Source organism: Salmo salar, chromosome 28 (assembly GCF_965601325.2).
Source record: "Salmo salar chromosome 28, fSalSal1, whole genome shotgun sequence".
NCBI classification, from domain to species: Eukaryota; Metazoa; Chordata; class Actinopteri; order Salmoniformes; family Salmonidae; genus Salmo; species Salmo salar.
The window spans coordinates 16,124,650-16,396,701 of NC_138318.1; the positions used below are offsets into that span (position 1 = coordinate 16,124,650).

General features: G+C 42.9%; 6 protein-coding genes and 1 pseudogene across 11 annotated transcripts; 5 read left to right on the forward strand and 2 right to left on the reverse strand.

The window, feature by feature from the left end:
• Positions 1 to 51,119: 51,119 nt before the first annotated feature.
• shisa8b (shisa family member 8b) lies at positions 51,120 to 86,249 on the forward strand. Its single transcript, XM_014179619.3, has 6 exons — positions 51,120 to 52,183; positions 52,514 to 53,217; positions 53,677 to 53,784; positions 66,522 to 66,640; positions 81,399 to 81,503; positions 85,775 to 86,249. Exons 2-6 carry the CDS (start codon positions 52,589 to 52,591, stop codon positions 86,245 to 86,247), a joined length of 1,434 nt encoding a protein of 477 aa, XP_014035094.3. The 5' UTR covers positions 51,120 to 52,183; positions 52,514 to 52,588; the 3' UTR covers positions 86,248 to 86,249.
• Positions 86,250 to 98,664: 12,415 nt separating this feature from the next.
• Positions 98,665 to 117,946, reverse strand: LOC106589526 (desumoylating isopeptidase 1). The gene is made up of 7 exons (XM_014179621.3): positions 117,816 to 117,946; positions 117,502 to 117,698; positions 108,822 to 108,843; positions 108,539 to 108,608; positions 108,226 to 108,335; positions 106,069 to 106,191; positions 98,665 to 101,987 (listed from the first exon to the last, which is right to left on the reverse strand). Exons 2-7 carry the CDS (start codon positions 117,590 to 117,592, stop codon positions 101,894 to 101,896), a joined length of 510 nt encoding a protein of 169 aa, XP_014035096.1. The 5' UTR covers positions 117,593 to 117,698; positions 117,816 to 117,946; the 3' UTR covers positions 98,665 to 101,893.
• On the forward strand, positions 117,704 to 134,657 carry LOC106589198 (DNA repair protein Ku70-like; annotated as a pseudogene). The gene is made up of 9 exons (XR_014382995.1): positions 117,704 to 117,733; positions 118,616 to 118,692; positions 119,968 to 120,153; positions 120,285 to 120,457; positions 120,603 to 120,811; positions 120,925 to 121,054; positions 128,080 to 128,180; positions 134,160 to 134,276; positions 134,459 to 134,657. The product of XR_014382995.1 is annotated as a DNA repair protein Ku70-like (transcript).
• A 1,692-nt stretch (positions 134,658 to 136,349) lies between these two features.
• LOC106589528 (josephin-1) lies at positions 136,350 to 147,775 on the forward strand. 2 transcript variants are annotated; one of them, XM_082970366.1, is made up of 6 exons: positions 136,416 to 136,584; positions 136,940 to 136,960; positions 137,059 to 137,941; positions 138,334 to 138,462; positions 142,292 to 142,486; positions 146,012 to 147,775. In XM_082970366.1, the coding sequence occupies exons 3-6, from the start codon at positions 137,637 to 137,639 to the stop codon at positions 146,112 to 146,114; spliced, it is 732 nt and encodes a 243-aa protein (XP_082826492.1). In that variant the 5' UTR covers positions 136,416 to 136,584; positions 136,940 to 136,960; positions 137,059 to 137,636; the 3' UTR covers positions 146,115 to 147,775. The 2 variants fall into 2 exon arrangements, with proteins under 2 accessions (XP_014035098.3, XP_082826492.1); XM_014179623.3 differs by lacking the exon at positions 136,940 to 136,960 and having other exon boundaries at positions 136,350 to 136,584.
• A 279-nt stretch (positions 147,776 to 148,054) lies between these two features.
• Positions 148,055 to 152,098, forward strand: LOC106589529 (chromobox protein homolog 7). Its single transcript, XM_014179624.3, has 6 exons — positions 148,055 to 148,384; positions 149,440 to 149,483; positions 149,598 to 149,663; positions 149,846 to 149,912; positions 150,552 to 150,897; positions 151,609 to 152,098. Exons 1-6 carry the CDS (start codon positions 148,316 to 148,318, stop codon positions 151,806 to 151,808), a joined length of 792 nt encoding a protein of 263 aa, XP_014035099.1. The 5' UTR covers positions 148,055 to 148,315; the 3' UTR covers positions 151,809 to 152,098.
• A 3,139-nt stretch (positions 152,099 to 155,237) lies between these two features.
• On the reverse strand, positions 155,238 to 202,451 carry LOC106589530 (histone acetyltransferase p300). Of its 4 annotated transcripts, none has more exons than XM_014179626.3 (29): positions 201,934 to 202,451; positions 198,949 to 199,544; positions 197,224 to 197,403; positions 196,740 to 197,049; positions 196,459 to 196,572; positions 194,194 to 194,424; positions 193,472 to 193,577; positions 193,167 to 193,301; positions 182,955 to 183,072; positions 182,615 to 182,702; positions 182,174 to 182,251; positions 173,401 to 173,483; positions 173,024 to 173,191; positions 171,478 to 171,939; positions 170,735 to 171,164; positions 170,446 to 170,564; positions 170,073 to 170,312; positions 169,174 to 169,262; positions 168,222 to 168,332; positions 167,563 to 167,619; positions 167,368 to 167,445; positions 167,189 to 167,256; positions 166,906 to 167,056; positions 165,516 to 165,662; positions 165,108 to 165,387; positions 164,674 to 164,868; positions 164,301 to 164,462; positions 161,955 to 162,236; positions 155,238 to 160,688 (listed from the first exon to the last, which is right to left on the reverse strand). In XM_014179626.3, exons 1-29 carry the CDS (start codon positions 202,025 to 202,027, stop codon positions 157,392 to 157,394), a joined length of 8,469 nt encoding a protein of 2,822 aa, XP_014035101.3. In that variant the 5' UTR covers positions 202,028 to 202,451; the 3' UTR covers positions 155,238 to 157,391. The 4 variants fall into 4 exon arrangements, with proteins under 4 accessions (XP_014035101.3, XP_014035104.3, XP_014035103.3 ...); XM_014179629.3 differs by having other exon boundaries at positions 164,701 to 164,868; positions 168,222 to 168,302; positions 201,934 to 202,450; XM_014179628.3 differs by having other exon boundaries at positions 168,222 to 168,302; positions 201,934 to 202,450.
• Positions 202,452 to 246,947: 44,496 nt separating this feature from the next.
• Positions 246,948 to 263,228, forward strand: LOC106589532 (zinc finger CCCH domain-containing protein 7B). The gene is given in 13 exon segments (XM_082970367.1): positions 246,948 to 250,010; positions 254,380 to 254,421; positions 254,570 to 254,797; positions 255,767 to 256,059; positions 256,384 to 256,442; positions 256,759 to 256,842; positions 256,845 to 256,913; positions 257,639 to 257,844; positions 257,941 to 258,092; positions 258,283 to 258,465; positions 258,594 to 258,948; positions 259,259 to 259,911; positions 260,042 to 263,228. Coding segments are annotated over 6 exon segments (693 nt in total). The 5' UTR covers positions 246,948 to 250,010; positions 254,380 to 254,421; positions 254,570 to 254,797; positions 255,767 to 256,059; positions 256,384 to 256,442; positions 256,759 to 256,772; the 3' UTR covers positions 258,607 to 258,948; positions 259,259 to 259,911; positions 260,042 to 263,228.
• Positions 263,229 to 272,052: the final 8,824 nt, after the last annotated feature.

Below are 272,052 nucleotides of genomic sequence, written 5' to 3' on the forward strand. Positions count from 1 at the left end.
CTAAACTATAGTGTACACTTTACAGAGCAGCAGAGTCACAGTGTTAATCATTTGCTCTGGGACTTTTGCCACAAACTAAGATGAGCAGCAGCCCAAACATATCACATTAAGCCTGCCCACTGCCAGAGACCAACTGACCTTTACACACACACACGCACGCACGCACGCACTAAACTTATTTGTTTGTGCGTTTTAAAGACATAGAGAGCTAGAGACAGAGCTTCCTAATTCACTATGACATCCAGTCTTCTACAATGCCTCCTACCAAACCCCATCACCACTCTCAGTGCCCCTGCTCTTGCCTCTCTCTACCTCTAGAGTAAAACCTCCTGAATACACAAAGCCTCTCTGATGATGACACAGCTCTTAAACAGTACAGCTTAGGCAGGAGGAGTCAATACACCACACAAATCATTGGTGGTCAATGACTTCATACTGTATCTGAATAATCTTCATCTCCTCCTTTCCATATCTCACTTGTTTTTCTGCCTCCCCGCCTTCCTCACCATCACTTTTTTTACCTCTTTGCTGTGTTATCACATCCACCTCCCACTTCCCTCCCCCTCCCCCCCACTCCCCATCCCTCTTCTCTCTACCCCCTTTTTTCTCTTGTTCACTAGTTCTCGTTCAACTTCCTGTTCACAAGAGTTGATGTTGCTGGGAGGCACTCCAAATCTCTTCTTGTGATTGTCACAGCAGGCGGAGAGTGTGTGTCTGTGTGTGTGTACGCGCGCACATGCGTACGTGCGTGTATATGCATGTGTATGCGTGCGTATTAGTGTTAAGCTTAACATCAATGACGTAACTGTATAAATCCTCTACACTGATTTTGTGAGTTAGAGGTACAGTTCGAGAAGTTCATAGAAATTGTACCTTATGCATGTCATGTGGTAGATGTGTAATTTTATACCTAAGCGTATTAAGGCAACAGATGCAGAAAAGAGGAATGAAGAGAGAGAGAGACAGACAGACAGAGAAAGAGAGAGACAGAGAAAGAGAGAGAGAGAGAGACAGAGACAGACAGACAGAGAAAGAGAGAGAGAGAGACAGAGAAAGAGAGAGAGACAGAGAGAGAGACAGACAGACAGAGAGAGAGACAGACAGACATACAGTATGTTCGCCAGTGGAGTTGTAACCATTGATTTTCTGTGTGTTCTCGGTGCAGTATGATACTCCCATTTCCTATCTACTCCCAGCCCACATTTGAAGTGGTATTGCATGCTGAGTTATCTATCTCATGCTTGTTATTCTGATTATTCTTAGGACATCAAACCAACTGAGACAAAAGCCTGGCTTTATTATTTTTAGATGGGGAAGGAGGGATTTCATTTTGGGGGAAGGGATGGTAATGGGGAGGAAGAGGGACGGAAGATTTGATTTATGCTTTTTTGGGTTATTTAGAGATGGGTTAAGCAGCGGTGAGGAGACTGAGAAGAGGGTGGAAGAACCTGACAAGTAAACAGACACATAAGTAGGCTACACAGAGACACACACACCCAGGATAAACAAACTGTGGTAGTGTGAAGTTGTTTGAACCAGAGAGACTGTGACAGACACACACACACACACACACATTAGGCAAATGTCAAAAAGACTACCAACAAGTTCTCATCGTTACAAAGTTAGACGCAAACAACAAAATATTGTCACACTTCATTCCAAACACTGGTGTGAAAGAGAAAAGGGCGGAGGGGGAAAGGAAAGTAGAAAAGACGTGAAGGAGAGTAAAACAAAGAGCAGCGGAAAGAAAAAAAGAAGAAATATATCAAGAAAATACTCTTCATTTAGAAACAGACAAATACATTGTTTTAAATTCAGGGAAAATAAGCCTCATTGTCCACCTCACCATTCTCCCAACAGTCTGGTTTCACACGGCTAGATTTCCCTTGGTGCAGAGAGGTGATACACACAGATATACTGTATGATGTGTTGGTACCAGAGCCAGGAAGAGATATGATTGGTTGGTTTAAAGAAGTCCTGGACACTGACATATTGAACTTTAAAATTGATTTTATGCCTTGTAATGTTTTTTATTTTATTATTATTTTCCATTTTAAGTCTTTCTCAATTCAAATAAGTAATGCAAATAAAAAATGGTTTAATTCGCATTATTCAAAGTGCTATTTGAACCCATAAAACTCCACTGCAGTGGATAGCAGCCGTCTTCTGGGCTCCTGACCAATTCTGCTATTTTGAGGTTGTTAAGCTTATCTTAACTTTTTTTGTACATAATGTCTCCTCCATCATTTCCTATCACCGAAAACAGCTTCTGGACATCAGAACAGCGATCACTAACCTCGAATTTGGACAAAAATGTCTACTTCAACGAGTTGGCAGCACTTGACATTCTGCTTACTCCGGACCAGGCCCTAATCCCTGGGATTTGAAAGAGGAAGCCACTGTGAACAATAGGCATGCGAGCCAGCAGCCTCACGAGACTACGTCGGCGAGCAAATAGACCTCCATTGCCCTCTGTTCTATTGGCGAACGTGTAATCACTGGAGAACAAACTGGAAGAGCTCAGTTCAAGACTATCCTATCAACGGGACCTGAAAAACTGTAATATCCTCTGAGTCATGGTTGAACGAGGACATGGAGTGCATTCAGAAAGTATTCAGACCCCTTAACTTTATCCACATTTTCTTACATTACAGCCTTTTTCTAAAAACGATTACATAGTTTTTTTCTCTCATCAATCTACACACGATACCCCATAATGACAAAGCAAAAACATTTTAGCAAATGTGTAATTTTTGTGGGGGGGAAATATCACATTTATATAAGTATTCAGACCCTTTACTCACTACTTTGTTGAAGCACCTTCGGCAGCGATTACAGCCTTGAGTTTCATTGGGTATGGCAGTGGAGGCTCCTAAAAGGAGTAAGGGGAGGACCATCCTCCTTAGTGAATTTCATAAAAATGTAAATTGTAAAACATTTAAAAAGTTATACTTTTTAGATAAAACTATACTAAATATAACCACATGCCGTCCCTGGGAGGGGTGTGTCACTTGAGTGGGTTGAGTCACTGACGTGGTCTTCCTGTCTGGGTTGGCGCCCCCCCTTGGGCTGTGCCGTGGCAGAGATCTTTGTGGGCTATACTCGGCCTTGTCCCGGGATGGTATGTTGGTGGTTGGAGATATCCCTCCAGTGGTGTGGAGGCTGTGCTTTGGCAAAGTGGGTGGGGTTATATCCTACCTGTTTGGCCCTGTCCGGGGGTTTCATCGGATGGGGCCACAGTGTCTCCTGACCCCTCCTGTCTCAGCCTCCAGTATTTATGCTGCAGTAGTTTGTGTCGGGGGGCTAGGGTCAGTCTGTCACATCTGGAGTATTTCTCTTGTCTTTTCCGGTGTCCTGTGTGAATTTAAATATGCTCTCTCTAATTCTCTCTTTCTCTTTCTTTCTTTCTTTCTTTCTCTCTCTCGGAGGACCTGAGCCCTATCATGCCTCAGGACTACCTGGCTTGATGACTCCTTGCTGTCCCCAGTTCACCTGGCCGTGCTGCTGCTCCAGTTCCAACTGTTCTGCCTGCAGCTATGGAACCCTGACCTGTTCACCGGACGTGCTACCTGTCCCAGACCTGCTGTTTTCAACAGCAGGAGAGGTAGAGATACTCTCAAAGATCGGCTATGAAAAAGCCAACTGACACTTACTCTTGTGTTACTGACTTGTTGCACCCTCGACAACTACTATGATTATTATTATTTGACAATGCTGGTCATTTATGAACATTTGAACATCTAGGCCATGTGCTGTTATAATCTCCACCCGGCACAGCCAGAAGAGGACTGGCCACCCCTCATAGCCTGGTTCCTCTCTAGGTTTCTTCCTAGGTTTTGGCCTTTCTAGGGAGTTTTTCCTAGACACCGTGCTTCTACACCTGCATTGCTTGCTGTTTGGGGTTTTAGGCTGGGTTTCTGTACAGCACTTTGTGATATCAGCTGATGTAAGAAGGGCTATATAAATAAATTTGATTTGATGTCACCAAATAACTGATTAAAACACTGTAGCCTCAACAGCACAATGTAGTAGCACCATGGTGTAGTCGGAGGACAGCTAGCGTCCGTCCTCCTCTGGGTACATTGACTTCAATACAAAACCAAGGAGGCTCATGGTTCTCAACCCCTTCCATAGACTTACACAGTAATTATGACAACTTCCAGAGGACATCCACCAAATCAAAGGATCAGATAATTAATCTAGTACTGAAAGCACAAGCTACTGCTAGCTAGCACTGCAGTGTATACAATGTGGTGAGTAGTTGACTCAAAGAGAGAGAAAGACAATAGTTGAACAGTTTTGAACAAATTAATTTCTTACAAAATGAAGATGCAAGTGAGAAATAGAGAGATTGTTTTTCACTTACAGTACTTACCTACCAAATGCAGCTATCTAGTTTAGCCTGCTCAAACAGAGGGATGCTATGTTAGCAAGCTGGCTATGACTTTCCAACCCAACACTGGAACAAGGTAAGCTTTTGGTATTACTAATTTATTGCCACTGGGGCCCGCCGGTGCAACTGCTTACTGACTGTACACTAACGTTACTGCATGATTGTAGCGGGTTTACTAACGCATTAGTTATATTAGTTATGCTGACTATGACGTTAATTTAGCTAATATGGTGACAATGATGTGGGCTGTATGTAGCGGTTTGGCTTGGCAAGGTCACATACAGCTAATGTGTTGTGCATTGAAGTTCACAAGCGAAGGGAAGAGAAGGAATACAACGTAGCCGTTATGAGAGTGAACTCTGTTTACGCGTGATCAGGGGTATTTTCATTCAGCCGATTCTGTTGAAAAACGTTCTTAAACGGAAGCAAATGGAACAAAACGGGGATAAACATACCTGAATTTGGCCAATGAAACTCTCGTTTGCAACTATTGGACTAATGATTACACCCTATATCAGCTAGATGCAGGCAAGCGGTATTAAATGTTACTGTCTGCCACCTCAAATTTGACTCTCGACCTGTCTGAACCTACTTTGTAAACTTTAATTCATAGGCTAGGTTGTAGCAACCACATAATGGTTATAGGGAAAATTTGAGTATCATGTAGTAGCCTAAACCTATCGATGTTACATTGAACTGGGTGAATGGAATATGAATGAGAGTCATCCAATATGCTGTAATAGAAGTAAGGCCATGCTAATGACAAAAGAAATCGTCCTCCCTCGTCAAGATTGCTGGATCGAATACCGAGCTGACAAGGTAAAAATCGGTCGTTCTGCCCCTGAGCAAGGCAGTTAACCCACTGTTCCCTGGGCGCTGAAGATGTGGATGTCGATTAAGGCAGCCCCCGCACCTTAATCAAAGTAAATTTCTTTGCCACATTTTTCCAGTTTTACTTTAGCGTCTTATTGCAAACATTTGGAAAAAATGTATTCTGTACAAGGTTTCCTTCACTTCACTCTGTCATTTAGGTTAGCATTGTGGAGTAACTACAATGTTGTTGATCCATCCTCAGTTTTGTCTTATCACAGCCATTGTAACTGTTTTAAAATCACCATTGGCCTCATGGTGAAATCCCTGAGCAGTTTCCTTCCTCTCCAGCAACTGAGTTAGGAAGGACGCATGTATCTTTATAGTGACTGGGTGTATTGATACACCATCCAAAGCGTAATCACTAACTGCAACATGCTCAAAGGATATCTACCAATAGGTACCCTTCTTTGCAAGGCACTGGAAAATCTCCCTGGTCTTTGTTGTTGAATATGTGCTTGAAATTCACTTCTCTACTGAGACAGTAGCTGTGCATGGGTAAAATCACTGGGGAAGCCCCCCCACTGGGGAAGCCCCCCCCCAAAAGCCACATTACAACCTTTGTGTTGTGATAATCTCGTTGTTTGCTTTATAACATGTTAATTCATATTCAAACATCCACCATTTCAACTTCAAATGTTTAACATCATCACATCCCCTCTGCTTAGTCTAATACAGTGACAACTAAAAGATACCAAAAACATTTTAGTCCAATCAACGTAAGCTAAATATGATCTGGCTCTCCATGGTTCTGATTTCTGTGTGCGTGTGTGTGCGTTCGTGCAAGTAGAAAAATATGTTGGCCTACTTGTAGAGAAACGCCAATGGCATCCTCCTCTCTTTCATGTTGACAAAACAATATATCACTCTGTCATGCAGTACACGCTGACATTTTTTGTTGTCCCAGGCTACCTGGCAAAAATCCTTGCTCGCTAGACTAACTTCTATTTATGGGCAACGTTAGCTAGTTAACATTAGCCTTTACATCTAGCTACATATTGAACTTCCATCCTCTCTGGCCAGGGGCATAACAAGGTATGAATTAATGGTTGGATCAGAATCGCCGTTATAATCAATGGCCAGTACGAAGAATTAAGTAAAAACATCTCCATCCATGGCTAATTTGGGAAAGGGACAATTTTAGCTGGCTAGCTAGCCACTGGAGGAAAACAACACAACAAGATGCATTATTTAAATTTTTTCTGTCAATGATGTATATGTATTTGATAGGAGTGATGCCAAATCCAAGCTGGCTTCCCTTGACACTTTTTGTTGGTGCGCCAGGTCCATTCACAGTTGAGCTTGCTCAGTTTAGCTCAGTGCTGATTGGCAGATTTTATACTATTTTGTGAAGGGATGCCAGATACTCTCTGGCTTCCCTTAACTTCAATGCAACGAGCGGCAACATAGTCATACTCGTTTGGACCAGACAGCATCAGATAGATGGCCTACACATAGAGAGACAGAGGGGCGCTGTTTCACTATCTCGGATTAGAGCTTTGGGCCAGTAACCGAAAGATTGCTGGATCGAATCCCCGAGCTGACAAGGTAAAAATAGGTTGTTCTGCCCCTGAGCAAGGCAGTTAACCCACTGTTCCCCGGGTGCCGAAGATGTGGATGTCGATTATGGCAGCCCCCCCCTCGGCACCTCTCTGATTCAGAAGTGGGTTAAATGCGGAAGACACGTTTCAGTTGAATGCATTCAGTTGAACAACTGACTGGGTATCCCCCTTTCCCTTTCTCCTGTAAAATACAGTCAGCCTGAAAATTATAAAAACATTTTTGGGGAATCCTGACTTGGCATCCATGAATACACACCACTGCTTACAGATAATTGTATGTGATTGGTACAGAGATGGGGTAGTCAAAAATCATTTCATAATCACTATTATTGCACACAGTGAGTCCATGCAACTCATTACTCCTGAACTTATTTAGGCTTGACATAACAAAGGTGTTGAATACTTATTGACTCAAGATATTTCAGCTTTTCATTTTTAAATCATTTGTCGTCCCCTTACATTTTACATTTACATTTTAGTCATTTAGCAGACGCTCTTATCCAGAGCGACTTACAATTTGGTGCATTCACCTATAATATCCAGTGGAACAACCACTTTACAATAGTGCATCTAAATCTTTTAAGGGGGGGGTTAGAAGGATTACTTTATCCTATCCCAGGTATTCCTTGAAGAGGTGGGGTTTCAGGTGTCTCCGGAAGGTGGTGATTGACTCCGCTGTCCTGGCGTCGTGAGGGAGCTTGTTCCACCATTGGGGTGCCAGAGCAGCGAACAGTTTTGACTGGGCTGAGCGGGAACTGTGCTTCCTCAGAGGTAGGGGGGCCAGCAGGCCAGAGGTGGATGAACGGAGTGCCCTTGTTTGGGTGTAGGGCCTGATCAGAGCCTGAAGGTACGGAGGTGCCGTTCCCCTCACAGCTCCGTAGGCAAGCACCATGGTCTTGTAGCGGATGCGAGCTTCGACTGGAAGCCAGTGGAGAGAGCGGAGGAGCGGGGTGACGTGAGAGAACTTGGGAAGGTTGAACACCAGACGGGCTGCGGCGTTCTGGATGAGTTGTAGGGGTTTAATGGCACAGGCAGGGAGCCCAGCCAACAGCGAGTTGCAGTAATCCAGACGGGAGATGACAAGTGCCTGGATTAGGACCTGCGCCGCTTCCTGTGTGAGGCAGGGTCGTACTCTGCGAATGTTGTAGAGCATGAACCTACAGGATCGGGTCACCGCCTTGATGTTGGTGGAGAACGACAGGGTGTTGTCCAGGGTCACACCAAGGCTCTTAGCACTCTGGGAGGAGGACACAAGGGAGTTGTCAACCGTGATGGCGAGATCATGGAACGGGCAGTCCTTCCCCGGGAGGAAGAGCAGCTCCGTCTTGCCGAGGTTCAGCTTGAGGTGGTGATCCGTCATCCACACTGATATGTCTGCCAGACATGCAGAGATGCGATTCGCCACCTGGTTGTCAGAAGGGGGAAAGGAGAAGATTAATTGTGTGTCGTCTGCATAGCAATGATATGAGAGACCATGTGAGGATATGACAGAGCCAAGTGACTTGGTGTATAGCGAGAATAGGAGTGGGCCAAGAACAGAGCCCTGGGGGACACCAGTGGTGAGAGCACGTGGTGCGGAGACAGATTCTCGCCACGCCACCTGGTAGGAGCGACCTGTCAGGTAGGACGCAATCCAAGCGTGCGCGGTGCCGGAGATGCCCAGCTCGGAGAGGGTGGAGAGGAGGATCTGATGGTTCACGGTATCAAAGGCAGCAGATAGGTCTAGAAGGATGAGAGCAGAGGAGAGAGAGTTAGCTTTAGCAGTGCGGAGAGCCTCCGTGACACAGAGAAGAGCAGTCTCAGTTGAATGCCCAGTCTTGAAACCTGACTGATTAGGATCAAGAAGGTCATTCTGAGAGAGATAGCAAGAGAGCTGGCCAAGCACGGCGCGTTCAAGAGTTTTGGAGAGAAAGGAAAGAAGGGATACTGGCCTGTAGTTGTTGACATCGGAGGGATCGAGTGTAGGTTTTTTCAGAAGGGGTGCAACTCTCGCTCTCTTGAAGACGGAAGGGACGTAGCCAGCGGTCAAGGATGCGTTGATGAGCGAGGTGAGGTAGGGGAGAAGGTCTCCGGAAATGGTCTGGAGAAGAGAGGAGGGGATAGGGTCAAGTGGGCAGGTTGTTGGGCGGCCGGCCGTCACAAGACGCGAGAGTTCATCTGGAGAGAGAGGGGAGAAAGAGGTCAAAGCACAGGGTAGGGCAGTGTGAGCAGGACCAGCAGTGTCGTTTGACTTAGCAAACGAGGATCGGATGTCGTCAACCTTCTTTTCAAAATGGTTGACGAAGTCATCCGCAGAGAGGGAGGAGGGGGGGGGGAGGGGGAGGAGGATTAAGGAGGGAGGAGAAGGTAGCAAAGAGCTTCCTAGGGTTAGAGGCAGATGCTTGGAGTTTAGAGTGGTAGAAAGTGGCTTTAGCAGCAGAGACAGAAGAGGAAAATGTAGAGAGGAGGGAGTGAAAGGATGCCAGGTCCGCAGGGAGGCGAGTTTTCCTCCATTTCCGCTCGGCTGCCCGGAGCCCTGTTCTGTGAACTCGCAGAACACTTTGACATTATTGGGTATTGTGACACAAAATCTAAATTCAATCAATTTTATATTCAGGCTGTAACACAACAAAATGTGGAAAAGGCAAGGGGTGTGAATACTTTCATAAGGCACTGTAGCTACCTCGAATACCTCGTAACCCTGCACCTCGGTACTGGTACTCCCTGTATATACACATTTTTTACTCGTTATTGTTATTTGTTATTCACTGTGTATTTATTCATTGTGTCATCACTTCTACTTTTAATTTAAATGTTGTATCTTTAACTTTGCATTGCTGGAAAAGGACCCTTTATCACGCATTTCACTGTTAGTCTACACCTGTTTACAAAGCATGTAACAATGTGATTTGATTTGTCCTATGCAACTATTTAACATATGATTTAGTCCCGATGAAGTAAGTCTGTCTGTGACTGTCCTGATATCATAACATCATAATAACCACATAAAGGTCAGCATTAACAGCTCCAACATTTATCTGATGTTTGTTTATGTTGGGTCCTGCCCAGCCTAGCTCAGGTCAGGCATCATTCCGTGACCCTGCATGCATTTCCCTCTCTCATTGGTCTGAACCATCTCATGTTGACTGTGGCTGCTGTAGGTTCTACAGTGTAGGTCAGTCCCTTTATACCACCATGTAATCACCAGGCTACAGATCAATTCCTAAAACAACATTACCCAGCTGGAGGCCAGCCAACCGTCATCGGTTTTCACAATTCTAATGGAAGGGATAGAGGGGGAGAGGGAGGAGAGAGAGAGGGAGAGAGAAAGAGGGAGAGAGAGAGATAGGTGGAAGGGAGATTGAGGAGGGAGAATCATCATATCTATCATCAGGATCTCTTCCAAATTTGAATAGTAAAAAAAAAGAACAGTGTCATGGTTGATTTGTATCTGTTCCGTTGATTCAGGCATTGCGGAAGGCGGCTGTATAAATTGCTAATCAAACCCGGCTAAGGAGAGTGACAGGTATTCTCAATGGAGCCTGGTGAAGCTTATTCACTTCTATAAATCATTCTGTCCAGTTAAATGGAGGAATATGAGCTGGTTATTTGCATCTTCTTTCATTTACAATAGGTCAGGTCTGACAGGAGGTCCACAGAGTAACCAGACATGCAGTGTAACGTGTGTGTATGTGTGTGTGTACATGTAATTCAACTGTAAAAATGTATTATTACTAGGGCTGTTACGGTGACCATATTACCGCCACACTGGCGGGAATTAACAGGAATATATGGGAATTAACAGAAATATATGCAAATTAATATTACTACCATTTAAATTTAGATTTCTTTTTGCATTGGATATATTTACCGTATCATATGGAGACAGAAACATAAACCTTTTACCTTACCATAAGTAGACATAATTGCAAATGATTCAATCTTTCCAATAGAAATAAAAAAAACGATTTAGTTACGAATTTAACTTTAATTAAATGAGTTGACTTCACATGGGAGGATTTCACTGAACAACAAAAGAAAGGGAATATTGAATGATCCCCAATGATCCATCACATCTCCCAAAAACGTTTTCAACATACATCTGTAAAATGATAGTCTAGAAACTAAAGCTTTGGTTGTCTTCCTCTCAGGCTTCCATGTCTTCTCCCTGGACCTCCTCAATGTCCACCTCTTGAACATCAGACTATGAGGCCTCATCTTCACTGTCACTTTCCAACCTTGTTGAGGATGGCTCGTTGTCAGGCTCAAAAAGCCAAACATTTGCCTGGATGGCCACACATTTTTCAAACCTTGTATTGGTCAGCCTGTTGCGTGCTTTGGTGTGTCTGTTCCCAAACAAGGACCAGTTGCGCTTTGAGGCGGCTGATGTTGTTGGGATTTGGAGGATGATGGAGGCAACAGGGGAAAGAGCCTCAGATCCACAAAGTCCCTTCCACCAGGTGGCTGATGAGATATGTTGGCACGACTGCCATATTGCATCTCCATCCCAAAGCCCTTGCTGGATGTGTGCTTCGCCAGACTGCCAAGAACCTTTCCCTCATACAGGCCAAGGTGACGAGACACGGTAGTGATGACACCATAGGCCTTGTTGATCTCTGCACCAGACAGGATGCTCTTGCCAGCATACTTGGGGTCCAACATGTACGCTGTGGTGTGTATGGGCTTCAGGCAGAAGTCTTTATGCTTTTTTATGTATTTCAGAACTGCAGTTTCCTCTGCTTGGAGCAACAGTGAAGTGGGCAGGGCAGTACGGATTTCTTCTCTTACATCTGCAAGCAGTCTGAACATCAGACAGGGTGGCATTGTCTCCCTCAATCCGTGCAATGGCTACTGCTATAGGTTTCAGGAGTTTCAGGCTGCTTACCACTCTCTCCCAAAATACATTATCCAGGAGGATCCTCTTGATGGGGCTGTCCATATCAGCAGACTGTGATATGGCCATTTCTTGAAGAGACTCCTTCCCCTCCAGGAGACTGTCAAACTTGATGACAACACCACCCCAACAGGTGTTGCTGGGCAGCTTCAATGTGGTGATCTTATTCTTCTCGCTTTGCTTAGTGAGGTAGATTGCTGCTATAACTTGATGACCCTTCAGCTACCTAACCATTTCCTTGGCTCTCTTGTAGAGTGTATCCATTGTTTTCAGTGCCATAATGTCCTTGAGGATCAGATTCAATGGATGAGCAGCACAGCCAACGGGTGTGATGTGAGGGTTGGAGTCCTCCACTTTAGACCAAGCAGCCTTCATGTTCGCAGCATTGTCTGGTCACCAGTGCAAATACCTTCTGTGGTCCAAGGCCATTGATGACTGCCTTCAGCTTATCTGCAATGTAGAGACCGGTGTGTCTGTTGTCCCTTGTGTCGGTGCTCTTGTAGAATACTGGTTGAAGGGTGGAGATGATATAGTTAATTATTCCTTGCCCACGGACATTCAACCACCCATCAGAGATGATTGCAATACAGTCTGCTTTCTCTATGCTTTGCTTGACCTTAACTTGAACTCTGTTGAACTCTGCATCCAGCAAATGAGTAGATAAAGCATGTCTGGTTGGAGGGGTGTATGCTGGGCGAAGCACATTCAGAAATCTCTTCCAATACACATTGCCTGTTAGCATCAGAGGTGAACCAGTTGCATACACAGCTCGAGCAAAACATTCATCAGCATTTCTCTGACTACGTTTCTCCATTGAGTCAAAAAAACGTCTGATTCCAGGAGGACAATGAGCTGTTACTATCAATAAGGTGTCTGATTCATAATTTTCACCTTGAATAGAAGTAGAGGGACTTTTGTCAGAGGTTGCTTGTTGTGAGCGCTGAAGGAACTTTATGCACTTGGCCAGATGATTTTGCATCTTTGTTGCATTCTTCACATATGATTTGGCACAGTATTTGCAAATGTACACAGCTTTTCCTCCTACATTATCTGCAGTGAAATGTCTCCACACATCAGATAGTGCCCGTGGCATTTTCCTGTAAAGATTAGAAAAAAATTGTACAAAAACAACAAATACAATTCCATGTTCAGATAAATAGTTAAGCAGTTAGATTAAACAACTCCTTTGTAAGATAAATGTTTTAAAATGAAATATGTATGGAAACAGGGGAATTAACACTCCTCAGTTGGCAGGCTCAAGCAAGCTAAAACCCACGTGGTAGCAAAAACTAACTAAATTTAACAAGTTAGCAATTACTTAAACACACTTTGCTGTAGGCTACTATTTACTAGTTAACAAAAAATCATGTATGTCATATAAAATATATTTCCCCCACCCAGTATTGTAATCAAAACTTACCAGAAAGCATGTAGTCCTTGGCTCAGACAGTGTAGTAGTGTGGGCTCAATAGCATCTCATTAGTGTGCAAAATCTTGAGAATTAGCTGAACATGTGATGGAAGAGTGCACTGTGCATGCAGAGGGTTGCAATTCCATTGAATTGGGGATAGTTTAAACAAAATATGTCACAAGACCTAGAATTGCCTTACGTGTATCATACAAGCTAACTATTTTGATGAATTTAAGCAAAATTCCCCAAATTCCAGGACTTAACTTCCCATGGAGAATTTCCAGAAAAATTCTGGAAATTTATCGGAAAGTTTCAGACCCTTTGCAACATTAGATGGGTGACAATATTGGCCTATCACTTGTGAAAGATATATTATCACTTGTGAATGATACACAGCTGTTGCACATGCTTTTTTTTGCCCCTTTTTCCAAATCATAGTCGCAAACCTCATGTAGCCTAGCCCATAGGCCTATATGTTTTGATGAGGTTTGTATCACTAAAATGGCCAAATAACTTCTTAAAATGAAGCACATTAATCCGCTTTACAATGGTGTAGACCCTTACTGGCATACATATGCAGCACGTGAGTTTCAAGTTTGGTTAGATAATTGTCCCCCGTAAAAATGAACCTTTATAATAAAAGCATTACATGCATAATTGCATTTGTGGTCACTTTTGAGAATGGTGTTTTCCTGCTAATGGAACATTCATGCGTATACTGTAGCCTACTGCCATGTGCGCATTGCACTTATAAGGTGAAGAAATAGCGTAATCGTTTATCAATATGTTAAGCTAAACATTCTCATCTGTTGTGTCAGGCTCATTGCTTAAAACAGGTTTTATGATGCTAGTGGTTGTATTAATTTAGGATCTATCGCATCCCACAACTGTCCCAGACAATGGTTGGAATATTTAATTCTCGCACAGACTAGAATAAGTCAACTTTTGCACTACGGGGGATAGTAGATTGACATAGGCTAGTGCTTTTGCTGTTTGTTAAGCCTACTCATCTTGTTGGCTGATAAAAAGTAAATGTGGACAGTTATTCCAATATCTTCAATATGTGCCTCGGAATTGGATAAGGAAGTGCGGAGTTGCGTCCCCGATATGTCTGTCTTCACTTGTAGCCTGTGAGAAAGACCCGATCACATGAGAGAAAGCCATGTGTGAGAGGTGCTTCGGCATGCAGCCGGGAGAAGGGAATTATAATTATCATATTCAGCCCAAGGGCACAATGGCCACTGGCTGCAAAAGGCATGGATTACGGCTTCAGAAAGGGATGCAGCAGGGAAATTTGAGGCATTATCAAGTGCTTGTCAAATTGTGAATGAGAGACTGATGAAGTGTGTACAGCCTGCGCAAAAAAACTAAGCACAGCTCATGCCTTTCATGCAACGTTTTTCAAATCATCATTAGAGTAACATAATTCCACCTTAGAATGTAAACTCAGCAAAAAAAGAAACAGACCTTTTTCAGGACCCTGTCTTTCAAAGATAATTCGTAAAAATCCAAATAACTTTGAAGGGTTTAAACACTGTCTCCCATGCTTGTTCAATGAACCATGAACAATTAATGAACATGCACCTGTGGAATGGTTGTTAAGACACTAACAGCTTACAGACGGTAGGCAATTAAGGTCACAGTTATGAAAATTTAGGACACTAAAGAGGCCTTTCTACTGACTCTGAAAAACACCAAAAGACAGATGCCTAGAGTCTCTGCTCATCTGTGTGAACGTGCCTTAGGCATGCTGCAAGGAGGCGTGAGGACTGCAGATGTGGCCAGGGCAATAAATTGCAATGTCTGTACTGTGAGACGCCTAAGACAATGCTACAGGGAGACAGGATGGACAGCTGATCGTCCTCGCAGTGGCAGACCACATGTAACAACACCTGCACAGGATCGGTACATCCGAACATCACACCTGCAGGACAGGTACAGGATGGCAACAACAACTGCCCGAGTTACACCAGGAAGGCACAATCCCTCCAGCAGTGCTCAGACTGTCCGCAATAGGCTGAGAGAGGCTGGACTGAGGGCTTGTAGGCCTGTTGTAAGGCAGGTCCTCACCAGACATCACTTGCAACAAAGACTAGAACGCCCCCTAGAAAAGAAAAGACTAGAACACCCCCTAGTCACGCCCTGACCTACAACACCATAGAGAACCAAGGGCTCTCGATGGTCAAGGCGTGACAACATGTTAGAATCACCTTTGGAAGCAATTACAGCTGTGTGTGTTTTTGGATAAGTCTCTAAGAGCTTTGCATACTCGGATTGTACAATATTTGCCCATCATTCTTTTTTTTAAATTCTTCAAGCTTTGTCAAGTTGGTTGTTGATCACAGCAAGACAGCCATTGTCAAGTCTTGCCATAGATTTTCAAGCCGATTTAAGTTAAAACTGTAACTAGGCTACTCAGGAACATTCAATGTCGTCTTGGTAAGCACCTCTAGTGTGTATTTGGCCTTGTGTTTTAGGTTATTGTCCTGCTGAAAGGTGAATTTGTTTCCCAGTGTCTGGTGGAATGCAGACTGAACCAGCTTTTCATTTAGGATTTTGCCTGTGCTTCTCTATTATGTTTCTTTTTATCATAAATAACTCCCTAGTTCTTGCCGATGACAAGCATACCCATAACATGATGTAGCCACCACTATGTTTGAAAATATGAAGAGTGGTACTCAGTGATGTGTTGTGTTGGATTTTCCCCGAACATAATGCTTTGTATTCAGAACACAAAGTACATTTCTTCGCCACATTTTTTAGTTTTACTTTAGTGCCTTATTGCAAACAGGATGCATGTTTTGGAATATTTTAATTCTGTACAAGGCTTCCTTCATTTCACTCTCTCTTTTTTTTCATTTAACCTATATTTAACTAGGCAAGTCAGTTAAGAACAAATTCTTATTTACAATGACGGCCTACACTGGCCAAACCCGGACGACGCTGGGTCGTCCTATGTGCGCCGTCCTATGGGACTCCCAATCACGGCCGGTTGTGATACAGCCTGGAATCTAACCAGGGTGTCTGTAGTGACGCCTCAAGCACTGAGATGCAGCGCCTTAGACCGCTGCACCACTCGGGAGCCAAATCATAGCCAATAAACATTTAAATGTTTACAAGCCCTCATTTTTGGACCACTAAACACCTGAGAGTTACAGAGTTACCGCAAGTCGCAAAGAAAAAAGGAGCTGCCGCTACTATTCCACCACCATTTCAACTTCAAATGTTTAACATCATCACATCCCCTCTGCTTAGTCTAATACAGTGACAACTAAAAGATACCAAAAACATTTTAGTCCAATCAACGTAAGCTAAATATGATATGGCTCTCCATGGTTCTGATTTCTGTGTGTGTGTGTGCGTGCGTGCGCGTTCGTGCACGTAGAAAAATATGTTAGCCTACTTGTAGAGAAACGCCAATGCCATCCTCCTTTCTGTCATGTTGAGGAAACGGTCTATCACTCTGTCATGCAGTACACGCTTACATTTTTTGTTGTGCTAGGCTACCTGGCTAAAATGCTTCCTCGCTAGCCTAACTTCTATTCATGGGCAATGTTAGCTAGTTAACATTAGCCTTTACATCTAGCTACATATTGAACTTCCATCCTCTCTGGCCAGAGGCACAACAATGTATGAATTAATGTTTGAATCAAAATCGGCATTATAATCATTGGCCAGTATGGAGAATTAAGTAAAACCACAAGTCCAAATCCCTATCTCCATCCATGGCTAATTTGGAAAGGGACAATTTTAGCTAGCTGGCTAGCTAGCCACTGGAGGAAAACAACGCAACAAGATGCAACAATTCAATTTGTTCTGTCAATGACGTATGCTCTCAATGGGATTTGATAGGAGTGACTCCAAATCCAGCTGGCTTCCCTTGACACTTATTTTGGGTGTGCAAGGACCATTTACAGTTGAGCTCGCTCAGTTTAGCTCAATGCTGATTGGCAACATATTTACACTTTTTTTGTCAAGGGAGGCCAGATGCTTGCTGGCTCCCCTTAACTTCAATGCTATAGGTGGAAACAATGTCATACTACGGGCAATAACGATGTCATACAGACAGCATCAGATAGATGGCCTACGCGTAGAGAGACAGAGGGGCACTGTTTCACTATCTCGGATGCATTCTCCTGTAAGATACATTCAGCCTCATGCGAAATGAAGGAAAATGATGAGAACAAGTTTTTGGAGAAGCCTGGCTTGGCGTCCATAAATACACGCCACTGCTTACAGATACTTGTATGTGTGTGGTACAGAGATTGGGTAGTCAAAAATCATTTTAATCACTATTATTGCAAACAGAGTGAGTCAATGCAACTTATCATGTGACTCGTTAAGCACATTTTAACTCATGTACATATACAGGCTTGACATAACAAAGGTGTTGGATACTTATTGACTCAAGATATTTCAGCTTTCCATTTTTAAATAATTTGTCCCTAAAAAAAAAAAAACGACCACTGCCATTATGGGGAAATATGTGTAGATCATAGGCTGTAACACAACAAAATGTGGAAAAGGTCAAGGGGTGTGAATACTTTCATAAGGCACTGTAGCTACCTCAATTACCTTGTAACCCTGCACCTTGGTACTGGTACTCCCTGTATATACATATTTTTTTACTCGTTATTGTTATTTGTTATTCACTGTGTATTTATTTCTCGTGTCACCATTTCTGCTTTTAATTTTGATTTTGTATCTTTAACTTTGCATTGTTGGAAAAGGAGACCCGTAAGTACACATTTCACTGTTAGTCTACACCTGTTGTTAACAAAGCATTTAACAATGTGATTTGATTTGTCCTATGCAACTATTTAACATATGATTTAGTCCCGATGAAGTAAGTCTGTCTGTGACTGTCCATGATATCATAACATCATAATCACCACATAAAGGTCAGCATTAACAGCTCCAACATGTATCTGATGTTTGTTTATGTTGGGTCCTGCCCAGCCTAGCTCAGGTCAGGCATCATTCCGTGACCCTGCATGCATTTCCCTCTCTCATTGGTCTGAACCATCCCATGGTGACTGTGGCTGCTGTAGGTTCTACAGTGTAGGTCAGTCCCTTTATACCACCATGTAATCACCAGGCTACAGATCAATTCCTAAAACAACATTACCCAGCTGGAGGCCAGCCAACCATCATCGGTTTTCACAATTCTAATGGAAGGGATAGAGGGGGAGAGGGAGGAGAGAGAGAGAGAGAGAGAGAGAGAGAGAGGGGGGAGAGGGAGAGAGAGAGGGAGAGAGAGAGATCGGTGGAAGGGAGATTGAGGAGGGAGAATCATCATATCTATCATCAGGATCTCTTCCAAATTTGAATAGTAAAAAAAAAGAACAGTGTCATGGTTGATTTGTATCTGTTCCGTTGATTCAGGCATTGCGGAAGGCGGCTGTATAAATTGCTAATCAAACCCGGCTAAGGAGAGTGACAGGTATTCTCAATGGAGCCTGGTGAAGCTTATTCACTTCTATAAATCATTCTGTCCAGTTAAATGGAGGAATATGAGCTGGTTATTTGCATCTTCTTTCATTTACAAAAGGTCAGGTCTGACAAGAGGCCCACAGAGTAACCAGACACGCAGTGTAACGTGTGTGTATGTGTGTGTGTATGTGTGTGTACATGTAATTCAACTGTAAAAATGTATTCTTACTAGGGCTGTCACGGTGACCATATTATCGCCACACTGGCGGTCACGAGTCATGATGGCAGTGAAATTCCACGTGACTGTTTAGTCACGGTAATTAGGCTTCTCCAAGCTCTGATGCTGCTGATGGTCATTAGTAGCCAGCCAAACTTGCTAACTGCCTGGTACTCAGCACTCTATTGTCCTTCTAATAACCCTGACATCAATGGAAATGTAATCGAAAATCTAATCAAACACTTCATCTGAGCTCATGTTGAGCAACATTTCTATCGGCTATGCAATTGTGTGAGAAAACAGAATGATGGCCTCTATTAAAAAGAGGAGGATCCCATCAGCTTTCTATAGACTAGACCTACTATTTTTATTTATTAACTTTCCTAATATTAAGCACAGTGCTTCTCTTTACAACAGGAGTATAACCTACCTGGCTGGCATGAAAATAAACAATCGTAAAAGCGTCCTCCATTCGTTATTTAAGTGCATAGATGACATGTATTTTTTTCCGCTGCCCCTTTTTCGTGACAGGTGCATGATAATGTTCCATTCTAAATCAAAACAAATTTCACACATATATTACTTAGTATACAGTGAGGGAAAAAAGTATTTGATCCCCTGCTGATTTTGTACGTTTGCCCACTGACAAAGAAATTATCAGTCTATCATTTTAATGGTAGGTTTATATTATTTTGGTCTTCTAGCCCATTCCAGCCTTGTGTAGGTCTACAATCTTGTCCCTGACATCCTTGGAGAGCTCTTTGGTATTGGCCATGGTGGAGAGTTTGGAATCTGATTGATTGATTGCTTCTGTGGACAGGTGTCTTTTATATAGGTAACAAACTGAGATTAGGAGCACTCCCTTTAAGAGTGTGCTCCTAATCTCAGCTCGTTACCTGTATAAAAGACACCTGGGAGCCAGAAATCTTTCTGATTGAGAGGGGGTCAAATACTTATTTCCCTCATTAAAATGCAAATAATTTTATAACATTTTTGACATGCGTTTTTCTGGATTTTTGTGTTGTTATTCTGTCTCTCACTGTTCAAATAAACCTACCATTAAAATGATAGACTGATCATTTCTTTGTCAGTGGGCAAATGTACAAAATCAGCAGGGGATCAAATACTTTTTTCCCTCACTGTATGTAAAGACAAGATTAAATCAAGAATAGTGTGATGGTTGACAATATTAGCCTGTCACTTGTGATTGATATATTATCACATGTGAATGATGCCCAGCTGTTGCACATGCTTTTTTTTGCCACTTTTTCCAAATCATAGTCGCAGACCTCATGTAGCCTAGCCCAAAGGCCTATATGTTTTGATAAGGTTTGTATCACAACTAAAGTGGCCAAATAACTTCTTAAAATGAAGCACATTAATCTATCCGGTTTACACAGTGTCGAGCCTAACTGGTATAAATATGCAGCACGTGAGATTGGGGAAGATAATTTTCACTGTAAAAATGATCTTTTGTAAATAAAAGCATTACATGCATAATCGCATTTGTGGTCACTTTTGAGAATGGCGTTTTCCTGCTAATGGAACATTTGCGCATACTGCCGGGTGCGCATTGCTGTGCTCATAATGTGAAGAAATAGCCTTATCATTTATCAATATTTTAAGGTAAATGTTCTCATCTGTTGCGTCAGGCTCATTGCTTAAAACAGGTTTTTTTTATGCTAGTGGTTGTGCTAATTTAGGATCTATCGCATCCCACAACTGTCCCAGACTGTTTGGAATATTCATTTCCCGCACAGAATAGAATAGGTCAACTTTTGTATGGGGGATAGTAGGTTGACATAGGTTAATGCTTTGCTTTTGCTGTTCGTTAGGCCTACTTACCTTGTTGGCTGACGAAAAGTAAATTCTTCCAATATCTTCAATATGCACCTCGGAATTGGATAAGGAGGTGCGCAGTTGTGTCCCTGATGTGTCTGTCTTTATTTGTAGCCTGTGAGAAAGACCTGATCACGTGACTGAGAGCCATGTGAGTGAGAGGCTCTTCGGCACGCAGCCAGGAGAAGGGAATTATAATTATTATATTCAGCCCAAGGGCACAATGTCCACTGGCTGCAAAATACATGGATTTTTTCAGGGGACATTATGGCCACACAAAGGGGATGCAGCTGGGAAATTTGAGGCATTATGAAGTGCTAGTCAAATTGTGAATGAGAGACTGATGAAGTGTGTACAGCCTGCGCAAAAAAACAAAGCAGAGCTCATGCCTATCGTGCAACTTTTTTCAAATAATCATTAGAGTCGCATCATGCAGCCTTAGAATGTATTAAAAATCAAAACATATAGCCCAACATTTGTACTACAACTAAAGTTACATAAATAAGTCTAAATTAAGAATATAGGAGTACCTGTTTCTTTGTTAACCGCATAACAAGGAAAATATCCTTTCTATTTTATTCAGCTATGTTCAATTGTATTCTCCATACTATAAAATAATGCCAAGGAATTCTAAGCAAATCTTATCTGCTAAACTAGCTGAACTAGTGTAGCCCACAGCCATATGGCATAGCCAGATCAGGGTCTAACATAAGGACAACTCAGAGTATGCTATTCTGTTCTTCTGAAATACACTACATTTTCTTCATATCATGTTTCTTTAGACCGGTCTAAAATAAATCATGGATTTATTGTGATGGTGTAGACTATATTACATTGATTTATTATCCTTTTTAAAATGTAGATGTTCCAAAGATCTGCATCAGTGGCTTGTAGGCTATGCGTAGAAGCCAGGAGATACTAAATGTGTTTATGGTAATTAACGGTCAATTACCGTGAGACCGGCAGTTATTTGCTTGACAATCACGGGCTAACAAAAAATGTCATGATCGCCACAGTCCTACGTGCGACATATGCATAGTTTCTTGAAATGGGTCACAAATTAGTAGAATTGCAGGAAATAAGATTTAAACTTGCAAAATGCTCTCCACCAACAAGAGGGGTGTGAACAGTTTGTCATGAACAGTACTTGTGCCCATATAAATAGCAACTGTCCCAGACATTGTTTGGAATAGGTCAACTTTTGTACTATGGGGCAAGTGCTTTTGCTGTTTGTTAAGCCTACTCATCTTGTTGGCTGATAAAAAGTAAATGTGGACAGTTATTCCAATATCTTCAATATGCGCCTTGGAATTCGATAAAGAGGCACGCAGTTGTGTCCCCAATGTGTCTGTCTTCACTTGTAGCCTGTGAGAAAGACCCGATCACATGACAGAAAGCCATGTGTGAGAGGTGTTTCGGCATGCAGCCGGGAGAAGGAATTATAATTATTATATTCAGCCCAAGGGCACAATGGCCACTGGCTGCAAAAGGCATGGATTATGACTTCACAAAGGGATGCAGCTGGGAAATTTGAGGTATAATCAAGTGCTTGTAAAATTGTGAATGAGAGACTGATGAAGTGTGTACAGCCTGCGCAAAAAACTAAGCAGTGCTCATGCCTTTCATGAGACTTTTTTCAAATCATCATTAAAAATGAAAACATATGGCCCAACATTTGTATCACAACTAAAGTTACATCAATAACATCAATAATTAAGCATACAGGAATACCTGTTTCTTTGTTAACCGCTCAACACTGAATTGTGCGCACTCCCTCAAATCCATTGGAGAAAACATATTTTCTATTTTATTCAGCTATGTTCAATTGTATTCTTCATACTATAAAATAATATAAAATAATGCCACAGAATTATAAGCAAATCTTGTCTGCTTAATGAACAAGTGTATCCCACAGCCATATGGCATAGCCAGATCAGGGCCTAACATAAGAACAACTCAGAGTATGCTATTCTGTTCTTCTTCCAGGCTACATTTTCTTCATATCATTCTTCATATTTAGACCTGTCTAAAATAAATAATGGATTTATTGTGATAGTGTGGGCTATATTACATGGATTTATTATACTTTCTACATTGTAGATGTTTCAAAGGTCTGCATCAGTGGCTTGTAAGCTATGCTTGGAAGCCAGGAGTCACTAAATGTGTTTATGTTAAGTTATGGTCAATTACCGTGAGCCCGGCAGTTACTTGATTGACAATCACCAGCTGACAAAATTTCATGACAGCCACAGCCCTAATTATTACATTTTAATGTGCCATGAACACAACCAGTCATGATGTTTTCATCTGATTGTCAAACAAATCACTTCTGAAAGTAGGTTACCTCCGCACGTTCATCCAAAATAATTCCAGCATTCAAACAGGGCACTGTGCACCCGCTAACTTTCCTTCAATTCGCAAGAGGCTGAAACTATCTCACCGGAGAAAACATTTGATCGAGCGAAACAGCGCCCTTCAATCTTACTATATATAGACCATGCCTGGCCACTATCGTGCCTGGCCACTGTTGTGTCATCTGCAAACTTAATGACGGTGTTGGAGTCGTGCCTGGCCATGCAGTCGTGGGTGAGCAGGGAGTACAGGAGGGGAGTGAGCACACACCCCTTGGGGGCTCCAGTGTTGAGGATCAGCGTGGCAGATGTGTTGCTACCTACCCTCACCACCTGGGGGCGGCCCATCAGGAAGTCCAGGATCCAGTTGCAGAGGGAGGTGTTTAGTCCCAGGATCCTTAGCTCAGTGATGAGCTTTGAGGTTACTGTGGTGTTGAACGCTGAGCTGTAGTCAATGAATAGCACTCTCACATAAGTGTTCCTTTTGTCCAGGTGGGAAAGGGCAGTGTGGAGTGCAATAGAGATTGCATCATCTGTGGATCTGTTTGGGCGATATGCAAATTGGAGTGGGTCTAGGGTTTCTGGGATAATGGTGTTGATGTGAGCCATTACCAACCTTTCAAAGCTCTTCATGGCTATGGACGTGAGTGCTACTGGCCTGTAGTCATTTAGGCAGGTTGCCTTTTTTGTTCTTGGGCACAGGGACTATGGTGGTCTGCTTGAAACATGTTGGTATTACAGTCTCAATCAGGGACATGTTGAAAATGTCAGTGAAGACACCTGCCAGTTGGTCAGCACATGCCCGGAGCACACGTCCTGGTAATCCGTCTGGCCCTGCAGCCTTGTGTATGTTGACCTGTTTAAAGGTCTTACTCACGTCGGCTACGGAGAGCGTGATCACACAGTCGTCCGGAACAGCTGATGCTCTCATGCATGCCTCAGTGTTGCTTGCCTCGAAGCGAGCATAGAAGTGATTTAGCTCGTCTGGTAGGCTCGTGTCACTGGGCAGCTCGCGGCTGTGCTTCCCTTTGTACTCTGTAATAGTTTGCAAGCCCTGCCACATAAGACGAGCGTCGGAGCCGGTGTAGTATGATTCAATCTTAGCCCTGTATTGACGCTTTGTCTGTTTGATGGTTCGTCGCAGGACATAGCAGGATTTCTTGTAAGCTTCCGGGTTAGAGTCCCGCACCTTGAAAGCGGCAGCTCTACCCTTTAGCTCAGTGTGAATGTTGCCTGTAATCCATGGCTTCTGGTTGGGGTATGTATGTACAGTCACTGTGGGGACGACGTCCTCGATGCACTTATTGATAAAGCCAGTGACTGATGTGGTGTACTCTTCAATACCATCGGAACAATCCCTCATTTGGTTCCAAAAAAATATCAACTTGGAAATGACTTATACGTGAACAAATAATGAAACATGATTATCATTCACGGTTGATTTGTATATTTACACTTCCGATACTGATCTATAAACACACTATGCACACTCATACAACTGATAATGACATTTCAGCTGGAGCTTTTTACTTTTTCCATTTCCTTTGGGTTCCTAAGAGGGTGCTAGCACAAGACTTGAAAAGCAAAAAGAAACACAAAATATAACAAGTATTAATAATGCGTGAAGTTATGCAATGTTATATATGCAATGTCAATGTCCCCATCATGGTTAGCCCAAGCTACCATCTGGTGGGTTCTTTAATATCTTCCCTCCCGGAGGACACAAAAAGATAAGGTTTCCTGGAAGGAAACTCTCCCTAGACTCGATAGATTCAAGCAGTGCACCATCCCCTCTCTTTGTGCTCGCTCTCTCCTCTTTACAAATCATCATTAGAACTATTGATAACATATACAACCCACATTTAGAAAAACAGTCCTTAGTGCTTCACATTGAGTCGATCACTCAAATTCAAGACCCTCAACTTAGCACACACCGACACTGTTTGAATGTATATTTACAGACAGGTAAAATATATAGACAGTATGTAATACTTCTATTACCAGTATTAACTGTTCTCTTCACGGCCTTCATTTATCCCTGTCTTACGCTGTTGCGAGTGGTATATTAATGATAGATCGCTATCTCAATGCATTTTAATCTAAATTACAATAAACTTCCCAGTGTGCAGACCTCCAAAATCAACCTGATACCCCAAATAAACAGTTTAGGGCAACCCTAAATCAATTTACGGGCACAGATGACCACCCACCTCCTTCCCAGCGCTCTTCCTCTGCCCTCTCTGCATTTTCTTCTTCAGATAGCGTTACAGTTCATCCTCATAATAGCACATATGTAACTCATGCCTGAGTGGATGGCATGGATGGCCCTTGATAATGTCCCGATTTCAATATCTGGAAAATAATCAGATTTTCCCAAGCAAACAAATCTCTCACCTGAGCCTCCTCCACCATTCTGTATGATCCATTCTGTCTTGTCTATTTTCCCACCAGTGCACCAGCAGCATGAGAGGAGTCTGAATGTAATCCCTCTCCATGCTCACTCCACATGCACAGTCTCAGGACCCATGCCACACTCCTGCCGCTCGGTCACAGGTTGCTGGCTTGGACTCAGGTCTCAGTAGAAGTGATGAAAGACAAGGTTCTAGTGAACGCCTTTTGTCACCATTACTTCAGTCGGTTAGAGGGGCTGAAGCTCACACTTTTCTTCCGTGCATCTAGATACCATCTGTTGCCACTATCACCATAACTTCAAGAGAGGACAGACCAAAACAACAGTTTAACCTCTATGGGCTAGGTGGGACGCTAGCGTCCCCCCCCGTGGTGCACTCCATCAACAGCAGGTGCATTTCAAGAGTGGCAAATTTGAAACCAAATAAATGTCAAAATTCAAATTTTTCAAACATACAACTATCTTACACCCTTTGAAAGATAAACATCTCCTTAATCTAACCACGTTGTCCGATTTCAAAAAGGTTTTACGGCGAAAGCATAAAGTTAGATTATGTTAGGAAGTACATTGACAATAGCTGTGTGTAATGTTTTGTCAATTCAAAGACAGGGTCACCAAAACCATAAAACCAGCTAAAATGATGCACTAACCTTTTACAATCTCCATCAGATGACACTCCTAGGACATTATGTTAGACAATGCATGCATTTTTAGTTCTATCAAGTTCATATTTATATCCAAAAACAGCGTTTTACTATGGCATTGATGTTGAGGAAATCGTTTCCCTCCAATAACCGGCAGTCAAGTCAGCACCACAAATTAAATAATTAAAATTAGAAAACATTGGTAAAATATTATATTGTCATTTAAAGAATTATAGATTTACATCTCTTGAACGCAATCAACTTGCCAGATTTAAAAATAACCTTACTGGGAAATCACACTTTGCAATAATCTGAGCACTGCGCCCAGAAAAATACGCGTTGCGATACAGACTAGCCGCCATGTTGGGGAGATCTAAAATCGAAAATACTATGTAAATAATCCATTACCTTTGATTCTCTTCATCAGATGTCACTTCCAGGTATCACAGGTCCATAACGAATGTAGTTTTGTTCAAAAAAGCTCATCATTTATGTCCAAAAATCTCCGTCTTGTTAGCACATGATCTAAGCCCGCCGGACTTAACTTCATGAACGAGGGGAAAAAATATATTTACGTTCGTTCAAACATGTCAAACGTTGTATAGCATAAATCATTAGGGCCTTTTTTAACCAGAACATGAATAATATTCAAGGTGGACGAATGCATTCTCTTTTATAACGTATTGGAACGAGGGTACCCAACATGAACTCGCGCGCCAGAGTCTAATCGGCCATCACCGTTCCATGGCTCTTGTTCGGTCAGATCTCACAGTAAAAGACTCAAAACACTTTGTAAAGGCTGGTGACATCTAGTGGAAGCAATAGGAAGTGCCAAAACATTAATCAACCCCTGTGTGTTTCAATGGCATAGGCTTAAAGGTAATTCAACACATCAGGTATCCACTTCCTGTCAGAAAATGTCTCAGGGTTTTGCCTGCCAAATGAGTTCTGTTATACTCACAGACACCATTCAAACAGTTTTAGAAACTTTAGGGTGTTTTCTATCCATATATAATAAGTATATGCATATTCTAGTTACTGGGTAGGATTAGTAACCAGATTAAATCGGGTACGTTTTTTTATCCAGCCGTGAAAATACTGCCCCCTAGCCCCAACAGGTTAAGACATTTCGGATTATGGAAATCCAGACAAACTATTCACCATATGACAAATTATTACATTCCCAAATTTTCTTAACCCTAACATTTCTAAGACAAATGTCGCAGAGCATAACAACACGCTGTTGAAACCATTTTGCAAATTGGCTTATACTCCCTTATCATACTAGCGACCTCATCGCAGAGTTATAGGGTCAGGGAGTTAGAGAGTTAACCCTTAGGGAGAAATCCCGACCATAGAGCAGACCCAATCTGATGAGATTTGTATCAAAACAAAAACAAGAAGCAAAACAATAACAGCTATACACTTCTTCATATTATATTTAAATCTCACCCAATGTCTCTATCCTTTCTAGTAAGGTTGATCAGGCCTCACCAGAAAGTCAGGACAAAGGTCATTCAACACCATTAAGTATTTTCTTTCCCTGTACTTCAGACTACTTATTTAAGAACATTTCAAACATTTCCATTATTCTGTGTACCGGTTTACGTTGGGTTTTTCAGAACCTTTCTTATCAGGAGAATTTACATGGGTGCAACCAACATTCGGACAATAGATACTTCAGAAAATGTAATTTGTGTGTCCATTAAGGTGCATCCTTTCTCACCCATGAAGAATCTACTACAACCAAAATAAAAAGACCCCACACAATAAATAAAACCCGATATTAACACCACTAACAAATATTCATAACCGGTGGGTTGTGTGTGCTGGTGTGTGTGGTAAAACATAGGGCAAAAACAAACAAATGCCCAGGCATTTAGGTGCCTTAATGTTGATGATGTGGTTGTTACTGACAAGAAGCACATGGCTGAGCTCTTTAATCACCACTTCATTAAGTCAGGATTCTTATTTGACTCAGCCATGCCTCCTTGCCCGTCCAACATTTCCGCATCTCCCAGCCCTTCTAATGTGACTATCCCCGATGCTTCTCACTCTTTTTCCCCTGCCCCACTACAAAGTTTCTCCCTGCAGGCAGTCACTGAGTCAGAGGTGCTAAAGGAGCTCCTTAAACTTGACCCCAAAAAGGCAGAGTTGCAAAGAAATGGCCATATCTCAGACTGGCCAATAAAAAGAGAAGATTAAGATGGGCAAAATAACACAGACACTGTACAGGGGAACTCTGCCTAGAAGGCCAGCATCCCGGAGTCGCCTCTTCACTGTTGACGTTGAGACTGGTGTTTTGCAGGTACTATTTAATGAAGTTGCCAGTTGAGGACTTGTGAGGCGTCTGTTTCTCAAACTAGACACTCTCATGTACTTGTCCTCTTGCTCAGTTGTGCACCGGGGCCTCCCACTATTTCTATTCTGGTTAGAGCCAGTTTGCGTTGTTCTGTGAAGGTAGTAGTACACAGCATTTATAAACAATTTGATGTTATTTGGACAAAAAATGTAGTTTTTTTTTCAAAAACAAGGACATTTCTAAGTAACCCCAAACTTTTGAACGCTAGTGTACGTTTTCAGACCCTTTGCTTTGAGACTCGACATTGTAATCAGGTGCATTCTGTTTCCATTGATCATCCTTGAGATGTTTCTACAACTTGATTGGAGCCTACATGTGGTAAATTCAATTGATTGGACATGATTTGGAAAGGCACACATATATCTATATAAGGTCCCACAGTTTACAGTATATGTCAGAGCAAAAACCAAGCCATGAGGTTGAAGGAATTGTCTGTAGTGCTCCGAGACAGGATTGTGTCGAGGCACAGATCTGATTGACGGTACCAAAGGTGACCAAGAACCCGATGGTCACTCTGTCAGGAAAACCATCTAGGCAGCACTCCACCAATCAGGCCTAAAGGAGCTTCGACAAAGTACTGAGTAAAGGGTCTGAATACTTATGTAAATGTGATATTTCAGTTTTGTATTTTTAATACATTTGCAAAAACTTCTAAAAACCTGTTTTTGCTTTGTCATTATGGGTTATTGTGTGTAGACTGAAGAGGCTCAAGCGGAATATTTTTTTTTACAATAATTTTTTTATGCCCAGCTCATGAAACCCTTTGATGTGAGGCCTGATCTAATTGCCTGTTCTGCCTAATGGTAAGTCTGTCAGTGTGTTAGCCACACTGAAGGCCTATCTTGGGTCTTTTTTCTAATCAGGGGAGAAACTGACTGCTTTGATAATCAGCTCCTTATTTTGTCAGACTCATTCTCTTCTTTCTTTGTAGTTTTTATTCCTATAGTTGCATTCTGTTTTCTCTCGCTCTTTCTTTTATTCCCACAAGTCTGTACATATTTCAGTCACACTGTTTTCTAAATGAGTCCTCCTTTCCTCCGTCTGTATCTCGTCTTGTTCCTCTCCTCCTCTCTCGTATCGCTTCACAATTTTGTATGTTTGTCTCCCCTAATCTCTCTCTCCCTCCATAATGGGGCTCGGTGCGTCCACCAGCCAGGTTCTGTGTGTGTGTGCATCTCTCACGCTTTCTTTTTCTCTCTCTTTCTCGCTCTCTCTCTCTCTCCTCCCTCTCTCTCTTTCTCTCTCTCTGCCACCAGTCAGCAGGTGTGTGTTGTTCTGTCCTGAGAAACAGGATTATCCTCCAGGAAGTGAGTAAACCCATTGTGTGAATGAGAAGAGACATCAAGCTCAACAAAATGGACTGAAACACACTGCAAGAATCAAACCAAGGTCTGGTCCATACAGGAGCTGGGATGATATTTATCCCTGTGTGACGCTCGTCGTAAGGAGTAGACCAAGGTGCAGCATGTTGAGTGCTCATGATAAATATTTATTTTAACTCAGAACACTAAAGCAAAATAACAAACAAACGGAAAACGAACGTCACGTTCTGCAGGCTTTACAGAGCTGTGCAAAAACAAGATCCCACAAACCCAGGTGGAAAAAACCCTACTTAAGTATGATCTCCAATTAGAGACAACGAGGACCAGCTGCCTCTAATTGGAGATCATCCCAAACAAACCCAACATAGAAATAGAAAACTAGAACCTAAACATAGAAATACAAAACATAGAAGAAGAAAAACCTGTCACGCCCTGACCAGTCTACCATAGAAAATAACAGCTTACCATGGTCAGGACGTGACACCCTGTTCTTTACGTACGGGCTGGGGTCAGAAGTGCACTATATGGAATAGAGTGTCATTTGGAAGTCAATGTTTCATCTCCGTTTCACTTTTATAATTTTATCTTCTGATCCTCGAATGAGGCTCTGAAAGGTTTTAATTGTTTCCCCCAACACAAACCAATTACCATGTCATGAATAGGAATGACCCTCATTAAAAAGACTTAAAAGACAAAGTAATATCCACATTAACAACAACACCTTTATGCCTAATGTACTGTGTACTACCCTCCACCTTTAAAACAAATCTGCTGCCCTCTATCACATTATCTTTATTTGCATTAGAAAAAGAGATTAAATAATTATTTTAGCGACGTTATTTAATCTCTTTAAGATTACTATTCACAGTGAATTAATGGCGGGCAGGAGTTTTGGTGGTGTGTTCATTCGGTGTATCATCCTACTTTTGTCTTTTTATCACATTGGGCAGAGGCAACGGGCATAGCTGGGTAATAATCCTTCACATAATCATCCCACTCTACCTCTTTACTGCGCACCATCAGGATTGCTCACTCTCCTTCTTTCTCCCTATTCTTCTCTTTGTCTCTTTGACTCTCTCTCTCTCATCCTCTTTCTCTCTCTCCCTTTCTGTGTCCTTACCTCCCCTCGTTCCTCTTACTTCTGTCTCCCCTCCATACATGTACCGAATATGACCTCTGAGTCCATACATCTATGACGCTACGGCACTCAACTACTTTGTGACAACCATAGAGATTCACTGAAATATAGGATCTCTATGGTGACAATAATCGATGACAGAGTGACAGGCTGGATCAACGCAGAGTCAGTATATTGGGACATCCTGACTGTACTATATAGGTTGACATTAACACACATTAACACACAGGGCTATAGACATAAAGAGAAGCTTCACCGGTTTAAACATTACGAATGACTGCCTGTATCAATACCGCAATGCGTGCATTAGCACTTGTTTCCTGTTCGGAAAGCAAGGACAGAGGACAGAGATGGTGGAGAGTTAGAATGAGAGAGAAGGATTCAAGTGTTAAATTAAATAAACAGTTCAAGTTTCTAAGTTTGTGTAAAACAGTACAATGAAATTCTTACCTTTAGAGCTCTTTAGAAGATAAATTCAGAGAAGAAGAAAATTAGAGACAGAATAGAGTAATATATCTGCTATCAATTCTGCGTAATTATACTTCAACTGTGCTATGAAATCTCTGTTGATGTCTCAGTCAAAACAGCTGCATTATTTACTACAGTTAGTCAAACAGATGTGTCAGTAGTGTTTGTCTGTCACTGTGTTTGTCTGTCAGTGTTTGTCTGTCAGAGATTATCCTCACAGGTTTAAAGACTCAAAGTACACTAATTTACAGTGCCTTCAGAAAGTATTCATACCCCTTGAGTTATTCCACGTTTTGTTGTGTTACAGCCTGAATTCAAAATGGATTAAACATACATTTTTTTTCACCCATCCATACACAATACCCCATAAGGAAAAGTGAAAACATGTTTTTAGACATTTTTGCTAATTTATAGAAAATGAAATATAGAAATATCTCATTTGACTGTGGGTACTAACTTAAAAAGTAGCTACAAATATTCACATTTATTGAAAAAAAAAAGAAATAGTTTTGACGCTATTGACGGTATTGAAAAACCATCCCCTGGCTTTTTCCAAATACCCGGTATACAGTATATACAGTATACTACCCAAGCCTAATTATAATCCACATAATAATTCACATTTCCTGTTGGTGCAGGATAATTTTTCTGCTGTATAAAACTGGCTCAAATTAAGATCCTACATCTGTAAGGTTTGGAACAATTTTTATTTGTGAACTGAAATGACTGACACATTTTTGGAGGGATGTAATGTGAGTGCTGGTGAGTCATTTTGATCTAAGTGCAATGAAGTGAATCCATTTCTCATTCTTGGACCTTCACATTTCAGGTATCTCTCCTAATTGGTCCATTATCTCCTATTTGGTCTAAATTTGTGTTGACATCACACCCTCTTAGATGTGATCACTTAGATTTGGTTTGATCTCTTGATTCTCCTGGGAGAGAGTAGATCCCAAAACACTTGACCTCATAACCGTGTGACCTGAAGCTTCAAACAGTGGTGTGTGATCACTACGAGACGGCATGGCACCTTATTGACCAACACTCAGGATAACCTTTTAGCTGTGTACATTCTGGGAACCATACCTATATTATTACACATACAGTCGTGGCCAAAAGTTTTGAGAATGACACAAATATTAATTTTCACAAAGTCTGCTACCTCAGTTTGTATGATCAATTTGCATATACTCCAGAATGTTATGAAGAGTGATCAGATGAATTGGAATTAATTGCAAAGTCCCTCTTTGCCATGCAAAGAACTGAATCCCCCAAAAACATTTCCACTGCATTTCAGCCCTGCCACAAAAGGACCAGCTGACATCATGTCAGTGATTCTCTTGTTAACACAGGTGTGAGTGTTGAGGCTGGAGATCAGGCTGGACATCACTCTGTCATGCTGATTGAGTTCGAATAACAGACTGGAAGCTTCAAAAGAAGGGTGGTGCTTGGAATCATTGTTCTTCCTCTGTCAACCACAGTTACCTGCAAGGAAACACGTGCCGTCATCATTGCTTTGCACAAAAAGGGCTTCACAGGCAAGGATATTGCTGTCAGTAAGATTGCACCTGAATCAACCATTTATTGGATCATCAAGAACTTCAAGGAGAGCGGTTCAATTGTTGTAAAGAAGGCTACAGGGCGCCCGAGAAAGTCCAGCAAGCGCCAGGACCATCTCCTAAAGTTGATTCAACTGCGGGATCGGGGCACCACCAGTACAGAGCTTTCTCAGGAATGGCAGCAGGCAGGTGTGATTGCATCTGCATGCGCAGTGAGGCGAAGACTTTTGGAGGATGGCCTGGTGCCAAGAAGGGCAGCAAAGAAGCCACTTCTCTCCAGGAAAAACATCAGGGACAGACTGATATTCTGCAAAAGGTACAGGGATTGGACTGCTGAGGACTGGGGTAAAGTCATTTTCTCTGATGAATCCCCTTTCCGATTGTTTGGGGCATCCGGAAAAAAGATTGTCTGGAGAAGAAAAGGTGAGCGCTACCATCAGTCCTGTGTCATGCCAAAAGTAAAGCATCCTGAGACCATTCATGTGTGGGGTTGCTTCTCAGCCAAGGGAGTGGGCTCACTCACAATTTTGCCTAAGAACACAGCCATGAATAAAGAATGGTACCAAACCATCCTCCGAGAGCAACTTCTCCCAACCATCCAGGAACAGTTTGGTGACGAATAATGCCTTTTCCAGCATGATGGAGCACCTTGCCATAAGGCAAAAGTGATAACTAAGTGGCTCGGGGAACAAAACATCGATATTTTGGGTCCATGGCCAGGAAACTCCCCAGACCGTAATCCCATTGAGAACTTGTGGTCAATCCTCAAGAGGAGGGTGGACAAACAAAAACCCACAAATTCTGACAAACTCCAAGTATTGACTATGCAAGAATGGGCTTCCATCAGTCAGGATGTGGCCCAGAAGTTAATTGACAGCATGCCAGGGTGGATTGCAGAGGTCTTGAAAAAGAAGGGTCAACACTGCAAATATTGACTCTTTGCATCAACTTCATATAATTGTCAATAAAAGCCTTTGACACTTATGTGTCACGCCCTGACCAGTGAAAAGGGTCATTTTGCCATAGTAGTATGGTCAGGGCGTGGCAGGGGGTTGTTTTGTGTGTTTTGGGGTTGGTTTGTTTCTAGGTGAATTTGTTCTAGTTTTCTGTTCCTATGTTTCATTTTCCATGTGTGGCCGAGTATGGTTTCCAATCAGAGGCAGGTGTCTTTCGTTGTCTCTGATTGGAAGCCATACTTAGGCAGCCTGTTTTCCTTTGGGTTTTGTGGGTGGTTGTTTTCTGTTTAGTGTGTTAGGATACCTGACAGAACTGTTTGGCTGTCGTTTGTTTTTCTTGGTGAAGTGCTTTTTTCATTAAAAATAAAAGATGAGCACTCAACACGCTGCGCCTTGGTCTGTTCGCTACGACGCCTGTGACATTATGAAGTGCTTGTAATTATACTTCAGTATTCCATAGTAACATCTGACAAAAATATTTAAAGACACTGAAGCAGCAAACTTTGTGAAAATTAATATTTGTGTCATTCTCAAAACTTTTGGCTACGACTGTACATGAAATTACCATCCCTTCAGATTTACAGGAAAAGAAACACATTCCCAGGACTTTGTTGTGTTCACTCACAGCATTAAGGACATGCCAGCAGCAGTGCTGTCTATGGCCATCTAGTCACATACGTCTGAGAATGGCCTATGGCTGCTTGTTGAAATAAGGAATTATGATGCCGCCTCTGAGGAAAGTCTGTGTGGTTATTCTAGAAAAGAATAAAGAAATGACTGTAATAAAGTCGATCTATGCTTCTTACATCCACATACAGATACACACAAACCCATGACTGGAAACTACTGAGTTTGCTCTTATCTGTCCTCCACTTTCAGTGAACATCTGGACCAGTTTACTGCCAGCAGTACCAGGGAGCAATAGTCGCACGTGAGAACTGGGCTTTACCTCCATATCAGAGGGGTCAAAGGTCATGTATTGTCTACCAGAACCCCCCGCAGCATCAGAGCATCAAAGCAGAGCCTGAATCTACGCATTGAGTGATCCTATGATCACAGCCCACCACACTGAACCACCCTGAACCACCCTGCCCCAGCCTGCCCAGAGTATTACTATACTGTACTAGAGAGGAATGAGAGAGGAACGGTTAAGCTCTTTGCACAAGTTGTAAGTTGCAGTGTGATTAGTACAATAACACAATCTAGTGGTGGAGGTACTGTAATTTAGGAGATCTGAAAAGTACTGTTTGAATATTATGGTGTAATTTATGTTTAATCAAATATTGATTCATATAGCTCCTATTCATAATGATATGACTGTATCCCCCCAACTCTCATCAGAATGTCTATTATAATAGAGAGAATTACTGTGTTCTTCTCCACCTCTTCCACCTCATTCCGATAGCCCTGTCTTCTTTCATCAAACTGTGACCTCGCTCCCTTTCTCATATTAAACCTAATCTGGGTTTGTGGAGTATATTATACCTCTCCAACCCTACTGAACGCACAATATTTCACGCTACGCCAACTTCGTATGAGACCTAGCAACTGATGACACATTTTCCTACTATTGTATCTAGGTTCTCTTTTAAGCATGAATGAGAAGACGGATGAGGGGGACCTGAAGAAGGATAATGACAGAAAGGAATGAGGGATATAAGGGGAAATATAACAAATAAAAGGATAGACCGAAGACAGACACGGAGGTAGACACAAAGGGAAAAAATGGATGCAATCTTTGTTTCAAAATGCTTAAGAAGAAAACACACAGCAAAAAATGAATATTCAAAGATAGCCTAATGTCAATGAATAAGAAACAGGAGCATCACATCACAGCCTTGCCATGTATTCTGATGAGAGGGCGCATTCAGCTTGTGAGTGGAGACCCATTGGCATTTCTGTTACTGAATCTAGTTCAAGCATAACATTAATTCTAGGGGACTATTCAGAATTCACAACAACTACAAGAGCCCCCTCCCCTCCTTTCACACACAGACACACATGCGCACACACTCATGCACACACACATACGTACGCACACACATACAGACGCGCTCATTATCTCTCTGTCTCTCTCTGACACACACACACACCTTGTCGCTCTGCTCTTCCCTAAGTGTTTCACCCTCCAGATGTTTGCTTCTTTCTTGCTTCCTCCTGTCACTTTGTTGTTTCTTCAATCCTATTCCTGTAATCCAGTGGTTCCCAAACTCTAGGGGGCGCGAGGGGTCGGCAGGGGGAGGGGGGGGGGGTCCCCCCTCAATTAACCACTCCACAAATGTCTTGTTTAACAAACTATAGTTTTGGCAAGTCGGTGCATGACACAAGTAATTTTTCTAACAATTGTTTACAGATAGACAATTGTTAACAGACAGACAAACATCGTACTTTTTGGAGAAAGGTCCTCTGGTCTGACGAAACAAAAATAGAACTGTTTGGCCATAATGACCATCATTATGATTGGAGGAAAAAGAGGGAGGCTTGCAAGACAAAGAACATCATCCCAAGCGTGAAGCACGGGGTGGCAGCATCATCTTGTGGGGGGTGCTTTGCTGCAGGAGGGACTGGTGCACTTCACAAAATAGATGGCATCATGAGGAAAGAAAATTATGTGGATATATTGAGCAACAAGACATCAGTCAGGAAGTTAAAGCTTGGTCGCAAATGGGTCTTCCAAATGGACAATGACCACAAGCATACTTCCAAAGTTGTGGCAAAATGGCTTAAGGACAACAAAATTAAGGTATTGGAGTGGCCATCACAAAGCCCTGACCTCAATCCTATAGAAAATTTGTGGGAAGACTTGAAAAAGTGTGTGCGAGCAAGGAGGCCTACAAACCTGACTATGGATATGGAAGATGTGCTGCACCATAAACTGGGCCGTCTCCTTGGCTAAAGGTAATTTAGGAAGAGGGATGAAATGGGCGGCCTTGGAGATGGTGGTGTTGCCATCTGACGAAGCCCAGTGATGAAATCCAGAGAAATATGGGACCAGGGGCGATAAGGGACAGGAAGTGGTTGTAGGAGGCCAGAAGGAGCTTTCCGCGGAGTCTTGCTTTGCGCGCATACCATGCATGCGGCGACGAAGGCCGAGACATCAGGAACCATGGTGGGCCACCAGAAGCGTTGACGGAGGAAAGCCAGGGTCCGACGAGTACCAGGATGACAGGTAATCCCCAGGGGGGTACGAACCAGAGCCTCAATTCCCCAAACAACAGAAGCCGCCAAACAAGAGGCAGGGAGGATGGTCTCAGATTCAGAGGGAGTGGCAGTGGAAATGTATAGATGGGAGAGAGCATCCGGCTTCACGTTTTTGGACCCTGGGCTGCCTGGAATTAAGGAGCGAGTCTATGAGGAGATATTCCAGATTCTTGAGGTTGGTCCAAACCAAAAAGAATACCTAATTCAGAAACTAGAGTAGCATTCATAAAAATCTCATCTGCCCCAGAGTCAATGAGCACCCGTAGAGATTTAGACTGGTCTTCCCACAGCAGTAGAACAAAGGAGGGAGTGCAGTTAATGGGATTAAGAAGAGTACTTGTGCCTACTACAGGGATAGGTCTCTTAACTGGGCAGGTGGCTATATAATGTCCTGCAACCCAACAGTACAGACAGCTGTTGGAACTCAGCCTATGTGAACGTTCCTTAGGTGATAATTTAGCTCTGCCCAGTTGCATAGGTTCCGGAGTATCTGACTCAACCGTCGCTGATGATTCTCGAGGGAGCTCGGGTGGCTTCGGATCCTCTTGGAAAAATAGCCTTCAGGGACATCCGGATTCCTTCGAAGATGAGTGAGCCACTCCGGATAAATGAGTGTGATCCAGGCCAGACCTCCTCTCACTCCTGTGTTCCCTTAGCCGCCCATCAATTTTAATGGTGAGGGCGATGAGGGAATCGAGGTCCACCAGCAATTCCCGAGCGGCTAGCTCATCCTTTATCACCTCAGATAGTGCGTGAATGTCATGACTTCCACCGAAGTCGGTCCCTCTCCTTGTTCGTTCGGCGGTCGACGTCGCCGGCCTTCTAGCCATCGCCGATCCACTTTACATTTTCCATTTGTTTTACACACCTGGTTTCAATCCCCCATTTACTTGTTCATTATTTAACCCTCTGTTCCCCCATGTTTGTTTGTGTGGGATTGTTTGTATGTAATACGGTCCGTTATTGGGGGCTAGATTATTGCGTTGTATTAGTGATTATTTGAGTAAATTACGTTGATTATTCATGTCTGCTGTCCTGCGCCTGACTCCTCTACACCAGCTACACACAGGCTTATTACAGTGAAGGAAGGTATCGAAAAGGGACTCCGGATTCCAGGCACTCTTGGTGGCCAACGTGCGAAAGTCAACAGAGTAGTCTGCCACACTACGAGAACTTTTACGTAAATCCAGCAGTTTATGGGCCGCCTCTCTCCCGGATACCGGAAAATCAAACACCCTCCTCACCTCTGCCATAAAATCCTCCAGATGACGACAAATGGTGGATTGTTTCTCCCAAACAGCCGTCGCCCAGGAGAGCGCCCTTCCCGACATTAGCGTAATAATATTTGCTATCTTAGATCGGTCCGAAGGAAACGAAGATGGTTGTAGCTCAAAAATAAGGAGGCATTGAGAAAGAAAACCCCGGCAGGTACCAGGATCCCCAGAGTATCGCTCTGGAGGAGGTAAGCGGGGTTCTCGAGGAGCCGGGGTAGGCTGTACAAACTCACCACTCACAGGGACAAAGTTTCTGAGTGGTTGGGGGTTCTCAGATGTGGTAGGCTGCCTATGAGCCAACTCCCTGATTTGCTCCATAATAGCCTTAAGCCCCTGATCGTGGCGTTCTGTCAGGGAACGAAGCCCTTCCAGAAGGTCCTGAAGTAGCTCCTCATGAATCCCAATGGTGGCTCCCTGCAGGGAGACAGCGTGGCGGAGCTGGTCCAGGTCTGCTGGGTCTGTCATGGCCAGTTCGTACTATAAGGGCACAAGGACCCAGATGCAGACACAGGAGGCAGATGGTTAGAGTCCAAGATGTTTATTAACAATCCAAAAGGGGTAGGCAAGAGAATGGTCGTAGACAGGCAAAAGGTCAAAATCAGATCAGAGTTCCAGAGGTACAGAATGGCAGGCATGCTCGAGGTCAGGGCAGGCAGAATGGTCAGGCAGGCGGGAATGGAGTCCAGAAAACAGGCAAGGTCAAAACCAAGAGGACTAGTAAAAGAGAATAGAAAAGCAGGAGCATGGGATAAAACACGCTGGTTGACTTGAACACACAAGACGAACTGGCACAGAGAGACAGGAAACACAGGGATAAATACACCAGGGAAAATAAGCGACACCTGGAGGGGGTGGAGACAATCACAAGGACAGGTGAAACAGATCAGGGCATGACAGTTATGGTGACCATATTACCGCCACACCGGTGGTCACGAGTCATGACGGCAGTCAAATTCCACGTGACTGTTAGGCTTAGCTCTTATGCTGCTGATAGCCATTAGTAGCCTACCAAACTTGATAACTGCCTGTACTTCGCACTCTATTGTCCCTCTAATGACTCTGACATCAATGCAAATGTATTCGAAAATCTAATCAAATAGTTCATGAGAGCCCTTGGGCTCATGTTGCGCCACATTTCTATAGGCTATGCAATTGCGTGAGAAAAGAGTGATGGCCTCTATTAAAAAGAGGAGTATCCCATCAGATTTCAGTAGGCTAGGCCTACTATGTTTTTTTCTCAACTTTTCCTAATATTAAGCACATTTCTTCTCTTTACAACAGGAGTATTGCCTACCTGGCTGGCATGAAAATGAACCACGGGAAAAGCGTTTTCCATTCGCTATTTAAGCAGCTCCTGTTTCGAGACAGGTGCATGATAATGGTACATTCTAAATCAAAACAAATTTCACACATATATTATTTAGTATATGTAAAGACAAGATTAAATCAACAATAGTGTGATGGGTGACAATATTAGCCCATCACTTGTGAATTATTTACTATCACTTGTGAATGACGCCCAGTTTAAGGCACTTTTTCAAATAATAGTTGCACACCTCATGTAGCCTAGCCCATAGCCCTATATGTTTTCATAAGGTTTGTATCACAACTAAAGTGGCCAAATAACTTTGTAAAATGAAGCACATTAGTCCGCTTTACATCAGGGTGTAGAGCCTGACTGGCATGCATACACAGTGTGTGAGTGTCAAGTTTGGGGAAGATACATTTCACCATAAAAATGCACCTTTATAACAAAAGCATTACATGCATAATCACATTTGTGGTATCTTTTGAGAATTGTCTTTTCCTGCTAATGGAACATTTGCGCATATAGCCTACTGCCCAGTGCGCATTGCTGTGCTTATAATGTGAAGAAATAAACGAATAGTTTATCAACATTTTAAGCTAAATGTTCTGATCTGTTGCGTCAGCCTCATTGCGTAAACACGTTTTTTTGATTGCTAGTGGTTGTATTAATTAGGGATCTATCGCATCCCACAACTGTCCCAGACTGTTTGGAATATTTATTTCCCGCACAGAATAGAATAGGTCAACTTTTGTATGGGGGATAGTAGATTGACATAGGTTAATGCTTTGCTTTTGCTGTTCGTTAGGCCTACTTACCTTGTTGGCTGACGAAAAGTAAATTCTTCCAATATCTTCAATATGCACCTCGGAATTGGATAAGGAGGTGCGCAGTTGTGTCCCTGATGTGTCTGTCTTTATTTGTAGCCTGTGAGAAAGACCTGATCACGTAACTGAGAGCCATGTGAGTGAGAGGCTCTTCGGCACGCAGCCAGGAGAAGGGAATTATAATTATTATATTCAGCCCAAGGGCACAATGGCCACTGGCCGCAAAATACATGGATTTTTTCAGGGGACATTATGGCCACACAAAGGGGATGCAGCTGGGAAATTTGAGGCATTATGAAGTGCTAGTCAAATTGTGAATGAGAGACTGATGAAGTGTGTACAGCCTGCGCAAAAAACAAAGCAGAGCTCATGCCTATCATGCAACTTTTTTCAAATAATCATTAGAGTCGCATCATGCAGCCTTAGAATGTATTAAAAATCAAAACATATAGCCCAACATTTGTACTACAACTAAAGTTACATAAATAAGTCTAAATTAACAATATAGGAGTACCTGTTTCTTTGTTAACCGCTTAACAAGGAAAATATCCTTTCTATTTTAATCAGCTATGTTCAATTGTATTCTCCATACTATAAAATAATGCCAAGGAATTCTTGTCTGCTAAATGAACTAGTGTAGCCCACAGCCATATGGCATAGCCAGATCAGGGTCTAACATAAGGACAACTCAGAGTATGCTATTCTGTCTGCTAAATGAACTAGTGTAGCCCACAGCCATATGGCATAGCCAGATCAGGGTCTAACATAAGGACAACTCAGAGTATGCTATTCTGTTCTTCTGAAATACACTACATTTTCTTCATATCATGTTTCTTTAGACCGGTCTAAAATAAATCATGGATTTATTGTGATGGTGTAGACTATATTACATTGATTTATTATCCTTTTTAAAATGTAGATGTTCCAAAGGTCTGCATCAGTGGCTTGTAGGCTATGCGTAGAAGCCAGGAGATACTAAATGTGTTTATGTTAATTAACGGTCAATTACCGTGAGACCGGCAGTTATTTGCTTGACAATCACGGGCTGACAAAAAATGTCATGATCGCCACGGTCCTACGTGCGACATATGCATAGTTTCTTGAAATGGGTCACAAATGAGTAGAATTGCAGGAAATAAGATTTAAACCTGCAAAATGCTCTCCACCAACAAGAGGGGTGTGATTAGTTTGTCATGAACAGTGCTTGTGCCCATATAAATAGACGTGGCGCGGGGGGGCGGGACGTTCCCAATGCTGGAAATGGGGCCCTGAGTGAAAAAGTTTGGGAACCCCTGCTGTAATCTATCTGTCTATCTGTCCATCCTTACCCTGTCGTCTACCTCTCTCTCTCTCCCTCCAAACCTGTCTGTGACTCCATCCCCCTTGTCACCTATCTGTCTTTCCCACAACTTTATTCCTCCATTCTCCCTTGTTCATAATCCCTTGCTTCCATAACCCTGTCATTCCGCTGCCTCGCTCTCTCGCTTTCTCCCTTGGCCCAGTATCTGTCTCTTTTTCACTTTCAAGTCTCCAGTCCTATTTTCTCCTGCTTTTCCTCCCCAACTCTCATGTTGTACTTACTATACAACCCCTGTTGTCCCCTATTCCCTCCTCTCTTTCTATTTCTCTCTCTCTCTGATCCAGAAAGACCATATAAATGAAGAGGTGAACAGACACACAGTCACTGAACTGCTTTGGTGGAAGTGAAAGTGTTGAGAAAGGAGAGGAAAGGGAGGATGGTGAAAGGGAAAGTAAAGGAGCGTAAAGAAGAGTAGAGCAATGGTTGAGGGAGAGCAAAAACCCTTGTCAATCTGTAGCTGTTTATAATTTCAAACAATTTAATTTTTCTATAATCCACACCGGGAGAAAAAGTTCTAATCTGAGCTGGCGTCAGTGTGTGTGCAGATATGCAGAGAGGAACAGCTGCCGTCCAGGCTCTTGTCGATGGATTCCAGCTGCTGTGGTTTTGACTGACAGGCGGAGGGTATCGCTGTGGTCTCAGCACAGGTTAGAATTGGAAACAAACCAAACACAAGGAGGATTTCAGACAGGGTTGCCAGGTCCAGCTAAAATGTATAGCTCAATGATCTCTGAAAACCCGCCCACAAGGGCTGAAAACTTGCCCAAAAAAATGTTTCACAGCAAGAGAGGAGTTGCCACATTTATCCAATGAACCCTTTGTCCATAACTTTATTGAGAAAATTAAGAACGAATATCGACGTCATTCTTAACAACGTAGGCTAAGAAGCAAAATTCTGTTTTCCATCAAAATAATAATTATTGCGAGTTTTAGAATATGTCGCAAGAGAAAATATAAATCACTCCTATTAAACTCTCCAGACCATTTTCTGGACCCACTGTGACTATCAAAACCTATTAAAACCTATTAAAACCTACCCTAACCAGAAACCGTGGATAGATGGCAGCATTCGTGCAAAACTGAAAGCGTGAACCACCGCATTTAACCATGACAAGGTGACTGGGAATATGGCAGAATACAAACAGTGTAGTTGTTCCCTCAACAAGGCAATCAAACAAGTAAAACGTCAGCATAGAGACAAAGTGGAGTCGCAATTCAACGGCTCAGCCACGAGACGTATGTGGCAGGGTCTACAGACAATCACGGACTACAAAAGGAAAACCAGTCACGTCACGGACACCGATATCTTGCTTCTGGACAAGCTGAACACCTTCTTTGCCCGCTTTGAGGATAACACAGTGCCACCAACACGGCCCACTACCAAGAGCTCCTTCTCTGTGGCCGACGTGAGTAAGACATTTAAGCGTGTTAACCCTCGCAAGGCTGCCAGCCCAGACAACATAACTAGCCACACCCTCAGAGCATGCGCAGACCAGCTAGCTGATGTGTTTACAGACATATTCAATCTCTCCCTATCCCAGTCTGCTGTCCCCACATGCTTCAAGTTGGCCACCATTGTTCCTGTACCCAAGAAAGCAAAGGTAACTGAACGAAATGACTATCGCCCTGTAGCACTCACTTCTGTCATCATGAAGTGCTTTGAGAGACTAGTCAAGGATCATATCACCTCTACCTTACCTGTCACCCACTTCAATTTGCTTCCCGCCCCAATCGATCCACAGACAATGCAATTGCCATCACTCTGCACATTGCCCTATCCCATCTGGACAAGAGGAATACCTATATAAGAATGCTGTTCATTGACTATAGCTCAGCATTCAACACCATAGTACCTTCCAAGCTCATCATTAAGCTCGAGGCCCTGGGTCTGAACCCCGCCCTGTGCAACTGGGTCCTGGACTTCCTGACGGGCCACCCCCAGGTGGTGAAGATAGAAAACAACACCTTCACCTCAATAATTCCCAACACTGGGGCCCCACAAGGGTGCGTTCTCAGCCCCCTCCTGTACTCCCTGTTCAACCATGACTGTGTGGCCATGCATGCCTTCAACTCAATCATCAAGTTTGCAGACAACACAACAGTAGTAGGCATGATTACCAACAATGACGAGACCGCCTACAGGGAGGAAGTGAGGGCTCTGGAAAAATAACCTCTCACTCAATGTCAACAAAACCAAGGAGATGATCGTGGACTTCAGGAAACAGCAGAGGGAACACCTCCCTATCCACATTGATGGGACCGCTGTGGAGAAGGTGGAAAGCTTCAAATTCCTTGGCGTACACATCACTGACAAACTGAAATGGTCCACCCACACAGACAGTGTAGTGACGAAGGCGCAACAGCGCCTCTTCACGCTCAGGAGGTGGAAGAAATTTGGCTTGGCACCTAAAACCCTCACAAACTTTTACAGATGCACAATTGAGTGCATCCTGTCAGGCTGTATCACCGCATAGTACGGCAACTGCACCGCCCACAACCGCAGGGCTCTCCAGAGGGTGGTGCGGTCTGCCCAACACATCACCGGGGTCAAACTACCTGCCCTCCAGGACACCTACACCACCCGATGTCACAGGCCAAAAAGATCATCAAGGACAACCACCACCCAAGCCACTGCCTATTCACCACGTTATCATCCAGAAGGCGAGGTCAGTACAGGTGCATCAAAGCATGGAACAAGAGACTGAAAAACAGCCTCTATCTCAAGGCCATCAGACTTTTAATCAGCCAACACTAGCACATTAGAAGCTGCTGCCTATATACATAGACTGGAAATCACTGGCCACTTTAATAAATGGAACACTAGTCACTTTAATAATGTTTACATATTTTGCATTACTCAACTCATATGTACAGTTAAAGTCAGAAGTTTACATACACTTAGGTTGCAGTCATTAAAACTCATTTTTCAACCACTCCACAAATTTCTTGTTAACAACTATAGTTTTGGCAAGTCCGTTAGGACATCTACTTTGTGCATGACACAAGTAATTTTTACAACAATTGTTTACAGACAGATTATTTCACTTATAATTCACTGTATCCACAATTCCAGTGGGTCAGAAGTGTACATACACTAAGATGACTGTGCCTTTAAACAGCTTTGTTTGACATAATGGGAAAATCAAAATAAATCAGCCAAGATCTCAGAAACATGTGTAGACCTTCACAAGTCTGGTCCATCCTTGGGAGCAATTTCCAAACGCCTGAAGGTATCATTTTCATCTGTACAAACAATAGTACGTAAGTATAAACACCATGGGACCACGCAGCCGTCATACTGCTCAGGAAGGAGACGCGTTCTGTCTCCTAGAGATAAACGTACTATGGTGCGAAAAGTGCAAATCAATCCCAGAACAACAGCAAAGGACCTTGTGAAGATGCTGGAGGAAACAGATACAAGAGTATCTATAGCCACAGTAAAACGAGTCCTATATCGGCATTACCTGAAAGGCCGCTCAGCAAGGAAGAAGCCACTGCTACAAAACCACCATAAAAAAGCCAGACTACGTTTGCAACTGCACATGTGGACAAAGATCGTACTTTTTGGAGAAATATCCTCTGGTCTGATTAAACAAAAATAGAACTGTTTGGCCATAATGACCATCGTTATGTTTAGAGGAAAAAGGGGGAGGCTTGCAAGCCGAAGAACACCATCCCAACCGTGAAGCACGGGGGTGGCAGCATCATGTTGTGGGGGTGCTTTGCTGCAGGAGGGACTGGTGCACTTCACAAAATAGATGGCATCATGAGGAAAGAAAATTAAGTGGATATATTGAAGCAATATCTCAAGACATCAGTCAGGAAGTTAAAGCTTGGTCGCAAATGGGTCTTCCAAATGGACAATGACCCCAAGCATACTTCCAAAGTTGTGACAAAATGGCTTAAAGACAACAAAGTCAAGGTATTGGAGTGGCCATCACAAAGCCCTGACCTCAATCCTATAGAAAATTTGTGGGCAGAACTGAAAAAGTGTGTGCGAGCAAGGAGGCCTACAAACCTGACTCAGTTGCACCAGCTCTGTTAGGAGGAATGGGCCAAAATTCACCTAACTTATTGTGGGAAGCTTGTGGAAGGCTACCCGAAACATTTGACCCAAGTTAAACAATTTAAAGCCAATGCTACCAAATACTAATTGAGTGTATGTAAGCTTCTGACCCACTGGGAATGTGATGAAAGAACTAAAAGCTGAAATAAATAATTCTCTCTACTATTATTCTGACATTTCACATTCTTAAAATAAAGTGGTGATCCTAACTGACCTAAGACAGGGAATTTTTACTAGGATTAAATGTCAGGAATTGTGAAAAACTGAGTTTAAATGTATTTTGTTAAGGTGTATGTAAACTTCTGACTTCAACTGTATATATTCTATTCTATTCTACTGTATCTCTGACATTGCTCGTCCATTTATTTATATATTCTTAATTCCATTCCTTTACTTAGATTCGTGTGTATTTGGGATATGTTGTGAAATTGTTAGAAGATACTTGTTAGATCAGGCCTGGGCAATTCCAGTCCTCGAAGGACCTAATTGGTGTCACACTTTTCCCCATCCCAAGCAAACACATCTGATTTAAACTAATTGCATTTTTGACTGAAGATCATGATTAGTTTATTATTGGAGTCAGGTGTGTTAGCTGGGCAAAAGTCTTACACCAAACAGGCCCCAGAGGACTGGAGTAGCCCAGGCCTGTGTTAGATATTACTGCACTGTCAGAGCTAGAAACACAAGCATTTCGCTACACATCTGCTAAACACGTGTATGTGACCAATACGATTTGATTTGATTTGATATACCACAAATAACAGCCCTTAGCCGTGGCAAATTGGCCATATACCACACACCCCTGAGGTGCCTTATTGCTATTATAAACTGGTTACCAACATAATTAGAACAGTAAAAAGTATTTTTTTGTCATTCCCGTGGGACATGTCTGATATACCATGGCTTTCAACCAATCAGCATTCAGGGCTCAAACCACCCCGTTTGTATCTAAGAATTAAGGCCCAAAGGGTGGGGTATATGGCCAATATACCACGGCTAAGGACTGTTCTTAGGCACAACAATGCGGAGTGTATACCCGTGGTATATGGTCTCATATACCACGGCTTTCAGCCAATCAGCATTATGGGCTTGAACCACCCAGTTTATAATTGTAAATACGTAGTATTTGCGCAAGTGCATAACTATAGATAAATCCAACAGGAGAGTTTGAGTGATGAAAGTTGGACAGACGATCTCGAAATCTCTGTGCAAGAACTTCCAAAAACAAATGAGCTGTTATTATGTGCCAGATGTTAAGATTACAAACCCTTATAAACGGCCTATTTGCGAGATATACTTGTTATTTCAATAGGCATGGGATACTGACTAAAATCTGGGTTTATAATTGCAGTTCAACTTTGTCATGGTCTGCTGAGCTAGATGCAGGTAGGCTATAGGCCCTGATATGCCAACACACCAACGTCTAATTTCAGGGAAAAGTCCACAATGAAACTGACATTAAATGTGGAGAATGATTCATTTGCGATAGAGCTGTGACCATGATCACAATTGATAACTTCCAATTTAATGAACTAAACATAGCCTTTAATACTTTAATAATAACACAAGGCTACAACAACCATTATAGGCTTTTTGTTAAATCCGTTTGCCAGCTCCAGTGGCACAAATCGATTTGCAATGTCTCCAGTGATATTATAATTTCAATATATTTATTCTATCAAATGGTACGCTACACTTGATGGCCTACTGGATGGCCAACAGATGCCAATGTAGCCTATCATTCTCCACATTTAATGTCATTTTCATTGTGGACTTCTTCCCATGACACAAGCACTTGAAGGAGTTCCATAACTTCAATTTCAAATTTCCACTGGCAGCGCTCCAGACCCTAGAACTGAGCGTGAGTAAAACCCCTTAGCTTGATGCTGTTGTCCATAAAAAAAAGTCGACATTAGAATGCAGTTTACTTTAATAAATCACCTCTGAGCGAATTTTACTAAGGAGCTTTAGTGCGCCTAAAGTCGTTTTCCAATGCTTTGTTGCTGTTATTCCAGTTCTAGCGCGTTAATATGTTTTATGGGAAAATGGTGTCTCCATAGTGAACAATCTAAACAGCCTACCTACAACTGGTAAAAAAGTTGTCACGATGTGCGTATGTGCTGCTCTGTCTCCGTGACTCAACTGCCCTTGGTGCAGCACTCTATCAACCAGTGCTCTCAACGCACACACACCCCTCCGGCCCTCCCCCTCTCCCCCACTCCGGCCCTCCCCCTCTCCCCGACTCACTCATTCAATCACTCAGTAACAACAACAGCCTGCTCACTGCCTGATAGTCAGCAGCACCAGGTCACAGTGAAATATATATTTTTAAGATAAATGCCATTGCGGCCGCGGTGCAATTTAGAAGTAGCTCAAAAAACCCGTCACCCGCGACCAATGCATTTTCACCCGTTACATCGTTTGCGAAGTAGCCCAATTAGTAAAAAAAAACACGAACATGGCAACACTGATTTCAGAGTTAGACCTCTGGATTTAATCACACACTTGCACACACACACACACGCAAGCGCACACAATCACGCACTCACTCATACACACACAGACACACACACACTTTCTCTCTGCTCTTTTCTAAGGATTTCACCCTCCAGATGTTTGCTTTATCCTTTCTCCCCACTGTCACTTCTTTGTTGTTTTTGTCTATCCCTCCATCCTTGCTCTCGCTCTCTCTCCCTACAAACCTATCTGTCAGCCATCCTCTACTTGCATGGCTGCTGGAAGATGGTGGACATGCTGAGGAAATGATTAGTCGACAGGTGGGTGGTCTTTTTCTCCAGTCGTACAGGAGTAATAATGGCCTAGTGCACTGATTTGGTAAATATTGGTGTATATATATATATATATATATATATATATATATATATATATATATATACTTTTTACATATTTTGGTGTGTTGCAGCCTTAATTTAAAATTGATTAAATTGAGATTTTGTTTCACTGGCCTACACACAATACCCAATAATGTCAAAGTGGAATTATGTTTTTCTAAATGTTTACAAATTAATAAAAAATTAAAAGCTGAAATGTCTTGAGTCAATAAGTATTCTACCCCTTTGTATTGGCAAGCCTAAATGAGTTCAGGAGTAAAAATGTGCTAAACAAGTCACATAATACACTGCATGAACTCACTCTGTGCTGTAATAGTGTTTAACATTATTCTATCTCATCTCTGCGCACCACACATAAAATGATCTGTAAAGTCCCTCAGTCGAGCAGTGCATTTCAAACACAGATTCAACCACAGAGACCAGGGAGGTTTTCCAATGCCTAGCAAAGAAGGGCACCTATTGGTAGATGGGTAAAACAAATAAAAAGCAGACAGTTAATATCCCTTTGAGCATGATGAAATTATTAATTACACTTTGGACAGTGTATCAATACACCCAGTCACTACAAAGATACAGGCATCCTTCCTAACTCAGTTTCCGAAGAGGAAAGAAAACGCCCAGGGATTTAGTTACAGAGTTTAATGGCTTTGATAGGAGAAAGCTGAGGATGGATCAACAACATTGTAGTTACTCCACATTACTAACCCAATTGACAGAGTGAAAAGACAGAAGTCTGTACAAAATAAAAATATTCCAAAACATGCATCCTGTTTGCAAAAAGGCACTAAAGTAAAACACCCCAAAAATGTGGCAAAGAAATTAACTTTATGTCCTGAATACAAAGTATTATAGTTGGGGCAAATCCAACACAAAATATAAATGAGTACCACTCTTTATATTTTCAAGCATGGTGGTGGCTGCATCATGTTATGGGTATTTTTGCCATCAGCAAGGACTAGAGAGTTTTTTTTATAAAAAGAAATGAAATACAGCTAACCACAGTCAAAATCCTAGAGGAAAACCTGGTTCAGTCTGCTTTTCAACAGACACTGGGAGACAAATTCACCTTTCGGCAGGACAAAAACCTAAAACACAAGGCCAAATGTACACTGGAGTTGCTTACCAAGATGACTTTGAATGTTCCTCGGTGGCCTAGTTACAGACTTAAATCGTCTTGAAAATCTATGGCAGGACTTAAAAATGCCTGTTTAGCAATGATCAACAACCAACATGACAAAGCTTGAAGAATTTAAAAAAGAACAATGTGCAAAGAAAGCTCTTAGAGACTTACCCAGAAAGACTTACAGCTGTAATCGCTGTCGAAGGGGATTCTAACATGTATTGACTTAAGGGTGTGAATACTTATGTAAATGAGATGTTTCTGTATTTAATTTTCAATAAATTTGCTACAATTTAAAAAAATATGTTTTCACTTTGTTATTATGGGGTATTGTGTGTAGATGGGTGAGAGAGAAAAATATATTGAATCACTTTAGAATTCAGGCTGTAACACAACAAAATGTGGAATAAGTCAAGGGGAATGAATACTTTCTGAAGGCACTGTATCTGTCTTTCCTACAGCTTCATTTCTCTGTTCTCCTTTGCTCATAATCCCTTGCTCCCGTAGCCCTGTCATCCCGCTGCCTCTCTCTCTCGCTTTCCCCATTGGCCCAGTATCTCTCTTTTTCACTTTCAAGTCTCCAGTCCAATTTCTTCCTGCTTTTCCTCCCCCACTCTCATGTTGTACTTACTATACACCCCCTGTTGTCCCCTATTCCCTCCTCTCTCTCTCTCTTTCTATTTATCTCTCTCTCTGACCAAGAAAGACCATACAAAGGAAGAGGTGAAGAGACACACACAGTCACTGAACTGCTTTGGTGGAAGTGAAAGTGTTGAGAAAGGAGAGGAAAGGGAGGATGGTGAAAGGGAAAGTAAAGGAGCGTAAAGAAGAGTAGAGCAACGGTTGAGGGAGAGCAAAAACCCTTGTCAATCTGTACCTGTTTATAATTTCAAACAATTTAGGTTTTGTATAATCCACACCGGGAGAAACTGTTCTAATCTGAGCTGGCGTCACTGTGTGTGCAGATATGCAGAGAGGAACACCAGTGCATCAGCTGCCGTCCAGGCTCTTGTCGATGGATTCCAGCTGCTGTGGTTTTGGCTGAAAGGCGGAGGGTATCGCTGTGGTCTCGCTCCAGGATGGAATTGGAAACAAACCAAACACATGGAGGATTCCAGAGTTGGAACTCTGGACCTAATCTGGCAGACTCTCTCTTTTTACATGCACGCACGCCCGCACGCCCGCCCGCCCGCCCGCACGCCCGCCCGCCCGCACGCACGCACGCACGCACGCACGCACGCACGCACGCACGCACGCACACACACACACACACACACACACACACACACACCACACACACACACACACACACACACACACACACACACACACACACACACACACACACACACACACACACACACACACACACACACACACACAGAGACACACATACGAACACACTCACCCTCACATGCACACACTCATTCTCAGACACATGTATCTGCTCACCGTGTGAGGGGCTGTGTGACAGGGTGGAAAGAAATCGAATGAGTGTAGGACAAATGAGAAGCAGACTGAGAGATAACAAGAGCACCTGCAACTAAACAACAGGAGGGATTAAAACAGGTGTTAGCTGTCCACTGTCTGACTTTTAGCCCCATACCTTTAGACAGAGCAGAGCAAACACACACACACACTTATATACAGTACTTACTTAAAAACAGGGTCATTTGTGACAGAAAGTTAAGAACATCTCAGTTGTGCTCTCTTTTTATGTCTTCCACTACCCTCCTTCCTTCTCAGGGGATGATGTGAGCAGCAGGTTTATAGGATTGCCTCCCCTCCCTCACTCTCCCTCCCTTTCTCCCTTTCTCTCTCACTCTCTCTCTCTCTTTCTCTCTACTCTCACACTGTCTTGCTCTTCCTCTCCCTCTCTCTCTCTCATTCATTGTGTTCAGCAGAGGGGATTGAATTTGGCTCCTGAACTGTTACGTTTTCACGGAGCTCAGAGCGAGTCGCATTCAACAGCACACACACACTCTCACGCACACACTCACACACACACACTCTCACACACACACTCGCACACACGCGCACACAGGCAGGATTGTCAGCAAGCGCAGCGCGGTGCTCTGTGGGATTGCAACCACAAGTGGACTGGTCTGGTCTGGACCTCCAAGCCACCCTCAAACACTGAGCTAGGAGGAGGAACAGGGAAACACTGCTTTAACGAGAGGAGAGGTCGCCTGTGGTGGACAAAGCTGCTACAAAACTACTTGGAGAATGGAAAAAACATAAGGAAAAATACAAACTCCTTTACCCTATAGAGAAAAATGCTGAGTAAAGTTTGTGGTTAATTGTTCATGGAATATACCCTGCTATATTGAAACTGCTGCTTTCTGTAAAGGCAATCTCAAAAGACAAAGGTAAGACAAACCTACTACGATGGTTCAGAGGATTTTAGTCCAGAGCATCAGATATTTTAGCTATTTTGCACTGTTCTGAGTAACCGGCATGCTTGTACCAAAACAAAAATGTAAAATCTACAAACACGCTCTGTCTGTTCCCATTATTCATAAATCGCGTATGTGAGTGATTGAACTATGGGTGAACAATTCAATTATGTTGAAAAACTATGGAACGTCAGTTAGTATTCATTTGTTTGAGACACAGGAACCACATACTTTAGAATTTTGGACTTTAGATTTTTCTTTGTTGTTTCTCCCCAAACTTGTTGGTCTGTCTCTGACTACAAGCCCTGCTCTGAGACTTTGACCTCTGGTCTGACCCACCATAGAGGACTGTTCTAAAGCCTCAGCTTGACACTGAGGATGGGGTTTACCATGGCAGCATGCCCCCTGTCCTGCCTCCTCCTCTTCCTATCCTTCATCCTGACGGGGCCCAGCCTGGCCCAGGACCTCACCAGCTCCACCACCACTGACTCGGACACTGTCCAAACCCAGACAGCCAATCAGACAGCTCCGATGACCCCCACCACGACGGAGCCCGTCACCACGTTAGTAACCACAGAGTTCAGCGGCGTGTCGACGCCCAGCGGCGACATCGCGGATGATGAGGATGCCATCCCTACCAAAGGCACCCGTTGCCAAGGTTACTACGATGTGATGGGCCAGTGGGACCCACCTTTCAACTGCAATATGGGTGTTTTCCTGTACTGCTGTGGCACCTGCTTCTACCGCTTCTGCTGCCAGTTCAGAGGGCAGCGGCTCGACCAGAGCATCTGCTCAAACTATGACACACCCATCTGGGCCAACACGGGCAAGCCCATCTCCACGGTGACCGATGGCCATGGTAACCAGGAGAGAGACCGCACCCATATGATTGTCTACATCATCTGTGGAGTGGTGGCCATCATGGTGCTGGTGGGCATCTTCACCAAACTGGGCCTGGAGAAGAGCAGGGGATCGGCAGGGGCGCAGAACGACCTCAGCAACTCCAGGTGAGGGAGAGTGTGTGTGTGTGTGTGTGTGTGTGTGTGTGTGTGTGTGTGTGTGTGTGTGTGTGTGTGTGTGTGTGTGTGTGTGTGTGTGTGTGTGTGTGTGTGTGTGTGTGTGTGTGTGTGTGTGTGTGTGTGTGTGTGTGTGTGTGTGTGTGTGTGTGTGTGTGTGTGTGTGTGTGTGTGTGTACATGTGGCTGCAACCATCAAATGAATCAGGCAAATTCCACTACATCATTGTCTTTTGGCAACTTTTAAAGAAATGTGTGTATTGTGTTGTCAGGGGAAACAAATAAATGTTTTCATGCCCATTGATAAGACATGATATGATTTGTGTATTTCATCAACATTTCAGGAAGCTACCTGATCACTTTAGGCTGTATTGTAATTACATTCATACACTGTCATGTTGAATATTGAAAGTAACTGCAGGGTGATGTTGTGTTTACCAACAATCTTTAGGGAATATGACCTGCTCCAGAAAGTGAGAGGGAGAGAGAGAGAGCGAGGAGAAGAAAGGCACAAAGGAAAAGAGACAAAGAGAGGAAGGAGATCACAATATGGCCAGAGGTACAGTATAGTAATCTATAGATATCAAGCAAAATCTGTTTACAGTACAAACCAAAAATTCCACATATACTTATCAAAACAAAACATTGAGGGGAAGTTTCAAGTATTCCAAGTAATGTATCATATTCCCCAATAGCTACAGTATGTACATCACATGACTTCTCATTCAGGCTTCATCTCACTGTACAGCGTTTTAGCCAGCGTCAGTCAGGTTAAATATCTGGTTCAGTGTTGTAGCAGAACCCCTGTTGTCTTTCCTCCTCTTCATCTCTCTTTCGTTTGTATTACACCTTTCTCTACTCTCTTCCGGCAGCCCTTGGGTTTTTGAGGTAATCAACGGAGGCAGGGCTGCAGGGGAGAAGAGATTTCGCCCCATCAGAATCTTTCTCTCACTCTCTCTCTCTCGCTCTCTCTCTCTCTCTCTTCCTTTCAAACTCCCTTTCTTTGTGTTGTTCTTTCCCCCCTTTCTCTCCCTTTCACGCTTTCTCTCCCTTTCACGCTTTCTCTCCCTTTGTCCTTTTCCCCTCTCTCACTCTCTCCTCCACTTCCCCTCGATCTCTCCCTTCTCTCGACTGCTGACTTGTGTTGCCTCTTTTACAGTATTGTCTATATTAGCCAATAGTTAATAACTCCTTCGTGGTTTCATATAACTCCACCTAGCCAATATTGAGATATGGAAATCTTCTAATGACCTCAACGATCCCCCTGTCATAAAAAAAGTGATTTAAATACATTTAATAAATAAATAAAAAGCCCAAAGGAATGTTTTTATTTCTCTCTGAAATCCATGTATATGCAGTAGTTATCCCGCAGGGAGTGAACAGTTGCTCTCGTACGAGGTCGTCTACATCTTCAGTTTGGATAAATATTCCCAGGATTTAATATTTTTCAGAGGTTAACACCTCTCAAAAATAGAACGCTCCCCGACTATATACACTCCTCGGCTGATTAACACTTCTTAACAGATTAACTGCCCTGGCCAGATTAGACTCGCACAGATTAAATAAACTTCTCTCAGATTACTGGAATACTGTCGCAACTCCTCTGCTGCCCAGTTATTACTCCTGGCTGGTCTAGCTGTGTTCATGCTCTAGAGGCCAACTAATTTCTACACAGACCATTTTGTCCATCTCTCTCTCTCTCTCTCTCTCTCTCTCTCTCTCTTCCTTTCTTTCTCCCTCTTTCGACAACAGGCACCCTGCAGTGCTGCTCTATATGGCCCTTATTAGACCAGCATGGGGTGTCTGTGCTCTCACATCTGGTAGTCAGCTTCTACCAGGGCAGGTGTTAGTTCATTACTCCTCTCAATCCCCCTCTAAAACCTCACAGCAGTTAGCAGTGTACGGTCCATCACACACTGCTCCAATTCTTGATTCCCAAAGGACAGAATGTGCCACTCTACCCGCCCCCAGGTGATGCATGTCGAATCTAATGGAAGACATCAACTGGAAGGGACTTAAAACAAACAACAATGACATTCATCCTAAAAGGCATCATGCCTCACATACTGTCTAGTGATTTATAGTTCAAGAAGAATGATGATACTGACGTTTAGGTTGTGGTAGTGCATGGTTCAGATGGACACGGGCACCAGGCATGATAGCATGGCTAACAGTATCCACTTTACACCACCAAGGGGTGAGAATTAACATGGGGAAGAGAGAGGCCTGGTGGGGTGGTCCATTGATCTGATCTAAGTGTGTGTGTGTGTGTGCGTGCATGTGCCTGTACGCGCGCGTGTGTGTGTGAGAGGGACACACGGCAAGCCATTGGCCCTTTAGATATCATGTTATATAAACTAGGACTAAGATGGCTTCTAAAAGGGCTTGACCCTAGTTATACTGCTATGTCCTTCAATGAGGCAAATAAACAATAGAAATGTCAGAAAATAAACCTCAACAAATGTAATTGCTTTCCCAATTCCCACTCTACATTCTTCTTTGATGAGCTACACCTTTTATGTCGCCTTTCCTTTGCTGCTGAGTTTCAATGTGACTTTCAGTATTTTGTTGTAAAAAAAAACATACAAAAAAATAAATCGTAAAACACCCCTTCCTGCAGTAAAATGACCAAATTGCCATCTAGTGACCTCATGGGTGGAATGTTGCAAATCTTTTTCATAATTTCATAATTAATAAACATTGTTTGAAAGAAACATTGGATTTTCTGCAGGTTTTATGTCAAACGTTTTTGTAATAATTTCAGTCTTCTGTAATGTACAGTTTAATATCTGACATAGTACATGTGTCTTCTTTGTTTTAAGCCCAGAACCATATGTGTGAGGTGTGTACTTTTGTTTCAAAGTAGATTTGTTTGACTACCAAGAAACACTCTGTGTGACCCTGATTTAGCCCACTGCAGTAAAAGGTTAAAAGATGAGAGTCACCTGCCACCATGTGAAAAACGTGTTTGCACTGCGAGCAACTGTGATAGAAAAATTATGTATTTACCTGATTTGTTTGATATTAATAGTTAACGATTATATACTTGACTAATAGTAAGACATTTCTGTTCTATTAATGCTGTGTTTCTGTAAAGGTATGGTTTTCACTCTAGCTTCCTGCAGTTAGTCTGGGCGTATGGTCAAGTAAATGGGTTTTCCTAGAGATACCTTAAGCTGACAATGACTTTGTTATAAAAACCTAAAGCTGGCATTCCATAGACAAGATGTGGTGTGTGACCCGAGATAGAGATAGCCTGGAAGAGTTTTGAACAATCCCTCATTGTCTCATCTTCCTGTCATCTGGGAAACTAAGCCGGGATGGGGGTAAAACAACATCCGTGCGGATAACCAGGAGATGAACCAAGGTGGGTTATGATGCCCCCCGATCCGCAATGGGAGGGGTGGAACTAGCCCTGACTAAGCATTTTTAGGTCTCCTATATTTAAAAATATATATATTTATCCTTTATTTAACTAGGCAAGTCAGTTAAGAACACATTCTTATTTACAATGACGGCGTAGGAACAGTGGGTTAACTGCCTTGTTCAGGGGCAGAACGACAGATGTTTACCTTTCGGTTACTGGCCCAACGCTCTAACCACTAGGCTACCTGTTTCTTCATTATCAGTTAGGCTGCTCAGCCCAGCAGTCAAGAGTGTTGTGTTGACTAGTCTCATTATTGCAATAATTAATCAATATTAAATAAAGACGATTGTTTGCAGAAATGATAAAGTCTCTCTCAGTATGAATTTCCACGACACATCCCAAAGGAAGACGCAGACAGACAGACAGTTGGGTACTTATAGAACGCAGCACACCCCTCCTCTCCTTCTTCCTATATCCTATCCCTCTATCATTCAGCTTTCCTTCAGGGTTGGTTTATGTTTGCTATGAGTGCGCTCTGATTTTATACACCCCTCTCCATCCATTCATCCTAGTCCAGCTGTGATGGATACTTAGTGACATTTACCTTCCCCTGACCTCCTCCTCGGGCTCTCCCTCTCACCCCTGGACAGACACACATGAGGGTCACTGCTCATTGACTCAGCTCCAAGGGGTTGAATTCTCATGTTACCCTTTTTTCTGAATATCACAACATGGAGCAGAATTGGATGTAAGGCAAGCTAGATACCACACTCTCAGTGAAACCAACACCAGGGGACTCTGTTGTGAGGCAAGAAAGAAAGAGAGAAAGTGTTGAGGTAGTATTAATGAATCATCTGTGCCCAGACCTGCCACTAGTTATAGCATATAGTGACCATGTATCCTGTGTTTGGTTGTCCATAGAGGACAGGTTAGTGTGCTTGTGAGTTTTAAAGACGGTTTCCTGTGTGGTTCTGCCTGGATGCCACTGCATGTTTTATGCCCAATTCCAAATCGATTTTTAACCTCTACCACCTCAGCACCTGTTTGGATCTGAAAAGATTAAATAGATAATATACAGGTTTAAACAGTATTTCCTGGAATCCTGTGTGCCACTGAATGTTTTTAATGATCAATTCCATATGGAACCCTAGCTTCTACCTTCTGAGCACTTGTTTAGATCTGCGTTCCATTAGGCAGTAGCATTGGGCAGCATGCCCAATATCATATTACAAACGCTAAAACCAATCTATTATTTTTAAATGAAGACTATAGAAATGATGGATAGGGGTCGATTTGGAATTGGTTATTGGTGTTCCCAATGTTTCTCTGAATGGGTGTACATGTTCCCATATGGCCGTAGAGTGCCACTGGGTGTATGTGAGTGCTGTAACCATAATCCAAACTGACAGGGGATTCTGAGTGAGATTTAACTGCATTGTTGATAGAGGGATGGAGAGGGGGAAATGAAGAGAGCGCTAGTGGGAAAGAAAAAGGAAAAGGGAGATAAAGGGAGAAAGAGATGAAGGGAGGGTAAGAGATAGAAAGATGGGGAAAGGGAGAGAGGGAGAAATATGGAGAGGGAAAGAGAAAGGGAGAAAGGCTGCGATGTACAGAGCGAGAGGGAGAGAGAGGCAGAGTGAGAGTGACATCACAAAGCATTGGGGCTGACACAGAAAGAGAGGTTAAGCATTGTTTTGGGAAAAGGTCAGCTGAGGTGACACACGTCCATAAACATACAAACACGAAAATACACATACACACTCCATCATAACTCATCAAGGCCTAATTTGTTTGCTGTAGTCTCCTTCCTGTCCATTGTTCTCTCGTTACTCTGTGCTCATCACCATCACGCCAATTTCAACAGTTCAAATGACACTATTCACACCGATTCCAAATCCAGGCCAGGGTATGATCCCGAAGTGCTCCATTGAAGTCTATGATAATAGTGCTGAAACTTAGAATTTCCAGATATCTTCATTGAGAATATGGTTTATGAATTCAAGGAGAAAACATTATGGCAGATAGTACAAGGACATCTCTGCTTTTGAAACTGCATACAGAGTTAATAAAAGGAGAAATTACATTAGTACTTTTTGGGGGGTAATTATTAAAAAAAACATTATTGTGATTTATCAGGGGTACTGCAGCACTCTCAGCACCCCTACTTCCCGTGGCTATGCTTTGTTTATTATTGTATTTTTATTTATTTTTATCTCTGAAGACCATCCAGTTTTGATTTCTAATTGCCATATATTTTCCAACTGTCCAGTTTCACAAAAATTCTGAACCTATGTACATTTTACGGACACAGTATATTTAGTTAATTAGTTATCTTGTTTTTAGTCCCACCCTTCAGCTCCACTCAACCCCTCCCATCTATCTCTGAACACCATCCAGTTTTGATTTCTATTTGCCATATATTTTTCTGTGCTGTGATGTTTCACAAAAGATTTTAACCTTTCTATTCTCATAGTTTCTACAGATTGTAAATTAAAGATACATTTTTTTGCTAAGAATATTATTATATTATTGATCAATATTATTGCTTTTCAAATCACCCAGCAGTGCTATTTGCAGAGTTAGCTCCAGGTAAATGTTTCAATTCTTCAGCCATTCTGTCACGTCCTGGCCAGTAAAAGGGGTTATTTGTCATTGTAGTTGGTCAAGGCGTGGCAGGGGGTGTTTGTTTTTGTGGTTGGGTATTGTGGGTTTAGGTTCTAGTTTTCTTATTTCTATGTTTATCTAGCTTTTCTAGTTCTATGTGAGTTTTGTCAATGACCTCCAATTAGAGGCAGCTGGTTGTTGTCTCTAATTGCAGGCCATATTTAGTTGTGTTTGTTTTCACTGGGTTTTGTGGGTGGTTGCTTCTAGTATAGTCTATGCACCTTACTGGACTGTTTTCATCGTTTGTTTTGTATTGATTAAGTGTTTTCTTTAATAAATAAGAGGATGAGCACTTTACCCACTGCGTTTTGGTCCCCCTTCAACGACGAGTGTTACAGAACCACCCACCAAAGAAGGACCAAGCAGCGGAGGAAGGAGCAGCAAGAGAGCTATTTGGAGTCCTGGACATGGGAGGAGATCCTGGATGGTAAAGGACCATGGCACCAGGCTGGGGAGTACCGGCACCCGAAGGAGGAGCTGGAGGAAGCTAAGAGGGAACGACGGAGGTATGAGGCATTATATCCTCCATTTCAGGAGGTGAGGAGACAGCCCCCCAAAAACATTTTGGGGGGGCATACGGGGAGTTGGGCTGAGTCAGGGGGGAGCCCTGACCTAACTTCCCGGGCGTACAGGGGAGAGCCGTGGAGCAAAGAGGAGCCAGTCAAGGAATCAAGCGAGGAGCTTGACGCGAGATTCCGGAGACAGGTACTGGCGGAAAGGGCACGAAGGAGCACCTGTGCTTACTATGGGGAGCAATGGAGCAAGCAAGCACCGTGTTATGCGGAGATACGCACGTATCGCCAGTGCGCAGCTACAGCCCGGTGCGCTTGGTGAAAGCTCCTCACAGGTGTCATGCTAGAGCCAGCATTGAGCCAGGACCCGTGATGCAAGTAGCAAGCATCAGACCACCTGTGAGGGTTCATGGCCCAGTGTATCCTGTTCCTGCTCCTCGTACTCTTCCTCCAGTGCGTCAGCCCAGTCCAGTGCGTCCTGTTCCTGCTCTCCGCACTAGCCTTGAGGTGCGTGTTACTAGTCTGGCGCCTCCAAAGCCAGTCCCACGCATCAGGCCTCCAGTGCGCCTGCCCAGTCCAGTACATCCTGTTCCTGCTCCTCGCACTAGCCCTGGGGTGCGTGTTACTAGTCTGGCGCCTCCAAAGCCAGTCCCACGCATCAGGCCTCCAGTGCGCCTGCCCAGCCCAGTATGTCCTGTTCCTGCTCCTCGCACTAGCCCTGTGGTACGGGTTACTAGTCTGGCGCCTCCTAAGCCAGCCCCACGCATCAGGCCTCCAGTGCGCAGTCCCAGTCCAGAGCTTCCGGCGACAGTTTCCCGTCTAGAGCTTCCGGCGACAGTTCCCCGTCCAGAGCTTCCGGCGACAGTTCCCCGTCCAGAGCTTCCGGCGACAGTTCCCCGCCCAGAGCTTCCGGCGACAGTTCCCCGTCCAGAGCTTCTGGCAATAGTTCCCCGTCCAGAGCTTCCGGCGACAGTTCCCCGTCCAGTGCTTCCGGCGACGTCCTACAGTCTGGAACCGACAGAGATGGCCTACAGTCCGGAACCGACAGAGACGGCCTACAGTCCGGAACCGACAGAGACGGCCTACAGTCCGGAACCGACAGAGACGGCCTACAGTCCGGAACCGACAGAGACGGCCTACAGTCCGGAACCGACAGAGACGGCCTACAGTCCGGAACCGACAGAGACGGCCTACAGTCCGGAACCGGCAGAGACGGCCTACAGTCCGGAACCGGCAGAGACGGCCTACAGTCCGGAGCCTGCAGAGACGCTCCTCAGCCCAGGGCCTCCAGTGACGCCTCTCAGCCCGGGGCCTCCAGCGACGCTCCCCAGTCAGGAGCCTCCAGAGACGCTCCCCAGCATTGAGCCTCCAGCGACGCTCCTCAGCCAGGAGCCTCCAGCGACGCCCCTCAGCCAGGGGCCTCCAGCGACGCCCCTCAGCCCGGGGCCTCCAGCGACGCCTCTCAGCCCGGGGCCTCCAGCGACGCCCCTCAGCCAGGAGCCTCCAGCGACGCCCCACAGCCAGGAGCCTCCAGCGACACCTCTCAGCCAGGGGTCTCCAGCGACGCCTCTCAGCCCGACGCCTCCAGTGATGCCGCGCAGCCAAGAGTCTGCTGAATGGGAGCTATGGCCAGAGCCACCTCCGTGGTGGGAGGATTGGGAAGGGGGATGAAGCACAGGAACCGTCGTTGACGGTGGCCACCCTCCCTTCCCTCGCTTTAGGTTTGGGGTTGTTTTTGTGGGTTTTATTTTGAGGTGCATTCGGGGTCTGCACCTTTGGGGGGCGGGGGTACTGTCACGTCCTGGCCAGTAAAAGGGGTTATTTGTCATTGTAGTTGGTCAGGGTGTGGCAGGGGGTGTTTGTTTTGTGTGGTTGGGTATTGTGGGTTTAGGTTCTAGTTTTCATATTTCTATGTTTATCTAGCTTTTCTAGTTCTATGTGAGTTTTGTCAATGACCTCCATTTAGAGACAGCTGGTTGTTGTTGTCTCTAATTGGAGGCCATATTTAGTTGTGTTTGTTTTCGCTGGGTTTTGTGGGTGGTTGTTTCTAGTATAGTCTATGCACCTTACTGGACTGTTTTCGTCGTTTGTTTTGTATTGATTAAGTGTTTTCTTTAATAAATAAGTGGATGAGCACTTTGCCCGCTGCATTTTGGTCCCCCTTCAACGACGAGTGTTACACATTCCTGAACTTGTGACCAAAAACAAGAAACAAGCAATGTGGACAGTACCAAAAGAAATGATCTAATGATTCTGGCTCTACGCAGCAAAATCTTCAGAACTGGGATGGTTGTGTCCCCCATATATATAACATTCTAAGAGTTGAAATTATTTTTTATAATAATTGAAAATCTCAAAGTTTTGAATCCGGCGTCGCTTTGTGTGTCAGTTCATAAACCACGTGCCATGGAATCGGTACATCGAAAATCTCTTCCCAACTATTTTGTAATATATATGGCGCAGCTGTCAATATTTTGGTCTTCAAATGAAACTGATATACTTTTTTACTTATCACAATTTTCTTTAACCAATTTTGATCTTTAATGCAGGGCCGACAGACAAGTTCCTTACTTTCTCCCCCTTCTACTTGCCTCTTCCATTTTTGCTTTAATGCTGCAATTAGTTGGTTGTAATTTTGGATAGAGCAGACATTTCCATATATTTTTGTAAGATGCATGTGTGGCATAACTCCACCAGTCCTATTTATGATATGCTAGTACATTAGTTTACAGGGCTAGATTCCCTTATCATTAGAGTGGGGACTGTGCTGGGCTGGAAGCCGTGGTGGTGAATGACGAAGAGTAGGACTGAGTGTTGCTAATTAGCCATCTTCCTTCCTGATATGGGAGGAGGGGTAATTGATTGTTACACAGCATTAGGAGGCTCTCCTTGTAATTCGATATGATGCGCTTTCACCACAAAGGATTAGCGATGATGATATCACGAAAGCTCTGACGCAGGAAGTCAGATATAAGAGGCTATAGATACAGAGGCTACGTCTCAAATGGCACCCTATTCCGTATATAGTTCACCACGGGGTATGATCAAAAGTAATGCACTATATAGGGAATAGGGTGCTATGTGGCACGCATACAGAGACTGACCTGTATGTAGGCTGGGCTACGTGTCCTCAGTGATGCTCAATGCTGTGACCTTCCCTGCCCTCCAGGAGAAAGACATAATCCTATTGTTTCTCATTGATAGCAAGACGGTCATATCTTTAATAACTGAATGACTTGTGATGTTATCATGAAGTTACTGGGATTCAAGTGGAATGGAGGATTATACCTTATGTTTTGTTTCTCACCTCCATGATCTTAAAGATACTGTATTGTTTTGATTTGATAGACAAATGCACTGTAGGCTGAGTCCCAAATGAGTGGGCAGTAATGATTAACATCTCTTGTTCCAATTTATTAACAGGTTTTTTATATCCCGTACTGATGGCCAAATAGGATTTTTGACTAAGTAAAAATAAAGTAAGAGAAGGGTATGAAAATAGTGTTCTCGATTTTTAACAACTATATCATTAAGGGCTCTGACAATTTGTTCATTTGTTCTACCTTACCGTAGTCATTTAATTATAATTTCATCCTAATTTACATCAAACACACATTAGGCTAGTAGGAAATGGAGGACCGAGCATGCCCCCCATTCTCATCGACGGGGCTGTAGTGGAGCAGGTTGAGAGCTTCAAGTTCCTTGGTGTCCACATCACCAACAAACTACAATGGTCCAAACACACCAAGACAGTCGTGAAGAGGGCACGACAAAGCCTATTCCCCCTCAGGAAACTAAAAAGATTTGGTATGGGTCCTCAGATCCTCAAAAGGTTCTACAGCTGCAACATCGAGACCATCCTGACTGGTTGCATCACTGCCTGGTACGGCAATTGCTCGGCCTCCGACCGCAAGGCACTACAGAGGGTAGTGCGTACGGCCCAGTACATCACTGGGGCTAAGCTGCCTGTCATCCAGCACCTCTACACCAGGCGGTGCCAGAGGAAGGCCCTAAAAATTGTCTAAGACCCCAGCCACCCCAGTCATAGACTGTTCTCTCTACTACCGCATGGCAAGCGGTACCAGAGTGCCAAGTCTAGGACAAAAAGGCTTCTCAACAGTTTTTACCCCTAGCCATAAGACTCCTGAACAGGTAATCAAATGGCTACCCAGACTATTTGCATTGTGTGCTCCTCCCAACCCCTCTTTTACGCTGCTGCTACTCTCTGTTTATCATATATGCATAGTAACTTTAACTATACATTCATGTACATACTACCTCAATTGGCCCGGCCAACCAGTTCCCCCGCACATTGGCTAACCGGGCTATCTGCATTGTGTCCCGCCACCTACCACCCGCCAACCCCTCTTTTATGCTACTGCTACTCTCTGTTTATCATATATGCTTAGTCACTTTAACTATATCTACATGTACATACAACCTCAATCAGCCCGACTAACTGGTGCCTGTATATAGCCTCGCTACTGTTATAGCCTCGCTACTGTTATAGCCTCGCTACTGTATATAGCCTCGCTACTGTTATTTTTCACTGTCTTTTTTACTGTTGTTTTTCACTGTTGTTTTATTTCTTTACATACCTATTGTTCACCTAATACCTTTTTTGCACTGTTGGTTAGAGCCTAGCAGTAAGCATTTCACTGTAAGGTCTACACCTGTTGTATTCGGCGCATGTGACAAATAAACGTTGATTTGATTTGATTAGTGTACATTTAGGGTATAACTTCCACATAGATAGAGCCTGAAATGGAAGTTCAATTTAGCCTCTAGAAATGCCCTAAATGCCCAGAGATAAAAGCAGTTTTGTTAAAAGCCTTAATCAGCAAGTTGTTTAGTAGCGAGCCAAAAGAAGAGAGAACCAAGCCCTAGGCAGTGTCAGCTAGTGAGTAAGAGACAACATGAGGTAGTGAGGGAACGACAGTAACGTAGGTTTAGAAAGAGAAATAAAGTAAAAGAGAGTGACATTAGAGAGGGTGGAGAGAAAGAGAGAATGGAATATTTAGAGATTTAGGTGGCTTGAAAGAGAGAATTTTTATTTATTTAAAGAAATACCTTTATTGGCCCAGTAGTTACACAATTTGAGCACAATCTTTTCTTAATTTTACCGGAACCAAAAAGTTAAAACCAAGCCCCTGTCTTCATCCACTGTACACGGAACCCCCTTGAAGCCCTACACCTCTGCGAAGTCCCCCAGGCGATTCACCAGTCTACTAGCCTAGAATACACTAAATTCTTCTGCTGCTCTGTCTTTCACTACATACTTTAGGCTGAGACTGCCATCGTTGAAGTCATTTGTCGTGACGAGGGGCACGACTAGTGTTGTACTGTACAAAACAAAGTCATCAGCGATTGGTACTACTTAAGTAGTTTTTTGGGGTATCTGTACTTTACTTTACTATTTATATTTTTGACATCTTTTACTTCAATACGTTCCAAAACAAAATAATGTACATTTTACTCCGTACATTTTCTCTTACACCCAAAAGTACTTGTTACATTTTTAATAGTAGGGCAGGAAAAATTGTCAAATTCACACACTTATCAAGATCCCTGGTCATCCCTATTCCACTGATCTGGCAGACTCACTAAACACAAATGCTTTGTTTATAAATTATGTCTGAGTGTTGGAACATGCCCCTGGCTATCCGTAATCTTTTTTTTTAAATGGTGCCGTCTGGTTTGCTTAATATAGGGAATTTTAAATGATTTATACTTTTATTTTTACTTTCAATACTTAAGTATATTTTAGCAATCACATTTACTTTTGATACTTAAGTATATTTAAAACCAAATACTTTTAGACTTTTACTCAAGTAGTTTTTTAGTGGGTGACTTTACTTTTACTCAAGTATGACAATTGGGTACTTTTTCCTCCGCTGGGAAGGAGTCCCTGTAGACAAGACATTTTTACCATCTGAAAACAGCCAGCAATCATGTCTGACATCAACATTGCTTCCCTCTCAGCACGCCACCACAGCACTCCCCTTAGGGGCAGAATTTGGCAGTCCCACACACATATCAATCACACCTACACACTGTCCCACTCAGCAGTTCCAATGGGCCCGGGCAAATTCACGTGATACCCTTCCCACATTTATACACATTCCTGGCACATAATGTACTGTACAGATAACCACAGCCCAGGGGAAGGTCAATCTGTTCAGGAAAGTCCTCCCAGGAGAAGAGAGGAGAGGAGCGCTCTGACTCCCCACCCTTCCTGAGGTCTGGGTCCGTGGGACACAAACACACAGAGAAAGAGAGATGATGTCTTTCAGTACAGCAGTGTGTTCCCTTACACACAGCTCAATGACGTGACAGTGTGTTTTAGGGTATTTATGAGTGTGACACTGTGTGCCTGATAAGATTACACGCAATTAAAGTGGCCCATTTTCAGTGTCAGTCTCTCTCTCTCTCCCACCTCTCTCTCTCCCTCTCTCTCTCTCCAGATTATATTCACACACACTCAGCCCAATTCTCTGGCTCCTATCACTTTCTCCCATGTTCCCCTGCAGTGCTGCTGTTCTTATTTTTGGCTTTGACTAAGCCTACAGTCACACACAGTGGCCAGCTATGGGGAGATATTTGCCCAGGAGTTTAGGGTTAGGCCTTGGGTCGATTGCCTATAACCACGGGATCAGCTGGTTCAATCCCCACTCACTGTTCCTACTCAATCACCACACATGTAGAGAGTCATTCTAAAGTCTAACTGTAATATGTGTGTCTGTCCATTCACAGGACCCTGACAGAGCTTCTGAAGCAGCCCAGAGGAGAGGTTAGCTCAGTGGACAGCACAATCACCAATCCCCCTATCGAAACCAACTACATCTCAGCTAGGATGCTACGCAGCCGCAGCGGTAAGCACAGCTACTCAGCACACATGCACAGTGGTGTAAAGTACTTAAGTAAAAATACTTTAAAGTACTACTTAAGTCGTTTTTTGGGGTACCTGTACTTTACTTTATTATTTATATTTTTGACTACTTTAAGGTTTACTTCACTACGTTCCTTAAGAAAATATTGTACTTTTCACTCCTTACTTTTTCCCTGACACCCAATACATTTTGCAGGCTTAGCAGGACAGGAAAATAGTCCAATTCACGCAGTTATCAAGAGAACATCCCTAGTCATCCCTACTGCCTCTGATCTGACACGCTCACTAAACCAACATGCTTTGTTTGTAAATGATGTCTGAGTGTTGGAGTGTGCCCCTGGCTTTCTGTAAATTAGAAAACCAGAAAATGGTGCCATCTGGTTTGCTTAATATAGGGAATTTGAAATGATTTATTTTTTGATACTTAAGTATATTTTAAACCAAATACTTTTAGAGTTTTACTCAAGTAGAATTTTACTGGGTGACTTATACATTTACTTGAGTCATTTTCTATTAAGGTATCTTTATTTTTACTCAAGTATGACAGTTTTCCACCACTGCATAGGCACAGGCACAGGCACAGGCACAGGCACAGGCACAGGCACACGCTAACAAATTCTCTCACTGTACTTTTGCTTGATGGGAAAACTTTACCAAACAGCCCCTTCTCTTCTCTTGCATCACTAAAGCAGCCAGACCAAACACTGCCGTTTCAGTGCTGAGTAAAACCTAGCTGACTCATTAGTGTAGTTACAGGATGAGGGTCTAGGGGTCACTTATAACCCTACACCCAAACACACTATGACTTATTCGAGGTATTCAGAGCGGAGCACAACTCAGTCCATCCTATTATAGGATCACGAAATGATTCACGAAATGATTCTCCACATATATAACATCTGTACTGTTGATGTACCACATGATTTCTGGAGACTTCTTTCAATGACTAAAGAAATGACATGTATTTGTACATACTTCACTAGTTTCCGGCTGTGTATGCATCACAATATGCATGTATGTGTGTGTAGCTACCGTAGAATAATAATGACACATTCTAATTCAATGGTGTGTACACTGTGCTGATAGTGGCGTCAAGTTAACACAAAGCATGCCGTAGTGGTTGATAACATCAGTGAGGCATCAATTTGGAGAGCTCCTTGTCTGATAGTGGCAACAACAGATACTACTCACATCAAGGAGATAAGGAACTAGGGGGTGGAGAAGAAAACCAGGGACAGCACTGTCGTGTCTTTGGCATCATTAAACGGAAGACTTATTTTTATCAAAAATTCTCTGTAATTATTATTACGTGATTAAACTAACTTAATCATGTAACTGTAATTAACTAGGAAATCTGGGCACCAAGGAAAATATTCAGATTACAAAGTTATAATTTTCCTAATATAACTTTCAGATATTTTAATATCTGATCAATTAGTCTTCTAATTAATGAATTATTCTTTACCTCACGTTAGTCTCATTCCAAACGTCGTAAATTGTTGGTTATCTGCACGAACCCACTCTTCATTATGAGTCATCCATACATCAATTGTCTTAAAATAATTTATTTATTAACTTACTAAATAATCACAGAAATGCACAAACAAACAGTAGATATAGTTACAAGGAAATTATAGCGGATGTGCCCTAGTTGGCTAAACTGGCATGGCGACTTGGTGGACAAAAGGGAAGTGGGGGTCGACTGAGATAAAACACACTACAAAGTTGATAATTATAACAATTGAAATGCTAATCCTTTGCACATGAACGTTCAATGATACCGAATTCCTAGCTGCAGACTAGTAATTAGTATCAAAGATTTGTTATTATTCTGTCGGTTCGATAGTCTGAGTTAACCACGTGGTATGGTTAAGAATTCAGCAATGGGCTCAAACCTTAGCCCTCTCGTAATTGAGAGAAGCTTGGTCTCTACTCAAACCTTAGCCCTCTTGTAATTGAGAGAAGCATGGTCTAAAGATAAATTCCCAAGGTGGGGGTTATATTCGGAAGAGCAGAAAGGGGCTGTCCCACAATGCCAGATCAATGTCTGTGCTCATGGGGGCGGGCCTATGATTTAGTTAAACTCCAAAGGGAATTGGAGTTTCCTTCATTAAACAGTTTAAAATCACATTACAGAATTTCACAAATAGTTTCATCTTTACTCATTCATTTTATACAACAATTAGATGCACGCCTCATAACTGAGACTCTTGTATAAACAGGGTTATGGTAATGTGGCTGTATTGTCTCTCATGAGTTTCACAAAATTGTACCAAACGGACCAGTTCGTAGCTGGCTACTTCACTGACCGTTTATACATTCTCCAGAACATGAATATTGTTCAGTTCTCAAGTTCTGTGAGGTGGAAGAAGTTCCTTTGTTCTCTCTATGAAAACTCACTCTCTCTCTATACTGTCTGGCCATGAGGAAGAATCTCCTCCAGGAATTTATGACCTGCCTAACAGCAGCCTGGGTGTAGGAGAGAGAGAGAGAGGGAGGGAGATGGTGCAGAGAGAGGGGGATGGTGCTCACTGTACCCAAAGAGGGCAACGTCATGACAGCACCATCCTCAGTAAATAGGCCACCTGTACGATACACATGGTAAACTGGTAAACATCAATAACGAAACCGGCAACAATCACCATGCAAACTCAACTAGCCAGCCCACCAGAACATCCATCCACAAGGGGCATGTGCCAATTCTATACATCCAGATGTATGTATGTGTGTGTGGATGTGTGTGTGTGACAGAGCGAGAGACAGAGAGGGGTGTGAGAGAGAGAGGGGTGGTGGGGAGTGTTTGATCTAAGAGGCCCCCTAACTTTTCCCCCACCCCTCCAGCTGACAGTGCATCCATAGACCTAGGTTAAAGAGAATACACACATCACACACACACAAATACGTACACACATCACACACACTGGTCTGCTCACACTCAATCCCCAAAAAACCTTTGGATCTCAGACCAGCCACAGTCTTTTCTGTGATCCCCACTCAAAACACACACACAAACACATACACACATCAAGGATCTGTATTACTGTGTGTTGATGAAGGCCTTGGCTGTAGCACTAGAGATTGGACTTGGATCATCTGCGCAAATGCAGTTTAGTGGATTACACGCACACACACGGCACAGCGCTCCTCCAGTCTTGAGGATTTGGGCCGTCGGTGATGTATTATTTACGGTGAGAACCGTAGACTCCGCTAGGCTCACCAATCCCTCTTTTTACTCCTCTTTTCCCTCCTTTCTTCTTTCTAAAGGATTTCAGTTTGACACACCAGTGCTTCTGGTTTATAGTTCTGTCACTGCTCTAATCTCACTCTGTCTCAGAGTGTGGGATTGGCACAGTTGTCAGGCGAATTTAAAAGGTCTGGCTCTGAAGGTGATGTTGTTAAAATGCTGTGGTTTGAATAACCTGTCACATCCTGACCATAGTAAGATGTTATTTTCTATGGTAGAGTAGGTCAGGGCATGACAGGGGGGGTTTTGTGTTTTCTATGTTTTCTATATCTATGTTTAGTACTAGTTTTCTATTTCTATGTTGTTGTTTTTTTAGATGATCTCCAATTAGAGGCAGCTGGTCCTCATGGTCTCTAAAGTAGGGTTTTTTCCACCTGTGTTTGTGGGTAGTTGTATTCTGTTTAGTCTTCAGTACCTGACAGAACTGTGAGCTGATCGTTTTTCGCTTTTGTTATTTTCTTTAGTGTTCTGTGTTAAAATAAAAAGTCATTATGAGCACTCAACACGCTGCGCTTTGGTCCCCATCGCTACGACAGTCGTTACATAACCTCTGTCCTCTCAATTGACTGTTAAGGGTCATCCCTTTCTGTTTCTCACTTAGCTGAGTGGGACATTATAGTACATTATGGCGCCAAACAGTATTGGCTTTTCCAGTGGGGAGGGAAATAGATGCTTTGATAAAAGAAAGAGATGCTTTGGGAAAAGAAAGAGATGCTTTGATAAAAGAAAGAGATGCTTTGATAAAAGAAAGAGATGCTTTGGGAAAAGAAAGAGATGCTTTGGGAAAAGAAAGATGCTTTGGGAAAAGAAAGATGCTTTGGGAAAAGAAAGAGATGCTTTGGGAAAAGAAAGAGATGCTTTGGGAAAAGAAAGAGATGCTTTGATAAAAGAAAGAGATGCTTTGATAAAAGAAAGATGCTTTGGGAAAAGAAAGAGATGCTTTGGGAAAAGAAAGAGATGCTTTGGGAAAAGAAAGAGATGCTTTGATAAAAGAAAGATGCTTTGGGAAAAGAAAGAGATGCTTTGGGAAAAGAAAGAGATGCTTTGATAAAAGAAAGAGATGCTTTGGGAAAAGAAAGAGATGCTTTGATAAAAGAAAGAGATGCTTTGGGAAAAGAAAGAGATGCTTTGGGAAAAGAAAGAGATGCTTTGATAAAAGAAAGAGATGCTTTGGGAAAAGAAAGAGATGCTTTGATAAAAGAAAGAGATGCTTTGATAAAAGAAAGAGATGCTTTGGGAAAAGAAAGAGATGCTTTGGGAAAAGAAAGAGATGCTTTGGGAAAAGAAAGAGATGCTTTGGGAAAAGAAAGAGATGCTTTGGGAAAAGAAAGAGATGCTTTGGGAAAAGAAAGAGATGCTTTGATAAAAGAAAGAGATGCTTTGATAAAAGAAAGAGATGCTTTGGGAAAAGAAAGAGATGCTTTGGGAAAAGAAAGAGATGCTTTGGGAAAAGAAAGAGATGCTTTGGGAAAAGAAAGAGATGCTTTGATAAAAGAAAGAGATGCTTTGGGAAAAGAAAGAGATGCTTTGGGAAAAGTAATGCCGGCTGCTCACTGACCAAGGAGTCAGATTTACGAAGCATTTTGCTCTGGGTTTAAAGTTTGCACCATCTTTTTCAATAGGGGATAAAACACCAAAAACAAAGCTTATTATACTTCCTCTTAACCTTTATTTATCCTTTTTGGTCTGCCCTCAATATTTAATTCACTTAAAAAACTTGTGTCTACAGGTGTAAACTTTGCACCTGGTGCAAATGCTTAAGTTTGGCCCAAAAGCTTCATTTTCATTTAAGTGTAGAGCAGCTTATGATGCTTTTGTGTATGTTTATGAACCTTGGGATAAGCATTTTCTCACGACATACCTCTCACTTCCTCTCTCACGCAATAGCTCTTTCCCTCTCTATTCTGTCCATCTTTCCCTTTGTCTCTTTCTCTCTCTCTGCAACACTTATGTTTCACCCACATTTACCTTCCCTCTCTTTCTTAGTATTGTCATATTGGCTGATAACCTCCCATCTCCATCTCCAGGCTCCAAAAAAGACAGACGGCTTGTTATTCTTATAAATGACAGATTTTAGCAGGGAGGGATTTGTAGCCCCCCTCCCTCCAGCCCTAAGGGAAGCACTCCAGTTAAAATATAAAAACCAGTCTCTCATAGGGACTGATCAAGTGTGAGTCTTCAGGTACAGAGGGGTGATGGGGAGTTGCATGGCTCTATATACACGGCGGTAATAGGAGGTAGCAAGGTGTGTGTGTGTGTGTGTGTGTGTGTGTGTGTGTGGTGTGTGTGTGTGTGTGTGTGTGTGTGTGTGTGTGTGTGTGTGTGTGTGTGGTGTGTGTGTGTGTGTGTGTGTGTGTGTGTGTGTGTGTGTGTGTGTCGCTATGCCTGCCACACTAGTGAAGCTCAAATGGCCAATGTGAAACTACACTGCTCTCAAAGTAGTACAGACGCGTTAGGGCCAGCCATACACACACTCGTGTCTTACAGACGTCAGACATCCCGTTATGCACTCTCCTCTTTATCACCCTCCCTAAGGCACAAAATACTCTTTAATGTAACATTACAAACACACACACACACATGTGCTTGCTTGCTCGTCTCAGCAGTCTCTTAGTGTTTCACGGCTATGAACACACACAATAGCTGGGTATTGGGAGCAGGTTGTACTATGGGTAAGTGTGTTCAGAATGAGGCACAAACACACCTCTGGGCCTCTTGTGTAATAACCCTGTAATATCCAATGTATTATCAGTCCTATTACTGTTCTGAAGGATCATGCCATCTCACCAATTCCCTAATCACCCTTTGGACACGCCGGTTCTCCTGCAAACTCACCACATCTGAACTCACTCTGATAATCACCATTCCTCTCCTTTCCTCACGTATATAAGCAGCTAGTTTTATATCAGTGTTTGTTCAGTGTTTGTAGTGGCATGGGGCGGCCCAAGTCCTTATTCGATTTCCTTTGTTGTGCTTACCGGACTCTAAAGTAAGTGCCTTTTTTGTATGTAGAGAATTGTATAATGCTAATGCTAACGTTCTAGCCGGTATGTTTATTGCCAATCAGTTTATGATGCTATACTTTCCTTAGAAAGTTTTCCTTCTTTCCTTTGTCTTATATATCCTGAGTTGCATAGATATTACCCCAACCAGAAGCCATTGATTACAGGCAACATTCGCACCAAGCTAAAGCTGCCGCTTTCAAGGAGCGGGACTTTTTTCTTACCTTTATTTAACTAGGCAAGTCAGTTAAGAACAAATTCTTATTTTCAATGATGGCCTAGGAACAGTGGGTTAACTGCCTAGTTCAGGGGCAGAATGACAGATTTTTACCTTGTCAGCTTGTGGATTTGATCTTTCAACGTTTCGGTTACTAGTCCAACGCTCTAACCACTAGGCTACTCTAACCCGGAAGCTTATAAGAAATCCTGCTATGCCTGCCAACAAACCATCAAACAGGCAAAGCGTCAATACAGGACTAAGATCTAATAATCGTCCTACACCGGCTCCGACGCTCGTCGGATCTGGCAGGGCCTGCAAACTATTACAGAATACAAAGGGAAGCACAACCGAGATCTGCCCAGTGACACAAGCCTACCAGATGAGCTAAAAAACTTCTACGCTCGCTTCGAGGCAAGTAACACTGACCTGCTCAAGTACACTGCCTGCTCAAGTAACACTGACCTCTCAACCTGCTCCACTACAACACGGGCTGTAGTGGAGCAGGTTTAGAGCTTCAAGTTCCTTGGGGTCCACATCACCAACAAACTAACATGGTCCAAGAACATCAAGACAGTCGTGAAGAGGTCACGACACAACCTATTCCCCCTCAGGAGACTGAAAAGATTTGGCATGGGTTCTCAGATCTTCAAAAGGTTTTACAGCTGCACCATCGAGAGCTTCCTGATGGGTTGCATCATTGCCTGGTATGGCAACTGCTCGGCCTCCGAACGCAAGGCACTACAGAGGGTAGTGCGTACGGCCCAGTACATCACCGGGGCCAAGCTTCCTGCCATTCAGGACCTCTATACCAGGCATTGTCAGAGGAAGGCCCTAAAAATTGTCGAAGACTCCAGCCACCCAAGTCATATGCTGTTCTCTCTGCTACCGCACGGCAAGCGGTACCGGAGCGCCAAGTCTAGGTCAAAGAGGCTTCTAAACAGCTTCTACCCCCAAGCCATAAGACTCCTGAACAGCTAATAAAATGGCTACCCAGACTACTTGCACCCCCCACCCCACTGCTACTCTCTGTTATTATCTATGCATAGCCACTTTAGTAACCCTACCTGCATGTACATAATTACCTCAATTACCTCAACACCGGTGCCCCCGCACATTGACACATTGACTCTGAACCGGTACCCCCTGTATATAGCCCCGCTATTGTTATTTACTGCTGCTCTTTAATTATTTGTTTTTCTTATCTCTTACTTTGTTGGGGGTATTTTCTTAAAACTGCATTGTTGGTTAAGGGCTTGTAAGTAAGCATTTCACTGTAAGGTCTGCACCGGTTGTATTAGGCGCATGTGACAAACAACATTTGATTTGATTTAATTTTATTGGTAATGTCCTTTGTTTGGTTAGCATGGTTGATATACTTTTATATTTCGCCTTCCTTATGGCACTTTGTCATGTATACTAATGTATTTTATCTCCTCTTTGAATTCCCTTCAGACCACAACCTCCTATCATAACTTGTGACAAACTTACCTTCCCGCCTTACGAGCCATCAAATCTCCATCCTACCCCCCATGTGCTCCTGTGACCTGCTGTGCCCTTTTAGTTAGTGAATAAATAACGAGAACTGGAAACCTTGTCTTGAACCTTCCTTCCTGCATTCTTACAGATGCACCATAGTGGCAATATCACTCTTCAACCTAGCCTAAGATACAGTCCACCCTAGTATTTTTCTTAATTATATTAGTAACAGTACTGCTGCATAACTCCAGCCCGTTCCCTCTGTCCCTCAAATGACTGCATCATGTCTTAACAACCCTCCACTGTTCAGACAGAGAGAGTAGGCCAGGGCCAAGTGGAACAGACAGCTAAGGACACATATCTACACTATCTATCATATTCGGCCAGGTCTGCAGTGTATAGTACACCACCCAGCCGTACCAGCCTGGGAAGACATGACATTACATAACCATAATGGGCCGCCCCTGCCCTCTTGTTCTTTCTTCAGTGGGTCACCATGCCGAAGGTCTTACTTAATATGCACGGCATAACTCCAACTCCCCATCTCCCAGCTTCTTCTTTGCTAGATCACATACTACTCATTTGATGTAGGCCTACAAACATACAGTGCATTTGGAAAGTATCCAGGCCCCTTCCCTTTTTCCACATTTTGTTACAGTACAGCCTTATTCTAAAATTGATTAAGTAATTTTTTTCCCTCATCAATCTACAAACAATACCCCAAAAGGACAAAGAGAAAACTGTTTTTTAGAAAGGATTGCAAATTTATAAAAACTAAAACACAGAAATACCTTATTTACATAAATATTCAGACCCTTTGCTATGAGACTTGAAATTGAGCTCAGGTGCATCCTGTTTCCATTGATCATCTTTGAGATGTTTCTACAACTTGATTGGAGTCCACCTGTGGTAAATTCAACCAGTCCCTGCCGCTGAAAAACATCCACACAGCAGGATGTCATCACCACCATGCTTTGGAAAGGCATACCCCCGTCTATATAAGGTCACACAGTTGACAGTGCATGTCAGAGCAAAAACCAAGCCATGAGGTCGAAGGAAATGTCAGTAGGGCTTTGAGACAGGATTATGTCGAGGCACAGATCTGGGCAAGGGTACCAAAAACATTCTGCAGCATTGAAGGTCCCCAAGAACACATTGGCCTCCATCATTCTTAAATGGAAGAAGTTTGGAACCACCATGACTCTTCCTAGAGCTGGCCGCCCGTCCAAACTGAGCAATCAGGGGAGAAGGGCCTTGGTCAGGGAGGTTACCAAGAACCCGATGGTCACTCTGACGGAGCTCCAGAGTTCCTCTGTGGAGATGGGAGAACCTTCCAGAAGGACAACCATCTCTGCAGCACTCCACCAATCAGGCCTTTATGGTAGAGTGGCCAGACGGAAACCACTCCTCAGTTAAAGGCACATGACAGCCCGCTTGGATTATGCCAAAAGGCACCTAAAGGACTCTCAGACCATGAGAAACAAGATTCTCTGGTCTGATGAAACCAAGATTGAACTCTTTGGCCTGAATGCCAAGTGTCACGTCTGGAGGAAACCTGGAACCATCCCTACGGCGAAGCATTGAGGTGACGACATCCTGTGGATGTTTTTCAGCGGCAGTGACTGGGAGACTAGTTAGGATCAAGGGAAAGATGAACAGAGCAAAGTACAGAGATCCTTGATGAAAACTTGCTACAGAGAGCTCAGGACCTCAGACTGGGGCGAAGGTTCACCTTCCAACAGGACAACAACCCTAAACACACAGCCAAGACAACGCAGGAGTGGCTTTGGGACAAGTCTCTGAATGTCCTTGAGTGGCCCAGCCAGAGCTCTGTCTTGAACACTGGCTTACATCTCAAATAAAATAAAATAAAATGTTATTAGTCACATGCACTGAATACAACAGGTGTAGACCTTACAGTGAAATGCTTACTTACGAGCCCCTAACCACCAATGCAGTTAAAAAGAAATGGATAAGAATAAGAAATAAAAGTAACAAGTAATTAAAGAGCAGCAGTAAAATAACAATAGCGAGACTATATACGGGGAGAGACTGGAGACCTCTGGAGACACCTGAAAATAGCTGTGCAGCGACACTCCCCATCCAACCTGACAGAGCTTGAGAGGATCCGCAGAGAAGAATGGGAGAAACTCCAAAAATACAGGTGCGCCAAGCTTGTAGCATCATACCCAAGAAGACTTTAAAGTGCTGCCAAAGGTGCTTCAACAACGTACTGAGTAAAGGGTCTGAATACTTATGCAAATATATATATACACTGCTCAAAAAAATAAAGGGAACACTAAAATAACACATCCTAGATCTGAATGAATGAAATAATCTTATTAAATACCTTTTTCTTTACATAGTTGAATGTGCTGACAACAAAATCACACAAAAATAATCAATGGAAATCCAATTTATCAACCCATGGAGGTCTGGATTTGGAGTCACACTCAAAATTAAAGTGGAAAACCACACTACAGGCTGATCCAACTTTGATGTAATGTCCTTAAAACAAGTCAAAATGAGGCTCAGTAGTGTGTGTGGCCTCCACGTGCCTGTATGACCTCCCTACAACACCTGGGCATGCTCCTGATGAGGTGGCGGATGGTCTCCTGAGGGATCCCCTCCCAGACCTGTACTAAAGCATCCGCCAACTCCTGGACAGTCTGTGGTGCAACGTGGTGTTGGTGGATGGAGCGAGACATGATGTCCCAGATGTGCTCAATTGGATTCAGGTCTGGGGAACGGGCGGGCCAGTCCATAGCATCAATGCCTTCCTCTTGCAGGAACTGCTGACACACTACAGCCACATGAGGTCTAGCATTGTCTTGCATTAGGAGGAACCCAGGGCCAACCGCACCAGCATATGGTCTCACAAGGGGTCTGAGGATCTCATCTCGGTACCTAATGGCAGTCAGGCTACCTCTGGCGAGCACATGGAGGGCTGTGCGGCCCCCCAAAGAAATGCCACCCCACACAATGACTGACCCAACGCCAAACCGGTCATGCTGGAGGATGTTGCAGGCAGCAGAAGGTTCTCCACGGCGTCTCCAGACTCTGTCACGTCTGTCACATGTGCTCAGTGTGAACCTGCTTTCATCTGTGAAGAGCACAGGGCGCCAGTGGCGAATTTGCCAATCTTGGTGTTCTCTGGCAAATGCCAAACGTCCTGCACGGTGTTGGGCTGTAAGCACAACCCCCACCTGTGGACGTCGGGCCCTCATACCACCCTCATGGAGTCTGTTTCTGACCGTTTGAGCAGACACATGCACATTTGTGGCCTGCTGGAGGTCATTTTGCAGGGCTCTGGCAGTGCTCCTCCTGCTCCTCCTTGCACAAAGGCGGAGGTAGCGGTCCTGCTGCTGGGTTGTTGCCCTCCTACGGCCTCGTCCACGTCTCCTGATGTACTGGCCTGTCTCCTGGTAGCGCCTCCATGCTCTGGACACTACGCTGACAGACACAGCAAACCTTCTTGCCACAGCTCGCATTGATGTGCCATCCTGGATGAGCTGCACTACCTGAGCCACTTGTGTGGGTTGTAGACTCCGTCTCATGCTACCACTAGAGTGAAAGCACCGCCAGCATTCAAAAGTGACCAAAACATCAGCCAGGAAGCATAGGAACTGAGAAGTGGTCTGTGGTCTCCACCTGCAGAACCACTCTATTATTGGGGGTGTCTTGCTTAATGCCTATAATTTCCACCTGTTGTCTATTCCATTTGCACAACAGCATGTAAAAGTTATTGTCAATCAGTGTTGCTTCCTAAGTGGACAGTTTGATTTCACAGAAGTGTGATTGACTTGGAGTTATATTGTGTTGTTTAAGTGTTCCCTTTATTTTTTTGAGCAGTGTACTTAAGTATCAAAAGTTAAAGTAAAATTATAAATAATTAAGAAAAGCAGGTGGGATCATTTTCTTGTTTTTAAATTCACTGATAGCCAGGCACATGCTCCAACACTCAGACATCATTTACAAACGAAGCATGTGTTTAGTGAGTCTGCCAGATCAGAGGCAGTAGGGATGACCAGGGATGTTCTCTTGATAAGTGTGTGAATTAGACAATTTTCCTGTCCTGTTAAGCATTCAACGAGTACTTTTGGGTGTCAGGGAAAATGTATGGAGTAAAAAGTACATCATTTTCTTAAGGAATGTAGAAGTTGTTAAAAGTAAAAGTTGTCAAAAATATAAATAGTAAGGTAAAGTACAGATACCCCAAAAAACTACTTAAGTAGTACTTTGAAGTATTTTTACTTAATCTGGGCTAGTGGGACGTCACCGTCCCACTCTATTCAGCAGCCAGTGGAACAGCGTGGCGCGAAATACAAAAACCTCAAAAATGCAATCATTTCCACTTTTCAAACATACGACTATTTTACACCATTTTAAAGATAAGACTCTCGTTAATCTAACCACATTGTCCGATTTCAAAAAGGCTTTACAGCGAAAGCAAAACATTAGATTATGTTAGGAGAGTACATAGCCCAAAATAATCACACAGCCATTTTCCAAGCAAGCATATATGTCACAGAAACCCAAAACACAGCTAAATGAAGCACTAACCTTTGATGATCTTCATCAGATGACACTCCTAGGACATTATGTTATACAATACATGCATGTTTTGTTCAATCAAGTTCAAATTCATATAAAAAAAACAGCTTTTTACATTGGCGTGTGATGTTCAGAAAATGTATCCCCACCGAAAACCTCCGGTGAATTTACTAATTTACTCATCATAAACGTTGACAAAATACATAACAATTATTTTAAGAATTATAGATACAGAACTCCTTTCTGCAATCGCTATGTCAGATTTTAAAATAGCTTTTCGACGAAAGCACATTTTGCAATATTCTGAGTACATAGCTCAGCCATCACGGCTAGCTATTTTGACACCCGCCAACTTTGGGCACACTAAACTCAGAATTAGCATTAGAAAAATGGTATTACCTTTGCTGATCTTCGTCGGAATGCACTCCCAGGACTGCTACTTCCACAAGAAATGTTTTTGTTCCAAATAATCCATAGTTATGTCCAAATACCTCCGTTTTGTTCGTGTGTTCAGGTCACTATCCAAAGGGTAACGCGCGAGCGCATTTCGAGACAAAAAAATTCAAAATGTTCCATTACCGTACTTAGAAGGATGTCAAACGCTGTTTAAAATCAATTTGTATGGTATTTTTCTCGTAAAATAGCGATAATATTCCAACCGGACAATAGTGTATTCATTCAAAGAGGAAAAGAAAAAACAGCGTGTTCTCGTGAATGCGCATATCCAATCTCTTAGTCACCAGGCAGACCACTGAGAAACAGGAGACGCCTCAAACCTGCTTTCTGAAGGCTTTAGAGAGCCAATGGAAGCCTTAGAAAGTGCTTCGTAACCCCAGAAATACTGTAGTTTCCGAAAGGGACTAGAAAGAAGAAGTACAAATTCTCAGACAGGCCACTTCCTGCTTGGAATTTTCTCAGCTTTTTGCCTGCCATATGAGTTCTGTTATACTCACAGACACCACTCAAACAGTTTTAGAAACTTCAGAGTGTTTTCTATCCAAATCTACTAATAATATGCATATTCTCGTTTCTGGGCAAGAGTAGTAACCAGTTTAAATCGGGTACGTTTTTTATCCATCCGTGAAAATGCTGCCCCCTAGCCCAGACAGGTTAAATACTTTACACCACTGGTTCCAAACTTCTTCCATTTAAGAATGATAGAGGCCACTGTGTTCTTGGGGACCTTCAATGCTGCAGACATTGTTTGGTACCCTTCCCCAGATCTGTGCCTCGACACAATCCTGTCTCGAAGCTCTACGGACAATTCCTTCAACCTCTTGGCTTGGTTTTTGCTCTGATGTGCACTGTCAACTGTGGGACCTTATATAGACAGATGTGTGCCTTTCCTAATCATGTCCAATCAATTGAATTTACCACCGTTGGACTCCAATCAAGTTGTAGAAACATCTCAAGGATGATCAATGGAAACAGGATGCACCTGAGCTCAATTTCGAGTCTCATTGCAAAGAGTCTGAATACTTATATAAATAAGGTATTTCAGTTTTTTATTTTTGTACATTTGCAAAATTTTATAAAAACCTGTTACGCTTTGTCGTTATGGGGTATTGTGTGTAGATTGGTATGGATTTTTTGGTATTTAATCTATTTTAGAATAACGCTGTAACGTCACAAAATGTGGACAAATTGAAGGGGTCTGAATACTTTCCGAAGGCACTGTATATATTGCAAACTGCGCTGCCATGCCATGGCAATGTTGGTGTAACAGTACATCATAGGGAAAAACACTTGGGGATTTTTATGGCGGTGTACCGGTATGTAGGAATAATCATGTGAGGCTACTGTATGTGTTCATATAGGCTACTAACGGACCCCAGTTCTATGGCCACTAGCCATGCAGGGTGTGAGATGGCTCTGCCCCTATGCAACCCCAGTGTCCCACTTTTCTTGTTCCCCCTGACAGCATGACAGAGGCTGGGCCAGCAGCGGTCATTGATGCAGTTTTTTTCTACCTAGTTTGTTTGTTCCATTGTTAATTAGTCACACCTCATTTAGCACTAGGGGCCACATTCTCCCTTGGCAAAACAGCACTTTGCAACAGACAGTGTTGGGCTGTGACAGATCTGGACAAGGGAAGAAGGATTCTCAATCCCAGTCACAACTGTTAGGAGCATTTAAATAGTATGCTGTCTGTACAATTGACAAATAAAGTGATATTAATCTTATTACTAACTTTTCTCTCTTTTTTTCTCTCCATCTCGCTCTCTATCCTTCTTTCTCCCAACAGAGCACTACCACCTGAACAATTCAGCCTTATACCCAGGAATGCCACACCCTCACAGCAACCTCAGTGGACTGGGCCTCAACAAGTACAACTCCCTCAGGGCTGTGGGTAAGGCCACCCACCCACCCCCACACACACACACGCACACGCACAAGCATAATGGACTCAAACATGCACGCACACACACACATTAACACACATATAAACATACACATGTGGACACACGCACGCGCCCACACACACACACACACACACACACACACACACACACACACACACACACACCACACACCACACACACACACACACACCCACACACACACACACACACACCCACACACACACACACACACACACACACGCTGTGCACTCTAGGACATCATGCTGATCATAATCCAGACTGGCACTGTAACCTTTTCAAACCATCGTAAGGTTTTCAAGCTGGCATCTGATGTGGTTTAGGCTCCCTTCATGGAAAAGACATATCATGAATGAAAGGAGATATCCTACTGGCAATACAGTCTCAGCGCTTTTCTGGAAAGTGTAGGTCAGATCCATATACACTCATTGGCAGTTTATTAGGTTCACATGGCTGTGGCTTGCTATATGAAGCAGGCAGACAGGCATCGAGGCATTCAGTTACTGTTCGAGGTACTGCTGCTCATTCCATTCACCAGCTCCAGAGGTCTACGTCACGGGCCTTCTAGGCGTCACTGAACTGGATTCATTACCACCAACCCCGGACTGTCTTGTCTCATTACGCACACCTGGTTCCCATTCCCCCTGATTAGTATGTGTATATATGTGCCCTCTGTTCCCCTTTGTCCTTGTTGATTATTGCTCCGTGTCCGTTGGTCTTGTGTGTACCTGTGCTGTGTTGTATTCGCTTGCGTGTTACCGTGTTAGTGTGCACTTGTTATTACTGGTCTCGTTCCGTGTATTTATTAGAGGTTTACACCTTGCTCTTTGTTTGGGTTACAGCCCTGTGTTATATGTATACGTATTTGTTTTGGGCTTCGTCCCCATAATGTTCATGACATACGCTATTTTGGGTAGAGAAATAAAAGCCCCCATTTCATATTCCTGCACGTTAGAATGGGCAAAACGAGTGACCTTAGCGACTGAGCGCGGCATGATCGGCGGTGCCAGATGCGCTGGTTCCAGTATCTCAAACCTCCAGCCCCCTGGTCTTTTCACGCGTGACAGTGTCTAGGCAGTGGTAGAAAAAGTAAAAGTAAAGATGATACTCTTTAATATAAAATTACTCAATAAAAATCACCCAATAAGATATTGCTGGTTTTAAATATACTTAAGTATCAAAAGTACATGTAATTGCTAATATATACTTAATTATCAAAAGTAAAAGTATAAATAATTAAAAATTCCTTACTTAACCAGACAGCACAATTTTTTATTTATGGATAGCCAGTGGCACACTCCAATACTCAGACATAATTTACAAAGGAAGCATCTGTGTTTGTTAAGTCCACCAGATCAGAGGCAGTAGGGATGACCAGGGATGTTCTCTTGATAAGTGCGTGAATTTGACAATTTTCCTGTCCTGCTAAGCATTCAAATGTAACGAATACTTTTGGGTGTCAGGGAAAATGTATGGAGTAAAAAGTACATTATTTCCTTTACGAATGTAGTGAAGTAAAAGTTGTCAAAAATAGAAATAGTACAGATGCCCCAAAAAACTACTTAAGTGGTACTTTAAAGAATTTTTATTTAAGTACTTTACACCACTGTGTCTAAGGTTACAGAGAATGGTGCGACAAACAAAAAACAACTAGTCAGTGAAGTCCTGTGGGGGAAAAAAAATCTTGTTTATGAGAACGGTCGAAGTAGAATGGCAAGAATGGTGTAAGCTAACAGGCAGGCCACAAACAGGAAAATAACGGCGCAGTACAACAGTGGTGTGCAGAAGGGCATCTTGGAACACACAACTCGTCGGTCCTTGTCATGGATGGACTATTGTAGCAGACGACCACAACGGGTTCCACTCCTATCAGCTAAAAACAAGAAGCGGATCCAGTGGGCACGTGATCACCAACACTGGACAATTAAGTAGTGGAAAAACGCATATTCTGGTCCGACGAATCTCGGTTCCTGTTGAGTCATGCTGATGCCAGAGTCAGGATTTGGCGTAAGCAGCATCAGTCCATGGTTTATCCTGCCTGGTATCAATGGTTACAGGATGGTGGTGATGGTGTAATGGTGTGGGAAATGTTTCCCTGGCACGTTTGGTCCCTTGATACCAATTGAGCAACATTTGAATGCCACACCTTGTAGAATCCATGCCTCGAATAATTCAGGCTGTTCTGTAGGCAAAAAAGGGGTCCAGCCCGGTAGTAGATGGGTGTACCCAATAAACTGGCCGCTGAGTGTATATACACAGTATATGGTTCTGGTGAAGCTCATGTAAACCGGGTCCCCCAGTCCTGGGTGCACGTTTAGTTTATTTCCTTAGTACTACACAGCTGATTCAAATAATCAAAGCTTGATGTTGAGTAAGTTATTTGAATCAGCTGTGTAGTGCTAGGGGAAAAACTAAACATGCACCCAGGAGCTATAGTGATGTTGTGGTACAGACTGGCAGATTAAAGTCGAACAATCTATACTATTCACAGTAATGTATTATTTTGTGTCTGAAGCAACATTATGGCAGTGTGTTGGGACAGAACACACCATTCACACCGACAGACTGAAGAGAAATACAGCAATGGACAGGGAACGGAATCTCTGTCACTCCACAATCTACTTTTCAGGCATAGAGGGATGATTCACTGACTAGAGTGGAATGGAAAGCATTGCACTCTGAATTCCTCTCAGAAACATTCGCTCTTTCTCTCTTAGATTTGTCTCTCCGCGGCTCTAATGAGTATCCATGCATCACACACATACATATCGCCTGGCAGACAACACTGATCCGACCTGACAGAGACCTCGAGACGACTTACACATACACACATGTAGACACACACACACATATGTAGACACACACACACGTACATAAACCCATGTAGGAACACACATCCAAACACACATGCACGCATACTGTACATGCAGACAGACACACGCAGCAGCACCAAACATGTTTCTCATTTTGGGTTGGGATCAATTCCATTTAAATTCTCTAAATTCAGGAAGTGATATATTTTTTATGAAAATCCTTCCTGAATTGAAATGGAATTGACACCAACTCTGGTGCTTCGTTGAAAACCAAAAGCATCATCTGTGTGAAAGAGGCATTATGACTTCAACCCACAGCTCAGAGAGAACAGAACGTCATTGACGTGTTCATGGAGAGAGACAGTACAATAAATACACGAGAGTACACACACAAAGTGAGCAGAACAGGGTTAGGAGTGTGTGTGCCTGAGGGATCGGGGTTCTAGAAGCACTGATCTCACTGCTGAGTCCGAGGCTGTCCCCGTCCCCCTGAGCTGAAGCTATCTGACACACTGACACACTGGTCTCACTGCTGAGACTGAGGCTGTCCCCGTCCCCCTGAGCTGAAGCTATCTCACACACTGACACACTGGTCTCACTGCTGAGACAAGGCTGTCCCCGTCCCCCTGAGCTGAAGCTATCTGACACACTGGCCTCACTGCTGAGTCCGAGGCTGTCCCCGTCCCCCTGAGCTGAAGCTATCTGACACACTGACACACTGGTCTCACTGCTGAGACTGAGGCTGTCCCCGTCCCCCTGAGCTGAAGCTATCTCACACACTGGCCTCACTGCTGAGTCCGAGGCTGTCCCCGTCCCCCTGAGCTGAAGCTATCTGACACACTGACACACTGGTCTCACTGCTGAGACTGCGGCTGTCCCCGTCCCCCTGAGCTGAAGCTATCTGACACACTGACACACTGGTCTCACTGCTGAGTCCGAGGCTGTCCCCGTCCTCCTGAGCTGAAGCTATCTGACACACTGACACACTGGTCTCACTGCTGGACGCGGCGCCCCGCCCCCGAGCTGGCCGCCCGCCCTGGCTCCGCGGCGGGCGTCCCGCCCCTGAGCTGAAGCTATCTGACACACTGACACACTGGTCTCACTGCTGAGACTGAGGCTGTCCCCGTCCCCCTGAGCTGAAGCTATCTGACACACTGGCCTCACTGCTGAGACTGAGGCTGTCCCCGTCCCCCTGAGCTGAAGCTATCTCACACACTGGCCTCACTGCTGAGTCCGAGGCTGTCCCCGTCCCCCTGAGCTGAAGTTATCTGACACTCTGGCCTCCCAGTGCCCACCCTATTTATAACACAAACTTCCAGGATTTTTACAGTTGAGGATTTTAGTTTTTTTCTGAAATCAGGGCCTCTTCTTAGACAGTTGACAGTTAATTTCAGGTCACTAACTCTCTTCTCTCTTGTCTGCTGCAGCGGACACTGCCTCTCGGGGATACTATAAGAGCTACCCTTTGATGGACTTCTCCCAGTACCAGGCAGCCCCTCCAGCCTTCCAGCCCATCTCCCTGCACCCCAAAGACAAGTCCTACCTTCACCAAGACCACCACCAACTCCCCACCCACCACAACCTCCATGCCCCCCTCTCCATCTCCATCCCCCAGAGCCACCCGGAGAGGTCCCGCCTGTCCAAGACCACCAGCCACCCCCTGTTCTCTAGCTCGGCCTTGAAAGCCTGGGACACCAGTGGACGCCACGTCCAGAGGCAGACCTCCCAGCCTGGGCACATCTCAGCACACCAGCATGCCTATTCCACCAGGAGACAGCACAGCGTAGAGAATTTCCCGGAGATGTTCAACCACTCTGTGTCATACGGCCACCCATCCTCCTACCACCACACCAGGCATAAGAGCTACTCCACCAACAGCAAGACAGAGGTTACTGTCTGAGAATGGAGCTCTGAGTTCCTCTGTAGCTACAATGATACAGAAACAGATACAAACATGTACAGGATACAGAGGAGTGTCGGAGTGTTTCAAAGATACTGGATGAAGTGGGGTTAAAAGATAGGGCAACAATGCATCAGCATCGCCACCCACCACCATGACTCAAGTAGAATAACTGAACCACAAAGATCACCAAGACATTGATAATGCAAGAGAAACACTGTCGCTCTCTGAACACCTCTGAGCCTCAGAACCTGGACCCTCTCGGTCTCTATGTCTACCACAACTCCTTGTTGCTCGAAACCTTTCTTTAACTCTACTACATCTCTCCATGCATTCTTCTCTGGTCTTGTTCTTTCGCCTCTATCCTCTATTTCCCACTCCCACAGCTCCCCCCTCTCTCAGCCCTTAGAAGCGCTGTGTTCAGGCCATTAGAGGGATGATGGCACCCCCGGGGCCACATTAACTCGACAGGGACAATGCCATCCTCACGTCAGCTCTAATCAGCCTCTGCCCCAGCACAAGACAGAGAGAGAGAAAGGGAGAGAGACAGGTAGGGAGAGAGTGGGAAATCACTCTAGGGATCTGTAGAGGAAAGCCGGATGACAGGAGAGGACAAAGTATATATGTACAGATTTTTCTTCCCTGGGGCTGAAATGAAGGAGTCATTGTGGATCTGGAGACTGTCTAGCCTGGGTGCCAGTCTGTTTCTGCTCTCTTGCCAGCTCCTTATGGAATTGTTACGGCTTGACAACGACAATGGAGTAGGCAATGGCACAAACAGATCTGGGACCAGGCTAGAGACTGGGTATTGATGGAGTGTTTATTAGTGCGTGTGAGTATGTGAGGACACACTGGGCTGTCAGTGTAAGGGAATTTGTTGCAGCATCTCAGACCCCAGAGGAGGTCTTCCGTGTTTTCCCTCGATGCACGGACAGTAAAGGGCACAGACAAGAGCTCTAGAGGTGTTGCTAAGGCTACCAGACTCTCTTTAAATGGCAAGGGATGTACCCTATTCTACAAATGGTGCATCTATTTGTTTACCAGGACAATGATTAACCACTGAAGGAGAATAAAGAAACAAAACTGTTGTTGAAAAGTAGGATACTTGTACATGACTAAATGTCACATAACAGGGAGGGGACTAGTGATAGTAGCACCTTTGGTCAGTTTCAGTAGTTCTAAAACCCAGACAATGGTGCAGAAATGTGTAAGGACCAATGAAGTCTAATCGACGCTACGGTCTCTCGGAAGGTATTGGGTTGAGCACAAACTCACTCTAACAAGGTACACACATGTAGCCTTGTAGGACCATCCTGATCTCGCGAGCTAGCAAGATTAAGATGGCCATACGAGGCTAACACACATGTAGCCTTGTAGGACCATCCTGATCTCGCGAGCTAGCAAGATTAAGATGGCCATACGAGGCTAACACACATGTAGCCTTGTAGGACCATCCTGATCTCGCGAGCTAGCAAGATTAGGATGGCCATACGAGGCTAACACACATGTAGCCTTGTAGGACCATCCTGATCTCGCGAGCTAGCAAGATTAGGATGGCCATACGAGGCTAACACACATGTAGCCTTGTAGGACCATCCTGATCTCGCGAGCTAGCAAGATTAGGATGGCCATACGAGGCTAACACACATGGCCAACGTACTGGCTGCACACTTCAGATGAATCCACTTCCAGAAGTGGATTGCTAATGAAGGCAATGAATACAACTAAACTCTTTACATGAGTCATGATCATGATGCATTACTACCCCTTACCTCGCACATCCCTACCCTTCCTCCTTTTCGACAAGTAGTCTAACGTTTAAGAGCTTATGCGCCAGTAACCGATAGGTCATTGGTTCGAATCCCCAAGCCGACTAAATGAAAAATATGTCAATGTACCCTTGAGCAAGGCACTTAACCCTAATTGCGCCTATAAGTCACTCTGAATAAATGACTAACATGTAATCTTCTCTCTATTCCTCCTTATCTTCTCTCTATTCCTCCTCATCTTCTCTCTATTCCTCCTCATCTTCTCTCTATTCCTCCTCTACCGTTTTCTAATCAGCTCCTCTCCAGTTGTAATCATAGCCTTCTTTCATCTCTTCCTTCTCTCGGCTCTCTCATCAAGTCTCTATTCACCCCTTCTTTTGGAGAGCTATTTTCTCTCTCATTCCCTCCCTATTACTCGCTCATGTTCCCTCTGTTCTCTGGCTCCAGGCGGTGTAACTGATAGTCCTTTGGTCCCCTGCTCTGTTTCCCAGTCCCATCACCCCATGTCCCATAGCCCCAGAATGCAGGTTTGCTTGCGTGTGTATGTATGTGTTTCAGGGCAGTGGGCTGAGACAAGGGCATGTGTACTCTCACATGAACATGATTAAAACGACCAGACACTGTTTAAATGACTCCCGCGCCAATAGTAGCTTTTAAAACAAATGTTTTGACGACAAGAACAGAAAACAGACCTATTTTCAGCTAAGTTTTCCACTGAATGCTTCCTGTCCTCAACTGAAAACCAAACACAGCCTATGCAATGAAAAACCTGTAACACTGTATCAACATCAACACGCTAGCATTACACCCTCACAACAAATTGTAAGATACCACCACCACAACGACTACCGCAACTGGTCATAACCATGTCATAACAGCTGACATAACTTGTCATAACCTGTCATAATGGTCATAGCACTGTCATGACCTATATATTTTCACCTGTTGTGATATATATTGTGTTACTTTATGGCTGGTTATGACACCTACATAAGTGTCGAAACCCACATTTTTTTCAATTTCTTAAAATGCTTTTTTAAATCCTTTGTTGTTGTAATGTATTCATTACAGTCATGTTTTTTTAATATTTTAAATAACTTGTAGAAAATACACTTTATGACACTGTCATGAAGCATTCTGGCCACCCTGTGTCACTTTACTTGGACTAAGAAAATACACTATGCCAAGAGTGCAAAGATGTCATCAAGGCAAAGGGTGGCTACTTTGAAGAATCTCAAATATAAAATATATTTAGATTTTTTAACACTTTTTTGGTTACTACATGATTCCATATGTGTTATTTCTTAGTTTTGACGTCTTCACTATTATTCTAGAATGTAGAAAATAGTAAAAATAAAGAAAAACCCTGGAATGAGTAGGTGTGTCCAAACTTTTGACTGGTACTGTATATATACAGTTGAAGTCAGAAGTTTACATACACTTAGATTGGAGTCATTAAAACTTGTTTTTTAACCACACCACAAATTTCTTGTTAACAGACTATAGTTTTGGCAAGTCGGTTAGGACATCTACTTTGTGCATGACATAAGTAATTTTTCCAACAATTGTTTACAGACAGATTATTTCACTTATAATTCACTGTATCACAATTCCAGTGGGTCAGAAGTTTACATACCTTAAGTTGACTGTGCCTTTAAACAGCTTGGAAAATTCCAGAAAATTATGTCATGGCTTTAGAAGCTTCTGATAGGCTAACTGTCATCATTTGAGTCAATTGGAGGTGTACCTGTGGATGTATTTCAAGGCCTACCTTCAAACTCAGTGCCTCTTTGCTTGACATCATGGGAAAATCAAAAGAAATCAGCCAAGACCTCAGAAAATAAATTGTAGACCTCCACAAGTCTGGTTCATCCTTGGGAGAAATTTCCAAATGCCTGAAGGTACCACGTTCATCTGTACAAACAATAGTATGCAAGTATAAACACCATTGGACCACGCAGCTGTCATACCGCTCAGGAAGGAGACACGTTCTGTCTCCTAGAGATGAACGTGCTTTGGTGCAAAAAGTGCAAATCAATCCCAGAACAACAGCAAAGGACCTTGTGAAGATGCTGGAGGTACAGGTACAAAAGGTAGGTACAGGTACAACAGGTACAAAAGTATCTATATCCACAGTAAAATACGTCATATATCGACATAACCTGAAAGGCCGCCCAGCAAGGAAGAAGCCACTGCTCTAAAACCGCCATAAAAAAGCCAGACTACTGTTTGCAACTGCACATGGAGACAAAGATCATACTTTTTGGAGAAATGTCCTCTGGTCTGATGAAACAAAAATAGAACTGTTTGGCCATAATGACCATCGTTATGTTTGGAGGAAAAAAGGGGGAGCCTTGCAAGCCGAAGAACCACCATCCCAACCGTGAAGCACGGGGGTGGCAGCATCATGTTGTGGGGGTGCTTTGCTGCAGTAGGGACTGGTGCACTTCACAAAATAGATGGCATCATGAGGAAAGAAAATGATGTGGATATATTGAAGCAACATCTCAAGACATCAGTCAGGAAGTTAAAGCTTGGTTGCAAATGGGTCTTCCAAATGGTCAATGACCCCAAGCATACTTCCAAAGTTGTGGCAAAATGGCTTAAGGACAACAAAGTCAAGGTATTGGAGTGGCCATCACAAAGCCCTGACCGCAAACCTATAGAAAATCTGTGGGCAGAACTGAAAAAGTGTGTGCGAGCAAGGAGGCCTGCAAACCTGACTCAGTTACACCAGCTCTGTCAGGAGGAATGGGCCAAAATTCACCCAACTTATTGTGGGAAGCTTGTGGAAGGCTACCTGAAACATTTAGTTAAACAATTTAAAGGCAATGCTACCAAATACTAATTGAGTGTATGTAACCTTCTGACCCACAGGGAATGTGATGAAAGAAATAAACGATGAAATAAATCATTCTCTCAACTATTATTCTGACATTTCACATTCTTAAAATAAAGTGGTGATCCTAACTGACCTAAGACAGGGAATTTTTACTAGGATTAAATGTCAGGAATTGTGAAAAACTGAGTTTAAATGTAGTTGGCTGTATATAAAGTTGTATGTAAACTTCCGACTTCAACTGTATATAACATAAACCAACTGTTGACATGTAGGCTATGGAGTAATGGAATGTTTTGCTTTGTGTGTAGGTTTTGTGGGTTTTGACACTTCTGTACGCGTCATAACCAGCCATAAAGTAACTACCGTGGTAGGTTTTGTGGGTTTTCACACTCTTATGTAGGTGTCATAACCAGCCATAAAATAACTACCGTGGTAGGTTTTGTGGGTTTTCACACTCTTATGTAGGTGTCATAACCAGCCATAAAATAACTACCGTGGTAGGTTTTGTGGGTTTTCACACTCTTATGTAGGTGTCATAACCAGCCATAAAATAACGCAATGTCACAACAGGTTTAAACATGTCATGACAGTGTTATGATCATATTATGACAGGTTATGTCAAACGTTATGACATATTATGACATGGTTATGACCGTGTAATGAGGCTAGGTGTCAAGTCAAGTGTTACCATGCAACATAGCACAACATGAGTGACACACAGAGGCAAAAACTGTGCAAGCAGCACACACTGGTGAGGGTAGTCAAGAGGGACTAGAAAGGTTGAATCAATATAAATAGTTATTCATATTTCAGTATTTAAGTCAATGTTTTTACCGTTGAATGAAGTGCTTCCAACCTTTTCCATTATGACACCATGCATTTTTCCAACCCTTGTACTGTTAACCCCGGTGTCCAGGCTAAATTACCAATCTGGCCCTCATACCATCATGGCCACCTAATGATCCCCAGCTTCCAATTTGCTCATCCATCCCCCTTCTCTCCCCTGTAACTATTCCCCAGGTCGTTGCTATGAATGAGAATGTGTTCTCAGTCAACTTACCTGGGAAAAAAAAAAAAAAACGTACAGGGAATACTTTGCTTTATGTTCTGTTGGGATAAATGTTTGACACACAGTGAGCTCCAAAAGTATTGGGACCGTGACAAATATTTTGTTATTTTGGCATTGTACTCTAGCACTTTGTATGTGAAATGATACCATGACTATAAGGTTAAAGTGCAGACTGTCAGCTTTAATTTGAGGGTATATACATCCATATCGGGTGAACCGTTTAGAAATTACAGCACTTTCTGTACATAGTCCCTTCATTTTAGGGGACTAAAAGTAGTGAAAATGTAAGTATTTGGTCTAGATCGCACGCAATGACTACATCAAGCTTGTGACTCTACACATTTGTTGGACGAATTGGCTGTTTGTTTGGTTGTTTCAGATTATTTTGTGCCCAATAGAAATGAATATACCTAACTGATAGTGCGAACCATCGCATTTAACAATGGAAAAAGGTGACTGGGAATATTGGTGAATACAAACAGTGTTGTTATTCCCTCTGTAAGGCAATCAAACAGTATAGAGACAAAGTGGAGTCACAATTCAACGGCTCAGACACAAGACGTATGTGGCAGGGACTACAGACAATCACGGACTACAAAGGGAAAACCAGCCATGTCGGGGTCACTGACGTCTTGCTTCTGGACAAGCTAAACACCTTCTTCGCCCGCTTTGAGGATAACACAGTGCCACCGACACGGCCCGCCACCAAGGACTGTGGGCTTTCCTTTTCCGTGATCGACATGAGTAAGGCATTTAAGCGTGTTAACCCTAGCAAGGCTGCTGGCCCAGACGACATCCCTAGCCGTGTCCTCAGAGCATGTGCAGACCAGCTGGCTGGAGTGTTTACGACATATTCAATCTTTCCCTATCCCAGTCTGCTGTCCCCACATGCTTCAAGATGTCCACCATTATTCCAGTACCCAGCAAAGGTAACTGAACTAAATGACTTTTGCCCCGTAGCATTCATTTCTGTCATCATGAAGTGCTTTGAGGGACTAGTCAAGGATCATTTCACCTCTATCTTACCAGACACCCTAGACCCACTTCAATTTCCTTAGATCCAGAGACGATGCAGTTGCCATCGCGCTGCACACTGCCCTATCCCATCTGGACAAGAGGAATACCTATGTAAGAATGCTGTTCATTGACTATAGCTCAGCATTCAACACTATAGTACCCTCTAAGCTCATCATTAAGCTTGAGGCCCTGGGGCTGAACCCCGCCCTGTGCAACTGGGTCCTAGACTTCCTGACGGGCCACCCTCAGGTGGTGAAGGTAGGAAACAACACCTCCACTTCGCTGATCCTCAACACTGGGGCCCCACAAGGATGTGTGCTCAGCCCCCTCCGGTACTCCCTGTTTACCCATGACTGCGTGGCCATGCACGCCTCCAACTCATTCATCAACTTTGCAGACGATACAACAGTAGTAGGCCTGATTACCAACAATGATGAGACCGCCTACAGGGAGGAGGTGAGGGCCCTGGGAGTGTGGTGCCAGGAAAATAACCTCTCCCTCAACTTCAACAAAACAAAGGAACTGATCGTGGACGTCAGGAAACAGCAGAGGGAGCACCCCCTTATCCAAATTGACGGGGAGAAGGTGGAAAGCTTCAAGTTCCTCTGCATACACATCACTGACAAACTGAAATGGTTCACTCACACAGACAGTGTGGCAAAGAAGGCGCAACAGCACCTCTCCAACCTCAGGAGGCTGACGAAATTTGGCTTGGCACCTAAAACCCTCACAAACTTTTACAGATGGACAATTGAGAGCATCCTGTTGGGTTGTATCACCACCTGGTATGGCAACTGCACCGCCCGCAACCGCAGGGCTCTCCAGAGGGTGGTGCGGTCTGCCCAGTGCATCACCGGGGGCAAACTACCTGCCCTCCAGGACACCTACAGCACCCGATGTCACAGGAAGGCCAAAAAGATCATCAAGGACAACAACCACCCGAGCCACTACATGTTCACCCCGCTATCATCCAGTAGGCGAGGTCAGTACAGGTGCATCAAAGCTGGGACCGAGAGACATCTATCTCAAGGCCATCAGACTGTTAAATAGCCATCACTAGCACATTAGAGGCTGCTGCCCTATATACAATCACTGGCCACTTTAATAATGGAACACTAGTCATTTAAATAATGTTTACATATTTTGCATTACTTATCTCATATGTATATACTGTATTCTATACTATCTACTGTATCTTAGTCTATGCCGCTCTGACACTGCACCCCCAAATATTTATATGTTCTTAATTCCATTCCTTTACTTAGATTTGTGTGTATTGTTGTGAAATTGTTAGATATTACTTGTTAGATATTACTGCACTGTTGGAGCTAGAAACACAAGCATTTCGCTACACCCGCAATAACATCTGCTAAACACGTGTATGTGACAAATAACATTTGATAAATAAATAATGCAGTCATTTTGGAGTCACTTTTATTGTAAATAAGAATAGAATGTTTCTAAACACTTCTACATTAATGTGCACGCTACCATGATCTGACTTTCTCACTAATTATTATTCCTGAATTTGTAGAGCCACAAGCTTGATGTAGTCATTGTGTGCTATGAATATGGGACCAAATACCTAACTTTTTCTACTTTAATACGCACACGTGAATTAGTCCCAATACTTTTGTTCCCCTAAAATGGGGGTCTATGTACAAAAAGTGCTGTGATTTCGGTTCACCTGATATGCATGAAAATACCCTCAAATTAAAGCTGACAGTCTGCATATTAACCTTTTAGTCATTGTATAATTTCAATTTCAAAGTGCTGGAGCACAGAGCCAAAACAGCAAAAAATGTGTCACTGTCCCAATACTTTTGGAGCTCACTGTATAAATGTATGTATTCTTGTACGCTTAAATTATATTTGACGGGCAATACATGACTTACAGATCATACCAAATTATAGGATTTATGGTGAGAAGAAATCTGAAAATCATGTGTTCAGCTGTATATTTCAATAATATTATTTTGTGTATATGTTATGAGATGTGAAGTTAATATTTTGTTTGCATAAGGGCTTTATGATCTGAGAAAATATATACATTTCAATTGATAGTTTATTGAATTGCAGTTGATCTCTCAGACTAGTCCACTATGATGTGACCAAATCAGCTGGATTTTTCACGTAGAATGTTACTCTGATAAAATGGAGGCCATTGAAAGCTATGTTCATAAAAAAGCGTGAAAGGTGTATATATTTCTGATGAGTAACCCGGGGTTACCAGGGGTAAATTGTGACAGAACGCAGTGGAATGAATTTCCTGTTTCTATTGGGAATTACCATAATGGAGTAACAACCAATTTAACCCATGTGAATTTCAATCCATCTATTCACTGCATATAAGCATATAAGCTGTACATAACATTGAACCCAGAGTAGGCTACTAAAAACATGTATTTCCATTCAAATATGAGTCTCACTGTACTGTTGTATGGGCATCATACTGTATTCAGATCTGGGAATGAGAGCTACATTAGTATCCATTCTATTTTAAAGTAAGATCTGTCTTGTTGACAATGTAATAGGAGACATAATATTTCCACATACAGATGATACAGTTCCCCTTTAGGACTGTGATGTCTGACTAGGGATATATTCTGCTTAGTTGTAAATCCAAGGCTGGCTCTTACTGCAGCGCTTGTAGTAGCAAATCTGTCACAAGCTGAAGACTGAATCTACAGCCTAGTTTGATACACAAAAGACAACTAGACCAATGCATAATGCGTTAAATGAATATACCTACTTCAGTCAAAAGTATACAGTGCAGTATTAAATGTATAAGATACTATGACCAAACATTATTATCTGATATAAGTGTGATACATGTACTCTATTATATGCTGAATAAGACCAAACTACTTATTTGTATCTGTATATGGAAATGTTCTTTGTTGAGGACTGTTTAAGTTTTCGTTAACATTGACTTTTCAGATGTAGATTAAATATTATGGAATTATTTCAAGAGGTTTAAATGTCTCTCTCAAAAGAGACCTTCTTTAGTGTTATTTGTATAACTTGATAATAAAAAAATAAAAAAAACACTGTTGTGTTTCATGTTTATAGCTCTATTCATTTGTGTCACAGCTGACAAAAGAAAGAGGGAGGGAAGAAAATAAAGCATTGCTCCTAAGAAGACTCACAAAAGCCATGAGGAGTCTACACACCCTCAAGCTGCTCACATTTTTCACACAGGTTGTTTTTTTCCCCTCAATTCTGTGTTCCCTGACATGTGTGTGTAGAGTAATGTCACAGAACAATGAGCCAGATGTTTGACCGATGTATAAATCTGAAGCACCAAATATGGTGATGAGAGGAAGTCCAGTGGCCGGCGGTTGGAGAAGATGGACGAGATTGATTTTTTTACGAGCAGAGTGGAATACAATTTTTAGACTTTACCCTTTGTCAGAGATTCTAAAAAATTGCGTTGTTTTGGAGTGCAAGGGCAAATTGAGTTATTGCACACGTGCACTTCACATAGTAGGCGTTCCCTAACAGAAATATGCAAATACATGCTGGAATGCACCAATAGGATCTCCCTAGCTTGTGCTTGGCTCTACCCACCTCCTTGCTAGTTCTGACCACTATGATTAATTTGCTCGCATTGGAAAGAGGCTGTGGTCTATCTTGGGTATAACAAATTGTTGGTAAAGTGTTGTCCAGAGTGGACTTGAGACAGGAAATGAGAAAATCTGAAACTAGAAAACCAACATCCCCACCATGTGGACATTCTGGGCATTATTCATCAAAAGCACTTACCAGTATCACTCAATAAGTATCTTACACACAAGTGGTTCCCAAACTTTTTCTAGTCCTGTACCCCTTCAAACATTCAACCTCCAGCTGCGTACCCCCTCTAGCACCAGGGTAAGCCTGCCACACACACACTATACGATACATTTATTAAACTTATGAGTGTGAGTTGTCGTCACAACCCAGCTCGTGGGAAGTGACAAAGAGCTCTTATAGGACAAGGGCACAAATAATGATATAATAATAATCAATAATTTTGCTCTTTATTTAACCATCTTACATATAAAACCTTATTTGTTCATAGAAAAGTGTGAATAACTCACCACAGGTTATTGAGAAGGGTGTGCTTGAAAGGATGCACATAACTCTGCAATGTTGGGTTGTATTGGAGAGTCTTAGTCTTAAATCATTTTCCACACACAGTCTGTGCCTGTATTTAGTTTTCATGCTAGTGAGGGCCGAGAATCCCCTCTCACATAGGTACATGGTTGCAAAGGGCATCAGTGTCTTAACAGCACGATTTGCCAAGGCAGCTTACTCTGAGCGCAGCCCAATCCAGAAAGCTGGCAGTGGCTTCTGATTAAATTTTCACAGAACCGCTTGTTGCAATTTTGACGAGGCGCTCTTGTTCAGATAACGGTAAGTGGACTGGAGGCAGGGAATGAAAGGTATAACGAATCCAGTTGTTTGTGTCATCCATTTCTGGAAAGTACCTGCGTAATTGCGCACCCAACTCACTCAGGTGCTTCGCTATATCACATTTTACATTGTCCGCAAGCTTGAGTTCATTTGCACACAAAAAAAATCATACAATGATGGAAAGACCTGTGTGTTGTCCTTGTTAATGCAGACAGAGAAGAGCTCCAACTTCTTAATCATAGCCTCAACCTTGTCCCGCACGTTGAATATAGTTGCGGAGAGTCTCTGTAATCCTAGATTCAGGCGGGAAAAAACATTACCCAGATAGGCCAATCGTGTGAGAAACTCGTCGTTATACCAACATGATCCGTTTTGTCACCAAAGCCCCATATACCACCCACCACTGCGACCTGTATTCTCTCGTCGGCTGGCCCTCGCTACATATTAGTCGCCAGACCCACTGGCTCCAGGTCATCTATAAGTCTTTGCTAGGTAAAGCTCTGCCTTATCTCAGCTCACTGGTCACCATAACAACACCCACCCATAGCACGCGCTCCAGCAGGTATATCTCACTGGTCATCCCCAAAGCCAACATCTCCTTTGGCCGCCTTTCCTTCCAGTTCTCTGCTGCCAATGACTGGAATGAATTGCAAAAATCGCTGAAGTTGGAGACATATCTCCCTCACTAGCTTTAAGCATCAGCTATCTGAGCAGCTTACCGATCGCTGCAGCTGTACACAGCCCATCTGTAAATAGCCTATCCAACTACCTACCTCATCCCTATATTGTTTTTATTTACTTTTTTTTTTGCACACCAGTATTTTTACTTGCACATCATCATCTGCACATCTATCACTCCAGTGTTAATTTGCAAAATTCTAATTACTCAGCTACTATGGCCTATTTATTGCCTTACTCCATTTACCCCACGTGTAACTGTTGTTTTTTGTCACACTGCTTTGCTTTATCTTGGCCAGGTCGCAGTTGTAAATGAGAACTTGTTCTCAACTGGCCTACCTGGTTAAATAGAAGGAGAAATAAAAAATGTGAATCACATTTTTATTTGGCGTACCCCCCAACGCATTGTACCCCAGTTTGGGAATACCTGTTACACACCATCATATAATGTAGTATGGTCTCCCACTAATCACAGGCTGAAGGGATATTTATGGGTGAATAAGTATTTGTTTAGTAAACTACCTGTACAAAAATAACCATAGTCAGAGGCTGGTAGCATACTGCACTTGGGTGTGTATTTCACCGTGGAACGTCCTCCTTCTGCCTTAAGAGTGTTAACACAAAAAGACACATACACAACCATACTTAGAGAAAAGTTGTCTTTATCAAGCAGAGGCAAGAGTTTCATTAAATAGAAACAGGATCTTTACATCACAATAGTGGACAGAGTAAGGATGGACATTTTTGGGGTATCACAATTTTGACTCAATACCAAATGTGAATTACCGAATATATTAAATCTTGATAATATAATAATTATAATAACGATATGTATGCTCATAATGACATTAGGTAATAAATTAAAGTATGTAACTTACAAAGACAGTCTTGTGTATATAATATATTAAAATAAATTAACAGATCAAAACAAACAAATAATGGCAACAAAATCACAGATACTTGATATCAGGAAAAAAGTGAATGGCGGTTGGCATAACTCTTGATATGGAGAGTTATTTCCTATGCTGGACCAACATTAGGCTGCACACTGATCGCAAAAAAACAGTACAGAGACCCTCAACAACATTCCAATCTTAGAAAATGCTTAGATATGGTGCATTCCTGCTAATTTGAAAAGGTAGAAGTATACCAATTCTGGAAAGATGCAGTTGTTCAGTGTATTACTGTACAGTCCTACATAGACGTGCTCAAATTGGTTGGTGCCCTTACAGCTCATTGAAATAATGCGTCATTCCTCAAGAAAAGTGACTAATTTAAAAGCTGTATACTTGCATGCCTTTGGTATGTCATAGAATAAAGCAAAGAAGCTGTGAAAAGAGATTAATTATTGCTTATTCTACAAAGAGATTCTAAAATAGCCTGGACACATTTGTTGGTACCCCTTAGAAAATATAATAAATAATTGCATTATAGTGATATTTCAAACTCATTTGTTTGTTTAATTAGTATCACGTCTCCAATCTTGTAATCAGTCATTCAGCCTATTTAAATGGAGAAAAGTAGTCACCACACTGAACATGGACCAGAGAAAGAAAAGGAGAGATTTGTCTGAGGAGATCAGAAAGAAAATAGACAAGCATGGTAAAGGTAAAGGCTACAAGACCATATCCAAGCAGCTTGATGTTCCTGTGACAACAGTCGCAAATATTAAGAAGTTTAAGGTCCATGGAACTGTAGCCAACCTCCCTGGGCAAGGCCGCAAGAGGAAAGTCGACCACAGATTGAACAGAAGGATAGTGCGAATGGTAGAAAAAGAACCAAGGATAACTGCCAAAGAGATACAAGCTGAACTTCAAGGTGAAGGTCACGTCCCCATCCGTCGCTTTTTCAGCAAAAATGGGCTCCATGAAAGTAGACCCAGGACTCCACTTTTGAAAGAAAAACATAAAAAAGCCAGACTGGAATTTTCTAAAATGCATAATGACAAGCCACAATCCTTCTGAGAATGTCCTCCAAAACTGGAGCTTTTTGCCAAGTCACATCAGCTCTATGTTCACAGACGAAAACATGAAGCTTTCAAAGAAAAGAACACCATACCTACAGTGAAACATGGAGGAGGCTCGGTAAGGTTTTGGGACTGCTTTGCTGCGCCTGGCACAGGGTGCCTTGAATCTGTGCAGGGCACAATGAAATCTCAAGACCATCAAGGCATTCTGGAGCGAAACGTACTGCCCAGTGTCAGAAAGCTCTGTCTCAGTCGCAGGTCATGGGTCCTCCAACAGGATAATGACCCAAAACACACAGCTAAAAGCACAATAATGGATAAGAACAAAACATTGGACTATTCTGAAGTGATCTTCTATGAGTCCTGATCTGAATCCTATCGAACATCAATGGAAAGAGCTGAAACTTGGCACCCATCAAACCTGAGACAGCTGGAGCAGATTACTCAGGAAGAGTGGGCCAAACTACCTGTTAACAGGTTCAGAAGACTCATTGAGAGCTACAGAAAACATTTGTTTGCAGTGATTGCCTCTAAAGGTTGTGCAACAAAATATTAGGTTAAGGGTCCCATCATTTTTGTCCATGCCATTTTCATTTGTTTTATTATTTAAAATATTATGTTTAATAAACAATCTAAAGCAGAGAAAATTGTGCATTCTACGTTTTTTTGTGGAGGGGTACCAACAAATTTGAGCACGTCTGTACAGGTCACACGAGGTCATAGCTTGATGATCTTGAGTGTGTGTGCTTGTGTTTAACAATGTTTTCAAGGGATAAACCTTGACACCAGACAGTTGGAAGTTGATACGAAGATAAGTGAATACGCAAGTTCACAATATAAAGACAAGTGCAAGTCAGAATTTGTGAAGTTTTTAAACACGTCTTCAGCTAAAATCTCAAACATTGTTTGTTTCTCTTTTCATATTCTCTATCCCTTCTCTCTACCTCTCTGGAATGTCAATGCAGTCATGTCATGGTAATTAAAAAAGAACAAAACAATGAAAACACTAAAATAACTTAATAGGAAGTTAAAAGGACACCCTACCCACCCCTGTGCAGGAAAGAGCTGCAGCTCTGGCTCTAGATAGAAACCTTGCAGCTCCCTAGTTTTACATTCAGCTGATCATGGGCTCCTATGGAGAGTAGAAGAAATATCTATCTTATCATACACTTACGGCCTAATACCAGCTTCATATCCATGGACATACTAAAATACACACACAGATCGCAGGCCAAGTTTATAGTGGAAAAGGGGTAAGTTAGGTAGGATCATCATAAAAGGTCAGATGCAGCTGTTTTTATCTCAATATCAAATCATTTCTGGGGAACAATTAAGTACCTTAGTGTGATTATTTTAAATGACTCAAAAAGAAACAAAAATAGCTTCTTAGCAAAGAACAATTTCTCAATAAATAATTTTGCTAGGACTGTCTGGGAGTGGTCTGAGTGGGGAGGGGAAAACTGAAAATGTGCTGATATTGGGAGAGAGTTTTGGAACTCTTTCTTATTGGTCTATTAACTAATTTACCACGTGGTGATGTCGCCATGAAAGGCCAAAACGCCATCCCACCAAAATATGCTGAAATTTCCAGCGGCCTTTTCAAACAGCTCCTACACTAAAAGGGCATTATAATTTTCACAATTTCACTGTATTATTCACACCTCATAGTGTGGAAATATATATAAAAACAGGGGGGGGGGGACCACTTTTTTGACTGCACTGGGCATTTAAGGTATTAAAGCGGTCAGGTTGGGTTAGGTTGCTACCTGACCCACTGACTGACTGACTGACGTACATCAGAATGGGACTTACAAAGGTCCAGAGCTGCAGATCTCCCACTCCCCACACACAGACTGACTGACTGACTGATCGTTTAATATATTACTCTGTGCACCTGTGTTATCGGTCTATCTCTGGCCATAGTGTCCATTGAAGGTGTTGCCCCCCTGAGGTGCAATATTGATGGAGTCCAGAAGCGGGCGTAGCGCCTGGCCGAAAGGCCTGCGGGTGACAGAGTGGAACACAGCACAAATTAGAATCCACACACAGTGAGCTTTGTTTTGAACAAGCTTTCCTTATTTATATCATACATTCCAACAAACTCAATTTAACTTGAAACATACAGTGAGTCCAGTGCTTAATTTGTAAAAAGTGAGTGCGAGGTGACCTGGGAAGTTCTGCGGTACCGGAACACATGAGAGAAAAAATAAACCAACGCATGCATATCAATGCATTTGCGTAGTGGCATAGAACATTAGAGTAGAGTCACTTACAGAAGGCCCGGGCTAAAAATCTACTTTTTCACATAATGTGTTTTTTGTGCTGGCAGGATAATTAACGAAGAGGCAACTCGAATGAACTCTGATCGCTTTTATTATAATTTTTACATTGCAAAAAGTGAAAATTATTGGATCCGGCTCAAATTAAGCACTGAATAAGTGTACAATTTGGCACAGCGTAGCCTAGTGCGGCAGCGTAGCCTAGTGGTTAGAGCATTGGACTAGTAACCGAAAGGTTGCAAGTTCAAATCCCCGAGCTGACATCTGTTGTTCTGCCCCTGAACAAGGCAGTTAACCCACTGTTCCTAGGCCGTCATTGAAAATAAGAATTTGTTCTTTTAACTGACTTGCCTAGTTAAATAAAGGTTAAAAGAATACATCGGAAAGTATTCAGACCCCCTGACTTTTTCCACATTTTGTTATTCTAAAATGTATTTCAATATATATTTTTTAAATCTCAATCAATCTACCCCATAATGACAAAGTGAAAACAGGTTTTTAGAATTTTAGGTAAATTAATTTAAAAAAACTGAAATACCTTATTTACATACGTATTCAGACTCTTTGCTATGAGGCTCGAAATTGAGCTCTGGTGCATCCTGTTTCCATTGATCATCATTGAAACTTGGAGTCCACCTGTGGTAAATTCAATTGATTGGACATGATCTAGAAAGGCACACGCTTGTCTATATAAAGGTCCCACAGTTGACAATGCATGTCAGAGCAAAAACCAAGCAATGAGGTCGAAGGAATTGTCCGTAGAGCTCTGAGACAGGATTGTGTCGAGGCACAGATCTGGGGAAGGGTGGCAAAAGATTTCTGCAACATTGAAGGTCCCTGAGAACCCAGTAACCTCCATCATTCTTAAATGGAAGAAGTTTGGAACCACCAAGACTCTTCCAAGAGCCCGGCCAAACTGAGCAATCAGGAGAGAAGGGCCTTGGTCAGGGAGGTGACCAAGAACCCGATGGTCACTTCAACAGAGCTCCAGAGTTCCTCTGTGGAGATGGGAGAACCTTCCAGAAGGACAACCATCTCTGCAGCACTCCACTAATCAGGCCTTCATGGTAGTGGCCAGACGGAAGCCACTCCTCAGTAAAAAGGCATGACAGCCCTCTTGGAGTTTGCCAAAAGGCACCTAAAGGACTCTCAGACAATGACAAATAAGATTCTCTGGTCTGATGAAACCAAGATTGAACTCTTTAGGCTGAATGCCAAGCGTCACGTCTGGAGGAAACCTGGCACCATCCCTACTGTGAAGCATGGTGGTGTTAGCATGAACAGAGCAAAGTACAGAGAGATCCTTGATGAAAACCTGTTCCAGAGCGCTCAGGACCTCTGACTGGGGCGAAGGTTCACCTTCCATCAGGACAACGACCCTAAGCACACAGCCAAGACAATGCAGGAGTGGCTTCAGGAAAAGTCCCTGAATGTCTTTGAGTGGCCCAGCCAGAACCTGGACTTGAACCCGATCTAACATATCTGGAGAGACCTAAAAATAGCTGTGCAAAGACGCTCCCCATCCAACCTGACAGAGCTTGAGACGATCTGCAGAGAAAAATGGGAGAAACTCCCCAAATACAGGAGTGCCAAGCTTGTAGCGTTATACCCAAGAAGACTGGAGGCTGTAGTCATTGCCAAAGGTGCTTCAACAAAGTACTGAGTAATGTGTAAATGTGTTTATTGTTTATACATTTGTAAAAAATATATAAAAACCAGTTTTTACTTTGTCGATATGGGGTATTGTGTGTAGATTGATGAGGGGAAAAAATGATTTAATCTTTTTTAGAATAAGGCTGTAACGTAACAAAATGTGGGAAAAGTATAAGGGTCAACACCAGGGCTGTCCAACCCTGTTCCTGGAGAGCAACCGTCCTGTAGCTACAGTTGAAGTCAGAAGTTCACATACACTTAGATTGGAGTCATTAAAACTCGTTTTTCAACCATTCCACAAATTTCTTGTTGACAAACTATAGTTTTGGCAAGTCGGTTAGGACATCTACTTTGTGCATGACACAAGTAATTTTTCCAACAATTGTTTACAGACAGATTATTTCACTTATAATTCACTGTATCACAATTCCAGTGGGTTAGAAGTTTACTATGTTGACTGTGCCTTTAAACAGCTTGGAAAACTTCTGATAAATGATGTCAATTAGCCTGAGTCAATTGGAGGTGCACCCGTGGATGTATTCCAAGGCCTACCTTCACACTCAGTGCTTCTTTGCTTGACATCATGGGAAAATCAAAAGAAATCAGCCAAGACCTCAGAAAATAAATTGTAGACCTCCACAAGTCTGGTTCATTCTTGGGAGCAATTTCCAAAAGCATGAAGGTACCACGTTCATCTGTACAAACAATAGTATGCAAGTATAAACACCATGGGACCACACAGCCATCATACCGCTCAGGAAGGAGACGCGTTCTGTCTCCTAGAGATGAACGTACTTTGGTGCGAAAAGTGCAAATCAATCCCAGAACAACAGCAAAGGACCTTGTGAAGATGCTGGAGGAAACAGGTACAAAAGTATCTATATCCACAGTAAAACGAGTCCTATATTGAAATAACCTGAAAGGCCGCTCAGCAAGGAAGAAGCCACTGCTCCAAAACCGCCATAAAAAAGCCAGACTACGGTTTGCAACTGCACATGGGGACAAAGATCATATTTTTGGAGAAATGTCCTCTGGTCTGATGAAACAAAAATAGAACTGTTTGGCCATAATGACCGTCGTTATGTTTGGAGGAAAAAGGGGGATGCTTGCAAGCCGAAGAACACCATCCCAACCGTGAAGCACGGGGGTGGCAGCATCATGTTGTGGGGGTGCTTTGCTGCAGGAGGGACTGGTGCACTTCACAAAATAGATGGCATCATGAGGAAAGAAAATTATGTGGATATATTGAAGCAACATTTCAAGACATCAGTCAGGAAGTTAAAGCTTGGTCACAAATGGGTCTTACAAATGGACAATGGCCCCAAGCATACTTCCAAAGTTGTGGCAAAATGGCTTAAGGACAACAAAGTCAAGGTATTGGAGTGCCATCACAAAGCCCTGACCTCAATCCTATAGAAAATGTGTGGGCAGAACTGAAAAAGTGTGTGCGAGCAAGGAGGCCTACAAACCTGACTCAGTTACACCAGCTCTGTCAGGAGGAATGGGCCAAAATTCACCCAACTTATTGTGGGAAGCTTGTGGAAGGCTACCCGAAACGTTTGACCCAAGTTAAACAATTTAAAGGCAATGCTACCAAATACTAATTGAGTGTATGTAAACTTCTGACCCACAGGGAATGTGATGAAAGAAATAAATCGTTCTCTCTGCTATTACTCTGACATTTCACATTCTTAAAATAAAGTGGTGATCCCAACTGACCTAAGACAGGGAATTTTTACTAGGATTAAATGTCAGGAATGGGGAAAAACTGAGTTTAAATGTATTTGGCTAAGGTGTATGTAAACTTCCGACATCTGTATTAGTGTTTTTCCAGGAACAGGGTTGGAGAGCCCTGGTGTTGACTCTATATGTGAATGGAGACTTGTCATCCTTATGTATTTTATTCTTTATTCAGACAGCATTGAACGTAGATATAGGGGGACAGGTAGAGGAGATATAGGGGGACAGGTAGAGGAGAGACCGCACAAAGGTGTCAGGGCTGGAATTCATACCAATGTCCTTCAGGTACAATATGTGCTTGTAAGACTGCAGCACTATCGTTGTGCCACGCTCCCGTACAACACTCATTATGTCTGACAACAGATTCTTGTTGCTAGAGAGACAAGGGAGGGAAGAGAGGGGTAACTCACGTGGACAGCACTTCAGCCGGCAGGTCTGTGATGTGGGCGGGGATCTTGCTGCCGGTGAGGAACTGGGCCACTTCGTTACTGAATGTGTTACAGTTCCACTCAAACAGATGGTACTGGTTCCCCCTACAGTGTGTGAGTGAGAGAGAGAGAGAGGGGTGTGAGTGGGGAGAAACACATTGAATGAGAGAAAGAAGCAAAGATAGGGACAGAGTAAATATAGAGTGAATACAGTGAGGGAGAGAGCGAGAGAGAGATAAAAAGACCTCGTCAGTATCCAACTGCACATCTCCATCGATACATACCTCCATCGATACATACAGTGCATTCAGAAAGTATTCAGACCCCTTGACATTTTCCACATTGTTACATTACAGCCTTATTCAAAAATGTATTACATTTTTTTTTCTCTCAATCTACACACAATACCCCATAATGACAAAGCAAAAACAGGTTAATTTATTTTGCAAATGTATTAAAAATAAACAAATAAAATATCACATTTACCTAAGTATTCAGACCCTTTACTCAGTACTTTGTTGAAGCACCTTTGGCAGCTATTACAGCCTCGAGTCTTCTTGGGTATGACGCTACAAGCTTGGCACACCTGTATTTGGGAAGTTTCTCCCATTCTTCTCTGCAGATCCTCTCAACTGTTGCTGCACAGCTATTTTCAGGTCTCTCCAGATATGTTAGAACGGACTCAAGTCCGGGCTCTGGCTGGGCCACTCAAGGACATTAAGAGACTTTTCCCGAAGTCCCTCCTGCGTTGTCTTGGCTGTGTGCTTAGGGTTGTTGTCCTGTTGGAAGGTGAACCTTCACCCCAGTCTGATGTCCTGAGCGCTCTGGGGCAGGTTTTCATCAAGAACCTCTCTGTACTTTGCACCGTTCATCTTTGCCTAGATCCTGACTAATCTCCCAGTCCCTGCCGCTGAAAAACATTCACACAGCATTATGCTAACACCACCATGCTTCACCGTAGGGATGGTGTCAGGTTTCCTCCAGACGTGACGCTTGGCATTCAAGCCAAAGAGTTCAATCTTGGTTTAATTTGACCAGATAATCTTGTTTCTCATGGTCTGAGTCCTTTAGGTTCCTTTTGGAAAACACCAAGTGGGCTGCCATGTGCCTTTTACTGAGGAGTGGCTTCCGTCAGGCCACTCTACCATAAATGCCTGATTGGTGGAGTGCTGCAGAGATAGTTGTCCTTCTGGACGTTTTTCCCATCTTCACACAGGAACTCTTGGTCTTGGTCAGCGAGTTCTTGGTCACCTCCATGACCAAGGCCCTTCTCCCCGATTGCTCAGTTTGGACGGGCGGCCAGCTCTTGGAATATTCTTAGTGGTTCCAAACTTCTTATATTTAAGAATGATGGAGGTCACTGTGTTCTTGAGGACCTCCAACACTGCAGACATTTTTTGGTACCCTTCCTCAGATCTGTGCCTCGACACAATCCTGTCTCGGACCTCTACGGACAATTCCTTCAACCTCATGGGTTGGTTTTTGAGCTGACATGCACTGTCATCTGTGGGACCTTATATAAACAGGTGTTTGCCTTTCCAAATCATTTCCAATCAATCAAATTTACCACATGTGGACTCCAATCAAGTTGTAGAAACATCTCAAGGATGATCAATGGAAACAGGATGCATCTGAGCTCAATTGCGAGTCTCATAGTGAAGGGTCTGAATACTTATTCAGAGGGGTTGGGTTAAATGCGGAAGACATTTCAGTTGAATACATTAAGTTGGACAACTGACTATGTATCCCCCTTTCCCTTATGTAAATAAGGTATTTCAGTTTTTCATTTTTAATAAATTAGCAAACATTTCTAAAAACCTGTTTTCGCTTTGTCATCATGGGGTATTGTGTGTAGTTTGCTGAGTAAAAAAAGAAGGGTTTAATACATTTTAGAATAAGGCTGTAACGTAACAAAATGTGGAAAAAGTCAAGGGGTCTGAATACTTTTCAAAGGCACTGTACACACACACACCCACACACACACACACACACACACACACACACACACACACACACACACACACACACACACACACACACACACACACACACACACACACACACACACACACACACACACACACACACACACACACACATCCCAGTGGAGTTAAGATACACCAGGTGCCTCAGCCTCACCTGTACGTGGACTCTCCCAGTGAAGACAGGTACTCCATAAAGATTTCCTCAGTCACTTCTGTGATGCCCAGGTCTATTATGGAGTTGGGTTCTCCCAGGGACGTCCCACCCTGAAACACTCAACAAACAAACAGCTTAGTCATGTTCGCTGCTTGCTCAGTTGTCCTCCAATGGCCCTGTATTTGCAGCTTTTACTTAGCCCCAGGATTCGTTGAGTATCACAACATCTATGTTTGGGGCAACTCTAACTTAGACTTCTGTAGACAACTCAGGTCTAGTTTATTGTAGGAAGGAATAGAATAAAACGTCTTACAGGTGGGCAGTTTGCGATGCCCTCTCCCCCATAGAAGAACTCCTCTCCATGGACAACAATAGCAGTGTGCCTGAGAGGAATATGTTACTGTTTCGTTTCACATAAAGAGGGATTCTCAATTAACAGACTTAAAAACACTGGGGAATAAATATCCCTATCATGACATTCATGTAGCGAATACGCAACATATTTTACAACATCCAGTTATGAAATGATAGGTGTACATAAACTTGACCTTACTAAAATTAAGAACTTAAAATCAAATAATACATAATTTACTCACCATATTCCATCAAGCTGTTTCCCTGTGAATAGAAGAAAATAGTTTATATGTACATTTTGTGAATGAGAGCTAGGAGTAAATAATAAGTTCAGCCCATGGGCCTAAATTGCATCCTCAGTCTCTCCTCATCCCTGCTACAAAAAGTCACTTGTATCAAAGTGCCGTGTTTTTAGAGAGTCCCAGCTCTCCCCGCTCTCGCATCACCAAAGATATTTGCTCCTTGTGCCATCAATTTCCGCAGATAATACAACGTCTATTCCAACCAAAGCTTGTATATACAAGGAATAAAAATATAAACGCAACATGTAAAGTGTTGGTCCCATGTTTCATGAGCTGAAATAAAAGGTCACACACATTTACCACTCACAAAAAGCTTATTTCTCTCATATTTGGTGCACAAATTTGTTTTACATCCATGTTAGTGAGCAGTTCTCCTTCGCCAAGATAATCCATCCACCTTACAGGTGTGGCATATCAAGAAGCTGATTTAACAGCATGATCATTACACAGGTGCACCTTGTGCTGGGGACAATAAAAGGCCACTCTAAAATGTGCAGTTGTCACACAACACAATGCCACCGATGTCTAAAGTTGAGGGAGCGTGCAATTGGCATGATGACTGCAGGTATGTCCACCAGAGCTGTTTCCAGAGAATTACATTTAAATTTCTCTACTAACCGGCCTCAGAACCACAGACCATGTGTAACCATGCCAGCCCAGGACCTCCACATCTGGCTTCTTCACCTGCAGGATCGTCAAAGATCAGCCACCCGGACAGCTGATAAAACTGTGGGTTTGCACAACCAAAGAATTTCAGCACGAACTGTCAGAAACTGTCTCAGGGAAGCTCATTTGCATGCTCATTGTCTTCACCAGGGTCTTGACCTGTCTGAAGTTCCGCATCGTAACCGACTTCAGCGGGCAAGTGCTCAACTTCGATGGCCATTGGCACGCTGGAGAAGTGTGCTCTTCACAGATGAATTCGGGTTTCAACTGTACCGGGCAGATGGCAGATGTGTGGGAGAGCAGTTTGCTGATGTTAATGTGAACAGAGTGCCACATGGTGGTTGTGGGGTTATGGTACGGGCAGGTATAAGCTACAACAAACACAAATGTATTTTATCAATGGCAATTTGAATGCACAGAGATACCGTGACAAGATGCTCAGGCCCATTGTCGTGCCATTCATCCGCCGCCATCACCTCATGTTTCAGCATGATAATGTGCGGCCTCATGTCGCAAGGATCTGTACATAATTCCTGGATGCTGAAAATGTACCAGTTCTTCCATGGCCTGCATTCTCACCAGACATGTCACCCATTGAGCATGTTTAGGATGCTCTGGATAGACGTGTACGACAGCGTGTTCCAGTTGCCGCAAATATCCAGCAACTTCGCACAGCCATTGAATAGGAGGACATTCCACAGGCCACACTCAACAGCCTGATCAACTCTATGCAAAGGAGATCTGTCGCGCTGCATGAGACAAATGGTGGTCACACTAGATACTTAATGGTTTTCTGATCCACTTCCCTACTTTTTGGGGGATGACTTGGCCCGCAGAGTGAAGGAAAAGCAGCCAACAAGTGCTCAGCATATGTGGGAACTCCTTTAAGACTGTTGAAAAAGCATTCCAGGTGAAGCTGGTTTTGAGAATGCAAAGAGTGTGCAAAGCTGTCATCAAGGCAAAGGATGGCTACTTTGAAGAATCTTAAATATAAAATATATTTAGATTTTTTTAACACTTTTTGGTTACTACATGATTGCATGTGTTATTTCATAGTTTTGATGTCTTCACTATTATTCTACAATGTAGAAAATAGTAAAAATAAAAACCCTGGAATGAGTAAGTGTCCAAACTTTTGACTGGTACTGTATCTTATGTAATGCCTTACTGATAATAACTGTTGGAAAAAGTATGGATGTTGCCTCACACATACCGGTGGCAAGACATCTGTGAAAAGACAGATTATAATTGATCATATTTATGAAGATTTTACTCTATTATGGAGAGATGTACTGCTTGGATTCTTTAACTACGATAAAAAATAGTTTTAAACAATTTTATCTAACTAATATCATTATACTTCTGGCCAAATTTCATATTCACAAATGTACATTTACAAATTAAATACCATTTTTTTCTTACCTTACAACAGAATATTTAACAATATTTTAAGACAATTAAATACTTTACCATCAAAAAAGCTGTTAGAATTATAAATGTGTGTATGTCCCTTAAAGTGCCGATTTTAGCATGTAAATCTTGGTGGGGCAAACTCAAATTAAAAAATATATATAATAATTATCGTTGCCAGCAAAGCCCTTACACAACACTAAACAATACATGAATTGTACTATAACGGTGACAAACAATGCCCACAAACGTATGGCCTACATAAAGCTGTCCTAACAGCAGCTACACCTGGCTATCAGTGGAGCCATGTCTGGCAGCGAATATCTATATTTTTCATAGCTGTCTCTTTACCACCACAAACCAATGTTGGCACTAAGACCGCACTCAATGAGCTGTATAAGGCCATAAGCAAACAAGAAAATGCTCATCCAATAGCGGCGCTCCAAGTGGCTGGGGACTTTAATGCAGGCAAACTTAAATCCCTTTCACCTCATCTACCAGCATGTGCAACTAGAGAGAGAGAGGAAAAAAAAGAAAAATACTCTGGACCACCCTTACTCCACACACAGAGACGCATACAAAGCTCTCCCTCACTCTCCATTTGGCAAATCTGACCATAATTATATCCTCCTGATTGCTGCTTACAAGCAAAAACTGAAGCAGGAAGACCCAATGACTCGCTCAATTTCAGAAGTGTTCAGATGACGCGGATGCTACACTACAGGACTTTTTTGCTAGAACAGACTGGAATATGTTCCGGTATTCATCCAATGGCATTGAGGAGTATACCACCTCAGTCACAGGCTTCATCAATAAGTGCATCGACAACGTCGTCCCAACAGTGACCGTACGTACATATCCCAACCAGAAGCCATGGATTACAGACAACATCTGCACCGAGCTGCCGCTTTCAAGGAGCGGACACTAATCTGGACGCTTACAAGAAATCCCGCTATGCCCTCAGACGAACCATCAAACAGGCAAAGTGTCAATACAGGACTGAGATTGAATCCTACTACACTGCTTCCGACGCTCATCAGATGTGGCAGGGCTTGAAAACTATTACAGACTACAAAGGGAAACCCAGCCGCGAGCTGCCCAATGACGCGAACATACCAGACAAACTAAATGCCTTTCATGCTCGTATTGAGGCAAGCAACACTGAAGCAATCATGAGAGCACCAGCTGTTCCGCTCTCTGTAGCCAATGTGAGTATGACCTTTAACCTGTTATGGATAGGGGGCAGTATTTTCACGGCCGGATAAAAAACGTCCCCGATTTAATCTGATTATTACTCCTGCCCAGAAACTAGAATATGCATATAATTATTAGCTTTGGATAGAAAACACTCCAAAGTTTCTAAAACTGTTTGAATGGTGTCTGTGAGTATAACAGAACTCATTTGGCAGGCCAAAACCTGAGAAGATTCCTTACAGGAAGTGCCCTCTCTGACCATTCCTTGGCCTTCTACACTCTCTTTATTGAAAACTGAGGATCTCTGCTGTAACGTGACACTTCCTACGGCTCCCATAGGCTCTCAGAAGGCGGCAAAACGTTGAATGATGCCTTTGCAGGCCCAGGCTGAAAAACAGTAGCGCATTTGGATAGTGGTCGATCTGAGAACAATGAGACTGGGGGCGCGTGCACGAGGAGACTCCATGTTTTTATTTTCAGTCTTTGAACGAAAACAACGACTCCCGGTCTGAATATTATCGCTTTTTTACGAGAAAAATCGCATAAAAATGGATTTTAAACAGTGTTTGACATGCTTCGAAGTACGGTAATGGAATATTTTGAAATGTTTTGTCACGAAACGCGCTGGGCGCGTCACCCTTCGTCACCCTTCGGGTAGTGTCTTGAACGCACAACAAAACACCGCTATTTGGATATAACTATGGATTATTTGGAACCAAACCAACATTTGTTATTGAAGTAGAAGTCCTGGGAGTGCATTCTGACGAAGAACAGCAAAGGTAATCCAATTTTTATTATAGTAAATCGGAGTTTGGTGAGTACCAAACTTGGTGGGTGTCAAAATAGCTAGCCATGATGGCCAGGCTATCTACTCAGAATATTGCAAAATGTGCTTTCACCGAAAAGCTATTTTAAAATCGGACATAGCGATTGCATAAAGGAGTTCTGTATCTATAATTCTTAAAATAATTGTTATGTTTTTTGTGAACGTTTATTGTGAGTAATTTAGTAAATTCACCGGAAGTGTTCGGTGGGAATGCTAGTTCTGAACGTCACATGCTAATGTAAAAAGCTGTTTTTTGATATAAATATGAACTTGATTGAACAAAACATGCATGTATTGTATAACATAATGTCCTAGGAGTGTCATCTGATGAAGATCAAAGGTTAGTGCTGCATTTACCTGTGGTTTTGTTTTTTGTGACATTATATGCTAGCTTGAAAAATGGGTGTCTGATTATTTCTGGCTGGGTACTCTGCTGACATAATCTAATGTTTTGCTTTCGATGTAAAGCCTTTTTGAAATCGGACAGTGTGGTTAGATAAAGGAGAGTCTTGTCTTTAAAATGGTGTAAAATAGTCATATGTTTGAAAAATTGAAGTTTTAGGATTTTTGAGGAATTTGTAATTCGCGCCACGCCTATCATTGGATATTGGAGCAGGTGATCCGCTAGCGGAACGTCTAGATTAAACAGGTCAACATTCACAAGACCGGGGGGCCAGACGGATTATCAGGACGTGTACTCAGACCACGCATGGACCAACTGGCAAGTGTCTTCACTGACATTTTCAACCTTTCCCAGACCAAATCTGTAACACCTAAATGTTTCAAGCAGACCACCATAGTCCCGGTACCCAAGAAAGCAAAGGTAACCTGCCTAAATGACTAGAGAGTTAAGTTCCTTGGTGTCCACATCAACAAACTATCATGGTCCAAACATACCAAGACAGTTGTGAAGAGAGCACGACAAAACCTTTTCCCCCTCAGGAGAACGGGTCCTGAGGGGGAAATCCTCAAAAAGCTTTCCTGCTATCCAGGACCTATATACTAGGCGTGTCAGAGGAAGGCCCAAACAAATTGTCCAAGACTCCAGTCACCCAAGTCATAGACTGTTCTCTCTGCTACCGCATGGAAAGCGATACCAGAGCGCCAAGTCTAGGTCCAAAAGCCTCCTTAACAGCTTTTACCCCCAAGCCATAAGACTGCTGAACAATGATTCAAATGGCCACCTGGACTATTTACATTGACACCCCCCCTATGTTTTTACACTGCTGCTACTCGCTGTTTATTATCTATGCATAATTACTTTTCACCTACATACATGTACAAATGACCTCGACTAACCTGTACTCCCACACATTGACTCAAGTACCAGTACCCCCTGTATACAGCCTCGTTATTATTTTTTACTTTAGTTTATTTAGTCAATATTTTCTTTTATGCTATCCCTAGACGTGCCCCGAACTGCATTGTTGGTTAAGGGCTTGTAAGTAAGCATTTCACATTAAGGTCTACACCTGTTGTATTCGGCGCATGTGTGTGACAAAAATAATTAGATGTGATTTGACAGAATTCAGAACATGGGCCATTCTTACAGTATTCTAACTGCACACCAAGTCAGAACTGTATGATAAATAAAGTGGGCAAATAAGCAGACAATGAAAGCTCTTACAATATTCGATGACATTTCTCAAAAACAGTCTAAGCTAAATGTCCGTTCAAAACGTATTTTCCCCAGTCAGAGCCCGTTTTTTTCCGAGTTCCCAGATGTCTTGAACTCACTGAAGTCTGAGATTTCCCAGTTCCAGTTGTTTTGAATGTGTCAGAAGTCATGCTGGATTGACAGCATGGCCAATGTTGAATGTTTATCCTTTTAAGCTTGGAAAAGAGACCCTTAAACCCAGACTTGGACCACACAACCACTCCACTGAATAGCAGGCTAGTGATTGCTTTTCAATACTTGCAGTTAAGCACTGATTCCTTCCAAACCACTCATTGTTGAATTTGTGATTTTCAACTTGTTGTGAAATGTTTATGTCCAATGGCCGATGAACATCGATATGTTTTATCTATAATTTCTCTTCATTTGACAAGGATTGAAAAGGATTTGCCAGTAGATTGCCGACTTGATTCACGATGATGACTGCTAGCTTGCTAGCTAAGATTTTTAAAGTATGATGTTGACATGATCAGTCCAATTAAAGGTAGGGTACATATAACGTGATTTGATGTCATTTTATCTGTGGCCAATGACCATGAGCCTTCTTGGATGGGCACTTCTAATGTAACTCTATGGCAGCAACCAAGGGGCTTGAATTTTCAATCTCTCCCTGTAGATTTTGCGGTGATGTAGTGTCCCCATGAGTGACAGAACACTGAGCCAATCACGGTGCAACTAGAGAACATTACCAACCCCTACGCTCCGTATTATCCACTGACTCCCCACCACCACAGAAAGCACTGAGCTAGGCTGAAATACCTGCATTTTGGAGCTGCCTTACTCTAGAAAGCAAAAAAGAGACCATGTATGCGGCTTTATTAATTCAATTATATTTTATTTTTACATTGTTTGCAAACTGATGTGACACGTATTAATATATGTCCCTTTTTCAGGATCCTGTCTTTCAAAGACATTTAGTAAAAATCCAAATAACTTCACAGATCTTCATTGCAAAGGGTTTAAACACTGTTTCCCATGCATGTTCAATGAACCATAAACAATTAATGAACATGCACCTGTGGAACGGTCATTAAGACACTAACAGCTTACAGACGCTAGGCAATTAAGGTCACAGTTATGAAAACTTAGGACACTAAAGAGGCCTTTCTACTGACTCTGAAAAACACCAAAAGAAAGATGCCCAGGGTCCCTGCTCATCTACATGAACATGCCTTAGGCATGCTGCAAGGAGGCATGAGGACTGCAGACGTGACCAGGGCAATAAATTGCCATGTCCGTACTGTGAGACGCCCAAGACAGCGCTACAGGGAGACAGCACGGCCAGCTGATCGTCATCGCAGTGGCAGACCATGTGTAACAACACCTGCACAGGATTGGTACATCTGAACATCACACCTGAGGGACAGGTACAGGATGACAACAACAACTGCCCGAGTTACACCAGGAATGCACAATCCCTCCATCAGTGCTCAGACTGTCCGCAATAGGCTGAGAGAGGCTGGACTGAGGGCTTGTAGGCCTGTTGTAAGGCAGGTCCTCACCAGACATCATCGGCAACAATGTCGCCTATGGGCACAAACCCATCGTCGCTGGACCAGACAAGACTGGCAAAAAGTGCTCTTCACTGATGAGTCGCGGTTTTGTCTCACCAGGGGTGAGGGTGGGATTTGCGTTTATCATCGAAGGAATGAGCGTTACACCGAGGCCTGTACTCTGGAGTGGGATCGATTTGGAGGTGGAGGGTCCGTTGTTGTCTGGGGCGGTGTGTCACAGCATCATCGGACTGAGCTTGTTGTCATTGCAGGCAATCTCAACACTGTGCATTACAGGGAAAACATCCTCCTCCCTCATGTGCTACCCTTCCTGCAGGCTCATCCTGACATGACCCTCCAGCATGACAATGACACCAGCCATACTGCTTGTTCTGTGAGTGATTTCCTGCATGGCCAGTGTTCTGCCATGGCCAGCGAAGAGCCCGGATCTCAATCCCATTGAGCACGTCTGGGACCTGTTGGATCGGAGGGTGAGGGCTATGGCCAGTCCCCCCAGAAATGTTCGGGAACTTGCAGGTGCCTTGGTGGAAGAGTGGGGTAACATCTCACAGTAAGACCTGGCAAATCTGGTGCAGTCCACGAGGAGGAGATGCACTGCAGTACTAAATGCAGCTCGCAGCCACACCAGATACTGACTGTTACTTTTGATTTTGACCCCCCCTTTGTTCAGGGACACATTATTCAATTTCTGTTAGTCACATGTCTGTGGGACTTGTTCAGTTTATGTCTCAGTTGTTGAATCTTGTTATGTTCATACAAATATTTACACATGTGAAGTTTGCTGAAAATAAACGCAGTTGACAGTGAGAGGACGTTTCTTTTTTTGCTGAGTTTATATCATTTTTTAGGGCTCTGTCCCACCTGCCATGAGTTACAGGTCGCCACTGGTCCCTTAAGGTCTTTGTGTAATGTGTTATTGTACCCCCTAGCCCAAAATCCTTGGTATATTCTTTATTTATAAACTGGGTGGTTTGAGCCCTGAATGCTGATTGGCTGACAGCCGTGGTATTTCAGAATGTATCCCACGGGTATGACAAAACATTTATTTGTACTGCTCTAATTACGTTGGTAACTAGTTTATAATAGCAAAAAGGTACCTCGGGGGTTCGTGGTATATGGCCAATATACCACGGCTAAGGGCTGTGTCCAGGCATTCCGCCTTACTTAAGAACAGACCTTAGCTGTGGTATATTGTCCATATACCACACTCCCTCATGCCTTATTGCTTAAGCGTACTTGTGTTCCCCGTGTACATTTGTATTGATTTATTATTGTTAATAAAAAAAGAAACATTTACAAAATAGTACAACCAAAGATAACTAGCTAGCAACTTACCTAGCATTAGGGGGCTCAGCTGGCGAGCCATTCCGTTAGACAGGTCGTAAACGTACAGTTTAACAGGATACAAGGTGTAATTTTGATCCATAATTCAGCTTGATGTTAAATCAGGTTTTCTTGTGTTGTTTTGTCTCCAATGTTTTGTCTCCAACGAGCTGGCTACAGTAACGTTAGCTCGTTCTGTTCCGCTTGGCCTAAAATGGCAAAACACAAATCGTCCAGAAATGGCGTATGTTGGGCAAAATAAAAAGTCAGCTGAATTACGACTATCTAATAATTTAGGCAAATTCACGACCATAGTAAGACATTACCTAACAGCTAGCATGCTAATCAGTTGTTTCTGTGTCACTGTCGTTTATCACCACTATGGCGCCGCCGATAGAGGGCGGCTTGAGAACGTTCATAACAATGGCATGACGCGACCGAGTGACGGAGATGCAATTTATGAATACCATAGAAATATACTGAATAAAATGGTGGTCAAGTCAATGATGGCATAACGGGTGAACAAGCGGCGATTACGAGCGTACCCATAAACAGCAAAGCAGGAAGTAAATGCAAGACGTGTACCCATCAATCTGTGCTGTGATTTGTTGAATCAATTTTATTTATGAATTTATTTTATTATTGTCATTTTTTATTCAAAATACAGATCAACAATTTACATTCTTACATCATACTAAACAGAACGCAGGTATTAACGAGAAAATACTGAAACAAACAAAAATAAATAAAAAATAAACAATTCTAGTGCAATTGTGATCACTCTGAAAAAATGTTATTGTAATGATTTAGGAAAATTTTATTCTTGTTATTGTTGACAAGGGTTAATGTTTTAATAAAATAGTTAAATTCAATCAAAAAAATTGTAATTTTGGTATAGAATTTTGGAATTTTTGTTTGTGTATAAAGTATTTGGCAACAAGAATAAAAAAATGCACAATCATTTCAATGGTCTTGTTATCATTGCAATAGTAACATATTATATCTTTCATGTCAAAAACATGGGTAGTGTTCTTAATGGTAAATAAGTATTTTGCAAGGTTTTCCCAAAATTCTGACAACTGACATTAAACAAAGTACATTCCATTGCACGAGTCACATCACTTAGCATCATTTGAATGAACATTCTACATTACCATGGAAATTATTGTATCACAATACCAGGGAGCCATTGCGAGTGTACACGTGAGTTTACCAGTCAAATTGCCAGGGTTAGAGGTTCCAAGCCTTTTCAGTTCATTATATTTCTATGGCCTATACATATTTCTACATACAGTTTAGAAACCAGACAATTCATGGATATAGTGGGACTGGGACCATGTTTAGATGTTTCAAACGTTTAACATTTCTCTCTATTAAGAGTGTGAACGTTTAACTGAAATTGGGATCGTTAAAATGTTTAAAAAAATCTCTAACCGAAAAACACTGTAGGAAAAAAATTGCACAAAATTACATTTGCAGTGCAGTTATCACAAAACTACCACTAACAGCTCCCGATCATCATAAAGGGAAAAATACAAATTAAACAAATACCTAATGCAACAATGCTTTAACATTTCTAGAGGGGAGAAGCATCTTTGAAATATATTTGCAATGGATATAAAGCGCTCTGCACGTCATTGTCGTTAACAGTTAGAAAAATGTCAGAGTGAGTCAGGGAAGCGATAGCAGCGATGTCCTGTATGGCAATACTTTGAGAAGTTAAATGAGAAGGTGGTGAAATGCAAACTGTGAGGTGGAATTGCGCTGCAGTACAGGTTCAATGCTTAGCCATCTGAATGGGTCTCACGGTTCCTCCCTAACCATTGTTGGCAGCAGCGCAGATACCCAACAACAGACATTAGATAGGCTCTTCACGTGAAAGAAGTGCGATAAGGGACGGCGTGAGAAACTCACAGCGCTGATTACAGAAATTATTGCAGTTAATATGCAGCCATTGTCAATGGTAGAGGATGTCGGCTTTAGTGCCCTGATGGTATTTCTAGGACCAGTCTACAAGATGTCATGTGGAAAAACCATTGACGGCCCGGAAGGAGAAATTGTACAATGATTCCTCTGCGAGTACAGAGCTCGAGCTCTCAAACACCATACGTGGCGTTAACAGATTGTTGGACGTCTATGAACACGCTGTCATACATAATTTCAACGAGCCATCACATTGATGAGAAGTGGCACATGAAGTCCCATGTACTGACCTCGGAGAACATGGAGGAGAGGCACACGGCAGAGAACCTAAAAACATAATTAACTACCATAGTTGCTGCGTGATTGGGGGACAGCAGTAAAGCGAGCGCTGTCTGGTAGCCAGGGCTGCTGTAGATTGAACTGCATCGCCCCCTAGCGGTCACACGCAGGACCATATCTGCATTGTGAATTCACATGTCATTTTTACATTTGTCACATGCCTACTGAACAGGGCCCTGGTTGCTGATGAGTCCTCTCTCCTCCTCTGAGTCTCAGGTTGAATCTGTGTCTGGGGGAAGGGATGAACGTGGCGGTGGGTGTGTACATCACGGTCCGACAGACCAAGAAGCCTAATGCCGACAAGCTCTACAGAGACAACAACGAGCCCGTCGCACCAAGACACGCCTCTACCACACACAGACAGGCAGCCTGCTGCTCCCCTGCGACACCAAGAGGGCTCAGGTAACTTGTTGGAATCTCAAAGTATAGCAATTATCGAAAGTGTATCAAAGAAAGTATAAATTCATACTTCTCATTCTGTCAGGGTCATTTCAGTCTAGAAGTGGTTTGTGGTTGTGTGTTTGTCTGTGTAGGTGTATGCAGGCAGGCAGATAGTGATGGAGAAAGATGAGGTGGATGTGATAAAGAAGTTTTCTGACCCGGGTCTGGAGCTGATTGGGTTCAAGCCCATGGAGCGTCTCAAACTGCACCACCACCTCAGATCTGCTGTCTTCATCTACCCAGAGGAGGAGACGGTCACAGGTGTGTTTGTGTGCGTCCGTCCCTAAACACTGAACCTGTCGCTATGATGGGAAGAGGGACGGTGACAATTTAATACATAACTGCCCGTCAAAATGTTATCTGGGGAGAGTCAACCCATGTTTGCCCTCTGAGTTCCATTATCTTTTGAGTTCCAACCTTAACCCCTTTCTCACTCTGTCCTGTTTTTCCATCCCAGGGAGTGCCTGTGTGTTTACAGCGTTGCTGCGCAGGTGTAGTGAGAGGAATGTGTTCGCTCTGTGCAAATACACACAGATGCATAACTCTCCCCCACGCTTCTTAGCCCTGGTGCCCCAGAGGGAGGAGCTGGATGAGGGCCAGGCCCAGATTGAGGCTCCAGGTACAGTCATTGGGTCCCACTGCAGCCGGGGTCTTTTGCCCCACCCCAAAGGATATCGCACAATTAATATAATTTTAAACTTTCAGTCTAATTATAGTGATGTGTATTCTCAGGCTTCCATGGCATCTTCCTGCCCTACGCGGATGACATCCGTACCCTGGACGCTCCTCAGCTCCCCACCGCCTCCGACGCCCAGGTGGAAAAGATGAAGGAGATAGTACACAAGTTACGCTTCAAATATAGGTACGGCCCTTTCATTACAGTGAATAATAAAAACATCACAGCTGTCTGCACAGATTGTTTCCATACCAGGATTTTCATTTTGAAAAAAGTAAAAGCCTAAAACATAAGTGTCATTCATGTCCCATGACATGAATGAGTTGAAATTCCCACTTACTCCTGTGTTGTCTGTGTACAGTGCATTCAGAAAGTATTCAGACCCCTTGACTTTTCCAACATTTTGTTACCTTACAGCCTTATTCTAAAATTGATTAAATTGTTTTTTTCTCATCAATCTACACACAATACTGGGAAAACAGGTTTTTTGAAATGTTTGCAAATGTATGGTTATTAACATAAGTATTCTGACCCTCTACTCAGTACTTTGTTGAAGCAGCTTTGCCAGCGATTACAGCCTCGAGTCTTCTTGGGTATGACGCTACAATCTTGGCACAAGTGTATTTGGGGAGTTTCTCCCATTCTTCTCTGCAGATCCTCTCAAGCTCTGTCAGGTTGGATGGTGAGTGCCACTGTACATCTATTTTCAGGTCTCTCCAGAGATGTTCGATCAGGTTCAAGTCCGGGCTCTGGCTGGACCACTCAAGGACATTCAGAGACTTGTCCCGAAGCCGCCACTCCGTTGTCTTGGCTGTGTGCTTAGGGTCGTTGTTCTGTTGGAAGGTGAACCTTCGCCACAGTCTGAGAACCTGCTCCAGAGCGCACAGGACTTCATTAAGGATCTCTTTCTACTTAGCGCCGTTCATCTTTCCCGCGATCCTGTCTAGTCTCCCTGTCCCTGCCGCTGAAGAACATCCCCACAGCATGATGCTGCCACCACCATGCTTCACCGTAGGTATGGTGCCAGGTTTCCTCCAGATGTGATGCTTAGCATTCAGGCCAAAGAGTTCAATCTTGGTTTCATCAGACCAGAGAATCGTGTTTCTCATGGTCTGAGAGTCCTTTAGGTGCCATTTGGCAAACTCCAAGCGGGCTGTCATGTGCCTTTTACTGAGGAGTGGCTTCCGTCTGGCCACTCTACCATAAAGGCCTGATTGGTGGAGTGCTGCAGAGGTGGTTGACCTTCTGGAAGTTTCTCCCATCTCCACAGAGGAACTCTGGACCTCTGTCAGAGTGACCATCAGGTTTTTGGTCACCTCCCTGACCAAGGCCCTTCTCCCCTGATTGCTCAGTTTGGCAGGGCGGCCATCTCTAGGAAGAGTCTTGGTGGTTCCAAATAGAGGTCGACCGATTATGATTTTTCAACGCCGATGCCGATTATTGGAGGACCCCCAAAAAAAACTGGTACCGATTAATCGGCCGATTTTTAAATGATAATAATAAAATATATATAAATAAATAAATAATAAAAATAAATGTTTTTGCATTTTTTTTATTTTTTATTTGTAATAATGACAATTACAACAATACTGAATGAACACTTATTTTAACTTAATATAATACATAAATACTATCAATTTAGCCTCAAATAAATAATGAAACATGTTCAATTTGGTTTAAATAATGCAAAAACAAAGTGTTGGAGAAGAAAGTAAAAGTGCAATATGTGCCATGTAAAAAAGCTAACGTTTAAGTTCCTAGCTGGTGGTTCCTTTTAACATGAGTCTTCAATATTCCCAGGTAAGAAGTTTTAGGTTGTAGTTATTATAGGACTATTTCTCTCTATATGATTTGTATTTCATATACCTTTCACTATTGGATGTTCTTATAGGCACTTTAGTATTGCCAGTGTAACAGTATAGCTTCCGTCCCTCTCCTCGCTCCTACCTGGGCTCGAACCAGGAACACATCGACAACAGCCACCCTCAAAGCAGCGTTACCCATATAGAGCAAGGGGAACAACCACTCCCAAGTCTCAGCGAGTGACGTTTGAAACGCTATTAGTGCGCACCCCGCTAACTAGCTAGCCATTTCACATCGGTTACACCAGCCTAATCGCGGGGGTTGATAGGCTTGAAGTCATAAACAGCGCAATGCTTGAAGAATTGCGAAGAGCTGCTGGCAAACGCACGAAGGTGCTGTTTGAATTAATGCTTACGAGCCTGCTGCTGCCTTCCACTGCTCAGTCAGACTGCTCTATCAAATATCAAATCATAGACTTAATTATAATATAATAACACATAGAAATACGAGCCTTTGGTCATTAATATGGTCGAATCCGGAAACTATCATTTCGAAAACGAAACGTTTATTATTTCAGTGAAATACGGAACCGTTCCGTATTTTATTTAACGGGTGGCATCCCTAAGTCTAAATATTCCTGTTACATTGCACAACCTTCAATGTTATGTCATAATTATGTACAATTCTGGCAAATGAATTACTGCCTTTGTTAGGAATAAATGGACTTCACAGTTCGCAATGAGCCAGGCGGCCCAAACTGCTGTATATACCCTGACTGCTTGTACGGAACACAAGAGAAGGGACATAGTTATAAGAAATTAATGTTAGCAGGCAATATTAACTAAATATGCAGGTTTAAAAATATATACTTGTGTATTGATTTTAAAGAAAGGCATTGATGTTTATGGTTAGGTACATTGGTGCAACTACAGTGCTTTTTTTGCAAATGCGCATGTTAAATACAATTTATATTTTTTTAAATGCATGAAATGTATGCATTCACTACTGTAAGTCGCTCTGGATAAGAGCGTCTGCTAAATGACTAAAATGTAAATGTAAATGTTAAATCATCACCCGTTTGTCAAAGTAGGCTGTGATTCGATGAGAAATGAACAGGCACCGCATCGATTATATGCAACGCAGGACACGTTAGATAAACTAGTAATATCATGAACCATGTGTAGTTAACTAGTGATTATGTTAAGATTGATAGTTTTTTCTAAGATAAGTTTAATGCTAGCTAGCAACTTACCTTGGCTTCTTGCTGCCCTCACGTAACAGGTAGTCAGCCTGCCACGCAGGCTCCTCGTGGAGTGCAATGTAAGGCAGGTGGTTAGAGCGTTGCAACCGGAAGGTTGCAAAAACCAATCCCCGAGGTGATGAGGTAAAAATCTGTTGTTCTGCCCCTGAACAAGGCAGTTAACCCCCGTTCCTAGGCCGTCATTGAAAATAAGAATGTGTTCTTAATCTGACTTGCCTAGTTAAATAAAGGTGTAAATAAAAATCGGCAAATTGGTGGCCAAAAATACTGATTACTGATTGTTATGAAAACTTGACATCGGCCCGAATTAATCGGCCATTCCGATTAATCGGTCGACCTCTAGTTCCAAACTACTTCCATCTAAGAATGATGGAGGTCACTGTGTTTTTGGGGACCTTCAATGCTGCAGACGTTTTTTGGTACCCTTCCCCAGATCTGTGCCTCGACACAATCCTGTCTTGGAGCTCTACGGAGCTCTAATTCCTTCGACCTCATGGTTTGGTTTTTGCTCTGACATGCACTGTCAACTATGGAACCTTGTATAGACAGGTGTGTGCCTGCCCAATCAAATGAATTTAGCAGCACAGGTTGACTCCAATCAAGTTGTAGAAACATCTCAAGGGTGATAAAAAACATTCAAGATGGCGAACTGAACACAGCGGTGCAGATCACCTCAAGATAAAAACGTAATATTCAATATCAGAAAGTTAGACAAAATATTAGCACTTCACATACTGGTGGATAATAACCTTCAATCTGGATAACACAAAACAAATCATAAGGCTAGAAAAATGTATCAAAAAATATTATGAAAACAAGCGACATCCAAACATGACGGAGAGTAAACAAGGAGAACCAATCTCTAAAAGAAAATGCGGCGACTCGATGTACACAGACGACTTAAGCTTTTCACCACCGGGAATGGTAAGGGTGGAAACCGATCTGTTTTAATCGATAAAAGACAAACTGGGCATACTTGAATTAGTCAGTAAAGATATAAAGGAGTTGAAGGCGAGCCTCGAGATGAGTGATGAAAAAACTGCGACAATGGAGAAAGATACAAACAAGCTAAAAGGGACATCTTTCTGAGAGAAGCCTTACTTGACATACAGACTAGATCCACGAGAGAAAATCTGGTACTTACTGGTATCCAATAGAAAGAAGAAGTTCCTGAGGGTGTAGTGAGGGAGTTCCTCCTTACAGAGCTTCAGATCCCACACGAAGCTGTCAACAAAATCCAACTCGAATGTGTACACCGTTTCGGACAGAGATATGAGCGCCCAATCTTTGCCAAATGTAAAAAAAATTATTTAAACATTTATTTTTTACCCCTTTTTTTCTCCCCAGTTTTTGTGGTATCAAATTAGTAGTAGTTACAGTCTTGTCTTATCGCTGCAACTCCCGTACGGACTCGGGAGAGGCGAAGGTCGAGAGCCATGCATCCTCCGAAACACAACCCAACCAAGCCGCACTGCTTCTTGACACAATGCCCATCCAACCCGGAAGCCAGCCGCACCAATGTGTCGGAGGAAACACCGTACACCTGGCGACCTGGTCAGCGTGCACTGCGCCCGGCCCGCCACAGGAGTCGCTAGTGCGCAATGAGACAAGGATATCCCTCCCGGCCAAACCCTCCCTAATCCGGAAGACGCTGGGCCAATTGTGCACCGCCCCACGGGCCTCCCGGTCACGGCCGGCTGCGACAGAGGCTGGACTCGAACCCAGAATCTCTGGTGGCACAGCTAGCACTGCGATGCAGTGCCTTAGACCAATGCGCCACCCGGAAGGCCTCAATTTGGTTTCTTTAAAGATAAAATAAAGGTTAAAAGCCTGGATAAAAGACTTGCTGGCACAAAAATAGGCATGAATGATCAGTTCCCGAAGGAAAAAGCAGAACGGCCCAAAGTTCTGTACCCAATCTTCGAGGAGAATAGATTAAATAGGAAACGTGTAGCTCTCGTAGCCGATGAACTGTATATTGATAACCAAATGTTCTGCGACACAAAGGCTATTCTAAATATTACAACGTTCCCATAGAGGAGTCAAATAATGCAACACCCAATACTAGCCATGATTGTAATAAAAAATATATAGAAAAGCAATAAAATGCAACAATTGTTAAAGAAATAAACTACTACTACACTATACCATTCTAGATGTTGGAAAATAATTAGTATTAGACTTTCCATTTGTAGTATTTAATGAATTGATAAGTCGGCATTAGAAGAAAGGATAATTAGCGAAGTAATACATCCTCAAATATAAGGAACTGGAACACAAAATACTCAATCAATATCTTCGAGATTAAACACAGCAAACAGTGGACATAGAAGACGCAGTATGTGCGGATGTATTGTGATGGAAGGTGGGGTGTGTGTGTGTTTTGGTGTGTGGAGTTAAGTGGGTGAGAAAGGATAATGGTTGCAAATCCCAGAGCCCATGTGTGTTTGTGAGCAGGGGTTGTGAGAGAGAGCTTTCAATTTTGTGCAGATATGGGATACACAGTACCAGTCAAAAGTTTGGACACACCTACTCATTCCAGGATTTTACTTTATTTTTACTATTTATTTTTTACTATTTTATACATTGTAAAATAGTTGTGAAGACATCAAAACTATGAAATAACACATGGAATCATGTAGTAACCCAAAAAATTTAAAAATATATATATTTAATATTTCAGATTCTTCAAAATAGCCACCCTTTGCCTTGATGACAGCTTTGCACACTCTTGGCATTCTCTCAATCAGCTTCATGAGGTGGAATGCATTTCAATTAACAGGTGTGCCTTGTTAAAAGTTAATTTGTGGAATTTCTTTCCTTAATGCGTTTGAGACAATCAGTTGTGTTGTGACAAGGTAGGGGTGGTATACAGAAGATTGCCCTATTTGGTAAAACACCAAGTCTATATTATGGCAAGAACAGCTCAAATAAGCCAAGAGAAACGACAGTCCATCATTACTTGAAGACATGAACAATTTCAAGAACTTTGAAAGTTTCTTCAAGTGCAGTCGTAAAAACTATGAAACTGGCTCTCATGAGGACTGCCAATAAGAAGAAGAGACTTGCTTGGGCCAAGAAAAACGAGCAATGGACTTTAGACTGGTGGAAATCTGAGTCCAAATTTGAGATTTTTGGTTCCAACCACCATGTCTTTGTGAGAAGCAGAGTAGGTGAACGGATGATCACCGCATGTGTGGTTCCCACCGTGAAGCATGAAGGAGCAGGTTTGATTGTGTGGGGGTACTTTGCTTAACCAGCATGGCTACCACAGCATTCTGCAGCGATACGCCTCCCATCTGGTTTACGCTTAGTGGGACTATCATTTGTTTTTTAACAGGACAATGACCCAAAACTCCTCCAGGCTGTGTAAGGGCTATTTGACCAAGAAGGAGAGTGATGGAGTGCTGCATCAGATGACCTGGCCTCCACAATCATCCGACCTCAACCCAATTGAGATGGTTTGGGATGAGTTGGACCGCAGAGTGAAGAAAAAGCAGCCAACAAGTGCTCAGCATATGTGGGAACTCCTTCAAGACTGTTGGAAAAGCATGACAGGTGAAGCTGGTTGAGAGAATGCCAAGTGTGTAAAGGGTGGCTACTTTGAAGAACCTCAAATATAAAATATATTTTGATTTGTTTAACACTTTTTTTATTTTTATTTTTTTGGGTTACGACATGATTCCATATGTGTTATTTCATAGTTTTGTCTTCACTATTATTCTACAATGCAGAAAATAGTAAAATAAAGAAAAACCCTTGAATGAGTAGGTGTGTACAATCTTTTTACTGGTGCTGTATATATTATCTGCAATATTAAAGCTGATCTACCCCTAAAAAAAATATATATATATATTAAACATCTCAAGGATGATGAATGAAAACAGGATACACCTGAGCTCAATATCAAATCTCATAGCAAAGGGTCTGGATACTTATGTCAATAAGGTTTTTTTTTTTAATTACTTGCATACATTTCTAAAAACCTGTTTTTACTTTGTCATTATGGGGAATTGTATGTATATTGATGGGGGGGGGGGAATTCTTTAATCCATTTTAGATAAGGCTGTAATGTAACAAAATGTGAAAAAAGGGAAGGGGTCTGAATACTTTCCGAATGCGCTGTATTGCTCTTCCTGTGCTGCAGAAGTGATGCCTTTGAGAACCCAGTCCTCCAGCAGCACTACAGGAACCTGGAAGCCTTGGCACTAGATCTCATGGACCCGGAGCACATAGAGGACCACACCAGTAAGACACACACACACCACATGCTTGCTACTTCTACCCAGAGCCATATATAGAGTGTTCGGCCAGGTTTTAGAACAGCTGCCGTGTTAGTACCTTTATTCTCGAAATGTTGGTGACGTAACTACAAGAGCGCCTACTACAATTCCCTATGAAATGACCAGCTGTAAACAAGCAAAACAGCAGCCAACTTAAAACGGTTTTTTTTTATTCATATGGGATGATGTGTATCCAAGTCTGTACAGTTTTGCGGTTAACGTTGTAAAGGGAGTGTAAGTACAGTTGAAGTCAGAAGTTTACATACACTTAGGTTGGATTCATTAAAACTTGTTTTTCAACCACTCCACAAATTTCTTGTTAACAAACTATAGGTTTGGCAAGTCGGTTAGGACATCTGCTTTGTGCAAGACACAAGTACTTTTTCCAACAATGGTTTACAGACAGATTATTTCACTTATAATTCACTGTATAACAATTCAAGTGGATCAGAAGTTTACATACACTAAATTGACTGTGCCTTTAAACAGCTTGGAAAATTCCAGAAAATGATGTCATGGCTTTAGAAGCTTCTGATAGGCTAATTGACATAATTTGAGTCAATTGGAGGTGTACCTGTGGATGTATTTCAAGGCCTACCTTCACACTCAGAAGAAATCAGCCAAGACCTCAGAAAAGATTGTAGACCTCCACAAGTCTGGTTCATCCTTGGGAGCAATTTCAAAAAGCCTGAAGGTACCACGTTCATCTATACAAACAATATTACGCAAGTATAAACTCAATGGGACCACGCAATCGTCATACCGCTCAGGAAGGAGACACATTCTGTCTCCTAGAGATGAACGTACTTTGGTGCGAAAAGTGCGAATCAATCCCAGAACAACAGCAAAGGACCTAGTGAAGATGCTGGAGGAAACAGGTACAAAAGTATCTATATCCACAGTAAAACGCAGTCCTATATCGACATAACCTGAAAGTCTGCTCAGCAAGGAAGAAGCCACTGCTCCAAACCCGCCATAAAAAACCCAGACTACGGTTTGCAACTGCACATGGGGACAAAGATCGTACTTTTTGGAGAAATTACCTCTGGTCTGATGAAACAAAAATAGAACTGTTTGGCCATAATGACCATTGTTATGTTTGGAGGAAAAAAGGGGATGCTTGCAAGCCAAAGAACACCATCCCAACCGTGAAGTATGGGGGTGGCAGCATCATGTTGTGGGGGTGCTTTGCTGCAGTAGGGACTGGTTCACTTCACAAAATAGATGGCATCATGAGGAAAGAAAATTATGTGGATATATTGAAGCAATATTTCAAGACATCAGTCAGGAAGTTAAAGCTTGGTCGCAAATGGGTCTTCCAAATGGACAATGACCCCAAGCATACTTCCAAAATGGCTTAAGGACAACAAAGGCTTAAGGACAACAAAGGCAAGGTATTTGAGTGGCCATCACAAAGCCCTGACCTCAAGCCTATAGAAAATTTGTGGGCAGAACTGAAAAAGCGTCTGCGTGCAAGGAGGCCTGCAAACCTGACTCAGTTACACCAGCTCTGTCAGGAGGAATGGGCCAAAATTCACCCAACTTATTGTGGGAAGCTTGTGGAAGGCTACTCGAAACATTTGACCCAAGTTAAACAATTTAAGGCAATGCTACCAAATACTAATTGAGTGTATGTAAACTTGTGACCCACTGGGAATGTGATGAAAGAAATAAAAGCTGAAATAAATTCTCTCTACTGTTATTCTGACATTTCACATTCTTAAAATAAAGTGGTGATCCTAACTGACCTAAAACAGGGAATTTTTACTAGGATTAAATGTCAGGAATTGTGAAACTCCATTTCAATGTATTTTGCTAAAGTGTATGTAAACTTCTGACTTCAACTGTATATTACTAGTAAAGTTTACTAGTAAATGACCAGAATTATGGTAGATTGCATAAAATCGTTTAAATATATCACAAAACATCTATTGGCCTTGTTCGGTAATTCGGTACTTCAGATTATCACAGGTTTTGTAATAATCTCTGGCCCTCTTATCACATGTACAGGTACATGTGGTATAATATATTAAGTAATTGAATAAGATGATTTTTAAATAAATATAACAATTGTGAAAAAAGTAAATACACTGAACAAAAATATAAACGCAACAATTTCAACGATTTTACTGCGTTACAGTTCATATAAGGAAATCAGTCAATTTAAATACATTCATTAGGCCCAAATCTATGGAATTCACATGACTGGAAATGCAGATATCCATCTGTTGGTCACAGATACCTTTAAAAAAATTATCATGCTGAAACATGAGGTGATGGTGGCGGAGGAATGGCACGACAATGGGCCTCAGGATCTCGTCACGGTGTCTCTGGGCGTTCAAATTGCCTTTGATAAAATGCAATTGCGTTCGTTGTCCGTAGCTTATGCCTTCCCATACCATAACCCCACCGCCACCATGGGGCACTCTGGTCACAACGTTGACATCAGCAAACCGCTCGCCCACACTACACCATACTCGCTGTCTGCCATCTGCCCGGTGAAGTTGAAACCGGAATTAATCTGTGAAGAGCACCCTTCTCCAGTGTGCCAGTGGCCATCGAAGGTGAGCATTTTCCCACTGAAGTCAGTTACAACGCCGAACTGTAGTCAGGTCAAGACCCTGGTGAGGACAACAAGCATGCAGATGAGCTTCCCTGAGATGGTTTCTGACAGTTTGTGCAGAAATTCTTCGCTTGTGCAAACCCACAGTTTCATCAGCTGTCCAGGTGGCTGGTCTGAGATGATCCTGCAGGTGAAGAAGCCGGACGTGGAGGTCCTGGGCTGCTGTGGTTACACGTGGTCTGCGGTTGTGAGGCCAGTTCGACGTACTGCCAAATTCTCAAAAACGATGTTGGCTTATGGTAATTTAATGTTAATTTCTCTATCTGGCAACAGCTATGGTGGAAATTATTGATGAGTGATGACAAAATCAGTGATGACAAGTGCATGCTCCCTCAACATCTGTGGAAGTGTCTTGTGTGACACAACTGCACATTTTAGAGTGGCCTTTTATTGTTCCCAGCACAAGGTGCACCTGTATAATGATCATGCTGTTTGATCAGCTTCTTGATATGCCACACCTGTCAGGTGGATGGATTATCTTGGCAAAGGAGACATGCTCACTAACAGGGATGTAAACCAATTTGTGCACCAAATTTGAGAAAAATAAGCTTGAGGAAAGCTATTTTCCCTTATTAATGTCACTTGTTAAATCCACTTCAATCAGTGTAGATGAAGGGGAGGAAACAGATTAAAGAAGGATTTTTAAGCCTTGAGACATGGATTGGGTATGTGTGCCATTCAGTGTGAATGGGCAAGACAAGATGTTTAAGTGCCTTTGAATGGGGTATGGTAGTAGGTACCAGACGCACCGGTTTGTGTCAAGAACTGCAACGCTGCTGAGTTTTTCAGGCTCAATACTTTCCCGTGTGTATCAAGAATGGTCCACCATCCAAAGGACGTCCAGCCAATTTGACACAACTGTGGGAAGCATTGGAATCAACATGCACCAGCATCCCTGTGAAACGCTTTCAACACCTTGTAGAGTCCATGTCCCAACGAATTGAAGCTGTTCTGAGGGGAAAAGGGGGGTGCAACTCAATATTAGGAAGGTGTTCTTGTTTTGTACACTCAGTGTATATGAATACATTTTGTAACAGTTATTTAAGTATAAATTACCAAAGTTACGATAGATTGCCATAGATTTTCTGATAATTACTGAAGATTCCGGTAAGTTTGGTAAATTACGAGGAGCTTTGGCACCTTAGTTGTGGTGTCAACAAATTGCATATCTGCACTGGACATCTTCATAGGTTTTGAAAACTCAGAAATAAACAGAACAACGTAACACAGTAATTGGTTTGGAGGAGATAGTGGCACTCTCGGATTGTTAAAAAAGAAACAGCATTGGCCCATCTCTCGCTCTCTCTCGCCATATATACAGTACCAGTCAAAAGTTTGGACACCTACTCATTCCAGGGTTTTTCTTTATTTTTACTATTTTTTACATTGTAGAATAATTGTGAAGACATCAAAACTATTAAGTAACATATATGGAATCATGGAGTAAACAAAGTGTTAAACAAATCCAAATATATTTGAGACTCTTCAAAGCAGCCACCCTTTGCCTTGATGACAACTTTGCACACTCTTGGAATTCTCTTAACCAGCTTCATGACGTAGTCACCTGGAATGCATTTCAATTAACAGGTGTGCCTTGTTAATTTGTGGAATTTCTTTCCTTCTTTATGCGTTTGAGCCAGTCAGTTGTGTTGTATACAGAAGATAGCCCTATTTGGCAAAATACCAAGTCCATATTATGGCAAGAACAGCTCAAATGAGCAAAGAGAAATGACAGTCCATCATTACTTTAAGACATGGAGGTCAGTCCAGAAAATGTGCAGTCGCAAAAACCATCAAGCGCTGTGATGAAACAGAAATACCTTATTTACATAAGTATTCACACCCTTTGCTATGAGACTTGAAATTGAGCTCAGGTGCATGCTGTTTCCAATGATCATCCTTGAGATGTTTCTACAACTTGATTGGAGTCCACCTGTGGTAAATTCAATTGATTGGACATGATTTGGAAAGGCACATACCTGTCTATAAGGTCCCACAGTTGACAGTGCATGTCAGAGCAAAAACCAAGCCATGAGATCGAAGGAATTGTCCGTAGAGTTCAGAGACAGGATTGTGTCGAGGCACAGATCTGGGGAAGAGTACCAAAACATTTCTACAGCATTGAAGGTCCCCAAGAACACTAGCCTCCATCATTCTTAAATGGAAGAAGTTTGGAACGACCAAGACTCTCCCTAGAGCTGGCCGCCCGGCCAAACTGAGCAGTTGAAGGGCCTTGGTTAGGGAGGTGACCAAGAACCCGATGGTCACTCTGATAGAGCTCCAGACTTCCTCTGTGGAGATGGGAGAACCTTCCAAAAGTACAACCATGCAGCACTCCACCAATCAGGCCTTTATGGTAGAGTGGCCAGACGGAAGTCACTCTTCAGTAAAAGGCACTTGACAGCCGCTTGGAGTTTGCCAAAAGGCACCTAAAGGACTCGCAGACTATGAGAAACAAGAACTCTTCGGATTGAATGACAAGCGCCAAGACTGGAGGAAACCTGGCACCATCCATACAGTGAAGCATTCAGCATCACAGCATCATTGCTGTGGGGATGTTTTTCAGCGGAAGGGACTGGGAAAATAGTCAGGATCGAGGGAAAGATGAACAGAGCAAAGTACAGAGAGATCCTTGATGAAACCTGCTCCAGAGCGCTCAGGACCTCAGACTGGGGCAAAGGTTCATCTTCCAACAGGACAATGACCCTAAGCACACGGCCAAGACAAAGCAGGATTGTCTACGTGACAAGTGTCAATGTCCTTGAGTGGCCCAGCCAGAGCCCGGACTTGAACCGGATCGGACATCTCTGGAGACACCTGAACATAGCTATGCAGCAACGCTCCACATCAAACCTTATAGAGCCTCAGAGGACCTGCAGAGAAGAAAAGGAGAAACTCCCCAAATACAGGTGTGCCAAGCTTGTAGCGTCATACCCAATAAGACTCGAGGCTATAATCGTTGCAAAACGTGCTCCAACAAAGTACTGAGTAAAAGGGTCTGAATACTTGTGTAAATTTGATATCAAAATTAAAAAAAATAGCTAACATTTCTAAACCTGTTTTTGCTTTGTCATTATGGGGTATTGTTTGTACATTGATGGGGGGGGGGGGGGACAATTCAATAAATGTTAGAATAAGGCTGTAACCGAACAAAACGTGGAAAAATGAACGGGATCTGAATACTTTCCGAAGGCACTGTATGTGCCTTTGGTACTACCTATACACAAAAATACTGAAGACAAAATCTTTTGGCAGTGTTCATACTCACTTTTTCTTGTCCATTCTTTGTTTATCCTCTCTCACTACCTCCCTCTCCTTCAGTGCCCAAGGTGAAAATGATGGACCAGTGTCTTGGTTCCCTGGCTCAGGAGTTCAAAGATCTGGTGTACCCTGCTGACTACAACCCAGAGGGAAAGACTGCACCCAAACGCAAACCAGGTGAGAAATCTATAATCTACATTTCTGAGATATTGTTCACTTGCTATGTGTTCCATTGGAGAGATTTACACTTGCGTCTGGCAAATTGGGTAAAGAACAGTATAGTCGCTGGCAGCAGGAGCTGTCTCACTGTTGATATACTGCAACAAATATTGTAACATCCTGGCCCTGTGTGTGTTCAGCTGAGGATGCAGGCGGAGCAGAGAAGAAGCCTAAGGTGGAGATGTCTGAGGACGAGCTGAGGGCTCACGTACAGAAAGGTACCCTGGGTAAGCTGACGGTTTGGGGTGAAGGTCACAGGGACCAAGAAACAGGAGCTAATAGACACCTTGAAGGCACAGCTCGCAAAATGAGGCGTAGATGTCAATATGTTTCTGTCGATTTTCTGGTCAGAAGTACTTGGAAGCAGGATTATTGATCAGTCTTTGCTTTGGGGTTCCATTTTAAGGTTTCTAGCCAGAGATACCTAGTTTTTCATTTACATTGCTTATTTTTACATGTTTGAAACTTTGTAATACAAAATAAAAAAAGGGTAATTGCTTCAAGTTTAGTTTGTGTCTGCAGTTTTTTCACACATTTCCGAGCCTTGGTAGCCAGTACTTTGTTTTAGGTTTACTCTCTCCTACATATTTATTTTGACAGTGAAGCTGAAACTTTTAATTTGGCTCTATACTCCAGCATTCTGGATTTAAGATCAAATGTTTTATATGAGATGACAGTACAGAATGTCACCTTTTATTTAAGGGTATTTTAATACATATCTTTTACCGTTTAGAAATGAATGCTGCACTTTATGTATCTAGTCCCCCATTTGAAAGTGTCATACAGTGCATTCTGAAAAAGTATTCAGACCCTTTGACTTTTTCCACATATAGTTACGTTACAGCCTTATTCTAAAATGGATTAAATAGTTTTTTTCCCCCTCATCAATCTACACACAATACGCCATAATGACAAAGCAAAGTGATGGCGGCTGATGAATGGCACGATAATGGGCCTCAGGATCTCGTCACGATATCTCTGTGCATTCAAATTGCCATTTATAATTATAAAATGCAATTGTGTTCATTGTCTATAGTTTATGCCTGTCCATACCATAACCCCACCAACACCATGTGTCACTCTGTTCACAACGTTAACATCAGCAAACCCACTCGCTCGTATGATGCCATACACATGGTCTGCAGTTGTGAGGCCGGTTGGACGTACTGCCAAATTCTCTATAACAACGGAGGTGCCTTACAGTAGAGAAATTAACATTCAATTATCTGGCAACAGCTCTGGTGGACATTCCTGCAGTCAGCATGCCAATTGCTCCCTCAAAAGTTGAGACATCTGTGGTATTGTGTTGTGTGACAAAGATGCACATTTTAGAGTGGCCTTTAATTGTCCCCAGCACCAGGTGCACCTGTGTAATGTTAATGCTGTTTAATCAGCTTCTTGATATGCCACACCTGTCAGGTGGAAGGATTATCTCGGCAAAGGAGAAACGCTCACTAATGGGATGTAAACCAAACATTTTAGGGAAATACTCTTTTTGTCAGTATTGAACATTTCCGTTATCTTTTATTTCAGCTCATGAAACATGGGACCAACACTTTACATGTTGCGTTTACATTTTTGTTCAGTGTAAAAGGTTTAGCTTCACTGTCCAAATAAATACGTATGGGAGTGTGTAATTTTTTTATATATTTTTTTGTCACTTGGATTCTAGGTTTGTTATCTGGGTAAGTTATCTTCTTTGGGGAATTGATCCTCATGAGTTCCTTGTCTCTGCATGAATTATTGTTAAGTATGTAAGACTTGGCCTTGGCTTGTTGGGTAATAGCTTGTTTTGTAAAAAAACAATGTCAATATCTTGTTTCCTTTTTCCATGGTTTCATAATTTATTTGAAGCTTTAAAAAAAATGCCTCAGAAAATAAATGCAGTGACTGTATTTTCTGGTGGTGTAACTCTAAATCAAAAGAGCACTTCCATTAATTGTGTCCGGTTTTATTTTTGGAGAGATCGGATGTTTTTTTTCAAAAGATGCATTGTGGAACATTTTTGGTCACGCCCTTTTTATATGAAAATAAACTGAAATCTCGGGTTTCGAAGTCTCACGGGAGGGACTACATTACGCAGATAGGTCTGACGCAGGCTATGACAAGCGAATGACGTTTTGCGCATGCTCATGGGATCTACGGAGCCAGAAAGGGGGAAAAGTGCAAAAGACAAAGGACTAAACAACCCAGGAAAAGAGGCTAAACGATTAATTTCACCAGGATTATGACACGCCTACTACAGTAGTATCGCATAAAGAGAAAGGTATGTGGCAACAGAAACATCTACGAAATATGAAAGGTTTCACATGCATGTTTACGCTATCAAGAGTGGCGTGTACAGCTAGCTGCCCATAGTATAATCTAGTCGTTGTACTGGATTTTAGCTAGAGCGATTAATTTGAATATCATGTAGATTTTAAACATATTTCGTTAATCCGTAAATATCACTTGTCACAGAATAGTGAAGAATGCCTAGACTCTTGCGCCTGTTGTCTAGCTATATCAGTTTAGTGTGATGTTGCCTATTCCACAAGCCTGCTTCTCTTATCCAGTCAGCTTCTAGTATAAATGTTTACCCTCTGTGTCTTGTGTTCCTTCCTTCTGACCACTGCTGAAAGAACGCTTTAGAAAAACACCTGGTAATCCCTATCTTTTTCTTTCAGCATGACAAACACTTGATTTGGGTGGTGACAACTTTATTTAACATGCATTTCTGCCTCTCGTTTTCCTACCTCAGCTGTATTCCTAAGGAGTCCTGTCTGTCTACACATCACAGAGCCTCATGTATCAAGTCCCTCACATCTTTTCCACTGGAACTGACTCCTCATGGTGGAACCGTGGTACTCGTCGGGTTCTCTAGAAATGGAAAGAACTAGTAAACTTTAGTCTAGTGACAGTTGAGGTGAAAAAAAAAAAAAAGTCACGAGGACAGACGTCAGAATGGGGGAAGTTGAAAAAAGAGATGCATGCTCTTGCTTCTCTTCCTAGTATTTGTTTAGCCATAGATGTGACCTTGGGGGTTCATTATCTTTTTACTCTGACGTAGCTGCATAAATGTTCACACCCTCCTTTTTGCTCTCATAATTCAGTCTGGGCCTTACTCCACACTTGGAACGTTTTGTTTTCCAGAAGTTTTTGAAAATTTTCTACCAATCAGCAATTTTGAAACAGCAGGTTAGCTGAAGTGGCCTGGGCCACCTCAGTGTCACCCAGTAACCCACCTCCCCCTTCCCTTGCCACAAGCACGCCCCTCCAGCAGCTGAGAGGTTGCCATGGCGACAGTAGTTGTGTCAGCGTAGCGACAGGGTGACAGTGATGGGGAGTACTCCATTTTCTGGTAAGGGGAGGGGGGGAGGAGGGCTGCAGGACCTGGGCTGTATGCCATGGAAGCTGAGCAAGCAGAAAGGGATGGTGGGGGGTGAGGTGGGGGGAGGGACGGGAGGGGGGGAGGAGAGGTCGGACCTGAGAGAGCATGATCTCTCGACCCCTCCGGCCCCGCCTCCAACCCCCATCTACCACGAGAAGCAACGGCGGGAGCTGTGTGCTCTGCATGCGCTCAATAATGTCTTCCAGGACGGGGCGGCATTCAGCAGGGATACACTCCAGGACATCTACCAGAGGTGAGGGGTTAAGGTTGTGTCTTCTAGGGCAGTGTTTCCCAACTCGTCCTTGAGTACCCCCCCCAACTGAACACATTTTTGTTGTAACCCCAGACAAACTCACCTGACTCAACTCATTGAGGGCGTTGTGATTTGTTGACGAGTTGAATCAGGTGTGCTTGTCTGGGGCTACAACATAAATGTGTGCTTCTGGGGGTACTCGGGGACTGGAGTTTGGAAACACTGCTCTAGGGGAGGGATTTATCTTCTCCATTTTCTCTCACTCATATTCCTCCCCTCTTTCCATCTCCCCCTCTCTTTCTTTCTCCCCCCTCAGCATCTCTCTCCCTTTTTTACACTTTTTCTTTCTCGTTTATTCTGTCCTCCTCACTATCTCATCCCTCTCTCCACAGACTCTCTCCCGGCACTCTGGTAACCCCCCACAAGAAGAGTGTGCTGGGAAATGGGAACTATGATGTGAATGTCATTATGGCCGCCCTGCAGACCCGAGGGTTTGAGGCTGTCTGGTGGGATAAAAGAAGGTACACCTCTGTTCTCATTAAGCTATATGGTCTTCTACCCTGTCTAGTTATTTAACTAACGTTTTTTGTTTATTTTTTATTTATTGGCCCATCCACCAGTCTCCCTCTTTGGAGGACAAAAGTAACTTGAAAAAAAAAATTGAAAATGTATACAGCTTTTTTGTAACATACATTTTAGAATCTTTCTAATTGCTTAATATTCACATATTGTAAGTTAAAGATGAATATTCCAGTTTCACCGTCCAACAAAATGCTTACTTGCAGGTTCCTTCTGGACAATGCAACAACAATAAGAAATAATAAAAGATAAGAAGATGAACATAAAGTAAATGGCTCAGTAGAGTATAATAAACTTTTTAGCGTAAGAATAATACAGGAAGGCACAATTTTATAGTGCGGTATTTACATGTATCAGAGAAAGGGGGGGATAAGGGGGCAAATGTTTGTGCAGTAATAGTAAATAAGAGTCTGGTAGCAGCAATTGTGGGGAGTGAGTGCATGTGTGCCAAGGTGCGGAGAGTCGGTGCAGGTGTCCAGTTCAAGTGTTCAGCAGTCTGATGGCTTGTAGATGGCCTGTTGGTATCAGACTTCATGCTCTGATACCGTCTGCCCGTCGGTAAGGGAGCTGAACTGTAGTCAATGAGCAGCATTCTCACATAGGTTTTCCTCTTGTCCAGATGTGTTGGAGTCGAGTGAATAGCGATGGAAATGGCATCTTGAGTGGATCTGTTGGAGCGGTAAGCAAATTGGAGTGGGTCCAGTGTGTCTGACATGCTAGCCTTGATGTGGGCCATGACCAGCCTCTCGAAGCACTTCATGATGATGGGTGAGGGTGACGCGGCGGTAGTCATTTGGGCATGTCACCTTGGTTTCTTGGGCACTGGGACGATGGTGGTCTCCTTGAAGCAAGTGGGGACTACAGCCTGGGAAAGGGGCAGGTTGAAGATGTCTGAGAAGACACCCTCCAGCTGGTCAGCACACACTCTAAGGACACGGCCAGGGATGCCATCTGGGCCGGTGGCTTTGTGAGTATTCACTCTTTTGAGAGTTTTCCTCACGTCAGCCTTGGAGCGTGAAAGCACCTGGTGGTCGTCTGGAGCAACGAGAGCCTTCCTGGATTTCTCTGTATTGTCTGCCTTGCAGCGAGCACACAATATCTTCAGCTGTGGTCACCACACAGCTGGATTTTCCTTTGTAGTCCGTGATAGCCTGTAGTCCTTATCATAAGGCGTTGCGAGTCTGAGTTGTCAAACATCGATTGAAGTTTGAGTTTATAATATCTCTTCGCGTCCCTAATGGATTTGTGGCGCTTGTACCCACTTGCCTTGTATGTGTTGCGCGTCATTGATTCTTCTGGGTTTGTTCTGCTGAGATTGAATGCAATACGGGCTCTCAGAATGGTATGGATTTCTCCTTCATCCAGGGTTTTTGGTTGGAATATGTCCGGATTGTTATTGTGCATACAACATCAACACATTTCCTAATGAAGCCTGTGAATGACAATGTATATTCCTCAATGTTGATGGATGAATCCTGAGGGGATGAATCTTGAACAAATTCCAATCAGTATCCTCAAAACATCATTGAGTCTTCCTCTCTCCAGCGCCTCACTATTGTGTTGGTGGCTCCCTCTTGAGTTGCTGCTTGTAGGGGGGAGTAGGAACAGAGACATGAAGTGGGGGCAGGGGAGTGCTTTGTTCCCTCATGGTCCAGTACTTTGTTTCCTCTTTGTAGGATACATGTTGGTGATACTTTTGAAGAATTTGTTTTAAACTCGCTTGGTTAAAATCTCCCGCGACATTAAATACTGCTTCCGGGTGAGCGGATTCTTGCTAGCTAATGTTCTTGTGCAGTTCACGGAGTGCCGCCTTGATGCTTTCTTGTAGCAGTATGTACACAGCTGTGATAATAAAACACGTGAATTCCTTCTACATATAGTGGGGTATTTTACCATCAGAAACTCCAGGTGGGGTGAGCAGGAGCTCAAGATGTTTTCAACTTTGTTACACCAGGAATTGTTGAGGAAGCATACACCTCCCCCTACTCTTACCAGAAGCCGCTGTTCGATCCATACGGAAAATGGAAAAGCTGCCTGGTTGAATAGCAGAGTCGGGTGAACTGTCCGTAAGCCATGTCTGCAATTGAAGCCTTGCTCGGGCGTTCATTCTTTGAACTCAGAGCAAGGCTTCAATATGCAGATTTGCTGAGAATATGATAGTCTTATTATATTGTTGACTATAGATTTCCAAATCTCCCAGCAATGCTATTTGTAGGGTTAATACCAGAATACATTAATAATTCTATCTTCGCAGCAAATCTGTGGAGATGGTTGTATGCCCCTTATATATAACATTCTGTTGGTGGTAATTTTAAATTGCAAAAACGCAAAGTGTTTTCATGCATTTTTATCCAAAGTAATGCATTTGGCCCATGCAGGAAAAACTAAATCCACATCACTGGTGTTGCAAACACCATCCAACCCACTGAGCCATTGGAACCACAGTGCTGTGCTTGTTCATACTCTCCATCTTGTTTACTGCTCTCCGGTTTGGTGCATGTGCTGTTGTCAGCAACTATTTCAGTCAGCTCAGCCCTGCTCAATTTAGGTAACTTCAATCACTGGCCGTACACCAGAAATAGAGGAAAGATGAAGGCTTATTTACATATCCTCTTCATTCTGAATCCCTGTTGACCACAAGGTAGTAAAAAAAGGAATAGCCTACTCATGATTACCCAAACAGATATTCTGAAAATCAAAACAAGTTGGAGATATTTTTTACGTTCAGCATCACTCCGTCAAGGGAAATATTTGTTTTCTTTCTAACAATGATATCTACATAAATGTCAGGATGTTGTGTATCCCTGGAAGTAAACAGAATTCTTAACAGTTTTGAAAACACAGCTTGTCTGAAAATAAGTGGTCTCTTGGCACAGCTTACACCAGGAATGGGGTAGGTTGAGCGTAGGGACAGGGTAAGGCAGCTCAACTTCGTTGTCAAGTTCCCTGCATTTTGAGGCTACTAGCCAATGGAACTGAGACTTGATACGTTTAGCAAGCTCAGACTCCATGTCATAAAATAAGTTACCGAAATCTTCAGTAATTTTGCCATACATTTTCTGTTAATTACCAATCTATCGTAACTTTTGTAATTTTCTTCAGTGTCATTCTATTTTTTTCATTCCTTGCTGCTGCTCGAATCTTCCCTTCTCTCACTTCCTTGGCAGCTCTCTCAAGAACCTCAAGGGGGGGCTAGACCCCTGCTTGTTTTATGTTTGTATACACAGGGCATGATGTATACACTCAGGTTATGAGTTCATGCACATGGCACATATACAATGCATAAAACTGACAATGTAATGATCATTTGTATGGGGTATGGTGGCCATTGGCTCAACTTACACCTAGGCAAACATTTTGATTATATTAGTCCACACAGCTACAAGGATGCACTTTCATGCCAGGTTTAGGACCTCATATTGTAGCTTATAGAGACCCCGATGTGTAAAATGATCTACTTTGGTTTATATACAAACATCATGAAACCTATAACACAAATTCATTTGACTTTGTTAAAATCACATTTTTGGCGGGCCCTAACTTTCTGGACTTTTTCTCTCTTTATCTCTTCCTAAATATTCGGTCACATGATTCATTTTGTGTATGGTTTCCTAGAAACAAGGGGTGGATCAACTAAACCCTTGGCTCAAATTACCCCACTCTGACCTACAGACATCATCATGGATTTTACAACATTACAGTAGCTCCTGAAAATCCACTTCTGCAAGACCAATGGACTGTGTGATTGACATGTGTATTGTATTCCTGCAGGGATGTGGGCAGTATAGCTCTGTCCAACGTAACAGGCTTCATCCTGAACGTCCCGTCCAATCTGCGATGGGGTCCACTGCGCCTGCCACTCAAACGGCAGCACTGGATAGGGGTGCGGGAGGTGGACGGAGTCTATTACAACCTCGACTCCAAACTACGCAGCCCACACACCATCGGAAACCCTGATGAGCTCAGGTACTGCGTGTGTGGGTGTGTCATCCCAATTATGGTGTCCTGACCAGTGGATTAAGCCCATCACAATTTGCATTGTTCATTTTACATAGTGTATTCAGACCCCTTCCCTTTTTCCACATTTTGTTACATTACAGCCTCATTCTAAAATGTGTATGTGTGTGTGTATATATAATTATTATTTTTTTTAAATCAATCTACCCACAATACCCCATCATGACAAAGCGAAAACAGGTTTTTAGAAATGTTTGCAAATGTATGAAAATGTTTAAACTGATACCTAATTTGTATAAGTATTCAGACCCTTTGCTATGAGACTCAAAATTGAGCTCAGGTGCATCCTGTTAACATTGATCATCCTTGAGATGTTTCTACAACTTGATTGGAGTCCACCTGTGGTAAATTCAATTGATTGGAGATGACTTGGGAAGACACACACCTGTCTATATAAGGTCCCACAGTTGACAGTGCATGTCAGAGCAAAAACCAAGCCATAAGGTTGACGGAATTGTCCGTAGAGGTTCGAGACAAGATTGTGTCGAGGCACAGATCTGGAGAAGGGTTCCAAAAAATGTCTGCAGCATTGAAGGTCCTCTAGAACACAGTGGCCTCAATCATTCTTTAAAAAAAAATATATATATACAGTTGAAGTCAGAAGTTTACATACACTTAGGTTGGAGTCATTACAATTTGTTTTTCAACCACTCCACAAATTTCTTGTTAAACTATAGTTTTGGCAAGTCGGTTAGGACATCTACTTTGTGCATGACACAAGTAATTTTTCCAACAATTGTTTACAGATAGATTAATTCACTGTATCACAATTCCAGTGGGTCAGAAGTTTACATACACTAAGTTGACTGTCTTTAAATAGCTTGGAAAATTCCAGAACATGTCATGGCTTTAGAAGCTTCTGATAGGCTAATTGACATCATTTGAGTCAATTGGAGGTGTAGCTGTGGATGTATTTCAAGGCCTACCTTCAAACTCAGTGCCTCTTTGCTTGACATCATGGGAAAATCAACAGAAATCAGCCAAGACCTCAGAAAAAAATTGTAGACCTCCACGTCTGGTTCATCCTTGGGAGCAATTTCCAAACGCCTGACGGTACCACGCTCATCTGTACAAACAATAGTACGCAAGTATAAACACCATGGGACCACGCAGCCATCATTCCGCTCAGGAAGGAGATGCTTCCTGTCTCTTAGAAATGAACGTACTTTGGTGCAAAAAGTGTGAATCAATCCCAGAACAACAGCAACGGACCTTGTGAAGATGCTGGATGACACGGGTACAAAAGTATCTATATCCACAGTAAAACGAGTCCTAGATCGACATAACCTGAAAGGCCACTCAGCAAGGAAGAAGCCACTGCTCCAAAACCACCATAAAAAAGACAGGCTACGGTTTGCAACTGCACATAGGGACAAAGATCGTACTTTTTGGAGAAATGTCCTCTGGTCTGATGAAACAAAAATAGAACTGTTTGGCCCATGATGACAATTGTTATGTTTGGAGGGAAACGGGAGAGGCTTGCAAGCCGAAGAACACCATCCCAACCGTGAAACACGGGGGTGGCAGCATCATGTTGTGAGGGTGCTTTGCTGTAGGAGGGACTGGTGCACTTAACAAAATGGATGGCATCATGAGGCAGGAAAATGATATAGATATATTGAGGCATCATCTCAAGACATGAGTCAGGACGTTAAAGCTTGTTCGAAAATGGGTCTTCCAAATGACCCCAAGCATACAATGACCCCAAGCATACTTCTAAAGTTGTGGCCAAATGGCTTAAGGACAACAAAGTCAGGGTATTGGAGTGGCCATCACAAAGCCCTGACCTCAATCCTATAGAAAATTTGTTGGCAGAACTGAAAAAGTGTGTGCGTGCAAGGAGGCCTACAAACCTGTCTGAGTTACACCAGCTCTGTCAGGAGGAATGGGGCCAAAGTTCACCCAACTTATTGTGGGTAGCTTGTGGAAGGCTACCCAAAACGTTTGACCCGAGTTACACTTTAAAGGCAATGTTACCAAATACTAATTGAGTGTATGTAAACTTATGACCCACTGGGAATGTGATGAAAGAAATAAAAGCTGAAATAAATCATTCTCTCAACTATTATTCTGACATTTCACATTCTTAAAATAAAGTGATCCTAACGGACCTAAGACGCGGCTGCGACAGAGCCTGGACTCAAACCAGGATCTCTAGTGGCACAGCTAGCACTCCGATGCAGTGCCTTAGACCACTGCGCACTTGGGAGGCCCGGCCTCAATCATTCTTAACTGGAAGAAGTGTGGAACCGCCAAGACTTCCTAAAGCTGGCCGCTCGTCCAAACCTAGAAATTGGGGGAGAAGGGCCTTGGTCAGGGAGGTGACCAAGAACCTGATGGTCACTCTGACAGCGCTCCAGAGTTCCTCTGTGCATATGGGAGAAACTTCCGGTCAGACAACCATCTCTGCAGCACTCCACCAATCAGGCCTTTATGGTAGAGTGGCCAGACAGAAGCCACTCCTAAGTAAAAGGCACATGACAGCCCGCTTGGAGTCTGACAAAAGGCAGCTAAAGGACTCTGACTATGAGAAACAAGATTCTCTGGTCTGATGAAACCAAGCTTGAACTCTTTGGTCTGAATGCCAAGCATCGTGTCTGGAGGAAACCTGGCACCATCCCTATGGTGAAGCATGGTGGTGGCAGCATCATGCTGTGGTGATTTATTTCAGACCAGAGACTGGGAGACTAATCAGGATTGAGGGAAAGATGAACGAAGCAATGTACAGAGATCCTTGATGAAAACCTGTTCCAGAGCGCTCAGGACCTCAGTCTGGGGCGAAGCTTCACCTTCCAACAGGACAACGACCCTAAGCACACAGCCAAGACAACGCAGATTGTCTTCGGGACAAGTGTCTGAATGTCCTTGAGTGGCCCAGCCAGAGCCCGGAATTGAACCCGCTCAAACATCTCTGGAGAGACCTGGATGGGCAGCGACGCTCCCGATCCAACCTGACAGAGCTTGAGAAGAATGGGAGAAACTTTAAAATACAGGTGTGCCAGGCTTGTAGCGTCATACCCAAGAAGACTCAAGGCTGTAATCGCTGCCAAAGGTGCTTCAACAAAGTACTGAATAAAGGGTCTGTATACTTATGGAAATGTAATATTTGTTATTTTTAATGCAGTTGCAAAATAATCTATATTTGTTTTTGCTTTGATATTGTGTTTATATTGAGGGGAGAAAAACGTTTAATCGATTTTAGAATAAGGCTGTAACAAAATAGTCAAGGGGTCTGAATATTTTCCGATTGCATTGTGGAGAATCCAAAAAAACCATTTATATTCATGTATCCACTAGGTGATGCCTCATAGTAATACATAAGAGGTTCATTAAGAGTCTCATTCCCTTTGCTAAATAATAGATCATTCCACGGCCGCCATCCACAACGGTGATCGATATTTGTCTAACGCCTAATGAATAACAAGCTGATATCTTTATTCTTCTTCTGTTCTTTCAATTCCATCCACACAACAGGAAGTTCCTGCGCCACCAGCTGAGAGGGAAAAACTGTGAGCTCTTATTGGTGGTGTCTGAGGAGGTGGAGGTCCACCAAACATGGAGGTCAGATGGCTGTTGATTGAATGTGCCCGCCAACCTTTTCTCTACCGGATTAGACTTTTCCCAGTTGCTGCTCAGGATAACTGGCGTGGTCCAAGCAGGGTATAGATTGAAAAGCAGGTGGGGTTGTGCTCAGCCAATCACACAGATGCGCACTGGCCGGATGTACTTTTTTTGCTTACTCACCCATTGCTGGACTCTGGCTGAAACCTGAAGTGATGAAGGAAATGGATTCATACAGGGAGGTCAAGAACATTTCACACTACACAACACTTAGATTTATGAACATACTGTTTGGGATTCTGTGTTTATATATTGATTATTTTTCTATGTTTTTTTTTTTGTACATTACTGTTTCCAAGTATGGGAGGCGTGTGACTGTGTAATACACCAGTATCTATCTATCTCTCGCTCCCCCCCCCCCCCCCCCTCCTGTTTACCCCTGTACTGTATATTCACTGATGCATCTTCATGTTTCTCTTCTCTTTTTCTTTGTGTATCTCTATTTGTCATTCTCTGCTCTACTATGACTGTACATCTCTTCTTTACCTCAGTGTCTCTTCCTCTGTCACCACTCACAATTAGTTTTTCACTCGGCCAACATTATATCCCCCCCAGTGTATGCAGCTGTTTTATCCTCTCAGTTACTGCTGAGGCCATCTGTCTGTTAGTAGAAAGCCTTGCTAGTTCCTGTCTTCAAGCTAGAATTCCTCTAAGCTAAGGTTGTGTTAGGCCCAGGTATTGACACATGGCTATATACTGTAACAAGGTAGAGCCAGGAGGGTTTCAATGTGATCTGACCAGGAAAATCCACCAACCTGTGTTATGGGCTAGTCACAGCCCATGGGGAGTTATTTTCTGTTTTGTAGTAAAGAAAAACTCCTGAGCAATTGACCATGGCTAAATAGTTATTTCCAAAAATCCACCTGCCAAATATACAGAATTGTGGAATCAGTAGAAATGGTTATTATACCCAAGGTTTAGAATTGTTCACTGAAAATGCACTGTTAGATTTTGATCTATCTGTAGATGCCATGGCTGAAATGTCCAGAATGCTGAGTGAGAAGTGGAGTAAGAGGGGAAAAGGTTGACAGTTGAATGAATAAGAGAAAGTGATCCATGTGTAGAAGGAAAAAGTGAAAGAACGGCATGAGCCCAGCCAGACCATGTTAGTTTTGAAATCAGCCATTTGTGTTGGTTGATGGGTCTTTATCATCACAACAACATATTGTGTATTATTGAAGACTTGATAAGGCCTTTAATGTGTTTACAGAGGAAGCAGGCATTATTCTCTACCTAAAGAGGGATTGTTGAATTTTGCTCCTCATTAGCTCCATCCCAACTGTTTTCCTATTCATCTGAGCATCCAATCGCTGGTTCATTAAACTGATAATTTTATCATTTTCAACTATCACTACTCATGAGACAAATCAATGAGGTTGTTGGACTGAGGCTTCCCCTAGGGGATTTCAGGTTGGGCAACCAAACTCACAGGTAGAAAATCCCCTCACTACTTTAAATCAGGGTGTTTGGGAAAAGAAACTCTGTGGTGACACAGAGGATTTTGTTTTTGCCATGACAATCCCACCCACCTTCTCCCCTCTATTGAAGGGTCCTGGTTGTGTTATTTTCTCTTGTTTTTCACAAAAATAAAATGCTTGTAATGGCACTTTATGTACACTCCTTAGTGAGGATGTGGCTTAATTTCTTGAGTGAAATTGCTGTTGGAATTTGGATGGAGAGTAGAGCACATTTATAAGAAATGGGCCAAGGGTTGGTTACTTTGTTTTCCTGCTACTGCTTGTGTCATCTGCGTGCGCGGGCCCATGTTCCAGCGTTGGTCCAGGCTCGAGCTGCCAGCGTTGCTTTGGCGCTGTGGAACGAAGAGCGCGCCTAGGACGAGCTTTTGGAAGCACGGGGACGCGCTAAGCAGTGCAGATGTGTCGCAGATTTGAGAAGTCACTGTACATACGGAAATATCTGGTACAAGGAAGTGGAAGGGAGAAATTCAGCTCCAACTTAAACGAAAACAATGCTCAGTTTGTAGAGGGAGGGTCGGGGGGAGGAGAAAACAGCCGTTTTTGAAAAGCGACGCGTAGATACTTGTCATAGCCTGTCTACAGTTACTTTATAGCGGAAAGCTAAACTAACAGCACTTATTCTCGTTTGTACTGGATCAATCTATTTCAAAGAGCAGACAGAACGTTCTGTGCTGGACCAATGGAGCTGTCAGCGATTGGTGAACAAGTGTTTGCTGTGGAATCAATAATCAAGAAAAGAGTTAAAAAGGTAAGGTATTCATATTGGAAATAAAACGCATGTTACATAATGACAAGTACGCAATTGGGAGAATATCCATTCTAGCGTAGCCTAGCTCCAATAAGGAACACAGCTGGCTATATTGAAAAGCACTTACCAGTAGCCTATTTATATCCAGTATCCACTGAATATAATCATATAAGGGGGCGTGAGTGGGGGGAGTGTATCCCTTTAACATAAAGTGGAGCGTGTTGCCATTGCGTTAACGTTACAGTATAGTCAGCGTGCCAGCTGTCTATCCTAAGATAATGTGAAACAGAATAATCATATTGGAACCGAAACCTTGCCTTCAGTCCTGTGCATTGCCAGAATAATAGCCCTCGGGTTATACAGTTACGCTAATAGGCTATTCTGGATTTGTGAAGAGCTACGCAGTTTCGCGGAGGAAATTAGAAATACAGGTTTGTGGGTTATTAGGGCGCAAAACGCGCCCCCCTTTTGACGCGCATCCATAGACGTGAATTAATGTATGCTACTAAGTCCTTGTAAGTGTTGGGTATTTTAATATCGTATTTCGCACTGCATTAAAAGTGAACTCGATACCGTAAGTGCATGAGTCATTGTCGGTGCAGGCGCACGTCAACCGTTATTATTGCCATGCAGTCCCGTTACATAGGGGAAAACGTTGCTTGCTGTCAAATATTGTTGTGTTTGAATAATCAGTGTCCTACCCACACATCATTTTATGTAATATTCTTTGTGTGTGTGTGTGTGTGGGGGGTCTTGTGAGGATCCCAATTCTCTCCATCCACCAGTGCGCTCATGTGCGATAACGTCATGCTATCTAGGAGCTGTCAAAGTCGAGAAGCTATAGGATAACGTCATCTGGAATGAATTCTCGGTATTGACATGACATAGTTTAGATGAGAAGACATACATTTCCTGGATTTTGAAAGGTTATTATAGGCTACCTATCTCTGTGCTTGGAGTGGAGACTGTAAGCATAGCAACATCACAATCAACATCCTCCCCCACACACTCTCCACTCTCTCCCATACTGGTGCTTGTCTCCAACTTTGTCACAGGGAAACGTGGAATATCTGTTGAAGTGGAAGGGATGGCCCCCCAAGTGAGTAGTATCACTATGACATCATTATATCCAGTAATTCAAGACAATGAGTCATGCAGAGTATTATTGGATGGATGAGGATGAGTAACCATGGCGATGTCTTTATCTGTACAGATACAGTACATGGGAACCAGAGGAGCACATCTTGGACCAGCGTCTGGTGCAGGCCTATGATGAGAAGTAAGTCCAAGAGACACTGCATGCTATAGAGCGCATTACGTACCTAGCTAACGAATATCATAGTACTGATAACTGCACTGTTGTAGTAGTAGTAGTAGTAGTAGTAGTACACTGTACTAGTACACTGTACTATCATAGTAAACTATACCTGTTTGTACTGACTGATCTTACCATTTCACCAGAGAGCAGAAGGACAGACCCCTGGGGTACCGGAAGAGAGGACCCAAAGCTAAAAGGCTTCTACTACAGGTGGGATGGGTTCATGTTATATATATATATATATATATAACCTCTCTGTATGATTAGACTAGGGTTGCAAAGGAAGGGTATATTACTGGAAACTTTAGAAGTTTTTGATATCTTTCAAGGATTTGATGTAATCTAACACAAGACATCTAGTGGCCTGTTTGGGTACTTCAGATAGGGCCAGAGATTATTGCAAACACCTGTGACTATCACATGTAAAATATATGAATCATTGAATAAGATGATTTTTATCTAAAAAATAGTTGTGAAAAAAGTAAATAGTTGGAAGAGTTGCAAAGTTAATTTAAAATAATGCCATTGTTGATAGTTTTTTTTCATTAATTGGGCTGTTTTCTCTTGAACCATATTGTCTATCAACTAGAAATGAATGGACAATATGGACACAATATAAAAAATTCATACTGTATATGAATACGTTTTTGTACAGTTATTCTAGTATAAATTACCAGTTATGTAGATTGCCATAGATTTTCTGTTAATTACCAACATTTCTGAAGATTTTGTTAACTTTGCAATCCTAGATGAGATGGAGTAATAGGTTGGCATACTAAGTAAAGGGGAAATTATCTTGGAGAAACACAACTGCTGTATAAGACATCTTTATTATTCCCCCCTCTGTAGAATACTATTTACAACATGGATCTCCGGAGCGCCCATAAGGCCCTAGAGAAACCTCCAGCTCGCCTACGACTTTCCCTGACTCGCTCACTGGAGTCTGAGGCAGAGGACCCAACCTATGGGGCCTGTAGACGGAGCCTACACCCCCGCCTGGCCCATCGCAAAAACAAACCCAGAAGATCACAGTTCATGTGCCTGGCCTCTCCCCCTGGCCCCCCTAACCCCACAAAGGACCCCACACATGATGATTGGGGAAGGAGGGAAGAGGAAGATGACATGGAGGAAGAGGAGGAAACTCGACAGGAGCAGTCGGAGCGAGAGACAGAGATATGCAGTGGCATTCTGAATGGTAAGCGTGTTAGTCGGCCTATTCACCAAATGGGCCTAATTTTAAACCAGGACATTACTGTGTGTGTGTGTGTGTGTGTCAACTAGTTAGTTGGTACAGTACAGGACCCCCTGGGCAGACAACCAGGAACATAAGCTCCGCCATCCCATCCAGGGCTGGCAACTGGCACAGCAAACAGACAAGTAGTGGCAAGGGAGAGGGTTGACTTAATGGGGTTTAATGTATGGCGCAGAACAATACATGCCAAACTTCCTGGTACAACACAGTCTATGAATAGCCTACAGGCAATGTACTCAAATCAAATGTTATTGGTCACATACACATGGTTAGCAGATGTTATTGCGAGTGTAGCGAAATGCTTGTGCTTCCAGTTCCGACAGTGCAGCAATATCTAACAAGTAATATCTAACAATTCCACAACAAATACCTAATACACACAAATCTAAGGAAGGAATGGAATAAGAATATATAAGTATATGGATGAGCAATGTCAGTGAGGCATAGGCAAAGATGCAATAGATAGTCTAGAATACAGTATATACTCACCATACAGGCAATCAATCTCGGTCAGTTACTTCAGACTTGATGCAATCATAGCAATCTTACCCTCTTCCTTTCTCTTTCCCTCTCACCCCCTTTCCTCCCCCACCCTCTTTCTCTCTCCTCCCCCACCCTCTTTCTCTCTCCTCCCCCACGCCTCTCCTCCTTCAGGGCAGGATAGGGCAGAGGACTGGAGTTCTGTGATTGGCTCAGACGAAGTGACCGCGTCAGAGCGGTCTGCTGTTTGGAGCCCAGTGATTGGCCCAGGGGAGGTGACCGTGACTGACGTCACCATAAACTCTCTCACAGTGACTTTCAAAGAAGCCCTGGCAGCCAAAGGCTTCTTCAGAGGCTGGGGCTTAGAGTTCTGAAACACACAGCAGCACACACAGACGAAACCTGGTCTGGGAACAGAATGAGAGAGATGGAAAGTGTGGCTCTTGAGTTATCTTTACACTCTGTTTGGACTGTGTGACCGCTTATTCTCCTCATCCCTTTACCCTTCTTCCCTTTCTGGCTGTGTGATTGACCTCTGTCCACACTAACTTCCTATTTCATTCAATAGGCATACTGTAGTGTACAGTATATACTGACTACATTGAGATGGGCATACACTCCTACGTTGAGCTATACACAGTATACTGTATACCATATCCTTCTATACAAAACAGTTATTTTTCTGGACTGTTATTAGATAAACATGTGGCTTAGTAGAGTCTTGTGGTGATTTAGAAATCCTCTGCAAGATTACTTTATCAGCCTGCATGCCTTTCTCCTGTCCTCTCTCTGGGTACATACTGATACTCAAGACATTTTGGTGACCCACTAACGCCCTGCGCAACACATCCAGTGTAAACTAACCTTAAAAGTGGAACCAAAAACCTATATAAAAAACAGACTTAGGAACAGTCTGTTCTTTTCTGAATTGCACTGTATTTACGTCATGATGTTGATGTGTCATCTTTGTGGAATCTTCCTTGTCGCCTCCCATTGGTCAGTGCCTGTTTATCCCACTCCCAAGCCGAGACTGATGGGTCTTGTTACCGATGTTCCCAGAAAAAATGTTCGGCACTGAGCAAATGTCAGTTCTGCTGAGCGCAGACTTGAACATTGTGAAAATTCTGTGCAACCTCTGGCGCACACTGAGGCTGTACCCGCTTTAAGTTACAGTTATAATAGTGGCCGAGTAGGCAACTGTGGCTATTTGATCGTGATGTAGGCCTACCAGAGTGGCCTACCATGAAGGGAAATGCATCCCATAACATTTTAACATGGAAATAGCTGTTCTATCATTCACTTACAACCTACAGTAGCAGCCAATGTGTGGTGTTCAATGTTGGCCTACATTCCACTTTTGAAAAAAAACATGTAGGGAATGAAATGATCTTGTTTATCCACTTGTCCTTCAGACAAGGAGGTGACTGAAAATGTTGTGTTGTTTGATGCAAGAAACCACTTTACAAAATAACTTATTATTCCCATACCATTATTACAGAGAATAAGGACAATGATGCTACCCTCTGCCTATCGGCTACTTAGCTTATTCAAGCCTGTCTCAAAAAATAACACTTCCCCCCGAGTGGCATAGCGGTCTAAGGCACTGCATCTCAGGGCTTGAGGCGTCACTACAGACACCCTGGTTTCAATCCAGGCTGTATCACAACCGGCCGTGATTGAGAGTCCCATAGAGCGGCGCACAATTGGCCCAGTGTCGTCCGGGTTTGGCCGGTGTAGGCCGTCATAAGAATTAGTTCTTAACTGACTTGCCTAGTTAAATAAAGGTAAAAATATATATAATAATAATAATTAAGAAAGAAATTGTCTAGAAATGCACATGTTGTAGGAAGCAACCACTCCACCATTGCTGATGAGAAATTAGCGCTAACTAGGCTAATAACTCAGTAACTAGCAAAGAACATGAACAAATGTACACACGTGGCTACATGCAGCTCTTGCTTTGATCTCAAAACAAGCGCATCTACTCCCGACCACTCGTTCTGTAAACACAGTCCATGGCACAGATCCATATGGCAATGGTCTATTTGCATATAGGGATACTGCAGCTCTGATTTGTTATGGCGCACCGGTCTGTGTAGATTAGAGTATGGGCCTGAGTCGTGCCTGTCAATGCAATATAAACCTACTCCAATGCGCGCTGCCTACAATAAACTATTTTGCATAGTTTTGTTTCGGTATGTTTCGTTGAAAGGGGCTAATATTGCGTTGATTTGATCACAATTCACACAGAAGGAACCGTTGATAGTGTTAACCAAAGGGGAAAACTAGAAAGTTGACTGAAATTCAATCTCGTGCTTCTTTGTGCAGGCTGATATTTCTTCTGTGCAGTAGTCCCAGTTGAGCACGCAGTTTAGAGTGTTAATTGCTTGTGACTCAGTAAAATGATCTCCGTCTGCGACCACAATGCAGCGAGGAATTATGGAAGTGCCTGATGTTATTGTTTCTGTAGAGCTTTTACGGCTTGTACAAGCATGCACCCACCTTCACAACGCAACACTAGCAGCCTCCTGTTTTTGGATGTTTATTCATCTTATCCTTTGGGCTTGAAGTAAGAATGCTTCTTACACCTTAATTCCAGGGAGAGGAGAAACAGACTGAGAAGGGAAGAAGGGTATTGTGAATTACTAGTCGTTATTTTTATATATCAATCTGACAATGTAATTCAATGTATTTATTCTTTAAAGGAGAAACCTTGTGCATTAGTAAATACAGAGGAACTGAAATGTTTTTATACTCTGTAGTTCTGATGACTAAACTATGTGCTGACGCTGTAGCCATGACAAGGCTCTTATTTTATATTATTGCCAAATGTGGTTTGTTGCTTCTGCTGCTGCTTAAATATTCACTGCTGAGCAAGGAACTGTTGCACTTTATTATGGCTCATCTAATCGGAAAAGTGATGTAATAAATCTACAAAAACCATCGTCTATATTCTCCGTCAATGTCTGAGATTATTTCTATTGTACTCAATAAATGTGGCTCTTTTAATTGTTAATGTGTGATTGATTTCATATTATACTTAAAAGTATAAACAATTTCAAAGATTTAGCTGAGTTATGAACTGTAAGGAAATCAAATTTAAGTAAACTCATTAGGCCCCAATCTATGAATTTCACACGCCCTAATAGGCCCACCCAATGGGTAGCCAGGCCCGGCAAATCAAAATGGCTTTATTACAGACAGAAATACTCAACACCACCCTCCCCTGCAGGTGAAGAAGCTGGATGTGGATGTCCTGGGCTGGCGTGGTTACACATGGTCTGCGGTTGAGGCAGGTTGGACTACTGCTAAATTCTCTAAAACAACGAAGGCGGTTTATGGTAGAGAAATGAACATTCAATTATCTGGCAACACCTCTGGTGGGCATTCCAGTGGTCAGTGTGCCAATTGCACGCTCCCTCAAAACATCTATGGCATTGCATTGGGACAACTGCACATTTTAGTGGCCTATTATTGTCCTCAGCACAAGGTGTTATGATCATGCTGTTTAATCAGCTTCTTGATATGCCACACCTATCAGGTGGATGGATTATCTTGACAAAGGGGGAATGCTTACAAGGATGTGTAAGAAATATTTTTGTGCATATGGACAATTTGTGATCTTATTTCAGCTCATGAAACATGGGATCAGCGCTTTATATGTTCAGTGTATGATTGGCTGTCATGGGCGAGATGTGTTAACCGTCCCACCAATGTCTGATGGGTTGAGGGATGGGATTCAACTAATTTCATCATGTGATGGAAATGTAGCTAGTGAAATAAAAGCCATTTCAACATACAGCTATTTTTCCAATGGTACAAACATACTTTATTGTACAATTAAATTGGCAAAAAAAAGACCAAAATAACTTAAGAAACTAATGAAAATGGAGCAACAGTTATTTGTTTGCTTCCTATCAGCAAGCACCAAAGTATTTTAACAGAAAAGTGGTCAAAGATTCCATTTGAACACTAAACACAGTCTTAATTCCAGTTTCTTTAGGCAGAAAGAAAAAGCAAAACAAAAGTTGTTCAGTTGCCATGGTTTGTACAGTGATTCAGTATGTATACAAGTGTACATTTCATCAAAATGGCATGATATACTCAAACAGCCCCAAAGAGGGCTGTGAATGACCGCAGTGTCAGTTTACATCACCATTACATCTTTAATACAAAAAAGTTTAATCTATTAATTCCTGTAGCTTCAAGTTTTATTTTCAAAAAAATAAAATTAAATAATATCTATATATAAAATACAAGCTTTCCTTGTTTTTTTATAAAATAAGTCTCAAGATATATTGCCACTTGTTTTTCCCCTCCCCCAAATCTCAACCTTTAGAGAAAAATAAGTGAACTTGTGAAATCTTGTGTAATTCTTTAATATGAGGCAAATAATCAATTCATTTTCTGACCACAGTAATAAGCCTTCTCACGTTTTGTGCATGTGTTCATGTGAATGTGTTCACAGCAATCAAGATGTTAAGTTGCAATATCCCCAGTTAAAAAAAAAATATATACAAAGGCTCATTGGTGCTCATGACCTACACCCCATACTGTACCTTTCAGAAATCAATACTTTTACATAGTTTGGGAGGAGACCAGGTTGCTAGGAAACCAAATCGAGAAAATCATCAGAAAAAGAAAAAAAAGAGTCTCTGCTCACCATAGGTCTGAAAGTCTGTACAGCGCAAATGTATGATTTTCATTTTATTAAACAGTATTTCATTCATGTCCAGTTTTTGTACAGTAATAACATTAAATTAAACCCAATGTTCAGGGCAAAAGAAGAGGGGCTTGTGACTAGGATGAGAGGAGGGGAAGAAGAGGGGCTTGTGACTAGGATGAGAGGGGAAGGGTAGCATCGTTGACTAAAGTTCCTAGGAAAGCCCTCCACACCTTCCCATATCCCCTTCATGTTTCAGTTCATGAGGGTATACACACTACATGGAGCCATCCTCCAAATCAGCTGGCAACATCAGTAGTAAGTTTCTCATCCATCGTCCTGTTTGTAAGTGTAGGGGTAAAGGGGAGTGTAGGACAGGGTTACCCAAACTCCGGTGCACATTTTGGTTTTTGCCCTAGCACATCAGTTGCTTCAAATAATCAAAGCTTGATGATGAGTTGGTTATTTGAATCAGCCGTTTAGTGCTAGAGCAAAAACCAAAACATGCACCGGGGAGGGGGGAAACCCTGGCGTAGAAGATCTGGGCGTCCAACGACCAGAGATGCTCACGGACAGTCCTAGAGGGAGATCAGCCACCCCCTGCTCACCTCCCCAGCAATGTTTTTGGGTTTCACTTAGATCCCTAACAAAATCTGAAAAAAAAAAAGATACTTGCCCTTCTTTCAACCCTCTCGGTTTTTGGACAATCTTTAACAAAAATATATTCTTCTATTTGAATTGTAGCAGTTGCAAAGTACATCTGCCCCCTACCCCCCAAAAAAAGATATGACTTTTGTTTGTAGATCCAGCAAAAATAATATTGATAATTATAATAAAAAACACTTCTCTGCAAAACAGATACAATCATGACTGGTTTTATGGAGGAAAACCGAACGATAGAAAGGTCCATTGTATTAACTCACCTCAATTGTCCACCACATTTAAAATCTTAAAAATATTTGTAAAAAAGGCAAAATTCTCAGTCCCCAAAAATATTACTTGTGTCATATACTAAGGAAGAAATCTCTACTGTCCAGAAACCCCTTACACATTTTGTACACAATTGGAAAAAATATATAGATATATATTAACAGCAATAACTTACCATTCGTTCAATTTATTCATTTATTGACTTGTAGATTTAACGTTGCATCTCCCATAGGAAGTTGAGTTCTTTTCATTTATACATCAGAAAAATATTAAATAAAATAACTTCAAAAACTGCCATCCCGCTTCCAGCCAGACCCATGAGGACAGTTCTTCAGAGCACTGAGACAGACGTAGTAGTAGAGGGCTACATAATGTCTAAACTGTTGTGGTTAATGTTTGTCCCCAGGTCCTGGTGGTTATTACCCAACATGTCTGACTGCCCTGGGCCATGCAAGCCTCCCATCCCACTTATCTGGGACATCATAGCACTCGGGTCCGAACCAAACGTACCCGGGTCCCCAGTGTTAGCCTGCTGCTGTTGTTGCTGTGACAATTGTTGTGGGTTTTGGGGGGCCACCATGCCAGGGTGGTGCTGGGAGAGATGACCCGGGTGCGGAGAGCCTGTCTGGGTCTGGGGGGAGATGCGGTGAGGGGAGGGCTGGGGCTGCATGCGTGGCGAGGGGCTGGAGTGGGGCGGCTGGGACTGTGGCCGAGGGGAGGGCTGAGGGGAACGCACCTGGTTACTGAGGGACTGACCGCCCAGAGCCTGGCCCTGGAGGTGGGGGGACTGGGCCATCTGCTGCTGGGGGCTCATAGGACTGCCGTGCTGGGCAGGCGAGCCCCCTCCTAGGTGCTGCTGCTGGAGTAGTCTCTGGTGGAGGGCCTGCTGGAGCATGGCATGGGAAGACTGGGGCTGACCACCTTGGCCTTGCTGGGGACCCTGCTGCCCCTGTTGGAGCTGCCCAGGCCCCCCACCCCCATCCTGCTGCTGTTGTTGTTGCTGTTGTTGCTGCTGCTGCTGCTGTTGCATCTGGAGCTGTAGCCTCTGTTGCAGGGCTGTGGCTACCTGCTGGGACATCGTTCCAGGGTAGCCCTGTCCTTGTTGGCCCTGCCCTGGACCCGGCTGGGGCCCCTGGGGGCCTCCCCCACCCTGCTGCAGCCCTCCCCCTCCACCAGACTGGGTTTGGCCAGGTTGACCAGGCTGGCCCTGATGCATGAAGCCCTGCTGGCCCTGACCCTGCTGGCCCTGACCCTGCTGCTGTTGGGGGGGCTGGGGCTGCTGGAACTGACCATTGTTACTCATCTGTTGTTGTTGCTGCTGCTGCTGCTGCTGTTGTTGGAGCTGCCTTCTCATCAGAATCTCTCTGAACTGGGGAGTCATGTTGGACATGGGGGTGCCTTGGCCTGGCATACCGCCTTGTTGTTGTAGTGCTGCCATTTGCTGCTGTTGCTGCAGACTCCCAGGCAGGAGGGGGCGCTGCTGCTGCTGTTGCTGCTGCTGCTGCTGTTGTTGTTGTAACTGCTGTAGCTGAGCCATAGTGGACATATTTACTCCTCCACCTGCCTGGCCCATGTTCATCCCTGGCTGGGATACTCCGGGGTTTACGTTCACCTGCTGACCATCCATGACCACCTGGTTACCCCCAGGGCCCATTCCTGCCCCACTAGGGGCCCCCTGGAACCGCACGCCTCCGGGCCCCCCTCCTCCTGGGGCCCCCGGCACCCCTGGACCTCCCTGGTATCGGGCAGCTCGCTGCTTGATGAAGGCAGCCATGAGGAGGGGGTTGGAGCGGAGGATGTTGAGGACCTGTTGATGCTGGCCGGGGGAGCTGGGGGAACGGAGGGTACGCAGGAGGTCCTGTAGAGCTGCCTGGGGGAGGTTCCCTGTTCCCACCATCGCCGCTGCCGCCCCGGCCACGCCCCCTGGACCTCCCATCAGCCCCATTAACCCCCCTTGCCCTGCCTGCTGTTGCTGCTGACCTTGCTGCTGTTGTTGCTGGACGAGCTGCCGCTGCTGCTGTTGCTGGGCGAGCTGTTGTTGTTGCTGCGGTGTCAGGTGACCCATCTGTCCCATCATGCCTTGCCTCTGCTGGGGTGCCATCCCACCCGAGCCACCCCACTGCTGTTGGTTGGGATTCTGGAGTTGGGCCTGCTGCTGGAGCTGAACCTGGGGAGAGAGCTGCGACTGGGGGCCGCCTTGCTGCTGCATGCCTCCTTGCTGCTGCATGCCTCCTTGCTGCTGCATGCCTCCTTGCTGCTGCATGCCTCCTTGCTGCTGCATGCCTCCTTGCTGCTGCATGCCTCCTTGCTGCTGCATGCCTCCTTGCTGCTGCATGCCTCCTTGCTGCTGCATGCCTCCTTGCTGCTGCATGCCTCCTTGCTGCTGCATGCCTCCTTGCCCCACCACCATCCCCTGCTGCTCCATATGAGTCCTCCCTGCCACACCCTGGCCCTGGGGAGCCATCCCCTGGGGCCCTGCCATGCCTGCTCCTGGGTGGGCCATGCCTTGCATCTGGGCCTGGGGGTTCTGGTGGTGCGGGTGAGGGGGCATCATGCCTCCACCTTGGGCTGCCTGCTGCCTTTGGAGGATCTGGGCTTGAGCCTGGGCCATCTGACGCTGTGTCTCTGCCACACGCTGAATCTTCAACGCTATCTCCACTGCTGCCTGAGGAGGCCCCTGTTGCTGCTGCTGCCCCTGGGGCATGGAGCCCTGGCCGGGGTTTGCCTGCTGCTGTGGAGGGGTGGCTGGGCCCAGACCGGGTTTACCCAGGGACTGGTGGAGGGGCGAGGCACCTGGAGGTCTGGGGGTGTAAGGGGGAAGACCTCCTGGGTGCTTCATCTGCTGGACATTTGGAGACTGGCCCTGCTGCTGCTGCTGCTGCTGTTGGAGCTGTTGTTGGACCATCTGTTGCTGCTGAGGAGAGTTCATCATTACCCCTCCACTATGCTGCTGCTGCATCTGCTGCTGGAACTGGTGGTGCATGTGGTGCTGCTGGGGAATGCCGCCCTGCTGCTGTAACTGCTGCTGTTGCCCTGGAGGGCCCTGACCCATCCCCTGCTGGGGTCCGAGGGGCATGTTCCCCTGGGTGGGGGTCTGAGGTGTGGGGGGCTGCGTGCCCACGGACATGGGGGTACTGGGCCCTGTGGTGCCGTTGTTTCCTGGGGACGGTAGCCCACCGTTGCCCCCCGGTCCCGGAGGTGGCTGACCCACCCTCTGCATGCTGGCCATCCTCCTCCGCAGCATCTGGGCCTGCTGGAGACGGTGCTGGAGCTGCTGCTGCCTCAGCTTGTGCTTGATGTTCAGACAGAACGGTACGGGACACTTGTTCTCCTGGCAGTGCTTGGCGTGGTAGCAGCACAGGGCGATGAGCTGCTTGCAGATGGGGCAGCCGCCGTTGGTCTTGCGCTTGCAACCTTTTGTATGCTGCACCACACGCTTCATCTTCTGGCAGGACGGCAGGCTGCAGTTGGCGTTGCGACACTGGCAGGCGTGGACCAGAGACTGGATGCAGCGCTGGATGCTGAGGCGGCGCGAGTCTCCAGGGTTGGCGATGGACGAAGCGGCCGAGTTGTTGCTCTCGTCATCCAGGCCCAGACCCAGCTTCTCCATCTTGTGAATGTGCCCCTTAGAGTTGTAGCAGGTGATGCACAGGTCATAGTCCTGGGACAGAGAGAGGAGAAAGTAGCATATAGGTGTTGGTTACACCACACTTTACTCATCATCCCCTTATTAGAATTACCCTAAAACAAATCTTAGTTTGACTTTTCAGCCAGTTCCTCTTCTATACCCTTCCTAGCCCACTCTATACCCCTCCAACCCCCTTCCCCAGAGCTGGGTGATTTGCTCAATAACAAAAATGTTTTATAAACAGGTACAGTATCAAAAGTGTAAACGTCTTTCCTACCCAACGCAGTCTCTTCTGTGAGCTGCTCCACACTACAACCAGTTGTGAGCTTTGCGCTCTTGCTGCCTGACAGTTGATATTTCGCTCAAACTAAGCTGTGTATGGCGCGTGTAATAATGTATCTACATAACCAACTGACAGCTTTGGGAATTCATATTTTTCCCCCCATCAATTACATAGCCTAGATTGAAAACAGCATTATTACAACATTGTTTTCACGGGCCGAGTGAATGGTTTTCACTGACGTGGTTGAATGAATGGCCCAGAGGGATAACAAAACCTCCCAGGGCCAGCGGGCAGGCAGCGGGCATCCCTGTATGTCCAACCCTGCAATGAGTAGATGGGAGAGGCAGGACTTGCAGTGTGTCGAGTGTCTCAAATAGTCCTATTTTAGCGTTCGGCAACGCAGATTCTCGTTGACGCGAGCGAGCAGTTTGAATGCAATAATTGAATAACATGTACTCGTTATTATGCAACTCTCGTGCACACAATGAGGCCAGTTTGCTTTCCCTGTAAGCTACATACTACACCACCTGAGGAAGTGGGAACTCAAAATACATTAGCGAGATTACTTTCATGTCCTACAAAAAAAAAACGGTCCATCTGTAGGCCTAGGCAACTTGATGTATTCAATGTGAATGGCATGCTACGCTCCACAGCTGCATCGTCTCAAAACCATATTCGCCTCGCGCCACGCTGCTACGTAAAGTGGTGCCATTTGCTCAATATTGAGAAATAAATGTTACTCACAGAAAGCTTACTCTCCTCTCTTTAACAATTAAACAGTAGTTGCTTTAAAACTGTTTTTCCCGTGTAGCCTAATCATTGAAAATTACAGACTTAACAAAATTGTGAGAAGAGAGGAAGGCAATGTTGGTGTTTCATTTTCTGTTTATCGTCCGTCCCAGCTCTACCCTTCCTCTCTTCTCTTCCTCTCCCGCCGCCCCTCTAACCTGAACCCTAACCTCTAACCTGAACCCTAACCTCTAACCTGAACCCTAACCTCTAACCTGAACCCTCACCTCGCAGACAGTGCAGTGGTAGCGTGTCTCCACATGGCCCTTGCACTCGTTGCAGGTGTAGACGAAGCGGTCCTGGCTCTGGTTGTGGAGCTCCACCAGCATGCACATGGAGCTCCACTTGGACCTGCGCAGCGAGCTGAACTCTAGGTGTTTGTCGCGGGCCAGGGTGAGAAAGGCGTCGCGCCCGTCCATCAGGTCACAGGCCATCAGGCCGTCGGGGTCCGTGATGGGGCCCAGCGTGTTGGACATCGGCGCCGCTATCAGACGGATCACAAAGAATACCTGGCGAGGAGAGAGCAGAACGGAGTTAATGGAGAAGACATTTTGACCTGTTTGTTTTATTTTATGTGTTGTGTATATGTTGTCTGTCAAGAGTAATTTTAACTTGATTGTACAATAGAAGGCACTATATGTTGGGGTCATGGGTCACACGTACAGTTGAAGTCGGAAGTTTACAAACACCTTAGCCAAATACATTTAAACTCAGTTTTTCCACAATTCCTGACATTTAATCCTAGTAAAAATTCCCTGTCTTTGGTCAGTTTGGATCACCACTTTATTTTAAGAATGTGAAATGTCAGAATAATAGTAGAGAGAAAGATTTATTTCAGCATCACATTCCCAGTGGGTCACAAGTTTACAACCTTCTACAAGCTTCGCACAATAAGTTGGGTGAATTTTGCCCCATTCCTCCTGACAGAGCTGGTGTAACCGAGTCAGGTTTGTAGGCCTCCTTGCTCGCACACGCCTTTTCAGTTCTGCCCACAAATTTTCTATAGGATTGAGGTCAGGGCTTTGTGATGGCCACTCCAAAACCTTGACTTTGTTGTCCTTAAGCAATTTTGCCACAACTTTGGAAGTATGCTTGGGGTCATTGTCCATTTGGAAGACCCATTTGCGACCAAGCTTTAACTTCCTGACTGTTGTCTGGAGATGTTGCTTCAATATATCCACATCATTTTCCTGCCTTGTGAAGTGCACCAGTCCCTCCTGCAGCAAAGCACCCCCACAACATGATGCTGCCAACCTGTGCATCACGGTTGGGATGGTCTTCTTCGGCTTGCAAGCCTCCCCCTTTTCCCTCCAAACATAACGATGGTCATCATGGCCAAACAGTTCCATTTTTGTTTCATCAGACCAGAGGACATTTCTCCAAAAAGTATAATCTTTGTTGCAAAGCGTAGTCTGGCCTTTCTATGGCGGTTTTGTAGCAGTGGCTTCTTCCTTGCTGAACGGTCTTTCAGGTTATGTCAAAATAGGACTTGTTTTACTGTGGATATAGATACTTTTGTACCTGTTTCCTCCAGCATCTTCACAAGGTCCTTTGCTGTTGTTCTGGGATTGATTTGCACCTTTCGCTCCAAAGTACATTCATCTCTTGGAGACAGAACGCGTCTCCTCCCTGAGCGGTATGATGGCTGCGTGGTCCCATGGTGTTTATACTTGCGTACTATTGTTTGTACAGATGAACGTGCTACCTTCAGGTGTTTCGAAATTGCTCCCAAGGATGAACCAAACTTGTGGAGGTCTACAATTTTTTTCCCCTGAGGTCTTGGCTGATTTTTGATTTTCCCATGATGTCAAGCAAAGAGGCACTGAGTTTGAAGGTAGGCCTTGAAATACATCCACAGGTACACCTCCAATTGACTCAAATGATGTCAATTAGCCAATCAGAAGCTTCTACAGCCATTACATTTTTCTAGAATTTTCCAAGCTGTTTAAAGGTACAGTCAACTTAGTGTATGTAAACCTCTGACCCACTGGAATATAAGTGAAATAATCTGTCTGTAAACAATTGTTGGAAAAATTACTTGTGTCATGCACAAAGTTGATGTCCAAACCGACTTGCCAAAACTATAGTTTGTGAACAAGAAATGTGGTTGAAAAACAAGTTTTAATGACTCCAACCTAAGTGTATGTAAACTTCCGACTTCAACTGTATATAGATAGCACATGAAAGGTTAGCACAGGTGAGAGAGGGCATACAGGTCTTACCATATCACAGAACATACTCATAGATTTTACCTCTACACCTTTTCTATGCAAATATTTGTATTGGAACTAAACCATTTATCTTTTGTATGCTCAATAAATGGGAACTTCACCCGAAAAGAGTTAACGTTTGGAAAACAATTTCGTCTCTCTCCTGTGCCGTTAGCTTTTTATAGGATATCGCCACTACAACCGTCTTAGTGGAAAGTGTTTTTTTAGGTTGTGAAAGTGACTCGTTCAGATCTTAAACCTGATTCTCACCAATTTACTCCAAGCGAGGCTGATTTACAACATAATGTTTGCAACTTATGTTCAGAAATACAATAAGAACACGCAACAGTCACTCCCTCCTACCTCTTTGTGCTTCTCCATGCTGGCGTACAGTTTCTGAGAGAGGTCATTGGACACGTTGGGCAAGCCTGGCTTCTTCTTATTTGCTCGGCTCATACTGCTCTTATTCTTCGAAGTCTTCTTGTTGTTCTTCTTTTTGGCGTTTTTGCTGTCGCCCTTTGTGGCCTGGAGAAGACAGTGAATTATACACACACTACAGTAGTAACCATTTTTATTTAGAACAAATGTAGAAATGCAATTCATACAAAAATCTGTTAAACATTTTGTATTCAGTAAAACATAAAAAAACAATCAAATTATCACACTGATTGAAAGAGATCACATGAAATCACATCAAAACAAACCCAAAGATCCATATGAACACACTGCAATGTACCTTGTAGTAAATGTCCATCCCACTTACATCTATGCTCTCGTTGGAAGTGCTGTTTTCCTCTCTCTTCCTCTCCTCCTCCTCCTGCTCCAGCTCCTTGATGCTCTCCTCCAGCACGTTGGGCCAGAAGTCCCCCTCAAAGTACGGCAGCTCCTTGGCACTTGTCAGACGGTCCTCCGTGGCCTGCTTGAATATGTCCTGAGCGAGGGACAGAAAGATATTAAACCCAGATTTAAGAAACACTCCACTCGTCCTGCTTTATGTAACAAATGAGTAACACCACTTCAAGTTGTCACAACATGAACAGTGATAAAATGGTGCTTCTCAGAGGCCAATCCTTGACTGTCCTTGTGCGCTCAACTCCACTTGCCGATGAAGCAAGACAATTTAATAAAATTCTAACTTTGTCCCCGCAAGGACCCCTCAAGCTTCTTTACCTTGAAGTCATGAACGATGCGCTCCGCCACAGCCTTGTCCAGCATCTTCCTATACCACTCCTGAAGCCTCTTGGGCTTGGGGATCTTCTGGTCCATAGGGTGACAGTGGAAGATGTAGTCGTCCCCTTCACTCGGTGGGCACGCCCAGATGTGACCCGTCGTGTACCCCAGCTTCTTGACATACTCCAGGTAGCCAATGAGAATCTCATGGTAGACGCCCGTCCTCAGAGAACGAGGCTGGAAGAAGTGAACACTGTCCAGGTACGAGATGTACACGCGTCTGGGGGAGAGAGAGAGGAAGATGGAGAGAGGGCGGGAGAGAGCAAGGATGAGGTCCAGTCCTTTGGGCATTAACATAAAACTGCTCCCCACGGAGTTGAGAAAATGTACCCTTCAAATAACTATCACCTCTGATTGGGAGGAGGGCAGTCCGAGCCATACTCCTGTACATGCATGCCGAAGAAGCAGACGTCAGCTCCATCGATGTCCTCAAACGCAAACAGGGCTTTTGTTCTGTATGGGAATGACTCACACATCTCCCCAGTGTCCACAAACCTGGAGAGAGACACGAGACGTCTGATGCTAGAATGAACGCATGCATGCATACTAACAGGGTTGGTAGGTTACTTTCTAAATGTAATCCGTTAGTTTCTAGTTACAGTACCTATGATCATTTTGCATTAACGTAACTTTTGGGTTACCCAAACTCAGTAATGTAATTGATTACTTTCACTTACTTTTCAATTACTTTCCCCTTAAGAGGCATTAGAAGACAAAAAGGATCCATCAAACGCATTTGGTGTGTCATCATAGTGGTCTCTGACTTGTGGTCAGACTCACTCAGGTGAAACAAACTTAAGTCCAATGCAACTGTTATCTCAGTATTAAATCATTTCTAGGTAACAATTAAGTACCAAAATGTACTTCTTAGAAAGAACAATTACTAAAGCAAGAATTTAACTAGGTCTGTCGGAGTGGTACGAGTTGGGAGGGGAAAACTGAAAACTAGCTATTGGCAGAGAGGTTTGGAACTCTTTCTTATTGGTCTATTAACCAATTTACCACCTGGTGATGTCACCAGGCAGACCACAACTCCATCCCATCACAAAAGGCTGACACATTTCAGGCTCTTTTCAAATCAGCTTACACAAAAAGGCAATTCATATTTGTACAATTTGACCGTATTATTCAAATCTCAGTGTGGAAATATAAAAAACACAAGAAAATCACATTTGACTGCACTGGGCGTTTAAATTTGCACCTTTTTTTCCAACGCTAAATTGAATGTCATTGTTTTCTCAAAGGTGACAATGTATTTTCTATCACAAACATCCTTTCTGAATTTAAAAGTAATCCAAGAAGTAGTCATCTAGTTTTTCCAAAAGTATCCAAAAGTGACTACAATATTTTTGATTGATAACGCAACTAATTACAGTTAGTTTTGGTAATCAGATTACATGTCATCAGTTACTCCCCAACCCTGCATACCAATATATTTATATATTCACCATCTGTCATCATTCAGAGTTACTGCTTCTCCATCTACCATGCTCTGGTCTCAAACTCTTTCTACCTTGCAATTCTGAAACTAAAAACAAAAAACTCAAATTCTGTGATTAAAAAAAAGTGATCCAATCCTCTCAGATTTACAGTGCCTAGGGGTAGCTGCTAGGGGTTGATTTGGGATTCAACAAATTACTACATTAACCCCACTCGTTCTGCCTCTTATCCCCTTCTCCTGTTCTACTTCTTCAGGGAAACACGCTTACTATTCCCCCCAGTGGTGCATGTCCCTTACCTGGACTTCATGCCTGGTTTGACCTCTACCACCTTGTCAGAGACGTGGACCACTCGGATGGTGACGTCACCCGACTCAGGGTGGCTCTGACGCTTCAGGTAGTCATTCACTCTAGTTTCCAAATAACAGCCCAGCTTAGTGTGGGGCAACCCTGGAGAGAGGGAGATAAGCTTAATTACAAATAAGCTAGGTAAAGTAGGGAGGAACTACCTGAAATGGAGATGGGTAAGTAATATTTAGGGTTAAAAAGGGTTAAAAAAAAAAAAATGACATTGGTACTTACTTTTGGCAGCATACTTATTCTCTCTCCTTGTCTTATTCAACTTCTTTAAGCAGCCATCACAATTAAAACTGGTGGGTGAAAGAGTTCATTAGCGTCAGTAGAGATGCCAGAACCTTATAATAGGACTAACTGCTTCCTCTCTTCTGGTTACAGGGAACAAGGCATGTAGACAGACTTACCCTAACGGCCAGATAGTGTCGTTGTGCAGAACACAGATCTGGTGCATCTTACGTCCGCAGTCCATACATTCCACAAGTCTGCAGAGAGGAACAAGAGAGAAATAAATCAGACTGCTTACATCACCACAACTACATTGCAATCACATCTTAAATGTAATTACTCAACAAGATATATACTTCCAATGGTGGACTTACAATTCAGGGTCCAGTGTGTCATTCTTCTTCTTCTCAAACTGATCTTTACCGATGGAACTGAAATTAGAAAGAAGAAATGTAACACACATACCGCAACAATAGCAACCAGGCCACCACCAGTTAAAAAGCCTCATGAAAAAAATAAATACATTGAAAGGGTAAGGTGGATGAACCACAGTCTAACCAACCAATAAATACAGCTTCATAAACTCCAAATGACAATCAAGGTGAAAGCATTGGATTCTCTGGCAGGGCTCTCGTCCAACACTTCATATAAAGTATAAGACTCATTAAATATTTGGCCTGATTTTCAAATATGCAGTGTTTCCATCCCAATTTTGATTTACTGAAGAGGTGGTGCAGAACAGATGTAGGCCAATAGAGGAAAACCACAGTCTACGAGAGGTGAGACAAACAATAACGGCGACAGTAGAGATGTACAATAAAACCAAATCAACTACTGTAGGAGAGAGAATACCACAGAAATGGAAGGAAGACATTCACAATAACAGCAAATGGAGGTACTTTAAAGCTGATATGAGGGAGAAGCTTGGCATATGAGTCAAATAAAGGCCTAAAGATAAAAGTATAAAATAAAGTTTACGTTAAACCAAAAGAAAAGTTGAGGGAAGGCTAGTGGATGGTAACGTTCTACTCACGTCGGAGGCTGGGAGGGGTCGTCTCCCAGGGACACGTTGTCCCCCTGGATTTCGTTGAAGCACTTCTCACAGAAGTGGTACCTGCCAGCAAGAAGCCCAAATTTTGGTGAACTACACCGTTCCCCAACAGCACAGCCAATCACAGAGAAGGCACGGAGGCAGCCACCAATCAAGGCATGACAGGGTGGGAACAAGCACGCAGGCACACAGGAGACAGGAGGGGCGCAGAGCAGGCAGGGCAGGTGTCGTCGTCAGAACAGCCAATCATGATTCAGGATGGAAGGGAAAGGGGGGAGGGATAGGTGGGGTTTGGAGGCGCATGATTGGACCAGACAAAAGCAAGCCAATGCAGATGTCACAAGCATTGACGACACAGGGAGAGGGCAGAAAGGGTTGGATGGAGGAATGATTTCAATGGTGAGGAGAGAAGGAGAGGACAAGACAACATCCAGGACAACAGAGCAGAAGGCCAAGGCAAAGCACAGATTAGCGTTTTGGGCAGGAGAAGATGAGCAAAACCACCACAGCTACATATACAGCAGTGACAGAATCAACTGGAGGGGAAGGGAGGGGAAGCCTGGGACAATGGAGATACTGAACAGATGAACAGCGACACAGACAATTGTTCTATCATAGAGCTCATTTTAAAGTGGGTCCTTTCTTATTTTGTCAGGTATCAGTGCTGTCACAAATAATATTTGTACATATTCGTACCTGATCACAGCCTACAGCTTTTGTTAGAAATTGAAGTAATGTCCAGAAAGGCAGTAAGAAAGGACCAACTTAAAATGTAATTGCGTTAAGCACATGGATATTAAAATGGGGAAAAACGTGGCAAACCATTTATTCCCAGAGAAACACAAAATTCAACATACAGTCATTATGATATTGATCACCATGTGTGTGGGTGTGTGTGTGTGTGTGTGTGAGACACACTCGCCTCCCTCTCTACCTGTTCTGGTAGCTGAAGTAGGCGGCGTCCCGGGGTATAGTGCACAGCTGCTTCCCATAGCAGCACAACGTCTGGGGAGAAAACTCCAACTGAAGGAGGCAAAAAAATGCAGGAAAGAGAGAAAGTTAGATAATAAATGAACACTTCTTTTATCCCTAAATTAACTTTAAAAAAAGAGATTAGTAGCAATAATGTTACTTGTATAGCGCTTTTCAATACAGGTAAAGTGATTCACATAAAATAACAAAAGTACTAACAAAGAAACAAAGACAGGGGGAAGGAGAATGAACAAAGATTACTCATTAAAAATCATACAATAAAGCATCTTTATGTTCATTAGTGCCAGGAGTTGTACCGGACCATCCAACCGGGGAAAACTCTGGGCCCAATTCATGATTATGACACACCAATAGACCCAAAAGAACAGAGACGACCGCTAGATCAGTATCTAGAGCTTCTTTACCACCCAAAAACAATCAGTTTTCATGGAGGCAATTTGGTTAGGCCAAAGGAATGTGCCAACCCTGGGTCACATGGCCCTTCAGGCTCATAGTCACAGTACATGACAACAGCTGTCCGACCTTATGGTCCATCTGAGGGCTTAGCCCTGACATCCACACCACTTCTCTCATTTTCAGAAAAAGGAGTCACTCCGGTCATCCCTGTGGACCGCTTAGCACATTCATGAGCAAAGTCATAAATAGTTGCATGTTTATGTTCAATATTAAGTGTTGAAATCTAATATGGCGATGTTATGCCAACGCTGAAATTAACCACCCCTCGTTTCCATGCACAGAATTGGATGTGAAACTAGCAATGCAATAACCACATCTAGCCTGAAACTATACGTCACACACACAGCTGAATACCAACCAGACACACACACACACACATCTCACCTTCCTGCCACAGCAGTAGCCCAGGCTGACCATGACGGGGTCTATCTCAGCCTCGAACACCTCAGCCAGCTTGGAGCAGTACTTGTAGACGCGGGACGTCTTGCGGTTGTACAGCCAGGCGTTGTTCAACATGACCCAGATGTCGTCCACGTACTGCCAGGGTTCCTGGTACTGACCAGTGTCCAGCTTACGCTTTATAGTGGACAGGTCCATGGGGGTCTTCACTATGTCAAAGTAGTCCTGGAGAGGGGTATGGTCAAGGCAAGTTTCCTTTATTATCTGACAAGTGGGAAATATGCTTGTGTAAAAAGTACATATCTTTTTAATAGAACATTAAAACCAGACTAAAACAGTGTGAATATACAGTACATACAGGTATGCCCAGTAGATGAGGGTCCACAGGCTGTCTGAAGGGCAAAGACTCTGGGTCCTGGCGATACAGAGACTCCAGGGTAGGCATCAGGGCCTGGCGCAGCTCCTCTGGCTTGAAGACTGAAATAGGTGGGAGGAGAAGGGGTAGAGAGGTCAGGGTTGAAGTTGGATTCAGAAACCGACTATAACTCTACAAGAACATAACAACAGAGATTGTGTATAGAGACGTGCAACTTGTACATAGTACATATGCCGTAACAGAATCATCAACAGAATAAAGCAGTCCTTACTCTTCTTCTTGTTCTGGGCACCAGACGAAATACCAGGGGAATCTGATCCCTTCTCCTCCTCTTTCGGCTCCTTCTTCACCTCTGGTTTCCGGTCTTCCATCTTCACCCTTTCCTCACTCTTAACCCCCGACGATGACGATGTTTCCATGGGAACACCTTTGCCCCCTTGGCCTCCACACTCCTCTTTCTTCACCCCCTCCATTTTGATGGGTTTGTTCTCCGTCTTGATGTTGGATAGCTTCCCCCCCTTGGAGCAGCCTTCCTCCCAGTCGTCCTCCTCGTCCTGCTGCTGCTTGACCTCCGCCTTGGGGTCCACGGAGGCCGAGGCATCCGACTGGGAGGCCTGCTGGGAGGCCGTGTCCACACTGCTGACTGACGCTGGGGTCAGAGCCTGACAGTCCTGGGACTGGAAGCCACCCTTCTGGGACATCTGTGAGGAGGGATCGAGAGAGCGAGAGCTAACAGTTAGAAAAAGATTGATACTACAAGAGAATGCAACAACAACCCCCATGGGAGTTACAGTGAAGGAGAGAGTCAGGCGAGAGGGTCACAGAGGAAATTCCAAAATTATTGTTTACTACATTGACCATTAACTGCTCCATTTTGCAGCTGTATGTATCATGGTGGAGTCAATGTTGTGATCACTTCTGTAAACCAATGTACTATTTATACTATGTGTTGAAAATGGACGATACAGCAGTATGTTTTCTTTCTAAATGATAAATCAAATCAATGAATCTCACCGGAGTGCGAGGCGTGCGAGGGAGCTGGCCTCCATGGGGGTTGGGGGTTGTGGAGGGGTGACCAGGGTGAGATGGGGTGGTGGCCCCTGCTCCCATCCCCTGCTGCACGGGCTTGTTGGAGCTTGGCCCCTGGCTGCCGGGCCCTAGCTGCTGCTGGGGGCCTGGAGGGGCCAGCTGGGGCGGGTTAGGGGTGTGGGGCTGGGGGGTCTGTGAGCCAGCTAGCCTGGGTGGCGTTTGGTGGGGTGTGGGGGTGATGCTGCGGGCGGGGGAGGGCGAGCTCTGGCGCATGGCCGAGAGGTGGGTTATTGAGTTGGGCTGCTGGGGGTTGTTGGACGAGGGGCCTCCACCCACACTCTGGGGACCCATGGGCCCCACCGAGGGGACACCGCTACCCCCTCCAACCGAACCGGGCCCGGCTAAAGGGCTGTTGGCGGGGAGAGGGGAAGGAATGGGCATTGGAGTCTGTAGGGAGAGAGAGGGAAACGGAGAGAACAGATGAGGCATTTAGCATTCATACATTATTCAGAGGTTAACATAAATCATGTTCAACAGGGGCATCCTCCAGTAAACCTCTACATGAGGACACACTAGTGTAGGCAGGAGGGTTTGACTTGTACATATACAGATGTGTGGGAACGTATTAGTGATTATGTTTAGTTGGTTTAGTTAATATGATTCAATTAAAAACTATGGTTGCAACTTCCAAAGAAATTTTGGAAACTTTCCATAAGTATTTTCATCATGTAAAATATACAAAATCATGAATTAAGAAGATTATAATATAAATAGAATGACAAAGCTGTAAAACATCCTAAATAGAACCCGTCAAATACAGTTGGTGTTAGAGATGAGGATTTCAGCATGAAATATCCTTTATATTTTTACACACATTTGACCCTGTCAATATGTGTTTGTTGTAAATGTTTTGAAACCAAATTGGTGGCAGTTGTGAAAAAAAGGTAATAGTTGGAAGAGTTGCAGACTTCATTGGAAAGCATGTCATTGTTGATAACATCCTTTCATTAATTAGGCTGTTCTCTTTAATCATATTGTCTTTCCACTAAATGTGTTGACAGAGATATAAAGAATAAAGGTCGCATGCAGACATTTCTCTCATCAAATAATTTCTGGGTAACAATTAAGTAACTTAATGTGATTTTTAATTGAAAACAATATTCAAAGAAATCAAAATAGCTTAGCAAAGAGCAATTTCTCAAGCAAGAATTTAGCTAGGACTGTCTGGGAGAGGTAAACTGAAAACTAGCTGTTCTAGAGCTCTTACACTAAAAGGGCATTATAATTTTCACAATGTCACAGTATTATTCGAAACAGTGTGGAAATAAAAAATTTCAACCGTTAAATCCCGTTGGACTGGGCAATTACAAAAATGACTGAAAACTCCAGCAACTTTAGTAAACTATGGGTAGTTTATAACCCTAATTAAAACAAACAGCATTGAAGCCCTAAAATGGGTGGTCAAGCACCAATACTTTTTGCGTACCCAATCTGTCCATCGACGTAGACCATATACTTCCACCTCTCTCACCTGTGCCATGCCTCCCTGGTTGCCTTGCTGGTTCATACCAGGCTGTGCCATGCCGGGCTGCCCCGTGCCGAGGCCTGGTCCTGGGCCGGAGCCTGGGAACTGTCCCTGGGGAAGGTACTGGTTCTGCCCCACGTTGGGCTGCCCCATCCTGGGGTTCCCCATGCCCATCTACAGGAGACAACAGGCATTGGTTTAGAATAGAGCTTATATTAGTCCTTTGACACTTTGGATACTAGGGACTACTCTGCATGTGACATCAATGTATACATTAGTGCTATGACATGATATGCTTCCTCTTGCAATGGAATAGGATCTATTGAAGACTCAAACTTTTATATTTGGGTATAATGGTTTAAAGCCTTGATGAGCACACTGACCTGGCTGATGGGTGTGAGGGGGAGAGGAGGGGTGGCCCTCTGGCCCATAGACTGCATCCCCATCTGGTTGAACTGGTTCATACCTGAAGAAAACAGCCATGAGGATCATAGCATACAGAGAACACCGCTAGTGTAGCAATTAGGGATATGCATATTTCCCTTTGAGGATACATGGGATCTGGTACGTTTTAGTTTGAAACGAGTCGGTGCGATTTGGTTTGATTAGAGAACGAATCGATGCACTCACATGTTGCATAAACACATACATTTTTCATTCCAAATTAAAATCTGCTGGTGATTGAGCTCATGAGCTGGTCCTCAAAGCTGGATTGGTCTACGCTGACTTCTATGTGAATCAGGGTTCCCCAACTGGCGGCCCGATGGTTTCATTTGGGCTCCCAAGTTGAGCAATTAGTTTTTGTTTTTATTGTTGGACATAAGATTGTAAAAACAACAGGAAATCAGCTCCAAGTGATTTTAACTTTGGAAATCTGTTCCCCAGCATTCCCACACATGGAGACGTGATCGTATACAAACGTAAGCAAGGTTTGAAAATGATTATGTTTTTGTCAAATAATATCTGTTTGGGCTTCTTGCAGTCCACAAATGATTTGTAATTATGTTCCAGCCCCCCGACCATCCTCTCAAGAAATTGGCCCGCGGCTGAATCCAGTCAGTCTAAATTATGTATGTCTATGGTGTATGTACTTTTGATTGGGGAAGCAGCAAACCTTCACTGTGGGGACAACGTCGGCGATGCATTTCCTGATGAAGCCGGTAATGGAGGTGATTAGCTCGTCGATGCCATCGGCGGAGTCCCAGAACATATTCCAGTCAGCGCTAGCAAAGCAGTCCTGCAGCATAGCCTCCACTTCGATGGAGCATTTCTCTACAGAGCGCGTCATGGGTACTTCCTGTTAAAGCTTCGGTTTGTAAACAGGAAGCAGGAGTATAGAATCATGAACTGATTTGCCCAAGAGGGGACGAGGGAGGGCCTTGTATGCTAGCTTGTGGGTTGAGTAATAGTGGTCTAGGACGTCATCACCCCTAGTGGCGAAGGAGACGTGTTGATAGAAGTTGGGCATCACGTGTCTAAAGCCTTGTTCACACTGCAGGGCCTAATGCTCAAAACTGTTTTGTTTTTCAAATCCGTTTTGGAATACTGACAGTCCAAAAGAGAAAGTTGCAAGTGACCAAATTGGATGTGTGTTCAGACAGCAGTCATTTGCTAACATGGCTACAATAGTTGTCATAGTAACGACGGGTGTTTGCGCAGTGGCCTAGGCCGATTTGTGGTGGTGCTCGTGCTTCCAATCACTCAGAAGTTATGCAGCAAGCCAAGGTGACAACACCTGCCATGGACATTTCCAAGTTGCTTAGTCATTTTTGGCTAGCCACATCAGTCAACTAGCTAGCCATTTAGCACATTCACTAAATTGTTTGGAAACAATTAACAAGCTAGTTCGCTACCACATGTTCTTGTTAAACTGTCAGAGTAGATAGCAAGCAACAAGAAATGCCAAATAAGTAAAAAAAAAACACTTGACGGCAAATAAATAATTTGACCCTTCAGACAAGTCACATGGCTACGAAACAGACTGGTATCGGACTTTAAACCACCTACCACTATCAGATTCCATGTGCTTTATGGCTGTTCAGAATGCAGAAAAAATATCAGATTCTAAAATTGGACATTTGAGTCACTTCAAAACGGTCAATGTGAACAAGACTTTAGTGACACGGAATAAAAATCACTGGCAACAAGAAAAGCAGCCTCCGCGTACATGTTGTTTTCTTTGCTCGTTTATAGCCAGCTTGTTGTTGCTGTTCTGAGGTGGAATATATGAGTCTTTCTATAACCTACAGTACTAATGAGCATTTATTGTAGTGGATAACTGTTTGGAGCGGTTTCCAAGTCAATAATAATACATGAATTTTCCCCCATGTGAATACAATAAGAAACTGGGAACATAGATACATTCAATATAATTCATGAGTTGAATCAAAACCTCTGTTTAAACCCTTTCTCATACTTGGAGTCTTCACAGATTTGGCATAAATCATGTGACAAAACACTTTCATATACTGCGGTTTGTACTATCATATACTAAGCATTTAACAATTGAATTACACTTCGACCTTGATCCTGTGAAATTCCTAGATATTTCTGTCACTTTTTGTATGGATACCTCTTAACATTTCGTATCTCCCTATGTTACGGTGTGAAAACAGTTTATTGGCACACGTATCCAAAACAATGTATGTGAATGCAAAATCCAATGCTTCAAGCAGAAAAGGGTACATTTTATGATTAATAAATAAAAAAATGTAAAAAAATCCCTACCATCTAGCTGTTTAGTTACGTGGGGACACTATCACGCAACATCAGGATTTTCTGGCTTCCAGTCGAAGCTCGCATCCGCTACAAGACCATGGTGCTTGCCTACGGAGCTGTGAGGGGAACGGCACCTCCGTACCTTCAGGCTCTGATCAGGCCCTACACCCAAACAAGGGCACTCCGTTCATCCACCTCTGGCCTGCTCGCCTCCCTACCTCTGAGGAAGCACAGTTCCCACTCAGCCCAGTCAAAACTGTTCGCTGCTCTGGCACCCCAATGGTGGAACAAGCTCCCTCACGACGCCAGGACAGCGGAGTCAATCACCACCTTCCGGAGACACCTGAAACCCCACCTCTTCAAGGAATACCTGGGATAGGATAAAGTAATCCTTCTAACCCCCCCCCTTAAAAGATTTAGATGCACTATTGTAAAGTGGTTGTTCCACTGGATATTATAGGTGAATGCACCAATTTGTAAGTCGCTCTGGATAAGAGCGTCTGCTAAATGACTAAAATGTAAATGTAAATGTATAAAGAGCTTGTGTGATACTGCATGCGATTTAACAGCCAAGGTGCGGCAATTAATGTTGATCTCGAGGATTGACAGAACATTGACGTCTATGTTGTTACGGCGGTCAAGATAATTAGCCTACTTGGTGGACGACAAATCAAAATTCCTGAAGTAAGATTAGTGTACATTTTGATCGTTTGTTTTCCAAGTTTATACAGAGCAATTGAGAATGTGAACTTGTTTTGTTTTTAACAGAAATTGAAAAAATGTTAAATTGCTTGTTTTTCCATATAAACCCAAAAAACATGATATTTCAATGTTCAAATGTGGGTGGTTAATTGCCTGGTCAAGCGCACAGCCAACACTTCCTGTCCTTTCAAAGTAGGAGGGCACCCTTCTAACTCCTTTCTATAGATCTATTAATTAATAACTGCCTTACCTTGCCATGATAAGGTACGTTTTCTGCATAAGATAGTGTGTATTGACTTATTAAGGAACTGTTGGTACTGTAAATGGTTAACTGACTGATATATATACTTTCCATCCACTGTTAATCTTATTAAATTTGGGGCGGCAGGTAGCCTAGTGGTTAGAGCGTTGGGCCAGTAACCGAAAGGTTGCTAGATCGAATCCCCGAGCTGACAAGGTAAAAATCTGTTGTTCTGCCCCTGACCAAGGCAGTTAAGCCACTAGGCCATCATTGTAAATCAGAATTTGTTCTTAAATGATAAGGTAAAAGGTCAAATATTTGTAACAAAATGCTATACAGCCAAAACCAGCATCTATTGCTAGAGTTAGTCAGTGGTTGCACATATAACTAGCAAGCAGACATGTATACATTTTTTTTTTGGTTTTTGAAATTTAAAACAAAAAGATCTATTTACAACAGGTCTCCAGCTACCCAGAACCGTCACATCAGTCTGATAGGGTGTAGTGGGCGTGTCCAGCTTACACCTGTGCAAATCTGTGTGTATAGCAATAGAATGAAACATCCAACGAATGCCTTAAGTGTGGAGCTGTAGGTCCACCACACTCCGAAGGGTTGTAGGGTCCAGAAACAACCCAGACGCTTGTGGCGATCTGAGAGAATTGGACAGGTGTAACCAATATCGCAAAAATTCCACCAAGCCTATCAGAGGGTAGCTCTCACCATGTTACCACCCATCAATCCTCTCAGATCTCAACAAGTGTCTATACTCTGGGTAGTAGGGACTAGGGGTTGCTTCTTGACAAGCCATGTGAATTATGGTAGCTCGGTCGGTCATAGGAATGGTATTGACAAATCGAGTACTTGAACGTTCGTCAAAACTCGATGTTTAACATCTTTTTCCAAATACTGTAAAACTATTTGTAAGAAATTGCCTAAAGTCTATATTAACTTGCTTAGACACTAGTGCTCCATTTTGGCATTTGAGGGACACACGAAAAAATATGAATGTATCAAGCATCACACTTCTGCTCCCCAAATTCCCTTTCCCCTGTCTCATGCAATTGAGTTACAACTGCTCCCGAAATAAATAAATGCCTATAAAAACATATATAACTGATGGGCTACACAAGCTATAGTCCTTGCCAAATGACAAGTTTTATCACAAATTCTAAATGGACTGGTTGACTGAAGCAGGGAAATGTGGGTGTTGCAACAAGGAGCTGTAGTTTTGGAATAGTTGCGCCATTATCCGTTTAGGCTACTTGGCAGTTATCACTACTTACCACAGCCAGTCAAAATTGTCTAGATCATATATATTCATACATGTATTGCTTTTTGGTCTTAAGGTTAACAGTGTGGTTAGGGTTAGGTTGAAAAATCTGATTTTAAGAAGCGAAATTGAAGAAACACGCAGGGTTTATGACTCTGTGGCTGTGGTAACTAACGTTAATGACAACTCTACTTTGCAAACTGCTAGTGGTATTTAGAATTGGTTAGCCCAGGCTATTACCCCCCTAAACATACAGGTTCCACTGAAAATATACAATAACATGTCGTCTTTATAAAACAAAGTATTTATCAGAATCATTAAGCCTAGGCCGACTCGCCAAACAGATGTCCGGCCATAATACATTCCCATGCAGTGTTCAATGCAGAATTGCTAATCCATATAGAAAGTTTATTATGCAGGTTCCTTAAATTAAGTCTGTATATCGAAAAGACAGATTTGGGTTTGTAACCCTGAAAAGTGTCTTTCAACCTGCCAAATTGAGCCACGTTTCAAATATCACTAAGAATAACTGTTCCAGATGATACAAATCACTTCGCACTATTCTGTTCTATTTATTATATCCTGGGGTTGTTGTTTTTTTTACTATTAAAAAAAAAGGTGTCTGGACTGTGATAAGGGTCAGGAAATAATTGTCTGCTAAATCAAACAAAACAAGGCTATGCCATTGCACAACCATAGGCTTCTACAAGCAAGCCCCACACTGCTGAGGTTACTACTTTTTTAAAGCTTGTGTTCCACGATATAATATAACCCAGCTAATAAGTTTCAATATATTTCACTGAATATATACTGGGGGCAGCAGGCAGCTGGATCGAATCCCCGAACTGACAAGGTAAAAATCTGCCGTTCTGCCCCTGAACCCACTGTTCCTAGGACATCATTGTAAATAAGAATTTGTTCTTAACTGACTTTCCTAGTTAAATTAATTATTGAGGCAATTTAGCAATTAGGATAAGTTATCTGTAATGGTTGATAAATTAGGCATTGTTACACAGTTGCCATAAAGATAAATGCAGTTTTTTCCCCCCAGTGCCGCCTTCGGTCAAATGCCCATCCCTTGTCAGTCAGGCCCTCTCAAACTTGCTGTCAAATGCTTGCTTCCTATATCCTTGGGAGAATCTCAATTGCATTTCTTTGATTGAAAATAAGAATTTGTTCTTAACTGACTTACTTTGTTAAATAAAGGTAAAATACAATTTGTTGCATCCTCGTCTCCTTCTCAAAACCCATTGCATGAGAAGGTCAGAGGTCCCCCCCTTTTCTTTGAGGCGGTGAGAGGACATGAGAAATGAAGGGAACGCAATAGAGATTCTCCTTGTTTCATCCATTCCTCACCTCCCTCTCAAAGCACATTGGGCTCCAATGCACTTTAAAGGAGAAGCAAGGAGTGGAGGAAACAATAAATGTGATGTCTAGTTCACACACACAAAGCTTGAAGTGTACTGATCAATGATTTCATTATTGTCAATGCTTTGACAGAACCCAATGTATTATATTATTGTAAGAAATTATTTTATTAGCTATAAAAAAAAGCTGCTGTTAATCTTTTTCATTCTTCTGGAAGGTTTAGCATGGCTATAAATGATAGAGAAGTTGACTAAAGCAAACAGACCCAACTACTAGGCATAACAAAAAAATTACACGTAAATGTTTTGTTGTTGCTAGGCGTTATGGTCTCATTGTGCCCATCTAGACTCTTATTCCTGTAACTATACATGTGAAACTGCAAGAAAATCACATTTAAATGTACAGCACCAGTAAAAAGTTTGGACACCTACTCATTCCAGGGGTTTTATTTATATTTACTATTTTCGACATTGTAGAATAATAGTGAAGACATCAAAACTATGAAACATAGAATCATGTAGTAACCAAAAAAGTGGTAAACAAATTAAAATATATTTTATATTTGAGACACTTCAAAGTAGCCACCCTTTGCCTTGATGACAGCTTTGCACACTCTTGGCATTCTCTCAACCAGCTTCACCTGGAATGATTTTCCAACAGTCTTGAAGGAGTTACCACATATGCTACGCACTTGTTGGCTGCTTTTCCTTCACTCTGCGGTCCAACTCATCCCAAACCATCTCAATTGGGTTGACGTCGGGTGATTGTGGAGGCCAGGTCATCTGATGCAGTACTCCATCACTCTCCTTCTTGGTCAAATAGCCCTTTCACACCCTGGAGGTATGTTGGGTTATTGTCCTGTTGAAAAACAAAATGATAGTCCCACTAAGCGCAAACCAGATGGGATGGCGTATCACTGCAGAATGCTGTGGTAGCCATGCTGGTTAAGTGTGCATTCAATTCTAAATAAATCACAGACAGTGTCACCAGCAAAGCACCCCCACACCATCAAACCACCTCCTCCATGCTTCACGGTGGGAACTACACATGCGGAGATCCGTTCACCTACTCTGCGAATCAGACACGGCCGGTTAGAACCAAAAATCTCTCATTTGGACTCAGACCAAAGGACAGATTTCCACCAGTCTAATGCCCATTGCTCGTGTTTCTTGGCCCAAGCAAGTCTCTTCTTATTGGTGTCCTTTAGTAGTGGTTTCTTTGCAGCAATTCGACCATGAAGGCCTGATTCACGCAGTTTCCACTGAACAGTTGATGTTGAGATGTGTCTGTTACTTGAACTCTGTGAAGCATTTATTTTGGGCTGCATTTTCTGATGCTGATAACTAATCCTCTGCAACAGAAGTAACTTCTTATTTTATTTAACCTTTAACTAAGCAAGTCAGTTAAGAACAAATTGTTATTGACAATGACGGCCTACCCCGGACAACGCTGGGCCAATTGGGCGCCGCCCTATCGAACTCCCAATCACGGCCGGAAGCGATACAACCTGGATTCTAAACAGGGACTGTAGTGACGCCTCTTGCACTGAGATGCAGTGCCTTAGACCACTGCGCCACTTGGGAGCCCTGGGTCGTCCTTTCCTGTGGCGGTCCTCATGAGAGCAAATGTCATCATAGCGCTTGATGGTTTTTGCCACTGCACTTAAACTTTTTCAAATTTCTTGAAATTTCTCATGTCCTACAGTAATGGACTGTCGTTTCTCTCTGCTTATTTGAGCTGTTCTTGCCATAATATGGACTTGGTCTTTTACCAAATAGGGCTATCTTCTGTATACCACCCCTACCTTGTCACAACAACTGATTGGCTCAAATGCATTAAGAGGGAAAGAAATTCCACAAATGTACTTTTAACAAGGCACACCTGTTAATTGAAATGCATTCCAGGTGACTACTTCATGAAGCCAGTTGAGAGAACACCAAGAGTGTGCAAAGCTGTCAAGGCAAAGGGTGGCTACTTTGAAGAATCCCAAATATATTTTTGTCTAACACGTTTTTGGTTACTACATGATTCTGTGTTAATTCATAGTTTTGATGTCTTCACTATTATTCTAAAATGTAGTAAATAGTAAAAAAAACAAAAAAACTCTTGAATGAGTAGGTGTCCAAACTTGACTGGTACTGTATATCAAACCATTTTGAAATTTAGACACCGATGTCACACATTATTTATAGAAATACCCATATACAGCAGTCACGACAACGGATGAAAACTCTCGGGTGGTAGAAGGGTCAACATTTGACCATGAGGTATTCCAAGACGGGTGAACAATTGGTTGAGACTTGCACTGCGCTAGATTCTGCACACCATTTGTTGTTGATGAAGAGACATACCCCTCCTCCTCTGGATTTCCTTTAATCCAATGTCCTGTTCACTCGGTGAATGGATAATCCATCAAGTTGGAAAACCACGGGTTGAATCTTGTCTGAAACCCATGTTTCAGAAAACAGACTTCAACAGAATGGAGGGAAGTGGTGGCTGGTTTTCCCTTAGCATTAGTCTCACCAGGACGCTGCTCTCCTGCCTCTTTTTAACCCACGTTTCCTCTTGGGTAGCCTGAAGACTGGGTTGGAGGTACACAAAGAACCCAAAGCAGATGAGTCCATGTCAGAATTGAAGTTAGAAACTGACGATCTGATGTCCAAAAGTTCTTGTCGATCATAAGAAATGATAGCGGATACATTCCGTAAAGAAGATTAACACCAAAAGAACCACAAAATAGCAAGGTTGTTTCGGAGCTCGCAAGACAGCAACCATACAGTGCCAGCTTAACACAAACAAGCCCAGTAATGTTGTGTCTCTGTGTGGCAACCCCCCTCTCTTGTCCCCATGGACTCACCTGCCGGATTCTGCATCCTAGTCACCATCTGGTTGGGTCCACCGGGCCGCACCAAAGAGGGGTCAGGGAGGGGACCATCTGTAGGAGTGCAGAGGTGAGAAGATGGAGATAAGGAAGAGAGGATGTCTTGCCGTTATTGCACTATAAAGCAGGGGTAGGCAACTAGATTCAGCAATGGGACGATTTTGGTTCGAGCAGATGGTCAGAACATAATTATACAAATTTGTACCCAGCAAAATGACCACAAGTCCAAAACTAGAACGTATTTGAAAACATCATATCTTGATTGAGACACAATCACATCTTTTTATTTGTAGAAATAAATAAACAGATTTCATGAAATTAATCTATTTTTGCTGAATTCATGACGATTTAGTATTTTTATGTCCCAAAACTGTTCTGTAATATTACATGTGTGCCCTGATGTAGACATCAACATACCCTGCTTTTGGAGCCGCGTTCGCCTCTTCTCCTCCAATTCCTTTTGGATCTTATAGATCTTCTCAGCCAACAGGTGGTAGTACTCCGCCTGGGAAGAGGAATGAGAAATTAAGAGTGAAGGAGACAGTGAGGTAAATGAAGGTTAGGGACAGAATGATAGAAGAGGGATCATTTTGAGAAAGGGAAATTGTGTAAGGGAGAGGGGGAAAATGAGTTAGAACATAGGAATAGACAAATACACAAAACAAGTTTATTTTTTATTCCAGGCAGTATGGTCTGAAGTTGGTCCCACACTCAGAAATTCAATAAAAGAGCATCTTTAATCAGTGTAGCAGCTTACCCTGCTGTTGGCAGACTCATACATGTCCCCCTCCACCTTCCTAGCGTACGCCACCAGGTTCTCCATCCGCCGGTCTTTCAGAGCAGCAGGGTCCGGGGTCGGGAAGATGGCTTGCACCCTACACAGAGAAACAAGAGACATTATGGAAACTGGGGGGATATGTGAACGAGAGTACGATGTAAAGCAAATTTCAGTTAAAACAAACCTGTTTCAACTTTTATTTTGTTCCATTGAGAATCCTTTTAGAGCAACGTTAGGGGAGATAGTGAAGTGTGTTGTAAGCGGACTGAATCACAGCTTGCTGTGTCTGAGCTGGTTGACAGTGGTGAATGTGATCAGTGTTTGTCAGTCTGTTTTCTATAGTTGTACGCTGCATGGAATTTTTTGTCGCGAGAATTTTCATTCCCAATGATGATAACAATTATTTAAGCTTTGACCATTCCCCGAGGTTTGTAAGACCCTGGGTTTAATAATAATTAGGCAAAGACTCAGCTTACGCAAAAGGTCCGTACAGTTTATTCAGAGAACGTTCTAAAGTCAAAAAATGCATTTTATAACTCCCATTTCCCCCCACCTCCTTACACGCACATAGACACACAAACAGTAGGTGGGCTGTATCTTTCCCCAAAGTCCTCATTCCTCGTCTATCACTACCAAGCTGGCAGTTCTATTCTCCTGAGATTAGAGGGATCTTGACAAGACTCCTTTTCCTGTCGTAAGTTTCTTAGAGTTCTTACCAGGTTAGGTCATGAATAGTTTAATTGCCCTCTGTATTTTCTTAGACACACACACCACACACACACACACACACCTCTCCCTTACTAGTCTCGGCCAAACCTTATTGGACTTAAGTTTATCACTCTAATTATTCATTATACATGTTACATAATCTAATAGTTACGTTTGCCTAATTATTCATAATACATGTTACATAATCTAATAACTACGTTTCAGGGTGAAATTCTTTAGTCATTACCTTAAACATATAAATTCCCTTAGAGTTTACTGTGAAACTGTGGCCTGTTAATGCCAATTGCCACACTCCCTCAAAACTTGAGACATCGAATTGTTTTGTGACAAAACTGCACATTTTAGAGTGGCCTTTTGTCCCCAGCACAAGGTGCACCTGTGCAATGATTGTGCGGTTTAATCAGCTTCTTGATATGCCACACCTGTCAGGTGGCTAGATAATCTCGGCAAAGGAGAAATTCTCACTAACAGAGATGTAAACAAATTTGAGCACAAAAGTTCAGAAATACGCTTTGTGAGTGTGTGATCTTCAATTTCAGCTCATGAAACAAATCAAATTTTATTGGTCACATTCACGTGATTAGCAGATGTTATTGCGGGTGTAGTGAAATTCCTGTGCTTCTAGCTTCGACGGTGCAGTAATATCTAACAAACTACACAACATATACCCAAAACACAAATTAAGTAGGAATGAATTAAGACTATACACACACACATATACATAAGGACGAGAGATGTCAGAGCAGAACAGACTAAGATACAGTAGAATAGTATAGAAAAACAGTACATACATACATAGATGAGTAATGCCAGATATGTAAACATTATTAAAGTGACTAGTGTTCCATTCCTTAAAGTGGCAAGTGATTTCTAGTCTATGCCAATACGCAGCAGCCTCTAATGTGCTAGTGATGCCTGTTTAACTGTCTGATGGCCTTGAGATGGATGTCTCTCGATCCCAGCTTTGATGCACCTGTACTGACCTCGCCTTCTGGATGATAGCAGGGTGAACATGTAGTGGCCCGTGTGGTGGTTGTCCTTGATCATCTTTTTGGCCTTTCTGTGACATAGGGTGCTGTAGGTGTCCTGGAGGGCGGGTAGTTTGCCCCTGGTGATGCGTTGGGCAGACCGCACCACCCTCTGGAGAGCCCTGAGGTTGAGGGCGGTGCAGTTGCCGTACCAGGCAGCGATACAGCCAGACGGGATTCTTTCAATTGTGCATCTAAAAGTTTGAGGGTTTTAGGTGACAAGCCAAATTTCTTTAGCCTCCTGAGGTTGAAGAGGTGCAACTGAGCCTTCTTCACCACACTGTGTGTGGGTGGACCATTTCAGTTTGTCTGTAATGTGTACGCCTAGGAACTTAAAGCCTTCCACCTTCTCCACTGCTGTCCCTTCAACGTGGATGGAGGGGGGGTGCTCCCTCTTTTGTTGAAGTTGAGTGAGAGGTAGTTTTCCAGGCACCACACTCCCAGAGCCGTCACCTCCTCCCTGTAGGCTGTCTCGTCATCGTTGGTAATCAAGCCTACTACTGTTGTGTCGTCTGCAAACTTGATGATTGGAGGCGTGCATGGCCACACAGTCATGGGTGAACAGGAAGTACAGGAGGGGGCTGAGCCACGCACCATTGTGGGGCCCCAGTGTTGAGGATCAGAGGGGAGGGGATGTTTCCTACCTTCACCACCTGGGTGAAACCGGTCAGGAAGTCCAGGACCCAATTGAACAGGGCGGGGTTCAGACCCAGGGCCTCGAGCTTAATGATGAGCTTGGAGGGTACTGTGGTGTTGAATGCTGAGCTATAGTCAATAAACATAATTCTTAGAGATATTCCGCTTGTCCAGATGGAACCAACGCGTAACATGTTACGTTTATATTTTTGGCCTCTTGGCCACAGAGACAATGTTGCAGTTTAAAGCTTTTTTCCCTGCAAATATACACATTTTGCCATAGCATACATAAGAACATGCATGAGCTATCTGAGTGACTCAAATAGTATAAAAATCAAATGGGGTCCCCATGCCACAACCTTTTTTTCCCGGTTCTCCCCGAGTCTAGTTTTTATTTAGGTGATTGTTAGTTCTAAGATAAAGGAGCTATTCATTATCAAATTATCTTTTCTACATACTTTATATCTGGTTTAAGTCATTTTAAAAAAGGACACCGATGAGGTTACCGTCATAAACAGTATTACTTAAAAAAAAAAAAAAAAAAAAAAAATATTGACCACTGGTGTAACGCAATTTCCCTGTAACCCCCAGTACTTTACAGGTTGTCCGTGTGGTTGGTCCTTTTGGCAGTAGGAATATGACAATATTTCCACAGGAAAGTACAATTACATAAACTTTCCAAAGCGCTGGTAGTGCATTCAGATTTCTATCACCTGCACAAGAAAACACCTGCACGAGACTCAGACATTCTTGTAAAGCTCGTGCACATGTTCCATGGTTCTGAGCAGGCTTCAGGTGATAGAAAATGAAAACGCACTACCAGCGCACAATCCTAGCGCCAAAAGGACCAACCACACAGACAACCAGTGAAGTATGTTAAAATATAATTTTATTCAACATTCTGGCTTGTAGTGGTCGGTCGATGTAGAATTCAAGCTCTCTCCCAGCTTGATGGTGTAAAATCAGTCTATTAATGGCAAATAGACAGTCCACCCTCAAAACACTACAATACTAGGGACTGTTTCATTCTGCAGTGAGTGTACAATCTATAGCTACAGTTGAATTTGGAAGTTTACATACGTTAGCCAAATGCATTTAAACTCAGTTTCACAATTCCTGACATTTAATCCTTGTAAAAATGTCCCTGTCTTAGGTCAGTTAGGATCACCACTTTATTTTAAGAATGTGACATGTCAGAATAATAGTTGAGAGAATGATTTATTTCTTTCATCACATTCCCAGTGGGTCAGAAGTTTACACACACTCAATTAGTATTTGGTAGCATTGCCTTTAAATTGTTTAACTTGGGTCAAACATGTCGGGTAGCCTTCCACAAGCTTCCCACAATAAGTTGGGTGAATTTTGGACCATTCCTCCGGACAGAGCTGGTGTATCTGATTCAGGTTTGTAGGCCTCCTTGCACGCACACGCTTTTTCAGTTCTGCCCACAAATGTTCTATAGGATTGAGGTCAGGGCTTTGTGATGGCCACGCCAATACCTGGACTTCGTTGTCCTTAAGCAATTTTGCCACAACTTTGGAAGTATGCTTGGGGTCATTGTCCATTTGGAAGACCCATTTGCGACCAAGCTTTAACGTCCTGACTGATGTCTTGAGACGTTGCTTCAATATATCCACATAAAAGATGGCATGTTGAAGGAAATGATGTGAAGTGTACCAGTCCCTCCTGCAGCAAAGCACCCCCAACAACATGATGCTGCCACCCCCGTGCTTCACGGTTGGGATGGTGTTCTTTGGCTTGCAACCTCCCCTTTTTCCTCCAAGCATAATGGTCATTATGGCCAAACAGTGCTATTTTTGTTTCATCAGACCAGAGGACATTTCTTCAAAAAGTACGAACATTGTCCCCATGTGCAGTTGCAAACCGTAGTCTGGCTTTTTAAATGGCGGTTTCTTCCAGCATCTTCACAAGGTCCTTCGCTGTGGTTCTGGGATTGATTTGCACTTTTTGCACCAAAGAATATTCATTTCTAGGAGACAGAACGCGCCTCCTTCCTGAGCATTATGACAGCTGAGTGGTCCCATGGTGTTAATACTTGCATACTATTGTTTGTACAGATGAACGTGGTACCTTCAGGCTTTTGGAAATTGCTCCCAAGGATGAACCAGACTTGTGGAGGTCTACAATTTTTTTTCTGAGGTCTTGGCTGATTTCTTTTGATTTTCCCATGATGTCAAGCAAAGAGGCACTGAGTGTGAAGGTAGGCCTTGAAATACATCCACACCTCCAATTGACTCAAATTATGTCAATTAGCTTATCAGAAGCTTCTACAGCCATGACATCATTTCCTGGAATTTTCCAAGCTATTTAAAGGCACAGTCAACTTAGTGCATGTAAACTTCTGACCCACTGGAATTGTGATACAGTGAATTATAAGTGAAATAATCTGTCTGTAAACAATTGTTGGGAAAATTACTTGTGTCATGCACAAAGTAGATGTCCTAACCGACTTGCCAAAACTATAGTTTGTTAACAAGAAATTTGTGGAGTGGTTGAAAAACAAGTTTTAAATGACTCCAACCTAAGTATGTAAACTTCCGACTCAAACTGTATATAATGTATTAAGCTACCATTTATAAACATCAAAATACAAATCAAATAGCCTAGAAATTAAGAAAAAAGTAGTCAGCTTGAGAATAAATTCAGCCACCATATATGTTGAACTCAGCAGGTTGCCTGGCTAATAGCCCACACGAAAGGGCTGCAATATTTAAATTAAATTCAACTTGAGACTACCATGATCTCATGAAGTCCTTTTTTGGACTTTTCACCACAGCCTGTAGGTCCAGGTCCACTGCCCAACTGTTTTCTATACTGATTATTGGCAACCCAGACAGTCTTTCCTGAGATATAGTGTGCAGCGCAATTGACACAACGCACACTATTTAAACTGTCTTGAATGATGCATGCCAAGATACAGTGAATTCAGAAACTGACCCCTTGACTTTATCCACATTGTTTCGTTACAGCCTTATTCTAAAATGGATAAAAAAATATATATATTATCCCTCATCAATCTACAACCCAATAGCCCATAATGACAAAGCAACACAGGGTTTTAGAAATACTCAAATTTATTCAAAAAATAAAAAATAATTAAAAACATTTACGTAAGTATTCAAATTTCACTCACTACTTGGTTGAAGCACCTTATACAATGATTACAGACTCTGTATTTGGGGAGATAATACCATTCTTCTCTGCAGATCCTCTCAAGCTCTGTCAGGTTGAATGCAGCGCAGCTATTTTAAGGTCTCTCCAAAGATGTCCGATCGGGTTCAAATCCGGGCTTTGGCTGGTCCCCTCAAGGACATTCACAGACTTGTCCCGAAGACACTCCTGCGTTGTCTTGGTTGTCGTTGTCCTGCTGGAAGGTGAACCTTAGCCCCAGTCTAAGGTCCTGAGTGCTCCGCAGCAGGTTTTCATCAAGGATCTCTGTACTTTGCTCTGTTCATCTTTCCCTCGATCCTGACTAGTCTCCCAGTCCCTGCTGCTGAAAAACATCCCCACAGCATAATGCTGCCACCACCATTCTTCACCGTAGGGATGGTGCCATGTTTCCTCCAGACGTGCCACTTGGCATTCAGGCCAAAGAGTTCAATCTTGGTTTCATCAGACCAGAGAATCTTGTTTCTCATGGTCTGAGAGTCCTTTAGGTGCCATTTGGCAAACTCCAAGCGGGCTGTCATGTGCCTTTTACTGAGGAGTGGCTTCCGTCTGGCCACTCTACCATGAAGGCCTGATTGGTGGAGTGCTGCAGAGATGGTTGTCCTTCTCTAAGGTTCTCCCATCTCCACAGAGGAACTCTGGAGTTGTCAGAGACCATCGGAATGTTGGTCACCTCCCTGACCAAAGCCATTGTCATGGAGCTGAGAGAGTATTTGTTTTTAGTTTCCCTGTTTTTCATGGGGCCCCTTAAGGATGTTTCCTACTGAGATGTCATTGCAAATCATCCATTAGTTGTTTAAGGGGGAGGGGGTTGCGGTCACTACATTGAGACGTCGCTGTGGAGTAATGTTTGTCAGCCCTCAGGAGCCCCCTAACATCCACAAGTCGCGCGTCTGGTTCTGTAGATCAGAATGTTCAACGTGCGTGTAGTCTGATAAGCAAGTTTTGGAAATTATAGGAAAATGACAGGCATCCCGTAATTCCGTGTGTGCGTATTGAACCGTAGGGGGTGTACCGAACAGTTCGATAACATACGGTGTACCATTGCATCCCTAGAGACATATGTGGCAGGGTCTACAAACAATCACGGATTACAAAAAGGGAAAACCAGCATCGTCGGACACCGACATCTTGCTCCCGGACAAGCTAAACACCTTCGTCCGCTTTGAGGATAACACAGAGCCACCGACACGGCCCACTCCCAAGGACCTTGGGCTCTCGTTCTCCGTGGCCGACATGAGTTAAACATTTAAGCATGTTAACCCTTGCAAGGCTGCATCCCAGTCTGTTGTCCTCACTTGCTTCAAGATGTCCTGTACCAAAGAAAGCATAAGGTAACTGAACTAAATGACTATCGCCCCGTAGCACTCACTTCTGTGATCATGAAGTGCTTTGAGAGGCTTGTTAAGGATTATATCACCTCCACCTTACCTGACACCCTAGACCAACTACAATTTGCATACCGCCCCAATAGATCCACAGACGATGCCATCGCACCGCACTGCCCTATCCCATCTGGACAAGAGGAATACCTATGTAAGAAGGCTGTTCATTGACTATAGCGCATCACTAAGCTTGGGTCTGAACCCCGCCCTGTGCAACTGTGTCCTGGACTTCCTGATGGGCCACCCCCAGCTGGTGAAGGTATGAAACACCACGTCGCTGATCCTCAACACTGGGGCCCCACAAGGATGTGTGCTCAGCCCCCTCCTGTACTCCCTGTTCACCCATGACCATGCACGCCTCCAACTCAATCATCAACTTTGCAGACGACACAACAGTAGTAGGCCTGATTACCAACAATGACGAGGAAAATAACCCCTCACTCAACGTCAACAAAAAGGAGCAGAAGGTGGACTCCAGGAAACAGAGGGAGCACGCCCCTATCCACATCGGCCGGACCGCGGTGGAGAAGTTGAAAAGCTTCAAGTTCCTCAGATAACACGTCACTGACAACCTGAAATGGTCCACCCACACAGACAGTGTGAAGGCGGTGCAACAGCCCCTCTGCAACCTCAGGAGGCTGAAGAAATTTGGCTTGGCCCCAAAGACCCTCAGAAACTTTTACAGATGCACAATTGAAAGCATCCTGTATCACCGCCTGGTATGGCAATTGCACGTCCCGTAACCGCAAGGCTCTCCAGAGGGTGGTACAGTCTGCCCAATGTATCACCGGGGGAAAATTACCTGCCCTCCAGAACATCTACAGCACCAGGAACGCCAAAAACTACATTAACCACCCGAGTCATGGCCTGTTCTCCCTGCTATCATCCAGAAGGCGAGGTCAGTACAGGTGCATCAAAGCTTGAACCGAGAGACTGAAAAACAGCTTCTATCTCAACTGGCCATCAGACTGTTAATTAGCCTTCAGTAGCAGGCTACGACCCTGTTACTTAACTCTGCACCTTAGAGGCTGCTGCCCTATGTACATAGAATCACTGGTCACTTTAATACTGTTTACATACAGCTTTACGCATTTCATATGGACAGTTGAAGTCGGAGGTTTACATACAGTTAGGTTGGAGTCATTAAAACTCGTTTTTCAACCACTCCACAAATTTCTTGTTAACAAATTATAGTTTTGGCAAGTCGGTTAGGACATCTACTTTGTGCATGACACAAGTAATATTTCCAACAATTGTTAACAGACAGATTATTCCACTGTATCACAATTCCAGTGGGTCAGAAGTTTACATACACTAAGTTGACTACGCATTTAAACAGCATGGAAAATTCCAGAATGTCATGGCTTTAGAAGCTTCTGATAAATGACATCAATTAGCCCGAGTCAATTGGAGGTGCACCTGTGGATGTATTTCAAGGCCTACCTTTCAAACACAGTGCCTCTGCTTGACATCATGGGAAAATCAGAAGAATTCAGCCAAGACCTCAGAAAACAAAATTGTAGACCTCCACAAGTCTGGTTCATCCTTGGGAGCAATTACCAAATGCCTGAAAAGGTACCACGTTCATCTGTACAAACAATAGTACACAAATATAAACACCATGGGACCATGCAGCCGTCATACCGCTCAGGAAGGAGACGTGTTCTGTCTCCTAGAGATGAACGTACTTGGGTGAGAAAGGTGCAAATCAATCCCAGAACAGCAAAGGACCTTGTGAAGATGCTGGAGGAAACAGGTACAAAAGTATCTATAGCCACAGTAAAACAAGTACTTTATCAACATAACCTGAAAGGGCGCTCAGCAAGGAAGAAGCCACTGCTCCAAAACCGCCATTAAAGAAAGCCAGACTACGGTTTGCAACTGCACTGTACTTTTTGGAGAAATGTCCTCTGGTCTGATGAAACAAAAACACAACTGTTTGGCCATGATGACCATTGTTATGTTTGGAGGAAAAAGGGGGAGGCTTGCAAGCCGAAGAACACCATCCCAAACATGAAGCACAGGGGTGGCAGCATCATGTTGTGGGGGTGCTTTGCTGCACTTCACTGGTGCACTTCACAAAACAAATGGCATCATGAGGAAAGAAAATTATGTGGATATATTGAAGCAACATCTCAAGACATCAGTCAGGACGTTAAAGCTTGGTCGCAAATGGGTCTTCCAAATGGACAATGACCCCAAGCATATTTCCAAAGTTGTGGAAAAATGGCTTAAGGACAACAAAGTCAAATTATTGGAGTGGCCATCACAAAGCCCTGACCTCAATCCTATAGAAAATTTGTGGGCAGAACTGAAAAAGCGTGTGCGAGCAAGGAGGCCTACAAACCTGACTCAGTTACACCAGTTCTGTCAGGAGGGATGGGCCAAAATTCACCCAACTTATTGTGGGAAGCTTGTGGAAGGCTACCTGAAATGTTTGACCCAAGTTTAAATTGTTTAAGGCAATGCTACAAAATACTAATTGAGTGTATGTAAACTTGTGACCCACTGGGAATGTGATGAAAGAAATAAAGGCTGAAAGAAATTCTCTACTATTATTCTGACATTTCACATTCTTAAAATAAAGTGGGGAACCCAACTGACCTAAAACAGGGAATTTTTACTAGGATTAAAGGTCAGGAATTGTGAAAAATGTATTTGGCTTAGGTGTATGTAAACTTCAGATTTCACCTGTATATACTGTATTCTTTTCTACTGTATTTTAGTCATTGCCACTCCGACATTGCTCGTTATAGTATTTATTTATATCTCTTAATTCCATTCTTTTAGATTTGTGTGCATTGTGAATAGTTGGATACTACTGCACTGTTGGAGCGAGGAACACAAGCATTTCGCAACATCTCCTAAATATGTGTATGTGACCAATAACATTTATTTTACATAAGAAGCATTAGGCTCTCGGTCTGATATGCGTTTTGGGAAACCCGGGAAAGCTCCACCAGTAGCCTTAACCACGGCATTTGTTCACCGATATGCCCTTATACTTTCAAATCAGTCCCATTCCTGAAGCCCAAGAAACAAACACTTAGCTTCCTAGTACATATGGAAATTAAAAAGGTTTATGAAATACTTTATGGAGGGTAGTCAAAATGTATTAAATGCAGCACCATTTTTTTGACATCGATGACAGGCGCATGGGCCCCCGGAGACAAGGTGTTTTTAGGTCCCATCCAGAAGCTGTATTTTCCCTCCCGGCCACTTACAGTTTGTGCACCAGGTGGTTCCTCAGGTCCTGGGTGATGTCCTCGTGCCAACTCTTCCTCATACCCGCTGCAGAGGGTGGGGTCGCCATGGGCATGGAGCCCATGTTACCCGTCCCACCCGCATCATTCATCAGACTAGAACACACAGAGAGAACAAAGTTTGCGCCTGGCCGAAGTGTCAGATTGGTGGATGTATTTTGCAGTTCTTGGACAATTCTATTGCACCAGGCATGCTCAATCAAGTGCAGGTAGAAGTATTTAAAAGAGAACAAATAATTCTATTTTAAGGCAGGTCTGCTACTCACCCCTGGGAGTTCATGTTGAGGTGGAGCATGGTGTCCTGCAGCAGGCTGGCCTGCTGGTTCTGGGGTGAAACACCCATTCCTCCATTCACCCCCATCGGGTTACCCCCTAACATGGTGAAATAAACATACACACACAGGTTTTCCAATGTTCAACATGACCTTCTGTTTGTGGTTATGAGAATAAAGCTGTTAAAACATTACTTAGAAGTCAATGACAGAAATTACTTCTACCACACATTTTATTTTCAAGTGACTTGAAAAAAGGTCGACTTCACCAAAAAAGGTATACAAATAAAACGTGTGTGTGTGTGTGTGTGTGTATGTAATTCCCATTAAAGTGGACAAAAAGGGGGCGGTTTCAGTTAGGGAAAGCAACAGTGTAACCTTACTATTATGGACAGACTGGTTACGGCTTCAAAACCCAAGAGGACCATGCACACTCCTGGTGTAGTACATTATTTAAACCAGTTTCCTACAGAATAATAACCCATGATTCACAAAACGTGACTCTTCTCTCTGTATTTTCAAATGTAAAACACTGGCACTCTTTAAAGGAGACAGGACACCTGAATATTGAAACGTGTAGAACCCGGCCACTTGCTAACCTATGGCATTGAGTCAGATAGAAAAAAAGAAATAAAAACGCCAGATGTTTGAAGGCATGGACATCGAAATGGGGGTAAAAACACACAGACCTGACTATCTTTTAGACAACAGCTTACCCATAGGGTTGAGCGGCCTCATGCCCGGCTGGCCCTGTGAGGGCAGAGAAGCCTGGTTGGGCTGGCTCTGGATCTGGGTGCCCTGGTAAGTGAGGCCCAGGGCGGCGTAGGCCCTCTCAATTGAGCTGGGGTCGATCTGGCTGGGGGGGTTGAGATTGGCGGCGCTGGGCTGGCCTCCGGGCACCGAGCCCAGGGAGCTACCCAGACCTACACCAGCACCTCCTAGCAGAGCTGTAGAGACAGGAGTATTAATAATTCTGTCCTCTAGGAGGAACGCTATAAAAGCCTAGGTCGGGAACATAAGGCATTCATTCATCTGTCAAAGTTTATAATGTAGTCAAAACTGATTTATAAGGCAACAACTTCATGGCAGATCATGAACTTGTTGATTTATAAATCAATCTCAAAGCATCTAGACGTCATATATACAGCGCGTTCTGAAAGTATTTCAGACCCCTTGACCTGTTCCACATTTTGTCAAGTTACAGCCTTATGGATTAAATCGTTCCCCCCCTCCTCAATCTACACAATACCCATAATGACAAAGCAAAAACAGGTTTTTAGAAATATACAAATAAAAAAAAATAAAAAACATATTTACACAAGTTTTCTGACCCTTTTTAAGTACTTTGTTCAAGCACCTTTGGCAGCGATTACAGCCTCGGGTATGACGCTACAATCTTGGCACACCTGTATTTGGAAAGTTTCTCCCATTCTTCTCTGCAGATCCTCACAAGCTCTGTCAGGTTGGATGGTGAGTGTCGCTGCACAGCTATTTTCAGGTCTCTACAGAGGTGTTAGATCGGGTGCAAGTCCGGGCTCTGGCTGGGCCACTCAAGGACATTCAGAGACTTGTCCCGATGCCACTCCTGCGTTGTCTTGGCTGTGTGCTTTGGGTCATTGTCCTGTTGGAAGGTGAACCTTCACCCCCGGCAGAGGTCTTGAGCGCTCCTACGGTTTTCATCAAGGATCTCTGTACTTTGCTCCGTTCATCTTTCCCTCGATCCTGACTAGTCTCCCAGTCCCTGCCGCTGAAAAACCAGGACTCCCCCTACATGACGCTTAGCATTCAGGCCAAAGAGTTCAATCTTGGTTTCATCAGACCAGAGAGTCTTCTTTCTTATGGTCAGAGTCCTTTGGTGCCTTTTGGAAAACTCCAAGCGTGCTGTCATGTGCCTCTTAATGAGGAGTGGCTTCCGTCTGGCCACTCTACCATAAAGGCCTGATTGATGGAGTGCTGCAGAGATGGTTGTCCTTCTGGAAGGTTCTCCCATCTCCACAGAGGAACTCTGGAGTTGTCAGAGACCATCGGAATGTTGGTCACCTCCCTGACCAAGGCCATTCTCCCCTGATTGCTCAGTTTGGCCAGGCAGCCAGCTCTAAGAAGAGTCTTGGTGGTTACAAACTTCTTCAATTTAAGAATGATGGAGGACATTGTGTTCTTGGGGACCTGCAATTCTGCATAATGTTTTTGGTACCCTTCCCCAGATAGGATTGTGTCGGCACCAGTCTCAGAGCTCTACGGACAATTCCTTCGACGTCATGGCTTGGTTTTTGCTCTGACATGCACTGCAAACGGTGCAAACTTAGACAGGTATGTGCCTTTGCAAATCATGTCTAATCAATTGAATTGGCCACAGGTGGAATTGGCCACTGTGTTCTTGAGGACCTTCAATGCTGCAGACATTTTTTGGAACCCTTCTCCAGATCTGTGCCTCGACAATCTTGTCTCGGACCTCTACGGACAATTCCGTCAACCTTATGGCTTGGTTTTTGCGCTGACATGCACTGTCAACTGTGGGACCTTATATAGACAGGTGTGTGTCTTCCCAAGTCAACTCCAATCAATTGAATTTACCACAGGTGGACTCCAATCAAGTTGTAGAAACATCAAGGATGATCAATGGAAACAGGATGCACCTGAGCTCAATTTCAAGTCTCATAGCAAAGGGTCTGAATACTTACGTAAATATTCTAGCTGTTGGTTTATTTTTTCATAAATTTGCAAAAACATTTTGCTTTGTCATTATGGGGTGTTGTGTGTAGATTGATGAGGATGTTTTATTTATTTCATCCATTTTAGAACAAGGTTGTAACATAACAATATGTGGAACTAGTAAAGGGGTCTGAACACACTGTACATCAATAGACTTTACTTGAAAGAGCTGAGACTTCACGGCTCTACTATTACACGAGCCAGCTAACAGACTGAGGGAGAGAGGGGTAGTGAGAAAAGTATTGTTTGACGGGCAGATAGACACTCACACTGCTGGTTCCTCTTGTCCCCGGCATTCTTGAGCGGCAGGCAGACAGGACAGTCGTGCCGCGTACAGTTCTTCCAGTGAGAGATGATCTGTCTGGATGACGCACAGTGAGCCACTAAGGAGAGAGAACGAAGGGGAAGAGGGGCAGCGACAAGGAAAAGAAAAAGGGTGAGAAAAAGATTGTGATGATTACTTCAGAGAGTTCTTGATGAATATCATACACATCTAAGGTGTGACAGGGAACCATCTTGCAGGTCTGCATTCTGGGTCTTATCAGCTCACCCTGGCAGGACTTGCCGGCCTGGCAATGGGTCATGTGGTTGAGGACATTTTTCATGGTGCGGCAGTGTGGCAAGTTGCACTGGCGCACCTCCCCGTTGGCTTGCTCCCGCCGCTGGCACTTGTGTGCATGGAGCAGGAGTACCAGCTGCTGCTGGATCAGCTTGCGCTTCTCGGGGTCGGCCGTAGGGGGCGCCCCAGCTGCTGCAGCTGCTGCAGACACAGCGGGCCCTAGGCCTCCCTGGGCATTGGGGACCACCCCCGCAGTGCCTCCGGCTCCACCGCCCACACCTGCAGCAGACTGTTGTGTGGCCTGAGGATAGAGGGGAGCAAGAGTTAATAAAATAATTGTAAATATACAAGATACTGCAACCATGAGAGTCTGTTCAGGGTTGGTCAGTGTGGTTGACTGGTATACAAAAAGGCAGCATCCATGACAGATAAGTTTGAAATGATTGGTAGGAGACTAGCTAGCTAACTTCTTTACCATGGCAGCCATGCCCTGCATGGGCTGGCTCTTCTTGTCCATGCTGAACTGGGCCACACTGTTGGGCATGGAGCCTTTGTTCTGGAGCGGAGGGCCCAGCCCTGCTCCCCCCAGCCCCTGGCCTGCCTGCTGCTCACCGTAGGGGCCTCCATAGGGGCCTGGGTTACCCACCATACCCATCTGAGAAGAGGATGGGCAGGAAAATGTATAGAAGATAAGGAGAGACAGAAATGGAAGACAGGAGGGAGGGTTAGAGAAGGCATGGTTTAAATCAGGGGTGTCAAAATCATTCCATGGAGGGCCTAGTGTCCGCAGGTTTTTGTTTTTTCCTTTCAATTATGCCCTAGAAAACCAGGTGTGGATAGTTCCTTACTAATTAAGGACCTTAAGTACAATGGAGGATCAAAAACACACAGACAATTGGCCCTCCGTGGAATGAGTATGACACATGGTTTAAACAAAGCATATTGGATTGAGAAAAATAGTAATTGACATCAATTTTTACAGTTTTTATATGCAATGTGTTAGAAAATGTAAGTGTTAAAATCACTTGAATTGTATTTCTTCAGACCGAGAGTAGTCCTGTTAAATGAGCACGACCCCGGGGATATTAATCACTAACAGTGTGAAAAATAGTAATGGGAGAAAAATGTAAATGGATAGTTACATATGGAGATATTATTTTATGGTATATCGTCTTGTTTTGACAACACAATATTATTTTTGTGCTAGTTTGCTATACCTGCACCAAAAAGCCAGTATTTTTCCTTCATAGTTTGTTCTCCATCTTTTAAATAGGGAGCCAATTTGTTTTTGGGCACTTATTTCCATGACTGATCAAAACTTGTTTTCTCATGACTCTCGCTTGACACTCTGCAACAGTGGTTGGAACATCGAGTTGCAATACTTATAGAATCGTGAGATTCAAAAGACATAGTCGGCACCTAAGTACCATAATAATATCGTATCGCCAAGTCTCTGGAAATTCACAGCCCTAGTGAAGACCTTTAAAGCTAAAAGAACAACCATCTCCCTTTCACCACAAATCAACTTCTCCGCCACGCCGTTTACACACCAATTAAAATCAACTACTTCTAAAGAGAGACAATGTACTTATTTTCTAATCAATTAGCAGCAGGTAACGTTGGTGGGTTCAATTAAATCATTAATGATGACCCAGAACAGACAGACCAATTATCACTCCGCCATGCCACGGTTGCCCCACATTTCATGTTGACATGTTGGAATAAGACGACCACTGATGTGCTTAATTAATCAAGGGCTTCCACGTGGCTCCCAATTTGTAGTAATGTCTGGTTGCTCGCGAGGGCTAGGGGTTAAACGAATGTTTTCATCATTTCGCATACATCCTCCCTCCCCACCTTCCTCCCTCCACATCCCAGCCATGCCCTCTACTATAGTCTTCCTCCTCCCTGACAGAGCCTTTAACTACACACAGCTTTAGATCTCTAAAACTCCAATCATTTGAATTGTACATTTTTAAAACCTTGATTAAAACATCCTTAATATATGAATAATGACAACTGCTCTTTTAACCTGTTTTTGTGAACAAACTGTTGCATTTTAACATTGTGTGGGCAAAAATAACCACATGCAGCTTTCTTGGTCAGGGTGGCTTAAAGATGCCAATCTCAATGTCCTTAAAATAAAGAATAGGTAAATTAAAAACATCTCTGCTCTCTTGTCTGAAGGGTCCATACATACCTTGTTCAGTGCTCCAGGTTGCTGTACTCTGAGTCCAGCCTGTCCCCCGGCCCCCTGCTGCTGCAGAGTCTCAGCCAGCATGTTACTGTTCCCCCCCATCCCCTGGTTCGAGAAGCTCATCCTGGGGGATCCGTTCATCACCGGCCCCCCCATCATGGCTTGCTGCTGCTGTCCGTTGCCCTTCTGGGCCCCAATCATGCCCCTGTTCATGGCGCCCACCATCCCAACCTGCTGCTGCATCATGCTGGCCTGCTGCTGGGGTGAGAGGTGTTGCTGCTGGCCCATGCCCTGGGGCCCAGGGGATACCTTCAAGTTCCCCAGGTGGCCCATGCTGGCCCCGCCTGGGCTGCCCACCACACCCTGGCCCTGCTGTGTGGAGGCATGTGGAGCGCCTGATCGAAGGAGCTCGGAGAGCTGCTTGTGCTTGGCCACCGCGTCCTGGCCACCCCCTCCTCCAGGGCCCAGGCCCATCCCACCTCCTCCCCCCAGACTGGTGTGCAGCTGGCTGAGGTCCCCTCCGTTGACCAGGCCCAACTCTGAGGAATTGATGAGCTCGTCGGGGAGGTCGTGCTCCAAGTCGAACAACGAGCCGAAATCTGTGCAGGGAGGGAGAAAACATGAGTACGGAGAAAGAGAGCAAGAGGGGGATTGTGAACAAGAGGAAAGAGAAAAAAGTGAAAGGGAGAGAAATAGAGGTGTGCCAGGGTACATTTCTGACATAACAATAAATGACTCTTGACAAAACCAATTCCAGTGCACTGTATTCAAACAGCCATACATGGTTGCATCAAATGTGGTGGCCAATTGGCATAGTCTGAGAACTACATTTGTATAATGAGGAAAACCAATGCTTTGAAATGAAGGTGGCCACGCAAACAGACACTATCCCACACACACAGTGGCTGGCCTCGGACGGTCTGTGCTGGACCGCGAGTGTGATTTAGCACGGCGCAGACAGAGCTTTACACACAGAGTGACAGATGGGCCTCGACACTGCGTTAACATCACACAGAGAGCCAGGTTCATAGAGACCCTCTGGACACAGGTCCACCTCCAGTCTCATGTTCAGTAGGTAATAAATGGGAGAAAACCGTCTTGAAACTGAGAAAAACAGAGGGGCCACGGGAACGTGTCCATTTCAAAACATTTTGCAAAGCTGTGCCAGAGTATTGAACACAACCCAGGGGTAAGACTGAGCATCACAAAATTATACCAATTGTCAAGAAATAGCTTTTCTTCATCGTGCTATATTTCAGGGATTCCATGCCTTGTAACAAAAAAGGGGTCCCCCCCACACTGACACCTTGTCAACTGCTGAATCCTTGAGATGCTCTCAAACAGAAAGCAGTGCATTGTCTCACCTGAAGACATAAGTCACTGAAGTTTCTTTAGTGTCCATCCAATTTGCAAATACAGGCCTCGTTTTCATATGCACTGAATATTGGGGTAACATATAGTATGTCTGCAAGTTGCAACAATAAAAAAATAAAAAATAATAAAGAATTTACGATTTGCTATAGGCCTACAGGACCTTTTCTGGAGAAATTGGACACCCACAACATTCTCTTAGCACTACGAGAGGAAAAAACTAAATAATCAAAAGTGCACTACAGGCACAGGATTATTTCATGTTATTAAGTACCTTGGGACGTCAAAGTAGTGTGTCAAGTGGCTGACTTTAGTATGTACTGTTTGCTAATATATGGGCAATGGGAGGCAGTAGCTAGCTAGCTATGCAATGACAAAATTAACTAACAGTTTCAAGTCCAATTTCAAACTAATACTCGCTAGCTATTTAGCATCTGCAGAAGGCCATCTAAACATATCACAGTGGTAAATACTGTGGCCCAGTTCTATGTTTTTTTGTTTTACAACTGCAATTTTACGTTTTTGTATAGGTTTGCTAGCCTTAGTCCTCCAGTCTCTGCCACACATATTCAGAAAAACTAGTTAATGGCAATTTGAACATAATCACTCACTCGGCAAGCTAGCTACATGGGCCTGCTGCAGTAGTAGCTAGCTATGTAATTAACATCGTTAGCTAGCTAGTCATCGTTAATAAAACTAAGTTAGCTTAGTTGGAAACATGTAACGTTACCAAGTATCCAGGTTAACGAAACTTCGCCAATTAGTTTGCTAGCTAACGTTGTCGTCTTATATATATATATATACGTTAACGTTAATTTGCTAACTTTTTATTAAATACCATCTTTGAAAATGTAAAAACGTCAGTGTTGCAGTTAACTGTTAACCTTAGTTGGTGTGCTTATGGGCTAGCTAACGCGTTAGCATTGAATGGCGATGAGAGCTTTGTCACAACTCGCTTTGAAAGTTCGCTAGCGAACTGACTAAAGAGCTCACTAGCAACCTAGAAAATAACTAGTTAGCAAAGTAAGCTACTTGGCTGGGCGAATTAGCTAATTTACTTGTGAGCGAGTTGAACGATGTGTTTCATGGATTGCCACTTAGCTGAATTAGCTACCTCATTTAGTAGAAAACATGTTTTTAAAACCATTTGCCACACCGATCACTACAGTAGCTAGCTAACGTTAGCTAGCTAACTATTTTTAAGTAACTAGCTAACGTTAGCTAGCGAGTTCTGTGTCGCTTAAAAGGAAAGCGTCCATGTCAATCTCGGGGATAATAATTTAAAATAATGTTTGCCGTGTTGGCATATATTAATTTGTCAGTATTTATTACCTAAATGCCAACGACAAATAATGTAGCGAACTACCCATGCAGCAAGCTAGTTATCAATCTAAGCCCCGTATTCGTAACTAGCTAGCCAGCGTTCATCGTAGTGTTGAAATTACTACTAGCCTACTGCTATGTAAGTCCGACACACACATTCGCTAGCTAGCGCGACAAAACAGTGGGCAATTACACGGCCCCTTTCCCTTCCGAATAATACCACAATAATTGAAAATTCTACAAAATAAACAAAAAATTAATACCCCTAACAAAAAAGGATCTAACAATATTTACCGTTTCCATCGCTGGCGGAGGCAGAAAGTGCCGGAGAGGATAGTTTAGGCCTCTTGGCTGAAGGCGGGCCAGAGTCCAGAACGTTCTCGGCCATATTTTTTCCGAATTAAAAATATATACGGAATCCACAACGGGAGACGTTTTCACGTATTTTGAACCGTAATTTTCTTTTTGATTCCACAATTGTGACTTTTCCCCCTCCTTTTGGGGAAGTCCCGTGTAAAAAAAATACTCCTTAACTGGGTTCGCCTCTCGATTTCAGCTTCGGCGTATCAACCCCCTCCCTAGTCTGATTTTTTGTTCTTTATAAATTGCCAGCGGAGGAGGAGGGGGTCGGTATGGGAGACACACGTAGCGGCTCTCCTCTAAACTCATATAACATTAGCCTCATTTGATGCGAGAAAATTGTCCCAAGGTTTATCTTCCATGATTGTACGCGACCGTCATTTCTGCCACCCTTACCATAAGGTTAACATAAATGTCGGGCAGCAAACCCTTGTTGGTTGTGGTGTGGTCGCGGGCGAAGAGGTGATGCGAAAAAATATACCAGCGCAGCAGCAATTTATTGGGAATAGAATAGCCTATTATCGACAGGGTCTGGGGAAATGCAACTGATAAATTGTATTTCAATAGCCTATATGTTGCAATGCAACACATGACAATGTATCTGGTTAAATCAGAATTGCAACTGCATGCATGGTGGTAAATGATGGATATGCTATCAAATCATCTGAAATACCATGTTGCAACCATATAATTAGGAATTAGAATACTTTAATAGGATCTCTATGGTTGCACCATGCAACAACTTACACTATATACATACAAAAGTATGTGACACCCATTCAAATTAGTGGAGTCGGCTATTTCAGCCCCACCCGTTGCTGACAGGTGTATAAAATCGAGCATACAGCCATGCAATCTCCATAGACAAACAGTGGCAATAGAATGGCCTAACTGAAGAGCTCAGTGAATTTCAATGTAGCACAGTCATAGGATGCCACTTTTCCCACAAGTCAGTTAGGTCAAATTTCTGCCCTGCTAGAGCTGCCCCGGTCAACTGTAACTGCTGTTATTGGGAAGTGGAAATGTCTAGGAGCAACAACGGTTCAGCCGTTGTAGGCCACACAAGCTTACAGAACGGAACCACCGAGTGCTGTAGCGCGTAAAAATCATCTGTCCTCGGTTGCAGCACTCACTACCAAGTTCCAAACTGCCTCTGGAAGCAACATCAGCACAAGAACTGTTCATCTGGAGCTTCATGAAATGGGTTTCCATGACCGAGCAGCCGCAGCTAAACTTAAGATCACCATGCTTATCCATCTGTCAGTCTGACGGAAAAATCTGAGTTTGGCGGATGCCAGGAGAACGCTACCTGCCCCAATGCATAGTGCCAGCCTTAAAGTTTGGTGGAGGAGGAATAATGGTCTGGGGCTGTTTTTCACGGTTCGGGCTATGTCGCTTACTACCAGTGAAGGGAAATCTTAATGCAACAGCATACAATGACATTATAGCTGATTCTGTGCTTCCAGGAAAGGGAGAATACCCTTTCCTGTTTCAGCATGACAATGCCCCTGTGCACAAAGTGAGATCCATACAGAAATGGTTTGTCAAGATTGGGATTGAAGAAATTGACTGGCCTGCACAGAGCCCTGACCTCAACCCCATCGAACACCTTTGGGATGAATTGGATCTCTGACTGCGAGCCAAGCCTAATCGCCCAACAAAAGTGCCCGTCCTCACTAATGCTCTTGTGGCTGAATGGAAGCAAGTCCCCGCAGCAATGTTCCAATATCTAGTGGAAAGCCTTCCCAGAAGAGTGGAGGCTGTTATAGCAGCAATCGGGGGACCAACTCCATATTAATGCCCATGATTTTGGAATGAGATGTTCGATGAGCAGGTGTCCACATACTTTTCTAATAGAAGCTGATCAGCGTGCTGATCTCAAGCTAATCAGGGAGCTAACGCAAGTCTTCTGGGTCCAGACAAGGCTACTCATCACGGCTCACCAAACCACCGATCCGGTCTGTAACATTCTCATCCTCTTCCCTCCACAGCGGTGTGTGAGATGTGTGGTTTCAGTGGGACCGGAGACACTTTTTCCAAGACCAAGCGTTTCTGCAGCATCTCCTGCTCCAGAGCCTACTCCTCCAACTGCAAGAAGTATTCTATCCTGGCACGGCTGCAGGTGAGAGAGAGAGAGAAGCAAGGCACAGGTGATGATCGGCCTCTAAGTACAAAATGTATTTCTGTGTGTACAGGTGGTGAGGCTAGATTTGTATAGACTTTATACTGTATAGCCATTTATATAGCAACACCCTTTTCTCCACTCCTTGTTCTATTTTCTAAAGGGAAAACCCCCCACCAAGAAAGCCAAGGTGCTGACTTAGACGGCCTGGTCCCCCCAGATGGGGAACATGATAGCCTCTCTGGGCAATAGTCAGGACAATAGCTCCAGCTCTACTGGACAGGATGGGGAGACCACTTTAGAGGGCTTTTCCATTGCTGAGTTTTTACACAGGTGTTTGACCTAAAGACTCTTGTGTTTCTATAGTGAAAAAGCCACATTATTGACAGACACATACATAGACCTTTAGTTAAAACATCACATCATTGCAGCCAGGAAAGAAAATACTCTCAATAATTTTATGTAAGTTACAAGATGTGAAACATTTAGTTCCTCTCTCTGAGACTTGTCCAGTATTATCATCCCCTTTCCCTCTTGCTATATAGTTGCAGCAACAGGAAGCTTTGACTGGGGTGCGTAGTGGAGGAGAGAATCTCTGTCGCTGGTCTTCCTCTGATCTTATCCTAACCTATTCCATAAAGAAATTTGCATAGCAAACATTTAGTATGTTAACCCCCGAGAGTCGATCTAATTTGCTTATTTAAAAAAAAAAATCCCCATCAAAATCTGTCAATTTAAGCTACAGAAATCCACCGCATTCGCCGATGTCGCCCTTCCGCATCTGTGGTGAAAGGTGGCTGAGCTAGAACAGTGTTAGTTAGATCACGAGACATCCCGAAAACCAGCCTTCACACAAAAAAGTCTGTTAAGACCCCTCAATGGCAAGATGAGACTCTCACGAATGTGTTGGTTGTTTTGCTTCACAATAGTAGTCTGTCGGTAGCCCGGTTCCAGTTAAAAAACAAATGAAGTACTGTGCATTCGGGAAAGTATTCAGACCTTTGTTACTTTACAGCCTTATTCTAAAATTGATTAAATTGTCGTCGTCCCCCCCCCCCCAAATCTACACACAATACCCCATAATGAAAAAGCAAACACAGGTTTAGATTTTTTTGCAAATATATTCAAAATAAGAATAAGAAATGGATAATCACATTGACATAAGTGTTCAGACCCTTTACTTTGTACTTTGTTGAAGCTCCTTTGGCAGCGATTACACCCTCAAGTCTTCTTGGGTATGACGCTACAAGCGTGGCACACCTGTATTTGGAGAGTTTTTCCCATTCTTCTCTGCAGATCCTCTCATGTTGTCAGGATGGCTGTGGAGCGTCACTGCACAGCTATTTTCAGGTCTCTCCAGAGATGTTTGATCGGGTGAAAGTCCAGGTTCTGGCTGGGCCACAAGGATATTTAGAGACTTGTCTCGCAGCCACTCCTGTGTTGTCTTGGCTGTGTGCTTAGGGTCGTCCTGTTGGAAGGTGAACCTTCGCCCCAGTCTGAGGTCCTGACGGCTCTGGAGCAGATTTTCATCAAGGATCTCTCGGTACTTTGCGCTGTTCATCTTTCCCTCGATCCTGACTAGTCGCCGAGTCCCTGCCGCTGAAAAACAACCCCACTGCATGATGCTGCCACCACCATGCTTCACCGTAGGGATGGTATTGGCCAGATGATGAGCTGTGCCTGGTTTCTTCCAGATGTGACGCTTGGCCTTCAGGCCAAAGAGTTCAATCTTGGTTTCATCAGACCAGATAATCTTGTTTCTCATGGTCTGAGTCCTTTAGGTGCCTTTTCGCAAACTCCAAGCGGGCTGTCATGTGCCTTTTACTGAGGAGTGGCTTCTGTCTGGCCACTCTACCATAAAGGCCTGATTGATGGAGTGCTGCAGAGATGGTTGTCCTTCTGCAAGGTCCTTCAATCTCCACAGAGGAACTCTGGAGCTCTGTCAGAATGACCATCGGGTTCTTGATCACCTCCCTGACCAAGGCCCTTCTCCCCCGATTGCTCAGTTTGGCCGGGCAGCCAGCTCTAGGAAGAGTCTTGGTGGTTCCAAACTTCTTCCATCTAAGAATGATGGAGGCCACTGCGTTCTTGGGGACCTTCAATGCTGCAGAAATGTTTTGGTACCCTTCACCAGATATGTGCCTCGACATAATCCTGTCTCGGAGCTCTACAGACAACTCCTTCGACCTCGTGGCTTGGTTTTTGCTCTGACATGCACTGTCAACTGTGGGACCTTGTATATACAGGTGTGTGCCTTTCCAAAACATGTCCAATCAATTGAATTTACCACAGGTGAACTCCAATCAAGTTGTAGGAACATCAAGGATGATCAATGGAAACAGAATGCATCTGCGCTCAATTTTGAGTCTCATATTAAAGGGTCTGTAAATACTTATGTAAATACGGTATTTCTGATTTTTATTCAATAACTGTTCGCTTTGTCATTATGGACTATTGTGTGTAGATTGATGAGGAACAGTCTTTATTAGTCCTTTTAGAATAAGGCTGTAAAGTAACAAAATGTGGAACAAGGGAAGGGGTCTGAATGCTCTGTATTATTGAGATCCATGTTTTTGGGAGCCCAGATAATTGATTTATAAATCCCATCATTGGATGGTTCCTGACTTCGGTCTGGCAAGGGAGTTGCATGGTAATGTATGTGTCTTTCAAATCTTGGAAGGTTCTCAAGCCATTGCTGTCCATGATATCGGCAAGGATTTGGATTCCGCATTTGTGCCATTGAGGGTATGCAAAAGGCCGCTGTTCAGCTCACAAGGCATTATTGTGAAATATTGGAGTATGGGCATGCCATTTTGATTCCCAGTTACACTGTTTGAAATGTTTGCAGCAAATAGAGATTGTGTGAGCAGAAATAGGACCAAAGCATAGTTTACATTGTTTAACAGATATCAGTGAAGCCCACCTCTTCCAGGGATATAGGAGACACTGTATTTCTCTCTATACTCAGTCAGTGGGTGGAAGAATCATGTCTAAACCAATTTAGGATCGGACAAAATTCTAGTGCCTGGAAATACAATTGTAAAATTTGGTACGGATAGTCCCCCTACGTCTTTCCCGCTTTGTAATTTTGTACATTTTACCCGGGATCGCTTACCTTGCAATATACATTTTGAAAACACAATATGGATTTTTTTTCTCACTAGTAAGAAGGGGGAGACAAGGGAAGGATTTAACTACACAAATTCAACCGTGGCAATATATTCATTTTGACAATAGATATGCTGCGGGTTAAAGCAACTGGGATGTTAGTAGGCTTGGGCGGTATAACTTGTATATCGCGGTATTTGGAAAAAGCCACGGGATGGTTTTTAAATACCGTCAACTATTTCTTTGACGTTTTTAAATCAATTTGAATTAACTGCAGTCAACTTGTGCAATTCTTTAGGACAGTGGTTCCCAAACTGTGGGGCGCGCAGTTTTTTATTGAGGAACTCAGCCCGGCTTTAAACTTAGTCTTGAAAGTTGTAATAGTAGAATTTCGAAATGGTTTAGTGCGTCGTCATGTCAGTCATTACATACCTTAGAGAGATATAACTTGTCAGAAATGTCCAGATCAACTAGCCCATGTCAGCTAACATTTTTTTTATTTAGGTTTCTTAGCCCATAGGTAGTTATTTTTAAGTCAATTTTTGCTTTAGAACTGCAACATTTTCTTTGCACTCCATGACGAAATGTGTAGAAATGCAGAAAATATGCTTTAAACATGCAAAATTCTCTCCACCAACGAGGGCTGTGACCAGTTTGCCCATATAAATAGACGCGTGGGATGTTCCCAAAAGCTGGAAGGGAAAATGTTTTGGAACCCCCGCCTAAAGAGATAACGCAGATTACGTTCTTCATTTCCCATGTCACATTATTTAACGTTATGAAGATAACCATCGTTTCCCAGAATAGTTGAGTCAGTGTCACGCGTTCGTTTGTAAATAGCACAACGCGAGAAAGCAGCAGGTGAGTCCATAGCATTCTTTATCTATCCGCAAGTCCCTGTTGTGCGGCGCACATGAGGTGATAGTTACACTTGTATGCAATGCAAACATTTTGTACTGAAATCCGATATCTTATAATGGCTTCCATACTCACCGAAAATTACATTCGTTAGCTATTAACTATGCTTGTATAACTTTATGAGCTGGAGATGAGTTTTAGCTAAATGCGAAAAAATAACAAATTGCTAACAGCGTCTGTGATTTCGCTATTAGTTTGTGCTAAATTTGCTAGCATTCTGGTAATTGAGACCCAATTGTCTTTTCTTGCTTTTATGGCGCCCCTTGTGCTATGCCGGTAATACCCTAAATCCTGGTATGAGAGAAGGAAGGCATGACAATATTGAAAATCTGGATACCGGCCAAATCTAGATGTCGGTTATCTGAGGTTGAATTGATTTGAGCGTTGTTAAAGTTCCTGGCAATGGTTTTATCTAAGTAAGGAAATATATAGACTAACGGTCAAAAGTTTTAGAACACCTACTCATTCAAAGGTTTTTCTTGCTTTTTACTATTTTCTACATTGTATAATAGTACTGAAGACATCAAAAGTATGGATTAACACGCATGGAATAATGTAGTAACCAAAAAAGTGTTAAACAAATCCAAATATATGAAGCTGGTTGAGAGAATGCCCAGAGTGCAAAGCTGTCATCAAGGCAAATGGTGGCAATTTTTTGTAACACTTTTTTGGTTACTACATGATTTCGTATGTGCTATGTCATGGTGTTAATGTCTTAACTATTTTTCTACAATGTATAAAATAGTTAAAAATAAAAACCCTTGAATGATTAGGTGTTCTAAAACTTTTGACCGTGTGTACAGTTGATGTCAGAAGTTTACATACACTAAGGTTGGAGTCATTTTAAAACTTGTTTTTCAATGACTCCACACATTTCTTGCTAACAAACTATAGTTTTGTCAAGTCAGTTAGGACATCTACTTTGTGCATGACACAAGTCATTTTCCCAACAATTGTTTATAGACAGATTATTTCACTTATAATTCACTGTATCACAATTCCAGTGGGTGAGACTGTGCCTTTAAACAGCTTGGAAAATTCCAGAAAATGATGTCATGGCTATAGAAGCTTTTGATAGGCTAATTTACATCATTTGAGTCAATTGGAGGTGTACCTGTGGATGTATTTCAAGACCTACCTTCAAACTCAGTGCTTCTTTGCTTGACAACATTGGAAAAAAATCAGCGAAGACCTCAGAATATTTTTTTTTTTTTTAGACCTCCACAAGTCTGGTTCATTCTTGGGAGCAATTTCCAAAACGCCTGAAGGTACCACGTTCATCTGTACAAACAATAGTACGCAAGTATAAACACCATGGGACCACTCAGCCGTCATACCGCTCAGGAAGGAGACACGTTCTGGCCCCTAGAGATTAACATACTTTAGTGCGAAAAGTGCAAATAAATCCCAGAACAACAGCAAAGGACCTTGTGAAGATGCTGGAGGAAACAGGTACAAAGGTAACTATATCCACAGTAAAACGAGTCCTATATCGACATAACCTGAAAGGCCGCTCAGCAAGGAAGAAGCCACTGCTCCAAAACCGCCATAAAAAAAAAAGCCAGACTACTGTTTGCAACTGCGCATGGGGACAAATATTGTACTTTTTGGAGAAATGTCCTCTAGTCTGATGAAACAAAAATAGACCTGTTTGGCCATAATGACCATCGTTATGTTTGGAGGAAAAAGGGGGAGGTTTGAAAGCCGAAGAACACATCCCAACCGTGAAGCAGCATCATGTTGTGGGGGTGCATTGCTGCAGGAGGGACTGGTGCACTTCACAAAATATATGGCATAATGAGGGAGGACAATTATGTGGATATATTGAAGCAACATCTCAAGACATCAGTCAGGAAGTTAAAGCTTGGTCGCAAATGCATCTTCCAAATGGACAATGACCCCAAGCATACTTCCAAAGTTGTGGCCAAATGGCTTAAGGACAACAAAGTCAAGGTATTGGAGTGGCCATCACAAAGCCCTGACCTCAATCCTATAGAAAATGTATGGGCAGAACTAAAAAAGCGTGTGCGAGCAAGGAGGCCTACAAACCTGACTCAGTTACACCAGCTCTGTCAGGAGGAATGGGCCAAAATTCACCCAACTTATTGTGGGAAGTTTGTGGAAGGCTCCCCAAAATGTTTGACCCAAGTTAAACAATTTAAAGGCAACGCTACTAAATACTAATTGAGTATGTAAACTTCTGACCCACTGGGAATGTGATGAAAGAAATAAAAGCTGAAATAAATTCTCTACTATTATTCTGACATTTCACATTCTTAAAATAAAGTGGTGATCCTAACTGACCTAAAACAGGGACATTTTTACAAGGATTAAATGTCAGGAATTGTGAAACTGAGTTCAATTTATTTAAGGTGTTTGTAAACTTCCGACTTCAACTGTGTGTGTGTGTGTGTGTATTATTTATATTATAATGGGTAACGATTGGGATACCATAAATAGAGATGTAGTTCTTATCGGGGTCTTGAGAGGCAGATTTGGTTAGATTTATTTTCGAACTTGAGATGGAGCTGAATTTGATCTTCAATGATCTTCAAAGCGTTTGAGGGATTGAGATACTTTATCGATGTAATAATGAGATGACAATCATTAGAATTGAGAGATGTTGGTGTAATTTCTTTCGATTGTCGAATTGCCTGGGCCAGAGGCTCCATAGACAAAAAATAGCAGAGGTGAAATGGGATCACCTTGCCTGCTTTAATTGTGCTCCTAGATTTATTTGTGTTTTTACATTTCTACTTAGGAGTACATCATGTACTCCTTGTAAAAAATAATGTCAGCGTAGAGCCCTGAACTGTCAAGTTGTATTATGATTGGAGACAGGCGCAGGAATACGTAATGTTTTTTTTTATTTTCTCTACCCAAACAGAAGAGCGAGGTGTAAATCTCTAAATAAAAACATGGGACGAGACCCGTAAAACAAGTGCATAATAACACGTAGCATGGAAGCCGATACAATAGCACAGGTACTCACATGACCAACGGACATGGTGACAATGAGGAACAGAGGGCACATATACACGCATACTAATCAGGGGGAATGGGAACCAGGTGTGCGTAATGAGAAGACAGTCCAGGGTTGGTGGTAATGAATCCAGTTCAGTGACGCCTAGAAGGCCGGTGACGTAGACCTTCTGAGCTGGTGAACGGAATGTGCAACAGTACCGGGGGGATCCGTGACTTGAACTCCAGGACGGAACTACGTATGAGGACAACGAGGTCCGGACTCATTTTTTTCCTATGTATACTGTTGGAACTCCGTCAGGGTCTCACCTTACTGTTGAGAGTTAGAATAGTAGAATACAAAAGGTCAAAATTCGAAACTTAGTTGTGCATCAGTAGTTTTCCTCTTGTTATATGTCACTAACAGTCACTCAATTTGCTCATGTCAGTAAAACAAATGTAGATGGGTAAATTATTTTAGTAGTCACACTCAGATATCATATTAACATTGCATAAATCAAAATGACTTATGCTATAGCTTTAAAACTGCAAAGTTCTCCCAACTCCATGGCAAAATATGTAAAATTGCAGGAAATTAGCTGTAAAAGTGCAAAATCATGTGTTCTGTAAAGCAAACTAATTGGTCTACTTTTTGTTAATTTTTGTTTCTTCTGCTAACAGATCCCTCTTTATAGATATTAAATTATCTCCAGACCGCACTAAGACCCTGGTTACAGCCCTGCCTGAACTATAATAATAAATAAGCTGTGTCACTCAGCATTTTGTGGCAGGGCAGGCACTTTGCTGATTATTGATTTAGTTGTAGAACTGTTGATCTGTTTTTACTATTGCATCATGTATCTAAATTATTTATTTGAACATACATTGTTTAAAAGATGCAGGTCACAAAAATGAAATGAAATTCAGCAGTATACCACATTACTTCAATTTCTGAGGCTGTTAACTCTAATGAACTTATCCTCTCCAGCAAAGGTAACTCTGGGTCTTCCTTTTCTGTGGCGGTCCTCATGAGAGCCAGTTTCATCATAGCGCTTGATGGTTTACGCGAATACACTTGAAGAAACTTGACATTTTCCACAATGACTGACTTTCATGTCTTAAAGTAATGGACTGTCATTTGTCTTTGCTTATTTGAGCTGTTCTTGCCATAATATGGACTTGGTCTTTGACCAAATAGGGCTATCTTCTGTATACCACCCCTACCTTGTCACAACACAACTGATTTGCTCAAATGCATTAAGGAGGAAAGAAATTACACAAATGAACTTTTAACAAGGCACACCTGTTCATTGAAATGCATTCCAGGTGACTACCTAATTATTTATTTAACTAGGCTAGTCAGTTAAGAACAAATTCTTATTTACAATGACGGCCTACCCCGGCCAAACCCGGAAGACGCTGGGCCAATTGTGCGTCGCCCTATGGGACTCCCGATCACAGCCGGATGTGGTGCAGCCTGGATGAAGCTGGTTGAGAGAATGCTAAGAGTGTGCAAAGATGTCATCATGGCAAAGGGTGGCTACTTTAAAGAATCTAAAATATATTTTGATTTGTTTGACACTTTTTTGGTTACTACATGATAACATATGTGTTATTTCAACTTTTTTTTTTCATAGCCTTCACTATTCTACAATGTCTAAAAAATAAGGGGAAAAAATAGACTGGAATGAGTAGGTGTGTCCAAACCTTTGACTGGTACTGTAGGCAATTAATACATGTTTGTATGAAAGAGTGAACATGAGTGGGTTAGAGCATGTATCTGAGTGTATACATGAGAGAGGGGGAGTTTTCAAGCATGTGTCAGAGTGAGTGTATGAAAGAGCGAGCATAACGTGTGTAAGTCGTACATGCGTAGCGGCACTAAGGGGCAGAAGAGGGTTCTCTGCCAGGTTGATGACATCCAGGCCGATCAGAGGGTTGAAGTCGGGCACCTCCTCCAGCTGGATCCTCTCCAGGTAGAGACTCCTAAGACCAGCACTCAGTCCTGCCAGAGTCCTTAGACATCTACAGGAGAACCACAAAACACAGGGGTAATGGGGAGGGGGAATAGGAGGGGAGGAAAGAGAAAGAGGAGCATAAGAGATTGCAAGGGGGTAAAAAGAGGAAAGTAAGGGAGATGCAAGAAGAGAAAGTAGAGGAGTGACAGGAAAACCACAGATGTACTGGCATATAAATATATCCCCTCACCTTCTCCAATCCCATGCCATCCAGATACAGATCCTTCAGTGCCCTAGCCAATAGCTGGAAAACATGCGGCCCACTCCAGCAAATGGGATTCCCCGACGGCTGTAATGCTCCCAGGTTGCCCGTCTTTGCTAACGCATCACTGGGCACCACCTCAGATAGAGCCCGCTCAACTTCTCATCCCCAGTCAGAATCCCTGGCTACAGCTTGGCGATGGAATTGTTCTCCATGTGAAGGGCGAGCAGGCCATGTAGCAGCTTGAACCGGAGGCCTCGCAGGTTGAGGAGGCGTGTGTTGGGGGAGAAGCCGTGGGGGACTTTGGTGTGGCCGCAGTTCTCAGAGGAGTGGTGTGTCTCAACCTATGGGAAACAGTAGGTGAGGGAGGAGAGGTGTGGGAGAAGAGGATAACATAGAAGAGAGAGGGTTTGGTGAGGTAAATCCATTTTAAAGATGGCAAGACCATATCAAACTCCCAGCATCTCCATCTCTCACCTTGCAGGCACAGTTGGCGGGACACTTGACATTGTCGGTGGGCTCGGGGGGTGGGGGTTGGAATCCCCCTTGTCTGCTCCTCAAACTCAGCCTTTAGCATGGCCTCCTGGCTCTGGCAGCGCAGGTCCAGGAAGTGGATGGCCTCCAGGTTCTCCCCAGAGAAGTGAGTCGGTCCCCCGCAGATCCCCATCAGCCATGTTGGGGTTGTTGGTGAGCTGGTTGTGGGCAAGGGAAAGCAAGTTGAGGAAGCCCAGCTGAGAGAAGATCTCTGGCTGGATCTCCTCCACCGGGTTGTGGTCAATCATTAGCTGCTTCAGCGAGGAGAGACCGTCGAACGCCTCCTGCAGACGTAGTGGGGGGAGATGGAGGAAGAGTGTGGAGCTTTTAATTTGCAATACCAAATTCTCCCAGCAACATAGTCAAAACTCAGCAAAGAAACAGTCAGAGGGATGGGAGAGAATGGCAGCCTGGGAGTGAGAAGACAAAGGGAGTGAGAGAAACAGGGAAAACAAGATGAAGGAAGAGTGTGCATCTTAATTTGCAACACCAACTTTTCTCAGTAACATAGTCAAACCACAGCAAAGAAACAGTCACATATCACACTGTCTCAATCTATCTCACCTGATAGTGGATCTCGATGTTGTTGTTGGCCAGGTTGAGGAAGACGAGGCGGCCCAGAGCAGGGAACGCCCCCTCCTTTATGGTGTGGATGTTGCTGCGCTGCATGGACAGGTGCATCAGGTATGGCATGCGTTTGAACGCACCTGATGGCAGCTCCTGGATGTTGTTGCCTCTCAGATCCAGCTTCACTGTGATCTGATGGGGAATGGATTGAGATTTGTTTGATACATATTTTATTTTCGTCTTGTATTCAAACAGGTTTCTCCTTGAAATGTAATTCAGTTGCTTACCTCATTGTGAGAGGAACCTCTGTCAGGTTTTTGTTGATGCAGGTAACAATGAGTGAGATTTGTTCACACACACTCTTTTAGGCACTTGCCAAGGTGCACCCCGAGATGGCCAAGAGCAGTACCAGCAGAGTCCATAAGGCCGCGTGACAGACCATGTAATACATCTGGAAAATCAAAGGCGATTCAACTGGCTGAGCAAAAATTATACTAGAAGATAAAAAAGTTTACACTTGTTGGGGGCCTATTCCATATCCTATAGCCTACGGGTCTTAGATCTCAAATGTCCTGGCCCTTGATCGAATTAACACTTTCTCAACCCGTCTGTTTTTCGAAGAGTCATTTGAACTATTTGCTTTCTCAAATCTTTGCTGGTATGCGACTGATTTCACCAGGCTACATTCCACGACTAAATGATCATCTCGGTGAGACGCCGTTTCACACCTCGCTGCGTCAAAATTATCCACAGACATGTATTTAAATGTGTTCCCAACAACTTCAATTACGCATTTGGTTAATTCCGTTAATACATGCGTAATAACGATACAAATACTTATGTTTTCAATAGTCTACATAAGATAGAAATAGTTAATGTAGGCCTACCTATTTACTGAAGTAGCCTAACTGATTGTAGACTAAAACTACAACTACTTGAAGGCGTTTTTCCACATTTCAATAAATGTTTATAAAAAGGCAAAGACAGTTCCATATCTGCCACGGTATTTCAAAGATAGCTTAAAAAGTGTGTATGTACGCTATTTCATCACACTTGTGAAACAGTTATCACCGTGTAGTCTGAAGGTGCAGTCTACCTGAACCAAAACAATACACCACTGCTTATGGAAATAAGTCTATGGGGTTGGGAAATGATTTGCTCTGCCTGAACCGAGGAAAGTTTCCAGATAAATCCAACCAAAACGATGTAATCTTTGTTGACCAATCGCCTACTTGTTCCTATTTAGCAATTGAAAAACGATGTTAACACTTTTTTCCAAAGATGTGTCCATCTACAATGATCACAGACGTTGTGAATTTTGAGTGAGTGAGTGAGAGATTTGCAAGAGAGGGGGAGAAATAAGAGACCGTATAATTTCCTAGGGCAAAGCCTGTGTATGTCAATGTCCCCCGGGGATCAGTCGTTCAGATTGCAGTTGAGCAGGAACGCCGGCTGCGCAAAGTGTATTCACGCCTGGGCACCATTGCCGAACTCATGGCTGCCGATTGTCTCCTATAAATAAACCAGGAGGAATGGTGGAACACAGTTTCCTGTAGCGGTTTCCTACGGTTAGCTGGCTAATCCACGAAACATTACCCACGTCTGTGTGTTTGCTGGCAGAAAGGCATGACACTGTCCCACAGCGGCGTAACTACGGGTAGGCCGGTCTACCCAGTTTGATCTCAGGTCCTACCCCCAAAAAGTTATTATTATTAAATATACATTTTTATTTATTTTATTACATTTTAAAAGAAATGCATGTGGGATTTATTTTCTATGGGTAATTTTAATATAATGTAACAAAGAAATAGTTCGCGACAATCAAGTTGGCTTCCGACTATTGGTTACATTGTTTTAAAAATCATACGGTGGTTTACCTGAACAACGTAAAGTGGATAAACTTTGTAGCGCATAAACTAGCAAGCTCTACCACGCTAGTTTACTCGAATTAACTCACCAGCTAAGGTAATTTAGTAGTTCCAGCAATGGCAAACCAAATGTCGATAGCTAGGTTTTTCCAAAAAAAGAAGACTGGAGGAAAAAGAGTGATCCAAATTATTTCTGGCACACAATCTACCGATTGCTTCCAGAATGAGACATTAACAGGTGGCGCCAGTATAGAAACAACCGCCAATACCACATTGAGCCAGGCATGCTTGCCTACCCCACCGTCTCCTCGTTCTTGACGCTGCGGGCGCGGGTGAACCTGCAGTAAGTCCACCGACAGATTTGTCTGCCGTTGATGAACCAGCCTGTCAACCAAAGCTAGCAAAGTTACCTTCAAGTATGATAAATGGCAAATCAAGCTGCTTCTCTTCAAGGTGGTATGACCAGTTCGTGTGGATTGAGTATAGTAAAGCAAAAGATGCAACTTATTGTACGTTTTGTAGGCACTTTCCTGGGGCAAATGTCGAATTCAGATTTGTACGAGATGGATTTAAAAACTAGAAACTCACAAGAAATGTTTGCTGCAAACACGAGAATATCAAATTACATGCTAGTGCCCTTGCAAAATGTGAATCTTACAAGGCGACCCATGGGCCTAGAAGTCGTGGTACTGTGTTGAACCAAATACATGGTGACGCAAACATGGATGTTATAGAAGGAACCCGTGCTCATGTTAAAGTGGTCATAGATATTGTTCTAATGTGTGCAAATCAGGATATTCCACTCAGCGGGCATAGAGAAACCGAAGAGGCAATCAACAAAGGTAACTTTTTAGAAATCTTCAATTTCATCTCAAATTATGACTCAGAAATACAAAACTGGCTTAATGAGTTACCTCGCAATGCCACGCTTATAAGCCCCGAAATTCAAAACGAGTTGCTGGAGTGTGCAGCATCATTGTTACTGTGTAGGATACAGGATGGCAGTTAATTCTGCGCCTTCCACGTATTTTGCCATACTAGCAGATGAATATAAAATCAGTCTAAACGAGTACTTATTGCTGTCTGCATCCGATACATTCATGCTGGAATGATTAAAGAACGAGCTTTTGGGTTTATGATAACTGATTTGTCTGCACAAGGAATTTCTCGGAAAATAGTTGAAGTGTTGCAACCCCTGGAGTTGGATCACACTGAGGGTTTTTGTTTCGATAGCGCTTCAGTCATGTCAGGGAACATGTCCTAAAGCAAACATTTAAGCAAGCGGTATAAGTGCATTGCAACGTTTGAATTTGGTTCTGTGCGCCGCGGCAAAAGTATCGGGACATGTCAGTACTTTTTTGACACAGTAAACCAGCTACACACATTTGAGTGGATCCCACAGACATGCTCGATTCATAGAAGTAAAGAGTTGCATCCCGGTTGACCATGTATCGAGAAAGATCCACGGATGTACGGTGGAGTTAAACATCAGGGTCCGTGAGTAAAGTGCTGTTACTGCTAGATGTAATTTTAGAGGTTCTTGCAGATTTTTCAGAGGCTTGTGGACAAACCTAATTAGAAGCCGATGCCCTCTTACAACAAATCCAGAACAATACGTTTTTATTCCTGTTAGTCACGTTTTAGTAAATTGTTTGACACTAGTGATTTTGCTACGAAGGATTTACAAAGCTCTACATTATCTGTGACGGACTGTATTGGTTTAATTGAAATCCTCAAAAGCAACTTTTCTACGTTCAGAGAGAACTCAGGGGGATACTTTGATGAAGTTCTCAGGCTAACTGAAGAGATGATGGTTAAGCATGATATTAGTAATTGGGATGTGAGCGCATCACGGCAGCTTAAACTGCCTGAAATTGGCAGACAGCGTAGTCACAACTTCATTAGGGAAAACATCCAGCATCAAGAGTGACAGTGACCTGAGGCAACACATATGGGATCATGCAAGCGGCAGCCTCCCTTTCCAAAGAATCCCAAACCTGCGGCCTTAAAGAGCAGCTGAAGACCCACCACATGCGATCATTATGCAATATAAATTGAAGATGCTGAATTTACTGTTTTTATAAAGCAGTTGATTCGCAAAATGAACATGGGAAAGAGTGAGTGACTTCCTCCATAATGAGTGTACTTGACAGCTGCCCTGATGATATTTTCCCTAATATAAAACGATCTGATAAGGATCATTGTCACACTTCCAATGACATCATGAAGTGCTGAGAGACTTTTCTCAACAAGAACTAGGATAAAACATCGTCTTCGCACATCAATGACAAGCGCCCGGCTGAACCACTTCAGTTTGCTGTCTTTGAGCGTGAACTGACATACATTGGATTATGATGAAATCATCACCCTATTCAACACAAAGCCTATGTCTGCGCTTTGTGATGTAGGACACGCCTTATGATACGTCTACTAAAGGTAAGGTACCTTTTTATAGTACTACTGCCCGCCGTGGTATAAATGGTAACATCAAATATAGGCTTGTTTGCCCATCGAGATTAAAGTGCGCCTAAAGATGGGTTTTATGTTGTCGGCAACTGGTCTAAAGTCTTATTAATATGCTGGGATAGGTAATTATTTGTATATGTAACGAGGTTGCTCTAAGTACTATGCACTAGTATAAAACGATTGTATTACGAAATAATATACGGTGCACATCGCAAAATAAATGTAATAAACAAGTAGAAAAAATGCCTAACCACATTTTTCTAGGTATATCCCCCCCCAAAAATAATAATAATAATAATCTGGCTACGCCCTGCTGTCCCATCTTCCCAGAAGTTAGAAAAAAGTCAGGTAGTATTGTGCCATGATTAATGTATATTGTCAATATCGAAAGCTCTCATTCCCGACATGCGCACAAAGTTTACGCTTCATTCTACCGCAACCTCGGATCTGATGCACAGTAATGGATCCGACCTGGTTGAACTCAGGGGAATCATATGGTCTGATAATATTATGTTTCAGCAGTACAGATGTGGCCAACTAGGTTCTCAGTAAAAACATCTATCTAGGGTACATCTAGAACTTCTTACTAATTCTGACCACCATCCTTGTTTGTGCATCCTTCAAATTTACTTCAGTATTTCTTCCAGTGTTCAAATAACTTTGTCCCTTTATGCCTTTAAATACTTCATGAAAATGTCCCTTTTTTGTATGAAAATAGTAGTAGCAAAAACAAGTAAAAACATTTAATTCAGAGGAGAAAATCCTGTCTGAATAAATAGTCTTCATAAAAGCTTCTTCATTGGGGGAGCTTCATGCATCTAAAACACACAGGTATGTATTGAGTGTAGCTTGGTTTTTGTCCCCGGCTTCTGTCCAGTGTAAAGTAACTCATGCAAGGTATGTCCGTCCATCTAATTTTCAAAAGTATTCATACAGTTGAGTCAATACATGTTAGAATCACCTTTGGCAGCGGTTCCAGCTGTGAGTCTTGCTGGGTAAGTCTCTTAAGAGCTGTGCACACCTGGATTGTACAACATTTGCACATTATTATGAAAAACAAAATCTTCAAGCTCTGTCAAGTTGGTTGTTGATCATGGCAAGACAGCTTTTAAGTCACAACTGTAACTAGCCCACTCAGGAACATTCAATGTTGTCTTGGTAAGCAAGTCCAGTGTATATTTGGCATTGTGTTTTAGGTTATTGTCCTGCTGAAAGGTGAATTTGTCTCCCAGTGCCTGTTGGAATGCAGACTGAACCGGGTTTTCATCTAGGATTTTGCCTGTGCTTAGCTCTATTCAGTTTATTTTTATCCTAAAAAACTCCTTATTCCTTGCGGATCACAAGCATACCCATAACATGATGCAGCCACCACCATTCTTGAAAATATGAAGAGTGGTACTCGGTTGTGTTGGATTTGCACCAAACATAACTGCATGTCCTAAATAGGAAGCGCTAAGTTATTTTCTTTGACACATTTTTTTGCAGTTTTACTTTAGTGCCTTATGGCAAACAGGATGCATGTTTTGGAATATTTGTATTCCTTCTTTTCACATTGTCAATTAGGTTAGCATTGTGGAGTAACTACAATGTTGTTGATCCATCCTCAGTTTTGTCCCATCACAGCCATTGTAACTGTTTTAAAATCACCATTGGCCTCATGGTGAAATCCCTGAGCAGTTTCCTTCCTCACCGGCAACTGAGTTAGGAAGGACGCCTGTATCTTTGTTGTGACTGGGTGTATTGATACACCATCCAAAGTGTAATTAATAACTTCACCATGCTGAAAGGGATATTCAGTGTCTTATTTTATTTTTACCCATAGTTGCCCTTTTTTGCGAGGCATTGGAAAACCCCCCTGGCCTTTGGTTGAATTTTTTACATTTTAGTCATTTAGCAGACGCTCTTATCCAGAGCGACTTACAGGCGCAATTAAGGTTAAGTGCCTTGCTCAAGGGCACATCGACTCACAGCTGTAATTGCTGCCAAAGATGCTTCTTACAAAGTATTGACTCAGGGGTGTGAATACTTAGGTAAATTTGATATCTGTATTTCTTTTTCAACAGATTTGCCAGAACTTCGAAACACATGTTCCCACTTTGTCATTATAGGGTATTGTGTGTAGATGGCTGAGAAGAAAAAACATTTAATCCATTCTGAATTCCGGCTGTAACACAACAAAATGTGGAATAAGTCAAGGGGTATGATTACTATCTGATCCTGTCTGGTCAAAAATAGTATGATATTGTTGGCGCCCGTAGCATTGAATGCAAGGCAAGCCAGTGAGCATTTGGCCTCCCTTGATATAATAATAATAGCCAATCAGCATTGAGAAACTGAGCGAGCTCAACTGTGAATGGTCCTGACACAGCAAAAAATACGTTTTTGGCTTCACACCACATCACTTCAAAAACCAATCGTCATTGACAGAAAAAAAGTTAATTGTTGCATCTCGTGTTGTCCCCCGGTGGCTAGCTAGCCCTTTTCCTAAATTAGCAATGGATGGAGATAGGGATTTGGACTCGTGCATTTACTTAATTATCCATACTGGCCAATGATTATAACGTCGATTCTGATCCAACCATAAATTCATACATTGCCTGAGAATATGGAAGTTCAATATGTAGTAGGCTAACATTAACTAGCTGGCTCATCGTTGCCTATGAAAGGAAGTTAGACTAACGAGCAAGCCAAGTAGACTAGGACAACAAAAACTACAAGCGTTTACTGTATAACAGAGTCATAGACCGTTTCGGCAACATAAAATACAGGAGGACAAGTAGGGTGAGTCAACATGTTTTTCCTACTTGTGCGCACACACACACACACACACACACAGAGAAATCAGTACCATAGCCACGTCATACTGTATTTACATATAGTTGATTGGACTAAATTGTTTTTGGTATTTTTTGGGTTGCCACTGTATTAGACTAAGTATAGGTGATTTGATGTTGAAATGGAAAAAATCAGTCAGCTAACCATTTACAGTAACAGCAGTTAATTAATAAGTCAATACACACTAAATGGTATGAAGAAATAGAGAAATCCTACATTATCTTGGCACTGTGACACGGTATGGGCAGCTATTAATAGAATGAAGTAAGAAGAGTGAACTCGTACTTTGAAAGAATAGGAAGTGTTGGCTGTGCACTTAACCAATAACAGGCATTCCAAATTGAACCCTTTTCACGTGTGAGTTCCAAATTTCTCTTATGTCGCCCCAGCTGAGTTTGAGTGATGTCAGAATGCATTTACTGTTCCAAAATGTGATTGTTACGCAACAGGACAGTTAACCCACGCTGTCCTCAAACCAAGGCACACTGCCTGCTAATTATCTATGGGCTATGTTTCAACTTCAATTTCAAATAATTTTCCAACAGGTTTTATTTTCTAACAACAGTTTGAATTGAGGTGTGTTCCACCTCATTAATTCACATAGAAGTAGGCAATTTCACTGTTGTTGGTCCCGTGTGGCTCAGTTGGTAGAGCATGGTGTTTGCAACGCCAGGGTTGTGGTTTCGATTCACACGGGGGACCAGTACGGAGAAAAAATGTAAGTCGCTCTGGCTAAGAGCGTCTGCTAAATGACTAAAAATGTAAAAATGCAGACAATTTACATTTGAGGTATTACTGAGCTGGAAAACCAAGGAGCCCAAAAGCAAACTTTTCAATTTTCACACATTTTCTGGCTGGTGGCCTGCATTGCCTTCACTACTAATAATAACTTTTGACATGTGTGCCTTATTGTTTTATCATAGTTTCTGTATATCGTGCTGTCGTTTGTACTGTAGCACACCATATGCATGTATGGAGCATAATGTATTTACTGTTTAATTCATGGTTTCAAGTACTGGTGACAAATCATTCTGATTCTTGCATAAATTGTAATGGACACACGTGTGTAAAATACTTTTTTGAAGGTTGTACTGATTATGATGAGATAATGCTAAGCTAATTGCCAGCAATGTGTGGTGCCATGTTTGTTGACATCATACAATGCATTCTGGTTTTCACGTAAACGTCTGTCAGACCGAAGATGTTATAACAAAATGAGGTGAAAGGATGGTTCACTTGTCTTTCGAGTAAACCTCCGGAAGTGAATGATGGTAGACGACATACCCCCTTCAACATGCATACTACAAACAGACTCAACTCCTCTTGTAACCTCTTATCTTTGGTTGACGCAACAACAAAAAAACATGGCAGCGTGCATTTTTAGAAAGTGTTTTACTCAATTATTTTGTTCACTGGTGAGGTCACCCGTGATGTGATGAATTGTAAATAGTAATTGCTATTAGCTAATTCATATTATGGTTTCTGTCAGCCGAGAGTTAGCTAAATATGACCGCTAGTATTAGGTCACTCTTTCCTCAGTTAGCGCTACGACTAATGTAGCCTACATTTTCTGGTTTGGGTGAGATGTTATATTGTCGATCGTGTTGCTATCCCTACTGGGATTGGATGTTGATACTTAGCACTAACTAGCCTGCTTGCTAGCACCAACATGAGGGTAAAGCAAGGTTGGCTTTCTGAATTTACTCCTTCAAAGGATCTCAGCAGTCAGACAGTAGGATGAGTTCAAGTGCGTTGTAGGCCTACATGAGCCCCAAGTCCAATACAATCGGTTTTGAGGACAGCCGTTTTAGCAAACCCTGGTAGAGTTTTCTGTCTGTGGCTGTTCTTGTTACGTCGGATTTGGATCAAAGTGGTCAAGCCTCCGACCTACAAGCCTCTGCACACACGCCTATGTAACAGATGTATATCGTACTCTCCTTGCGTTGTGTTTTGTCCAAATAAATCACATCAGCCAGTGGTCCCAGTTGAGCATCATTTATTTCTGTTGTTAAATGGGAAACAGCACGTAAGTTGTGCAGGGCTTAACGATATTGATGGCTGTCGATGGCAAAATCCCTTGCATCACATTTTCATACTGGGCGAACAAAATACAAAAAATGCAATACAAAATATAACGTGTAAATACCTGTTGTTAAATGGGAAACAGTACGTTAGTTGTGCAGGGCTTAACGCTATCGATGGCAAAATCTGTAGCATGAAGACAACTGTGTTAGCAGTGGGCTTATGTGACCATTACATTGGTGTATGCTAGCTAACACACTTATTTACAGCAATCATATGCCAAAGCACATCCCAGAAAGCCCCTCAATCCCTAACAGGTACCATATACCCACACGTATAAATCAGTAACGTACAGCAAACTTGTACACATTGTAAAATATAAAACAGTATTCAGAACGTGACCTACCCCTTGCATCACATTTTCATACTGGGAAGACCTGACGTTTGATCTCCCCCTATCTGCAAGCGGGGCCAATCACAACACACCTTATTGTCATTAGTTGAACCAACCAATAAGAATGCTTGAACATTAAATACACATTTCTTTAGAGGCAAGTGGAAACTTAACTGTAGGTGGAACAGGGTTGGTTATTAATCAATCATTCACACCACCGCCAGGGAGACAGAAGACTGGGAAGAAACCCCCATTTATCTACCTTTTTGGCTGCTATAGCCTACATATTTATTTAGATTGCCATTCTATTGTTTTCACAGAATTTGTGGTAATTAAATATTTATTTTGAAGTATTTCTACCAGCTTTGTGTATTCTCAAATTGAAAAAGTTAGGGAGCACTGCACTACATCCCTGGCTATCTCTCACAGGCTGAATACGTGACGCGAGCGTTGCAAAATAAATGTAGAAATCTATATTATTCAATTATTGCACCCACACTGCTCGCGAGCATCTGCGTTGCCAAGGGCTAAAATAGAAGTCAGTTCTATTTGTGACGCAGATCGCGCTGCAAGTCCTGCCATCTCATTGGTTTATAGAAGCAGGTACCCACGTGCCATCTCCTCATTGGTTATACCAACGTGGGTGACTGAAAGACGAACGAGGTCAGTGGCGGTAATGCACCTAATTTATAAAAGTCGCCAATCGCAATATAAAGTCGAGAAGAAAAAGCCTGGAAGGAGGAGAGATGACTAGAAATCAGTCGGTTGACCGTTTTATGTGTGGATTAATTGGCGGAGTAGAGGACCTTGTGCATTCAGGTAAAATAACAACCTAATGTTTATATTCCAGGACAAATTAGCTAGCAAAAGCAAGCTAGCTAAATATGACAAATTAGCTAGCAAGTGCAAGCTAGCTACATTTCCATAAATGTTTAATGCTTTTCGACCTGTCCCCAAATTAATGTCATTGGTTCAGAGTTTGTTTTGATATTTTAACCTGCGTGTCGTGATCACATTTGGTGTGGGGGGACAAAATACATTTATGCACGATGGCACACGCAAGCAGCCGGTTTGGGTTCCGTGTCAGCGTCTCCGAACATCTTTGCGTAAACGGAAGACGGACGCCACAAACGTGTTGTCGCTGGAAAATAGCAAAATTTCGTTACTCAGCGAAATTTCGTTACCACAAACAGCACTGCAGATGCAAACGCTCCCTGAAACATTTCAACGAGCAAGCCTTTCTAATCGACCTGGCCCTGGTATCCTGGAAGGATATTGACCTCATCCCGTCAGTAGAGGATGCCTGGTTATTTTTTTTAAATGCCTTCCTCTACATCTTAAATAAGCATGCCCCTTTCAAGAAATTTAGAACCAGGAACAGATATAGCCCTTGGTTCTCCCCAGACCTGACTGCCCTTAACCAACACAAAAATATCCTGTGGCGTTCTGCATTAGCATCGAACTGCCCCCGCGATATGCAACTTTTTAGGGAAGTTAGAAACCAATACACACAGGCAGTTAGAAACGCCAAGGCTAGCTTTTTCAAACAGAAATTCGCTTCGTGCAACTCCAACTCTAAAAAGTTCTGGGACATTGTAAAGTCCATGGAGAATAAGAACACCTCCTCCCAACTGCCCACTGCACTGAGGATAGGAAACTCTGTCACCACCGATAAGCCCACTATAATTGAGAATTTCAATAAGCATTTTTCTACGGCTGGCCATGCTTTCCACCTAACCACCCCTACTGCATTCAACAGCACTGCACCCCCCACAGCTACTCGCCCAAGCCTCCCCCATTTCTCCTTCTCCCAAATCCATTCAGCTGATGTTCTGAAAGAGCTGCAAAATCTGGACCCCTACAAATCAGCTGGGCTTGACAATCTGGACCCTTTCTTTCTAAAACTATCTGCCGAAATTATTGCAACCCCTATTACTAGCCTGTTCAACCTCTCTTTCATGTCGTCTGAGATTCCCATAGATTGGAAAGCAGCTGCTGTCATCCCCCTCTTCAAAGGAGGTGACACTCTTGACCCAAATTGCTACAGACCTATATCCATCCTACCCTGCCTTTCTAAGGTCTTCGAAAGCCAAGTCAACAAACAGATTACCGACCATTTCGAATCCCACCGCACCCTCTCCGCTATGCAATCTGGTTTCAGAGCTGGTCATGGGTGCACCTCAGCCACGCTCAAGGTCCTAAACGACATCGTAACCGCCATCGATAAGAAACAATACTGTGCTGCCGTATTCATTGACCTGGCCAAAGCTTTTGACTCTGTTAATCACCACATCCTCATCGGCAGACTCAGTAGCCTTGGTTTCTCAAACGATTGCGTCGCCTGGTTCACCAACTACTTCTCTGACAGAGTTCAGTGTGTCAAATCGGAGGGCCTACTGTCTGGACCTCTGGCAGTCTCTATGGGGGTACCACAGGGTTCAATTCTTGGGCCAACTCTTTTCTCTGTATACATAAATGATGTCGCTCTTGCTGCTGGTGAATCTCTGATCCACCTCTACGCAGACGACACCATTCTGTACACTTCTGGCCCTTCTTTGGACACTGTGTTAACAACCCTCCAGACGAGCTTCAATGCCATTCAACTCTCCTTCCGTGGTCTCCAACTGCTCCTAAACACAAGTAAAACTAAATGCATGCTCTTCAACCGATCGCTGCCTGCACCTGCCCGCCTGTCCAGCATCACTTCTCTGGACGGTTCTAACTTAGAATTTGTGGACAACTACAAATACCTAGGTGTCTGGTTAGACTGTAAACTCTCCTTCCAGACTCACATCAATCATCTCCAATCCAAAGTGAAATCTCGAATTGGCTTCCTATTTCGCAACAAAGCATCCTTCACTCATGCTGCCAAACATACCCTCGCAAAACTGACCATCCTACCAATCCTCGACTTCGGCGATTTCATTTACAAAATAGCTTCCAATAACCTACTCAACAAGCTGGATGCGGTCTATCACAGTGCCATCCGTTTTGTCACCAAAGCCCCATATACTACCCACCACTGCGACCTGTACGCTCTCGTTGGCTGGCCTTCGCTTCATATTCGTCGCCAAACACATTGGCTCCAGATCATCTACAAGACCCTGCTAGGTAAAGTCCCCCCTTATCTCCGCTCACTGGTCACCATAGCAGCACCCACCTGTAGCACGCGCTCCAGCAGGTATATCTCTCTGGTCACCCCTAAAGCCAACTCCTCCTTTGGTCGTCTCTCCTTCCAGTTCTCTGCTGCCAATGACTGGAACGAACTACAAAAATCTCTGAAACTGGAAACACTTATCTCCCTCACTAGCTTTAAGCACCAGCTGTCAGAGCAGCTCACAGATCACTGCACCTGTACATAGCCCATCTATAATTTAGCCCAAACTACTACCTCTTCCCCTACTGTATTTATTTATTTTATTTATTTTGCTCCTTTGCACCATATTATTTATATTTTATCTTTGAACTTTCTTCAAACTACAAATCTACCATTCGTGTTTTTCTTGCTGTACTTTATTTACTTTGCCACCATGGCATTTTTTTGCCTTTACCTCCCTTATCTCACATCATTTGCTCACATTGTATATAGTCTTATTTAAAAAAAATTTTTTTTTTTTTTTCTACTGCATCATTGATTGTATGTTGTTTTACTCCATGTGTTACTCTGTGTTTTTGTATGTTGTCGAACTGCTTTGCTTTATCTTGGCCAGGTCGCAATTGTAAATGAGAACTTGTTCTCAACTTGCCTACCTGGTTAAATAAAGGTGAAATAAATAAATAAATGATGAGCGAGATGCAGACTTCTCTTTCACACAGTATCTGCGCATATGCACGTGTTTGCTTCATGCTGTTAGAACGTGGTAGCCACGGAACCAAAACAGCAGAGAAGTTGAGTTTCGCACATCAACGTTCTTAGTTGTTGTGGAAATTTACCCACTATGCTGTTTACTTTCTGGAAGGACCGTACAGTAGATAGAGGCAGAAACTGCTTCTCCAATAGAAATCCCCGATCACACTTGTAGCCAATGGCATGGCGAGGTTGGCTAGCTAATGCCGCGTTCAAAACTGGGAACTCAAAAAAATGCGAGGTCAAATCATGACGTTAGTGATCTTCAAGTTGGAAAGTCAGAGCTTTAGAAAGCTGGAGTTCTGAGTTGGATGACCGTAAAAATACATTTTTCTAGTTTACATTTGTCATTTAGCAGACGCTCTTATCCAGAGCGACTTACAGTAGTGAATGCATACATTTCATTATTTTTATTTTTTCCCGTACTGGTCCCCTGTGGAGTTGGAACTCGTTTTTTTCCCCCCAGAGTTCCCAGTTGTTTTGAGCGCACTTAAGTCGGAAGTCAGAGATTTCCAAGTTCTCAGTTCCGAGTTCCCAGTTTTGAACACAGCCTAAGCGCATGCGTAGTAACGAATGGGGAAGGTATTCAGATCCTTTGACTTTTTCCATATTTTGTTACATTAGTCTTATTCTTAAAAGGATTAAATCATTTTTTCCCCTCAATCTACACACAATACCCAATAATGACAAAGCAAAAACAGATTTAAAAAAAATTGAGCAAATTCCTTAAACTGAAATATCACATTTACGTACAGTTGAAGTCAGAAGTTTACATACACTTAAGTTGTAGTCATTAAAACTCGTTTTTCAACCACACCACAAATTTCTTGTTATTAACAAACTATAGTTTTGGCAAGTCGGTTAGGACATCTACTTTGTGCATGACACAAGTAATTTTTCCAACAATTGTTTACAGACAGATTATTTCACTTATAATTCACTGTATCACAATCCCAGTGGGTCAGAAGTTTACATGCACTAAGTTGACTGTGCCTTTAAACAGCTTGGAAAATTCCAGAAAATGTCATGGCTTTAGAAGCTTCTGATTAGGCTAATTGACATCATTTGAGTCAATTGGAGGTTTACCTGTGGATGTATTTTAAGGCCTACCTTCAAACTCAGTGCCTCTTTGCTTGACATCATGGGAAAATCAAAAGAAATCAGCCAAGAAAATAAATTGTAGACCTCCACAAGTCTGGTTCATCCTTGGGAGCAATTTCAAATGCCTGAAGGTACCACGTTCATCTGTACAAACAATAGTATGCAAGTATAAACACCATGGGACCCTGCAGCTGTCATACCGCTCAGGAAGGAGATGCGTTCTGTCTCCTAGAGATGAACGTGCTTTGGTGCAAAAGGTGCAAATCAATCCCAGAACAACAGCAAAGGACCTTGTGAAGATGCTGAAGGAAACAGGTAAAGTATCATTATCCACAGTAAAACGAATCCTATATTGACATAACCTGAAAGGCCGCTCCGCAAGGAAGAAGCCACTGCTCCAAAACCGCCATATGAGCCAGACTACGGTTTGCAACTGCACATGGGAACAAAGATCATACTTTTTGGAGAAATGTCCTCTGGTCTGATGAAACAAAAATAGAACTGTTTGGCCATAATGACCATTGTTATGGTTGGAGGCTTGCAAGCCAAAGAACACCATCCCAACAGTGAAGCACGGGGATGGAAGCATCATGTACTGGGAGTGCATTGCTGTAGGAGGGACTGGTGCACTTCACAAAATAGATGGCATCATGAGGGAAGAAAATGATGTGGCTATATTGAAGCAACATCTCAAGACATCAGTCAGGAAGTTAAAGCTTGGTCGCAAATGGGTCTTCCAAATGGACAATGACCCCAAGCAAACTTCCAAAATTGTGGCAAAATGGCTTAAGGACAACAAAGTCAAGGTATTGGAGTGGCCATCACAAAGCCCTGACCTCAATCCTATAGAAAATTTGTGAGCAGAACTGAAAAAGCGTGTGCGCGCAAGGAGGCCTACAAACCTGACTCGGTTACACCAGCTCTGTCCGGAGGAATGGGCCAAAATTCACCCAATTTATTGTGGGAAGCTTGTGGAAGGCTACCCGAAACGTTTAGTTAAACAATTTAAAGGCAATGCTACCAAATACTAATTGGGTGTATGTAAACTTATGACCCACTGAGAATGTGATGAAAGAAATAAAAGCTGAAATAAATCCTCTCTACTATTATTCTGACATTTCACATTCTTAAAATAAAGTGATCCTAAAACTGAGTTTAAGTGAATTTGGCTAAGGTGTATGTAAACTTCTGACTTCAACTAAGTATTCAGACCCTTTACTCAGTACTTTGTTGAAGAACCTTTGGCAGCAATTATAGCCTTGCGTCTTCTTGGGTATGATGCTACAAGCTTGGCAAACCTGTATTTGCAGAGTTTCTCCCATTCTTCTCTGCAGAGCCTCTCAAACTCAGGTTGCACAGCTATTTTCAGGTCTCTCCAGAAATGTTAGATTGGACTCAAGTCCGGGCTCTGGCTGGGCCACTCGAGTACATTCAGAGTTGTCCCGAAGCCCCTCCTGTGTGGTGTTGGCTGTGTGCTCAGGGTCATTGTCCTGTTGGAAGGTGAACCGTCGGCCCAGTCTGAGGTCCTGAGTGCATCTCTCTGTGCTTTGCTCTGTTCTTCTTTCCCTTGATCCTGACTAGTCTCCCAGTCCCTGCCACTGAAAACCATCCCCACAGCATGATGCTGCCACTACAATACTTGAATGTATGGATTATCCCAGGTTTCCTCTAAGATGTGAAACTTGGCATTCAGGTCAAAGAGTCCAACTAGAGAATCTTGTTTCTCATGGTCTGAGAGTCCTTTAGGTGCCTTTTGGCAAACTTCAAGCGGGCTGTCATGTGCCTTTTACTGAGGAGTGCCTTCTGTCTGGACACTCTACCATAAAGGCCTGATTGGTGGAGTGCTGCAGAGATGGCTGTCCTTCTGGAAGGTTCTCCCATCTCCACAGAGGAACTCTGGAGCTCTGTCTGAGTGACCAAGGCCCTTCTCCCCCGATTGCTCAGTTTGGCCGGGTGGCCAGCTCTAGGAAGGGTCTTGGTGGTTCAAATCTTCCATTTAAGAATGGAGGCCACTGTATTCTTGAGGACCTTCACTGCTGCAGAAATGTTTTGGTACTCTTCCCCAGATCTGTGCCTCGACACAATCCTGTCTCGGGGGTCTACGGACAATTCCTTCGATCTCATGGCTTGGTTTTTGCTCTGACATGTACTGTCAAACTGTGCCAAGTTATTTTTTTGTGTGCCTTTCAAAATCATGTCCAATAAATTGAATTTACCACAGGTGGACTCCAAGTTTTAGAAATATCAAGGACGATCAATGGAAGCAGGATGCACCTGAGCTCAATTTCGAGTCTCAGAGGAAATGGTCTGAATACTTATGTAAATAAGTTATTTCTGTTTTTAGTTTTTAATAAATCAGCAGAAATGTCTAAACCTGTTTTCCGTTTGTCATTGATAAGGGAACTAAATAATTTAATTCATTTAGAATAAGGCTAATGTAACAAAACCTGGAAAATGTCAAGGGGTCTGAATACTTTCCGAATGCACTGCATCTATGGTTCTACGAATTCCTGGAAGACCGTCAGTACGGTTGAAAGTGCGGATTATATCCCTCGCGATCCGCGCAGTTCGAGTAAAGTTAACAACAAAGTAACGCCGGTGACGTGACAGCATGGGAGGATGTGCTCGCGGTTCATATAAAACCGTACGTCAGACCACGCACTGTCTCAGAGAACCTTCTTGCCAGTGTTGCCAACTTGGCGACTTAGTCACTATATTTAGCGAGTATTCAGGCCCCACTAGCGACACATTTTCCCAAAAAATCGATTGCCGTCAAATCTAGCGACTTTCTCTGGTGTTATTGGAAACTTTGAGACTCTGACGTGAAAGCACGTATCATTCTTACTCTTCTCCTCGCGCATCAGTCCCTCCCAGCTTCAGTCAGAGCAGGAGATGTTCACCCCTCCACGTCCAGACCACAAATGAATCGCCCATGCGGGAAGCCGCCGCTGGCTGATCCCCGCCCTGGCTTACATTCAGGGCGGGATGTAAAATGTTATGTCTAAAATAAATCACTGCACAAAAATAAATCATTGCATTTGACTCACACAGCCTCAGTCACTTACTCACCTTGTCCACTGTGTGTGTGCCTCTCTGTGACATAAGCTAAACATCTAGCTGGCTAGCTCATCATTTCTCAGTCTAAACTGTACACTCAAAATTACAGAAAGGAGTGGGAATCAAACCCTGAATTCAAAGGCTGGTTGAAGCCGTTTTATGCAGATGATACATGGGCATACTGCCTGTATTTGTAAGGCTGATTTCTACGCCAAACTTAGTGATGTAAAAAAAACACATGACAACTCAAAAACATACACAAAAGGCAAAGCCTTATAACAGTTCCACCCAAAACAGGCTGCCATTTATGGTTAAAAAAAAATTACTCTGCAAAAAAAGGCCGAGGCCACCATGGCATTAGCTATCGCTGAACACTGTTCCATGCTGGCATGTGATCACATTGGAGAACCATGTAGAGCTGCTTTCTCAGACTCCACTGCTGCTACCCACTTAAATGCACAGGACAAAGTGCACAGAAATGATTAATGGTTTTCTAGCACCATACTTTCTGAAAAAGTTGGTCGCAGATGTGGGTGACCAGCGTTTCAGCCTCTCCTCTGAGTCCACGGATGTAAGTGTTTCTAAGTACCTGGGGGTTGTGATAAGGTACTTTAGTGACACCAAGCAGACAATTGTATAATTATTTCTGGGGCTTGTTGAGTTGGAGGGAGGAGATTCCAAATCTATAGCCCGTGCTGTTGTGGCTTTCCTCGAAGTGTTATCTTAAAGAGAAACTCCTGGGGATAGGGACTGACAATGCCTCTTATGACGGGGATTAACAATGTGGTCCATAAAGTGGCCTCATATCTGGTTCTTAGTCGCTGTGTGCCACTCTCTGCAGCTTGCTGTAAGTCATGCTTCCAATGACACCATCCCCCGTAGTGTGGAGTACTTGGTACGAGAGACTTTTATAACTGGTTTTCAGTGTCTCCAAAGCGCAGGGAGGCCTACAAGGCCATATATGAGACCATCAACTGTGGGGAGAAACCTTTACAGATAACCAAGGTGTGTGCCACACGTTGGCTCTCCATTGAACCCGCGGTTTCATGCATTTTGGACCAGTGGGAGGAGCTTAGGCTGCATTTCGCAGTGAACACTGCTACATGGCTGAGGTTTTATACTCCATGTACAGTGAACCTCAAAACATATTGTATCTTACTTTTTTTAAGTCGGTGCTGGGTGAGGTACAGTTGGCCATCAAGGCTTTTGAGGGAGAGCAAGTAGATCCTCTGAAGCTACTTGACAGCTTGGTTAGCCTGATCAAGTCTGTGAGCAGCAGGGTGCTGAATCCACTGGCAAATGTTGATGTACTCAAAGGGCCAATGGATACATCAGTCCCAAACCGTACCTTGGTTACCTTTTTGAGTCAAAGGCAGCTGAGCTCCACCTGGCGCCTGAGGATGAAAACAATGTCCGAAAGCGGTGTAGCCTTCATCTCCCTCACTAATGAGTTGAGGGTGAGACTGACGGACAACATCGAAGCATTGCAGTACATGTCAGTTTTCAATGTGGAGGAAACTCTAAAGCACAAGAGCCCTGGAGAAATAGAAAAAAATAGCCAAGCTCCCTTTTTTTTTTAGGGGTGGATCAGCTTAATATTGCGGGAAGAATATTGCTTCCATCAATGGAATTGTCTGCATCATTTCCAATCCCCCATATATTTTTGGGGTAAATATATACACTGCTCAAAAAAATAAAGGGAACACTTAACACAATGTAACTCCAAGTCAATCACACTTCTGTGAAATCAAACTGTCCACTTAGGAAGCAAAACTGATTGACAATAAATTTCACATGCTGTTGTGCAAATGGAATAGACAACAGGTGGAAATTATAGGCAATTAGCAAGACACCCCCAATAAAGGAGTGGTTCTGCAGGTGGGGACCACAGACCACTTCTCAGTTCCTATGCTTCCTGGCTGATGTTTTGGTCACTTTTGAATGCTGCCGGTGCTTTCACTCTAGTGGTAGCATGAGACGGAGTCTACAACCCACACAAGTGGCTCAGGTAGTGCAGCTCATCCAGGATGGCACATCAATGCGAGCTGTGGCAAGTGTCTGTCAGCGTAGTGTCCAGAGCATGGAGGCGCTACCAGGAGACAGGCCAGTACACCAGGAGACGTGGAGGAGGCCGTAGGAGGGCAACAACCCAGCAGCAGGACCGTTACCTCCGCCTTTGTGCAAGGAGGAGCAGGAGAAGCACTGCCAGAGCCCTGCAAAATGACCTCCAGCAGGCCACAAATGTGCATGTGTCTGCTCAAACGGTCAGAAACAGACTCCATGAGGGTGGTATGAGGGCCCGACGTCCACAGGTGGGGGTTGTGCTTACAGCCCATCACCGTGCAGGACGTTTGGCATTTGCCAGAGAACACCAAGATTGGCAAATTCGCCACTGGCGCCCTGTGCTCTTCACAGATGAAAGCAGGTTCACACTGAGCACGTGACAGACGTGACAGAGTCTGGAGATGCCGTGGAGAACGTTCTGCTGCCTGCAACATCCTCCAGCATGACCGGTTTGGCGGTGGGTCAGTCATGGTGTGGCATTTCTTTGGGGGGCCGCACAGCCCTCCATGTGCTCGCCAGAGGTAGCCTGACTGCCATTAGGTACCGAGATGAGATCCTCAGACCCCTTGTGAGACCATATGCTGGTGCGGTTGGCCCTGGGTTCCTCCTAATGCAAGACCTCCATGTGGCTGGAGTGTGTCAGCAGTTCCCGCAAGAGGAAGGCATTGATGCTATGGACTGGCCCGCCCGTTCCCCAGACCTGAATCCAATTGAGCACATCTGGGACATCATGTCTCGCTCCATCCATCAACGCCACGTTGCACCACAGACTGTCCAGGAGTTGGCGGATGCTTTAGTCCAGGTCTGGGAGGAGATCCCTCAGGAGACCATCTGCCACCTCATCAGGAGCATGCCCAGGCGTTGTAGGGAGGTCATACAGGCACGTGGAGGCCACACACACTACTGAGCCTCATTTTGACTTGTTTTAAGGACATTACATCAAAGTTGGATCAGCCTGTAGTGTGGTTTTCCACTTTAATTTTTAGTGTGACTCCAAATCCAGACCTCCATGGGTTGATAAATTGGATTTCCATGGATTATTTGTATGTGATTTTCTTGTCAGCACATTCAACTATGTAAAGAAAAATGTATTTAATAAGATTATTTCTTTCATTCAGATCTAGGATGTGTTGTTTAAGTGTTCCCTTTATTTTTTTGAGCAGTATATATCCATACATGCATGCATACATATATACATACACCTACCTATATAGACATATACTTTTTAAAAGAATATACCTTTTATTATTCCCCGCAAACCCTACCACCGATCCCCCAATTGGAGTAAACTAATAAACACTTCGGCTTTTACCTTCAATTTATTCATCTTATACACATTTTACAGACAGTCTATTTTACCATAGTTATTTTGTTTGTTTTTAGTCCTGGCCTTCATTTATTTCTGATGTCCATCCAGTTTGATTTCTATTTGTAACTGTGCTATTTCACAAAAGTTCTGAACCTATATACATTTTACAGACCCCGTATGTTTTACATTGTTATCTTATTAGTCCCACCCTTCAGCTCCATTCAACCCCTCCCATCTATCTCTCAACATCATCCATTTCAGATTTCTATTTGCCAAATATTTTTCAACTGTGCTGTGATGCTTCACAAAGCAATTGAACCTTTCTATTCTCATAGCTTCTACAGATTGTAAAAAAAAACTAAAAACATTTTTGCTAAAATAATTGTTATTGATTTGATTGACTATGGCTTTTCAAATCACCCAGTATTGCGATCTGCAGCATTAGTTCTAGGCAAATGTTGCAATTCTTCAGCCATTCCTGGACCTGTGACCAAAAACGAGCTACATATGGACAATACCAAAATAAATGATCTAATGACTCTGCCTCCGCACAGCAGAATCTGCAGAGCTGGGAAGATTGTATCCCCATATATATATATAACATTCTATTAGTTGCAAGAATTTTGTATAGTAATTTAAATTGAAAAATTCGAAGTTTTGAATCCGGCGTTGTTTTGCTTATCAATTCATAAACCATGTGCCATGGAATGGGTACATCGAAAATCTCTTCCCAACTATTTTGCAATTTATATGGCACAGCTGTCAGTTTTTTGGTCCTTAAATGAAATTGGTATATGTTTTTATTTATCACAATTTTCTTTAACCACTTATGTTCTTTAATACAGGGCCGACATACAAGTTCCTTACTTTTTTCCCCTTCTACTTGCCTCTTCCATTTTTGTGGTAATGCTGCAACTAATTGGTTGTAATTTTGGGTAGAGCAGATATTTCCATATGTCTCTGTTAGCTGCATGTGTGACATCACTCCCACCAGTCCTATTTATAATATCATTCACTAAAATTACCTTTTTTAAACATTTCTTCGAAAAATAGTTTTTTTTAATCAATTACTATATTTGAATTTAACCACAATATTTGTTGTATTATTTGTTCTGTCTTTTCAGGTAGATTAAACTGAAATTGCAACCAACTTTCTAAGGCTTGTTTAAAAAAGAAAGATATTTTGGAGATTATTTCCTTTTCAAACAACCAAAAGTGGGCAGGTGTAATCTGAATAAAGGGAAAAAGGCCCTTCTTGAACAGGATGAGACATTCGTACCAATTTACTAGAAAACCAGTTTGGATTTAAGTATATCTTTGGTATGACTGATGCCTTTAGTGAGAGGTCTAATTCTTTAATATTTAATCATTTCTGCCCTCCGAATTCATATTCGTTATATAAATAGGCCCTTTTCATTTTATCTGGCTTGCCGTTCCAAATAAAATTGAATATTTCTTTGTTCATATAACATTTTTTTTTTTTTGTGATCCAATACGTTATAATCATAATTTGGTTTTAATCCAGAGAGGATAGCAAAAGTATCTAGATCCTCTGAGGCCGTGGAGAGACTAATTGTGGTTTTAAAAGAGAACATAAATCATCGGTGTACAATGACACCTTAGTTTTTAAGCCACGGATTTCTAATCCCTTAATATTATTGTTTGATCTAATCTTAACAGCTAACATTTCAATGGCAATAATAAATAAATATGCCGATAGTGGACAACCTTGTTTTACTCCTCTAGATAGTTTAAAACTTTCTGAGATGTAGCCATTTACTATTTTACTCTTAGGGTTACTATACAAAACTTTAACCCATTTTATAAGAGATACTCCAAAATTGAAATATTCTAGGCATTTATATATAAACTCCAGTCGTACTTTATCAAAAGCCTTTTCAAAATCAGTTATGAAAACCAGGCCTGGTGTCCCTGATATTTCATGGTATTCTATTGTTTTCAGTACTTGTCTTATATTATCTCCAATGTATCGTCCATGTAAAAAACCTGTCTGATTAGGATGAATAATATCTGACAAAACCTTTTTAATTCTATGCGCCAAGCATTTTGCTAGGATTTTTGCATCACAACACTGAAGTGTAAGAGGTCTCCATTTTTTTAAATGGACTAGATCTTTATATATCCCATTTGGGTCCTGTTTCAGTAATAATGATATCAGACCTTCTTGTTGCGTGTCTGATAATCTACCATTTATATAGGAGTGGTTAAAACATGCTAATAATGGTCCTTTGAGTATATCAAAAAAAGTTTTGTATACTTCCACTGGTATGCCATCCAGCCCTGGAGTTTTCCCATCCTTAAAGGCCCCAATTGCATCAAGCAGTTCCTCCTCTGTAATTTGGCCTTCACATGAGTCTTTCTGTACAGATGTTAATTTTACATTATTATTAGGAAAAAAATCCATACAATTAGTTTCAGTTAGTGGAGATGGAGGAACCTGAAACTAAAACATATTCTTAAAGTACTTTACTTCCTCTTTCAAAATATAATTTGGTGAATCATGCGTGACTCCATCATTTGTAACAAGTTTTAATACATTTTCTTTGGTAGCATTTCTATATTGAAAAATAATTTGGTGCATTTTTCCCCCATATTCCATCCAGTTCGCTTTATTTTTATAATATATTACTGGATCTTTCTTGAATAAGTTCCTTTTTGTTTTTCCGCTAACTTATTCTGTGCCTCTATGGTACCGTTTTTATTGCTATCTAACTGTACTGTTAGTCCTTCAATTTCCTTCGTTAATATAAACTCTTTTGATCTAAATTGCTTTTGTTTTATAGATGAGTACTGAATTGCATGGCCTCTAAAGGCACATTTTAAGTGTCCCATACAATAAGGGGATCTGCTGTACCTATGTTATGTCTGAAAAAGTCAGTTATAAATTCTTCTGTCCTAGTTCTAAACAATTTATCATCTAGTAGGCTTTGATTCAATTTCCAATATCCTCGCCCATGTGGAAATTCTGTAAGAGTAATATATATATGCCAATTATGTGATGATCCGACCGCATTCTGTCCCCTATCAACACTTTTTAAACTTTTGGTGCCAGAGAGAATGGCATAAGAAAGTAGTCAAGACGACTAGCTTGATTAAGCCTCCGCCATGTATATCTCACTAGGTCAGGGTATTTAAGTCTTCATATATCCACTAATTCCAATATATCCATGACATTCATGATTTCCTTATGTGCCTGAGGGTGATAGTTTGTAGTGTGATTTCCTTTCCAGTCCATAGAGGTATTTAAGACCGTATTAAAATCTCCCACCATAATAATAGAGTCCAGTGTTGCTTGTAGAGTTGATCAATTCTTATATATATTTTCAAAGAAGCTTGGATCATCATTATTCGGACCGTATAGGTTACATTTACATTTACGTCATTTAGCAGACGCTCTTATCCAGAGCGACTTACAAATTGGTGGAACAACAATCCAGTGGAACAACCACTTACAATAGTACATCTATCTTTTTGGGGGGGTTAGAAGGATTACTTTATCCTATCCCAGGTATTCCTTAAAGAGGTGGGGTTTCAGGTGTCTACGGAAGGTGGTGATTGACTCCGCTGTCCTGGCGTTGTGAGGGAGCGTATAGGGAACGTATAGGTTAATAAGCCATATCTGTTTATTGTCCAATAACATATTTAAAATAATCCATCTACCTTGATAATCTGTTTGGACAATTTGCACATTTGGATCAAAATTACTGTTAATTAAAACCATCACACCTTTTGAATTTCTTTGCCCATGGGAGAAATATATTTCGACCCCACCCCCCCAGTTCTTTTTCCACAAAACTTCATCTAAAATTGTTGAATGGGTTTCCTGTAAACAATAGATATTATATTCCTTCTATTTTAACCAGGTAAATACTGATCGTCTTTTCTTATCTGCTAGGCCATTACAATTGTAACTGGCTATACTTATTTCACCACTTACCATAATGAGACACAACTTTAAATTTGATTTATGAAAATATATGTTTGTAAACGTACCATTAAAAAGTAGCAATGATTGAGTGTCTATATATCATGATATTTGCATTGCTACTAAGTAAACCTCCAATTGGTCCCTACTATTCCACCCGCTAAAAGCCTTCCTCATCCCTAGTTGGGTTGTCATCCCAATGCCCGGCAGACCACCCCTGATCCCCCGTATCCCATAGCCCTGAACAGACTGGGATCCATCCTTCGAAAAGAGCACACAGTGCCATTTACCGAATTGAAGTAAATCAATTGCCAAATGCATTTCCATCGCCCTCATCACGATTTGTATTTTATATAGCTGTGGATCATCCTCTATTGTCCCCAACATCTTTTACTCCTTCGCAACAGTTGTGGGATACACACACACACCCACACACACTCAACCCTTTCCCCCCCCACACAACCATAAGCTCACATTCTCAAGTTGCACCATCCCAGAGCCCAACTCAAGAAAGGTCTTGATTTACAAATGCATTTACAGTTGGAGCTGCATTAGAAGGCCTGCAAGACCATGCAAAAAATGTCCAGAAATTGAGAGATTTTATTAACCATTGTCACGTCCTAGATGATGGAGGTCAAATGTACACCTTTTCCCTGAAACACCCACAATACGGTCACCCGTATTGACCATATTCCCAAGCATCTCCATGCAGTTAGACTTTTGATTTTGTGCCACCAGGGTCACAATAATATACCCCCTCTCTGAATGTCCGAGTGTGACCCCACCCCATGGGTTACTGCAGCTAGTTTTGCCAGCACTGCCACAAGGTCGTCAAGGTTCTCATTAGCAGCTTTGAGAATTTCTTTGTGTAGTATGCTCTCCCTTTAGGGGGCTTTGGCTTTGCAGGACCAACCCTGCCAAGCAGGCTCAGAATCTTGAGGAGGCAGTGCTGCTCTTGGTCTCTGACCGCATTTTGGCTGCATAGATAGCCAAGCTCCTTATAAATAGCCAAGCTCCTTGGCTACTCCCCTGCAGAGACAGACAAGATTGTCCAGCAATGGTGTGCCATCCATCTTAGTAAATGGAATGAGACAAAAAAACACATTGGGCTTCTGGAGTGAGATTTGGAAGTTCAGGGATGCAGCTGATATCAACCCGTTTCAAGAACTTGCCATGGCTGCTGTGTCTGTGTTGTCCTTGCCACACTTGAATGCTGAAGTCGAGAGAGTATTCAGCCAGATGAGTGTGGTAAAAATCAAACTTAGAAATGGGATGTCCTTGCAGACCCTTAACACCATCCTGTACATTCGCTATGGACTGAAGCTTATCTAGTGAGGCTTGCTATGAGCACCAGCTGCCTGATAATGTTTTGCAGCTTTTTGGCACATCAGCTGCTTACTCATTTAAGTCAGCTCCCTCAGTTCCTGAACCTGCCATAGAGAGCCTTGACCAAAATGACGATGACCCACTCTTTCTGTGAGCCAGCACAGCCTGTGTGTGTGTGGAGGGGGGTCTGGGGGGAAAAAAACAATTAACCTGAATTAGGGCCAGACTAGTTACCATAATTTTCTCACATTGCCATTGACAGTTTTTTTTATATTGTCTCTTTTTGGTCCATTTAGTTAAACATTTTCATGTTTTACTGTGACTTGTTGTAGGCTCCTACATGGACCATACGGTTAAAAACCAAACCAAATAAAATACTAAGTAACTCCGCCAGAGTGTCTCTTTTGGGTCACTTTTGCCGGTCCCATGCCCGGATAAAGGAGGAGGGTTGGAATTGTGACATTTAAAAAAAACAAGAATCGACAGAAAAAGTTCATTTGTAGTTCTAAACATATTTAGGGTGTTTTTTACTCACTTTTTGTCTCTCCCACGACGTTATTCCTCTCTCCTACAACGTCCATCACAATTACATGGCAAATTAGTTGACGTCATTTAGCGACTTTTAGGACAGCCAGTAACTACTTTCCTTACTGAGGAGTTGGCAACACTGCTTCTTGCCCTGAAGATTTCAGAGTGACAGGAATGTACTGAAGGTCTTCGTAGAACTATAGTTACTTCACACTGTGGTTTAATGTTTGGATGACTCGTACAGTACCAACAAGGTCACGAGGAATAGCACTACTAATCTCTGATTAATGCACCAGTGCCACTGGAAAATTGCCAGAAGATTTCCTCGCTCCTCCACATTCTGGAAAGGAGGGGGGGCAGTAGGCTGCCAGTTTGATGGCTTGATTGATGTCAAGGAGTGATAAAACCTTAGGCAAAAAGGCTGGTTGGGCCATAAAGTCACGCCAAGGTCGTCTGTCTTCTATCGTATGCAGATAGGGCTCAGAGAGAGCGCGTGGAGTTAATTTACACGTTTTGCTGACGAAATAGCCAAGAGGAAAGCAATTTCCGAGAACCATTTTATGTCCGGCTCCTCCGTATGTTCGAAATAAGATTTCGTCAAAGCCTCCAATACTAGCCCGGGGAGATGAAGCTGGCGGACACTTTGTACGAATTGGCAGATGAGGAAGTGGGTCCCTGACGAATTTCCATCGATGAGTAAATGGTTAGCCCATATGGCTGAGGCATACACCTTCAAGGTTGAGGCAGAGCGACCTGAGTCCAATAGTTTCTGAAGGAAGCTCAGTAAAACAGGTACAGAGCAAGACACTGGTTCCTCCGCCCTGGTTTGGTAAACAGCTTCCAGCATCTCTTTTTGCGTAATATCAATACTTTTCCCACAGGTTACTTCAAAATTTGTCCAACAATCAAAAATGAATTTATGAACATGATAAACATTTTATTTACAAACTCTTGTCAACTCTGACTATGCTTGCTCATCAATGCAACTACCACCTGGTGGTCACATTGAAAATAGCCACTATCAACCAACCCGCAGTTCTACTGGACCAAGCGTCTCATCTCTTGATTTGAGCGCAACTTCATTGGGGAAGAACTGTGTAGAATTTTGGGTAAAAACTCTCACATGTTCCGTCCAGATACAGCAACCAGTTACCCTGGACAAATATGTGTCTGGAGGATTAATATTTTATAAGTTATTAAGATAACACTTTAATGCAAGTTTATTTATTGCCGTAAACAGTTGTTTTGGAGAAGAACAAGGTCAGGACGAGGTGTTGTTTTCGGTGAGTAGCTAACATGTTAATGTACAGTCAGTCACCTTACGAATTTACAAAATAACAGTTATGAAGCTGTATATCTGTTAGTCAGTTGTCACTGTTATTTTGAACTGACCTAACCAGATAACTAACTCTGGGCTACCTAGTTAGCCCCGGTGTTACGATGCTGTCCCTGATGCAGGCAAATGGGCTCTCCATAAATAACCTTAAACGTTCTGTAAACTGAATTGCCAGCTGATATAGCTAGCTACTGTTTTGTATTTTATATATTTAACGGCTAGTTATATATATTAAAGTAGTGTCACTGCTGGTTGAAGTCAGATCAGACGTAGGTCAACAAACCAAAGAGTAACTAACGTTAGCTACAAGCTAAAGCTAGCTGGGTAGATAACGTTACCGTCAATCACTCGAAGTTATCCTGTAACCTTAATCCGAAATATTTGGTATTACTTTTTTCTATCTAAAAATGACATTTGAACATTTCATTTACATTATATATGCTTGGCTCAATAGATACCTAACTAGTTATTTTGATTCGCTAAATCATGCTTATTCTGCTGTATTTGCAGCTAACCTTACTCTGATCCGAGTTCTTTTTAGGCGAACGCGGGGATACTTAGACCTGCAGGTTGTTGTTGTTATTATTAACTAGTAGACCTCAAAATGGAAGAAAGTTTTGGGTTCTCGTCGTGTCTGTATAATACACTGCTTTGGTTGGTTGTGGCATTTAGATCTGACAACGGCATCCTTTTGTGTTTGTCAATATTGCACGTTTATGATTGTTACTTTTGTATTGTTACCTTATCCTTTTTTTTAGCAATGGATATGGAACGACAAACGGAGGAAATCCAGAAAGCTATAGGCTTTATTCAGTAAGGCATCTTGAGATGTTTCTCTTTTTCCTTGTATAGTCAGTACACTATAAGCACGCAGAAAGTAAATGTGGTGGCACTGATTTTAATATATTTCACATTTTCTATACACATCCTACTTGCCTTTCCCAGACCCTGAGGGTTATGAGGTACCAATTTGTTTCATTTAAATGTTTATTCTCTTGCCTTACCCAAATTTATGAAGCCACCTGCCTGTCATCAATTGTATCAGTCCACAAATCTGCACTTTCTCAGTTATGAGTTATCTTTTATCATCCTCACAATCTCTCCACCGGACCACCTATTCTTTGCAGGCTTTTTTGACCCCGTTGGTGTGTAACTTGCTGGATGAGGGAAACAGTGTTTCGGGATAGGGAATGGAGGCATGCAGCGCAGCATGACAGTGGGGGGGTCAAAGTGGCCCGCTATGCTCAGGCAGAGGCACTGGTCATCCCCCCTGAGCTTCTGGAGAGCCTCCCCGTCAACAGGGCAGCGGCACACTTTCAGTTTGTAAGACACACACGCGCTTAACAATGTTAAAATGGTTAGTTAGCATGTGTTACCAGTCAAAAGTTTGGACACACCTACTCATTCTAAGGTTTTCCCTTTCTTATTACTATTTTATGCATTGTAGAATAATTGTGAAGACATAAACTATGAAATAATACATATGGGATCATGTAGTAACCAAAAAAGTGTTAAACAAATCAAAGTGGATTTTATATTTTAGATTCTTCAAAGTAGCCACCCTTTGCCTTGATGACAGCTTTGCACACTCTTGGCATTCTCTCGAACAGCTTCATTAGGTAGTCACCTGGAATGCATTTCAATTAACAGGTGTCTTGTTAATTTGTGTAATTTCTTTCCTTAATGTTTGAGCCAGTCAGTTGTTGTGACAAGGTAGGGGTGGTATACAGAATATGGCCCTATTTGGTAAAAGACCAAGTCCATATTATGGCAAGAAAAGCTCAAATAAGCAAAGAGAAATGACAGTCCATCATTACTTTAACCTGTCTGGGCTAGGGGGCAGTATTTTCACGGCCGGATAAAAAACGTACCCGATTTAAACTTACTACTCTTGCCCAGAAACGAGAATATGCATATTATTAGTAGATTTGGATAGAAAACACTCTGAAGTTTCTAAAACTGTTTGAATGGTGTCTGTGAGTATAACAGAACTCATATGGCAGGCAAAAACCTGAGAAAATTCCAAGCAGGAAGTGGCCTGTCTGAGAATTTGTAGTGCTTCTTTTGATTCTCTATCGAAACTACAGTATCTGTGGGGTTACGTTGCACTTTCTAAGGCTTCCATTGGCTCTCTAAAGCCTTCAGAAAGCAGATTGAGGCGTCTTCTGTCTCTGGGCAGAGTATAGTAGCTCAGTTTCTCAGTGGTCTGCCTGGTGACAGAGATTGGATATGCGTGTTCATACGAGCACGCTGTTTTTTATTTTCCTCTTTGAATGAATACACTATTGTCCGGTTGGAATATTATCGCTATTTTACGAGAAAAATACCATTAAAAATTGATTTTAAACACCGTTTGACATGCTTCTAAGTACGGTAATGGAACATTTTTAAATTTTTGGCTCGAAATGCGCTCGCGCGTTACCCTTTTGGATAGTGACCTGAACGCATGAACAAAACGTAGGTATTTGGTCATAACTAGGGATTATTTGGAACAAAAACAACATTTCTTGTGGAAGCAGCAGTCCTGGGTGTGCATTCTGACGAAGATCAGCAAAAGTAATACAATATTTCTAATACTAATTCTGAGTTTAGTGTGCCCCGAACTTGGCTGGTGTCAAAATAGCTAGCCGTGATGGCTGAGCTATGTACTCAGAATATTGAAAAAAGTGCTTTCGCCGAAAAGCTATTTTAAAATCTGACATAGCGATAGCATAAAGGAGTTCTGTATCTATAATTCTTAACCTCTATGGGCTAGGTGGGTCGCTTGCGTCCCACCTACTCAACAGCCAGTGTAATCCCGTGGCGCGATATTCAAATACCTCAAATGCAAAAACTTCAATTTTTCAAACATATGACTATTTTACACCATTTTAAAGACAAGACTCTCGTTAATCTAACCACACTGTCCGATTTCAAAAAGGCTTTACAACGAAAGCAAAACATTAGATTATGTCAGCAGAGTACCCAGCCAGAAATAATCAGACACCCATTTTTCAAGCTAGCATATGTCACATAAACCCAAACCACAGCTAAATGCAGCACTAACCTTTGATCTTCATCAGATGACACTTCTAGGAGATTATGTTATACAATACATGCATGTTTTGTTCAATCAAGTTCATATTTATATAAAAAAACAGCTTTTTACATTAGCATGTGACTAGCATGTGACTAGCATTCCCACCGAACACTGCCGGTGAATTTACTAAATTACTCACGATAAACGTTCACAAAAAACATAACAATTATTTTAAGAATTATAGATACAGAACTCCTCTATGCACTCGCTATGTCCGATTTTAAAATAGCTTTTCGGTGAAAGCACATTTTGCAATATTCTCAGTAGATAGCCCGGCATCACAGGGCTAGCTATTTAGACACCCAGCAAGTTTAGCATTCACCAAAGTCAGATTTACTATAACATTTTTCTTATTACCTTTGCTGTCTTCGTCAGAATGCACTCCCAGGACTTCTACTTCAATAACAAATGTTGGTTTGGTCCCAAATAATCCATTGTTATATCCAAATAGCGGCGTTTTGTTCGTGCGTTCAAGACGCTATCCGAAAGGGTAAATAAGGGTGACGAGCATGGCGCATTTCGTGACAAAAAAATTCTAAATATTCCATTATCGTACTTCGAAGCATGTCAACCGCTGTTTAAAATAAATTTTTATACAATTTTTCTCGTAAAAAAGCGATAATATTCCGACCGGGAAATCGTTTTTTATTACAAAGAGAGTGAAAGTAAAAGCATGCTATCCCCTCATGCACGAGCCTCAGTCTAATGGCCGTCTGATAGAGCACTTGCCAATCGCGCTAATGTGTTTCAGCCTGGGGATGGAATTACATCGTTAAGCTTTTTCCCGCCTTCTGAGAGCCCGTGGGAGCCGTAGGAAGTGTCACGTCATGCCAGAGATCCCCTGTATTTGTTAGAGATGATCAAGGAGGGCAAGAAATTGTCAGACAGGCCACTTCCTGTAAGGAATCTTCTCAGGTTTTGGCCTGCCAAATGAGTTCTGTTATACTCACAGATACCATTCAAACAGTTTTAGAAACTTTAGGGTGTTTTCTATCCAAAGCCAATAATTATATGCATATTCTAGTTACTGGGCAGGAGTAGTAACCAGATTAAATCGGGTACGTTTTTTATCCGGCCGTGCAAATACTGCCCCCTAGCCCCAACAGGTTAAAATAATTGTTATGTATTTTGTCAACGTTTATGATGAGTAATTTAGTAAATTCACCAGAAGTTTTCGGTGGGAATACACGTTCTGAACATCACACGCCAATGTAAAAAGCTGTTTTTGGATATAAATATGAACTTCATTGAACAAAACATACATGTATTGTATAACATAATGTTCTAGGAGTGTCATCTGATGAAGATCATCAAAGGTTAGTGCTTCATTTAGCTGTGTTTTGGGTTTTTGTGACATATATGCTTGCTTGGAAAATGGCTGTGTGATTATTTTGGTCTATGTACTCTCTAACATGATCTGTTTTGCTTTCGCTGTAAAGCCTTTTTGAAATTGGACAATGTGGTTAGATTAACGGGAGTCTTATCTTTAAAATGGTGTAAAATAGTCGTATGTTTGAAAAATTGAAATGATTGCATTTTTGAGGTTTTTGTATTTCGCGCCACGCTGTTCCACTGGCTGTTGAATAGAGTGGGACGGTCACGTCCCACCTATCCCAGAGAGATTAAGACATGAAGGTCAGTCAATACAGAAAATGTCATAAAATTCTGAAGGTTTCTTCAAGTGCAGTTGCAAAAACCAAGTGCTATGATGAAACTGGCGCACATGAGGACCGCCACTGGAAAGGAAGAGGATAAGTTTGTTAGCGTTAACTGCACCTCTGATTGCAGCTCAAATAAATGCTTCACAGAGTTCAAGTAACAGACACATCTCAACATCCAACTGTTCAGAGGAGACTGCGTGAATCAGGCCTTCATGGTTCAATTGCTGCAAAGAAACCACTACTAAAGGACACCAATAAGAAGAAGAGACATGCTTGGGCCAAGAACCACGAGCAATGAACATTTAGACCAGTGGAAATCTGTCCTTTGGTCTGATGAGTCCAAATTAGAGTTTTTTTTTTGGTTCCAACCACTGTCTTTATGAGACACAGAGTAGGTGAACGGATGATCTCCGCATGTGTGGTTCCCACCGTGAAGCATGGAGGAGAAGTGATGGTGTGGGTGTGCTTTGCTGGTGACACTGTTTGTGATTTGATTTAGAATTCAAGGCACACTTAACCTGCATGGCTACCACAGCATTCTGCAGCGATATGCCAGTCCCACTAAGTGCAAACCAGATGGGATATCATTTGTTTTTCATCAGGTCAGTGACCCAAAACACACCTCCAGGCTGTGTAAGGACTATTTGACCAAGGAGAGTGATGGAGTGCTGCATCAGATGACCTGGCCTTCGCAATCGCCCGACCTCAACCCGATTGAGATGAGTTGGACCACAGAGTGAAGGAAAAGCAGCCAACAAGTGCTCAGCATTTGTGGGAACTCCTTCAAGACTGTTGGAAAAGCATTCTTCATGAAGCTGGTTGAGAATGCAAAGGGTGGCTACTTTGAAGGTTTAACACTTTTTTTGGTTACAACATGATTCCATATGTGTTATTTCATAGTTTTGATGTCTACACTATTATTCCACAATGTAGAAAATAGTAAAAATAAATAAAAACCCTTGAATAAGTAGGTGTCTAAACTTTTGATTAGTACAGTATGTCTCAAAAGTTAAACCGAAAGTTATATCAAGTCTGAATAAGCACTAAGCACTAATTATATCAGGTCTGAATAAGCACTAAAGTCTAAACAAAATGGATCCCACAGTTTAATTTTCCCCAGACAACTTCCCAGTCAGTTTTTACATCTTCTCCCCCCCCTCTTTCTATGTTTGTCTCTGTTTATGTATGCCTCTTTCTCTCTCTGTATATCTCTCGCTCTCCCTGACTCTCCCCCAGGGGGAGTTTGAGCTGGATGTGCAGGACTGCGACAGCACGTTGTGCGTGTGTGAGGGCGGTCGCAGGGCGCTCTAAAGAACAGCTCTCTAAGGGAGCTGGGCCGACTCTGGGAGTTCTATGGGTGTGGCACGGGATGCCTTCTCACTGCCCCACATGTAAGGCAAGGCCACAGGGCACACGAGTACCGGAACCATAGTTCAATTAAAATGATGAATCCAATTTATTCTACGACATACTTTTAGTTACTCGCATTTCTTAAGATGTGTAAAAAATCTCAGTTAAACTTATTGTTTGTGGGATGTACTTTAATAATAAACTAGGCCTGAAGGTGAGTTTAGTTACCTCTGACTCTCTATCCACTCAAAGATCAAAATGCCAGGACAGGTACAGTGCATTCGGAAAGTATTCAGACCCCTTGAATTTTTCCACATTTTGTTACCTTACAGCCTTATTCTAAAATGTTAATGTGTTAAATAAAACATTTTCCTCATCAATCTGACCATGAGAAACAATATTCTCTGGTCTGATGAAACCAAGATTGAACTCTTTGGCCTTCATGCCAAGCGTCACATCTGGAGGAAACGTGGCACCCATCCCTATGGTGTTTTTCAGCGGCAGGGACTGGGAGACTAGTCAGGAAAGATGAATGCAGCAAAGTACAGAGAGATCCTTGATGAAAATCTGCACCAGAGTGCTCAGGACCTGAGACTGGGCCAATGGTTCACCTTCTAACAGTACAATGACCCTAAACACACAGCCAAGACAACGCAGGAGTGGTGGCAGGTAGCCTAGTGGTTAGAGCGTTGGGCCAGTAACCGAAAGGTTGCTGGATCGAATCCCCGAGCTGACTAGGTAATAATCTGTCACTCTGTCCCTGAGCAAGGCACTCTGTTCCCCGGGCGCCGAAGACGTGGATGTCGATTAAGGCAGCCCCCCGCACCTCTGATTCAGAGGGGTTGGGTAAAATGAGGAAGACACATTTCAGTTGAATGCATTCAGTTGTACAACTGACAAGGTATCCCCCTTTCCCTAGGAGTGCCTTGGGGATAAGACTCTGTCCTTGAGTGGCCCAGAAAGAGTCCGGACTTGAACCTGATCGAACATCTCTGGAATGACCTGAAAAATAGCTGTGCAGTGACACTCTCCATCCAAGCTGACAGAGCTTGAGAGGCTCTGCAGAGAAGAATGGGAGAATTTCCCAAATACAGGTGTGCCAATCTTGTAGCGTCATACCCAAGACTCGAGTCTGTAATCGCTGCCAAAGGTGCTTCAACAAAGGGTCCGAATACTTACATAAATTTGATAATTCAGGTGAAAAAAAAGATTTAATCCTTTTTAGAGCAAGGCTGTAACGTAACAAAATGTGGATAAAGTAAAGGCGTCTGAATACTTTACGAATGCACTGTATCTGCTGTGGTCCATATAAGTGATACTGTTCTCTTTACAGGTGGAGTCCTCAATGTCAGGGGGGAGAGCAATAGAGAGAATTCTTCACCTGCAGGAGAGGTGAGTGTCTTGTCGTCTTGAAAAAATAGTTTCTCATTAGCTAGGTTTCTATCCAATTGGCGACAGATTTTCATGCGAATATTCTAAAATGTGTTTTAAGAAAATATACGCATTTTCCCACCAGTGGTGTGTTTCCACCAAACTGACTTGTTGCGAATAAATTGTGTACGATGACGTAGTACACACAATGTACTTTTTTGCTTGAGTTTTAATGTACCAAATAAAAATCTAAAGTTCAATGTGTTTCCGTTGCATTTTCAACTCTACCGATTTTAGTTTTGTCAAAAACTGTTAAATAGCAAATGTGCCTACTCTGGTCTTGGCATGTGCGCACTAGCCAATAGTGCAGATAATAGGGCTGACCCTATTTAGTCGACTATTCAATTGTTTGGTCTATAGACTGCTGGTTGCCCGAGATTTCTTTAGTCGAGCAATTGAATAAAACATTTTTTTATGGTGCACAAGACACCTGTCTGATTTCTGCATGTCTCAGTGGACTAATCCATTGCACAGGCCACGGATGGCACAGTCCATCACTCTTAAGACGTGATACTGAAATTGTATATGGTTATATTATGCAAAAATAATGGTGCAACACTAATGAATCTCATATTATTTTATAACAAATGCACTTTGTCCTTCATTGGATGTGGTCACTGTCTGTTTTTAGAACCATAATCTTCAGTGCGCCTTTCCCTAAAATGCTATATGCATAATAGCAAACTTAACCAGCATATTGGGATTGAAAACAATGGTGTGGAGGCAGCAGAGACGAGGACACAGCCCTAGCCTAATGCCCTATTCAGACGGGATTAGTTTTACTGGGGGTGGTTGGGTGATGTAATTATGTTGCCAAGCACAAAACACCACATCATCTGTAACTTTAGTCCCGTCCGAATCTGCCATGTCAGTGGCATTTGTACATGGCAGGAGAATAACAATTCCAGCCATAATAATCTACTGTTTTTTGGCAAACTCCAAGATTCTCTGATAACACTAGTCCTATGCGAATTGATATCCATGTGTTTCGAGAGAAATGTTTGAGTTTGACAGGTGTTGCTCACGGTTTGAGTAAGAAACAATAACTAATTCAATAAATTGAAATAAGTGCTGTGCATAGCCTATATATGATGTGCCTACATGTATCAACTTTCACAGTGAATACTTTTGTTCATACAGTGCATTGGAAAGTATTCAGACCCCTTTATCTTTTTCCACATTTTGTTAAGTTGTTACGCCTTATTCTAAAATGTATTAAATAAATGAGAGGCTCTGCAGAGAAGAATGTGAGAAACTCCCCAAATACAGGTGTGCCAAGGTTGTAGCTTCATACCCAAGAAGACTCGAGCCTGTAATCGCTGCTAAAGTTGCTTCAACTAAGTACTGAGTTAAAGGTCTGAAGACTTAAGTAAATGTGACGTTTTTCTTTGCAGAAATGTCTAAAAAAGTATTTTTACTTCGTCATTATGGGGTATTGTGTGTAGATTGAGGGTGAAAAAACAATTTAATCTGCTTTAGAATAAGGTTGTAACGTAACAAAATTTGGGTAAAGTCAAGGGGTCTGAATACTTTCCGAATGCACTGTGTTCCAAAGATGGTTTGGTATGGTTTAGAAACTTTGGAATCAAGTTCGAGTTGACAGTGTAGCCCTGTTAGCGCCTGGACTTGTTGAAATATCTTCACGCCTAGAAGAAAACCTCCAGGCTTCCGTCAACTGTCGATTTTTATTGGGAAAAAATTATGAATTACTGAGCAGTTTGGAAAAAACAAATCCAGCCCGACTTGTCCTCTGGAATAACGGATGTTCTGGGGTAATTATTACATAACCAACATTCTCTAATAATACTAGTCCCATGCGAATAGGGCTTAGCCTAAATGTCTAAGAAAATTGAGGAGAGAGCAAACCACAAATTATTTAGGTCTATAATCAATAGCCTAATTGTTAAATGTGCCTGGCTTTATAAATCATCCATTTTATATTTACAGAAATAAGACAGATCTTGCTTCTGTTGCCTGTTTGACTGTTTGTTTAACAGCCTACTGATTCCGTGAGCAACAAGCCTCATGCAACGGCAAAATGTCATATAAAGCAATTTCACAGTTTTGGCTGTTTTTAGTCTTTGCAATGCTGTAATTTAAGCCTTTTTTTTTCTTCATTACAACAGACTGGTATTACTTATAATTTATTTAATGTTGTTTGCACTGTTCCAAACAGGCAGAAAAATAATATTGTAATCTAACAGCACCTGTTTGTTATACATAATATGCATACAGTTCTCGCTCCTATACCTTTTTTCTTGGTCTCGTTGTTGTTATTATTATTTTGATCATTATAATAAATAGTGCCGTTATCATTAGTAGGAGTTGTATAGCAGCCTTGTATAACCACCATCGAGCAGTAGGCCTTAGAGCGTGTTTTGTTTAGCCTTTAATACCTCAACTTATTATGCCTATATTTCAATATATAGGCTACTGTATCAATCATTCATTCGTTCCTGCCATCACACAAGATACAAGACATTCATGCTTCGAAATGAAATCAAGCATTTTTGCCTTAAAATTAGATGAATAATTAGCCTAAACAATAAATAAACCACAATTCACAAATGCATGCAAACGGTTTTTAGTCTGGTGTAATAAAGGCTTTATAAATATTTTTCCCCGTTGGAACAGACTCTCTGGTACACATATTGTATTAGGACTGCCCGTTCCATGATCTCGCCATCACGGTTGACAACTCCATTGTGTCCTCCTCCCAGAGCGCTAAGAACCTTGGCGTGACCCTGGACAACACCCTGTCGTTCTCTACTAACATCAAGGCGGTGACCCGATCCTGTAGGTTCATGCTCTACAACATTCGCAGAGTACGACACTGCCTCACACAGGAAGCGGCGCAGGTCCTAATCCAGGCACTTGTCATCTCCCATCTGGATTACTGCAACTCGCTGTTGGCTGGGCTCCCTGCCTGTGCCATTAAACCCCTACAACTCATCCAGAATGCCGCAGCCCGTCTGGTGTTCAACCTTCCCAAGTTCTCTCACGTCACCCCGCTCCTCCGCTCTCTCCACTGGCTTCCTGTTGAAGCTCGCATCCGCTACAAGACCATGGTGCTTGCCTACGGAGCTGTGAGGGGAACGGCACCTCCGTACCTTCAGGCTCTGATCAGGCCGAGTCAATCACCACCTTCCGGAGACACCTGAAACCCCACCTCTTTAAGGAATACCTAGGATAGGATAAAGTAATCCTTCTACCCCCCCCCCCCCCCCCCCCCCCCTTTAAAAGATTTAGATGCTCTATTGTAAAGTGGTTGTTCCACTGGATATCATAAGGTCAATCCACCCATTTGTAAGTCGCTCTGGATAAGAGCGTCTGCTAAATGACTTAAAATGTAAAACATATTTATTTAGTGTTTACACTATTCCAAATGGTCATCAAAAATAATATTGTAATCTATCAGCAACTGTTTGGCACAGACAATACTCACACCATACTCACGCAGTGCTTGCTCCTATACCCTTCTCTTTCTGGATCTCCAGTAGCTTCCACAACTAAGTCAAAGGTCTTCCACCGATCTGACTTCCCATTTTCTTCCGGAGCAACCGGTAAACATTTTGCACGTTTCCGGTTTCTTTTTCACATCCTTCGCATCCATTTTGCTGTCGACATTACTGTGTTCGGAGTTTGTTATAACCAATTTATTAATGCGATTATGATCGGCTATAGGTCAGGCCCTGTTGGTCGCATGCAATGCTTACATGATTCACGTAAAGAGTGCAAGGGTTGAGGCAATGGGGAATGTTTTTCTTTAACAAATTAGGGATTTCGGGAACAGCTTTTCAGTCAAACAAGTAAACTAAATGGCTCAAATAATGTTGCAGGGACAGCGCAATAAACACTTGACTGCCGTTTTGCATCTATCATCATGTCACCAGAATAAGAGCCTCAATATTTATTGGAAAGGATCATCAAGGGCACTTTCACCACCCTGTGAAGTTCATCATAACTTATTTAATCTGTAGCCTAACTGCATGGTTTCGCGAGTCGCTGTGGGAGGACCACACCATATCATTGCATGACTTCAAGTTTACTCCTATATTATGGTTATTATATCAATAATTTCGCATAAGCGTTTCCACCTCCATTTCACATTCATTTTACCGACACAAAAAGATCACGAATTAACAAATTATCTTTTATTTATAAAATTTTACCGAAACAGCTTGTTTCCATCACAGCTGTCTTGATTTTTATTTATAAGGTATGACTTTACTCACATAAAAACTGTGGGTGGAAACGTGGTTATTGACATTTTCTTATTACGGGTGAATGGTTAATGTTTTGATTAACCAAGCCTTGTCTCTTATTTTAGATGTCCTCCAATGGGCAGAATATTTGACTGACATTGCATCAGGTATGTCAGCTCACCATAAAAACATAACATTTAACTTTAACAATTTGTCATTGTCATTGGCGTTTCTCTCAAATTCCCTTCTCTACCTTCTCTCCATGGCTCGATCTCATCTTCCTCTTTTTTTCTTTATCCCTCTCCTCCCTCCCAGTTGATCTGTCCAACGCCCAGTGTATCCCTGCCCCTCTGGCCACACCCATCCCTGTCAGCGATAAGCCCAGTGGCCACACCCTGTGCTGACCTATTTGATAGCTCCAGTATGGGCCTGCCCCCCCTGCCCTACTCTGTCCCCGTGTCGGAGCACATGGAATGCAGCGTGATCCCCGACGATCTGGACAGCCTGCTGGGGTATGACTGCATCTCCGAGAAAGTCAGCGAGGTGAGAGGGTCGCTACTAAGGTCACGTCAATGAAGGATGCTGACCGTGCTGTATCGTCCCTCTGTTGACCAGTAGACATTTGATGAAAGAGGAGGTACAGACATTAGTCAGTAGAATATAGAAACATTTAAGAAAGTATTTCTGGGAGTTGCATGACATCAGTGGTGTTTTTTATTTATTTTACCTTTATTTAACTAGGCAATTAAGAGCAAATTCTTATTTTCAATGACGGCCTAGGAACAGTGGGTTAACTGCCTTGTTCAGGGGCAGAATACCAGATTTGTACCTTGTCAGCTCAGGGATTTGATCTTGCAACCTTTCGGTTACTAGTCCAACGCTCCAACCACTGGGCTACGCTGCCGTGTAAAGTGCTTAAGTAAAAATTCTTTGAAGTACTACATAAGTAGTTTTTGGGGGTTTTTGTTTATATTTTTGACAACTTTTACTTACTACAGTCCTAAAAAAACAATGTACTTCACCCCCTTTCAAGCAAACATTCCTGGTCATCCCTACTGCCTCTGATCTGGCGCACTCACTAAACATAAATGCTTAGTTTGTAAATTAATGAGTGTTGGAGTGTGCCCCTGGCTATCTGGGGGAGAGGAAAAAAACAAGAAAATATGCCGTCTGGTTTGCATAATATAAGGAATTAGAAATGTACTTTTACTTTTGACACTTAAGTATATTTTAGCAATCCCATTTACTTTTGATACGTAAGTATATTAAAACCAAATACTTTTAGACTTTTACTCAAGTAGTATTTTAATGAGTGACTTACTTGAGTCATTTTCTATTAAGGTATCTTTACTTTTACTCAAGTATGACATTTGAGTACTTTTTCCACTACTGCCTGACGGGTTGCATATTTTAGTAGTTTAACTTCCACCACTGAAGTACCTTACATGGAGCACAGAGCTATGCATTTCTGGTCTAGAAGGAGATCTAGAATAATGTCTCTCTCTCCCTCAGTCACAGAGCCCAGTCCATTGCGCTATCCCTACCAACCTCCCCAACACAGCTGTGGGCCTGCACCCTCCATACTCCTCCAGCCTCCTCGCCCCAGCTACCCCCTGCCTTCTTCAGCTTCACTGTCAGCCAGATGTCCGCCCTGGAGCCCTACCCTTCGCTGGGCTAGAGGGACCAGACCTCCACACAGGCGCTGGATGCCCTGGGGGCCTTTTCCCAGGAGGCTGGGGACACAGAAGGCAAAGGAGGGTCTGGAATTGGAGGGCTGGACTCCCTCTCTGAGTACACCTTGCCTGGTGAGTGGATGAGATGTATGGACAAGGTGTATGGGTCCGGGTGTGTGTTTGGTGATGTCAATTATATTGAAAACAGCAAAGCCATTGTAGCAGGCTTCTTTTTTTTCCTTTTTCTTTTGCCACTATCCACTCTTATTTTGCAACCATACAGTTTAAACCTGCGTCAGCTGTTACTTAAACCTTCCCGGAACTGCCCATTGACCCTGAACAGTCCTCGGGGAATGCGTTAGTTGTTGTTGAAGCTAGTCCGTGTCAGCAGCACTGCTGTATAGCCACATGTTGTCTGATATCCCTGTGTCCTTGTGTTGCTGTTCTGTTTTCCAGGGGGAAGAATTTCTCACAGCTTCGTCCCTGGGAACTACAAACACAGCTCCCCTCACACAGTAAGACAGCGGCATAACGCCTGAACACTCCGATGGATACTCTCAACTTCTTTCTCCTCTCTTCTGAGTTTATAACAACATGGATGTCTCTGGCTACTCCTACTATACTTGTTTTAAAAAAAATCCAAGATATAAATCCCATGACCTTTCTCTTACCCCTCCAGAATATGTTATGTTGAGGATTAATTTTATACTAAGCAGTATTAAGTCAATGTTGTCTGTTACATCAATGTCTGCATAATTGCACCTTGTTTGATGAATAAAGTATTTTGAATAAAAATGAATTGAATGGTAAGTCCACCTACTCTTCTCTCAGCAGGTTCGCGGGATATGGACTACCAGTACCAGGCGGAAGCATCTCACCGCTGTAAGAGGGACCTGCTGCTGTCTCGCTTCAAGGCCCCACCTGGAACAGGGTCAGGCCTCACCCCGCTAGGAACAACTTCCTGGGGGCCTTCGTGCTCTGCAAAGGTACGTACAGTACCGGTCTCAAAAGTTTTAGAACACCTACTCATTGCAGGGTTTTCTTTATTTTGACTATTTTCTACATTGTAGAATAATAGTGAAGACATCAAAACTATGGAATCATGTACTAACCAAAAAAGTGTTAAACAAATCAAAATACATTTGAGATTCTATAGCCACCCTTTGCCTTGATGACAGCTTTGCACACTCTTGGCATTCTCTCAACCAGGTTCACCTGGAATGCTTTTCCAACAGTCTTGAAGGAGTTCCCACATATGCTGAGCACTTGTTGCCTGATTTTTCTTCACTCTGTGGTCCAACTCATCCCAAACCATCTCAATTGGTTTGGGTTGAGGTTGGGTGATTGTGGAGGCCAGGTCATCTGATGCAGCACTCAATCACTCTCCTTCTTGGTGAAATAGCCCTTACACAGCCTGGAGGGTGTGTTTTTGGGTCATTGTTCTGTTGAAAAACAAATGATAGTCCCACTAAGCACAAACCAGATGGGATGGCGTATTGCTGTGGTGGACATGCTGGTGAAGTGTGCCTTGAATTCTAAACAGATCACAGACAGTGTCACCAGCACATGCATGTTCTCTTACTCAAATAAGCACAGAAGTGCTGGCAGTAGTTTTAATGTTGCTTAAACAGAATTTGCCTATCAGAGATAGTAAATATTATGTACTCTCTACCTCATACGTCTTCCCTGTTCCTCCTCTGTCTCCCTGAAGAGGTCCAGGAGCGCCGGGAATGCCTATATGGTGAGAACTGCACATTTGCCTACTGCCAGGAGGAAATAGACCTGTGGACCCAGGAGAGGAAGGGGGCTCTGAGAAGGGAGCTGCTGTTTGACCCGCTGGGCAGCACCGTGAGACGGGCACTCAGCGTCACACGCCTGCTGCAGCTGCACATGGGCATGTTCATGTTCCTCTGTGAGGTAGGGTGTGTTCACATAGACCTCCCCATGGTGAACTTTGCAGTATTCTGTATGTCTACACACACACTCTGTTTCGCTCTCTCCCCCTCTCTGCAGGAATGTTTTGACAGTAAACAAATGATAGTCCCACTAAGCACAAACCAGATGGGATGGCGTATCGCTGTGGTGGACATCATCAGCAAGCACAGCAAAGAGAACTTGGCTGTCTGCTCAAACCTCACTGCCCGGCATCCCTTTGACGATAACAAGTGAGTCTCCTAGACCTTTCTGTACTTTTCCGTCGTCCTCTCTCTGTCCTTCAGTGTATCAGATCCAAATAAGCACTTTATCTTGGTATAATGGATCCTAAATCCAATTTCCCTCAGACAATATTCCAGTCAGCTATTTGCACCCTGTCCCCTTCTGCCCTCTCCTTCTATCTCATCCCCTTTTTCTCAGGTGCCTAGTGCATGTGGTGCGTTCTGCCAACGTGCGCTACAGTAAGGTGCGCCCGCTGCACCCCCTCTGCCAGTTTGACATGTGTCGTCACGAGGTGCATTACAGCTGCCAGCGCGAGGACAGCTGCTCCTTCGCCCACTCCGTCATAGAACTCGAAGTGCTGGGTGCTGCAGCAGGACACCGGTACAGAAGTACTCATGTTTGCACGCATGGCTGCACACACAGACACACTCTATGAAGGATTGCAGCAAAATAACCAAAGTTCACGCTATCATCTGTTACTTTGTCTCTCTTCCCTCTCTCTCCCCCAGGTATCACCCATGAAGAGATGGTACAGGCTAGCGCCAAATGCTCAGAAACAGAAGATGAGCATGAGATGGGCACGATGCCCTTGTCTCCTAATACAATACATCATTTGGGTTATTGTTTTAAGGGCTTGATTTACAAAATCTCTCTCACTCTTGCTCTCAGCCTATGCACGTCCCACCAGAGCTTTAGTGGAGGGGTGGGGGGAATAGGGGGAGGGGGAAACAACCTCAAGGGTGGAGGGGATGGCAGGGGGTTAAACCTGAAGATGAAGTTTGTCTGTGGCCAGTGCTGGAGGGATGGACAGGTCCACGAACCAGACAAGGCCCTCAAGTACAGCACTGCTAAAGCATGACACAGGTGAGAGACTATATCAAACTGACATCTGCACTCATGGTAATTGCTGAAGTTCTCATGTCAATATGAGGCTGCAGGGGCTACCATCTGTTTCATGACCAGGCCTGAATTGATAATTAATAGGATAAAAGGAATGTTAAAGAAATAGGCCCATTAAAGGATTAACTCTATAGAAATGCATAATACCTTGTTCTGAATGGTCAATTTCACTAACTTGATAATTGTAGTCCATAGTCATGTTCTTTTCTCTTTCTCCCGCCCATCTCTCATCTCTTTTCCTCATCTCTGTCTTCCACTTTCCACCTCTCTCCAGCTGGACTAAGGAGCGTTGGGTATTGCTGGTGAAGTCTTTTGAGAAGAAGTGGGTCGTTGTGCGGCCGCTTCCCTTCTCCCGTGCATACCCACAGCAGGATGACGTAATTCCCTCCCCCTTCTCTATCCCTCCATCACTCACTCTTTTCTCCCTTCCCCTCTCTCATACACAGTCACACCCACATAAGTATGAACTGAGCCACCCCTCTACTAATTTTCTCCATCCCTCCCTCCCCTTGGGGTCTGTTTTAATCTCTCCAATCAGGCAATCATTTCCAGCAGACCTCTCACATGCTGAATACAGCTGATGTTGTTTATAGCTCTCCTCCTCTCGTCTTTACACCTATAGGCAGCTTGGCCTTTGTTCCACAGTAGGTTAGCTATCTGTCTTGCTACTACTTGTGAAGGAAAAGGCTTTCTGTAAAGAAGGGCCAGTATGTCAGCATCCGTTTCAATTGTGTTTTGACATCCGATGATAAGGATTGTCAAATAAAATCACAGTAAAGTGCACAATCAGGACATGCAGTGCAGTATTAAAGCAGTCTCCTAGATGTGTGTCCATGTGATGAAGCAGAAGTGCCACTACATCGGGAACTGTTCCTTCGCCCAGTCTGGAAGAGAGGGATGTCTGGACGTACATGAAGAACAACAGCTGTAAGATTCTGTCTTTCTGTTGCTTTTCCTCACATTATTTTCCTCTTCTTGTGTGTGTCATGGCCAAACAAATAATGTATTTACAGTGTTTTTGTTTGCGGCGCTAATCCCTGTCCCCTTCTGTCCACAGTGAGGGACATGCAGCAGATGTATGACATGTGGCTCAGGCTGACCAGTCAGAATAGAATCACTGACGCAAGCCGTCTCTGGAGGAGAAATGGGTTTCCATGACGACAGATTACACTGAGTCATTGGTGAGTGGCTTAAGTCATAGGGGTACTAAGGTAACATAGAACTGTTTTAAGATGGTCATTAGCTATTTGATTTGGAATTTTATGACCCCTTTAGGGATCCCCCCCCCCAAAAAAAATACAGGATTTGATCAAATATAGTATTTGGCCTTCACTACTATAGCCCATAGAAACACGTTGAGTAACACATTCATAAATGGCAAAAAAGACAGTAAAAAAATAAATCATAAGGTTTTGAAGTGTATGTCCTATATTTAGGAGATATGAGAAAGCTCAGGAAATATTAAAAAAAATTGGGACACAATCCCTTATTTTTGTTGGCACAACTACCTCCTTTCTTCCATTCCTTTTTGTATGGGTTACCTTCAGACGAGTCCCTTGACACTTGTGAGAGTCTCCCCTTTCCATAGAGTGGAATAATAGTTTTGTAGCTCAAACCGTTCGGACGCTACATAGGTTTTTGTGAGATTCCTCATGGTCTGGCAAACAAGGTTATAGCTCGGCCATCTTCTGCAGATGCAGAAGGTCGACATAGGCGGATAAAGTAGATTGAGACGCAGCCCGTGCAAAAAACCTGAAACTGATGGGGATTTTTTTTATGTTACTTAGATTTGATACACGGCTGTGTCAGTAGACTCCTTAAGGATTAAAAACAAGTGGTATATTTTTATTCTAGCCTTTTCTGATGTTTGATGTGGAGAGACCATTTTCTGTGTGTCAGTCTGGGCGTCAATTGTCAGAAGGAGGAGATATGTGAGTGTTGTCAGGCTGAGGAGGAGCTGGCCCTGGAGCTGTGGCTAAGTGACCCTGCTCCCACTACACCAGAGACCAGCTACAGTACCTACCGCCTGTGACGAGAGTATGAATGCTAACACACGCACACACCCCCTTACAGTACGACAAACTGCTGATGCAACAGGCACCGCCATGTGCGACTCACACACAGAAAGTAATGTATAAGAAAATGCACGCCCATAATCTGAGGGGTTTGACTAAGGTTTGGCTGTTATTAACTTCAATCTGAACCTCATTGCATTTCTAGCACGCTGCAGATGTCACTGTACTGGACGTGTCTGCCCTTCCCCTATATTACAGCCCTCAAAGTCGCCCCTTTACAAATACGGAGTGGCTGCATGGCCGAATTCTCATGACGCCTCTTCCCGATCGCTAAACAACCAAACAAATTAGGCTACAAAATATATATATTTTTGAAATGTTCTTTCAAATCGCTGCAGGGTTTTTATTTCAGCTGTTCAGAAATGAGGCAGAGAAATGCACAGAACGTGTTCAGGTTGTTTAGCTCTGGGGAAGAGGTGTCTAGGGGGGTGAAACCGGGCGCTCACTCATCCTTACAAATAAGCCCCCTATATATGTTGCTAGGGACAGACGTCTACAACCAAATCCTACCCTCCTTTCCTTGTAGGAACGTAGAAAGATGGAGAGTGAAATAGGACAGAAATTGTGAGTACGCCATTTTGTTTGTCCATGGTAGTTAGTGCTTCACTCTATTTGTCTGCCATATCGGTAGAGGACTATGAATGTAAAGCCAGTCAATGCCATAATGAGAGAGCCATCAAATGATATATGGTTGTGGAATGTATTCGGAATACCCAAGACAAATCTTATATAACATTTAAAATGAACCCCTACCCCACCTATCCTCCCCTTTATTGATAGAAATTGCATGGCAGTCTTTTGGTTACACAAGCAAGCCAGGCAGCCCAACCTGTGGTCAGCACTGACATGTACACGCATTCACATACGTATGCACTGAGCAGGCTCAGAATGGAACAGTGTTTCATAATATGGCATTGATATTGGAGGACTATAGGGGTCAAAAGTGACACTAGCAGCTGTCTTCAGCTTCAGTACTCGCAGACTCTTCACTCGGACCCACTCAAACATACTGTGCCGTATGCTTAGAGCTTGAGTTTTCGTGGACCACATGAACAAGTCCTGGTTTGTCCTGGTCCGTAGGGCTGGCACAATTACAGCATAATCGTGAAACTGACGAACCATTGTTATTATTTCTCATAACCGTTTTCTTTTTATTTACGAACAACTGACTGAAGACGGGACAGTCGGTTATTCGTGCGGTTGAGTTCGTTTCTGTGGTAACATGGACTCTTCACAACGTGATGAATCTTTGTTGCTCCTTGCTGAAGCAAGCAAGTTGTTGTAGCAAACAAGTATTTGGTTGCCTAGGCAATGCCCCCCCACCCTGCGGTCGGGAGAGGAGACAACTTGCAGTCAGGAGGAGAGGAGAAAATGTGCATCTTAAAACCCCCCAAAAAGACCAATAACCATCATCCAAAATTCCATGACTGTCACAGCCCTACTGGTCAGGTGACGTGGCTTCATTGGCATGTCGACCACCAGTTTAACAAGGATAATGTGAAGTTACCCTTGCCCCATTAGCCCTCAAATGTAAATCTTTGCTGATTCATCAAGGGAAAACTGATTGTCTGGGATGTGTCAGAGGTCATGAAAAGATGTTACGCACAATATCAATGAAGACATAAAAAGTAAATGAAAGTAAAATAGGACTACCCATAATTTAGGCTTAAAAGGTACGTTTTTAGCCTAGTCTTAAATTTTGACGTGTGTGTATATACATGTACACACTGTGTGTGTGTGTGTATGTATATGTACGTACGCACGCACGCATGCATACATTCTTAGGCTGCGGTAATACAACTTTTTTTTTTTACTAGAATAAATGCATTTTCTGAACACCTCACAACATTACGTACATATTAAACCTTCAATCATTTTTTTCCCCCACATCAGGTATTAAAGCCATTGTATTATTGTCCATTTTTGTCTGATATGGACACCATTTATCTTCAACCCCGTCACAGACAATATGGAAGTTGTCTGAATATGATTGTAAAAGATGCTTGTTATAAAATCAACATGTACCTAATGCTCATATGTCCCCTAAACCATTTATTTTATTATAAATATAAAATGTATGTAGAGTCTCAGAATTTTGCTATATTAAACCCTGAAATAGACATTGTCAGCGAGTCATCATTTAAATAAAAAAATGCTTTCAATTCAGAATTATAACATGAATCTAATCTTCTTGGGATTGTCCTTAACATTTCAGACTGAGCTCAGAAAACATCAAATTCATCTTTGCCATTTTATTTTATTGTAATGTGATGGGGTTGAGACTAGGGTGACCGTTGAATACTGTAACGGGGTTGAAGAGACACATCCGTTTCCATTTAAACTAGTTTAGTTTACTATCAAACTCCTGCATTTCATTTTTATGTAACCATGTAATAAGGACATTAGATATATTTAGAATAATCTGGGTTTTATTAACCGAACTGCAGTAAATATCGCAACATATAAAAAAACATCAGGCATTAGGGTAATTAATAACATTCAACAGGTTTCATCAGTAAAGTTCAACGTGTCATCAAACTGAACATTTTCCAAGAGCATTTAGAATGCTAGAATAGCTGTAACTACAGCACTAGTGTCAGTATGACGATCCTTCTTCTCAGGAGCACCATATTCATTCATTCATTCATTCATTCATTCATTGTTTTCTTCCTGAGAGTCTGGCCAACACAACTCTCAACGTCTAGGTGGCGGGATGTCACACGCTGTGGGGGTGGAATCATCTCAAGGACTTCATCAAACTGATACCAGTGGATGTCGTCTCGATAGAGACCAGTGAAATCTGCCCAAGAAGACCTGCATTTCCCACACTGGATTTCATCCACAGGTTGTGGATTTTCCTCATTTGCTGGCTGTTCTTGAGCAGCCAGGACCTTCTGCCTGAAACTGAAGTGCTGTGTGTTAAAGCATGCACAGTTTAGGTCCTTCTTTGTTGAACAAAGGCTGCTGACATCACGAGACATCAGCTCACCAAGAGCAAGGGTGATGACCTGGTGGATTCTCATGGTGGAGGGCACCGCTTTTATCGAGCTTGGCATCATCTCCATCGCATGTTCAACATCTGTACTTTGTGGAGGAGTGGTCAAGTTCCTCAGTGCTCCTTTCCTGTCCTTGCTTCTTTTGTATGCTGTTCTGTACTGTTTACGCTTCTGACGCTGGTGTCTCACTTAAATCACTGATATTTTTATTTTTCCCTGCTTCAACATTTTCTTTTCCATCTCTGACCCTTTCTCTCAAGGTATTGTTCCCTTTTTCCTCGACACTGCCTTTCTCTTTCTGCTGCTGATGTGGGTGCCATCATTCCCTAGATGTTTAAATGGAGAACGTTAAATCAAAGATTCTTAGAATATACATGTCTACACTATAATCAGAGTAATTTATGATCTAGAGTGACTTAAAGGAACAACTGAAGTTAAGAGCCTTGCCTAACTCTCCTACCACTAGGCTACCTGCCTTATTATATATTTTTTGCTCACATGGAACACATTACAGCATGTTTCATAAGTGAATATAAACAATGTATAATATATTGATTAATTCATTAATTTAGATGCTGTAAGTAACTCAACCCTGGTTTACAGCCCCGTTACAATGAAAAGTGATGGTTTTTGGCTCAAAATGGCCTCTGCTCCTCATGTGAAGGACAAGAGACCACATGGTGTGCATGAAATTAATAGATTGTATATTTTTATGGGTTAAAGTCTAATTTTGATAGGTACTAGTTTTCCATGTTTATTTAATGTAATGGGGTTGAGTTGTTCAGGTCGACGATCCCCACCTGACTTTAAAAAACAAAAAATACAGATATAAAAGGTGATTACTTGCCTGTTTCTGTACCATGCAGTTGAAAATTGTTCAATGATGTCAGTTCCTGTTAATGATGGCACATAAGGGTGGACTGACCTTTTTTTTTTTTATAGGCAGAGTTTGGTTGGCATGACGGGGTTGAGTGTAGACTGACGGACAGAGCTAAATTGTGTGATTTTAATCAATAATCATGCATTTATTTGATAAATACTTTTTCAACAAAAGAACACAAATATATATGTTTGCATTAATGGCAAAAGTGATTAATTATGTGCACATTTTAATATTAATTTCCCAAGTAAACATTCTGTGAAACGCCTGGGGTACATGGCACAGTTCTTAGTCAGTTAAAAAATAAGATTTTTTAAATAATAAAGTTAAAATGAATGCTATATTTATTTAAATTCATTATACTGGACATTTCAATTTATATACAAAATCTTTTAACATTTTTATTTTGGTGACCCAATACTTGAAATATAATATAAAAAGTTAGAGGCAATATTACCCGAGGCCAAGAATTTCCCATATAAACTAAGCAAAAAAAAAAGAAACGTCCTCTCACTGTCAACTGCGTTAATTTTCAGCAAACTTAACATGTGTAAATATTTGTATGAACATAAGATTCAACAACTGAGATGTAAACTGAACAAGTTCCACAGACATGTGACTAACAGAAATTGAATAATGTGTCCCTGAACAAAGGGGGGGATCAAAATCAAAAGTAACAGTCAGTATCTGGTGTGGCCACCAGCTGCATTAAGTACTGCGGTGCATCTCCTCCTCATGGACTGCACCAGATTTGCCAGTTCTTGCTGTGAAATGTTACCCAACTCTTCCACCAAGGCACCTGCAAGTTCCCAGACATTTTTGGGGGAATGGCCCTAGCCCTCACCCTCCGATCCAACATGTCCCAGATGTGCTCAATGGGATTGAGATCCGGGCTCTTCGCTGGCCATAGCAGAACACTGACATTCCTGTCTTGCAGGAAATCACGCACAGAACGAGCAGTATGGCTGGTGGCATTGTCATGCTGGAGGGTCATGTCAGAATGAGCACCACATGGGGGAGGAGGATGTCTTTCCTGTAACGCACAGCGTTGAGATTACCTGCAATGACAAGCTCAGTCCGATGATGCTGTGACACCGCCCCAGACCATGACGGACCCTCCACCTCCAAATCGATCCCATTCCAGTGTACAGGCCCTGGTGTAACGCTCATTCCTTCAACGATAAACGCGAATCCGACCATCACCCCTGGTGAGACAAAACTGTGACTCGTCAGTGAAAGAGCACTTTTTGCCAGTCCTGTCTGGTCCAGCGATGGTTGGTTTGTGCCCATAGGCACAACGTTGTCAGTGATGTCTGGTGAGGACCTGCCTTACAACAGACCTACAAGCCCCCTAGCCCATCCTCTCTCAGCCTGTTGCGGACAGTCTGAGCACTGATGGAGGGATTGTGCGTTCCTGGTGTAACTTGGGCAGTTGTTTCCATCCTGTACCTGTCCCGCAGGTGTGATGTTCAGATGTACCGATCCTGTGCAGGTGTTGTTACACGTGGTCTGCCACTGCGAGGACGATCAGCTGTCCATCCTGTCTCCCTGTAGCGCTGTCTTAGGCGTCTCACAGTACGGACATTGCAATTTATTGCCCTGGCTATATCTGCAGTCCTCATGCCTCCTTGCAGCATGCCTAAGGCACGTTCACGAAGATGAGCAGGGACCCTGGGCATCTTTCTTTTGGTGTTTTTTCAGTGTCAGTAGAAAGGCCTCTTTAGTCTCCTAAATTTTCATAACTGTGACCTTAATTGCCTACCGTCTGTAAGCTGTTAGTGTCTTAACCTGTTAGGGCTAGGGGGCAGTATTGACACGGTCGGATAAAAAACGTACCCGATTTAATCTAGTTACTACTCCTGCCCAGTAACTAGAATATGCATATAATTATTGGCTTTGGATAGAAAACACCCTAAAGTTTCTAAAACTGTTTGAATGGTGTCTGTGAGTATAACAGAACTCAAATGGCAGGCCAAAACCTGAGAAGATTCCATGCAGGAAGTGGCCTGTCTGACAAGTGGTGTTTCATCTTGGCTCTTTTTATTGAAGACTGAGGATATTTGCTCTAACGTGACACTTCCTACGGCTCCCATAGGCTCTCAGAGCCCGGGAAAAAGCTGAACGATATCGAGGCAGGCTCTGGCTGAAACACATTATCGCTTTTGGCAAGTGGCCGATCAGAGTACTATGGGCTTAAGCGCGTGCCCGAGTTGACCGAATGCTTTATTTTCTTTTGTCTGTTTACCTAAACGCAGATTCCCGGTCGGAATATTATCGCTTTTTTATGAGAAAAATTGCATAAAAATTGATTTTAAACAGCGGTTGACATGCTTCGAAGTACGGTAATGGAATATTTAGATTTTTTTTGTCACGAATTGCGCCATGCTCGTCACCCTTATTTACCCTTTCGGATAGTGTCTTGAACGCACGAACAAAACGCCGCTGTTTGGATATAACTATGGATTATTTTGAAGCAAACCAACATTTGTTATTGAAGTAGAAGTCCTGGGAGTGCATTCTGACGAAGACAGCAAAGGTAATAACATTTTTCTTATAGTAAATGTGACTTTTCTGAGTGCTAAACTTGCTGGGTGTCTAAATAGCTAGCCCTGTGATCCCGGGCTATCTACTGAGAATATTGCAAAATGTGCTTTCACCGAAAAGCTATTTTAAAATCGGACATATCGAGTGCATAGAGGAGTTCTGTATCTATAATTCTTTAAATAATTGTTATGCTTTTTGTGAACGTTTATCGTGAGTAATTTAGTAAATTCACCGGCAGTGTTCGGTGGGAATGCTAGTCACATGCTAGTCACATGCTAATGTAAAAAGCTGGTTTTTGATATAAATATGAACTTCATTGAACAAAACATGCATGTATTGTATAACATAATGTCCTAGGGTTGTCATCTGATGAAGATCATCAAAGGTTAGTGCTGCATTTAGCTGTGGTTTGGGTTTATGTGACATTATATGCTACCTTGAAAAATGGGTGTCTGATTATTTCTGGCTGGGTACTCTGCTGACATAATCTAATGTTTTGCTTTCGTTGTAAAGCCTTTTTGAAATCGGACAGTGTGGTTAGATTAACGAGAGTCTTGTCTTTAAAATGGTGTAAAATAGTCATAGTTTGAAAAATTGAAGTTTTTGCATTTGAGGTATTTGAATATCGCGCCACGGGATTACACTGGCTGTTACGTAGGTGGAACGATTTGATGCCCTCTACCCTAGAGAGGTTAACGACCGTTCCACAGGTTCATTAATTGTTTATGGTTCATTGAACAAGCATGGGAAACAGTGTTTAAACCCTTTACGCTGAAACCAAAAAACCCAGATGTACTGGATCTACAATGATCCTAGAATTCGAACCCAGACTCAGATCCCAGCCTAGAAGTATGACCTTGCAAGAGGTCTCCATGGCTATGACTACTCCTATATAACATGGCTGAAGTTGACTGAAATGAAATGTTTTTTTTTTTTTTTAACTACATGTGCCCAAGATAGGACAGGGTGCCATCCGAAAGGGATGCATGAGATCTATGGGTGTCAGAGTGTTTGAGCGGAGCGTGCCCAATTTGACTTGAGCGTGGAGCGAGATTCCGAAAGGCTGGAGCATCAGCCTTCTCGCCCGCTCATATTTCGCTCCATTAGCGCTCCACGGTCTCAGGGCATGCCCGCCCCAGCATGCATTTGTAGTCTACCTGTGTGCTGCTAATAGACTCTTCCTTTAGCTGCTGTCATGGAGTTGGCTAAATATTTTCATAAAGAAACTGATAAACACACAGGTTATAAATCAAGTTGGCTTACAGAGATGAGGACCAAGGAGGGAGTGCAGTGATGTCCACAACTAAAGAATCATTGTGGAATCTAAAAAGACTCTTATACCAAAATTATGATGGTTTACTTGGCTACTATGTGGACATGCTAAAAGAAATGAATGAGGTGGGTAGATAACTGTCATTGTAGCAAAGTATTTATAAAGTAAATATCAGATATCTTAAATGTGTAGTTCATTTTCGTTCTAGTATCTATACAATAGGCCATAATTGATTTTGGCCCAATAAACCTGGCATATTCCCACGTTAGGGAGTTTTCTGTTTTGATTTTGTTTTTTTGCCTAAAAATCTTTTACCTTACCAATAGAAAAATCAAAAAACAACACTGCATCTCTGCCCAGCCTGGCAAGAGTGGCCAAACGGGTGTTTAGCATTCACTGTGGCTCTGCAAGTGTAGAGAGGACATTATCCGCTGCTGGCCGGCTATCCAGGCTCCATCGCACTCATGTCATTTTTCGTTTAATTTGTATATAATTCTAAGTCACAGCCTATTTGCGCAATTTATAGACTAATTATTTAATACATTAATACAACGAATGTGTTGAAATGCTGCGCGCTTTATGTCCTTACAAGCCTATTGTGTCGTACTCGCAAATGCTTCACAATGTATTTATTTGTAGGCTATAGCCTTGAAATAATTTAAATTAATATAGACTAAATAATTAATTTTCTTTCCTTCTTAGGCTCCCTGTCTTGACCTATTTACTGTTTATGTTCTGTTTAATATGACATGTAGCCTATTTGAAATTTTGTTCGCTTCTTACAGTACATTCACCTTTTCATGTTTATTCAAAACTTTTCATTCAAATCCACGTGGTTTGGTTTCAGTACTTAAAAACCAATTAGTAGGTCCAGGTAGTCACAAAATAGATTCTCTGTGAGAATGGAGCGGTTTTTAGCGGAGCAAAAGGAAAGGAGCGCTGGAACGGTGAGCGTGATTTCCAACCGCTCAACTCCGCTCACATACTCTGATGGGTGTGGACCAGTGGCGGTTTTAGCATGTAAATCTAGGTGGGGCAACAACAAAAAAAAGTGGGATGCATGCCAGCAAAGCCACAACACTAAAAAATACATTAATTTAACTATTAATGCTGACAAACGGTGCCCACAAACTGTTAGGGCCTACATAAAGCTGTCCCAACATCTTACTACTGCTACACCTGGCTATCAGCAGCGCCTTGTCTGGCAGCGAAACAGTTAATTCGGCTTCATTTAATGCCTTTAAAAAAAACATAGCTGATATGGCTGACTCGCTTAAACAAATGTGGTTTCTACTAACAATTGAGATGTACAAACTATGGCATATGGGGAGACAAGTGGATCAGTGGCAATCCTTAATTTCGATTAAGACATTAATGAGGTGCTAGGACTTTTGCAATGTACTGCAACAGAATTCAGAACAAGGGCAGTTCTTAGTGTTCTCCCTGTACACCAAGTCAGAACCGTAGGATAAATAAAGGGGCCATATAAGCAGACAATGAAAGCTCTTACAATATTCGACGATTACATTTCTCAAAAACAGGTTATAGGCTACATGTGCACCACCAAGTAAGAACAGTAGGCAAAATTAAGAGGGGTAAATATACCAAGTGATTAGGGTGAGGCACATGGGCTACTAACATCTTACGGCACAACATACACTTCGTATTACTTTCTTAGCTCCAGTATACTTATCTCCCTGGCATATTACATAATTTATGCAGCAGCATACAATACATTTTTGGACTCATTTGAGCATGAATGTGGTGCGGCGGTCCTTCGTGGGCAAATTTTGTCATCAAAGTCTGGCATTCTCTGGATGTATTGTGCTTTCAAAACAACTGGAGGCCGGATTTACAATTTTGAGTTGGATGACCGTTGAAAACGTATTTTTCCAGTCGGAGCTTGTTTATTCCCAACTTCCCAGATGTCTTGAACTTACTGAAGTCAAGTTTTCGCAGTTTCGAGTTAAGTTGTTTTGACTGCGGCACAAATAATGCTTCATTGACAACATGGCCAATGTTGAATGTTTATCATTTTAAACTTGGAAAAGAGCTCCTTAATCCCAGATTTGAGACCACACAGCGACTGTCACTGATTCTTTCCAAACCACTCATCGTTGAATTTGGTATTTCCAATAGTTGTGTAATGTCCAATGGCCGATGAGCACCAATCCGTTTTATCTATAATTTCTCTTCATTATTTCTCTTCATATGACAAGGATAAAAAAAAAAATAGAGTAGATTGTCTATTTGATTCGTGATGACTGCTAGCTAAGATTTTGAAAGTAGGATGTTGACATGATCAGTCCAATCAAAGCTATTGTACATAACGTGATTTAACATTTTATCTGTGGCCAATGACCTTGAGCCTTCTTGGATGGGCACTTGTAATGTACAGTGGGGGGAAAAAGTATTTGATCCCCTGCTGATTTTGTACGTTTGCCCACTTACAAAGAAATGATCAGTCTATAATTTGAATGGTAGGTTTATTTGAACAGTGAGAGACAGAATAACAACAGAAAAACGCATGTCAAAATGTTATAAATTGATTTGCATTTTAATGAGGGAAATAAGTATTTGACACCTCTGCAAAACATGACTTAGTACTTGGTGGCAAAACCCTTGTTGGCAATCAGAGGTCAGACGTTTCTTGTAGTTGGCCACCAGGTTTGCACACATCTCAGGAGGGATTTTGTCCCACTCCTCTTTGCAGATCTTCTCCAAGTCATTAAGGTTTCGAGGCTGACGTTTGGCAACTCGAACCTTCAGCTCCCTCCACAGATTTTCTATGGGATGAAGGTCTGGAGACTGGCTAGGCCACTCCAGGACCTTAATGTGCTTCTTCTTGAGCCACTCCTTTGTTGCCTTGGCCGTGTGTTTTGGGTCATTGTCATGCTGGAATACCCATCCACGACCCATTTTCAATGCTCTGGCTGAGGTTCTCACCCAAGATTTGACGGTACATGGCCCCGTACATCGTCCCTTTGATGCGGTGAAGTTGTCCTGTCCCCTTAGCAGAAAAACACCCCCAAAGCATAATGTTTCCACCTCCATGTTTGACGTGGAGATGGTGTTCTTGGGGTCATAGGCAGCATTCCTCCTCCTCCAAACATGGCAAGTTGAGTTGATGCCAAAGAGCTCAATTTTGGTCTCTTCTGACCACAACACTTTCACCAGTTGTCCTCTGAATCATTCAGATGTTCATTGGCAGACTTCAGACGGGCATGTATATGTATTCTTGAGCAGGGGGACCTTGCGGGCGCTGCAGGATTTCAGACCTTCACGACGTAGTATGTTACC

What these genes read in the sequence shown, in the direction of transcription:
- LOC106589530 (XM_014179626.3), bottom strand. Translation starts at nt 202,027, where the DNA reads ATGGCCGAGAACGTTCTGGACTCTGGCCCGCCTTCAGCCAAGAGGCCT. An exon ending in GGACAAGAGGAACCAGCAGT is followed by an intron (nt 194,425 to 196,458) that starts GTGAGTGTCTAT and finishes CTGTCTCTACAG; the next exon opens with CTCTGCTAGGAGGTGCTGGT. An exon ending in ACCACTGCACTGTCTGCGAG is followed by an intron (nt 160,689 to 161,954) that starts GTGAGGGTTCAG and finishes TCTCTGTCCCAG; the next exon opens with GACTATGACCTGTGCATCAC.
- shisa8b (XM_014179619.3), top strand. Translation starts at nt 52,589, where the DNA reads ATGGGGTTTACCATGGCAGCATGCCCCCTGTCCTGCCTCCTCCTCTTC. An exon ending in AGATCACAATATGGCCAGAG is followed by an intron (nt 53,785 to 66,521) that starts GTACAGTATAGT and finishes GTCCATTCACAG; the next exon opens with GACCCTGACAGAGCTTCTGA. An exon ending in GATGCTACGCAGCCGCAGCG is followed by an intron (nt 66,641 to 81,398) that starts GTAAGCACAGCT and finishes TTCTCCCAACAG; the next exon opens with AGCACTACCACCTGAACAAT.
- LOC106589528 (XM_014179623.3), top strand. Translation starts at nt 137,637, where the DNA reads ATGGGGAGTACTCCATTTTCTGGTAAGGGGAGGGGGGGAGGAGGGCTG. An exon ending in GTCTGGTGGGATAAAAGAAG is followed by an intron (nt 138,463 to 142,291) that starts GTACACCTCTGT and finishes GTATTCCTGCAG; the next exon opens with GGATGTGGGCAGTATAGCTC. An exon ending in GGAAACCCTGATGAGCTCAG is followed by an intron (nt 142,487 to 146,011) that starts GTACTGCGTGTG and finishes TCCACACAACAG; the next exon opens with GAAGTTCCTGCGCCACCAGC.
- LOC106589529 (XM_014179624.3), top strand. Translation starts at nt 148,316, where the DNA reads ATGGAGCTGTCAGCGATTGGTGAACAAGTGTTTGCTGTGGAATCAATA. An exon ending in TCAAGAAAAGAGTTAAAAAG is followed by an intron (nt 148,385 to 149,439) that starts GTAAGGTATTCA and finishes ACTTTGTCACAG; the next exon opens with GGAAACGTGGAATATCTGTT. An exon ending in CTAAAAGGCTTCTACTACAG is followed by an intron (nt 149,913 to 150,551) that starts GTGGGATGGGTT and finishes CCCCCTCTGTAG; the next exon opens with AATACTATTTACAACATGGA.
- LOC106589526 (XM_014179621.3), bottom strand. Translation starts at nt 117,592, where the DNA reads ATGGATCAAAATTACACCTTGTATCCTGTTAAACTGTACGTTTACGAC. An exon ending in GCATCGCAAACTGCCCACCT is followed by an intron (nt 108,336 to 108,538) that starts GTAAGACGTTTT and finishes TGAGTGTTTCAG; the next exon opens with GGTGGGACGTCCCTGGGAGA. An exon ending in CCGGCTGAAGTGCTGTCCAC is followed by an intron (nt 101,988 to 106,068) that starts GTGAGTTACCCC and finishes TGTCACCCGCAG; the next exon opens with GCCTTTCGGCCAGGCGCTAC.